The sequence below is a fragment of the Mesoplodon mirus genome, assembly GCF_964341445.2.
Source record: "Mesoplodon mirus genome assembly, chromosome: 2".
Classification (NCBI taxonomy): Eukaryota; Metazoa; Chordata; class Mammalia; order Artiodactyla; family Ziphiidae; genus Mesoplodon; species Mesoplodon mirus.
The window spans coordinates 87,478,951-87,743,770 of NC_138977.1; the positions used below are offsets into that span (position 1 = coordinate 87,478,951).

Consider the following 264,820-nt stretch of genomic DNA (forward strand, 5'->3'; position numbering starts at 1 on the left):
TATGGTTCTATGTATCAAAGTTCTTTTTTTGTTTGTTTTTGCATACTGATATGTCAATATCCAACTTTTCCCGCACCAGTTGCTGAAAAGACTGTCCTACGTTGAATTACCTACAAAACTATTGCTCAATTTGCTTTAGATCTTTGGGATTGCTATGGCTCATGATATGGTAAAAGTATCATATTTTGTGTGCTAGACATAAAAAAACTTTGACATAATATTTCACAGACATAAATTGTAGATCCTTATCTGCATCACCATTATTCTTGAAGAATTAAAGATATGCTAAGATAGCAAATTATCATGGTGACCTCCTCTTTGCTCATGTATATTTTACAGTCCTGCCCTAATTGGTAAATTACACCGTTGGGGAAAATTGAAAAAAAAAAAGTATGATAGATAGATAAAATAGACTAGAGATTAGAGTGGAGTAGTTGGTATGTATTTTGTCCAATATAATCTCAACCTTACTAAGTAACTCATTAGCAGTTTGGAGATCTAAGGTACATTGGGGAAAATGGCACAATTTAACTGAACAGGGGAAGGGAAATTTTCTTTGACATTTTCTAAGGGTTATCTCCCATTATACTAAGAAAGTGTGGCAGCATTTTATTGGGACCAGCAAAAGAGATAAATTTTTGCGTGAAACCCCAAACTCTGGTCCAGGAAAGGTCTTTACTATTTAGCCTTCAAGAAAATGGAAGTGACAGATTGCAATACTGACTGCCTTTATGTTCCCCTACTCTTTCTATTCCCTATAGGATAGAGAACTGATTAAACTCTGACTCCAGAATGTGAAACCAAGAAGTTTCATAACCAAGTAAGTGCCTTTAGCATGCCCAAGTGTTGCTATGGAGATCAGAATTTCTTGAACTTGACATTATAATCTGCATTAGCTTCTCTAAAAATGGTAAAATAGATGTAGTGTCTGAAAGCTGATAATTCCACTTGTATGTCTCAAATCCCATCACGCACCCTGATTTTTCAATTTTCTTAAATTTGGTTTGCTGTTCCTGTTTATTGCTACAGTATACATTAGAGAAGGTATATTTATGTCAGTCTCATTAAATTGTTTACGCTAATAGGTCAGCAAAAAATCTTTTTATGGGTATCACCATTCAATTCAGAGGATTCTAAACCAGAAATCCCTGGCATCAAAATATCTGTAGTTTAACTACAAAATTAGCAATAGGTCAGGCAAAAGTTATGGGACTGTCTTAAACTGAGACTTATTCATGCTTGAGGGCATTTCTTTATTTTTTCTTCTCAAAGCTCAATTCAACAACCAACTCATACTCTACTTTCTATTTCTGGAGGTTTCAGTTGGAGAGCTTTAGCATCCCAATGCCTTTGAGATTAATTTTGACAAGTACTTCCAGGCACACCTTCCCAAGGTCACTGGGTCAGTCTGGCAAACAGCTAAGGGATATACAGAAGCAGTATACTTGACCCTGGGATAAATCGTCACAGTACACTCAGCTGTGAAGTTACTCATTAAAAATCTTGACCTTCCATCCTAATCAACATCATGATTCCTCTTCTTTATAGCTTTTTTGTGTGTGCTAAACTCTTTCTGTATTCAGGTAAGAAAGTTTTAACATAACACGGTTCTTTTGAAGGTGTTTGGGTTGAGCAGGACTATAGTCTTATTACACAAATATAGAATGCTTTGATTTTCAAAAGAAAAGGAATATTTAAAAGCCATTTCTAATCGGCTATGACTGTCCACTGATCTATTTCTGTATCCAGCTCTCTGTTCTCCTGGTACAAGTGTGTCAGGTTATTTTTCTTCACATGATTACTCTTCGTTTTTATTTCCTGCCTAGATTTGTAAATTCTGAGTCTTTATTGTTTACTTTCTCCTTTAGCAAAAAAAATATATCAGGAAGGACAAGAAACTTCTCTATTTCTTGCTGTTTTCTACACCTGCCAATTTCTGAATGGAAAGACAGGAAGCCACATTTCAAATACATGCCCAACTATAGAGCAGAAGCATTCCAGGCCATAGTATTTTAAGGTTTTAAAACATTTTCAATGACATCTTACTCAGATTCAATCCATTTGATTCATAACTTGTATTATACATCTTAAAAATTTTTACTGAAATTTGGATGCAAGTGGTGCTTCAAGCTTCAGTGATTACTTTGGTTGATCCGTGATGTAACAGTATGTTTGAATCTTCAGTGTTGATAACTTAATGACAAAGATGGGGGTTATGGGAAGAAGAAGAGTGACTAAAATGGATTTTACTAAAATCTTTACTGCTTGTCTTTCATTCTAGTAGCAACTTCTGGAAGACGTAGAGGTTTCAGGGCATAGCCAGTAAAGATTTTGAGAAGCATAGGTACTGATTTTAGCAAAATTAGCAGAAATTTCCCCTGAAATATTGGGAATATTTCTTAATCTGCCCAGTACACAGGGATATTGTTTAACCCGCAATAAAATGTACTTGTTTATTGTGTCTACTCGTTTTTGTCTATTTTGCCTGTGTTTCCCAGAGAGAACATAAGCTCTCTAATGGCAGTGGTTTTTATCTGTTTTATTAATTTATGTATTCCCCAGGCCTAAAAGAGTTCATAGCACATAGTTGGTGCTCACAAAGTAGTTGTTGAATGAATGATCAAACTTGTGTCCTTTTTTTAAAAAATAAATTTATTTAATTAATTTATTTATTTTTGGCTGTGTTGGGTCTTCGTTGCTGCACGCAGGCTTTCTCTAGTTGTGGCGAGCGGGGGCTACTCTTCTTTGCAGTGCACAGGTTTCTTATTGCGGTGGCTTCTCTTGTTGCAGCACACAGGCTCTAGGTGCATGAGATTCAGTAGTTGCAGTAGTCGTGGTGTACAGGCTTAGTTGCTCTGCAGCATGTGGGATCTTACCGGACCAAGGCTCGAACCCGTGTCTCCTACATTAGCAGGCAGATTCTTAACCACTGTGCCACCAGGGAAGTCCCACCTGTGTCCATTTATTACATGACCCTCAAATTGCTTTTCAATAGCTTTGGAACTCTGACTCCATAAAAATTACATCCTTTAAAAATGTATTTAGGGGCTTCCCTGGTGGCGCAGTGGTTGAGAGTCTGCCTGCCGATGCAGGGGACAGGGGTTCGAGCCCTGGTCTGGGAGGATCCCGCATGCCGCGGAGCAACTAAGCCCCGTGAGCCACAAATACTGAGCCTGTGCGTCTGGAGCCTGTGCTCCGCAACGGGAGGCCGCGATAGTGAGAGGCCCGTGCACCGCGATGAGGAGTGGCCCCCACTTGCCGCAACTAGAGAAAGCCCTCGCACAGAAACGAAGAGCCAACACAGCCATAAATAAATAAATAAAATAAATAATTTTAAAAAAATGTATTTAACTTATATACCTTGTATGTAAACACAGTGTCTAATACAGGGATATGCGCTGTAAGAGATTTTAAAAAATATTACTAAGAAGGTCGGTATTATGGACTGAATTGTGTACCTCCAAATTCATACATTGCTCTAACCTCCCATACCTAAGATTGTGACAGTATTTGAAGATAGGATCTTTACAGAGGTAATTAAGTGAAAATGTGGTCATTTGAGCAGATCCTAATCCAATCTTACCCATGTCCTTAGAAGAAGAGGAAATTAGGGCACAGACATGTATAGACAATGTCAAGACACAGGAAGCAGATGGCTATTTATAGGTCAAGGGGAGAGGCTTAGAGCAGATCCCTTCCTCATGGCCCTCAGAAAAATTCACCCTCCCAACAAAGTGTCTGGACTCCATATTTCTGAGAAAATAATTTTCTGGTCTTTAAGCCACCCAGTCTGCAGTGCTTTGCTATAGCAGCCCTAGCAAACTAATACAGCAAGTTTACCTATAACATTAGAATTGGGAAAGATTGACAAATCTGCCCAGCATAGAACATATGTTATATTTTTACACAACAATGTTGGGCAAGATATTGATTGGCACATAGCACTTCTTTTTGTCCCTAAGACCTGTGTTCAGGTTTGGCTGCTCTCAGGCCCATGCCTTTCTAATGAAAATCCTAAATCGCCCATAAGAGGAAAATTTTGGTGGGAACTCAGTGTTCACAAGTTGAATTATGAACTGGCTTTGACCTTCCCCACATGCATTCATATTCTGCTTGTACTTACAGAGAGTAGTTGTTATGGGTCAACTAGGACAGTGCTAATTGCAACAGCATTTGTTAACCATAATAAGAACAATCCATTAGGATGATGGTAAAATAATTACAACAAGCAAACATAAAACATATTAGTGGTATTGGGCTAATAATTAGCCTACACTTATGGTTTAGTTATCAAGGAGAGTAAAAGAGAGGGAATGAATAGGTTATACATAGAGAGATTGTCTGCAGATTGGTTTATATGTATCTGCATTTACATGGGATGAAACAGGTCAAAAATTCAGTGAATTGTTTAATAATTGACCAAAGGATTTTGTCTTAACAAAACCAAAAGGCACCCTTTCTGATTTGATAAGATTTTCTCACTCACTCGGTCTTAGACAAATAGGGGAAACATCTCTGCTAGAGCAAAGACCTTTGGCAATGGAAAGGATTTTCACCTCAGCTACACCAAATCAGCTCATTTGTGAACTAAACATCTTCATCTCAAGCTCAAATATGTCTCAACATTCCCTGACAACAATTGATCAAGAAAACATATGGCAAAAAGAGAGATCTAGTCAAGAGTCCTAGACTTCAACAAGAGGATTCTAAGAAGAAAGTTATTTGGAGATACTTCATCCATATTCACACTGATGTTAAAATGTTCCTTTGCTTAGCAAAGCATAGAGAGGGCCCCTCTAAACAGGTATTGTGTAACTCTAAACTGTTGGTTAAGTAAGGTGGGTGCATGTGTGTGCATGCACATGTGCAAGTGTGAGTAATACTGAATATTTATTCTCTTGAATATTAGATTTATCAGTAGTATGTATGAACATAAGCTCTCCTATCTAAGTTCTCTCCGTTATAAAACAATTTCTCTTTTATCTTACATAATCACTTACTTTGTCTCTTTGGTTGCCCATTTGCTTTAACCCTCTATGATTTCCTTCTCTGGCTCTGGCTTTTTGTTCAATTTATACATAATTTGTTCATAGCCTGATGCACTTTCAGTAAATATACCTCCACAACATAGCATCTCCCCACCCTCATTATTACTGGCAGTTATTAGCCCCGTAGGAAATCTCGTTAGATAAAAGAAGTCTCCCTCATTTTTCTACCTACCTCCAAAGGCTTCAAAAATTTTATCTTTCAAAATAGATACCGATATACAATCTTTCCATCATTATTTATATTAGATAGATTGAAAGGTAGTTAGGTCATTAGGTAGGTAGGAAGATAGATGGATAAAATCACATATATATAATACAAATAAAAATATATTTCATATTTGTATAATATGTGTGTTGAACATTTTTGTAATTTTTGTATTGAGAATTTATCAAGAACTAGAAGAACAGATCAAGAAAGGGATTCAGATATAACCTGAACTCAGCATACTATACTCTCCGAATGTTTGCTTCAGCCCAGCGAAGACAGAGGCAAATGATAATGGCTCCAAAGGACTCATTAGTGTTTATGCTGGCAATGCACTTTTAAGAAAAGTAGTCAGAGTTTATCATTGACTGTTTATCATGCTAATCCACAAAGACCAGTTGGAATTGCTATTGCTCTAAGCATTATCATCATGAGTGCTGCTGCTTAACATTCTGCCAAAAGGAAGAAATTTCAAAAGGGGAAGGAAAGAGTAATGAGCTAGGTTAAGAATGTGAAATAAATGAATAATTAAATAAACTTTTACTTGATAGTGTGAAAGCTACAAATACAGAATAGAGGGAGAAAAAACATCAGTGTCCTATTTTTCTATTCTCCCCTTCAGTAAATCCGTACTTTAACAAGGAAAGAAATAAGTCAACAGCTACCAATAAATCAATAGTCTAAGAAGACTCAAGTAAAGATTTTTTTGAACTTTTAACATTGCTAATTACCTATAAAGTACCTAAAATACTGTAGGATTTTTCTTTCCTATATTCCTTATTATGTTTTTAACATTTTCTACATTAAATTTTCTAAGTCTAAACTGATGATATTACTTACTCTCAATTCTTGTTCTGTGCCTATAACCAGAATATACTGCTATGAGTTGATCTCATCCATCTCAGTGGCTTTCAATGTTATCTATATACTGATGAATCCAAAATTTATATCACCAGCCCCTACTATTCCTTGGGACACCAGTGATATACATAGACAAATGTTTATTACTTATTCAGCATCTGTATTTAGATGTTGAACAGGCACCACAAACAATGCCCTGAACTGAATTGTTGATTTTACTTCTCACACTTGCTCTATTTTCAGTGTTCCTTATATCAGCAAGTGTCATCACTATATCCCTAAGACCAAAATTTTTTTTCTCTCACACAGCAAGTCCAGTTCACAGTAAATCCAATTGAGCCTATCCATTCTACATTTAAAATGGATCCTCCTCAATAGCTACTCCCCTAGTTCAATTCCTGACCTCCTAACTGGTCTCCTTGCTTTTACTCTTTACCCCTCTACAGTTTGTTTTCTAAACAGCATCCATAGGGATCTTTTTAAAATTCCAGTCCTATTATACACTTCCCAGCTAGTAGAACTACGTTGGCTTCCCATCACATTCAAACTCAGTTAGAAACCTTACAGTGGGCCCCAGAGTCCTATATGATCTGGCCCCTGGATACCTCTCCAGTTTACTTTCTATCCCTCATACTCACTGTGCCCCAGTCATACTGGCCTCTGCTTTTCCTTGGACACATACGTGCTTCTACCTCAGGACTTTTGCCTCTGTGGTTTCTACTGCCTGGACATTCTTTTTCCAGTATCAGCATGGTTCATTCAATCTATTCTGGTTTTGCAAATGTCACTCCTTCACAGAGGCCTTTCCTGACCACCCCATCTATAATAGAGCTCTGTTACTCTTTAGCTTTATTTTAAAATATAGTGTATTAATTTTAAAAAGTGAGGTAATAGTAAGATCAACAGATGAGAAGACAATTCCCCGTGGAAAGATAGTTTATTACTCATAGTTCCCAAGAGGGCATGCCCTCTTTTCACAACGGGGTTGGTAGGGGCACATAGAGAAGCACCAGGTTTGGTCAGGAGACAAAGGGAATGCGGGAACTGTGGACAAAAGACTTTATTCTCGTTTTCTCAGGAAAGAACAGCTGAGACAGGAAAAGCAGGCTTAGGATTGGTTACTTTGAATAATTTTATTCAATTTCTGGGGCTAGGGGCTGTCCCTAGTTGTCTGGTACCTGGCCCTGAGGTGAGCAGGGCAGGGGGATAGTGGTCCAGGGTGAGAACCCCATAGAGAAAGTACTTGAGGGTGGGGCTCTGACTGTTTAATTTGCATTTAAAATGCATGCTTACTGGAAAGTTGTTTACTAGCTCTAAGAATTGGCTAGCCCTGAGAAGGACAGGCACTCCAGGGTCAGCAATTCTCAGATGTCAAAACATTAGAATACAGAAAATAAAAGACCTTATTTATATAAGCCTCATACCAGCTGTATTTTCTTCATATCACCTCTCACTACCTTACCTTTTATTATGGATCACTTTATTCTTGTATTCTATATTTATTCTTCCATAATATAAGCTTTGTTAGGGTAGAGACTTTTCTATTTCATTCATTGCTGTATTCCCAGTGCTAGAATAGTGCCAGGAATGAAGTAAATGTTCAAGTATCATTTTTTAATTACTTGATAAATGAATGGACAAAAGCTGTATGTCAGTAGTTCTCAATCAGGGATGATTTTGCTTCCCTAGACCCTGTTCTAGGTTCTGGGGTGGGAGCAGTGAATAAAATGAGACTGCCCCAGTGGATCTCACATAACAAGTAAAATAAATAGTGTAACATATGGAAGATAATAGGTTTAAGGATGATAATCTTCAGGCCAACTCTCTAATAAAAATACTATTATTATCCCCACTTTACATTTAAGGGAGTGAAGGTTTAGAGAAGACAATTGACTTGCCTAAACTCACACAGATTATAAGTGGGGGAATTCAGACTCGAGTATGAGTCCAAAGTCCATGCTCTGAAACACAACCTCTATTACCCTCTACTTCCAAAAGGATGGGGTGGGAGACCTTCTTCCACACAGCAATTTAGAACCAAAATTTCTTCAATATGGTGGTTCTGCCATCCCCTAGATCCTCAAAGATCTCTGAATCCAGCAGGTGAGAGGGGAAAGATTCTGAAGGTAAAAGCATGTGAGATTTTTAGGGTCATGTCTGTTAAGTTGTGCAAATCACTCCTGTTCACATTCCATTGGCTATATCTTAGACACGTATGTATTGCTATATATAACTGTAAGGGAACCTTTTGCCCAGGAAAAAGAAGACATGAATTTGATGAAAGCTAGCAGTTTTTGCTACAGATTCTCATTCTTAACTCAATTATCTATTGCATTTTTCTGTCTAGTTTCAGAAGACACTTACCTTAGATCACCGGGCTGGTATAACAAAGATATCATTAATTGGGTGTCATAGATTATAAACAGAAATTTATTTCTCACAGTGCTGGAGGCTAGCGAGTCCAAGATCAAGACTCTGGCATATTTGTTGTTGGTGAGAGCCTGCTTCCAAGTTTATAGACAGCCATCCTCTTGCTACGTCCTCAAGTGACAGAAGGGGCAAGGGAGCTTTCGGTGATTTCTTCTATAAGGGCACTAATTTCGTTCATGAGGGCTCTGCCTTCATGTCCTAATAACTTCCCAAAGGTCCCACCTCCAAATGTCATCTCATTGGGAATTAGGTATCAAAATATGAATTTTGAGAAGACACTTCAGTCTACTGCAAGATTCATTTCTGTCTTAAAGGGAAATAATTTAAAGCCTTATCTAGTTATTGAACCGAGCTTCAAGTCTAGGATCTTTAGGTACTATGCTATCTTTTTCTTTAGGTTCTAATGTGCTTCCTGTGTGTGGAGCAACATATAAACTGAAATGGCAAACTTGTTACATCTCTGCCTAATACAAACAAGTCAATATACAATGATGGAGAAGGGACAGGGTATGCCCAATAAAAACTCCAAATCAAAAAAGTGAAAATGGGAAACACACAGCAATTACTGATCCATGGCAGTGATGAAATCCTGCTGGGCAAGCAATTTAAAGAATCCTCCTTTGTTCTTTGCTTAGACCTGGATTTGGTTATCTTGAAGGAACCAACTGTCCATTGTACTCTGTAGCTTTTAGCTCTGCCCACTGAGAGAGTGTAGGAGAGTCTGCCCTAGTTAGGGGATTGTGGACTGTATAGCTTTTTCATTCTGCTTCCTAACAGGCAAGCTGGAAGTGTGGGCTAAGAGTTGGTTCAAAGTCACAAGTTATTTTTGGCTGGGATCATGGTTTCCTTAGCAATACAGTTCTGTCAAAAACCTTATCTCTTCCTTGGTCAGAAATCACACACAAAAGATTTTTCTAGATATAGTTCTCAAGTGTTCCTTGCCCCAACATTGTTCCCTCAAATGACCCCTCCCTGAAAAGAAGAAGGAAATAAAGAAAGAGAAAGAGAGAGGGGCAGGAAGGAAGGAAGGGAGGAGGAAGGGAGGGAGGGAGGGAAGGAAGGAAGGAAGGAAACTCAATTCCTACCACCTTGAGGTACAGCTGGAATAATAGGCTTAGAGTGAAGGGTAGTTCCCTTTTTTTATATGGTCCCATGACTGAATTACTGATACATTTTTTTACCTGAGAAGTCTAGATGGTCTTTATGCTCTCAGTGCCTTTTCAGTCTTATTTTTCTATTATTTAGACTCCAGAAATTATTGATCAGCTTTTATCATCATGTGAAATCACTGCATTACCTTTTCCACTTGAAAGCTAGTCAGTTATTACTTTTAGAAAGAGGCAACCAAAATAGCTTAAAATTCTAGATGTTTCCAACAACTTTCCTAAGAGCTACAGGCTTAGTAGGTACTTCATCTACCTTGTAAGTTATCACAGGTGACAGTTTTATCAAATGTTTGCCATGGTAAACAGGGATCTCCAGCTTTCTAGCCTTCTATATTTGCCACCCACAACCAGACTGTTAAGCCAATGCCACAAATTTTAGTGTTTTGTTATAGTACTCTCCTTCTGATAATAAATTTCTGTATGAATTAGGGTGACCTAGTTACAGTAATAAACAAGCACCAGATTCCAGTGGCTTAACAGAGTGTAAAAGTATTTCTCAATCATATAGCACTTCTACACATACACTCCTTGTTGCTTTCCTCCATGTGATGAATCAGGGACTCAGGTTACTTCCATGTTGTGGTTCTGCCACTTCCTAGACCTTAGAGTTCTCTGCATCAAGCTAGTGGATAGGGGAGGAGTGTGAGAACTGTGCATAGAAGAACAAAGAGGTCAGCTTTATAACTTTTAATTTTTGATAACAGTATAAATCATGGTTGTCACGATTATAATTTTTATGGTATGTTCTCTTCCTACTAATTTCCTGAATTATATTTAATCCTATTTATATTGATGTTACTTGTTTTCCTTTTGAGGAATAACAAGTTAAACATTAAGCTGTAAGTGTTGCCTCCTAATGACTCAAAGTGGCACATCAAAAACAAGTCTTCTTGGTCTTAAAGAAAAGATCTGCCCAACTCTTTCCAATGTTTTTCTCATTGTGCCTTACTTCAACGTCAGCCCCTACTGGCCCTTACTTCATGAAGTGTTTTTACATTTACATTTGTGATGCACCTCAGTCTTCCCTGGCTTTTTGTCCTCCATATGTATTTTTTAAACTTTGCTATATTTATGTCAGGGATATCTGCTCAAAGTCCATCTCATTAGAAAACATAATAGATGATAGCCCTTCTTCAAACCACTCACCTTTTAAAAATTAATTAATTAATTATTATTATTATTATTTTTTTTTGGCTGCGTTTGGTCTTTGTTGCTGCGCATGGGTTTTCTCTAGTTTCAGCGAGTGGGGGCTACTCTTCGTTGCGGTGCGAGGGCTTCTCACTGCTGTGGCTTCTCCTGTTGCAGACCAAGGGCTCCAGGTACATGGGCCTCAGCAGTTGCGGCATGCAGGCTCAGCAGTTGTGGCTCATGGGCTCTAGAGTGCAGGCTCAGTAGTTGTGGCGCACAGGCTTAGTTGCTCCACGGTATGTGGGATCCTCCTGGACCAGGGCTCGACCCCCTGTCTCCTGAATTGGCAGGTGGATTCTTAACCACTGTGCCACCAGGGAAGTCCCCATATGACTCATTTTTGATCAAGAGCCTTTTTATAATAATTCCTACTCTACTCTATTTGGCAACTTACTTTCTGGGTCTATTTGATTTAGTAAGAAAGCATCAATTTGCATCATCCTAGTTATACTAGAACAAAAGTATTTATAACATATGCATATGGAACTTAAAGAAGTTGGTAATCAGAAAGTTAAAGAATGCCACTCAAGAAGAAAGAAGTCTAAATACCTAAATATTCCACTGTGCATTTGAACTGTAAGTCACATTTCCGATCTCTTGGTACTCCAATGGTGATGTTGCGAAATGAATATCTTCGTGAGGGATTACATAATCTTGAGTAAATTGCCTCCCCTTCCAATGATCTGGATGAGCATTTACAGTGTCCTTCAGTAACTAGCATCTTCACTGGGGGTGTTTCAGAGCAGTAAGTCTTTTCAGAAATGCAAACTGGATCAGATCCAGTCGCCAAAGTGTCAGCTCTGAAAGATATAGAATGTAAGCACACTTAGAGGATTCAGAGGCCCTGTAGACCACCTCTTTCATTTTACAGACAAGATCTAGAGCCTTGTTACTCTAAGTGTGGCCCACAGACAACAACAGCATCTGGAAACTGTTAAAAATGCCTCACACCATACCTACTGAACAGGAATCTGCACTTTCATAACATCCTGGGTGATTTAAAGGCATAACAAAGTTTAAGTAACACTGGCCTAATAGAGTATACAGACCAGCTCTAGGTCCAACAGCTGGTGTCAGAGGCTAGCCAGGACCCAGTCTTTATGTCTCTGTTCGAAACATTTCCCATCATAGAAATGTTCCTGGTGATGGATCCTGGGTCTTCATTTTCTATCACAGTGGCTGTGTGCAAGCTCCATGATCCTGGTAGGCTCTGTGATGGGAGGCCACATCTTTTCAGAGAAACTAAAACAAAGTGCCAGAGCACAGCTTGGCAAGGTGTATTATAAACAAGCTTGAAAGGAAGAACAAGATTTCTCTGTTGCTTAACCACACAGCTCCTGAACATAAGATTTTAAATAGTCAAGAAGTTGAGGATACATAACTCTTTGAATAAGTTGCACTCTATTTGTTTATAAGGCCTTAGTTAATGGGACTGAAAGAATTAATGGCTGGATATGAACAAAGAAGAGGCAATGCCTTGAGGGAGAAGTCCAGTTGAGAGACAATGTAGATTAAAGAAGTCTAGGGTTTCTACCAGGAAAAGAGATAGGTCAAAAATAGGCTCTGGGGGGCTTCCTTGGTGGTGCAGTGGTTGAGAGTCCACCTGCGGATGCAGGGGACATGGGTTCATGCCCCGTCTGGGAAGATCCCACATGCCACGGAATGGCTAGGCCCATGAGCCATGGCTGCTGAGCCTGTGTGTCCGGAGCCTGTGCTCCGCAACGGGAAAGGCCACAACAGTAAGAGGCCTGCGTACCACACACAAAAAAAAATAATAATAATATATATATACATATATATTATTATATGTATATATGTATATATATTATATGTATATATATGTATATATATTATATATATGTATATATATTATATATATGTATATATGTATATATGTATAATATATGTATATATATTCTATGTATATATACACACACACACACACACACACACACACACACACATACTCTGGGGACTTCCCTGGCAGTGCAGTGGTTAAGAATCGGCCTGCCAATGCAAGGGACATGGGTTCGAGCCTTGGTCTGCGAAGATCCCACATGCAGCAGAGGAACTAAGCCCATGCGCCACAACTACTGAGCCTGCGCTCTAGAGCCGGCGAGCCACAACTACTGAAGCCCATGTGCCTAAAGCCCGTGCTCCGCAACAAGAGAAGCCACCACAGTGAGAAGCCCGCACACCACAACGAAGAGTAGCCCCTGCTCACTGCAACTAGAGAAAGCCCACGTTCAGCAACGAAGACCCAATGCAGCCAAAAATAAATAAATAAAATAAATAAATTTATATAAAAAAATAGACTCTGGTACACACAGAAATGGAGTGAATATAGATAACAATTAGTTGAAAGGAATAGGCATTCATAGACAAGTTCAATGGATTAATTAACATTAAAATATAATTTTAGAGTTGGTTTGAATGGGACTGAGAACTGTTTCTGTTCTCTGAGATGTTCAAGATAAATCACATACACACAGAAACAAACAAAAATCATGAACTTTGTGGCAGTACCAGAATTCAGGAAGGTAGCACCTCTTTTTGAGACAGTAACAATCGATTCAACTCTACTTTGATTTGGGGTCACATGTTTGTGGTCCTGGGCTGCAGGCATGAAATGACAACAAGGATGGTTTTCAAAGTCTTCCAACAGTGTTCAAGATTGGCTGACTTTTTCTTCTGTGCCTCTTCCATCGTTATTAATTTGTTTTTGTATCACAATAGAGGCAAATCTTTCTATGTGCCTGGTTTCTATAAAGTTCTATCAAGAAAAGGGCATGGGGCTTCCCTGGTGGCACAGTGGTTGAGAGTCCACCTGCCAATGCAGGGGACACGGGTTCGTGCCCCGGTCCGGGAAGATCCCACATGCCGCGGAGCGGCTGGGCCCGTGAGCCATGGCCACTGAGCCTGCGCGTCCGGAGCCTGTGCTAACGAAAAAAAAACGGGGGGGGGGGCATGGTTTAAAACCTCTCTTCAGTTTTAACATCCTCATATCTACCACACACTGTGTATAGACATAAAGGAAGTTATACAAAAATGTTTTTACCTTTCTCAGATAAAATATTCTATACACTGAAAGTATTATGGTTTCAAAAATTTTGAAGCATCTACACAAGTGATCAACTCTGACATGACCTTTTTCCTCATGAGTTTAGTGTTCTACTATTTTTATATATACTTGTTTCTCATTCTATATAGCTGAGCATTATTAGACCATTTTTTCGCATGCATGGAATGTTTTATAGTTCCACCCATACAGATCAGTCTGAAATATAGCAAAGAAGTAAACGTGCACATCCTCTTCATATAGTATGCATACTGTTTGTGACCATTTGTCTTGTGGCCATAAATTAAATTGAAGTTATTTTTTAAGTTGCCTTTTACAGAAGTGTCATTTTTCTTATTCTCCTTAAAGTAAGCCAGATTCTAGTTTTTTGAAATTAAAAATGAAATTTCTCATTTTTCCTTTTTAATAGCCCTTAAACAGTAACTGTTGAACCTTCTTCTTACTCAATTACACCAGAAGTTTAACAACTTATTTAATATTTCTTATAGAACCCTTATCTCTCCTTTATGTTTTAAACAATACAAAATTCAAAAACCTTGTAATGTATCAAGTTTTTACTAAGTTGTTTATTTCAAATGTAGCTTTTCTTTCATAATAGCTAAATAGTTGAAAATTGTTCATAATTACTTCCTTTATAATTTCAAACCCCAAATGATTGCTTTTTGTCTCCCAAATGTATTTCAAAATTGGCTATGTGTTGACGCATTGAGTGAGTCAGAGGACTGTAGCACAATTGACTAGACCTTTTCGTAAACACATGATTTTTGTAATTAGAAACTTAACTCCACTTCCCCCTTGTCAACATCCACCAATTGCAATACTTTTTGTTTTTTTGTAGTACGCTGGCCTCTCACTGTTGTGGCCTCTCCTGTTGCGGAGCACAGGCTCCGGACACGCAGGCTCAGAGGCCATGGCTCACGGGCCCAGCCATTCCGCGGTATGGGGGATCCTCCCGGACCGGGGCACGAACCCGTGTCCCCTGCACTGGCAGGCGGACTCCCAACCACTGCACCACCAGGGAAGCCCTGCAATACATTTTTATCATTTCATAACTTTTGTCCCAGGTTATGCGTCCGCCATCACAAATTCTATCTCAATTGTTTTATTGCTAAAATGTCATTGTTTTTCTTTTTCTTTCATGTTAAGTTTTAATCATTACTATATATTACTTAAAAAAAAATACCCCAGGACATTTGTCTTAAGCCTGGCAATTCTGTGATCCAGCTACAGAATTTAGTTTTTTGGAAATCTATCAGTGATGGCCCTGGTACTCTCTTTTTCAGGCTCTAGCTCTCCTAAGATCATTGCTCTTGAAAAATTTAGCTCCTCCAATTCTGCCTCTCCCTTTGTGGAAGGAAATCATATTACACATCTCAGACAATCTGTGGTTCCTCTATCAAAGCATAGAGTATCTGACTTAATGCCTTCTTCCATACTTGTTGATCATTTTTTCACATAACAAAAGGGACAACATCTTTTTATGTGCCTGGTTTCAATAGAATTCTATCAGGAAAAGGATATAGTTTTAACCTTCTCTTAAGTTTTGGTTTCATGATCTTCGTAGTTTATCTTTGTCAACACTGCTCAGGGATCTGCCCAACTTCCAAAACATCTTCTTGGGACACTCAAAGGGATGCCATTTTGAGCCTCACTCAAAATACACTGTGAGAGTGTATCATTGCAGCAATTAATTTCCTTTGGTTTGACGTAAAACAAATAGACTGCCAGACACTTCTCCATCAAAGATGATTTTTTTCAGGATGAGTAGAGAATTGCAATTTGGTATCTGCAACCACGGAGAGCCATGTGTGAGTCCCTGTCAAAGGAAGGAGAACACTTTTATAGAGGGGAAAGGAAGTTGGGTGGCTCTAGGAAACAAAGAGTCCACAGTTTTCCATTTGGTAGAGTTCTTGCTGTGAAAAAAGGGAAGTCTTCTTCCTTTTGGGCTCTGCTATCAATGCAGAGTGGGAGAGCTACCACTTCTGGTCTCCCAACACTATTTAATTTGGGTTTCTATTAATTTTTTTACACTTTTCATAGCCTTACAATACAATGTTTTCTATCAAAGCGACATAATAGTTTAAGAGAAACTAATTACATGATAGACAGAAGCACTGGCTTTGGGTAACCCTCAATCACAATAAATAAGTGAATTAGATCATTAGATAAATTTATCTTATGTTTTGCACCAGATGATTGGAAGTTTCCTAATTATCGTGTATCTCTAGGTAAATGAGAACCAACTGCCCACAGCAAATGGACAGATGGAATTGTCCAGCACTAGTTTGAAAATTTGAAGGGTAAGTATCCATGTCTTATTCACGTCTATATTAGTTCCTAACAGAGCGCCTGGCACCCAAAAAAAAACATTTGTTGAATTCAAGCCAACATTACTTATGTCTTTAAATTAATGATCCCTTAACTTAGATGGTATAATTTTTTGCAGATATTAGTTGTGTTTAGAATTCTGTGCTTTAGTGGCTGCACATAATTCCCAGTTTTTAACGTAAATTCATTGTGTTAAGTAAGATAGCAATGGAGAGAGAGAGAAATATGGAGCAGAAGGTTTGCTTAATAGTCCTTGACTTGACAAATAAAGAAGTGCACCACAAGTGAGACCTTAAAAATATGAAACTACTTGTATATGACTTTTAAAACATTACATTCAAGTGAAAGTTCAGCATTCAGCCAAAATTTTAAAGTATTTTTATTAACTAGAAGATAGTGTTTTTTACATTAAATACTATTTAAGAAGTCATTATAATAATATGATCTTTCAGTCTCTCTTCCATATTTTTACTTCAATATATTTTAGATTTCACATGAGACACCTACCTTGGTATCTAAGCATGCCTGCAAAGTATTAAACCTCAGTGAATTTTCTCAGTTATTTTTAAAATACTCCAAAAGAATGGAAATCTTTCATTTCAGCAGTTTGAATGATGCAGTGATAACAGTCTCCTTGGGAGAGTTAAAGAAGCAATGAACTGCAAAGCATGAACTCAGATGTTTGGATGTGGAAATCAAAAGGGCTCAGATTTGAAATGTAATATATCTACTCATATTCCAGTTCAAATAGGAAAGTAGTAAGTCTGACATTACTAGACATTTAGTAATTAAATGATATGCAGCACAATTATTCATAGAAGGACTCTCAATGCTGGGTCACTTTAGAAGGTACCTCATTTTAATAATTTCCAAACTGGGAAGAAACCATAGTTCAAGTAGGTTAGATAATTTGATCAAAGGCACCTAGCCAATCATAACAGAGGTGAGACATAATTGTAGACCTAATTCAAAATGAAGCTCTTTATTCTGCAACATGCTATCTCTCGATTAGCACATATGCAATTGTAATAACTTTTGCCTTTTCAACTCCACATAAAAACCATGGACTGAACTCAGGATCCCTGAATTGCAGTAAATGCTCTGCTAGAATTTGTTTGACATTGACCAAGTTAGTGTACGTCTTACAGTTTCCTCATCTGAAAAGTGAAAGCCTGAATTTTGTAAGGACTCTGAAGATTTTTCCATCTCCAACAAGGTGTATTGTAACATTGAAGAGGTGAGACAAAAATCAATAATGATAGAAGAAAAAAGGATATTTTATAATGCAATTTAAGATCAACCATTTTCAGGGAAAACCATAAATATTTAATTTTATTTATTATCCATATGAAAACTCAAAATTTTTATTTTAAGCATTTTAAAAATGTTCTTTAATATGTATGTTCATAATTAAAGGAATTCATAATTATTGTAAAAAATAGAAAATTCAATAGGAGATCTTCATGACCTCAACTTACTCATTTCCTCATTTGTTTATAAAGAATATTAAGGGGTTCCTGAAAAGTATAATAATAATAAAAGTATACAATGACAAACTGAATTCTCCCTCTATTAGGTTTTGCCTAGGATGCACATGTATTTTTATCCTTGAGAATTGAATTTTAGGATTACAGAGGTACCATGTTGTTGGTTACCAGAATTATTTGTGTAAGAGGTACACATTACTATAATTATAATCTGTGTAGTAATTATTTGGTCTTGACCCAAAAGAGTTCTTGCCTTTGTCCTGGACTCCTGAAAGGCAATCTCTTAAACTCTTAGAATTTCTCAAGTGGTAAGAATGTTTTAATTATGTGTGGTGGTCCCCTTGAACCACATCTGATAGTTTATGCTATATATAAGGTGACTCATGACCTGAAGTAAAGCAGCATTTATATATCATTTTTATGACTCTGCCTTAAATTAATTTTTCAATTGATTGACCATCTCTGATCATGAGTGTATCAAATAAGAAAGTTTCTACTCCATAGAAATGCATCCGTTCCCCACCCCACCCCCGAAAAAAAACCACACACACACTATAATTCCAACACCTAGAGAAAAGCACCATTAACATTTGGATAGAGAAAGACAGAGAGAGGCAGAGGGATTGACTTGCATATTTGAATTTAAATATAGAATATAGCCCAGTGTTTTAATGGATATACTAAATTTATAATAACACATCAATGAGCTCATCCTTTTTTTTTTTTTTTTTTTTGCCATATGCAGGCCTCTCACTGTGTGGCCTCTCCCGTTGCAGAGCAAAGGCTCCGGACGCGCAGGCTCAGCGGCCATGGCTCACAGGCCCAGCCGATCTGCGGCATGTGGGATCTTCCTGGACTGGGGCACGAACCTATGTCCCCTGCATCAGCAGGTGGACTCTCAACCACTGCACCACCAGGGAAACCCTGAGCTCATCCTTTAATGCTACATGAAAGGCAATTCCTTTGGCACCTGGGGATTTTGAAGATGAGTAATATACAGTATCTTACTTTGAGAAACCAACAGAATTTGATGCCAAAGATATTTTCTTAAAACACACTTTATTCATTTAATAAGATGTATGGACAACTACTATGTTCTCTGTTCATCTTATCACTGCAGGTAGGACAATAAACAAGACAGACAGACAGGCTCCTCACACTCACACTTTATTTTGCTGGAGGAAACCAAGAAGAAACATAAATAAACAAAAATAATTGTCATGGTGGTTAATATTATGAAGAAAAATATAATAAACAGAAAACTATGAAAGAAAGTGACTCACTTGCTACTCTAAGATTGTATGATGAGAGACGGTGTAGGGGAGCAGAATTTGCCACACCAAAATATGGCTTTTGGGTGTAAAGATTATTTTTAGCTGGTGATTTTTAATAAACTGCAGGCACGGGAGAAGCTCTGAAAACCAAGAAGAAGTTACACTTTTTAGGAGACATTTATGTTTGTAAGGGAAATCTTCATTTATAACAGTGTCTCCCTCACTGTTCTACGAAGAGGGGGATGACTCAATCTGTAGAAACTCCTATCAGGGGAGAAGGAAAAGACTTCAATCAGCATACATCTATGAGGGTCACTCTTTTTTTTAAATTAATGTATTTATTTAGTTTTAACATCTTTATTGGAGTATAATTGCTTTACAATGGTGTGTTAAGTTTCTGCTTTATAACAGAGTGAATCAATTATACATATACATATGTTCCCATATCTCTTCCCTCTTGCGTCTCCCTCCCTCCCACCCTCCCTATGTCCACTCCTCTATGTGGTCACAAAGCACCGAGCTGATCTCCCTGTGCTACGCAGCTGCTTCCCACTAGCTAGCTATTTTACATTTGATAGTGTATATATGTCCATGCTACTCTCTCACTTTGTCACAGCTTACGCTTCCCCCTCCCCATATCCTCAAGTCCATTCTCTAGTAGTTCTGAGTCTTTATTCCCGACTTACCCCTAGGTTCTTCATGATCTTTTTTTTCTTTCCTTAGATTCCATATATATGTGTTAGCATATGGTATTTGTTTTTCTCTTTCTGACTTACTTCACTCTGTATGACAGACTCTAGGTCCATCCAGCTCATTACAAATAACTCAATTTTGTTTCCTTTTATGGCTGAGTAATATTCCATTGTATATATGTGCCACATCTTCTTTATCCATTCATCCGATGATGGACACTTAGGTTGCTTCCATATCCTGGCTATTGTAAATAGAGCTGCAATGAACATTTTGGTACATGACACTTTTTGAATTATGGTTTTCTCAGGGTATATGCCCAGTAGTGGGGTTGCTTGGTCATATGGTAGTTCCATTTGTACATTTTAAGGAAGCTCCATACTGTTCTCTATAGTGGCTGTATCAATTTACATTCCCACCATCAGTGCAAGGGTGTTCCCTTTTCTCCACACCCTCTCCAGCATTTATTGTTTCTAAATTTTTTGATGATGACCATTCTCACCAGTGTGAGATGATGTCTCATTGTAGTTTTGACTTGCATTTCTGTAATGATTAATGATGTTGAGCATTCTTTCGTGTGTTTGTTGGCAATCTGTATATCTTCTTTGGAGAAATGCCTATTTTGGTGTTCTGCCCATTTTTGGATTAGGTTGCTTGTTTTTTTGTTATTGAGCTGCATGAGTTGCTTGTAAATTTTGGAGATTAATCCTTTGTCAGTTGCTTCATTTGCAAATATTTTCTCCCATTCTGAGGGTTGTCTTTTCATCTTGTTTATGGTTTCCTTTGCTGTGCAAAAGTTTTTAAGTTTCATTAGGTCCCATTTGTTTATTTTTCTTTTTATTTCCGTTTCTCTAGGAGGTGGGTCAAAAAGGATCTTGCTGTGATTTATGTCATAGAGTGTTCTGCCTATGTTTTCCTCTAAGAATTTTATGGTGTCTGGCCTTACATTTAGGTCTTTAATCCATTTTGAGTTTACTTTTTTGTATGGTGTTAGGGAGTGTTATAATTTCATACTTTTACATGTACCTGTCCAGTTTTCCCAGCACCACATATTGAAGAAGCTCTCTTGTCTCCACTGTATATTCTTGCCTCCTTTATCAAAGATAAGGTGACCATATGTGATGGGTTTATTTCTGGGCTTTCTATCCTGTTCCATTGATCTATATTTCTGTTTCTGTGCCAGTACCATACTATCTTGATTACTGTAGCTTTGTAGTATAGTCTGAAGCCAGGGAGCCTGATTCCTCCAGCTCCATTTTTCGTCCTCAAGATCGCTTTGGCTATTCGAGGTCTTTTTTGTTTCCACACAAATTGTGAAATTTTTTTTTTCTAGTTATGTGAAAAATGCCAGTGGTGGTTTGATAGGGATTGCATTGAATCTGTAGATTGCTTTGGGTAGTAGAGTCATTTTCACAATGTTGATTCTTCCAATCAAAGAACATGGTATATCTCTCCATCTATTTGTATCATCTTTAATTTCTTTCATCAGTGTCTTATAATTTTCTGCATAGAAGTCTTTTGTCTCCTTAGGTAGGTTTATTCCTAGATATTTCATTCTTTTTGTTGCATGGTAAATGGGAGTGTTTTCTTAATTTCACTTTCAGATTTTTTATCATTAGTGTATAAGAATGCCAGAGATTTCTGTGCATTCATTTTGCATCCTGCTACTTTACCAAATTCATTGATTACTTCTAGTAGTTTTCTGGTAGCATCTTTAGGATTCTCTATGTATAGTATCATGTCATCTGCAAACAGTGACGGCTTTACTTCTTCTTTTCCAATTTGGATTCCTTTTATTTCCTTTTCTTCTCTGATTGCTGTGGCTAAAAATTCCAAAACTATGTTGAATAATATTGGTTAGAGTGGGCAACCTTGTCTTCTTCCTGATCTTAGTGGAAATGGTTTCAGTTTTTCACCATTGAGGACGATGTTGGCTGTGGGTTTGTCATATATGGCCTTTATTATGCTGATGAAAGTTCCCTCTATCCCTACTTTCTGCAGGGCTTTTATCATAAATGGGTGTTGAATTTTGTCGAAAGCTTTCTCTGCATCTATTGAGATGATCATATGGTTTTTCTCCTTCAATTTTTTAATATGGTGTATCACATTGATTGATTTGCATATATTGAAGAATCCTTGCACTCCTGGAATAAACCCCACTTGATCATGGGGTTTTTTGATCCTTTTAATGTGCTGTTGTATTCTGTTTGCTAGTATTTTGTTGAGGATTTTTGCATCTATGTTCATCAGTGATATTGGCCTGTAGTTTTCTTTCTTTGTAATACCTTTGTCTGGTTTTGGTATCAGGGTGATGGTGGCCTCATAGAATGAGTTTGGGAGTGTTCCTCCCTCTGCTATATTTTGGAAGAGTTTGAGAAAGATAGTAGTTAGCTCTTCTCTAAATGTTTGATAGAATTCACCTGTGAAGGAATATGGTCCTGGGCTTTTGTTTATTGGAAGATTTTTTATCACGGTTTCAATTTCTGTGCTTGTGATTGTTCTGTTCATATTTTCTACTTCTTCCTGGTTCAGTCTTGGCAGGTAGTGCATTTCTAAGAATTTGTCCATTTCTTCTAGGTTGTCCATTTTATTGGCATAGAGTTGTTTGTAGCAATCTCTCATGATCCTTTGTATTTCTGCAGTGTCATTGTTACTTCTCCTTTTTCATTTCAATTTCTATTGATTTCAGTCTTCTCCCTTTTTTTCTTGATGAGTCTGGCTAATGGTTTATCAATTTTGTTTATCTTCTCAAAGAACCAGCTTTTAGTTTTATTGTTCTTTGCTATCATTTCATTCATTTCTTTTTCATTTATTTCTGATCTGATCTTTATGATTTCTTTCCTTCTGCTAACTTTGGGGATTCTTTTTTTTTTTTGTTCTTCTTTCTCTAATTGTTTTAGGTGCCAGGATAGGTTGTTTATTTGAGATGTTTCCTGTTTCTTAAGGTAGGATTGTATTGCTATAAACTTCCCTCTTAGAACTGCTTTTGCTGGATCCCATAGGTTTTGGGTCATTGTGTTTCCATTGTCATTTGTTTCTAGGTATTTTTTGATTTCCTTTTTGATTTCTTCAGTGATCACTTCGTTATTAAGTAGTGTATTGATTAGCCTCCATGTATTTGTATTTTTTTACGGATCTTTTCCCGTAATTGATACCTAGTCTCATAGCACTGTGGTCGGATAAGATACTTGATACAATTTCAATTTTCTTAAATTTACCAAGGCTTGATTTGTGACCCAAGATATGGTCTATCCTGTAGAATGTTTCATGAGCACTTGATAAGAATGTGTATTCTGTTGTTTTTGGATGGAATGTCCTATAAATATCAATTAAGTCCATCTTGTTTAATGTATCATTTAAAGCTTGTGTTTCCTTATTTATTTTTATTTTGGATGATCTGTCCATTGGTGAAAGTTGGGTGTTAAAATCCCCTACTATGACTGTGTTACTGTCGATTTCCCCTTTTATGGCTCTTAGTATTTGCCTTATGTATTGAGGTGCTCCTATGTTGGGTGCATAAATATTTACAATTGTTATATCTTCTTCTTGGATTGATCCCTTGATCATTATGTAGTGTCCTTCTTTGTCTCTTGTAATAGGCTTTATTATAAAGTCTATTTTGTCTGATATGAGAATTGCTACTCCAGCTTTCTTTTGATTTCCATTTGCATGGGATATCTTTTTCCATCTCCTCACTTTCAGTCTGTATGTGTCCCTAGGTCTGAAGTGGGTCTTTTGTAGACAGCATATATACAGGTCTTTTTTTGTATCCATTCAGCCAGTCTGTGTCTTTTGGTGGGTGCATTTAATCCATTCACATTTAAGGTAATTATCGATATGTATGTTCCTATTCCCATTTTCTTAACTGTTTTGGGTTTGTTATTGTAGGTATATTCCTTCTGTTGTGTTTCTTGCCTAGAGAAGTTCCTTTAGCATTTGTTGTAAAGCTGGTTTGGTGGTGCTGAACTTTCTCAGCTTTTGCTTGTCTGTAAAGGTTTTAATTTCTCCATCAGATCTGAATGAGATTCTTGCTGGGTAGAGTAATCTTGGTTGTAGGTTTTTCTCCTTCATCACTTTAAATATATCTCGCCACTCCCTTCTGGCTTGCAGAGTTTCTGCTGAGCGATCAGCTGTTAATCTTATGGGGATTCCCTTGTGCATTATTTGTTGTTTTTCCCTTGCTGCTTTTAATATGTGTTCTTTGTGTTTAATTTTTGACAGTTTGATTAATATGTGTCTTGGCATGTTTTTCCTTGGATTTATCTTGTATGGGACTCTCTGTGCTTCCTGGACTTGATTAACTATTTCCTTTCCCATATTAGGGAAGTTTTCATCTATAATCTCTCCAAATATTTTCTCAGTCCCTTACTTTTTCTCTTCTGCTTCTGAGACCCCTATAATTAGAATGTTGGTGCATTTAATGTTGTCCCAGAGGTCTCTGAGACTGTCTTCAGTTCTTTTCATTCTTTTTTCTTTATTCTGCTCTGTAGTAGTTATTTCCACTATTTTATCTTCCAGGTCACTTATCCATTCTTCTGCCTCAGTTATTCTGCTATTGATCCCTTCTAGAGTATTTTAAATTTCATTTATTGTGTTGTTCATCATTGCTTGTTTCCTTTTTAGTTCTCCTAGGTCCTTTTAAAATGTTTCTTGCATTTTCTCTATTCTATTTCCAAGATTTTTGATCATGTTTATTATCAATATTCTGAATTATTTTTCAGGTAGACTGCCTGTTTCCTCTTCATTTGTTAGGTCTGTTGGGTTTTTACTTTGCTCTTTCATTTTCTGTGTGTTTTTCTGTCTTCTCATTTTGCTTATCTTACTGTGTTTGGGGTCTCCTTTTCACAGGCTGCACATTCGTAGTTCCCGTTGTTTTTGGTGTCTGTCCCCAGTGGCTAAGGTTGGTTCAGTGGGTTGTGTAGGTTACCTGGTGGAGGGGACTAGTTCCTGTGTTCTGGTGGATGAGGCTGGATCTTTTCTTTCTGGTGGGCAGGTCCATGTCTGGTGGTGCGTTTTGGGATGTCTGTGGCCTTATTAGGATTTTAGGTAGCCTCTCTGCTAATGGATGGGGCTGTGTTCCTGTCTTGCTAGTTGTTTGGCATAGGGTGTCCAGCACTGTAGCTTGCTGGTCGTTGAGTGAAGCTGGGTCTTGGTGTTGAGATGGAGATCTCTGGGTGATTTTTGCCACTTATATTATGTGGAGCTGGGAGGTCTCTTGTGGACCAGTGTCCTGAAGTTGGCTCTCCACCTCAGAGGCACAGCACTGACTCCTGGCTTTTTCCTTGCTTAATTGATACAGGAAGTCTAGAGGAGGCTTGAGTGTGAGGAGTGCCCTTCCTCCAGAGGAGAAAAAGCTCTGGTAAAGTCTTTTCCTCCTGAAGGAAATCTTTGTTATGGAGAAAGCTCTGGTGAATTTCACAGTGATTGCTCTTGTAGGCCCCTTAGCAGAGCCAAGAGGGGTCTTCTTCAACTCTTCAACATGAGAGCATGGTGGGATTCCTAGAGGTTAAAACCCATGAAAGTCACGGGGATCCTTAAGACTGAAGCTCCCATGAGTTTCTCACTCTCTTGCTAGCCCATACTCAGCCTCCAGCAATTCATCAAAATTGCCCTTTAAGTGCTCCTACTGATGCTGAAAGTTCAGTCTCTGCACACTAGTGTTGAATCAAACCTCAGAGACAGAGTTTTGGGTGAAGGAGAAAAGAATAGCTTTATTTCTTTGCCAGGCAAAGGGGCACACAGTGGGCTTGTGCTTCTCAAAAATTATGTGTCCCAACCTGGGAGGATTTGATAAGGAATTTTATAGCAACAGTTCAAGGGTGAAGTTGCTGGTAAGATTAGGGCATATGCAGGGCCTCCACCCCTCTAATTTGGTCTCAGGTAACTTTGTAGTGAAACCAAGCAGGACCCTGTGAGGCTCCTGGGTATGGAAGCTTTTCTGTTCCCGTCTTTCTTGACTCCAGCCTCCATGACCTTCCCTGAGTTCCAAAGGGCAGATTAGAACAGTTGCTAATCAGGGAAGGGAAGGGATGGAAAGACAAGGGAGGAGCAGCCAGAAAACAATAGTTCAGCCTTGGGGCAGGGTCCTGGTTCTACCTCAAGGGATAAACATAACGATGTCTTTAAGCTCTTTAAGATGTCAGCATTCTTCATACCAGAGAAAGACAACCTGAGGCTACATTAAAGCAACCGAATCCTTTCTTTTTTTATTTAATGTTTTGCCTTATAACAAATTTAATCAGTTATACATATACATATGTTTCCATATCCCCTCCCTTTTGCGTCTCCCTCCCACCCTCCCTATCCCACCCCTCCAGGCGGTCACAAGGCACCGAGCTGATCTCCCTGTGCTATGCGGCTGCTTCCCACTAGCTATCTACCTTACGTTTGGCAGTGTATATATGTCCATGCCGCTCTCTCACTTTGTCACAGCTTACCCTTCCCCCTCCCCATATCCTCAAGTCCATTCTCTAGTAGGTCTGTGTCTTTATTCCTGTCTTACCCCTATGTCCTTCATGACATTTTTTTTTCTTAAATTCCATATATATGTGTTAGCATACAGTATTTGTCTTTCTCTTTCTGACTTACTTCACTCTGTATGACAGACTCTAGGTCTATCCACCTCATTACAAATAGCTCAATTTCATTTCTTTTTATGGCTGAGTAATATTCCATTGTATATATGTGCCACATCTTCTTTATCCATTCATCCGATGATGGACACTTAGGTTGTTTCCATCTCCGGGCTATTGTAAATAGGGCTGCTATGAACATTTTGGTACATGTCTCTTTTTGAATTATGGTTTTCTCAGGGTATATGCCCAGTAGTGGGATTGCTGGGTCATATGGTAGGTCTATTTGTAGTTTTTTAAGGAACCTCCATACCGTTCTCCATAGCGGTTGTACCAATTCACATTCCCACCAGCAGTGCAAGAGTGTTCCCTTTTTTCCACACCCTCTCCAGCATTTATTGTGTCTAGATTTTTTGATGATGGCCATTCTGACTGGTGTGAGATGATATCTCATTGTAGTTTTGATTTGCATTTCTCTAATGAGTAAAGATGTTGAGCATCCTTTCATGTGTTTGTTGGCAGTCTGTATATCTTCTGTGGAGAAATGTCTATTTAGGTCTTCTGCCCATTTTTGGATTGGGTTGTTTGTTTTTTTGTTATTGAGCTGCATGAGCTGCTTATAAATTTTGGAGATTAATCCTTTGTCAGTTGCTTCATTGGCAAATATTTTCTCCCATTCTGAGGGTTGTCTTTTGGTCTTGTTTATGGTTTCCTTTGCTGTGCAAAAGCTTTTAAGTTTCATTAGGTCCCATGTGTTTATTTTTGTCTTTATTTCCATTTCTCTAGGAGGTGGGTCAAAAAGGATCTTGCTGTGATTTATGTCATAGAGTGTTCTGCCTATGTTTTCCTCTAAGAGTTTGATAGTTTCTGGCCTTACATTTAGGTCTTTAATCCATTTTGAGCTTATTTTTGTGTATGGTGTTAGGGAGTGATCTAATCTCATACTTTTACATGTCCCTATCCAGTTTTCCCAGCACCACTTATTGAAGAGACTGTCCTTTCTCCACTGTACATTCCTGCCTCCTTTATCAAAGATAAGGTGACCATATGTCCGTGCGTTTAACTCTGGGCTTTCTATTCTGTTCCATTGATCTATCTTTCTGTTTTTGTGCCAGTACCATACTGTCTTGATTACTGTAGCTTTGTAGTATAGTCTGAAGTCTGGGAGCCTGATTCCTCCAGCTCCATTTTTCGTTCTCAAGATTGCTTTGGCTATTCGGGGTCTTTTGTGTTTCCATACAAATTGTGAAATTTTTTGTTCTAGTTCTGTGAAAAATGCCAGTGGTAGTTTGATAGGGATTGCATTGAATCTGTAGATTGCTTTGGGTAGTAGAGTCATTTTCACAATGTTGATTCTTCCAATCCAAGAACATGGTACATCTCTCCATCTATTTGTATCATCTTTAATTTCTTTCATCAGTGTCTTATAATTTTCTGCATACAGGTCTTTTGTCTCCTTAGGTAGGTTTATTCCTAGATATTTTATTCTTTTTGTTGCAATGGTAAATGGGAGTGTTTCCTTGATTTCACTTTCAGATTTTTCATCATTAGTATATAGGAATGCCAGAGATTTCTGTGCATTAATTTTGTATCCTGCAACTTGACCAAATTCATTGATTAGCTCTAGTAGTTTTCTGGTAGCATCTTTAGGATTCTCTATGTAGAGTATCATGTCATCTGCAAACAGTGACAGCTTTACTTCTTCTTTTCCGATTTGGATTCCTTTTATTTCCTTTTCTTCTCTGATTGCTGTGGCTAAAACTTCCAAAACTAGGTTGAATAAGAGTGGTGAGAGTGGGCAACCTTGTCTTGTTCCTGATCTTAGTGGAAATGGTTTCAGTTTTTCACCATTGAGGACGATGCTGGCTGTGGGTTTGTCATATATGGCCTTTAGTATGTTGAGGAAAGTTCCCTCTATGCCTACTTTCTGCAGGGCTTTTATCATAAATGGGTGTTGAATTTTGTCGAAAGCTTTCTCTGCATCTATTGAGATGATCATATGGTTTTTCTCCTTCAATTTGTTAATATGGTGTATCACATTGATTGATTTGCGTATATTGAAGAATCCTTGCATTCCTGGAATAAACCCCACTTGATCATGGTGTATGATCCTTTTAATGTGCTGTTGGATTCTGTTTGCTAGTATTTTGTTGAGGATTTTTGCATCTATGTTCATCAGTGATATTGGCCTGTAGTTTTCTTTCTTTGTGACATCCTTGTCTGGTTCTGGTATCAAGGTGATGGTGGCCTCGTAGAATGAGTTTGGGAGTGTTCCTCCCTCTGCTATATTTTGGAAGAGTTTGAGAAGGATAGGTGTTAGCTCTTCTCTAAATGCTTGATAGAATTCGCCTGTGAAGCCATCTGGTCCTGGGCTTTTGTTTGTTGGAAGATTTTTTATCACAGTTTCAATTTCAGTGCTTGTGATTGGTCTGTTCATATTTTCTATTTCTTCCTGCTTCAGTCTCGGCAGGTTGTGCATTTCTAAGAATTTGTCCATTTCTTCCAGGTTGTCCATTTTATTGGCATAGAGTTGCTTATAGTAATCTCTCATGATCTTTTGTATTTCTGCAGTGTCAGTTGTTACTTCTCCTTTTTCATTTCTAATTCTATTGATTTGAGTCTTCTCCCTTTTTTTCTTGATGAGTCTGGCTAATGGTTTATCAATTTTGTTTATCTTCTCAACAACCGAATCCTTTGTATCTGCTTCTCATATTCTGAAAACCCTAGCTAGGTGAGAACCATTTGCATACAGAGAAACTGAGATTCAGGAGAATATTTCTTCAAGACCCAAATGACAAAATTCACACAATCAGCACTTACTACTTTATCTTGGCTTTCTGCCCTTCCTTCTTCCATTTTTCCTCTTGCTTCTTTCCTATGGTCAGAAGGGCTGGCATTTCCAGATGTGACCTAATTCTCATTGGGTGTTTCTGTCTTGGTTAAATGCCATCAATATCTTCAATCATTATGCTCCAAATGAGAGAAATTTCTTCATTATTTCCTAAAACCCCACCCCAAATTTGTCACTGAGCTCTTTTGTTACAGTCTGACTGCATTTTTGGTGTTTGACCACTGACAGTTTTCAAGCCCCATCTTTTCCTACCTCTTGCCCCACAGCTAAGAAAGCCAGTAAGAAAGTCTTCACTCACGTTCCCTTGGCACCAGCAGGAATTAAACTATGTAAACACAGTCCACACAGGAACTCTTACTCTAGCCTCCTTATCCTCTAACCAAAGTAAAAACAAAAGTCCCTCCCTTTGCTCAAGTTTTTGTGCCTGGCCTACTATCAACAGATATTCCCATTATATGAGCAATAAAGCTTTTCATAACTTCTTGGCACATGTGTGATATCATCAATCTAGACATATTAACAAATTTTGTTAGAGGTAGAGATAGGTAACTACAAAGTACCTCTGCTTTTGAACTTTTCAAATTCTTCCTTGTATCATCTGATATATCCTCTTGACTCTTTTAAAGCAAAACACTTCAATGCACCAATTCCTCTACTCCCATTATCTCTTGAATACAGTTCAGAAATACTTTCACTCCCACCTCCCCACAGAACCTCTTCTTGAGAAGTTCAGCAAAGATCTCATTGTTATTTAATCCAAAGGTCAATTTTTAGACTTCTTGCTTGAATTACCAGCAGTGTTTGAGTCGGTTGATTACTCTTTCCACTTTGAAAAAATTTCTTCTCCTGGCTTTTAAGAAAACTGTAATCTCTAAGTTTCCTCCTTACTCACTGGTGTTTTTTTTCAGTCTCTTTAATTTGTTCCTCCTCTTCTACCTATTATCTTATTGTTGGAATGCTCCAAATTTCTGTCCTTAGATCTCTTCTCTTCTCTGTCAAGACTACTCCCTTAGTGATCTCATCTATGAACTGAGAACTGCCAAATTTCTATCTCAAGTCTAGACCTCTCAAACTCCAAAATTATAGGATTCAACTTCCTACTCAACATCTCTACTTAGATGCCTTAATATCCATTTCAAGTTTACCCATGTCAAAATTAGACTCCTGATATTCTTCCCCCCAAGTTTCTCCACCTGAAGTTTGTCTCATCTCATTTAATAACCACTCCATCTTTCCCTGAACCCACACTTATGTCCTCCTAATCACTCATACCTCACATCCATTTGTCAGAAACTTCAGTTGTCTCTATCTTCAGAATATTTGAAGAAACTGATACATTCTCATTATCTCTACTGCCATCACACGTCCAAAGTGTCACTATATGAAAATGGGTTATTGCAATATTCTTCTAACTAGTCTTTCTCTTTCTACCATTGATCCCCACCACCACCATCAAGTCTATCAAAACAGCAGTCAAGAGTTATCCTATTAAGACAGAAAGCACAATGTGTCTCTCCATTTCTCAAAACCCTTCAATGGTATTCCATCACAGCCAAGGGCAAAAGCCAAAGTTCTTACAAGAAACTACAAAGTTCTAAATAGTCTGGCATCCCACTGTCCACATGATGTAACACGGTACCCCTCTCCCCATTGCTTCCTTCATCCCAGCCACACTGACACACCTTGCTGTTTCTAGCACACTTCCATGCTTTGATCTTTTTGTTGGTATTACCCTCTGTCTGGAATGACGTTCCCCAGATAACTGAGTGGCTTGAAACTTCACCTCCTTCATATTTATCTAAAATATTACTTTATCAGTAAAACCATCCCAAATCACCTTATTTAATCTCTCTTTCCACCTGGCACTTCATGTCCTCCTTCATTGCTTTTTTCTCCATGGCACTTAATATATCTATCTATCTATCTATCTATCTATCTATCTATATTGATCTATATAATACATTTATTTTATGTCATATCAATAGAATATAACCTCCACAAGAGTAAAAATGTTTTTTCTGTTTTGTTTTTTGCTGCATTCACAGTAGCTAAAACAATGCCTGCTTATAATAAGCGCTCTGTAAATATTTATTGAATCACTGAGTCTTCCTTGTCCTTCCAGTTTTCATGCCATTGTCCTGACTTTGACCCTCATTAACTCTTTCTTGGCCTTTTGCAATCATCTTCTAACTTGTCTCTCTGTGTTAAGTTCCAAACTCCACAAACCCATTATTTCCTAAAGTAATCTTTCTGAAGCTTATCTCTGTTTATACTTTTGTGCTCAAAAGCCTTCATTGACTCTCCACTGTCAAAGATAGTTTTTTTCCAAATACTGAAGTGCAACAGTATCACTTGATTCTTCAAACTATAGATTCCAAGGTCTCATCAAAATCTTTTAAATAAGAATCTTTAGGAGAAGGCCAAGGTACCTAAAAATTTTTAAATAAAATAAAATGAGAGGCACACACATTTCAAGGATCATGAACCCAGAAATCCTAGGAATGCCTCCAAGATAATTCAGAAATTTGACCTCAGCTTACCTTTCTAATCTTCTCTTTCTTTCTCTCTTCCACTTTATCTACCCAATGCAAGTATAGGTAGCTAAGTAATGTGTGGCTTTGGATTATAGGTAGAGATTGTTACATATGGTAAAAGAAGTAAAGAAAGTATAGAAGCTAATTTAAAAATTAAAAAACAGGAAGAGGAAGTTTGTTTTTCTGAGAATAGAAAATCATACATGATCTTTAATACTTATTTTGTCTAATTCACTAACTCTAAAGGGATAATTAGGTGAAAAAAATTTTTTGGTGAAAAAAGCATGTTCTCATTAAAAACTAAGATTATGTTCAATATTGAGAATTGGTTAAAGTCAAATTATTTTAAAAATACAAAAAAATTTTTTCTTTAATGAGAGAGTTCTATTATTTGGTATTTAACCATTAAATAGTTAAATTTCAGGTGGTAAAAACCACAAATGACAAGGTATGTCATCAGTTTTTATTCTTTCCATTGTTAAAAATTGGTTAGTAAGGTAAATTTAAAACTTAATTTTAAGATAGGAAAATCTATATATTTCTAAATTTGAAGCTTCCTATAGTAAATATGAGAGCACTTAATAAGAGATTAATAACCAGACAAAATTAGATGATATCAGTAGGCTTACACGTGGGAGATTTAATTTTTTTATTCTACAAGAGAATTATTAAAGTTATAACACAATATTACTATGAAGTATAAAGATAAGATATTCACCATAAAACTCGTGGAGGAGCTTATAATTGAAAGCACAGTAATTAGACAAATATTGAAAGTTACTCAATAAGGAAATGCCTTATAATCGAATCCTGAATTCAAACATCCCCTGATGTCTAAAAGCCTTGAGCAGCTTCTCTTAAAAGAAGAATATTCTGGGCCTCCCTGGTGGCGCAGTGGTTGAGAGTCCGCCTGCCGATGCAGGGGATACGGGTTCGTGCCCCGGTCTGGGAGGATCCCATATGCCGCGGAGCGGCTGGGCCCGTGAGCCATGGCCGCTGAGCCTGTGCGTCCGGAGCCTGTGCTCCGCAACGGGAGAGGCCACAACAGTGAGAGGCCCGCGTACAGCAAAAAAAAAAAAAAAAAAAAAAAAAAGAAGAATATTCTGAAGCAGATCTTTAGGTAGCATAGGAATTGTCAGTTTGACTTGTTTTTAAATTATTATTTCAACATCTTGATTAGAAATACAATCTCACACACAGCAAGTTCATCTAAATAAACCGGCTCCAAAGGTAAAATGTAAGGTAATCAAAGTAATTGTCTATATGACATCAAATATTTGGATATTTAAGGTTAGGTATGGAAAACACCCAATTAAATAACCAACAATGTCACTTTATATTTAGAGTGTTACATAAAAGTATCTCCATGTACACTGAGATTGTAAAAAAAAAAAATCACTATAAATGTAATTCTGCTGCCCAGCTCATTTACTCATATGTATATTGTTTCAATCATCAAGTGGTTCTCAATGTGTGGTTCCTGGACCAGATGAATCAGTATCACCTAGAAACTAGTTCAAAATAAAAGTTCTCTGTCTCTACCCCAAACCTAACTGAATTAGGAACTAAGGGGTTAGAGTCCAGAAATCTTTTTTTAACAAGCCTTCCAGAGATTATAATGCAGCCAACATTTGTGAAGCATCGCTCTTGGAGAAAGATTGCTAAGTAATGCACATTGTACCAAAATGTAGAAAATCAAATAATTTACAACATAATAAATGGTCAAACTAAAAGATAATATGAAGTCATCTTCTCACAAAATACAAGTCATTTATTTGAAGTTCATTTGATGTTTTTAGATTGAATGCTGCTCCAATTACAACTCAAAGGGAGGTCCTTCACATCATAATCTATGTGATTGGTCCCTCCTACAGATGTACAGATGGCACAGTCCAAATGACAAAACACTGGTCCTGGTGTTAGCAGCACTTCATGAAGTCCATTCTTCGCCTCTCTGTGTGAGGCACAGTATTAAAAAAATATATCCAAACTGTGGTAAATTTTTGTGACATGATGTCAGGTCATCAATTTATTCTTATTTCAAAATTTTAATGTTAAGCCTCTTTCATTTTGAACCCATACATGTTAGTGTTCAACTATTAGGTATGTAGACTGTGTGTGTGTGTGTGTGTGTGTGTGTGTGTGTGTGTGATGTATGCATGTTCCTATATAAGGATTTACTGAAAGTCCTTTCTGTCAAACGTTTGGTAAGATTGAGAAAAAAAAATCCTTCATGTGACTCTTCCCTCTTTCTGTTTTGGGGATATTTTTAAATAATAATCAACTTAAGAGAGTGGCTATCTGAGTACAACAATCTAGCATTTAACACGAGCTTGGAATTTCTACTTTCTCTCAATAACAGTTTGATGGGGACAGGCTTTGGCTGCAGACTCCAACACTCCATATGTTTGATTTAGAATATTTTCCATGTTGTCACTATTTTTTCACAGATGCACAGATGAAAGGCAAAGTAGATTAAGCTGCCATAAAATACTAAGCTGTATTTTACAACAACCATACAATGACTACCAATGAATCTCTGCTGAAAATTGTCATGGACAGGCCCTTCCTTTTCAGCTTTCTATTTAAGTAGCACAGAAAGAAAGGGTTGGAAGCAACCCAAAGAAGTCACTCAGCATCTTATCCTGTCTCTAATAAAGTCTATACTTTGACTTACCCAAAAGGAAAGTTAATTTATTCTTTTGCTTTGAAGTACACAAAAAGCAAAACTTGATAACATTCTAGTTTAAAAGTATTTAATTTGCTTTCACACCTATTGTTTACCTATGCCTTGTATGTACAAAGAAACTTAAGTCATGGTCCTTGTCCTTAAAAAACCTCATAACAGTCCCAAATCATACTTAGCTATGAATAACAAATGTCAAATGCATTACACATTAAAGAAGGCTTCACAACATTCCTGTAAAATAGGTGTTATTATTATCCTCATTTTAGAGAAGAGGAAATTGATTTTCCCAAATGTACATAACTGAGTTTGCAGAGTTAAAATTCACATACACGCTTCATTCTAAAGCCCATTCTTATTCCTCTACTCCACATTCCAACTTAACTGATGCCATTACTCTTCCTGGTTTTCACAGCAGTAAAAGTGAGCAGTGAGTTGTGTCTGGACACCAACATGAGGCAGAAATAGTTCTTGAATATGTCTGACTCTCCAAATGTGACTTCTGGATCCTAAAACATTCACTGAAAATGCATACAATTATAGAATTAAAACATGATCTAATTCACTCTACCTCCTGAACTCATGGTCTTCATTGCTAATCAACCCCAGTTTAATTAGCTAGATGGGAGGACACCCTTCACAAAGAATGCATATATCAAATCATCATGATGTACACTTTAGATATCTTACCACTTTGTCAATTGTACCTCAATAAAGTTCAAAAAAAGTGAAATTTAGCCTCAGATTCTTTATTCACAAGAAGCTGATGGTGGCCATTACCAGAGCTTCAGAATTAACATATAAAATGAAAACTCTTTGCTATGCTTAGACTAGTCTAAATCTTATTTCCCCAGGTTTATAGTTAAACTGAGTACACTACAAATTCTTAGTAAGTTATATAGTACTATTTAAATATTAAGTTACAAGTCCTGTAGAGTTTATTCTCAACCAACCACCTTTTTTGCTTTGTTGTAGAAGAAAATAATAATGGTATCACAAAATAAATTCTTCATGAGAATTTCCAATAATGACTCCTCCTCTGAGTCAAGTAACCCTCTTCCTTCCTTGTCTTAGGGGGGATAATTTCAACAGATTAGAGGCAGAATTTAGGCCTCATCAGATTGAGCCACAAGTAGTGGTTTTGAGGATAGAAGTATTGAGTTGAGTATGTATTACTCTATTTAGAACCTTTAATCAAAAACTCTGTTTATTTGGAGGTGCAAACCTATGCAACAGGTGTGAATTTATACAATAATCGAATGTAAGAAATGTCATATTTTGAAGCAAATTACCCTGGCTCACAGCCTTCCGCAGGTATTTTGCAGCCATTCCCCACTGAAATCCTGCCAAATTGCAGAGTGGATTTGCATATAGGAAACTGATCTCCAGCATCCTTTAATCCTCACAATCCAAGAATCTCATTTTTTGCTCAGATCAGGCTTATCCCCTCTCTCTTCTCTCTGCCTCTAACCTTCTAGTGTCCTGCTGTGCATTACAGTGGCCATTAGCTCCATATAGATATTAGGCACACAAAATGTGTCCAGTCTGAATTAAGTGTTCTGTAAGCACAGAAAAACAAAAACAAAACAAAACAAAACAAAAAAATCTGCATTTCCAAAACCTCCTATGACAATAAGAGTCTTAAGTAGGTCATTAACAATTTTTATTTTGACTACATGTTGAAACAATAATATTTTGGATATATCAAGTTAACTGAAATCTATCATTAAAATTATGTTTACTCTTTCTTTTTACTTTTTTAAAAAGTTGGTCACTAAAATATTTTAAATTACATGTGTGGTTCACATTATATTTCTGTTTGACAGGGCTGCTGTAAGATAATTTCAGCTACATTTGTTGATGGACTTGTACTTGTGAATAATGCCCTGGATTGTAACTTATTCTAGAGTGTTACCCCAAACAAAGAGAATCAATTATCATACATTCTCTCATCCCTAGAAGAACTTAGAAAGGCACAATTTTGGCTGTCCCAGGAGAGGAAAAGAGAGAAAAACACTTATCTATCTTTTTCTCTTGAGGAACTGAGAGAAACACACAGTTAGCATGAGAGAAACACACAGTTAGCATTTCTCAGTTACAAGTATCTCAGAACTATCAGCACTACTGTGAGACTGAAACATGGATCCAAGGTAAGAAAAATAGTTTCTCCCTGTGTTACAATAAATTATGTGTCATAGCATTACTGTTCCTAGATACTCTGGGTTTCAGTTTCCATATCTCAAATATAGAACAGGTCATTAAGTTGTTCCCCCTCAAGATCTCCTGTACTCAATGGCAACCATGACTTTCCATGTCTTTAAACAGAAAAATAATATGACTGAAGTAAAGAGAATCAGGTTTTAATCTTATAACCACATAGAAAGTTTAACTCTGTATGCTGACACAATTGACCAAACCACATCTAGATATATTGGGTAAGCAGTTTATGGCAAAAACAAATTACTAGACCATTGGTCATGACCCAATTATTTTCATCATTCAGAAAAAGTTTCCTTCAGCTTCACTGATATTTTAATCTCCTTCTCATAGAAGAAGGCTCTGCTTTGTACCTGACTCCCTTAGTATCATTTCAGTCAAGTGATTTTTACATCTCTGGCTCTACCTATGAATTCTGCACCCTCTTGGGTTTCATAAAATGGTATGAAGTCTGTGAGTTGGGTGGTGAGAAACACAATGTTCTGATCTGGTGCTCAAGTTAAATAGTATGGAAAATGACTCTTTCCTGAAGATGGATACTTTTGTTTACAACTAAATTTGATGATAATTTTAATTGCCATTAATATAAAGTCAATACTCATTTTTGAAAAACAAATAGAAATGCTTTTCATTGAAATTAGAAATGCTTGAAAAAGTCTGCTCTTAATTGATATATATGGTCTTCTAACTTATGCCTGAAAAATATGCCAGAATCTGGTATCTTGACTGCATTTCATAAGATCTGGGTAAAGGCTTTGATTTTAATTTCTTTTTAGTGTTTAATTTTCCAGAAAACATTACATTTCTAAACTGATATCTCATATTTAAAACTGTACCAAAACTGACATGACTCAGCCACAATTCAACAAAGTAAAATGCTATCCAAAAATTTCCTTCTCAGGAGCTCTACAAAAGACATATGGCTCTCTAATTCAAAAAGACTCATGTACCACAATGTTCATTGCAGTTCTGTTTACAATAGCCAGGACAAGGAAGCAACCTAAGTGTCCATCAACAGGTGAATGGATAAAGAAGATGTGGCACATATATACAATGGAATATTATTCAGCCATAAAAAGAAACGAAATGGAGTTGTTTGTAGCAAGGTGGATGGACCTAGAGACTGTCATACAGAGTGAAGTAAGTCAGAAAGAGAAAAACAAATACAGTATGCTAACACATATATATATGGAATAATAAAAAAAAAAAGGTTCTGAAGAACCTAGGGGAAGGACAGGAATAAAGACACAGATGTAGAGAATGGACTTGAGGACACGGGGAGGGGGAAGGGTAAGCTGGGATGAAGTGAGAGAGTGGCATGCACATATATACACTAAATGTAAAATAGATAGCTAGTGGGAAGCAGCCTCATAGTACAGGGAGATCAGCTCAGTGCTTTGTGACCACCTAGAGGGGTGGGATAGGGAGGGTGGGAGGAAGATGCAAGAGGGAGGAGATATGGGGATATATGTATACATATAGCTGATTCACTTTGTTATAGAGCAGAAACTAACACACCATTGTAAAGTAATTATACTCCAATAAAGATGTTAAAAAAATTTTTAAAAAAGATATATGGCTCTCCATTAAATTAAATTGTTGTTGTTGTTGCTTTTCTGGCAAGTGTTTACACTGGCTAGTTCCATTAGCTAGTTTATTTATGTTTTACATATCAACTTTAATATAGATTTAATTCTAATTATGTTCATTTTTTAGATATTGACATATTTCCATTAAAATACTAAAGTCAGTGGTCATTAATATTTCATAATAAAGAGAGGTAACACAGGAATAGTCTTCAATTCCAGTAGGGAATAATAGAATATTGAAAAAACTCTTTTATCTTGGAGTTATATTAGAGAATATGAGTGATTATACAATGGCCTTCTCTAGATATATTTAAGAATGAGGTGGGTGACTGGATGGTTTAAGAATAATCTTGAAGTAAAATATTTTAAATCTCTCCTCTATTGCCTTCACATTCCAGAGCTGTGTTTTTAATTTCAGAAATATGAAAAAAATACTGTGCTGTATCCAAACAAAAACTAGCTACACAGTATTTTAATCAATTGGGTTGATGAATTGTCCAGTGTTATCTGAAATAAATACAGCAACAGTTTTTATTAAGCTTCTAAATAGACTAATCTATGCTATCTCTACTCCAATATTTACCAACTCTATCTATTGCTTCTGCCCCTAATCCTCTGGTGATATTATTCACAATAAGACCACCAAGTCACCAATGTTCTCCTAATGTCAAATACTAATTTCAGTTCTGTATTTACTGATGCCATTGACATATGACTGGAGTTTGGCTGCACAAGGGCTGATTAGCAGTACTTGATAAGGGCCTTTCCAGCAAGGCTGAAGAGAGTTTTCCTGGAAGTGTCTTTTCCAATAGACAAATCTCCAGTTTCCAAGGTGTGATGATTAAGGTCTTCGTCTTCTGAGGTGCACTGTGAAAAGACTGCTTTACCCAACCATGGTTATTTTATTAGAAGCTTAGGCCTTTGCAACATTAGAGTATCTCTCCTTTTATCAGTTGTAGGTCAAAAGAAGCAGAGGCCAAGCGCATTGGGAGTCCTGTGACTGTCTCAAAGGGTGAGAGTTGATGAGTCCCAGAGGGATGGATCTGAGATTCAGAAGGACCAACAGCAATGCTTGTGGCCAAGGTATTGGAGGGTTTCTACAAACTTTTCCAATTGAGTCTTTCTTTAAAAAAAATAATTAATTAATTAATTTAGTTATTTTTGGCTGTGTTGAGTCTTCGTTGCTGCGCACAGGCTTTCTCTAGTTCTGGTGAGCGGGGGCTACTCTTCGTTGCAGTACACGGGCTTCTCATTGCGGTGGCTTCTCTTGTTGTGGACCACGGGCTCTAGAGCACAGGCTCAGTAGATGTGGCACACAGGCTTAGTTGCTCCTCGGCATGTGGGATCCTCCCGGGCCAGGGTTAGAACCCGTGTCCCCTGCATTAGCAGGTGGATTCTTAACCACTGTGTCACCAGGGAAGTCCCCTGAGTCTTAATAATGCCATTAGTGTGTTTGACTAAAGCAGAGGATTGAGGGTGGTGAGCACAGTGAAAGTGTAAAACCAGCCAAACAGCAGAGACTTGCAGAAGCACCTGACCAGTAAAATGAGTTCCTTAATCACTGTGAAGTTCAAGAGGAGTTTCCCGGGTAGGGATAATATTTTCCAAAGGGACTTTAGCCACAGAAGAGACAATAGCCTCTCTGAAAGGGAAGGCTTCACTCCAGTGTGAAAATATAAAGACCATGACTAAAACGTATTTATACCCATTAGACAGAGGGAGTTGTATAAAATCTATTTGCCAGACTTCCAATGGTCCACTAGACAGTTTAAAGTGTTCCAGGAGCAGTAGGAACAGGCTTCCCTGACTTGTATTTTGGATAAGTAGGACAAGTGGGTAGGTCATTGTTGTGGCCTTGTTAATGTTTCCCCACCAATATCAATTCAAGAAAGCTATCATTTTTTCCATAAACGAATGGCTTAATGTGTGTATAATGGTGAGGAGTGGGAATTTTAGAGACTCCAGTAGCCCTGGGTTGTTATTTAGCCTAAACCAGAGCTTTCTCTTTTTGTCAAAACAATTGTCAAGTTTTCAATCTTGTTTTTCCTTTTCTGAGGTCAATTTTTGGGCCTCTCTGGACAGTTCTTCCAAATTATTATTTAGGGAAATATCCCTTTGGACCATGACAGAGGTTTGGCTGCTCTTGGTCCCCTTAAGGGTAGTATTCCCTGAAGAAATATCAGCAAGGTGATTTCCTCCAGCTTCCTGACAAGTTTAGAATGCCTTGGAATCTTAATAATCACTAAAGTGGCTGGAAAAGGTATTGCATCTAATCATTCCTGAGCATTGGGGCCATTTTTAATTCTATTTCTACAGAAAGTAAGAAAGCCATGTTGCTTCCACAACATTCTAAAATCATGAACTATTCTGAGGGCATATCTTCTATCAGTATAAATATTGGCAGTTTTGTCCTTGGCCAAAGTACAAGCCTGTGTAAGAGTGTATAATCCAGCCTGTTGAACCAAACTAGCAACAGTGTCAAAAGTATTTATAATAGCATACCCAGTACAATATTTGCCATTGTCACCTTTTAAATAAGAACTATCAGTGAATAATGAGAAGTCAACTTTACCCAATGGAATTTCCTGTAGATCATTATGAGGAGTCAGGAGGTGGTCCACCAGATTTAAGCAGTTGTGATGGACTTTGCTGGTGACAGAGGGGAGAAAAGTAGCCAGGCTAAGGTTATTAAAATGTAAAATAGGGGACTCCCCTGTAACACAGTGGATAAAACTACATGCTCCCAATGCAGCGGGCCCGGGTTCAATCCCTGGCCAGGGAACTAGATCCCACATGCTGCAACTAAGTGTTCGCATGCCACTACTAAGGAGCCTGTGTGCCACAACTAAGGAGCCCACGTGCTGCAACTAAGGAGACTGCCTGCTGCAACTAAGACCTGGTGCAACCAAATAAATAAATATTAAAATGTAAAATAGTTATCTGAGGGGCATTTAATACGAAGGATTTCATAGGAGGTGAAGTGGCTGAGAAATGTTGAGTGTCATGAGAATTCACAAGAGTTTCTACTGCATGAAGCACAAAAACAATTAAAGGGAACAACAATTTTCCCATTTGCCTTAACCAAAAGGGCAGTGGCTGTAATGTCTCTAAGGCATGTGGGGTATCCCTCCACTACAGGGCCCAGTGGCTGGCTATAATACCCTATAGATTGATGGTGGTTCCCATGTTTTTGGGTGTTTACCCAAGGGCATTCCCTTTCTTTTCACATCTAAAAAGGGAAAAGGGAATCTAATAATTGGGATACCCAAGGACAAGTGGGTTCATCAAACTCTCCTTTAAGGCCCTGAAGTCTATGTCATTCAATTCTTCCCATAAAATTGGGTCAGGTTTGCTATTGTTGAGTAAAACATATAGAGGTTTGACCATAAGAGAGATATCTGGAATCCAATTTTGGCAATAATCTACTAGCCTGAGAAAACCTCCCAGTTGGCATTAGTTTTGGGTTTGGGGAAACAGGACACTGTGAAGTCTATCTGGATCTAGGTGTAGCCCTTGTTCTAATATCAGATGGCCTAAACATCAAACCTGGATTCGGGCAAACAGCAATTTTTTGTGTGTGACGTTACATTTTTCTAAGGCTAAAAGCTTTAGCAAGTGGATGCTGTCTTCCTGTGAGGAAGTTTGAGAAGGAAAGCAAAGAAGCAAAATCATCCACATATTGCAACAAAGTAGAACCTCTAGGGAACTTTACATCATCCAGGTTAGCCTTCAGGATTTGCAAAAAATAAGAAATCTAAGTATAACCCTGAGGCATTACTGTTTCCTTACCCAGTGAAAGGAAAAAGGCATTGTCTAGCTTCATCAACCGGAATACTAAAGATGGCACTACATAAATTAAATAAAGAATTTATTTACAGTGGGAATGCATATTAGTAAGATATAAGGGTTAGGAACAACAGGATGTCGAGGAATAACAGTGTTGTTCATTGCTTAGAGCAGGGCCCAACCTCTGGACCTATATGGTCCTTGGCCTTTTAGGAACTGGGCCGCACAGCAGGAGGTGAGCGGAGGACAAGTGAGCGAAGCTTCATCTGCCGCTCCCCATCGCTCGCAATACCACCTGCACAATCCCCCCCATACACACCCCGGCCCGTAGAAAAATTGTCTTCCACGAAACCAGTACCTGATGCCAAGAATGTCGGGGACCGCTGGCTTACAGGTCCTGGACAAACCTCCACTCTCAGCCCTTAGGTTTTCTCACTGGTAAAATAGGAGTGTTACGGGGCTAGTACAAGAGATAATGAAGCTTTGAGTCTTGTAATCTTTTATTATAGGCTTTAAGCCTTGAAGGGCTTCATGTCTTGAAGCGCTTCTTTACTTATAGAGTATTGATAAATTCTGGGGTTTTGAGGGGTCTCTGAATTTTTATGTGAATTTTGCCAACATCAGTTGGCGATTTTGCCCATAAGGAAAGTGGCAGCTGATTCAATAGTGACAAGTGATCAGTGTTTTCAGAATCTGCTCTAGTACCATCAGAGACTGAACCAAAAAAAGATGTCAAAGGGTCATTTAATTCACCTGGTGGGTTATTTTGATAACTGCTATCAATTTCTAGAATTATTTCCATTTGGGAAAAAGAAAACCTGGCATACTTCTCTAAGAGGTCTTGGCCTAATAAGTGGATAGGGGTGGAGGGACTAAGGAGAAAATGGTGTGCATCACTCAAAGGGCCTAAATAAAAGGGAATAGGTTCAGAGACTGGAATCACTTGAGGTTTAGTAGAGACCTCCATTTTTCAAACTTTTTTATTACTCTGAGACAAGGGCATTTTAGAGTAGTGGGGTTGAGCACCGAGAGATTCATCCCCAATCTGAAGAAATGTTTCTCCAAGACAATTAAGAGAGAGGATTGGGAAGGGCCCTTGTAGTTCCTTGGGCCACATGGTTGAGAATTGGGAGGACACTGGAAAGGCTGATTAGAGGTCTGGAGGCACCTAAAGCATGTACATTTGTAAAAATCTCTCTTCCAATGTCCTGACTCATTGCAATGGTAGCTGAAACTAGGAGGGTTTTGGTTTCCTTTAGGAGCCTTCATTTGTTGGAGTTGAATATTTTGGTGGTCTTCCTTGGATGTAACTCATCTAAAGTACCAGAGAGTTGATTTGCCAGATGAACTAAATCTGGAGTGGACACAGTTTCCCATTTTACACTGCTTCCTTTTCACTAGGAAGGGTCTCAGTTCATCCCATTAACAAACATAGAGTTAAAAACTACTTGGGTGGATTAAACATCTGAAGGAAGATGAGAATTTTCTTTAAAAAGTAATCTGAAGTCAATTGCAATAATCATGAATAGGTTCATCAGATTTTTGTGTGCAGGCCTGCATTTTGTCCCAATGACCAGGCTTTGGAAAAGCTCTAGGGATTTCTTGATGAAGTCACCCAGTGATCACCCAAACCTGATTGTATAATAAGTTAGTTACTCTCAGTTGTAATTCTAGAGATCTCTCAGAACTTTCCCAATTAGTGATTTTTATCCAATGCTGGGTCTGGCCTACACAGACAAGCATATGAACTAGCTGATATAAATCAGAGAAACCAAGTGAATAAGTTTGAGTGACTGTGTTAAATTTCTCAGCAAATTTGTGAGAATCCTCAGTTACTTTGGGAAAATCTTTGACTATGGCTTGCAGTTCAGCTTTAGTCCAGGGAATACAGTAAGTCCCTGTCTTTGGGAAGTATTCCATGGAAAACAATATTTCCATTTCAAGCCAATTTAGTTACGTGGTCCACTGGCAAAATAGATTTGTATTATATGTGTAGCAAGATATAGTTAAAGTTTATTAAACCTTAAAATACAGTAAGTCCCCTACATACGAATGAGGTCCATTCCGAGAGCATGTTTGTAAGTCTGATTTATTCGTTAAGTCCAACGAAGTTAGCCTAGGTACCCAATTAACAGAATCAGCTATACAGTACTGTACTGTAATAGGTTTATAATACTTTTCACACAAATAATACATAAAAAACACACACACAAAATAAACATTTTAAACATTTTACAGTACCTTGGAAAGTACAGTAGTGCAGTACAACAGCTGGCATACAGGGGCTGGCATGGAGTAAACAGGTAAGAAGAGTTACTGACTAGAGGAGGGAGAGGAGGTGGGAGATGGTAGAGCTGAAGGATCATCAGCAATAAGAGATGGAGGGCAAGCTGCAATTTCACTCACGCCTGACGTTGATGGCACAGGTTCTGGTCCCTTGCTGGATTCATTCTATCTGCCCTCTTGAAAAAATGATCCAGTGATGTCTGGGTAGTAGCTCTTTTTTTCTCATCATAGATGATACGATAGCACTGGATTACATTCTTTTTTTGAAAAAACTTTTTATTTTATATTGGGGTATAGTCGATTATCAATGTTGTGATAGTTTCAGGTGCACAGCAAAGCAACTCAGCCATATATATACATGTAGCCATTCTCCCCCAAACTCCCCTCCCATCCAGGCTGCCACACAGCATTGAGCAGAGTTCCCTGTGCTATACAGTAGGTCCTTGTTTGTTATCCATCTTAAATATAGCAGTGTGTACATGTCAATCCCAAACTCCCTAACTATCCCTTCCGCCCACCCTGGTTTGCATTCCGAACGTCTGCTGCAACCTTCATGTACCATTCTACGTTCGGGTCCTGTGCCTCAAAAACTAACAGTGCCTCCTCAAATAAAGACAATTTCCTGTATCATGAATCTCTTCACTTCTTCAGCTACATCACCACTTCTTTTACGCTTGCTTCCAGACGTCCTGGGCTAGAAATAAAGATACTGTACTACTGTACTCTACACAGTCCTGTACAGTACACAAAAGCACAACCACTTGTAGAGGATGCACATATGTGACAATGTACACCGGACACATGAACTTATGTGATTGGACGTGTGAACATACATTCGCATCTTTGAAAGTTCATATGTAGGGGACTTACTGTATTAAGAAATTAAGAGTTTAGTCTCTGGAGCCTCAGAAGGATTAAGTTTAAATGGACGGGTTATGACAAGTTCAGAGGAAAAAGGAATGGGGCAAGTTTTGAGAAAAGGGGAAGTTAGGTGTGATAATTATTGCAGGGGAATTGTGGGAATAGTGGAGGCACAGGTGGTGTAGAAGGAAAGGAAGAAGATGGGGCCAGTGACAGTTTCAGACCAGGAAAGAGCAAAGGGAGAGAAACAAGATGGCTCTGGAGGTGGAGCCTGAGGCAAAGAAGCCAAGGAGGAAGAATGTGAGGCTTCGGGAGTTATTTTATCTTTCTTAACCATTTGTTTGCCTCAGTTAATATTAAAATCTTATTTTGCAGAGAGGCAATTTAGACTACTGATAATGTTAGGAAGTCTCAAAATACCAACCAAAACAAGCATTGCACTCAGCTCTGGAAATTTTTGAGTTATTGTGGTCCAATTTAGTAGTAAGGAAATTAAGTTTGGGGATTACAAAAGTTCCCCATAATGACCAGTGATATTCTAAATTGCCTTTGGTCAGGTTGGTCCATTTAGTTAGAAATGCATGTAAGAAAGGACCACAGTTTTTAAACATAACATTGGTCACAGTCCATGTGGGTGGGCACCTTCAAAATATTTAGATACTTGGGGTCCCATTTTCTGAGGTTTTTCTCTCTACATTAAAAACAATTTTCAAGCAGCTCCAACAGCTTACAGCACAAATGGCTCAATTCAAACAGCTTGCAAGCCAATTCCAGCCAGTCCTAAGAAGACAGCTTGGTCCCGGAAGGGCCAAGGCAAAGGCCTTTTTTTTTTTTTGCCAGTCTGCAGAGGATAGTCTTTCCAAAGGAATAGTCTGAAGGCTGAAAAACTTGGCACAGTTTCTTTTGAAGCAGTCCCTTCCTGAAGGAATTGGGCCAACAGCTGTTCCAGCCACTCTCAGTTGAAACAGTCTGATCTCAAGATCAGCTTGACATGCCAAACGAGTACTAGGATACGGAAAAAGGTCTTAACCAGAGAGTCAAAACCCTTAAATAGATCCCAAATAACCTGGAGAGCTTCAAACACAAAGACCGTGTGAGCTCAGATCCAGGAGAAAGACACACCTCCAAACCCCAGAGTTGGTAAGAAAAGCAGTGAGTGACAAAGGGCTCATATCTGCTCACCAGCCCCAGAGCCCTCAGGGGTCTTCTCTGGTTCCCATATGGGTGACCAAAATGTTGCCCTGAAACAAAGAAACTGCCAGATATTTCTCCAGCAAAGGTGGGTTTATGCAGAATCAGCAGACAATTGCAATTCAGGGTTTGCAACATGGCAAGCCATGTATACTTTCCATCATGGGAAGGGAAGAAAAAAGCTTTTATAGAAAGGAAGTTGAGAGGGTTCTAGTAAATAAAGAGTCCATGGTTTTCATTGGCCGAGTCCTTGCCAGGAAAGAAGAGGAGTCTTTCTTCTTCTTGTTGAGTTCTGCTATCATCACAGGACATGAGAGCTCCCCCTTCTGGTCTTTTGACTCTATTTAGTTGAGGTTTCTCTTTATTCTTTTTTTTTTTTTAACAGCAGACAGAAAGTCAATGATTTCTGGTTAAAAGTAGCAGAATCAAACACACACACACACACACACACACACACACGACTTTACTATTCAATTATCCCTAGAAATAAAGTAGTCTCAAATTGCAAACTATGAGAAAAAAAAACTACTAACATTTTGCATTGCCAAACTTTTCTAATTTTATAGGTAAAGAATGGAATTTCAGGTTAATGTACATTTTGTAGTAAGGTTGAACACTGTACTTAATTTTTTCATGTGAAACATTTACTGGTTTACTTTTCCACTTTTGAAAAAGTTGTTGGTATTCTCTCTTACTTATAAAAACAGCTTATATTAAATAAACTTTGTCAATTATGTTGGAAACATTTCATCCTGCCTCTTACCAGAAGCACCAACTATTAGTATTTTCTTATATATTCCTTCAGAAATTTTCTAACCATATAGAGCCAAATATATGTGTGCTGTTTTCATATAAGGGATGTATATTCTTTAACATACAGGGAAGTTTACAAACTCTTCACTATTTGCTTACTTCATTTAAAATATACTTTTTCATTTACAATATATTTTTAGAGGATTTTTCCTTGTCAATACATATTTAAATCACTCTTTTTAAAGGCTGATAACATTGCCTTTGTATGTACATAATATTTTGTTTAAAAAGATCCCTTACCCCTGATTGTTTCTGGTCTTTTAATATTGTATATATCACACTGTACATATATTTTTAATGTATACCAGCCATCTATAGGAAATTATTGTGTTGAAAGATATGTGCAGTTAGACTCCTGAGAGTTCTTATCAAGTGGTTAATCAAAGAAAATGTGCTAATTTACATCCCATTAACAGTAAGGGAGTACCTGTGTTAACCAAACATTTTAACTTTTGCCAACATAATAGACCAAAAATGGAACATCATCATGTTAATTTGCACATCTTTGATTATGACTGAAGTTGGGATGTCTCAAATTTTCATAAGGCATTTGCATTTCTTTTCTTCTATAGACTATCTGTACATAAGTATTGCTGGTTTTATGTATATTTGTGTGTAGGTATGTGTATTTATATAAAATATACCTTATGGGCTTTATTTACATCCTTTATATATCAAAAGTTTTGTTCACTTGATCTTTTGTGGTGTGAGAAAGGTAGACAGAACAAAGGAACAGAATAGGGAGAACAGAAATAGAAGCAAATGCATATGGGGATTTAGCAAATAGCTAAATGTGGCATTTCACTTCAATAGGGAAAAGATGGATTATTTTTTTTTTAGTGTTTAGAATGACTGCTAGTCACTAGGAACAAATAGAGCTATATCTCAATATTATTATCTTTTACCAAAATATATTTTATAGATATCAAAGTAGAAAATGTGAAAATTAGTCTCATAGGAAATAGAAAAAAATGAGTATATTTATTCATTATTTTAGCATTGGTAATGACTTTCTTCATGAGACATACAGCCCAGAAACTATAGAAGAAAATATTGTTAAAGTTGCATATAACAAAATTATTAAATATCAGTCCAGAAAAAATATTACAAAAAAGTAAAAGTAGCAAATGATAAACTAAAAATAGGTCTATGTCTCCTAAAGATATAGGGCATTTCTACACATTAGAAAAATAACTCAACAACCCAATAAAAACATGGGTAGATTATATAAAGAAGAAATATCACCAATTTATAAACCTCTCTCATCATCAAAAAAATGCAATTTAAAACAAAAATCTGATACCATCATTACCTTCCAGGCTGACAAAAGTGAAAATATTTATTAATATTCATCCAAAAATTTCAAATGCTGGTGAAGATTGGCTCCACTTCTTTGGAGAACAATTTGGCGATCACATAATTTAAAAGGCACTACCAAATGTAAAATAGATAGCTAGTGGGAAGCAGCCGCATAGCACAGGGAGATCAGCATGGTGCTTTGTGACCACCTAGAGGGGTAGGATAGGGAGGGTGGGAGGGAGACGCAAGAGGGAGGGGATATGGGGATATATGTATACGAATAGCTGATTCACTTTGTTATACAGCAGAAACTAACAAACCATTGTAAAGTAATTATACTCCAATAAAGATGTTTAAAAAAAATAAATAAAAGGCACATATTTTCTGGTTTAGAAATTTTACTTCTTGGAATTTATTCTTTACATACATGTGCACAAAAATGGATGCACTGACATTTATTAACAATGTTCTTTTCTGTCAGTATATTGTTAGCGAGGAAAGTAAAGCACTGAGCAGTAGGCTGGGAAGGCTCCTGTTTATGTTGACATGTGGGACCCAGACCTAAACTGGAATGGAAACCTCTTTTTTTTTTTTTTTTTTTTTGGCGGTACGCAGGCCTCTCACCGCTGTGGCCTCACCCGTTGCGGAGCACAGGCTCCAGACGCACAGGCTCAGCGGCCATGGCTAACGGGCCCAGCCGCTCCGCGGCATGTGGGATCCTCCCAGACCGTGGCACGAACCTGTGTCCCCTGCATCGGCAGGTGGACTCTCAACCACTGCGCTACCAGGGAAGCCCCGGAAACCTCTTTTTTTATTGCACACGTGTTCAAATGTTACTATTTGAATTTGTCATTTAATTAATAATAATGCAGGTGATCATAGGACTTTTACTATCTAATATCCTGAAATTTAATATTATGGTGGGATTTCACCAATCTCAGATGGACTGGTTATCCAGGAGTACTGAAATTTTAACTTGCACTACATCACCCTTCTCATGAGACTATACACAATGAACAATATCAAATGGAAGAAGGAAGCTTTTGGCAGAAGCTATATTTGGCCTTAAACCTCAAAGCTTGTAATCATTTCATGTTGGAACTTCTGAAGCTTAACCTGTCACCTTCTCTATTTCACTCAAACTCTCCTCCCACACACACCTACTCAACCTAAGGCAGGTTTTCAGTATTATCACATTTCATGGCAGGAAGAGGCAAAAAGTATGCAAAGAAAGAAAAAAAAAGTAAGCTTCAGGGTTGTTGAAATGGCCAAGTTCCTGAACTATAAGACTCGAGGAGGCATGAGAGAAAAATTCAAATGGAGCTAGCCATTTGATCCACAGATTAATTTCACTCATTGGTTGTTACAGCCTTTTCAGTATTTGACATCCAATAAACAGATGTCTCCTTTAGAAGAAAAAAGGAGAAGAGTATGAGGGTGGAATCTTGAAATCTTTCTTTCCCCCAGACACTACAAAGCTAACAATTCTTAAGTCTATATTGAAAACTCATTCCTTTATTCAGAGGCCTGTCCAGACTGTATTTCTAAGTCAACTAAATTTCTTAATTTGAATATCCCACCATCATCTTAAAATTAACTTTTCCCAAACAGAATCTATAATTTTCTCCTATATCTGTTCCTCTTGCTATGATAATCCCTGTCCTGGTTAAGGACCTCCCCCCACCCCAGGAACCTAGACACTTAAGGTAAAGATGTCATGGTGGTCCCCCAAGCATCACTGAAGCAGGGCAAGAGGAACCCTTATGCCAATCCATACCCTTTAAAAAAACACTGGATCTCTGTCTCTGTCTCTGTCTCTCTCTCTCTCACACACACATACACAGGCACACAAGGAGACACTATTAAGGAAGTTATGGGCACCTCTGTCCCTCTGAGTCTGGCACACAGACTGGCACAAGGTGAACTGTGCCACCAATATCTTTCCTTTTGACAAGTACCCTTCAGTTTCCATGACAATGTTTCTCATATCTCTTGCCCTGGGAACTACTTCTGAATGACGGGAAGGTGTGAGGACTGTGTCACTACTGACTTCAGAAAGGGGCCTTGCTGTGGAGGAGGATGAAGATTTCAGCGGTGGATGTGCTTAGGTAAATGAAAAGACAAATTAATGAACTAATCAAATGTTCCTTCAGATGGCATAGGTACAGTGGATTCTGGCAATAACTTCTCATTAGTGCTAAGCATACATTTTCATGTTCTCTTCATGTTCCAATTTGTAGTTCCAGAGGTACTCAAGCATTAGTATCATATTACTAACTGTTCAATGGAGGCTGTAGAATATTTAGCAATATTAACAATTCATACTGATTTTAAATTTGTATCAGTAAAGGTCTAGAATAGGAATGAAGTATGACACCAATTCTTCATACTGGCAACCAGCTAGACATTAAATGCTAGAATTGTCCTTTAAATATAATATTCATTATAATTTGCATTTCACATCTCAATTTTAATAGATAATTGGGTTGCTTTAGATGAAAAATCTTTCCCAAAAATATGAAAAGTAATTTTTTAAAGTTTACTTCAATTTGCCATTTTATTGAAAAATATATTAAATTACATATACTTTTAGTACAATTACATTTTAGCTTTTAATCCCTTAAGCCATTGTTTTCATAAAAAAATTCTTGACCAGAACACTCATGTATGCACTATAATAATTAAATTTAGCTATTGTTGATATTTTGCCACATTGTTACATAAAAATCATAGATTAACACTATAGTTAATCTGTCATTACAGAATTATATTTTTCAAGATGGAAGGACAGAACATGTTTTAATTACTGGATTGTTAACTTAAACTTTTAAAAATTTGTGATATGTTGGTCTGCACTGACTTATGCACTGGGACCTGAAATGTGAGGGGCCAGCCTTCTCCTTCTAGCCCCCTCCTGTTCTCTCACCTCTAACACCAACCCCTCACCAAGTCCTGCTAGACCAACCCCTAACCGCTTCTTGAATCTTCCCCCTCCCTTTGTCCACATCCTCATGGATTTAACTTGGATGATAACAACAGTCCTCTAACTGGTCTCATTTCCTCTGTTCTCACTCTTATCAAATCTATTTTTCACAATGCCAAAAGTAGCTTTTCTACATATCAAATAAGCGATATCACTACTTTGCTTTAAATACTTAAACATCTTGAGGGCATTATGCTAAGTGAGATATGTCAGGTAAAGAAAGACAAATATTGTATGATATCACTTATACATGGAATCTAAAAAAGCTAAACTTGTAAAAACAGAGAGCAGAATGGTGGTTACCAGAGGTTGGGGGAGTGTCAGAATTAGGGAGATGTTGTTTAAGAGTGCATACTTGCAACTAGTAGATAAAGAAGCCCTAGAGATCTAATGTACAGCATAGTGATTATAGACAACAATAATGTATTATAAACTTCAAAGTTGCTAACAGACTAGATCTAAATTGTTCCCACCACAAAAAAATAACTGATAATTACGTTACCTGATAGAGCTATGGTGGTAATCATATTGCAATAAGCAAATATATCAAATCAACACATTATAAACTTACACAGTATGTCAATAATATCCCAATGAAAATAAATTAAAAAAATAAATATATAAAATGAAGTTGGTAGACATTTAGGAAAAAACACCGTGATTATTAGGAATCAGAACAAATAGACATAAGAAAACAATTTGTAAAACTAAGCCCATTCCCACTGCAGTAGTTGTGGTGGTTGTAATGGTGGTGGGTGATGGAAGTATCAGACTGAAAGTATCCCAGTCACTGTGTTAGGTGAGACTTTCAGTAATATCATAGAGTCTCAAAGATGAAACATACATACATACATATAAAATCAGCCCCCAAATAACTTTATTAGTAAAATCTGAACCTGTTATCACAATATTTAAGGGCACTGCATAACTTCCATGTTTAATTTTCTGTCATTTTCTCACATACCTTATTCCTCTAATACTAGATGTTTTTGTTTTTTTCCATAGGCTCTATTTTTTAGATCAGTTTAGTTTCACAGCAAAATTGAGCAGGAAGTACAGTTCCCATATACCCCCTGACCGCACACATGCACAGCATAGCCTCCCTAGCTATCAACAACCCTCACCAGAGAGGTATGTTTGTTACAATCAATGAACCTACACTGATATATTATTATCAACCAAAGTCCACAGTTTACCTGAGAGTTCATTCTTGGTGTCATACATTCTATGGGTTTTACAAATGTACAGTGAGATGTATCTACCATTATAGTATCATACAGAGTAATTTCACTACCTAAAAATCCTCTGTGCTCTGTCTATTCTTTCATCTCTCTTCCCTAATCTGTGGCTATCACTGATCTTTTTACTGTCTCCATTGGTTTGTCTTTACAGAATGTCATACAGTTGAAATCACATAGTATGTAGCCTTTTCTGATTGGATTCTTTCACTTAGTAATATGTATTTAAGGTTCCTTCGTCTTTTCATGGCTTGATTGCTTATTTCTTTTTAGTGCTGAATAATATTCCATTTTACAGATTTACCATAGTTTATTTAACCATTCACTTACTGAAGTTCATTTTGGCTGTTCCCAGGTTGTGACAATTATGAATAAAGCTGCTATAAATATCTGTTTGCAAGTTTTTGTGGGCATGTTTTCAACTCAGATGGGTATACACCAAGGGAGTGTGACTGCTGGATCATGTGGTAGTAAGTTTAGTGTGAGGTTCCCCCTAAGCCTGGGTCCCCTTGACATTTTAAACCTCAGGCTTGCCCACACTGAAACTCTAGCAATTTGTCAATTACAGTTTAGATTTCTGCTCCAGTAAATTGTGATTTTCTGTGTCCTCCTGTCTCTCTCTCTAATTTGGGGGGCAGAAATTTGCCCTGTGACCTCAATTCTCCGATGGATGTAGAAGAGTTGTGGATATTCAGTCTGTTAAGCGTTTTACTTGTTTTTAGGACAGAGTGACAACTTCCAAGCTCCTTAGAGGCCAGACCTAAACCCCCCAAATGTTGTTGATTTTCTTAAAATGTCCTGGTATCTCTTTTACCTCCGTGCCTTTATACAAGTTTCTCTATCAATCTGGGGTCCTGTGCACTTGCTGCCACCATCTACACTCATCTACACTGGGTGACAACAGTCTGTTTTTGTTCATTTCACTTAAAGATGGAAGCTGCATACCCAGTGTCTACATAAGGCACCAGGACACAGTTCTTTAACAAGAAACAGAAACCCAACCCAAATTAGCTTAAGCTAAAATGGAAACCTATTGGCTCATTTATATGAAAATATATGTGGTGGTTCTTGCTTTAGGCTTGGCTAGATCCAAAGGTTCAGACGTTATCATGATGGTACTGTCATTTCATTCTCAAACGGACTATCCACATCTTAACAAAGACAGGTAAGGGCTATTCTTACAGGTCAGCCTGGATTATGTTCTTTCTTGTATAGCCAGGAATCTCACATATAGAGGACAGGAACTCACTCAAAGGAAAGAATACAGACAAAATGTAAAGGTCACAGATAAATTCCAAGATGTAAAGGTCACAGATAAATTCCATGGTAACCTAGAGAGTCTCAAAAAATGTTCATATAATGACTTTTGGCAATCAAAATAGACAACTGAAATGACCCCTAACTTCATTTTTTTTGTATTTATTTTTTGCACATAGAGTGAAAATTCACTGAAAATTTATTTTCTCAAAACGAGTTTGAAGTGTCTACAATAGCTTCTAACAAATATATATCCATTAACAGTTGCATAAATGGAATGTAAATTAACAACAGCTGCACTTGAAACAATTCTTTTTTTCCAAAATTATCTTTAATATGATTCTGATATTGTTTTTACAATTAAGAGGTTTTGAAGAAAAGATTTCTTGCCAAAAAGAGAATAACTTTTAAACATTTTGAAGGTTGTTTTATTGCTATAGAAACAATCACACCACCTGCTATTTAAAGAAATACTAACTTTTGCAACTGTATCTGCCTTGAATATGAATTAATACCCTTTCCATTATGTATGATATCTTGATAAGAACTGCTTGTATTTACCCAACTCTGTTCTGAAGAGTCCAGACCATTTTTGAATATTAGCTAATAAATACAATATCACCTTGAAGTGTTGTGGATATGATTATTTTCAGTAATACAGAAAAACTAAAAGAATTCCTGATCTGCCTTATTTACTTATCAAATCATAGAAAAGACTGAAAGAATATGTCTGCAGTCCTCTGCTTCCTCATAATTCCCTGACTCATTCATTCACAAAATATGTATGGGGGGACAGCCTCTCAGCCAGCACTATAGTAGATACTGCACTTTGCATACTTTGCAATTGTGTTCCAGTTATTTCTCCCATGCTAAGAATATTACTGTTATCATTCTTGCTACATGTTTCTTTTCTTTATGCTCCTATTGTGTTTATTATTTATTTTTTAAAGTTTGGCAACATGCAAAACCGTATATAGATGATAACAGAAAACCCAAAAGTTGACTGGATATTTCAGGCAGGCTCTACACTACAAAATTTCCAAAACAAAACTAGTGGTGTATAGCGGTAGCTTTGATATGGAACACATCTTGATTTGTTACAAATTCTAAAATGCAACCGTTACATATCATGATTTCAAACATCAGCAAAGGATCCAAGCAGATAATTCGTGAAAGAAGAAATGAAAATAGTCAAATAAAAATTTAAAAATTCAACCTCGTTAATGATTCAATAAAAGCCAAGTAAAATAAGATGCAAGCTCTATATGTGATATTGGATTTTAAAAAGTTAATACCATATTATGTAGAGACATTGGGGAGAGGGGTCCCTTATATACTGCTGATGGATACATTTTTTTGTAAAGCAATTTGGCACATGAATTATGAAATATGATATTTTTATAGACTTTGATTCAGAATTTTTACTTTTAAGATAAAATCCCAAGGAAATAATCAGGAATGGGTACAGATTATGTAAAGAGTTCTCACTGCAGCATTATTTACAACAGTGATTAAAGAGAAGGCATTTTACACTGTAACCATGAGGGAATAGTAAATTATATTATGATACACTCATGTGTACAATGGAGAATTGTATTTCCTATAAACTTTATTTAAGAGTAATTATTATTCACATGGAAAATTTTTACCATACCATGTTGTGATCAAAGTTGGACAAAATCTAGAGTTATAGATACAGAAGTAAAAGGAGATACAGATTTGCAAAAAAAAGTAGCAAAATGTCATTATCATTAATAATGAGGCAATCATTGATGGTTACTTCCTTCTTTATATGTTGCTGAGTATTACAAGTTTTCTTCAATGATTATGTATTTGTTTTTAAAATAAAATGCAATAACATTTATTTTAAAAAGTAAGTTGGTTTCTGGTTCAGGACAGCTGACTGAATAGAAAAATTTTTCTTAAGTCAAGATCCTCAAAAAGGGTCAGTAAAAAGTAAAAAGTATACATGATTATAATAAAGTGAGATAAGGGCTTTCAGCAGACAGAAGATTTATCAAACATGGACAAACAGAGGAGGACACACACATCCTAGAATTTAAGAAGGGCCCAGAAATTGAGGAAGCTGGCTTTCTAGACACAACACCTCACTGTTAAGTTTTAGAAAAGGTGAAATATTCCCCATTTACCTTGACCCCTAAATAATGCAAACCTACCCAGTGTTGGGGTGATGGGGAAGAAGACTTCCCCTAGGAATAACTGGGATAAGTGGATATTTGCCTCAAAAGAAAAATTGTTCAAATTCTACTATTCAGAAAAACTCCAGTCCCTTGCTCAATTATTCAAAATGAAGTCTGCCAGTTCACAGGTCCCATCCATACACCTGACATTGCCAGTCATTCTCGTTATGAAAGAAAAATGCTAGAAATTGAAGAAAAACCTGTAGCAAGAGAAGGATGAGGGTAAACAAATTTGAAAAAGTTACTCCAGTAGAAATATCAATTATCAGGGAACTGAAGAGAACTTTAAAAAAATAAAGAACTTTAACCTTAAACATGAAATTTTGAAAAGATTTTCTAATCCCCAAAATGAGAAAAGTGTGGTACAAAGAAAAAATTGCTAGATATTCATGTATCATACAAAGACATCCATAGACAATGTCTGAAATGGATTAATCAAGACATATCAATTTAAATTTAATGATGTAGAGTTATAAGAAGAAATGACAAACAGAAAAACAATTAGAAAACTGTAAAATGGTTCTAATGAAAGAGAAACTGAAGATAGAAGGAAATCATGTGGGAGACTATTTATTTTTTTAAGCCCTTTACACTGCTAGAGTTTTAAAACCATGTAGTTGTATTACTTCGTTACAAATAAAAAATAATTTTAAAAATAAAAGGGAAAAAATCTGTTTCAAAATATTCCTTCTCAAAATAACAAGATTTCCAAACAAAAGTCAGGTTTCTAAATTCACACTTGTTTTAACTCTCTTTCTGAGTAGTGAAAAGAGAAATGGAGAATCATCTCTGAAGTTTTAACAGGAATGATTTATTTTGTTGTTGTCACTGAAATTCTGTAGTCAAATATGTACTTGATGTGAGTTAAATAGTGGGATGAAACTTTGGGATTTCAGTGGTTTAGATAAGCTATGTCTATGAATGAAATTCTCCAAGCATCTTGCTAAATGTCTCCTATGCCATCATTAAAGAGGCAATGACAACAAAAATTAAACCTTGCTTTTAAAAAGTTGACGTTTTTCAATTAATTCTCTTCTGTATTTTCTTCTCATGACCTATTTGTGTCAAAGTCATGTGTTCACACTGTAAGGCATTGGTGATCCTCTTGTCACAAGTTGGCTTCCACAGCCTTTAGACTAATAATGCTCTTCAGCTCAATACCGGGAATTTCCTGCTGAGATCAGGTTCTTTGGCAGCCAGGATTCTTCAACCAATTCAGACTACAAAACAGCCTTGAAACAAGTTGGTCCAGCTCTGAACTGCCTAGAGAACAGGCACTACAATATCCCTTCCCCAGACTAAATTGGCAAAGAGCTTGGTAGATTCAAGGATATTAAAGGAAATCAGTTGACTAGAGCATTTTGGACAAAGGGGAGAATAATGTCTCAAAAACAAACCAACCAGTGCACAAGTCTGTGAATGTTTCTCTGATGTTGTGATCCCAAAAGACTATCCAAGTGAAAAAGCTCACTGGAAAAGGTCAAAGGAAATGACTGATTAAATGATTCCATCAAAACTGAAAAAATTCACCTGTCAAAAATACCCTGAACAAATTTAAAGGGCAAAAACTAAAGTAAGAAAGCATTTGCAGCACAAATGACTGAAAATAACTGGTACTTTACGTATCAAGAAGTCCTACAATTTAATAGGATGAGAATGTCAGTCAAAAAAGCAGATGAAGGAATATAATGGACAATACATACACACACATACATACAGTTGCATAATACATTATCTTATTTTAAAATGTCCCATACTATCAACAATCAAAGAAATGAAATTAACATACAAATGACATGGCATTTCTTTAGCTCTCAGGTTTCAATCCTGCTTTTTAAAAATGAGATTACTAAGTGGGACTCAAGTGTACTGAACTCCACATAATGCTGAAATTGCTATGTACAACTGGTGGAAGTTGGCCAAATTTTTCTAAAAAGCACTTTTGTCAATATCCATATCAATATATAACAAAAGTTTAAAACTGGTTATACCTAGCAATTTCTCTTATAAGACTCTACTTAAAAATACCAAAAGTGAAGATTCAAGATTTGTGTATAGGCTGCTTCATACAGTATTATTTCTAATAGTAACAAATAAGGAATTTACAGGTCTAACAGAAGATAAATATTTAAATAGATTCTGGATAGGTGACTCTCAAATCACACAAGTTTCCAAGCATGATAAAATGAATTTAGCTAATAAAACTTTTACTTCATAAGGTAGTTAAGGGTATCAAATAAATACACCCAAAGTCCTTAGAACAGTGCCTAGCACATAATAATAATAGGCAAGCATTATTATTTCATAATTATTAAATATTAATATTAAAAGGACTTATTCACTGACAAACTTGCAACTGAAATTTTTATCACCTTTACCACTAATTAGATAGAATGGCATAGAGGCAAATAGTTGTAAGGGTAAAGGCTTTGAAATCAAACAAACGGAAATAATCATAAAAAGATCACATATTTATTGGGGAAATTTAAAGAAATAATGCATTTAAAGTGCATTTAAACATCATAGTGATCGAAATGAAAGGTGCATTGTCATTATTATTAATCACTATGATTATCAGCAAAATATACTCTAAATAAGTATACTAAATGTATTTATTTTTAATTTTGGAAAATGTCAAAAACAATACATAAATATACAAATAGAAGTAATAAGAAAATGAACTCCTATGCATACAATTCTAAGTTTAATAGTTTTCAACAAATGGCCATTATCATTTCATTTATGCACCCACTCCCAACAGACTCACTGGATTATTTTGAAGCAAATTCTAGATAGCATTTTACTTAAAAATGTCTCAGGGTATATTTCTAAAATACGAGCATTCTTTTACTTTTAACATAACCAAAATATCATTAATCTAAAAAAAGTTCTTTAAAATCATCACACATCCAGTCTAGTCAGTATTTAAATTCCCTATTGTCTCATATATTTTTTGTTTCTTTGAGTCAAGATCCAAGGAAGGTCCATATATTGCAATTATTTTGTCTGTTAAGTCTCAATATATATGTTCCTTCCCACTCTCTTTTTTTTCCTTGCCAGTTATTTGCAGAGAAAACCAGATATATTTGTCCAAAAGAGTTTCCCAGTCTTGATCTTGCATACCGCAGCCCCATGGTGTTGTCCAAAATGTTTCTCTGTCTCCTTATTTCTTGTAAATCGGTAGTTAGAATGATATTCAACTTCGGTTTTTTTTGGCAACAGTAGTTCAGAGAGTGTTTGTACTCTCACCAGTAGGCATATATTGTCTTATTTTCTCTTTTTTTGTGATGTAAGTAGTCACTAATTACTATTGCTTAGATTCATTCTTTTAGTGGTAATATTCTGTCTTTTTTCTTTACTTATTAGCTAGAAAAATATAAATGCTAAAATTTTTATTCCAATTTCTGAAATAACGAGATGGTTTCCTAATATTCTCTGAAGGGAACATTTAATTCCATTTTAGAGTTTTCCTGATTCTCACAGACAGATGCTTATTATGCTATCACAGATACCAACCAGCACAAGCCTGCTGGTTGCCCCTCATTGGAGGTCTGGATGCCAGCTCTGCTGGACTCCAAGATCAAAGATGCCAGTGCCAGCCAAGCAGTGTCCCTTCTTTGGAGGTCTAAGTACCAGTTCTGTCCACCACCCTTTTTATGATTTGAAGTTCTCATAAGTGCAGTTTTTTTTTTCCCTTTGTTTCCCTGGTCATAGGTATTGTTTTTCCCTCTGGTTACTACCTGTGTGACACATAAGTGTTCTTATGTTCATCTAGTTCTAAGATTTCATTTTTTAAATATTTAAATCTCAAAACAATTTGGAATCAAACCTATGAAGAGTGCCATAAATGGAATCAGTGCCATCTATTTTCCTATGGTTAACCAGCTAGTCCAACACTACTTATGAAAAAGTCCAAGTTTTCTTGGATATTGTTTGTTCTTCCAAATAAATTGTATGATCCACAAGTCAAGCTCCAGACAAAAGCATTTAGTGTGCGCTAAAGGCAGTATTTAAATCAGTGGGGACCAAACTCTTGCTGGAGTGAAGAAGTGCTGCTGTTGTGACACTCAAAAGAAGTGAAGGCAAAGAATCATCTAGACCCTTCGGAAAGGCTGGTGTCCTTTCTTTCCAAGTTCCAGTCTTGCTATAGTGCCCCCTGCAGGCATAGACTTGGGGAAGCCAGGGAGCAAACAGGTGGTTAGCAGAGGCCCAGACTGCAAATCTGAGGGTGGATTTTGAAGCTGAGAAAAAAAAAAAGAGTTCAGTAACTGGCTATTTACAGTATTTTGCTATTTCAAAAGTGTTTCCATGAATAGCATTCTGCATATACCTTTTCATGTATTTGCCAGTGCATTCTGATATAGATTCCTAGAAATGAGATTGCTGGGTTAAAAGATAAATGCAAAATATAGCCAAATTCTCCTTCAGAGAAATCTACCATTTTCCATTCCCAGTAGCAATCTATGAAAGTGCCTGTTTTCCCTCAACCTCATCAACATTTAGTCAAACTTTGGGATTTTTGTCAATCTGATTGGTGAGAAACAGTATCTCAGTTTAGCTGTAATTAGCACATTTCTCTTACGGAAAGTTGTGAATATTTTCATGTATATAAGAGCTATTTGCTTTCTTTTTCTGTGAACTGTCTGTTCCTATCTCTTTTGCCCATTGTTCATTTACCTCTCTACTTTCAGAAGGCTTTTATATATTAGGGATAGTAACTCCTTAAATTGACATAATTTTCAAACACTTTTTCTGATTCATCATGTGTTTTTTACTTTGCTTATTGGAATTTTTGCAATGTAAAAGTTATTTCTTTATATGGTTAAATTTATCAATATTTTTTTCTCCTTGCATATGGACTTTGATTCATAATTAGGAAAAATTTCACACTCTTGCATTATAAATTCCCCCATGTTTTCTTCTTGTTTTATATTTTCCTTTTTTTGTATTTAGAGATCCAAACCAGTCAGAATTTATTCCGTCTTCAGTGTCAGAAATGGATACAATTTTATCTATTTTCCTTGTGGTTGACTAGTTATCCCAACACTATTCATTAAAAGTTCATCTTCTCCCCACTGTGTAAATGCTACTGAGGCAAGAGATAGATGGGCCCCCAGGGTGGGCAGCAGGAGTTCATTCCCTGTGGACAGAAACTCCATGACAGCAGGAGCCACAGAGGAGGCTGGGCTCTGCCCAGATAAAAGATAAGAAACCACATACTTCTCATTCTCAAAGTCAAAAGGGAGGTCAAAAGGGGAGTGATGTTAAGCTACCCATAGGCCTCTTCGCTGGAATCCATCTTGGCTAAAATATGCGTGTGCACACATGGGAGGTTCCTGAGATATATCAAATATGGACTCAGACCCAGGCGAATCAAAATGATTCGCCAAAGGAGACCCGGAAGAAATGCCCTATAAAAGTGATTCAAACTACAAGGCTGCGACTCTCTCTCTCTGAGCCAGCCCATGTGTCTATCCACACATACCCTTTTTCCTCCTAATAAACACTTCACTTGTTTCACTACCTTCTGTCTCTACGTGAAAATTCATTTCCACACAGTGATGGGCCAAGGCCTGTCACTGGCTACTGGTCCCTTGTGGTCTATTGGCTAGGATTTAGCGCTCTCACTGCCCCAGCCTAGCTCCAATATCTGGCCAGGAACCGAAACCCTCCTTCAAGCCATTGCAGGCTGAAGCCAGCTGAGATCACTACCTTTGTCATATGTTAAATACAATAAGGTCTATTTATGGATTCCCTATTCTCTTATATTGAGCTTCCATTTGTACACGATAGCACAGGGCTTTAGAAATACAGACTCTGAAAAATGTTTTAATAACTAAGAGTCAGTCACACACAGGATTTTCATGTGTTCTGATAAACAAATTTTATAATTAACTTGCCACGTCCCAAAGAAATATAGTTTATTAGTATTTCCTGGAAAAGCTTTAATGTTATAATTATCTCAGGGAAAATTAAACTCTATATGACATTAAGCCTCCCTGCCCTAGAACATAGTATGTATTTTCATTCGTTCATATAGACACACACATATATGTTGGACATCTGTCTATATCTAGGTGTTCTATGTGCTCATTTATTTTTCCTTTTGTAAACGGAATTGCCTCATCCACATTATCCTTTCGAACGTTGATCTTATGATTTTATAATCTGATCCCACCCTGGAATTCTCTTATTGTTTGTAGTTACCCCATCAGTGTTTTTTGGTTTTCCACATACATAATTCTATCATCTGCAAATAGAAGTTAACTCTTTCCAATTCCTATGCCTCTAATTGCATTTTAATTTTATAAACTAATTCCTGCAATAAAAATGTTGTGACAATAGAAATACAGAACATATTTGCTTTGTGCTTGATATTAATCAAAAGTCTCAAATGTTTTTCCATTAGGTGCTGAGTTTAGGGTCAAGCGTTGTAGGGGGTGTGTGTGTGTACGTGCTCACATGCATGAATCATATTTTTGTTTTTAAAGCATAATACATTTTAAATATTGTTATGCATCTATGAACATGAGCAGATGATTTATCTCCCTAGCTCTATTAATATAATGGGTTATATAAATGTTTGTTGATATTTAACTATCATTGCACATTGCATTCCTGGAATAAATCCACATGATCATCATGTATTATTCCCATACTAATATTGAGATTGGATTGTAATTTTATTTTAGGTAAAATCTTTGTAATGTTTGGAGTCTATAATACACTCATGTCATTCCTAAAATGAATTTGGAACTTGCCTCTTTTTTTTCTGTTCTACAATAGTTTAGATTGAAGATTTTATTTTCAGTTTGGCAAAATTTTCAACTGGGCCTATTCAGGGTTTTTTTTTTTTTTTTTTTTTTTTTTAATTGGAGTCATCTCTCTACTTCCTCTGTTTATTCTATGGTAATTGGTCTGTTTAGACTTTACATCCTTTAGGAATAATGCATTTTGATAAATTATTCATTTTATCTAGATTTTCAAATATATTTGCATAGGAATATGCAGAATAATCTGTTATATTTTTTCCTCAGTTTGAAGGAAACATTGCCATTTATATATATATATATAATTCATTCCAGGTGGACAAGGCTTTCTGTTTTACAAATTTGGGATTTTTTTTTTTTTTTTTGGTTTTAATTGTAATAAGGTCATAGTATTTATATTACTTCAATCACACACACACACAACACAAACACAATCTTACTGTTTCTATAACCATACTGTTTTGGGGGCAAAGAGTTAACTTATTTTGACTTGAGAGATATGTAAATCTCCTTCCTATTATTAATGCTTCTTATTTGTCCTTGCATCTCCAGTGGCCTCTGTTGTCGCTATGGTGTTACTTACGGCCCTGAACCGTGTGCCTACACTGAACTGCTAAATCAGAGAGAAATAAATTTCAATTTTCTTGAAACTGCATTTTAGATCTCTTTAGCTCAGCCTTACTGTATCTAACCACAGACAAACTTACCAAGTTTATAAAGTTTAGCTCTGAAGAGAGATTTGGCTCAGTGACAGGAAGCTTTACAAAATGGTCAGTTCCAACTAATACAAATAAGGTGTGGCATGTATTTGGGACTAATTCATAAAAGAAGATGCTTTTTGTTATTTTGCCACTCTCTTTCCCACAGTCACTTCAAATTCTAATAATCCTATTCCACAGACTAGTTAATTATATTATATTCTGAGGAGATTCATAATGCAACCCAATAAATTATAAATTTTGAATGAGTAAAGTATTCAAAACATTTGTCTTAGTATATTCAGGCTGCTATAACAGAATCCCATAGACTGAGTGGCTTATAAACAAGAGCAATGTATTCTCTCACAGTTCTGGAGGCTGGGAAGTCCAAGATCAAGCTGCTTCCAGATTCAGTGTCTGATGAGAGTCTGCTTCCTCATTTAAAGATGCTTCTGGCTATGTTCTCACATGTCCGAAGGGCAAGTGGACTCTTTGGGATCTCTTTTATAAGGGCACTAATCCCGTTCATGAGGGCTCTACCATCATGATCTAATCATCTCCCAAAGGCCCCACCTCAAATACCATCACACTGGGGATTAAGTTTCAACATGAATTTTGGAGGGATACAAACATTCACTCTATTGTAGCATTCTATTAATTAAACAACTATATAAATATGTGACATATAAGTAAAGACCAAGAAAATAATCTTGCTTAAAAATTTTATGTAGTATTTCAGAAAAAGTAGTTGTAGTTGTGTGCAATATAAAATTACTCTCCATCCAACTGTCCTGGAATCTTCCTTTTAAGTGCTATTAATAGCATTTTTATTTCATTTTACAGAAGCAACCATCCTAAATTTCTTCACTTCTTAGGTAATAACTCAAGAATTGACTACCGAAGTTGGATAACATTTAGCAAATAAAGAAAACGCTATTTTTTCCTGTTGGTTTGATTCTTAAATTAGCCAAATTTGAATGCTGTTTGTTCCAACAAGGTGAAGTTAAATTATTATTTTTTTTAGTTTACAGAATGGTTCTCATGTTCAACAAATCATTCTATGTTGTCACATTAGGAAAATAACAAGCATATTTCAAACTTATTTGTATTTCAGATATAATACTGTGAAAGTACACTGAAAATTAATTTTCACTCATATATGAAGTAAGTAGTTTCTTACAAGCTTAATTTATGAATAACTTTTTAAAAATAATTGTAAGGTCCGAAGTCTTACCCTATTTCACTGGGGATAACAGCTTTTATTGCTTTTCAGTATTCTTAGGGAGTAATTTTTACAGTTACTAGAACTGAAACAATTTCTTAGTATCACAATTTAGAGAATGTATGAAGTAAACAGACTTTGGCAGGGTGGCATATGATCCTAACCAGCATTCTCATTAACATCGAGTGATGTAAAAATCACATAATATCTTTATTACTACAGTCCTAAGAGTTAAAAACTCAGGTTCACAAATTATTTAGTAGGTAGGGGAAGTAGGTATATAGAGAAAAAGAAAGAAATTGGAGTGAATTTAAGGTTTTGCTAGCATATGCCCCTCATATATATTAACATTTGAATGTGTTTCATCGAGAAAAAAAGGTGTGTGGTCAAATGTAATGCACTTGAAATTGTAACATAACTGAAACCCTATAGCTTAGCCTGAGGTAAGCAAAATTTTAAAAATATAGTTCTTTAACATACTTGAGGTAAATAAATTATAACATACTTGAGGTACATAAATTATCATACAGCTTATGAATGTTTAGTTATTTCCTTAAAAAGTTTGAGAAATTCTATAATCAATGAAATCATGTGTGTTTAAAATACTTTTATGAATATCCATGACTTCTTAGCCCACAAAATATGAATGTTTCTATTGCTTTCTTTCCTTTTTTTTTTTTTTTTTTTTTTTTTGCGGTACGTGGGCCTCTCACTGTTGTGGCCTCTCCCGTTGCGGAGCACAGGCTCCGGACGTGCAGGCTCAGTGGCCACGGCTCACGGGCCTAGCCGCTCCGCGGCATGTGGGATCTTCCCGGACCGGGGCACGAACCTGTGTCCCCTGCATCGGCAGGCGGACTCTCAACCACTGCGCCACCAGGGAAGCCCTTTCTTTCCTTATTTTCGGAAAAATAAAATTCTGAATACAGGCATTGAAGTGTGTTGTATATCATTCAGCATGGGTTGCAACAGAAAAAGTTTAAAAGCTGCTTAATTTTAATATCGTTTCCAGGGTGATACAGTGGAGTCACATCATTTATGTATTTAATTTAATCAGATTCAACTATGTAGACTTGGAGACAAAGAGACAGGAACAGAGGAAAGGAAAATGGAAAGAGGTGTGGGGAGAAATTAAGAGACTGACGCAGATACAGAATGACAGAGACAAAAAAAAAAAAAGGAAAAATAGTGCATACAGAGCAGAACATTCCATTTATTGTTCTGCTCCATAAGACTGTGTATTCTTGAGTGGCTCACTTTGCTCTCACAAAAGGACATGTCCTCACACTCTGTGGGGGGTGTATTGTACAATTATACTTGTCATGTGTATGTCTGGTAAACATACACTACTGTATCTATTCTTTATATAACAGAACACCACATTAAATGAATACAGAATTTTATGTGTAATTTAAGGTAATTTTGAAAATATGATTTTTACCTTACGGGCTTATTTTAGAGCCTACTCCTATAATATGATGAAGTCCCTTCTCCACCCCATTCATATGACCCAAGTTCCAAACAACAGTCTTAAAAATAAATTTTTGGAGATTATTCAAATTTTGAACTAGGGATAGTCTTTGTATTATCAAAGCTAAATCATAGTCAAAGCCCTTGACAGTGACATTCCTATTTAGTCTCTTTCACCTAGAACAATACTATCTCCTAACCATTCATTAAAGGGCTGAAATCATAATCCTCAATCTCATCCTCATCTTCAGCAATACTTTCATCACTCATTTATTCATTTAACCAGATAAAAATTTATAACTGAGCTTCCCTGGTGGCGCAGTGGTTGAGAGTCCGTCTGCCGATGCAGGGGACACGGGTTCGTGCCCCGGTCCGGGAGGATCCCACATGCCGCGGGGCGGCTGGGCCCGTGAGCCATGGCCACTGAGCCTGTGCGTCCAGAGCCTGTGCTCCGGAATGGGAGAGGCCACAGCAGTGAGAGGCCCGCGTACCGCAAAAAAAAAAAAAAAATTTATAACTGCTTATTAAGCATTTAGCTAACTCGTTAGCAAACAGAATCTGTAAATCAGGTATTATATCCCTTAACTTTATAATAAAAAAATTGGGAGAGATGAGCCAGATAGCTAAGGGGCAGAGTTAGGCTCTGAATATAGATCTTTCTGAATTCAAAGTCTGTATGAGTTTAGAAAATTGCCTTTAATGGAAAAATCTAGAAAGAACAATATTTAAATAGAGTGACAGAACATTGTTTTCAAAACTGTATTTTTATTTCTGTTGTTGGCATAATACTTACCATTTAAATGTTCTCATTTATGAAGCAGTTTTAAAACTCTTCTGAATGTATTATATAATAAAATATCCGTATACTTTTTTTGTTGTTGTTGGTATATTTGTCAGACACCCATCAGTTATGGTTGTGTGTCTGATTGGAAGATCTTTCATTTCAAGAAAATGTGATATGTTTCCATGGAGATCAGCTTGAGATAGCCCAGTGACGAACTTCTTAGCTATAATTTCACATTGGTTTCTATGGTTTCCAGATAGGGGAAGAAAATGAAGTTGCCGATTTTTTTGTAACATAAAAGGTTATTGGAAAATAAGAGATACTGCTCAAATTAATGTCATTCCCCCAGGAAAGCAACTGCTGTTACTGCAAAACATGAAAGATTTTATGATGTATGTCGTACATCTATGCCATTTACTATACTCATAACAAATGAGGAACTAACATAATACTTAAACAATTTCCAAATTTCACAGAAATTTCTCTTAAAAGGGGGAATCCTCTATTGAAATCTGTTTTAACAATGGCTGCTAATAACTAGCTTGCTATCTCCACTTCATTTTTCTTACATCTTTGAAGATGGCACACACTGCCTCTGTTAGATCAGTTAAGGACGTGAGTGAAAACTCTAACACAGAGATATCTCTTACTTTATTTTACACCTGAGACCAGAATTTATACAGTTTTTTTTTTTTTGGATAGTTCTTGTCCTTGTTATTAACTTATCTATAAGGTTGTGTCATGAAGCAAGAACTAGTAAATACTGGACCTCATATTCAAATCCCATTAAAGTGGCTGCACATAAATTAGGCTGATCAAACACACACCACCCTTTCAGTCCTATTCTCCAGCCTGACTCTTTAACTTACCAACCCTCCCAATAGTTGGCATGCAGCCAAACCAGTTATTTATCAATTTACCATCATCAAATAGGATAAGATCAGGGTTGTCTTTTCTTAGAAAGCATGAGAAATTCGAATGGAACAGTAGACCAAAAGCCAAGAGATGCGGATTCTATTCTATCTTCATTTTTAGATGGCTTCCATGTCACTCAACCAACCCATGGCTAATCATGTGTACACATATATTCAATAGGATACATGACCAGCTTATGTACTCTACAGGATTACTATAAATTTCAAATGAGAAAAGCATTCAATCCTTCGACAACTATAACAGCACATATAGAAAGCTTTAATTATTCATTCTTCACTTATTATTCATACTTAAGCCCAGTACCAAAGTGTAGCCCTAGTAGCCCAGTTTTTCCAAGTAAAGGGGGAGTATGTGTCAAAATGAAGTTCTCCTCCTTTGCTGACAGCAAGCAAATGTATTCAGTAACTGCCAAGTAATATTTTCTTCATAGTAATATATAATAATATAATTTTCAAAGAAGTGTATGAGGCACTATAAGAATTACATTATGGCTGGAAATTTGATAAATTCATTCAAAAGTTAGTTTTAAGACACATGGAGCACAACAAAACAGCTTGCATTTGATGTTTTATGTATGATCAAATTATAATAATCCAGTGAGAAAAGTTAGAAATAGCAAAAGATTCAATATCTCAATTTTCTTATAAGAAACCAGTGGTCACAAATTTTAATATAAAAATAATTTACATATTTATGTGTATATACATTCCTAAAATAATTGTTTTTAAAAATATATGTGTACATGTATGTGTGTATATCTGTATAGCTATATGTGTGTGTACATATCTATACAGATATACCCACGTATGCACACTCCACACACATATACACACTCGCACACATGCAGGCACATGCTTACACATACATATATAAACCTAAAGAGGTAGGTTTTAATCCTCACTTCAAATCAGAAAATAGTCAGGGTGAAGGTAAGAAAGAAAGAAATTGCCATTTTAAAATATAGTACTCATTGCATGCCTCATGCATTCCCTATATCTACTTCCTTGTTGATATACTCTCTTGATAATGTTTTTACCCCCATGGTTTTCACAACAATCTAGATAGCTCCCTATCTTCTCTAGCTACAGCTTGAATCCTTCTCCAGAACTTTCAACCTGTAAACTTGAAGAAAGACTAATAGGCAGTGTCACTTGGAAGCAAAAGAACATATTCTAAAGCTTGACTCCAGGCTCCACTGTTTACAAGTTTTGTGGTTGGGAAGGTTTCATGTCACTTCAAACCTAGGATTTATAGGTTTGTAAACCATTTGACCAAGGAAGAAAGAATTCGGATCTGGTTCTACAAAATATGCTGGCCATAGCTGAAAGCAGATAGCTTCAGTAATACAGCTTGATTCCAAATTGGCCCTGAGGAAGGGAAATCTTCCTGGTGGGCAGTACATGAAATAGTACACAGAGTTGTTGCTTGGCCAGAGGTACAACTGAATACCAAGCCATAGATGCCAGCTAATAGCTTGGCAGGCTGGGCAGGGAATTAGAAGGAACACTATTGGAAAACTGGTGACAAGCATGGGAATGGATTATGTGAACAGACTTCTCTAAATGAGCACAGAGTAGGAAGATATTCAGGTCCCATATAAATACTCACCAAAAGGATACTCAGCAGAGGAGTATCTTAATACTCCAGTGGACAAGATGACCCCTTCTTATGGCTATCACTCTCTTTCTCAGCCACCCCGTGCTTTCACAATGGCTCAGAGACAAAGTGGTCATCACAGCAGGGATGAAGATTACGTGTGTGTTCAACAATGGACTTGCACTCATCAAGGTTAGTCTGGCTATAGTCACTGTTGAGTGCCCAATCTACCAAACGTACAGACCAACACTGCACCTCCATTGGCACTATTCCTTGGAGGAAGGAAGGGAATCATCAGTGCCAGGTTGATTTCATTAGACCATTTCTATCATGGAAAAGGCAATACTTTGTTCTCACTTTAATACACACTTAGTAACAATGTAGATTTACTTTCTCTCCCTGTGACTTTCCTGTGAATACCATCATCCATGAACTTACAAAATGTCTTAATTACTACCATGGTATGCAACACAGCACTGATTCTGACCAAGAAGCTTATTTTTTATAATAAACAGCAGATAATGTATACTAATGGGCTTATGCTTATGGGAGTCACTGATCTTACCATGTATCCCATCACTGATAAAATGGTACAATGGACTTGTGAAGTGTTAGTGACTGCGACATCTGGGTAACACCACCTTGCCAGGCTGCGGTAATGTCTTCTAAGATGTTGGACATCCTGTAAATAACCAACAGATATATAGTGCTATTTTCCCAGAAGTGAGATTTACAGGTCTGGGAATCAAGAGGTGGAGATTAGAGTGGCTTCTTCACAATTACCCCTAGCAACACACTAGACAAGTATTTGTTTCCTGTCCCTATAACTTTGAGCTTTGCTGGTCTAGAAGTCTTAGGCTTTCATTAGAGATCACAGCAATGGTTCCCTAAAACTGGAAGTTGAGAGTGCCACACTGCCATAGATAAAGGGTCTTTGTGATGTCCTCTTTTGGGGATAGGATTAGTTTTAAGAGAGAAAGTTGCATCATGTTAGGTGAAAGACTATTTTTGCTACTGTCTTTATTTGAAATATAGGTACAGTTAGGAAAGATGTGCACGGATGTCAAGTTGACAAGGGGTGGATTACTGTGGCTTTCTAAATGTCAACTTAGCTAGGCTTGAACTACTTTTTCCAGAATTCCCTCCCCTCTATGGTTTCAGGTTAGGATTGGCCACAAGAGAGAATGCATGAGATAGGGATGGTGGACATGAACCAGCATCCATTTTACACTTGGAAGGTTGGTGTAGAACAGCAGCCCTGTACTGTAGCAGCTTGTGTATGCTGCTACTGATCTTCTGGCTTGATTGATAAGAAACAGCACCTGGGCCTGTAGCTATTTTAACTCCTACCAGTTCTTTTCCAGCTCTTTTGAGTCCTGAGCAAGGTGAATGTGTAGTTCCACAGTGAAGGGCACCAGCTTCTCCCATAAGTCATCCATGTCATCTTAGTTAGAGACAGTGAGAAACAGGCACAGGTTCCAGTTTACATTCATGATCCGAGTGCACCCTTCTCAATTCCCATTGGCCCTGGCTCTCCCTTACTTCATGTTCAGTTTTCCTCCTTTACTGTGAACATATTTAGTACCAGATACAAAGGCAACAGCCTTGTAAAAACTTCTCTACTAGCTCTCACAGCTGCATTAGTTTTAATTCCCAAAATCAATCCTATATTCTATACTATTCACACTGCTTCTGCCTCTCTGATTATATCCTGACTGATATAATTAGTATAAAGAATATACAAAAAAATTCTACAAATGATTAAGACAAACAATTGAATAGAAAAATGGCAAAAGCAACAAATAAAAAGGTCAGGGCTTCCCTGGTGGTGCAGTGGTTGAGAGTCCGCCTGCTGATGCAGGGGACACGGGTTCGTGCCCTGGTCCGGGAAGATCCCACATGCCGCAGAGCGGCTGGGTCCGTGAGCCATGGCCACTGAGCCTGCGCGTCCGGAGCCTGTGCTCCGCAACGGGAGAGGCCACAACAGTGAGAGGCCCGCATACAGCAAAAAAAAAAAGATAAAAGAATCCACCTGCCAACACAGGGTCATGGGTTCGAGCCCTGCTCCGGGAGGCTCCCACATGCCACAGAGCAACTAAGCCTGTGTGCCACAACTACTGAGCCTGCACTCTAGAGCCTGTGAGCCACAACTACTGAGCCCACGTGCCTCAACTACTGAAGCCTGCGTGCCTAGAGCCCATGCTCCACAACAAGAGAAGCCACCGCAATGAGAAGCCCATGCACCGCAATGAAGAGTAGCGCCCACTCGCCACAACTAGAGAAAGCCCACAAGCAGCAACGAAGACCCAACGCAGCCAAAAATAAAATAAATAAATTAAACAAAAAAATGATTAAAAAAAAAAGGTCATATACACAAAAACCCCCAAAACATAAAAAGCTAACACAAGATGTTTGACCTGACCAGTAATCAGGGAAGCATAAATTAAAATATGAGCTATTATTTCATGCTCATCAAAGTAGCAAATATTACAATGCATGAAAACTCTTAAGAGTGAGTTTGTATGTGGAACAAGAGGAGGTTGTATACATTGCTGGTGAGAATGTAACCACTTTGGGGAATAACTTAGCAATACTGATAAAGCTGAAAATGAGCATTCCCTAAGACCTATAAATTATACACCTAAGACCATGTCTTTTATCCAAAGAATAATGATATCTATATATATTTGAGCTTGAGGAACAGTACACTTACCCTGAAGCTGATCATCCAGGAGTAAGAGGTGGTCTCCATTGCCAACTGTGATAAGTCACCCATAAGATAGTCCCAATTGTCCTTGCCTTGAGGCACTCATGCCCTTGTAAAATGGGGAGACATGGTGTTTTGAAAAGAGGAGGGATATTATTAAACTAATTTTAAAAAATGATAATTCTCACTGTTGTGCTTAAAAAAGATTGTGTGTGACTGCGTTGGGGGGGTTCAGGGCAGGCTTGATGGTCATCAAGTGTAAAGGGAAGGAGACTGGCTAGAGAGTTTTTATAATAATCATAGCGAAAGTATGGTGGTTCAGATCAGGGAAGGAAAGATAAAGGATGTGAAAAATGGTCAATTATGAATATGTTTTTAAGAAAGATTCAATAGGATTTGCAAAACAATTAATTTGTTAAGTACCTATGTGTGTATGTCCACTGAAAGATACCTAGCATAAATCATTAAGCCAGAAAAATACATGCTTCACTAATTCTACTTTCAAATATTTATTATTCATAATCCCCTGTAATCTATTCTCACTGCTACTGCCTTGCTTTCAGGCACTATAATGACTATTTTCAACGACTTTTTAATGTTTTCAAATGCATTTTATTTCTTCAATTATGCTATATTTCAATGCACAGCAGAGTATTTAAATGACAAGCTGACCTTGAGACAATTCTGTGTTACAGTAACTGTGATGTTTACTCATCATTCCACTCTTTTGGGGTGGCTCTGCCAACAGGGGAGAGGTTCCATTCTATTCCAACCTGTGTGGCTGTAAACACCCATACAACAACACAGAAAGTGGTTCCGCCGGCTAGTAGAATATCACCATATTTGTCATGAAAATCTGGTGAGTGCTTTGAGGGGCTCTGTCTTGCCCTAATTTGCTGAATGCTTCGAATCCTGAGACTACTTAGTGCATTTCTGACCAAGGGAAACATCATGGAGGTATGACAGAACTGCAGTTGATTGAAGCTGCTGGTCTATTTCCTTGCAAAGAAACCTGCAAAAACAAAAGATAGGCGATGACATCTGATCTACATTTAGTTCTTCCCACCTTGAAGGTTTCACCCACACCATGTCTTGCAGTGTGGCCAGGCAGGTAAGTTTTGATATCATGATGTCTGGAGTTGAGTCTTAGCTCTGTCACTGATTAGCTATGTGAACTTGCGCAGTTGGTTAACCCACTGATTAGAGAAATTTTCCATCTTGCTGAACTCCACATGACTTACTTCTACAATAAATTTTGTGTTATCTAGGAGCCTTAAGCCTATTACTCAAAGAACTGAAGCTATAGATTCTAATAACCATATGAAAGCACAAAAAAGGAAAATTCAATGGCAGACTGAGACAACAATGTCCAGCTGATAAAACGGCTAGAATTACAACACGCCCCACTAGTCCAATGACCTGCCTATGTCTACTATAAACTCTGCTTTCAGTCAGAATTACAAGGCATTCACAGGGTATGCCATACCTCCTCCTCTTCTTTTTGCTCCTTTTCTCCATTCCTTTTAACCTCCTCCCCATTTCTCATTTCTACCGGTACTTCTTGCCTTGCACTTTCCTACAGATAAAATTCTACTTGCCTTTTAAATCCCAGTCTAAAATCCACCGTTTCTGTGAAGTCTTTTCGAAACCTCCCTAGGCTGAATAAGCCAACTCTTCTCTAAGCTTCTACACTTTTATAACCCTTCTTTCACACCATGTGACATGATGCATTCGCTTTATCATTTTTAAAAACAAATTTTTTAGAGCAGTTTTAGGTTCACAACAAAACTGAATGGAAAGCACAGTCTCCATATAATTCCTGACACCATACATGCATGCCTTCTCCATTCTGTACCAGAGTAGCACATTTGTTATATTTGTTACAATCAATGAACCTAATTACAGTCCTTTATCATATATGTCTTTTGCAAATATTTTCTTCCAGCCTGTGGCTTGTCTTGTCATTCTCTTGAGGAATTATCTTTACATTCTCCTCCAATAGTCTGCAAAATCTTCAAGATCAAAAGATGTAATTCTGCATACACAATAGCTGACACAAAAGCAAAGAAAGAACATTTTTGAGCTACTCTGAAATATAAATGAATGTTGGTATCCTCATAAGAAGTTAAAACCAACTGAGAACAAGCCAAAAAAATCATGAAATCAGATGTACATGTCCATAATAGCCCTAATAATTCTTTTTTTAAAACAGATAATTATACTGAACAAGAGATATAGAAGCAGAAACACATGGAGGAGTTCTTTCTGTCAATGTCTCTTCTCAGTGCAAGCTGTCAAACAGTGCTCAGTCTCTAGCAATGACATATGTTAACTGTGGCCCAAATGCAGGCAACATGGATACAAAAGGGCCTGAGGTCAGTACTTGTAAACTTATAACTACTCACTGAGATTTGCTAACTCAAATGATTTTATTCCCAACTTAGAAAACAAGATCCTAAGGTTCTCTTTTATTTCCTACCAGATGGTAAAGTGGTACTTTTCGTGATTGTGACAAACAGGGCTAAAACAGAACCAAATGCATTTCCTCTAAGGTTCCAAACATTCAGAGTTTTTTCCTGTTAGTCATGAATCTCTTCACCAAAAAACACTACAGGTTTAATTTGAATTGAATTCAGAGAGCTGGTTGAAAGTGAAATGGATCAGAGTATGACAGGTGCAGCCTTAATCCAATACAAAAGCACTTGTGCCACACATAGCTTTCAGTCTTTAGGAAGGCACAGAACCAGAGAATAATTTGTGATAATAGGGATCTCTTGTGGATCATCAACTCATGCCTGCTGCTTTATGACAAATTGGTTTCATTATTCCTATCCTTTCAATGTTAAGTTGAAGCTCAAATACTTTGTCTCTAGTGACAATGATCGCATCCCTTTGTAGATTAGTTCATCCTCTGGCTATTCCCATATCTGTGAACATTTTCTTTGCCATCTAGTCTGAATTTGCTTGTACCAATGTAGCCATTATTAAGAATTTTTTTATTAGGAATGCCTTCTATAGTACCTTTGATCTATTTTTGTTTATAAAACACATGTAAGAGCTAGGAACCCACTGATTAGAGAAATTTTCCATCTTGCTGAACTCCACATGACTTACTTCTACAATAAATTTTGTGTTATCTAGGAGCCTTAAGCCTATTACCCAAAGAACTGAAGCTATAGATTCTAATAACCATATGAAAGCATAAAAAGGTAAATTCAATAATATAATGCAGGTAAAGAAAATGCTTCTCAAAGAGATGCTTGCTGATGAAAACAGCCTATAAAGAGAAGGAAGAAGACAGATTTCTCTAAGTAATAAGAACAAAGCAGAGGTTCTCTCATGCCTGTGGCAATAAAAGAAAAGAAATATGTTCTGAATAAATATAAATAGTTAAAGAGAGTGAAGTATCCTATGAGGATGAAAAGGAAAGAATGATCGTCTCATCTACTTTATACAGCAATGCTGAAGCTCAGTTCAGGAAAAATAATTAATACCGGACCTCAATCTAATGGCGATAGGGAGGTATACAGATTTGAAGCTTCACTGGTAACAATAATAATTTTAAATCACTAAAGGCCATAAAAAGAAGTAAAGCATAATGCAGGAAGGAAACTAATATTTATTATATATGCTTGTTTGCCAAACATCATGCCAGAATTTTGCACATCTGCAGAAAGAATGTGAGATGGTGATTATCTCCATTTTACACACAAGAACAAATGACAGGACAAGATGTGAACTCAAATCCTATGATTCTAAATCCGGTGCATTTTTCAACTATGTCATGTTTTCTTAAAGTATATTAAATTCCAAGCATTGGAAACAAACACACAAAGAAACAAAAAGCAATGTGGTTACCAGAGATGGGTCTTTAGTTGAAAATGTTTCACTTCAGTTTACTATATATTATATTTATGGAGTGACTACTGGCGTGGCAGGGCCTGGTCTGGGTGCTATTGGTACCACCCCTACTCTTATGGTAGCTCATGGTAGAGGGAGGGGATGGACAGAGCACTGTTATAAGGGAGGAGACAAGGCTACAGAAGAGCACAGGGTGCCCTTAATCCACAGAGGAGAGGTACATTTCAACCTGGGGTTCTAGGAATGGTTTTAGAGGAAATGACACCTAGGTTAGATCTTGAAGGATGATTAAGAAACATAAAACACAAAACTGGTGGGGAAAAAAACGTAGACCAAGTAGCACAAGCAAAAGCACAGACAGCTGAAATAGTATGGGGGCAGGGCAGCCTGATGAGCTCAGTAACACTAAGTAATAAGTGCTGAAGCAGCAAGTGCCCACAGATGAGCCTGGAGGGATGAGAAAAGGACAGCAGCGGACACTGAGGACTTCATATGCCTTGCTGTGGCATCTGGATTCAATTCTGTAAGTCAGTGTTTCCTGTTGTTGAGAAAACCGTGCTCAAGCTCAAAGCCTTTTATGTGAGTTAACAAAGAGAATTCTTAATTCTGTGGTTCTTCCCTTCATGATAATATAAAGAAATACAAGAAAATAATATTCAACTATTCTTTGTTGAATAGTTTGATTCATTTTTAATTTGAAAATTTGTTTTGGTTTCAAACTTGTGTTGAGCTTTAAGCATAAAGAGGATGAATTTGATTTTATGTTTACACATATATAAGTGATTTTATAATCAAATAATTTAAGATGATACAAGTTGAGATGAAATAATTTGTTTCCTCTTTAAAATGATGCCATATGTATACTCAGAGAAAACCATAATTCAAAAAGACACATGCACCCCAATGTTCATTGCAGCACTATTTACAATTGCCAGGACATGGAAGCAACCTAAATGCCCATTAACAGATGAATAGATAAAGAAGATGTGGCACATATATACAATGGAATATTACTCAGCCATAAAAAGGAACGAAATTGAATCATTTGTAGAGACGTGGATGGATCTAGAGACTGTCATACAGAGTGAAGTAAGTCAGAAAGAGAAAAACAAATATCATATATTAATGCATATATGTGGAACCTAGAAAAATGGTACAGATGAACCGGTTTGCAGGGCAGAAATAGAGACACAGATGTAGAGAACAAATGTATGGACACCAAGAGGGGAAAGCCGGGGGGTGGTGGTGGGATGAACTGGGCGATTGGGATTGACATGTATACACTGATGTATATAAAATGAATAAATAGTAAGAACCTGCTGTATAAAAAAATAAATAAAATAAAATTCAAAAAAACAAAGATGCCATATGTAATCCACATTTGAGAAACATTCTTATAGGTGAGGAGAAACTACTGATTGGTTTAATCAGGAAAAGGCTGAGGTGGGAAAAAATCTGGAGGAAAAGGCACTTTACAAGATAGGTTAGGTGGAGAAATGGTAAGAAAATAGCAAAAGTGACAGAAAAGTTAAGAGGTTAGTTAAGTGTTTATTTCAATGGTTTATTAAAAAGATGATGAGGATCTGAATCAAGTACTGATAACAGACAGAGAGGAGACAGAATTGAGAAATATTAGGAAAAGAAAATCATACTGATTTGGAAAATAAGTTACTCTAAGTAACTTATGTATTCTATTCACTTAGCCTCTGCATTAAGATTATGACCGGGCTGGCGCAGTGGTTGAGAGTAGGCCTGACAATGCAAGGGACACGGGTTCGTGCCCCGGTCCGGGAGGATCCCACATACTGCAGAGCGGCTGGGCCCGTGAGCCATGGCCACTGAGCCTGCGTGTCCGGAGCCTGTGCTCCGCAGCGGGGGAGGCCACAACAGTGAGAGGCCTGCGTACTGCAAAAAAATAAAAAATAAAAAAAAAATAATGACCAAAACTCTGTCTCAATTTCTGTTAAAAATCAGCAGACATTGACACTGTAGCTTTTAGCTGATCCCAGGGAATTAGAGTTTGGGTGATTTAGATACAGAATGCAGAAAGGTCAAAGGAGACATAATTGAGGTGTGCTAGGAATGACAGGTCTAGATATGTGAGTAGAAAAAAGAGGAGGAATCCTAGAAAGATTTACTGTATGGTCCTAAGGGGGGAAATAAAAAAATTTCATCCAGTCTAAGTATAGCCTAACATGGATCAATAAATGACCTGCTTAGCTATGATATAAGGCTTTCTATCTAATTTCAGGAAGAAAATTGGAAACCGTGTCCTACTTCTCAAATGTGTCCAGATAGTACCGTTAAGTATCTCACAGGGAGATAATGCTCAAGAAGCAATCAATACCGAGGTTTCCCAACCTGGACACTACTGATATTGTGGTCCAAGTAATTCTTTGTTGTGGGTGGATGTCCTGTGCATTGCAGGGGGTTTAGTAGCATCCCTTCCTCTATACACTACATACCAGTAGTACTTCTTTCTCTTTAGTTGTGACACCAAAAATCTATCTCCAGACATTGCCAAATGTCACTTGTGGAGTAAAATCATTCCCTGTTGTGTACAGAAAATTCCACTGTCATATACAGAGTAAAGTGTCTCATCACTTCTCCCACAATCTTCTAAATGGCATTGTTCTATTCAATACAGAAGGCTTACATTCTAAGCCATGAAGGTTGCCCAACAATATATTTTTTCCTGAACTAATCTCAATTTTTCAAATTTTTTGTGCAGTATAACTTAGATGAATCACTTTATCTAGGCATCTGCTTCCTCATCCATAAAATTAAAAAGTGGAACTAATTTTGCTTTTCCCAAACCTGCCTGATCCTAAGAGTTATTTGGACTCTTTGTTACAAAATGTAGATTCCTGGGCTCCATGTCAAACGTATTGTAACAGAGTATCCAGGGGAGTAGCCTGAGAATCTATATTTTTTTAAACAAGTTCTCAGGAGAGTCTTGTCATCAGACAAGTTTATGGAACATTGAATCAGATAACCTCTAAGGTCCTATCCAGCTCTAATACTCTAGACCTTTCAAAGAGAAAAATATTTTAGGAAGACCATTTATTCTTTTAGGCCACTGAAAGAGTAGAGTAGTAATTGAATTCACCATCATGGTAATTTAGAAAGCAGTACCCGAGTAACCTGAAAGAGTTATAGGGACCCTCTGGGAATAAGTTAGTCAACAGAAACATTTGGCGGCATTTAAAAACATTAAAAGCACTAGTAACACTGGTGTTCTGCTGTATAACGAATGATACACTTTCAAAGCTAAGGCTCCTAGACTCCATTACTCAACTGTAACACCTTTATTTCCACCTTTTATTTCTACTCTTCTTTGACAGCTTCAGAACATCCACAGAAAACAAGAAACAGTAAAAAGGCAATCTTCTTGAAATGAAATGCACCTAACCTGCAGTGTCTTCCGTTCATTTATGTATTTCTCAGAAAAGTAGGTTGCTCAAGGAGGGATTAAGTGTCTCCCATCAGGACTACTTAAGCCTTCAGCCTTTTTGTAACAGGAAATCTGGGAACGCTGCACAAGAAATGCTGATGGTGGAAATGCTGAAAAATGGTTCTGTTTCAGATGTGATGGTATCATCTCCTGAGTCACTGAATCAATGGATGGTACAGCCATTTGATTAAGGTTGTAGATTATGTCACTTTATTAAGCCTAAAAAGTGACATAACAGATGTTACCTCAACAAATAAACAGGCAGATTACAGTGGTGGATTACTATGCCAGGAAGGAGAAATGACAGAGTGGACAACTCGCGAGTCGACGTCCACAAATGGCAAATGTTGCTTGAAGAGTGAAGGGATATAAGGTATGTACTCTCCCTCAGGTGCTTCTTCCCATGGACACCATGAACAGACTGTTTCTATCCTATATAGAATGCTGAAGGTATTCAATAATGTCCATCCTGGGAATAACCACAGTGTTCATTCAGGCAATTCCTTTTATGAAACTAATTACATTAATGTGGTTCATTCATGAACCCCATTATATTTTTTTAGTCACAAAGTGCTCTCAACTATACTCATTTTTTCCCTTTCTGATAGCTATGTGTAAGAGAACAAAACAATAACAGAGACATTGGGAGCTTTTTCTCCATGCCACACTGCACATCAGAGGCATCACTGTTCTCTATTAAACTTTATTTTGTTCTCTATTAAACTTTAGTAGGCCCAGCAAATTTCCTTAGAGCCCATGTTATTTTTACATTTCAGGCCATTTCAAATATTGGAAACTACAAGCACTGAATAACAAAGCCTTGTTATTTCAAGCAATGTATTAAGTGTTAGAAAGTAGGCTGCTGTGCTTACTCCCAAATGATTTTATATTAACTACATTCCATGGCTTGTAGGTTGTGATATAGTCATGTCCAGCTAGAAGAGTCTATTTCAGTGGATCTGGCAAATCAAAACATCTGGATAAATGCATAGCATTTCTCCAACTTAATCTTGGAAAAGAAAGAGATTGTGGTTATAATAAATTCTAGAAACTTTGAAAATTTTATCCAGAAATGATATGGAGCCATTGAAAGACATTAGGAACGTGAGTTATGGGGTCAAATTTGCAGCTTAGACATTACTCTGGGGTGGGGAAGTTTGCAGGGGAATAATGTAGATGTTAGTGAGTAATAGTAAGCACTTGTACAGTTCACCCAGTCAAGATCTTAAAATGTGCCAGTCCCTTATTTCTGCAGTCATTATATTTCTGCATCTGATCCTTTGTTTTGCAGAGCCAGACCACAATTCTTTTGCACACGCACACAAAGGTGAGAGCCTCTGAGGATCCACCTCGGGCCACTGAACTCTCAGAACTTGACATACAAACTGGAATGTGAGAATTTATTTTATTAACTTTAAAAAAAGAATATTCCATTCCAGTGACTGGAATACATAATTTATCTTTTAGCTTAACTGGCTTGACACTGATTCCAAATCGTGAAGTAACCTTCTATCAGTATTTCCCCAAACACGTGCCTATTTCAGTAGTTCTGTTGGATGCTAGTGGGTATTATTTATAAAAAGGGCTTCTGTGTCATGTAAGTTTGAGAAATATGCAGGTAACAAAGTCAAATTCTTTTTTTTTTTTTTTTTTTTTTGCGGTTCGCGGGCCTCTCACTGTTGTGGCCTCTCCCGTTGCGGAGCACAGGCTCCGGACGCGCAGGCTCAGCGGCCATGGCTCACGGGCCCAGCTGCTGCGCGGCATGTGGGATCCTCCCGGACTGGGGCACGAACCCGTGTCCCCTGAATCGGCAGGCGGACTCTCAACCACTGCACCACCAGGGAAGCCCCGCGTCAAATTCTTTTATACTGAAGTATTTCACAAACCTCTATGGTGCTAATGCATACAGCAATTCTCTGAGAGAATACCATGTGATGCTTTCCAAACTTAGCTGAGCATGCCATGCTTTTTTCTCTCTGGAGCATATCTCCATATTAGGGTTTTCCAGAACACACTTTGGGGAATACCAAAAGATGTCTCTGTGTTTTCAAGGCTGTTACACCACTGTACTCTTTTTAAATTGTTTAATAGTTCCAGGAGGCATTTCACAAACTAAATCACTTCCTTGTGGGGAATTGTAACATATGACTCAGGGAGTACAGAGTGTGTGGTAAGCCTAGGGTATCATAACAATACCCACAGCAATTAACTCCTGCCTTCGTTATGTGAGTCTAACTTTTGCAGTTTTAGTATTTGTGCAGATGTTTTTCTCCTCTCCACATCTACCTTTATTCATTAAACACTCTATGAACAGAAAGATTGTATGATTATTCAGTGGCCAGTAGAGTTGCATCAGTGACCCCTCATTGCATAATTTGAAACTTTCATTTAAACCTTCAAATGAAAATTTACAAGCCATTCTTGTCTTTAAGTATGTCACTGATATAGTCATATAAAGTAAAGAAAAAAATAAAATATTTAACTTTTAGGTATCAAAGACATTTTAATTTTGAAAGACACATTTTCCAAGTGTTTCTATTTTTCATGAAAATTGTTTTCAGTTGCTAAGCAGAAATTAGGCTAGTAGGGGTCTACTCCAGAAGTTAATTCTGATCAAATCCACATTGGATTGGAATATTTAGTGCTGCAAAATAATACTTTCCCTGTTGTTTCCGAAAACTCCAGATTTTTAAATTTCCTACTTGGACTGTCTCTGCCCTCCTAAACTCTGTTCAAAATATATCTGTAAATAAAATCTTTATGAGTAAGGCTTTTGTTATTGCCATCACGTGGGCAACTTATGGAGCATTTGCAGAGAAATTCCACTTGATGAGAAGAGCACTTCACAGCCCTGAAGTACTAACTGTGATCACTTTGCAAGTTGTTTTTACCAGGCCAGTTCTGTCTTTCAGTATAATTTGTTTTTTTCTTTTCGCTTTCATAAAATGTTGGAAACTTCTTGAAAACTCTTAACAAGATGTTGGCATTCTACTTTTTGTTTTCTTTTCCATTTAGAATTCATTATTTGGAAGTGAGAAAGACTGGCCAGAGGGGCTGACTTTAGTAAACTGATTTTTTTCTTTGTAGATCCTCAGAAGAAACAGTGAGACAGCATGCACTTTGCCAAACCTTGGGGCAGGGTGCCTGCTTTACTGAACTGATATTTCATTTTAGTTTTTCTTTTAAATTCCTGAGGGAAAAAGGATAAAGAAGAAAGCAAGCCTGAAGGAGGTTACCCATCTAAACACATACAACAGAAATTCAGAACAGATTCTTGTTTTGAAGTCTTAAGATTTCCAATTAGAATTCTGGTTTCAAAGAGGTTACTTTCAGTTTCTTTAATCTAATGGAGTCTAAAACTTCATAGACTAAAAGGGTATGCTTAAACTAAATTGGCATAATTTAACCATTTGAACATTTGTTAAGGGAGAAGTGAGATTTACATGCAAATAGGCCATAATTTTGATTACACATACAATTTATGCAGCTTAGAACGATAGCTGATGGTGGATCTGTGGGCCTCTTATATAGATAATGTATTTTATCACATTAATAGAATTGTAGATTGAACATCATATTATAATCATCATAAAAATGTGTTGTTAACTTTACTAAGAAATAATAGCAGATAAGCCTGAGAGACTTCTTTGAGAACAAATGTAGACAAGTTATAAGACTGGGTAGACACAAAATAATGAGTTAAGATTGTTAGAATCTAATTGTGTTTTGAATTAATAATATCCAAAGTGAAGCAATTTCCTGCTTTTACTTCATAGTTCATGATTTTGCAGTTTCACCTATAACTTTATAATTTATATTAAAGAGCCAGAGAGAATAACTAAGAAAATCTTGGAATTAATACTGGGAAAATAAATCATAGCCATGCTTCAGAAGCACATGCTCCCTCCAGGACTGGATTTAAGCTAAATTGTGAAAATGTTTCCTTTAAGTATGCCTTATAACCAATGTCACATATTATGTAAGAACCTACAAATGGTATTTGCCAAAATATTGAGAAAGTCCAAAAATATTGATACAACATACACCCAGCAGCTAGATGATTCTGGGGATTCCCTACATAAAACATTCATTTATTTAACTGGAGAAAATAGTTCCAGAACAACAACAACAAAAATACCTTAAGCCAAAAGAGCAAGTTATATTATGTGAACTGTACACAACGTGAGAATGTGTAGAAGGACACTATTCCATGGAAAATGGGATCTAGTTTCAAACAATAATTAATGAACACTGGAAAATTCCTGAGTTTCCATTTTTTCTTCTTGCACCCCATCCAGTTTCCACCTCATCATTCAACATAAATAGATATTACAAAGAGAAATAATGGCCCCTCTGTCCCTAAAATGGACACATTAGGTCACTTTTCTTGAATTTTCTACTATAATAATACCAATGACGCACTCTTCCTCTGGATACCTTCTCTTCAATTAGCTTCTACAATATTCCCTTAGTTTTCTTTCTATTTCTATTTCTGTGGCTATTTCTTCGTTACAAACTCATCTTTCTGTAACAGGTCCTTAGTAAAGGAGTTCTTCAAGGCTAGGACATAGGTTTTATTTTCACTTTATATGCTCTCTCTCTCTCTCTTGGTATTCCTAGGCACCCTAATAAACGTTATCATCAAAGGGCAATTAGATGACTCCCAAATTACGTCTCCACATATGAACCCTCTTCTTAGATCCAGGGCAATACATTAAACTGCCTTCTTAACATCTCTCCCAAGATAATTCAAATTCCAAAATAATTCAAACATAATTCAAAGATAATTTGATGTCTAAAAAATCAATAGGCATAAGTGTACAAACATGCCCTTCCACTCTCAAACTTGGTCTTTACCAATGTTCCCCAAACCACTACACATCACTTCCACACATGTAGTTGAGAAAGTTAAACTCAGAAATCCTTCGTGATACTTTCAACTCCCTTGAAACATTTAATATATCCATTGGCTTCTTTTATTTATTTACTTTACTTTTTTTTTTTTTTTTGCGGTACGCAGGCCTCTCACTGTTGTAGCCTCTCCCGTTGCAGAGCACAGGCTCCGGACGCACAGGCTCAGCGGCCATGGCTCACGGGCCTAGTCTAGTCTCTCCGCGGCATGTGGGATCTTCCCGGACCGGGGCACGAACCCGTGTCCCCTGCATCGGCAAGCGGACTCTCAACCACTGCGCCACCAGGGAAGCCCTATTTACTTTACTTTTTATTTTATTTTTAACATCTTAATTGGAGTATAATTGCTTTACAATGGTGTGTTACTGTCTGCTGTATAACAAAGCGAATCAGCTATACATATACATATATCCCCATATCTCCTCCCTCTTGCGTCTCCCTCCCACCCTCCCTACCCCACCCCTCTAGGTGGACACAAAGCACCGAGCTGATCTCCCTGGGCTATGCAGCTGCTTCCGATCTCCCTGGGTTATGCAGCTGCTTCCCACTAGCTATCTATTTTATATTTGGTACTGTATGTAAGTCCATGCCACTCCTGCACTTCGTCCCAGCTTACCCTTCCCTCTCCCCGTGTCCTCAAGTCCATTCTCTATGTCTGCGTCTTTATTCCTGTCTTGCCCCTAGGTTATTCAGAACCTTTTTTTTTTAATTCCATATATGTTAGCATATGGTATTTGTTTTTCTCTTTCTGACTTCACTCTGTATGACAGTCTCTAGGTCCATCCACCTCATTACAAATAACTCAATTTCTTTTCTTTTTATGGCTGAGAACTATTCCACTGTATATATGTGCCACATCTTCTTTACCTATTCATCTGTCGATGGACACTTAGGTTGCTTCAATGTCCTGGCTATTGTAAATAGAGCTGCAACGAACAATGTGGTACATGACTCCTTTTGAATTATGGTTTTCTCTGGGTATATGACCAGTAGCGGGATGGCTGGGTCGTATGGTAGTTCTATTTTTAATTTTTTAAGGAACCTCCATACTGTTCTCCATAGTGGCTGTATCAATTGACATTCCCACCAACAGTGCAAGAGGGCTCCCTTTTATCTACACCCTCCGCAGCATTTATTGTTTGTAGACTTTTTGATGATGGCAATTCTGACACGTGTGAGGTGATACCTCATTGTAGTTTTGATTTGCATTTCTCTAATGATTAGTGATGTTGAGCATCCTTTCATGTGTTTGTTGGCAATCTGTATTATCTACTTTGGAGAAATGCCTATTTAGGTCTGCTGCCCATTCTTGGATTGGTTTGTTTGTTTTTTTGATATTGAGCTGCATGAGCTGCTTATAAATTTTGGAGACTAATCCTTTGTCAGTTGCTTCATTTGAAAATATTTTCTCCCATTCTGAGGGTTGTCTTTTCGTCTTGTTTATGGTTTCCTTTGCTGTGCAAAAGTTTTTGAGTTTCATTAGGTCCCCTTTGTTTATTTTTGTTTTTATTTCCATTTCTCTTGGAGGTGGGTCAAAAAGAATCTTCCTGTGATTTATATCATACAGTGTTCTGCCTATGCTTTCCTCTAAGAGTTTTGTAGTGTCTGGCCTTACATTTAGGTCTTTAATCCATTTTGAGTTTATTTTTGTGTATGGTGTTAGGGAGTGTTCTAATTTCATTCTTTTATATGTAGCTGCCCAGTTTTCCCAGCACCACTTATTGAAGAGGCTGTCTTTTCTCTATTGTATACTCTTACCTTCTTAATCAAAAATAAAGGGACCATATGTGCATGGGTTTAGCTCTGGGCTTTCTATCCTGTTCCAAAGATCTATATTTGGTTTTGTGCCAGTACCATACTGTCTTGATTACTGTAGCTTTGTAGTATAGTCTGGAGTCCAGGAGCCTGATTCCTCCAGCTCCGTTTTTCTTTCTCAAGATTGCTTTGGCTATTCGGGGTCTTTTGTGTTTCCATAAAAATTGTGAAATTTTTTGTTCTAGTTCTGTGAAAAATGCCAGTGGTAGTTTGATAGGGATTGCACTGAATCTGTAGATTGCTTTGGGTAGTATGGTCATTTTCACAATGTTGATTCTTCCAGTCCAAGAACATAGTATATCTCTTCATCTGTTTGTATCATCTTTAATTTTTTTCATCCATGTCTTATAGTTTTCTGCATACAGGTCTTTTGTCTACTTAGGTAGGTTTATTCCTAGGTATTTTATTCTTTTTGTTGCAATGGTAAATGGGAGTGTTTCCTTAATTTCTCTTTCAGATTTTTCATCATTAGAGTATAGGAATGCAAGAGATTTCTGTGTATTAATTTTGTGTCCTGCTACTTTACCAAATTCATCGATGAGCTCTATTAGCTTTCTGGTAGCATCTTTAGGATTCTCTATGTATAGTATCATGTCATCTGCAAACAGTGACAGGTTTACTTCTTCTTTTCTGACTTGGATTCCTTTTATTTCTTTTACTTGTCTGATTGCTCTGGCTGAAACTTCCCAAACTATGTTGAATAACAGTGGTGAGAGTGGGCAACCTTGTCTTGTTCCTGACCTTAGTGGAAACGGTTTCAGTTTTTCACCATTGAGAATGATGTTGGCTGTGGGTTTATCATATACGGCCTTTATTATGTTGAGGTAAGTTCCCTCTATGCCTACTTTCTGGAGGGTTTTTGTCATAAATGGGTGTTGAATTTTGTCAAATGATTTTCTGCATCTATTGAGATGATCATATGGTTTTTCTCCTTCAATTTGTTAATATGGTGTATCACATTGATTGATTTGCATATATTGAGGAATCCCTGCATTCCTGGGATAAACCCCACTTGATCATGGGGTCTTTTGATCCTTTTAATGTGCTGTTGGATTCTGTTTGCTAGTATTTTGTTGAGGATTTTTGCATCTATGTTTATCAGTGATATTGGCCTGTAGTTTTCTTTTTTGTGTGACATCTTTGTCTGGTTTTGGTATCAGGGTGATGGTGGCCTCATAGAATAAGTTTGGGAGTGTTCCTCCCATTTTGGAAGTGTTTGAGAAGGAGAGGTGTTAGCTCTTCTCTAAATGTTTAATAGAATTCACCTGTGAAGCCATCTGGTCCTGGGCTTTTGTTTGTTGGAAGATTTTTAATCACAGTTTCAATTTCAGTGCTTGTAATTGGTTTGTTTATATTTTCTATTTCTTCCTGGTTCAGTCTCGGAAGGTTGTGCTTTTCTAAGAATTTGTCCATTTCTTCCAGGCTGTCCATTTTACTGGCATATAGTTGCTCGCAGTAATCTCTCATGATCCTCTGCATTTCTGCAGTGTCAGTTTTTACTTCTCCTTTTTCATTTCCAATTCTATTGATTTGAGTCTTCTTTCTTTTTTTCTTGATGCATCTGGCTAGTGGTTTATCAATTTTGTTTATATTCTCAAAGAAATTTTCATCCTAAAGACATCTCAAATCCATTAATTTTTTCTATCCAAAGTGTATCTATCATAGCTCAACTTTTCTTCACATGATTTCCTTAAATGGCATTCCCACAACACCTCTGCCATCCCCCGTCTATTCTCCCAACTGCTCATAAGTGATCTCTTTCTGTTTGCTTGGGATTTTGCATTTTTGTTTCCACCCTAGATTTATTGAGGTATAACTGACATATGACATCATGTAAATTTAAGGTGTATAATGTGGTGATCTGATGTATGTATACTTTGTGAAATGAGTACAACAATAAAGTTTGCTAATCCATCACCTCACATAGTTATCGTGTGTGTGTGTGTGTGTGTGTGAGAGAGAGAGAGAGAGAGAGAGATGAGGGCATTTAAGATCTACTTTCTTAGTAAATTTCAAGTTTACAGTACAGTATTGTTAATATGTATAACAAGCTATCAATTAGAGTTTCAGAACTTGTAACTGGAAATTTGCACCCTTTAACACCCATCTCCTCATCTCCCCCACCCCCTGTCCCTGACAACCACCAATCTACTCTGTTTCTATGAGATCAGTTTTTTTTTGTGGGTTTTTTTTTTTTATTCCACTTATAAGTGAGATCACAGAGAATTTGTCTTTCTTTGTCTGATTTATTTCACTCAGCATAATGCCCCCTAGGTTTATCCATGTTGTCCCAAATGGCAAGATTTCATTCTTTGTTATGGCTGAATAATATTCCATTACTCATAGATAGATACATACATACATACACACATAGATATAGTATAGATATACATGCCACATTTTATTTAGTTATTAATTTGTCAACAGACACAGGTTGTTTCCATATCTTGGCTATTGTGAATAATGCTGCAATAAATGTGGGGGAGTAGATATCTCTTTGAGATACTAATTTTGTTTCCTTTGGATATGTACCCAGAAATGGGATTACTGGATCATGTGTTAGTTTTATTTTTATTTTTTTGAGGAACATCCATATGTTTTCCATAATGGCTACCCCAATTTATATTCCCACCAACAGTGCACAAGTATTCCCTTTTCTTCATATCTTCTACAACACTTGGTATCTGTTGTCTTTTTGATAGTAGCCATCCTAACTGGTGTGAGGTGCTATTTCATTGTGGTTTTGATTTCCATTTTCCTGATGATTAGTGATGTTGAACACCTTTTCATGTACCTATTGACCATCTGCACATCTCCTTTGAAGAAATGTCTATTCAGGTCCTTTGCCCATTTTCTAATTGGATTATTCATTTGTTTGTTTGTTATTGAGTTGTAAACATTCTTTATATATTTTGTATATTAACCCCTTATCAGAAATATGGTTTGCAAATATTTTCTCCCATTCCATAGGTAGCCTTTTCATTTTGTTGGTTGTTTCTTTTGCTGTGCAGAATCTTTTCACTTTGATGTAGTTCTACTTGTTTTTTTTTGTTTTTGCTGCCTGTGGTTTGGTGTCAAAATTTAAAAACACATTGCCAAGACCAAGAACTAGGAGCTTCTTCCATATGTTTTCTTATAGGTGTTTTATGATTTCAGGTTTTACATTTAAGTCTATAATCCTTTTGAAGTTAAATTTTATGAGTGGTGCAAGATAGGGGTCTAGTTTAATTCTTTAGTGTGTGGATATCCAGTTTTCCCAATACCATTTATTGAAGAGACTATCATTTCCCCAATGTGTGTTTTTGGTGCCCTTGTCAAAATTAGATGACCACATACATGTGGATTTATTTCTGGCCTCTCTACTCTGTTCCATTGGTCTATGTGTCTGTTTTTAATGCCAGTACATACTGTTTTGATTACTATAGCTTTGTAATATAGTTTGAAATAAGTAATTGTGATGCTTCCAGTTTTGTTCTTCTTTGTCAAGATTGCTTTGGCTAATTATGGTCCTTATGGTTCCATAAGAATGTTAAGATTATTTTTCTATTTCTTTTAAAATGCCACTGGTATTTGGTAAGGATTGCATAGACTATATAGGTCTCTTTGGTAGTATGGACATTTTTACAATATAAGTTCTTCCAATCCATAAACGTGATGTCTTTCCATTTATTTGTGTCTTCCTCAATTTCTTTCATCGATGCCACAGTTTTCAGTGTACTGGTCTTTCATCTCCTTGGTTAAATTCATTCCTAGGTATTTTATTGTTTTTAATGATATTGTAAATGTGATTGTTTTATTTCTTTTTCAGATAGTTCATTATTAATGTATAGAAATGCAACTGATTTTTGCATGTTGATTTTACATCCTGCAACTTTACTGAATTTTTTTTTGGTGGATTCTATAGGATTTTCTACGTGAAGTATCATGTCATCTGGAAACAGAGATACTTTTACTTCTTCCTTTCCAACTTGCATACCTTTTATTTACTTATTTATTTTTCTTGCCTGATTGCTCTGGCTAGGACTTCCAATACTATGTTGAATAAAAACGGCAAGAGTGTGCACCCTTGCACTGTTCCTGATCACAGAGAAAAAATTTTCAGCTTTTCACCATGATGCTAAGCAGTGGGTTTGTCATATATGGCCTTTATTACGTTGAGGTACATTCTTTCTATACCCATTTTTTTTTGTGTGTGTGTGTGTGGTATGCGGGCCTCTCACTGTTGTGGCCTCTCCCGTTGCGGAGCACAGGCTCCAGACGCACAAGCTCAGCAGCCATGGCTCACGGGCCCAGCCGCTCCACGGCATGTGGGATCTTCCCCAACCGGGGCACGAACCCATGTCCCCTGCATCAGCAGGTGGACTCTCAACCACTGTGCCACCAGGGAAGCCCCTATACTCAATTTTTTGAGAGTTTTTATCATGAAATGATTTTGAATTTTGTCAAGTGCTTTTTCTGCATCTACTGAGATGATCGTATGATTTTTATCTTTCATTCTGTTAATGTCCACATCACATTTAGTGGTTTATATATGTTGAACCCTCCTTCACCAGGGATCTAAAAGCAGAAACATGACTGTATCACATCCACACTGGCAAATCTTTGTTATGCTCTCAGATGATTTGCTTTTAAAATATTTAAATACAAATAGTATGATATACATGTGAATAAATTAACCTCATTTACAGTTTAGGGGTTGTTAGTTAGCATTTGAAGTACACTAATCAGAAACGCACACTTCAGGAATGGTTACATATGCATCTGACATATAACCATAAAAATATATATCAGAGGGTTTAATTTGCATGAAGAATATTAGAAACAATTTTTCACTAATAATATGAGTTGTATTCAAGATACATGGTTCACTAGAAATGTTATATTAGGGCTAATACTCTTACTTTAATGAAGAACAAAAATCTCGCAAGCATAGTAGCCTGATAAACTGGGAACAGCCCTTTAGTTCTAGAGTTCTATTGGCCCTGAGTTTATCTACTTTATGCAGAATTCTACTATGTAATTAAACAATCTGGTTGGCTGCTCCTGCATTTAAAAAGAATATCATCAGCCTTGTTTTAATGTAAGAAGTATGCCAAAGTGTCTAAGGATACTGCCTGAATTTCTGTTCTCATGGATTCTTTCTATTCAATTCCATATATCTGATAGTATCAAATTGAAGAATTTCTTTCATAATAATACCACCCATGTGAACAACCTACTCAAACTATTAGTGAATACAAGTATTTACCAAAAGAACCTGACAATGGTGAAAGGCTAAATTGCTGTAGGTCAGGACACAGTACCACTCAATAGTTTCTTATTACTTTTAAGATAAAGACTTACGTCTTTGTTATGACTAACCCAGTCTGCTTAGGCTGCCATGAAAAAATACCATGGATTGCACGACTTAAACAACAGAATTTTATTTTCTTACAGTTCTGGAGGCTGGAGGTTCTAAGACCAAGGCCCAGCAGGGTTTGTTTTTTGGTGAGGGCTCTCTTCCTGACTTATAGACATCTACTTCCTTATGTGTCCTCACATGGCAGAGACATAACAAGCTCTGCTATCTTCTTTCTCTTCTTATAAGGACACCAGCCTTATTACATTAGGGCCCCACCCTTATGACCTGACTTAACCTTGACAACCCCACGGGCTCTATCTCCAAAAACAGTCACATGGGGGGTTAGGGCTTCCACATATGGATTTTAGGGAGACACAAACATTCTGTCCATAACAATGACCTATAAGGCTTATATGATCCTTGACCATTTAGTCAGCAACATCTGACACAAATCTTCTATTCACTGCCTGCATTCCAGTTACATGTGGACTTCTTTCAGTTTTTGGAACTCCTATTCCTTCTCTCCACTGTGTTTGATGAGTTTTCTCCTCTTACTTCATGTAGCCAATTCTAACTCATCCTTCTGTTATGAGCTCAAATTGTTCTCAGAGAGACCTTTATATTTTCTCATTGATTGTTTCAATTACTTAAAAACAAAACAAAACAAAACAAAAACTAGGTCTATGACATGACTCATTTGGAATTTTATTGAAGCACACATATGAATTTGTTGCTGTTGGTGGTGGAGTTTGTGGCATGGCATATAGTGAGTATTTGTATGTCTACTTTAGGATCTACTTCTTATGCCAACAATTTCTTTTAACTTTCATTAGAAAATGTGGAAGTTAATTATTATCTTCATTTTAGAGCAGATGAAGTTGAGAAGATTTTATGCTATGCTGTTATTTGTAAATTTGAGTATTTATTGAAATACCAGTAAAAAACCAGACACATTCTCTGGCCTCTAGGAGCTTACACAGGTCACTGGGAAAGAAAGTCATTAAACAACCACAATCAGATACAACTGCAGTATGGGATAAATTCTATAAAATGCCAAGTATTAATAACTTTAAAGTTATTTTATAATCAGTGGGCAGGAAAGACCTCTCTGAGCAAAAGACATTTATGGTGAGACCAGACAATGACTAGAAATGTTCCAGTAGAAGAGAAGGAAGGAAAGTCTAAGAAGGCTAAACACACATAAAGGCCCTGAGGTAGAAACTGAAAGAAGCTCAGTGTGACTGGAGAATTGTGAACTGGAGGGAAACCAGCACATGAAAGTTAGGAAATGTTGGTAGAAACCAGTAATGCAGAACTTTGCAAGCCTCAAGGGGATTTTGGATTTTATTTATAAGTACAATACTTTAATTTTTATATATAACCATTAGTTACAGTATTGCTCCATAAAAACTGGGGTACTATTCAATCAGAATTCAGTGAAAATTTTCCTATAGCAATTAAGATAATCTAGTCTAGATATACTGCTGTCTAATGTTCTAAGCTGAGAGTAATAGAGCACAGATAATCTAGAGAAGTGGGTGGTTGTTAGGGCCATTGAAGACAATCAATCTTCTTCTCTTTCTCAAGAAAGCCATTATCTCAGCCATATATTTGCCAGGAATTAGATGACAAGTCAATTCATGTCTCTGCATTCAGGTAAGTGCCTAAACATGCAGTCTATGCATTTTCTGATGAAACTTTAATATATTTTCATCTCCAGAAGTGGAGGTAACAAAGCTGGTATTATATGAAGAAAAGAATAACAAGGCATTCCACCTCAGCCAAAGAAAAGGAAATTATAAAAATAGCTGTGTGTTGAGTCAAAATCTCTTTCGTAGAGTGTTTTTAATTAAGATTTATATTTGCAGTAATGTGGCAGGATACACAGAATTATATCCATCTCAAAGCAGAGGTTTAGTGATGGAGGAAGCCAGTCAAATAAGCACAGGAGGTTGGACAGCATTTATTCTGACATCTTTTCCCCAAAAAGTGAATTGGAACTTCAGTTTTCATGGTTTCATTGTGTATGGAAACTAGTATCCAAAGCCCAAACCTGTCCAAGGCAGAAATCTGTCTTCTTACAACTGAGATCCTAAAGGGTTATATCTTCAGGGAAAGGGTAGGCCAGAAATAACCCACTCTGCAGAAAACTACAAGAAAACTAACTCTGTCAAACCTTGAAACTGCCTAGAGAGCACTGGTTAAAAATGGTGGGTAAGATTTTAGAACCACAAACTGGCTTCTCACAGGGTTACAGCCCAATTTCACATAGTAGTCTGAAAGCCCACAAACTGAGAATATAATTAAGAGAGCCTAGACTCACAGAAGTAAATGTAAATCCCTTCTGGAAGAACACACCTCTACCCCAGATCTCAGAGGATTTTCACAATTAAAAGTCTAAGGAAAATGAGCAGCTCATAAACAGTACAAAACACAAAAGAAACAAGGCATCACAGGCAAGCACCAGAAGAAATAATAGAAGAAACTGATTCAAGAGTACTTCGGATGATGGAATTATCAGAGATAGTCTCCCTGATAAACATATTTATGACATTTGAATATTTTTTTAATCTTAAAATATATACTGTAACAAGAAACTATATAGAATGACTAAGAAGATTTGAAAAGGAACCAAAAAGAATTTCTAAAAATATAAATAAAATTTAAAACCCAATGAATGGGTTTAATGGCAGTTAGTCACAACTAAAGAGAGAATTAGTGAACAAGAAGATAACTACGAGGAAATTATTCAAAATTCAGCAGAGAGAAACAAAGGAAAAAGTATGAAGAAAGGTTTTTGATGTGTTCAGATGCCTAGAAGACAACTCAGACCACACTGATGAATGTACATGGCAGCAAATTACAGTAAAATATGCCTTCCAACTGGGCCTCTCAGAGATTTCCTCCTTCTTTTGACCCTTAAAACCAATCCGGCCTTTAATTTCTCAGTCACTTGAGCTGCCTGCAAATCAAACACAGGAAAACTTCTTGGAAGGCAGGTGAGTTACTTACATAGGAAGCTAAATATTCTCTTAGCAGGGCCTCAGCCCTTGCTCAATCAGAGGCTTTTTTTTTCTTTCGGTGAGTAGAAAAAGCTTTAAAAAGAATGCTATGCCAGCAGAAGTCGGAGCTCCCTGAAAAATTGCCCTTCCTTCTATGTGTACAACTTGCTTGTCAGCAGAACCAGTAGCAGGGGGCCACCTAAATGGTAGCATCTGAAGTGCAATATAGTTTCCTGCTGTTTTCATGCAGCCAAGGTATCCATTAAAGATCTGGCACAGCTTCCAGAGCCACATTAGAAATGGCCTTTACTAAATACACAGTCTCCTCTTCCTTCCACATAAAGATTATACTGCTTTAATTGGTCATTCATTCCTACTGTGTTTTCCTAGTCCCAAGAGAGGAGAGAGAGATGAACTGTTCCTGTATGTGTTATGGTACCACTGTTTCTTGCTGAGAAAGTACGGATAGAATTAAGGCTGAGAATGCATTTTCCAAAACTACTAGTTTCTTTTAGTTTTATGTTTGAAATCTGAATGCTTGGAGTCAATATCCCAAGCAGTTTGAAACTCAAAGGTTCATTGCTTTGCCCCAGGGAAATACGGATCTCTGCTGGCCAAACATGATGAATTGCTTTTGATTATGCCCTTCTCAGACCTTTGGAAGCATTAGGGAATAAAAATCAAGAGAGCCCAGGAGAGATCAGAAATTCTAACTACAGGTCATAAGTTGTTGAGAAGAGTGAATTACAAAAGACCTAAAAATCCCATCATTTATTAAGTAAACTTACTGATTTCTTTAATCATGACTGTCATATATTCATCTATTGTCTGTTTTTAAACTACTTCTGAGACTGCAAATAACCACATGAACAGTATGATCCTGGGTGCAGGATCCAAGAAATTCTAGTCTCAGCTCTGCAACTTCATTAACTATGTGATCTTGGGCAGGTTGCAAAATTTCCTTGCTTCATTTTCCCTATGTATAAATAAGGATAATGATAACTATTGTAGTCTAAGGGGAAATGGCTTATAAGAGGTTTAATGAGAGTAGGAATAGGTGACAATGGAATACAGTGTCCAACAGAGGAGAACAAAAGGGCTTTTAGCTCTGTAATTGCATATTCTAAACTTTATTAAGAAGGCCTGTCCTCTGATTTTTTCCCACTTAATCAAAAACATTAATAATAGGGAGTCTTTTCTTCATATTTGAATTACTAGCACCTATGGAGTATCTTCCATATAAAAGTTCTCAATAAATGTTTGCTGAGTGAATAAATTCTGATAGAGTTAAATCAAGATAGGTGTCCAACTATAGCACCATACCAGAGATGACAAGGAAATGGGGGTGTATACATCACAGTTTTCATATATCACATCTGTTAAATGGAAACATATACATATAGACATATAGATATATATAGTTGCTTGCTTCAGTTTTCTTTTCCATAAAGGGTATAACTTCATGAACTTAAAAAAGAAATGCCCCATTTCCCCATTTTTGTGTGTATGTGATCTTTTATGTTAACTGGTCTTAGAGCAGACCCAAGGACAGAATCCTATTCCTACCAATGGTGACTAAGGTGGTTTAGTTATAGATTTCAAATTGTCTTTGATATATTTTCCATAGGATTACATTTAAATCTTCAAGCACAAAATAAGGCCTTTCATCCTGCTCCTGACCATTTCTATCAGAGTTCATGAACATGATCTTAATTCAACCTAATTTCACCCTAATTTAACAGACTCTATATGTACTTCAATAATTATCTCTCCACCCTGCCAAATCATAGAAACTTAAGAGGCAAGAGATCCAGCACAAGGCAGGTATGAAGTGTATATTCTATATAATTTCTTAAGTGGAAAACCAAAGTTTCAACTATATGAACTAAGTATGAAGCCATCAGAGAATTCAAATATCATTTATATTTGAAGTTGCATCCACATATATGTTTATATATAAAGATATATGCATATACATATACAGACAAAATAGATAAATGACTAAAGACTTTGGCAACAAATTGATTCTCTGCCCAGGTTTTACTTATGTGAGTATCTGAATCTCTTCATGTAGTTCAAATGTAATTTGGCTACACAAAGAAGGTAATTCAAACTCTTGTAGTATATTAGGGAAGACAAAATAGTTTGGAGTTAAAAATATGGCAAATGACAACACACTCAGGACAGCCTCACTCAGAAGTAGGTAACCACCTACATGACTGATTTGAAGCGATCTGAAAGGTTACCTTTCCAAAACTGTTTCCTTTCTCTAGCTGCTGCTATGCCTGAATTCTTTAGCATTTTTTTCATACTATTTAGGATCTTTAAGTGTATATATTAAGACAATGAGTATTATTTAATTTCTTGTTTGCTTAGTTGGTTATCAATTTAATAACAATTATTTAGAAATTTAAAAAGAAAATATTGCCACATCAAATATATACATTGATTGTCAGATAAACTGATTTCAGAAATGTTGACATGCAAAAAATTCAAAACAATAAAATGCATTTTTTCACTTAAAGAAATGCCAAAGAACAGAATAGTCAGCTACATTATGTGCTTAAGTGGAGAGATCACAATCCAGTACCTGATCTTCATTCATACAGAAAGTCCTTTTTTCTCAACAACTTATGCAGGTTGTTTAGGTTTCAGATGTTTAAACAATACTGTCCGAACTCACGGTCTTAGACACCTGGATGATTTACTGCTAGTGCCTCTTTAGTGCAATACTCAGAGTACCTGACTCAAGGACGCCGAATTACTTAAGGAGTCTGTGTGGTGAGCTTTAAGTAAGATTGTTTTTTTTAAATTTTGGATTGTTGAGAGTACAGCACAAGGCATAGACTTAAATGTCCACAGAAGCTAGAAAAATAATGGAAAAGTAGCAAAGGGGTTAAAGGTTTTCATAAGAATTAGGTAGAAAATTTTTACATTTCAACAAAAATATAGGTATTCTCTGTTTTCTTGTAGCACATGAAATACAATGTCTATTTTTACACTGATGGGACTTTCCATTCTAGATAGAGATGTGGGCACAGAAAAATATTTCTATATTGTTACAAAGAAAACCCATGGTGTAAGCATGATAAAAATTGAGAACTGACACCATGCTTAATGTTGAGGAGAGATAGACTGTGTTGGAAACCATGGTAAAGTAATGAAATTATATTCTTTCCACAAAAGGAAACTGTATTTCACTGTTGCCTTGTTAGAACTTGAGCTAGGTTTCCAGATCTAATTTTTTAAGAGAAGCTGACCATCTGGATGATGAATGTGAGATATTCTGATTTTCAATAGTAGGTTTAATTTCTAAAAATAAGGGGTAAGGCAATCAAAACACATCTGGGGGCCATATTCAGTCTATGAACTGCTTCTGTAAGATCCTATCTAGAGGAATGTTGCTGTGGTCTAAATGCTGTGTCCCCCCAAAATTCATATGTTGAAATCCTAACCCCCAAAAGTAATGGTATTATAAGATGGAGGCTTTGGGAGGTGCTTAGACCATGAAGGTGAGCCCTCATGAATGGAATTAGTACCTTATAAAAGAGGCTCCAGGGTCATGGTTACTTTTCAGTCAAAACATTCACCTTTTAATGTTTTCAATAGCTCAAGTGGCCATTAATCCCTTCTTGAAAGGTGCTTCCAATTTTTGCAGACGGTTCTCTTTGAAAACACCACCTTCCTTACTTGCATTGGCTCGCCATACAATTATAACTCATTATCTGAAGACTTGATTCTTCTATTAATGGCTACTTTCAAAGATTCTGTACTGGAATTTAAATTTGCCTGACCTTGTCCTCATATCCAGACAAATTGTACTAACTCCCCATCTCCCTATACTCAGTACTGCTCCAGTACTCTAGTTTTAATTTTTCATGCCTATCACCAATTTTCCACTCTAAATCTTTTGTGGATAGTCTTACTATGTTGGCACAAAGTGGAATACTCGACTTTAAAAGGAAGGTGATATCTGTCTTACCCTTTTTCCATTGGTAGACTATTGTCTGTTTCCCCTAATTCTGTGTAAACTATCATTTGTTGGATTGATGGCTATAGAAAGTTTACCCATTACTTCTCTTTCCTCCTTCTCTGTTACACACCCTACTCTTCTTTCATATCTCCAGCTATTTTGAAAGTTCAATTTTTACCTGGACTTCTCCTCCCCTCAAATCGTATTGCTGGTGGGTAAAAATGGTAGCTGACAATAAACCATCTTGGGAGTAGTGAAGGCACTATTTTTCCTAGGGTTGATCCTGACTCCAAAAGGAAAACAATTTAAATGTATCAGAGATTTGACAAAATGTAAAATTTACACTTTCACTATTCAATTCACACAGCAAGTCATTCATTGAGAAACATATGGCATTATATAAGAAGACAGGTTATGTTTACTTTGAAATATAAATAAAAGGTACCATTTAATCATCAAATAGACAACTGATATTTCTATATCTTTGAAATAAAAGTAGGCTTCTGTAAGTTTTAATATTCTTATTAGTTACCTCAACTACATAATTACCCTTATTCTAGATATTATATGCAGTACTGCTTGATACTTAAAAATACACTATAAATATACATGGGTTGCTACTCATTATTTAGTACTATTAAAGATAATGACTAGGAAAAGACAAGCTATATTCTTTATAGGAAAGTACAAATAGGACTTCCAGTATGTTATGAAAAGCCTATCTTATAAGACTGTATTTTGCAAACCAGAGTATCAGGTTTCTGGAGCCAAATTTTAGCACTACAGTCATATATTGTTAATGGAATCATGTCTATTCGGTTTGGTGTTCTAATACAATTGCAAAAAGTCATTGTACTTTAGGATGACTTTAAATCTTTCATCATGGAAAGCATAATATCCAGTCTTTAGAATTTTACATTTCCCCAAAGTATACTGAACATAACTATACACTACTTTTATTAGCATAATCTCTCACTGTTCAGTGATAAATATGTCATTTAAATGCTTTTGTCTAATTGGGTCATATTGCAATGAACAGCCCCCTCCATTAAGTATTGATGTATAATAGGAAGCTCCTGAATAATATCTTTTTCTCCACATACAAAGTAAAATCTGTTACAGCAGCAAGATACATAGCCGAAACCTTCCATTATTTATGATGTCTGCAAGAACAATAGATGGGGTTTAATGGGGCAAAAGTAAGACAAATTAGAACAGAACTTTAGAGGTAGATTTTGGCTCAATATGAAGAAGAGGATTATAAATATTAAAAATATCTTATAAGGAAACAGGGATCTTTGGAGGTAGTGAGATCCCTGTTATTTGAGGTGTTCAAAGAAGGCTGAAAGTGATGGAAAATTCAAATACTAACCAGGGCAATGGCCACCATTGTTTCCAAGTCATTGTCAAAAGATGAGATGCCAATAACTAGCAATTTTAGAAAAGATAGTAGAATATTTATTGTAATTGGAGAAAATTTATCTAACATATATTTATTTTGTGTTAGGAATTTTCCTATGCCCTGGAGATAAAACAGCAAAAAAGGCATATTTCCTGATTTCATAAAGTTTATAGTCCATTGGAGAAAACTGTCAACAGACAATTACAGACAGGTTGGAAAGCATATGCCCCCCAGGTTCTATGGCTATGGGGCAGTGAAGGACTATCTAATAGACAAAGCTCCAGCTTGCAGCATCAGGAAAGCAGGGGACCAAAATTAAAAAAAAAAAAAAAAAGATGCTTTTAAAGGAATCTGCATGTGATATAAAACAGCAAAGCTGTCAGAATGGCAAAACATAGCTTTTTTTGGACTGACTTTACCATTTCCAGGTAAGGTGTTTGGACTAGATCTTGATGGCCATAAGGGGCTACTAAAGAATTTTAAGCTGGAGAGTAGTCTCATGATATTAAAAATTACAGAAAGACAACTATATTCACAAAGTGGAAAGGGGCAGACCCAGAAGCAAGATGAGCACTGGTGTAATAAACTCAGCGGGAAATGATTCAGAGCATAAGGTGGTGGCAGTGGGAATGCAGAGAAGAGGAGCTGATCAGGAAATATTAGCCTCTCCTGAATTTGGTGACTGACTGATTATAAAGAAGGAAAATAAAAGAGGAGTAATAACGTCTCTTGGATTTCTGTCTCCTTCCTTCAGCAGCTGGAGATGAAGCAATAAAATAAGGCCTTGGACTTCTCCATGTACCCAGGAGGAGCTCAGTAAAGATTGTGAACCACATCCCTTACCTGCACCCTACAAAAGCAAGAGAGGCTCTCCAAGAATCCTATCCCACATATTCAGGGTTTCCCTTGATTACCATACAATAGCTAGTTTAAAATTTAAGTACCATAGACTTTTCCTTCTTTTAACCTACATGTTAAGAAGTAATCTGCAACAGGTGGCAGTAAGGTGGTCCTAGTCAACCTTATTTTTAAGGCAACATCCCAATTTCTTCTTACCATTTATGCCCTTCCTCTGAATGCACATTAAATACAAACATTTTACAGATACAGAAAGACTGTTGCATTACTCAGAGTAAATACAATGTCTATGTGAATTAGTAAGCTTAAGTGATGGAGAAAAGCTAGTCCAAATGGAACTAAGAATACTAAGCTGTCTTAAAGATGTATTTTCTGTCTCCGAGAACTATATTTTTTGAAAATTTTACTCCTTTGGAGGAAAACATGCATCTTGAATACAATTACCCTACTGTTAAGAGACTCTTGTTCCCATGCATAAGGAAATCCAACTGCTAGGTTGAAAGACAAAGTCATGTGGTAGCTCACTTAACATCTACATAATTGAAAATTAAGAGTTTTTAGAAAATCTTGGTTCAATGTGTCAAAATCCACTGATTTAGAGTGATCCTTTCCTGAAATTTATCCTCTTGCATGGTAAGAATAAAGCCTGAGGAATTATTTTGGCAACTTAGAAGACCATAGTTTCATTAGAATTCAAGAGGATATATATCTTATGTCAGCTTGGACTGCTATAACAAAATACCATAAGAAGGTGGATTAAATAACAGACATTTATTTCTTATAATTCTAGAGGCTGGGAAGTCAAAGATCAAGGTGCTGACCAATTCAGGTCCTGGTGGGAGCCCTCTTCCTGGCTTGCAGATTGCTGCCTTCTCACTGTGCCCTCTCATTTCATAGAGAGAGCTCTGGTCTTCCTTCTCCTTGTAAGGATATTAATCCCATCATGGAAGCCACACCTTCATGATCTCATCTAAATATAATTACCAATCCTCAACAAAATACTAGAAAACAGAATCCAACAGCACATTAAAAGGATCATACACCATGATCAAGTGGGGTTTATCCCGGGAATGCAAGGATTCCTCAATATATGCAAATCAATCAATGGAATACACCATATTAACAAACTGAAGAATAAAAACCATATGATCATCTCAATAGATGCAGAAAAAGCTTTCGACAATATTCAACACCGATTTATGATAAAAAGTCTCCAGAAAGTAGGCACAGAGGGAACTTACCTCAACATAATAAAGGCCATATATGACAAACCCAAGCCAACATCATCTTCAGTGGTGAAAAACTGAAACCATTTTCACTAAGATCAGGAAGAAGACAAGGTTGCCCACTCTCACCACTGTTATTCAACATTGTTTTGGAAGTTTTAGCCACAGCAATCAGAGAAGAAAAAGAAATAAAGGGAATCCAAACTGGAAAAGAAGAAGTAAACCTGTCACTGTTTGCAGATGACATGATACTATACATAGAGAATCCTAAAGATGCTACCAGAAAACTACTAGAGCTAATCAATGAGTTTGGTAAAGTATCAGGATACAAAATTAATGCACAGAAATCTCTGGCATTCCTATACATTAATGATGAAAAATCTGAAAGAGAAATTAATGAAACACTCCCATTTCCCACTGCAACAAAAAGGATAAAATACCTAGGAATAAACCTACCTAAGGAGACAAAAGACCTGTATGCAGAAAACTATAAGACACTGATGAAAGAAATTAAAGATGATACAAACAGATGGAGAGATATACCATGCTCTTGCATTGGAAGAATCAACATTGTGAAAATGACTCTACTACCCAAAGCAATCTACAGATTCAATGCAATCCCTATCAAACTACCACTGGCATTTTTCACAGAACTAGAACCAAAAATTTCACAATTTGTATGGAAACACAAAAGACCCCAAATAGCCAAAGCAATCTTGAGAAAGAAAAACGGAGCTGGAGGAATCAGGCTCCTGGACTCCAGACTCTACTACAAAGCTACAGTAATCAAGACAGTATGGTACTGGCACAAAAACAGAAATATATATCAATGGAACAGGATAGAAAGCCCAGAGATAAACCCACGCACATATGCCCACCTTATTTTTGATAAAGGAGGCAAGAATATACAATGGAGATAAGAGACTCTTCAATAAGTGGTGCTGGAAAAACTGGACAGCTACATGTAAAAGAATGAAATTAGAACACTCCCTAACACCATACATAAAAATAAACTCAAAATGGATTAAAGACCTAAATGTTAAGGCCAGACACTATAAAACTCTTACAGGAAAACATAGGCAGAACACTGTATGACATAAATCACAGCAAGATCCTTTTTGACCCACCTCCTAGAGAAATGGAAATAAAGACAAAAATAAACACATGGGACCTAATGAAACTCAAAAGCTTTTACACAGCAAAGGAAACCATAAACAAGACCAAAAGACAACCCTCAGAATGGGAGAAAATATTTGCAAATGAAGCAACTGACAAAGGATTAATCTCCAAAATTTACAAGCAGTTCATGCAGCTCAATATCAAAAAAAACCAACAAGCTAATCCCCAAATGGGCAGAAGACCTAAATAGACAATCCTCCAAAGAAGATATACAAATTGCCAACAAACACATGAAAGAATGCTCAACATCATTAATCATTAGAGAAATGTAAATCAAAACTACAATGAGGTATCACCTCACACCGGTCAGGATGGCCATCATCAAAAAATCTACAAATAATAAATGCTGGAGAGGGTGTGGAGAAAAGGGAACCCTCTTGCACTGTTCGTGGGAATGTAAACTGATACAGCCACTATGGAGAACAGTATGGAGGTTCCTTAAAAAATTAAAAATAGAACTACCATATGACCCAGCAATCCCACCACTGTGCATATACCCTGAGAAAACCATAATTCAAAAGGAGTTATGTACCACAATGTTCATTGCAGCTCTATTTACAATAGCCAGGACATGGAAGCAACCTAAGTGTCCATTGACCGATGAATGAATAAAGAAGATGTGGCACAAATATACAATGGAATATTACTAAGCCATAAAAAGAAATGAAACTGAGTTATTTGTAGTGAGGTGGATGGATCTAGAGTCTGTCATACAGAGTGACGTAAATCAGAAAGAGAAAAACAAATACCGTATGCTAACACATATATATGGAATCTAAAAAATAAAAAGAGGTCATGAAGAACCTAGGAGCAGGACGGGAATAAAGACACAGACCTACTAGAGAATGGACTTGAGGACACAGGGAGGGGGAAAGGTAAGCTGGGAGAAAGAGAGAGTGGCATTGACATATATACACTATGAAATGTAAACCTGATAGCTAGTGGGAAGCAGCCACAGAGCACAGGGAGATCAGCTCGGTGCTTTGTGACCACCTAGAGGGGTGGGATAGGGAGGGTGGGAGGGAGGGAGATGCAAGAGGGCAGAAATATGGGGACATATATATATGTATAACTGATTCACTTTGTTATAAAGCAGAAACTAACAGGCCATTATAAAGCAATTATATTCCAATAAAGATGTTAGAAATAAATAAATAAATAAATAAATAAATAAATAAATAAATAAATATAATTACCTCCCAAAAGCCCTACCTCCAAACATCATCACATCAGGGGTTAAGGCTTTAGCATAAGAATTTCGTAGACATGAACGTAGACATTCAGTCTGTTCTGCCCCTGGCCTCCCAAAGTTCATGTTATTTTTACACACAATACGCTTTCCTTCAATCCCAACTGTCACCAAAGTCTTAACTCGTTCCAGCATCAACTCGAAAATCTGAAGTCCAAAGTTTCATTTTAATATCATCTAAATCAAACATGGATGAAATTTGAGGTATTATTTACCCTGAGGCAAAATTTCTCTCCAGCTATGAACCTGTGAAACCAGACAAGTTATGTACTTCCAAAATACAACTGTGGGACAGACAAAGGATAGACATTCTCATCCCAAAAGAAAGAAAAAGGAAAGAAGGAAAAGGTGATGGGTCCCAAGAAAGTGCAAAATCTAGCAAGGTGAATTCCAGCAGATCTTAAGGCTTGAGAATAATCCTCTTTGGTTTGATGCTCTGCCCTCCAGGCTCACTGGGGTGGTAGTCCTGTCTCCATGGCACTGCCCCAAAGTTCTGCAGGGTGGTCCTGGCCCCAAGGCTTCAAATGAAGGCCATTTGGTCTATTGACACTAAGGCAGTGTCCCATCTCTAAATCACTTTCAGGGTAATTTTTTCCTCTTTTTGAAGAATACACGTTCACAGCTGAATAACTATATTCTCAACCTTGTCAAATCCAGAGTCCAACAGTCTTCCTTCATTTCATCCCATCTCTGCCCCCTGCCCCCTTCTGTTCAAATTGGCAGAGCTTCTGCATGTGTAATTCCATAAGCTTTCTCTGTCACTTTATCAAGTGATAGTCCAGCCACACCCTCGGTTCTCTTCAGAACATGATTTCTCAGTCTTGCAATAAAATTAGGCTGAGAATTTTCCAGTCTTCAAGTTCTGGTTCCTATTGCTTAACAATCCCTTGTTTAATTCATTTCTCTTTCTTTGCAGTTTACCAAGTTGCTCCTTTAACACTTTGCTCAGAAATCTCCTAAGCTAAATATCAAATTTCATCACTCACAAGTTTCATCTTCCATAACACACTAGAACACAGTTCAGGGAAGTTCCTTGCCACTTGATAACAAGGATCACCTTTCCTCCTGTGTCCAATAACATATTCCTCATTTCCATCTCAATACTCACCAGAATTGCCCTTAACATCCAAATTTCTAGTATGCACCTCAAAACTTCCAGCCTCTACCCAATTCCAAAGCTGCTTCCATACAGTCAACTATTTGTTACAGCAGCACCCCACTCCTAATACCAAAATCTGTCTTAGTCAGCTTGGGCTGCTATAACAAAATACCATATACTGAGTGGAAAAAAATTATTTCTTAACAATAGACATTTATTTCTTACAATTCTGGAGGCTGGGAAGTCTAAGATCAAGGTGCTGGACAATTTGGTTCATGGTGAGAGCCCCCTTCCTGGCTGGCAGACTGCTGCCTTCTCACTGTGTCCTCACACATGGAGAGAGAGTGAGACCTGGTCTCTTCTTTTTATCAGGACGCTTCTTTTTATCAGGACACTCATTCTTCATGGGGGCTCTATGCTCATGACCTTCTATAAATGTAATTATGCCCCAAAGGCTCCACCCCCTAATACCAATAACCTCAATAATATTGAGGGTTAAAGCTTCAACAGATGAATTTTCAGGAGACACATTCAATCTATAACAGCATATGTGGGAGTATCAAGAAAGACCTCAAAATATTAATTTAGCAAATAATTATTGTGCCTATTATACGCCCAGGTATTGTGTATATAGAAGTGAACAAACAAAATTTTCTGCAGTGTTACAGCATACATTCAAATGGGGGAGGAGAAAACAACGAACAAAATATGTCCTCTAATATAACAGAGATGGAAAATACTATGGAGAAAAACAAAAGGGATGGGCACAGGGACTACAAGTAGTGTAATGTGGAACTGGGTGTTGAAGAAAAGCCTCACTAAAAAGAAAGGATTTGAGCAAAGACCTAACAGGAGGTGAGATAGTAAACAGTGTGGCTAACTGGATGAAAAAGGTTCATGATAGAGGCAAAAGCAGGTAAAAATCCTCACAGCACAGTGATCTTCACATATTCCAAAACAACAAAGAGGCCAGTGTGGCTGAATGGAAGTAAACAAGTGAGAGAGAGAGTAGGTAGAGTTTAAAAAGGAAATAAGAGACAAGATTAGGTATGGGCTTACAAGCCATTTTAAGGATTTTGGTCTACCTCTAAATGAGATGGGAGCTAATGAAAAGTAATGAGCAAAAGAATGACATTTCAATTGTCATTTCAAAATATGACTGCCGTGTGAAAATAGGCTATGGAGGAGTAAAGGTGGAGTCAGGGAGGTTCTTTTAAGCCCGTGCATTAAATAACTGTGGTTTAGACTAGGATAGTAGCGATGTAAGAAATAACAAGTGTCAGGATTATGGATATACTTTTGAAGTACAGCTAATAGGATTTCCTGATTGGAATGTGGGGATAATGATAAAGAGAAGAATCAAGGATGATTCCATGTTTTTAGCCAGAGAAAATGAAAGGGTGGCACTCATAGGGAAGCATCAGGAGTATCTGGGGAAAGAATAGGGATTTAGCTTTGGAAATGTTAGGTTTGAGATGTCTGCTAGTCATCCAATTAAAAATATTGAGCAAACACTCAGATATGTATGTTGGGAGTATAAGGAAAGATTGGGCTAGATATAGAAATTAGGGAGTCCTTAGCACACAGGTGGTATTTTAGTCAGCTTTGCAGCAGTAGCAACCCCTTCTCCAAATCTCTTTGGGTTAAAACAACACATATTTATTTCTCACTCACATTACTTCTTGGTAGCTATATGGGCTTCATGCTGTACTTGTGTTTCTGTCTTCTTATTCCAGCACCCTGGCTGAAGAAGAACCTATTTCTGTGATATATTAGTTTTATTTCTTATGATAAAAACAAGAGAGCAAGGCTTCCTTGGTGGCGCAGTGGTTAAGAATCTGCCTGCCAATGCAAGGGACATGGGTTCGAGCCCTGGCCTGGGAAGATCCCACATGCCGCGGAGCAACTAAGCCCGTGCACCACAACTACTGAGACTGCGCTCTAGAGCCCATGAGCCACAACTACTGAGGCCACGTGCCACAACTACTGAAACCTGCGTGCCTAGAGCCCGTGATCCACAATGAGAAGCCACGACAATGAGAAGCCCACGCACCGCAACAAAGAGTAGCCCCCACTCACCACAACTAAAGAAAGCTTGTACACAGCAACGAAGACCCAACATAACCAAAAATAAATAAATAAATTTATAAAAAAAAAAAAAACAAGAGAGCAAGAGTGTGGACAGGTAAAGCTTCCGGTTGGAACTGGCATACTGTCACTTCCACTCACATTTCATTGGCCTAACACAATCACAACATCAAGCCAGAGAGAGGAGTAGTGATACATACTGTACTTACAGGAGGCACTATTCAATGCTACCAGGCTACAAGAGAAAAGAACGTGACACCTTGTTGCAGGGACACAGGGAATGAGTGACTGAGTGCAATGGTATAGTGTATCACAGATTATATATTTGTATTTAAAACCTTAAGACTAGATGAGAACACAAATAAGTGAGTATAGCAAAAGAAGCAAAATTATCAAGGACTGAGCCCTGGCTCATTCTATCATTAGAAGGATGACTAGATGAAAAACTGATAAAAGAGACTGAGAAAAAGCTACTGCTAAAATAACAAAGCAGAAGAGTGTGGTCAACTGGAAACCAAGTATAGAAGGAATTTCAAGGAAAAGAGAATTATTATTTGTGTCAAAAGTCAATGACAAGTTAATGGGAACTGACAAATGACCACTGGATTTAGGAATTTGGAAGACTTTGGACTTACACAAGGAAATTTCAGTGTAGTGAAAGGGAGTGATAGCCTGAATGCAATGGTTTTAAGAAAAAATGGAAGAAGTACAATTGAGTATAGCCAGCATGGATTATTCGTGAGAAATTCTGCTTTTAACAAAGAACAAATAAATGAGTCAGTAACTGAAAGGTAAAGTGAGGTAAAGAGAAAGTACATGTGTACATGTGTGTGTGGGTGTTTTAAATAATAGAGAATAATAGTGTTTATGTCTTCTGATTGGGAATGATCCAGCAGAGAGAGGGAAAAAAACTAATGCAGAAAAGAAAGGAGAAAATTGCTAGAACAAGCTTCTTAACTAGATAAGAGCAAAGGGATCCTGGGTACAAATGGAGGGGCTGGCTTCAGAGTGGCACTTAGAAAATTCATCTGTATCATAAGAAGGCAGGCAGAATATGTGGGTACAGATGCTGGCAGGTAAACTTCAATTTTCTCAAGAAATGCACAGGGCTGTAAAGGAAGAATCAGTAGACTAGGAAAAGCAGAATATCATGGTAGAGCAAAACACTGCATGGCTTTAGTTCCTAGTTCAGTCCTAAATTAGCCATTTGCCTAAAAGCAAATTACCAAACTTCTTTACACCTCGATTTCTTCAGTGGAAGATGGAGATAATACTGGCACCAAATGAATAAAGTTGAAAGGATTAAATGGCACAATGTATCTATTTTCCAATATATTTCCCAATAAAATATAACCTCCATGAGGACAGGAATTTCCATTTCTTTTCCTTTTTTATGTTATAACCCTAGTGTTTGTGTCCAAGGCTTAGTAGGCATACATAACACTTGAAAAGTACTTACATGGTACCTGACATACAGTAAGTGTTCAAAAAGTGTGACCTATTATTATTACCACCAGTTACTAATTTTAACAGCATCTTCATTGATTCAGAGTGAAATGATTCATTCCATGATAAAGACAAGGAACCTTTCCCTGTGGTTAATGTGTGTGTGAGATGGGGGGAGAGTGGGTGTGAAAGATGTGATCTAAAAATGAAGCTCTGTAATAGATTGAAAACTTCCAGATTCCTTCTCAGGAGTATCCATGAACAAGGCTAAAACCTTTCCTATCACTATTCTTACTGTTTATATTTCTCCTAAAGGGAGTTACAGTATCTGCTATTCTCATTCATTTTTCTTTTTCAACACATAGTAACCATTACAATAACATGCATTCGGCAAACCGAGTTATCTTCTGAATTTTCTAGGCTATCAGTATTTTCTCCTGGTAGTACTGTAGTTACAGGTAAATACATGCAGATCTTGAGTTTCATTATTTTTCATGACTACCCAACCAAAATGTTTGTTGACTAGTAAAACAAGAAAAATAAACACCGTATATCAAATTCAATTATGAATGACCTACTTAAACAGTCTCACTGTTACACTTGAACTTAAAAATGTGCATTTGGTGTTAATGTGGGAGATTAAGCATATAGAATCAGTAGACATTTTTTTTTTTTTTTTTTTTTTTTTTGCGGTACGCGGGCCTCTCACTGTTGTGGCCTCTCCCGTTGCAGAGCACAGGCTCCAGACGCGCAGGCTCAGCGGCCATGGCTCACGGGCCCAGCTGCTCCACGGCATGTGGGATCTTCCCGGACCGGGGCACGAACCCGTGTTCCCTGCATCGGCAGGCGGACTCTCAACTGCTGCGCCACCAGGGAAGCCCGACATTTTTAAACATAGCTTATATCTTGCATATTTAATCACATCAACTGATGATCTATTGAATAATTTGACATATCAATTAACTCCATCAGCATTAAAATATTTGCTAGTATTTTTAGCATGTTAATTCAGCTAGTAGAATAATCAATGAAATTAAACTTTCACTGCAGAAATTCAAGAGTCCATCTGCCTATTTTATTCAACTGCAAGACCCAATCTTCTCAAATAACAATATTTTATATAGCAGGCACATGTTCTTATTCAATAACACCGAGTTTTCATAATTGCATACATTCAAAAATACTATTTTAAACACAGATATTACTCTTGCATTGTAGATACTGGAAATGTTTACATTCATTGATATAATTCTTTTGACAAAAAACATGGCTTTTACCAAGAAGAATTAGGTAGTCATTCACCTAAGAAGCCACACATGTTTATTGAATAACCAATGCTACTAGCTATACTTCATCCAAAATTTATCTGCCAAAACTGTGATTAGAAATTTACTTACATTATCACATCTAATTCTCACACTACCCAAAGAGGCAATGTTATTCCCAAATCACATATAAAAATATAATAAGTTGATTAGATTCAATGACTTACCCATGGTTACATGGCTAGAATATGGTAAATCCAATAATCAAACTCAGCTGTCACTGAAGCCTTGTTCTAAGTCTGTGACTATCATGTCCCCAACTAAAGAGGAGATTATGAGATATAGAAATGAATGACACAGTCCCTGCCTCACAGTGTGATAGGGGGACAAAGAACATAAAACCAAAAATTTCAGAGCTAATATAATAAATTACTCTAAGGAAAAAGTATGGAATGATGCAGGCATACAATCTCTGAGAGAATTTGGTTGGTTCCCTAAGAACTTAAAACATCAAATCTGTGATTACATACACTTGAAACATAAATACAACCTTAATTGCTTTGGCTTTTTTCTTTGTCCTCAGGTTGGCATGCCTATATATCTATGTGTTATACGAAAACCCTCTTTTGCTCCCATTTATTACCTATTTGAACAACAGCAAAATCTTCGTTTTTACATTATACCATAAGTAACATTTGGACTTAGTCCATACGCATTTTCTCTATAAAATTAATGAAATTATTCCAGAACATGACATCATTTTTATGATGTGAAGCCAATGTCTTCATTTATTGCACTTAAGAAAACATTAAACTTATTAAACATATGAAAGTATTTTCCATTATAATTATCCCTGCAAAGGAGATTTTATAGCTGATGATGAATTTCAATATGACAGACATAGGATGACAATGATCATTTTGAAATTAGAAACAGTCACCCCAGTAACAGCCAGATATGCTTATCAACAGTTCAGATCATACGTTCAACCATATATCTAGGAGAATAGATTTTCTATTAAATGGTGGGCATTAGGGATAAGAGGGAGGCACACAGGAAACATACTGAGAAAGCAAAAGTAGTAGCTACTACAGTCCAGTCCTTGGATGCCTAATATTTAATATACTTCTTTCTTCTGATAATGGACTCGTCCCCACCCTGATCATAGGAGTGATAACAGACCCAAACTAAGCCAACCAGATTCCCTCCTCCAGAAATGTTAGTCTCGGGAAATACACACACACACACACACACACACACACACACACACAAACACACACACACACACACACGAAACCAAAATTATTTAGAGCTTAGTTTCTGATGACAATGCCTTAGAGATTCAGTCAGCATCATCTACTGTAGACAAAAACAGAGCTGCCTTAGTTTCTGACCATCTCAAGACTTGGTTTTCAAATCTTCTCATCAATCCTTTCCTACATATTCTGTTTGACAGTCCTTTTTTCACTACTAAAATAGTTATAAATTCTAACCTGGTACCTCAAGTGGGGTACATGAAAAGACTAGGGAACCCACCGGCATTGGTCCATCGCATTCCTTGTTCCATTGTGAAGTGAGACAGAATACGAGAGATGATGTGTGTGGAATATTTTGACAATATTTAGAACATTCAGTTAACCTATGAGTAATGGATCTGACAGAAACATTGCCTATAACCAGGTAGCTGGCTGATGTCTTAGAAATACCATTTCACATTAGGGCCCTGATGCTTATCAATGATTTAGGAAAATTAGGCACTCTCAGTAGCCGTAGCCAGGTCAGTCTTGGTAACAGGAAGTCCATATTACTGAACACACCATCATTTCCATACTCACCCTATTTTTCCATTTTGTAAATGACCCCACTGAATAAACCTTGGGTTGACAAAGGAAAGGAGAATGACTGCACCTACAAAATATGTCATCCTATTTATGTTTCTTTGAAGCAGGGTCTTACTAATGAAAACTCACATATATTGGGCCTATTTAATGAGGTCAACTCACATTTTGTGTGCAAATGATATGAAGCAAGAACATAACCAATTTATAAAAGAACATGACCAATTTACTTAACTGGGAAGGTTAGAGATGGTACCTATATCAGACAGAGTAATCAGACAACATTGCCAGGTCTCTGAATTTGACAGCTTGGCTCCTCTCCTAGTTTCCTCATCTTTTCTACTAATGGTGGGAGTCCTCTCTTTGGTAGAGGACATGACAGATAATATCATAAACTTATCTTCTATTTCCCGGTGTCTGTATATAATATTTCATTAAATGTTAAATATGTGCTTATCCCAATCACAGCCAGATCTCAGTTACATTACAAGCCTCCTACACAACCCAATGACTTCTGTGAATAGCAGTCCCATCAGAACCTCATGGGGTAGAAGAGTGGCAAAGTATGAAGAAGATGGTACCAGTATTAGCAAAACTGATACTGGGTAGACAAAAATCAAACTGTGCATTAAAAAATACTACATTGCAAAATATAAAGTATCATACAAATTTAGCATTAGATAGTAAAGATTGAACAGGCTTAGAGAAATAAAACAAGTTATGTGAATCAAGTGAATTATCTATTTCTATATTATTAAAAACCAACTGGAGTAGAATTCTCAGCCCCAAGATCTATGTCAGACATAGAAGGATCAGTTCTGCCATGACAGTTTGTAATTCTCATAATTCAATGGTGTCTTATCAATAAGTGTTGACTACTTAGCTTTACCTTTACTACCATCTAGAAGAGCTGCTCATACACAGTATCATGTTTGTAAAATATTAAAGATCATCAATTATTAACTCCCTGATCCTGATAGGATTGTTATCGTCTTTCAATTCACACAAATTAATTATTTATTTATTTATTTATCAGGTAAAAGTGTTTATTAAGGAGAACAATTACACAGTAATATAATATGCTTAAGATACATGAAAAGAATTTGGCATCAAATTGTAAAAATAAAAGAAATTAAAGTATCCCAATAAACTTTCAGAATCTCTTTTATTACTCTGAGTTCTAAAAATATATTTCAGTAGCATTAAAAATCATCAGATAAGGCACATATTTTATCACTTTATGTCTCATTGCTTGTGCAGTTGTCTGATTGTCAAATCAGTAGAGATTCACTCACATGCCCGTTAAATAAGCAGATGATACCCTGTTAAGGAAAGTTATACCATCACTGAGGTGGAACATACTGCCAAAGGTTTAGACCTAACACAATGCTGCTTTCCTGAGAAATCGCTCCTCTTGCTGGGAAATGAACACAAAAGAATTCCAGAAAATCTAATCCAGCAATTTGTGTGGAAATTTCTCAACAGTTATCTTCTTAAAAATCAGGTTTCTTCTCATTCTCATGCTTAAAGTCCATTTGCTCTCACTTCATCACTGCATTCTACCCAAATTAACAGCAATGGCAAGCATGCTAAGACATTAATCAAAGAGAAAGGAAAAAAGAAAGCCTTGGTTTGAGGGATCTTCTTCACCTAACCATATGGATGCCCCATGAGAGAAGAGCCTGTTACCACACGGCAATCCTGCCCAGAAGGAAACACGGCTCTTCCATCTACCAATCTGATTAATACTTCCTTCTCTAGGAACATAAAAGGGAAATAAACAGAAAAAAAATTCCGTTTTATACCAATGTTTCTGGACTGGTGAGAAAAATAGAAATAATGTATGTAAAGTGCCTACCAAAGTAACTACACACAGCAAACACTTAGTAGTAGATGGAAGCAGTTAGATCTTTTTGAAATTCAAAATCGTTCTTTTTAGTTTTATTTTCATGGTGAAAAGAAAATACACATTCCTTGGAGAAAAACTTTAAAATACAAGTGAACAAAAAGAATAAAGCTGAAAACCCTTGAATTCCCACTAAAAGGACTACTTAGTCATAACCACTGGTAACAAACTTGGGTATGTATCTTGTCAATCATATTCTTTATAAACTATATTTTGCACCTAAATATATATTGTGAACCTTTTCTAATGTCAATATCAACATCATTTTAATGCTCATGTACCCATGTAGTACATCCTTGTACTGATGCAACTTTATTTGACCACTTTATTTGACTACTCTCCCACTGCTGAGCACTAAGGCTGATTCTTTTTTTTTTTTTTTTCTAATAAGTGATTCTGTGATAGGCATAAACGTAGCTAAATACTAGTGTGCTTGATTGTTTGGGATAAATAAATCCTCTAGGTGTATTTGGTAGCTATAGCTACAATTATTTTTCTCACCTATAATAGTTACTTGTTCAATATCTGCCTGGCAAGTAAATTTTGGGGACTTTTAGATACGTTTTTTTCTTTTCCCTTCCCCCATTTTACTGAGATAATCTGGCTTTGTACTTCTTCCCCTCAGGGTTTACAGCCTGGTAGAAAGTGGAAGCAGCCTAAGAGGCCTGTCCTTTATAAAAAGTCTAAAATCACTGAGAAGACTACGTCAGGTATCCTAGGGTGGGAAACAGTAAGGTAAGGATGTCTGCTTGTAGAAAAAGATGTCTATAGGTCCTTTTGGTATTATAGACTATAGTTGGTCTCCAAGGTGGCCAGACCTAAGAGGGTATAGTGGCAGAGGAGCACATCTTAGAAACTTGAATCCTAGCAAAAATGTAGGAAAATAGATAAAGTTCCTGAACTTCAAGTGTCTGCTGTGGGCTTGGAAACGATGATCACACTAACTATCATGACAAAGAGACCAGTCAGGGGTCTTCTTCCATTTTCTAATCATTGCAAATTCTCCTTTTGTGGTGCTAGGAGAGAATGGGAGACCAAGAAAGACTGGCAAGCAATTTCCTAGCAGAATACCTGAAACATTGCAGCCACTCAATATTTATTAAATTGAATTAGAAAGTAAAAATACAATGGGAATATTGGTGGATATTGAGGGAACATATTAACTGTAGCTTGAGGGATACCGAAGAGACTTTATTGAAGAGAAAACATCTCAGATGAGAATCCTAGAAGACCGTGTCTGGCAGAGCCTTGATATATGTAGACCTCAGTGCCTGCTCAGCAGGACTTCATTAAGCTGTAAGGAAACTGGAAATGAATTCTGAAATTACTTTCATACCCTGCCTTGGCTCTACGTACTCAAGTATTCTCCTTATTTTCTTTCCTGGGATTTTAGTCTACTCTAGTTTTAGTGACTTCTGCCTATCCAGTTCTTGACCACCCATGTAATCCCACCACCTGAAGTGTATCTTCCTCACTCCAAGTCTCTTGAATGGCTTTTAGTCCTGATGTGTATGGCCTATGATCCCCAATTCCTCTTTTTTTTAAATCTCTACCTCCTGCTTTTTTTAAAAAAATTATTGTGCTGGGCTTCCCTGGTGGCGCAGTGGTTCAGAGTCCACCTGCCGATGCCGGGGACACGGGTTCGTGCCCTGGTCCAGGAAGATCCCACATGCCGCGGAGCGGCTGGGCCCGTGAGCCATGGCCACTGAGCCTGCGCGTCCGGAGCCTGTGCTCTGCAACGGGAAATGCCACAGCAGTGAGAGGCCCGCGTACTGCAAAAAAAATAAAAATAAATATTGTGCTAAGAATATTTAACATGAGATCTACCCTCTTAATACATTTTTATGTGTACCATACAATATTGTTAAATGATACCAACTCTTCAGCCTATAGCTATCTCTCTTGTAGCTTGGGACTTCAGAGACAAGGCTTTCAACAAATTGAGCTGGGTACCTGGACTTAGAATATTTCCAAATTGAGAAAATAGCACAAGGAAAAACCCAGGAAAGAAAAGTAAAGGGAAAAGTTGTAGAACAGCATTGTAGAACAAAGTATCAGATAGGAGAGAAGCCCCAAATTCCATAGTTTAACATGTTCAATATTCTTGGTCATATATATTCAGTCCAGTTATATTTAAATCAATATAAATGAAACCAGGCAAGGCTGGATATTACATAATACTTAAAAACTGCATTGAAAAACCAATTTTATTCCTATGGCAGACAATAAAAACATTATACATAGCAGGATAACAAAAGGCAAAAGTTGCCTTTTGAGAGTTCTGATGACATTAATGTGTCCTTGAAAAGATTTATTTTGTTAAACCCATGCTATTTTTTAAATACCTAGGGGTCACTTCTCAGTTAAAAAATCCATATCAAGTGAAATGGCTATTTTTAAGGAGTCAGAAAGCTAAAATAAGGAGTTAGAAATTCAAAAAGAATTTCTAACCAGCAAACTTTGACCTAAATGATAATTTTTAGAATCCTTAGAAGCACCAGGATTGATTCTTGCCATGTTAAAAAAAAAATATGTGTGTGTGTGTGTGTATATATATATATATATATATAATTAATAAATAAAACTTAAGAAGTCACAAAAGGAGTAGTCTAATTAAAGCAATACTAGTAGTAAATTCATATTGTTCCAGGTTAAAGAAATTCTACAGAAAAAAAAAATGAGAAGTTCATGGAAAACATGATTTTGCCTATCTTAGTGAAAAGCAGAGAAAAGTGTTGACCTAAGTCAGCCCCTGAATGATCCAAGGAACAAACTACTTTATCCTCAGGATTGTAGAGAGACTTAGGTGTGGAGGCTACCATTTCTAACAAGCACTGTGCTGACTCAGCTAGTTTCCCAAAATATCTGCTTTTCTATTTTCTGCTTTGGTCCCTAAGTCACCTTAGTATTTGGTTTCTGAACTTCACAAAGTTTTTTACTGGGAAGCAAAAATAAGTTGAAGTTTAGTCAGAAAAACTTTTCAGGACTCCATTTCATGGCCTGTGAATCCAATCAACGCTCAAAAATTAGGTGGATGATTAGCTAGTGTATGGATTATGGAGGCCATTTACTTCTCTTCTCAAAGCCCAAAATAAGTAAACAAGACAACTGAATCATAGAACAGATCAATATTGTGCCTCTCCTACTCATTATGTTACTACTGGTTAAAAACAACCATTACAAAAAATAAAATCTCAAAATAGGAAATAGATTTAAAAAGTTGTATTCTTCAGGAATGTTGAAATTGTTTATTGAATAAAAAGACCCTTTTGAGTTATCTGTCAATTTCATTGATCTACCACTGTTTACCATTATCTGAAAATTCTAGAATGAGCTATTTCTGGTGGGCATATTACTGTTCATGGCATTAATAATGTCATAATCCTGGAGCACTGGAGAAAACTACATAAAATGAAATAAGATGATACTTCATCCAATCCAAGGGGAAAAAAATATGAATTGTCATCCAAATGAATCACTGAAACTTCAACCCTCAGTTTTTCCTCTAAACATTAATCTGGGCAAAGGAAGACTTGTAGTTTTTCAGTGTTTTTTTTTGCCTCTCTCTGTAAACCCTGAATTGGTTTCTGTAAACTGGTTGGAGCTATACTCTTTGGGGAATTGCTTTTATAGATCCAATTAAAGTGTATCCTACTAGTATTCTGAAAGTTCAGGTTCAGCAAACATTTCTAATATAGGTGACACTTCTTGGAATTTTAAAACAACATGAGAAAAGTGAGACCCTCTGTGGAATTGCCACTTAGTAACTAAAGGAAACAAAGGTTATCATACATTTTTCATCAAAAAACTATTTTTGTATGTTTGTTTTAAAAAGGTAGCAAAAAATATATTGGTTTGGACATGCTGTATCTTAAAATCAAGTATACTTTCTGTGAAAAGGTATAATGTCTTTAATTTTTATGTCCGTCATCTAAGCACATCTTTATACAATGTCTACTTACAATCAGGAAACATTGGGACATTTGAGGCAGAAACAGAGTAAGCAATTTATCTGTCTCAGGTGTGTTCTTTATGATTCTATTAACTTACTCAGCAAATATTTATTAAGCCCTGACCTAAGGCTAAGCTCTATAGATGACTCATAGTTTATACCCTAAATGTATGGGTTTTACTTCATTTGGAGGTGGGCAGCTAAATAGCCCCTGAAAAGCCAAACTCCTGAGTCTCTTAGGCATACATATAACATTTGTAGTGTTTTGAATAATATTTTTTGATCAACAGTTTGGTCACTTCATTTTCAAAACTCAAATTATGTATATAGGTAATTTATTATTTTATTATTGCTATGCTTGTCTTATTGTTGTGCCTCTTTCATTGTCACCGCTCCATCCCAGATCAAGACTGTGCCATTCAGACAAAGACAATCAGGGTCACCCCAAACTATATTCCCTGCCTTTGGTACCCTACCTTCCAACACATTTTAATTATTTTCAGCCCATACCTGTTCTAGTTTCCTATATCCTCCTGGAATTTTTAAAAAGCTCAGGCTCTTACTATTCCTGACAAATCTGTCCAAAGAAAGCAATACATAGCAGTCTCACTGGGGTCTGCTAAGGTAAACACTACTAGGTGAGCTCTGGGCACATGCTTGACCATCATTTGGAACCATCTATTATGCCCCTACTCTGTTGATAAGACACTCCATTCTTGTTGCTTATGAATGAAGCCCTAGCCTATTCTCACTTTTATGATTTTTTCTCCAAAATGTCCTCCCTCAGTGAGAGTAGAATTCCATTGTAAACTTCAGTTTGTTTCATAAGGGTACTTCATTTTACCCTCAGTCAATGCCTGAAGTCCTAATACTATGTACTAATTACCCAGTTTTTTTAGTAGAAATAGTATCAGGGAATACATACAGCATTTTATAATTCTATTTTTAACAAAATAATATTATTTTGAACCAAAGTGGTGGGTTTTAAATAGATTTGTAGGTGAATCGACTAACTTTCAGATATCCATTTGTCTCTTTTACTTCACGTTGGATAGGATTATCTAGTGAATGACATTGGGAGGTTCCTCTAGACTGCTTTGCAGTTAGTTAGCTAGGACCAAGTAGCTCTCCTTCTTCCAAACTAAACTCCCAAAGGGACCAGGAGCTTCCAAGATCTCAAAGTGCTAGGTACCTGGCTTTCTAACACTCAATTAAATGCCTAGCACCTAAGCCCAAACTGACCATTTCTTCCCACGCAAAGCTGTTCTCACATTTGCCCTATTTAAAGAAAACAATAGCTGTTAGAATCCAAACCCATGGAACATACAGCTGCACTCTTATCCAAGCATTCCTTTCTACAGGACTCTGAAAGATCAAGGGACCTCTCTATCTGCTGACTCTCCCACCTATAAATTCCAGCTTGCACCCAGTGATGTATATTGGTACACACCCAAGTCTTTAGACACTACAAGAAAACATGGCATTATAATTAATAGCTATTTTCAATTCTGACTTTAGTATATACCAGTGAAATGAGATAACATTGTTCAAATGGGTACAGAGCCAAAGAGCACCTCAAATTCCCCCAATATTTCAGTTATCACAAATGTCCAATGAAACATGCCTGATTAACTTCCAGAAGTAGGTTTCAACGTCTGCAGTGAGAATCCCTATTGTCTATCTAACCCTTGATAGATCAGGACTCCTTTAGGATAGCAAATACTTTAATTAGAATCTTTCAGATTCTCAATCAGATTGCCTAAGACCATGACCTTTAGATGCTTAAACAAGACTCTAACAAGGGTCTTGAGTCTATACTGACCCAGAGGAGATGTCATTGAAATTACTTCTATATTGCTTGAGCCAGGTATTTTTGCAAGATATTCTCAAGATCAATTACTCCCATTCCAGATTTCAAGAAGCCAAAGAAAATACGATTTATTAGGCACTGGCAACCTTTAATATATTGCATAACCCAAATGAAACATTTGGCATTGCAATCACCCAAATAAGACTTTTATTTATTTTTTATTTTTTGGCCGCTCCAGGGGCATGTGGAATCTTAGTTCCCTGACCAGGGATTGAACCCATGCCCCTTGCAGTGGAAGTGAAGAGTCTTAATCACTGGACCACCAGGCAAGTTCCCCAAATCAGACTTTAAATGCTCTATCATTCATTGCTCTACCAGATATCAATGACTTAGATTCACCTTGGCAGTCTAGTTTAGTGAATTTTCTAACCCTCATCATCCCCTCTGAAACAGTCGATTGAGAAGGCTAAGGAACAACCCAGGCCCCAAATTAAGTACTTAGTACTTTTGTTGCCTATGAGTTCCCCATTTGTTTTCTTAACATAGAAGGAGCCTTTGCCAGGAAGACCAAGGCACTCATACAAAATATGCCTCAGAAAGCTCTGAATGTATTCCTTGTATGCAGAGGTCTTTAGAGCTTAGAGCAGATATTATTCTCAGCACTGTGAGCTCCATACACAATGTCAATAGAGACAGCCCTTTCTTGGATATAGTTCTTTCCTACTTTAAGAGGACCTCCTGATAGACAACAACCAGCATAGAAGTTACCTCTGTGAGAGTTCAGTCTGAGATGATTTCCATTTGTTTGGTTAGAACAAACCAGGCAGATGTGCCAGTCTAAAGGGCCAGTGCTCAGCTGAGGAGCAGAGGAGCCCAAACGATTGTTAGGGATATATTAAGTGGTTTTGGCTACATGTCATGTGGGTAAGTCTATTAGTTTAAAGGAGATATGCAGGACTAGACAAGGGAATTAGGTTGAATGTGTATGAACCATCTTGGAAGGTATCCTTCAATGTGACAAAAACTTGCTTATTTAGCTAATTTCTATGGCTTCTTTCATGGAATGAATAAAATGGACACTGGTTTTATGGAAGTGCTGATGTTGAGAAAATCATACACACTAGAAAAATTTGCAGGCTATTTTATTTCTTTAACATCTTTATTGGAGTATAATTGCTTTACAATGGTGTGCTAGTTTCTGCTTTATAACAAAATGAATCAGTTATACATATACATATGTTCCCATATCTCTTCCCTCTTGCATCTCCCTCCCTCCCACCCTCCCTATCCCACCCCTCTAGGTGGTCACAAAGCACCGAGCTGATCTCCCTGTGCTATGCGGCTGCTTCCCACTAGCTATCTATTTTACGTTTGATAGTGTATATATGTCCATGCTACTCTCTCACTTCGTCCCAGCTTACCCTTCCCCCTCCCCGTGTCCTCAAGTTCATTCTCTATGTCTGCATCTTTATTCCTGTCCTGCCTCTAGGTTCTTCAGAACCAAATACTTATTTGCCTAATTATTGGTCTGTCATCGGATACCAAACTTGTAGCACTGCAGATTTCAGAAGCAGACTTCCATTTTGTTTTCTGTAGTTCACCACAGAAGTTGCCTTGTGCAAAGTAATATATCATCTGATTTCCTTTAGGTGGATCAACCTGGGAAATGTGATCTGTAATACACCTATTTAAGTGTATCCTTCCTGGATGTAATCATCTTCCTACTGAAAACTTACTACTAAAAATACATAGTTGATTTGAGTGTAAACTATAGAATATTTATAAAATAAAATGTTTCATTTAGGAAATGAACTAAGCCTACAGTTATTTTTTAATAAAAGCACCTTAGAAAAGCTTCCTTCTTTAAAGGCATGTATATGTAAAGTAATAGTTACAACTCATACTAATGAATGATGATATGTTATAAGGTTGTTGATTTCAAATGAATGATTTCAAAGATGATATTGCATCGTCCTTTTTTATGGCTGTGTACTACTGATGAGTTGACTGTCATTTGACACTTTTGTTGAAGAGACATCGGCATTACTTATGATTTCCTAATGTAGTTATATTTGAGATGTTAGGGAATTTGCATGTGTTGGTAAAAAAAATGCTAGCAATCCTATCATTGTTTTATTTGTTATTATATAGATGTGGTTTAAAAAAATGTCATTCAGAGGCATACAAATTATTCAGATAGTAAATAAAAGTTATTTCCAGTTGGGGTTGAAGTTAGACTCTTCTTTTAAATAATCAATAAATTATCAATTAATGTTGTAGAATAAGTATGAACAAATTTATGTTTATTAAATTCACACTGCATTGACTCTATTTAGATAGAAATCATGATAGTTATATTATGGCCTGTAATGTGATCATTAACTATCCTATTTGTTAATAATTCTAATATATCCTTTCCCTATTTATATTGCACCTTTTGTGCATCTTAGATCTGTCTTCCCCATACCTTTCCTTAGTGCTAATCAAGAAAATTCCAGAGCTTAACCTTGGAAATTAAAGACAGCCCTGACTCTAGTAAACGAAGTCTCAGCAAATTAAGAAGGAGGACATGTTCTGCCTTCACCTACAACTGCAGAAATGCAGATTCAATTCTGCTCAAATAGTGAATTAAAAACTTAAAATTTTTACTTTCTTGTTCAGGTGGGAGGAAATATACAATCCTTTTATTTTCTATTGTTAAAGCTGTCCTTGGAAGTGTTATTTCAACAAAGAGTATTTGTGATATCAGGACTTCTAAGAATGTTGCAGTGCCCTGTGAAAGTAAGTTTTAACCTCTAAAATGTAATACAGATTAGTTGTCTTAGTAGGTAACACTTTGTTTCCCTGGTAATAGTTAAATTGCCATTTCTACTTTGGAAAGGTACCAAATAAATACTTGTAAGATTTGTCAAACTACAAGATCAGTGACACTGTCCTATTCTGTCTCATGCATGGGAGTAATGTGAGACTTGTGACTGTTAGATTTTTAATATAAATAAAAAGTCTGAGAGTCTATCAAAATAAAAACTTGATGACATTAGGAGAAACAGATATGTAGATCCCCTTATAACCTCCATGAATGTTGACTACCCTCAGTCCACTGGACAATAAAATATATATAAAATATATATAGTGAATACAAGACTGGGATTACATCCTGTAATTGCAATAACAAGTAAAATTGCTGTATCCATGAATATATGTGAAGGAAACAAATTGTAGCTTGTTATTCAATGCCCTTAATGATATAGTCAAACCTTAACTCATATTCTCTCTTTAGGCCTCATGCATATTAGATTTCTTTGCCATTGTTAATACACATTTCATCTTCTCTGGCCCCCAGTTATTTGCTTAGGTTGTTCCCTTGCCTAGATGTTCTTTCTTTTTTCTAAATCTTCTATACTTTAATGGACATCTAAAATGCCGCCATTTTTCAACATATTCCACCCGTCTTTAAACTTAAACTGAAGTAATCATGTTCTTCTCTGAATTCTCACAGTATGTTATTAAAAACTTTTAAAATCATTTATTCTGTATTATAATTATTTAAATAGTTATCCTATCTGTTACTATACTGTAATCACCTTAAAATCATGATTGGTGTCTTAATCTTTTTTAATCCTCTACACAATATCTTGTACATAGCAGAAACACAAATCAAATGTTGAAAATATTATTTAATTTCAAAAAATATTTAATTTAAAAATAATATCTTGTTTGCATTAGGATGATTTTCCACAACCAGAAAAAAACAGTCTACTGCATAATAATAAAAAATTCAGGGGCTTCCCTGGTGGCGCAGTGGTTGAGAGTCCGCCTGCCGATGCAGGGGACACGGGTTCGTGCCCCGGTCTGGGAAGATCCCACATGCCGTGGAGCAGCTGGGCCCGTGAGCCATGGCCACTGGGCCTGCACGTCCAGAGCCTGTGCTCCGCAACGGGAGAGGCCACAGCAGTGAGAGGCCAACGTACCACAAAAGAAAAAAAAAATCATAAAATAGCATAGTATTCACTTGCAGCAGAATATTACATATCTCACTGATTCGTTTTCACCATAACGCTGGCTATGTGTGGACTAGAAGTGGACCTACATAAGAGGCATCTAGCTAGTGAGTATTTGCTGTACTCTCAATTTATTTATTTATTATTTATTTATAAATTTTTTTTTAAGGGAGGTTAGATTCAGGATTTTGCTTCACTTTGCCTTTTAGATTTAGTGTGTGGAGAGAGAGAGTGATTCAACCTTACCTCAGTATTTTCAGGCAACAGCTCGTAAGTGGGAAGTTAAAATAAGAGACAGACAAGAAGAAAGGGGATAGAGGGGAAGCAAGTGAATTTTAAGCCTCAAATATAAAGATTAAGTGCTTAACTGATAACACACCATCGTTCTTTGCTAGAGTTTATTTGTGTATGGAAGGAAGAGAGGAAAAGGAAGAATCAGAAAGAAGCTAACACATTAGATGTTAACAAGAGCCAGGCATTCTTCTAAGTGATTTACATGAATTATTTTATTCTATTCTAACAACAGGTAGAATCATATCCCCCCCTCTTATTGATGAAGAGGCTAAGGCTCTGGGGATTTAAGTACAGCTACAAGGTCAACAGACAAGCCAGGTGAACAGTTCATCCCATCAGTTCTTCAAGTTTATGACCTCTCCACTATAACATGCTGAATAAACTCAGGTACGATCTGAATACTGACATTTTCACTGTCACTGTGCTTTTTAAAAACTTTTTTCTTATTTCTCCCTAACATTCTTTAATTGGGCAACTTTAATTCACTGTCTAAGTACGGGTCTAAACATTCTGAATAATTACATAATCAAGGCATAATCCTAGGTCACAGAGTAAAGAGGAGTTTCTGAAATACTTTCCCCTCTTGAGGAAACATGATGAAGTTAAAGCAAAAATAGCACAAAGAGGCTTAGAGTCTGGTTGCAGAGTCAGGCTCAATGAAATTGAAAGAAAACCAGAAGATGGGGAAAACTGGGGCAGCTTTAAGAAGGCCAGACACTCTAATCATGTCAGTAGCTTAGAGTTTTGGTACTGAGAAGAGTTGGAAGTTCACCCTATTGAGACCTTCTTCAAACACGTTTTCTCCCTTGACTTCAAAACTTGCTTTGTACATGAGATGTCTGAATAACTCTTTGAACCTATGCATTTCTCAGCAGAACACAGAAAAAGAACTGATTAGAAATTTAAATTTCAGAAACATTCAAAATTGCAAAAGATAGATTTATTCCCAAAATATTGTGCAGTAGCTTCTTATTATGCCCCTTACAAATGGTAGCTGCACTGGCATCCATGCCAGAATGGACTGTTTGAAAAATCCAGAATGGTTGTACAAGTGAGAATGAGTAAAGAGAAAAATTATGTCAATTCTCAATTATTCAATTCTCCTGTATGTACTCAGTAACCTTTATTGAATTTACTGTCTTATTAATCCTGATTTTAAGGTAGAAAGGATCAGCTTGTTGGGTTTTTTTTTGTTCTTTTTTTTTTTTTTATTGCAGGTCCACTCTGTTCTGTGTATTGCAGTGAACTTTGAAAAGAATACATGAGCATAAAAGACAGACTCTTAGACTTTAAGCATCTTTCAATATAATGGAAAAACAAATAAGTGCACAAAAATGCACTCAATACTATGAACAGTGCTCTTAGACATGGCATACACATGTGTATGCACACTTCTGTATGAAGTGCACCACAGATGGCATATCTGTCTTATCTGTGCCATAAACATGGAGCCTCTATTCTGTGATATTTCAGATATTCCAATGTTGCAGAAAGCTCCCACTTTGCTTTAACTATTCATTTGGCTGTCTTTCTTCTCCCAAACACTGTAAGTTTCAAAAATGAAGTGACCATTATTTCTACCTATTAATGTATATGTGGTGCTTTATATAAGTGCTAAATAACTATTTTTTAATGAATGACTGAATAAATGAATACAATGTTTTCAGAGTCACTTTGACATGTTTACAATCACCTCAAATTTTGCCTTTTTTAAAACAAAGTCTTTTCTTTCATAGCATGTTAGCTTCTCTGGGCTGACAAGTAACAGAGTTCCTCGTATAACAGGGATTATTAAATGAGTACTTCTCACAGAAAAAATTGCAAAATGAGGGCAAATTTGATTTGGAGAATTTCTTGATTCACCTTTCCATCAAAAACCCATTTTCTGGTACCATTTCAGGATCACACCTCATTCATTCTTTCTACATATGGAATTAAAGCTCCCATACTAAGGGCTGAAAGCAGAAGAGCAACTAATACCTCACTCTCAGGAATCTTACAGTCCACAGGTAAAGAAGTCAATAAAAGCAACAAATAAAAATTACAAAACATGATTAAATGCTAAAGCAAAGCAGAGTAGTGACAGGAAATACTGATCTAGTCCCAGATAGAAACTAGGAGATCAGGACGAAATCCCAGACCCTTGAACTAACTGTCTTCATTTCAAAAGGTAACTGTACCATTTCTGCAAGGTTGATTGCTAGGTATTCAGATTAAAATAACTCTGTAATCTGATGACTTGCTTTTTACTTACACAGAACAGTAAGTTAGGCAGTGCATCTCAAAAAATAGTCCAATCTAAGGTAAAAGTTAAAAATTTATACACAATAGCCCATCACAGAAAGCCAACCAGAATTACTACAGTTGAAGACTAGGAACCTGAATTTTAACAGGTTCATCAATTAAGTTTTCTGCATACTGAAATTAGATCCACTACCTTATGCTGACTTTGCTTACTTAAAAACCACATCTGAGTTTCATACCTGGTTGTTTTTGTTGAAGCTCTTCTGCTCTGAATGCAACTCAAATATGAACTTTTAATTATTTTTTTAACAAGGTGTCATAAATTCAACAGGAAAATATGAGGTAAAAGCCATGAGAGGCACTTTGAAAACTGCACCAGAGAGAATTCAGTCACTCTTATCAAAGAAAATAATATTAGATAGCATAGATAATTCCTTCTGACAGAAACTACTTTTCCAGAAGAAAATATGAACTCTATTTGGCAGCAGCATTCTTTGAAGTTTTCAGTGAATCCTTAAGTATTTTTGACTCTATGTATTACAGCCTGTGTGTAAATGGACACATATTAACACACAACATAATAAGCAAAGAAGGGTGATCACACAGTTTTTTAGCAATACAAGGACTGGATTTGGAATATGCAGACCTGGTGGTTGCTCTACCATTTACTTTTTTTATATTAAACAGATCATTTAATCCCTCTGAACATCAAATTCTCTAATCTTGGATATGTGAACAACAGTACCTTATACCATACTTGCAGAAAAGAGAATCAAATTGAATGAACATAAGCAGTATAAACTCTGAAGTGTTATTCAATTGTAGAAGTTGAATAATAATCACTGTCACAAATATTTATTATCCATGTCAAATACTTGGGATTATAATGGAATATGGAGGAATCTCTGTTGATTAACCATATTATATTAAAAATTAAGCCTAGGAAACAGAAATCATGAAGTACATCTCTATTACATTACCAAAATAGCTGTCAAGTGTTTAATATACTTTAAGAACTCAGTTTATTCAATGTTTTTAACAGAAAATATGGGAGCTTCTGTTTCTCAAGAATGACCACTAACATGAACTAGATCCCTTCCACAAAACCAACATGGGATATGCTTCAAAAGTGAGAAGGAATGACTAAAAGAGCCCAGAATACAGCATAAAAAACTATAAGAAACCCCTGGGGAGACAAAAGATACATAAAGGAGGTACAGGTGGGGAAAGGGCTATGGGGCATAGGATAGGGAGAAATATCTACTTATGTATTATTTTTCTTCCGCACGATGAATTTTTTGCCCAACCATTGTCACAGGCAGGAAAAGAGCAGCACTGTGCCAAATTGGCACAAAAATAGAAAAAATTAAACAAAATGAAATTTTATTAAAAGAAACGCCTTCCCTTACCAAAACATTAAAAAATCCTAGATGTTTTTAACAATCACAGTGTTTTAAAAAAACAGATGATATCTATGTCATATAAATTCCTACAGAAAAACTGAAATGATGCTACCAACTTATTTTATGGGCCTAGTAAAATCCAGACTCTAAAACTGGATAAGGAGAGTGTTCATGAAGGCAAATATAAATTATTAGATAACAATACACTAATATATTAAAAAATAATAGCTTAGTGATAAAAAAAAACTAGAAAGTGCCTCACTCCTACCTTTACATAACAAAAACAAAAACTAGACAAAAAGCAAAATAACAATTTTCTTTAACCCACCAGAGAACTGACATCTCAATACAAACAGTAACAGGCATACCTCAAAGATATTGCTGGCTCAGTTCCAGACCACCACAACAAAATAAATAATGCAGTAAAGCAAGTCACATGAATTTTTTGGTTTCCTACTGCACATAAAAGTTATGTTTAGGGCTTCCCTGGTGGCGCAGTGGCTGAGAGTCTGCCTGCTGATGCAGGGGACACGGGTTCGTGCCCCGGTCCGGGAAGATCCCACATGCCGTGGAGCGCCTGGGCCCGTGAGCCATGGCTGCTGAGCCTGTGCTCCGCAACGGGAGAGGCCACAAGAGTGAGAGGCCTGCGTACCGCAAAAAAACAAAAACAAACAAACAAAAAGTTATGTTTATACTACACTGTAGTCTATTAGCATTATGTCTAAAAAACCAATGTAGGGACTTCCCTGGTGGTCCACTGGTAAAGAATCTGCCTTCCAATGCAGGGGACACGGGTTCAATCCCTGGTTGGGGAACTAAGATCCCACATACTGCAGAGCAACTAAGCCCGTGCACCACAACTACTGAGATCACATGCCTCAATGAGACAGCCCACATGCTGCAAACTACAGAGCCCACATGCCCTGGAGCCCGTGCACAACAACTAGAGAGAGAAAACCCACACGCCACAACTAGAGAGAAGCCCATGCGCCACAACGAAAGATCCCGCGTGCTGCAACTAAGAACCGAAACAGCCAAAAAAATAAAGAAAACAAATAAATAAAAACCAGTGTATATACCTTAATTTAAAAATATTTTACTAAAATATGCTAACCAAAATTTGACAATGCAAGTTTGCCACAAATCTTCAATTTGTTAAAAACAAACAAACAAAAAAATGAAATATCTCCAAAGTATAGTAAAGTGCAATAAAATGAAGTATGCCTGTAACCCAAAATCTGGAGTAAAATAGGTGCCTACAGGGAGAAAAAAGGCTATCACTTGCTTACCTGGTACAGATACTACCATATGCCATTTAAGTTAGTTAGAAGATTCAGCTAGAAATACTTAACAAATTTTTAAAGGTTATGTGTGGGTCACTGTTCTAGTGTGAAGTCCCTGACGCCTATAGGCATGGGGTGGTCCAAGCTTTTATAGGCTTTTCCTCCAGGAAACTCACCTGTTAACTGAGAAAATCCTAAAAGAATTTTTACCATGGTGCTGACTGGAGGAGAACAGCATTCTGCTTTCAAAATTCTATCCAGACATATCACCATTGTTTCTCCTATAGAAAAAAAGCCTTAATTTGCTGGGGGAAGATTAAAACAACAACAGAAAAAACGAAATAAAAAAAACAAAAGCAACCTTCAAAAAACAAAAAACCAGGGCTTCCCTGGTGGCGCTAGTGGTTGAGAGTCTGCCTGCCGATGCAGGGGACACGGGTTCGTGCCCCGGTCTGGGAAGATCCCACATGCCGCGGAGCGGCTGGGCCCGTGAGCCATGGCTGCTGAGCCTGCGCGTCCAGAGCCTGTGCTCCGCAACGGGGGAGGTCACAACAGTGAGAGGCCCACGTACTGCAAAAAAAAAAAAAAAAAACCAGTAGCCCGAGTGAACTGGCGGAAAGCCACTACAGCTGAAGGAGAGAACAGCAGCCAACACCAAAACTCCATCACATGCCTTATGTCTCTTCAGGAACAAAAGCCTTAATATATAAGGGGAAGGGCAATAAAACTAAAGCCTCAGGTACTGGAGGAAAGACACTGAAGCTGGGGAAGGGCAATAGGAAAAAAAAAATGCTCTATCTCTGGGGTCTGGGGTGAGACAAAAATACGTGCTATCTCCAGGATTACAACTGTAGAAGGGGCAAGAGGAACTGTGAAGACTACAATCCAGACAATTAGGTTCACAGTGCCAGCCTATAGCAGGCTTAATTAAAACATGACAGAATCATCAGTTCCCCTAATCCTCACCACCATGCTAATAAGTATAGAGTAAAATAACACTGGAATACAGCACAGCTCTTGACTAGATTAACACAAAGGAAGGAAGGAAGGGTGTGTTAATTTCTATGCATACAAAAAAAATCCAAAAAACAAACCAAACAAAAAACAACATCAAAAAAACTTATTTCAGTATCTACTGTCCTTTATAGCATATTAGGTCTTCAACAACAATGACAAAAATCACAAGACATGTGAAAAGGCAAAGGAAGAAAAAAAAAGTTTAAGAAATAAAACAATCATCAGAATAAGATCCAAATCAGATATGATATAGATGGGACTATCAAACAAGAAATTTAAAATGATTGTAATTAATGTGTTAAAGACTATAATGGAAAATATAGAAAAATGCAAGGATAATAGGTAATTTGAGTAGAAAGATGGAAATTATAAGAAAGAAAAATGGAAATGCAAAGAATCAGACATACAGCAAAAGAAAGAAAGAAAGAAAGAAAGAAAAGAAAAGAAAAGAAAGAAGGAAGGAAAGAGAGAGAGAGAAAGGAAAGGGAAAGAAAAAAAAGAAAAAAGTTAGTTTAGTTAGGAAGGAAGGAAGGAAGGAAGCCAGACTTTGCCTGATGTATAAGTAGACTTTAAACAGCCAAAGAATCTGTGAGGTGAAAGAAAGGTCAGTAGAAATTACCCTAACTTAAGGCAAAACAAAAAAAGAGTAACAGTACAAAACAAATCAAAAACCTACCACAACAGAACTGAGCTGTGACATAAGAGCTGTTAACAATATCAAACATATTAACATATGTGTAATTGGAATCTCTAAAGTGAGAATAAGGTAAAAAAAAAAGGGAGAAAATGGCTGAGAAATTTCAAAAATTAGTGAAACACACCAAATTACAGATCCAAAAACCTTGAAGGACACCTAATAAGAAAAATACAAAAACATGCATTTATTTCAAACTGCTAAAACAAAAGATAAAGAGAAAATCTTAAAGAAAGCCAGAGAAATAAAATATATTACAGAGGAACATGGACATGAATTACAGCAGACTTCCCATCAGAAACCAGACTGAAGACAAGAGAGTGATATCTTTAAAGTGTTAAGAGAAAACAAAACAAACAGAGAAAAGCTTGCCAACATAGAATCCTATAACAAAAATATCCTTCAAAAAGGAAAGTGGGGAGGAGAGAAAGACTTTTTCAACCTAACAAAAACTGACATTCATTACCAGCAGATATCTATAAGAAATGTTAAAGAAAGTTCTTAAAGTAGAAGAAATATGATAGGGCTCATAAACTTGGATTTACACAAAGACATGAAGAGCATTGGAAATGGAATAATGGTAAAATTTTATCATATTTTTGTTTGCTTTAAAAACACTGTTTAAATCAACAAGTGTAACAATACAGTTTGTATTTAATAACATGTACAAGTGAAATGTTTGATAAAAATAGATCAAGGGATGGAAGAGAGGAGCTGGAAATATACTATTATAAAGTACTCACATTACATGTGAAGTGGCATGCTGTATTTGAAGGTAGGCATAAATTATTTTGAAATGTATATTGTAAAAACTAGGACTAAAGAAATAAAGAAGGAAAGAAAGAAGAAAAGAAAGAATGAGGGAAGGAGAGGGGGAGAAAGGAGAAGGAGAAGAAATAGTAATAATTAAGAGGCAAGAAGAAACAAAGAACAAATATAATGAGTAGAAAACAGCTAGCATGATGGTAAATTTTAATCCAATCATATGGAAAATCACTTGAAATATGAGTGGTCAAAACAAACCAGTTAAATGACAGAATTTATCAGACTGGATAAAAGAGCAAGACCCAACTGTATGCTGTCTATAAGAAAGCCACTTTAAATATAAAGTCTTAGGTAGGATAAAACTAAAGGATGCAGAGATGCATACCATGAAAACAGAAATTAAAAGAAAGCTGTTGTAGTCTTATTAGTTTTATACAAAGTATTAAGAACAAGAAAGGTTATCTGGTATAAAGAGGGACAATGCATAATTATAAAGCAGTCAATTCTATGAGAAGGTAAAAGAATTTTAAATGTGCATGAACCTAACAAAAGAACTTCAAAATAGATTAATTGACTATAAGTGAGTGGGTTTATTTCTAGGCTTTTTATCCTGTTCCATTGATCTATATGGCTGTTTTTGTGCCAGTACTATACTGTTTTGATTACTGTAGCTTTCTAGTATAGTCTGAAGTCAGGGAGTGTGATTCCTCCAGATCCATTCTTTTTTCTCAAGATTGTTTTGACTATTCGGGGTCTTTTGTGTTTCCATACAAATTTTGAAAATTTTTGTTCTAGTTCTGTGAAAAATGCCTTTAGTAATTTGATAGGGATTGCACTGAATCTATAGACTGCCTTGGGCAGTATAGTCATTTTAACAATATTGATTCTTCCAATCTAAGAACATGGTATATCATTCCATCTGTTTGTGTCATCTTCAATTTCTTTCATCAACATCTTATAGTTTTCATAGTACAGGTATTTTGCCTCCTTAGGTAGGTTAACCTACGACAAAGGAGGCAAGAATATACAACGGAGGAAAGACAGTCTCTTTAATAAGTAGTGCTGAGAAAACTGGACAGCTACTTGTAAAAGAATGAAATTAGAACATTCTCTAATAACATATACAAAAATAAACTTAAAATGGATTAAAGACCTGAATGTAAGACCGGATACTAAAAAACTCCTAGAGGAAAACAGAGGCAGAACACTCTTTGACATAAATTGCAGCAATATCGTTTTCGATCCACCTTCTAAGTAATGAAAATAAAAACAAAAATAAACTAATGGGACCTAATTAAACCTAAAAGATTTTGCACAGAAAAAGGAAACCACAAACAAAACTATATTCAATATCTTATAATAACCTACAATGGAAAAGAATTTGAAAAACAATATATAATATATTATATATACATATAACTGAATCAATTTGCTCTACACTTGAAACTAACATAACATTGTAAATTAACTATACTTCAATTTTAAAAATGGTTTTCAAGTGGGAGAGGAAAAAAAAGAACTTCAAAATATATGAGTCAAAGACTGATAGATCTGAAAGGAAAAAATTACAAATCCACAATAATAGTTGAAAACTTCATCATCCTTCTCTCAGTAACTGATAGAAAAATTAAGCAAGGGATCATTAAGTATGTAAATAACTTAAATAGCACTATGAACCACCTTGCCCTAATTGACATTCATGAATCAATCCACCCAGCAACAGCAGAATATACATTTTTCTCAAGTGTACATGAAACTTTCAAAGAAATATGCCACATCCTGGGCCATATATTAAACTTTAACAAATTTAAAACAATAGAATACAGCAAAGGACATTTTTAGACCATAAGGGAATTAAACTTAAACTAAATAACAGAAAGATATCTGGAAAATCCCCAAATATTTGGAAATTAAACAACACATTCCTAAATAACACATGAACCAAGAAGGAATTCTCAAGGGAAGTTTTTTAAATGACAAGCTAAAACATAATTAAAATACAACATATGAAAATATGTGTATGGAGCAAGTGCTGTGATTAGAGGAAAATACGTACAATTAAATGCTTATATTAAAAAATATGTAAAATCAGCAACCTAAGCTTTCAGTTTAAAACACTACAGAAAGAGGAGCAAATTAAATGCAAAAACCAGCAGAAGATAAGGAATGTATAAAGATCATAGTAGAAATCAATGAAATTAAAGCAGAAAACAATAGATAAAAAATCAAAGAACCAAACACAGGTTCTTTGGAAAATTAGTAAAATCAACAAATCTATATATAGCAAGACTGACAAATAAGAAAAGAGAGAAGACACAAACTACCAATACCAGGAATGAAAGAAGGGGCATCACGACTGATAACACAGGCATCCAAAAAACAAGAAGAAAATCCTATAAAACAGATAACCTGATTAATCCTATATCTATTTTTTAAAAAAGAAATTTATAGGGAAAAAAAATCTTCCTAAAAAAATACTTTACACGCAGGAAGTTCCACCTATACATTCTACCAAACATTTAAGGATGAAATACTAGCAATTATACACAATCTTTTCCAGAAAATAAAAGGAAACACTTTCTAATTCAATCTATAAGGCCAGCATTATCCAAAATAAGATAAAGATATTTCAAGAAAATGAAATCATACTCCAATATCCCTCATAAACATAGATGCAAATATGATCGACAAAATTAGTAAATCAAATCAAGCAATATATATATTGTGTTCATTCTACGAATTCAAGGCTGATTCGATTCTCAAATATGAATCACTGCAGTTTACCATCTTAATAGGCTAAATAAGTAAAAATATATGATCATCTCAATAGATACCAAAAAGCAATCAACCAAATTCAAGATCCATCCTTGATAAAAGTGAACAAACAAAACTTTTAGCAAACCAGAAATAGAAGGAGACTTCCTTAATTTAATGAAAAATATATGAAAAACTGGCAGTTCACATAATACAAAATAATGAGAGACTGAATTTTTTCTCCCTAAAGTCAGAAAAAAGACAAATATCTTCCCTTACCAATCTTATTCCCTGTTGTATTGGAAGCCCTATCAAGTGCAATAAGACAGGAAAAAGAGATAAAAGGCATACAGATTGAAAAGGAGAAGTAAAATTGCCTCACTTTATAGATGACACAGATACCTATGAAGAAAACCTCAAAGAATCTAAAAAAAAAAAAATCCTAGTACTATTAGGTGAGTTTAACAAGGTTGCAGGGTAAATGCCAATAAACAAAAGTGAATCTAATATCTTTATGGCATCAATCAACAACTGAAATTTTAAAAAGAAAATCCCATTCGAAATAGCATCAAAAATATTTACATATAAATTAACCAAGTATATATAAGTTCTATGCATTAGTCCAGTTCTCCAGAGTAACAGACCAGTTGTGTGTGTGTGTGTGTGTGGAAGGCAATCTGCTTTAGTCAAAGTCTAATGATTTTTTTTTTTTTTTTTTTTTTTTTTTTTGCGGTATGCGGGCCTCTCACTGTTGTGGCCTCTCCCGTTGCGGAGCACAGGCTCCGGATGCGCAGGCTCAGCGGCCATGGCTCACGGGCCCAGCCGCTCCGCGGCATATGGGATCCTCCCGGACCGGGGCACGAACCCGTATCCCCTGCATCGGCAGGCGGACTCTCAACCACTGCGCCACCAGGGAGGCCCCAAAGTCTAATGATTTAAATGTTAATATCTAAAAAATACTTTCACAGTGAAATACAGACTGGTGTTGATTATGTACCTGTATACCATGGCACAGCCAAGTTCACATAAAATTAGCCATCACATTTCTATATTAAGGACTACACAACACTAATAAAATATATTAAAGAAGATCTAAATAAATGGAGAAATATACCATGCAAATGGCTTGAAAGACTCAACAGATATAAGACAATAGATATAACTTCTAACAAAATTAATCTACAAATTCAATGCAATCGTAATCAGAAACACAGCAAACATTTTGGTAGACTTTGCCAAGCTGATTCTAAAATTCACATGGAAAGACAATGGAACTACACTAACCAAACAATCCTGAAAAAGAACAAGGTTAGAAGATTCACACTCCCCATTTCAAGACTTACTATAAAGCCAAAGCAATTATGACAGTGTGGTGTTGGTGAAAGAACAGACATATGTTAGTGGAGTAGAATAGAAAGTCTAGAAATAAACCAAGATGAATACAGTCAATAGATTTTTGCAAAGGCAACTTAATAAAAAGGGATAGTCTTTTCAACAATTATTGCTGGAACTGCTGGACATCCTTATTTTAAAAAAAATGAATCTCCACCTACAACTCATATTTTATTCAAAAATTAACTCGTAATAGATCATAGATGTAAATGCAAAATGTCAGACTAAAATTTCTCAAAAAAAACATGAAAAATAAGATGATATCTGTAAGATTTTGGGTTTGATAATAAGTATTTTTATGACACCAAAAGTAACATACATAAAAGGAAAAATAAAACTTGCTAATTAGGACCTCATCAAAACTTAAAACTTAACTTTTGCAAAGGATACTGTTAATGAAAAGACAAGCTACAGACTGAAAGAAAATATTTGCAAATCACAGAGGATTAAACATTTGTATGTACAATATATTAAGACCTTTTAAAACTCAATAATAGAGATATGGGGATATATGTATATGTATGGCTGATTCACCCTGTTACAAAGCAAAAACTAACACACCATTGTAAAGCAATTATACTCTAATAAAGATGTTAAAAAAAAAACCCTCAGTAATAAGGGGAAAACTCCACAATAACAAATAACTATTTTAAAAAGATGTAAAAGATATAAACAGACATTTCACCAAAGTATATATACAGGTGGTAAATAAGCATAGAAAAAAAGTCTCAACATCCTTAGGCATTAGGAAAATAAATTTAAACTACAATGAGGTATTACTATATACCTATTAAAACGGCTAAAATTAAAACAAATGAACAAATCCTGACCGATCAAAATCTGCTGAAGATGTGAAGCAATAAGAACTCTCATTCATTGAGGGTGGGAATTCAAAATGATATAGACACTTTGGAAAATGGTTTGGCAGGTTCTCATAAAGTTAAACATATATTTACCATATGACCCCATAAGCATTAGACTAAATAAATAGAATATTACTAAGGAAATAAAAGATTTGAATGACTCTATTAATCAGCCTGATCTAACTGACATTTATGGAACTCTCCACCCAATCATTTAAAAATAAATCATACATTGGACCATAAAACTAGTCACAGTAAATTTAAAGTGTTCATATCACAAAGATTACATTTCATGACTACAATACAGTTAACTTAAAAATTATAGAAAAACTAAGTAGCCCTATATGTACTAGGGAAATTGCACTTGTAACTTAACAACTCCCCACAAAGACTACTGTAGGACAAATTGCTTTACTGATAATTTTACCGAACTTATAAAAAAGAAACAATACCAACCCTGCCAGAACAATTTTACAATGAGAGGAAGAAATACATCACAGCTCATTCTTTGAGTCCAGAATTACCCTGAAATCAAAACTAGACTAAGACATTATTAGAGAAAAAAAGCTACATAAAAATCAACATTAAAACTTTATCAATATATTACAGCCAAATCTAGAAATATATAAAAAGGAAAATAAATCATATGTAAGTAGGTCAGAATCAGGGCTTTTGCGTTTGAAAACCAACCAATGTGGTGCACAATTATAAGATAATAAAGTAGAAAAAATTATGTGTCGATAACTGAAGAAAAAGCTAAGAGACTGGATGAGCCTCAGAATCTGAATATAAACTCTGCACATAAAATTCTTGATTAATTACTAAATTGCAGGCTCAGGTAAGAGCTGGGAGGCTAGACAAAAGAGGAAAAAGAAAAACGAAGAAAGATAAAGAGAGAAGAAGGAAGAAGAACAGGAGAGAAGAGGAGGAGGACAACGAGGCAGTAACAGCAACTGGAAGCTGAAGAAAAGTATCAGCTGCTGAACACTGCAGGAGAAACAGATTTCAAAATTTGATTCCAAACAAGTTAACTTATAAGGACCTTTTCCTCTTTTTTTTTGAAGAACAAAATCATCATCATCATCACTGAAAGAAAAAAGGAGTTTCTAAATTACTAAAGTATATTACTTACGATGTCTACTTTTCCATCAAAAATTATTAGGCAAGCAACAAAACAAGAATAAACGCAAGAGACTGTGACCCCTATTCATGAAATAATCATTTAATCGAATCTGACTCTGAATGGCCACAGATGCTAGACATACCAGGCAAATAATTCAAGGAAGTTATTATAAATATGTTCAAAGAATTAAAGGGAGACATTCAAAACTTAAAGGAAAATATACTTCAATCTATGAACAGATATAGAATCTTAGCAGAGAAATAGAAACTATAAAAAAGAATGAAATGGAAATTCTGTGTCTGAAAAGTACAACTGAAATTTACTACATGGGGTCAACACCAGTTGAAGAAGAATCAGTGAATTTGAAAATAGATCAATGGAATGAATAAAATTTGAACAACACAGACAAAAAAATGTAGAATTTAAACAAAGGCTCAGAGACTCTGGGGTAACATAAAATGATTCAATGTACATTTCACTGGAGTACCAGGAGCATAGAGACAAAAAGTGAAAGAAAAATATTTCAAGAAATAAAGGCTGTAATAATCTTCACAAACTTAGTATAAAGGAAAAAAAGAAAAAGTAATATTAACTTACATATCCAAGAAGTTTAACAAACTCCCAGTGGGATAAACACAAAGAAAATCACACTCAGGTACTTCACAGTCAACTTCTGAAAGCTACAGATAAAGAGAAAACCCTGGAAGCAGGGGGAAAATTGATACATTACATAGATGTTGACAGTGATGCAATCAATGATGGGCTTTATATCACAAACAGTGGATGACAGAAGACAACAGAATGGCATGCCCAAAGTACAAAAGGAAAAACAATTCAGCTAAGAACTAATCTATATCCAGTGAAACTACTCTTCCAAAATGAAGTTGAAATACACTTTTTAAAAAATGAGTTAGCAGTAGATCTTTACTAAAAGAAATGCTAAAGGAAGTCTGGAGGATTGAAGAGAAATGATACCAAATATCAGCTTGGATATATAGGAAGAAAAGTAAACTGTACATATACATATAGTATGTATACGTCTATCTCTGTGTATGCATATACACATATACATGTATACATGCATATATATGTATGTATGTATATATATAAATTTTCTATTAATTCTTTAAAAACATTATGTTGAGTATAAACAGAAGTGAAAAAGAATGTTCACACTGCATGATCTCATTTATATGACATTCTAGAAGAAACAAAACTAATCTTTATTGACAGAAAACAGATCATTAGTTGTCTGGGGCTGGGGATGAAAGGCAGAAATTGACTGCAAAGGGTCATAAGGGAAGTTTTTGGTGTGATGGGAATTTTCTATAACTTCATTGTGATGCTGAGCACACAGATGTATATACTTATCAAAATTCTTCATACTGTACTGTCAGCATGGGTACATTTTACTGTATATAAATTATACCTTATTAAATTTGATTAAGAAATACATAAAGCAAAAACTACTGATTTGACAAAACATAAAGGATTTCTGTTCAATGAAGAATACTATAAGCAAAGTTATATATACTACCAAATGTAAAATAGACAGCTAGTGGGAAGCAGCTGCATAGCACAGGGAGATCAGCTCGGTGCTTTGTGACCACCTAGAGGGGTGGGATAGGAAGGGTGGGAGGGAGACGCAAGAGGGAGGAGATATGGGGATATATGTATATGTATAGCTGATTCACTTTTTTATAAAGCAGAAACTAACACACCATTGTAAAGCAATTATACTCCAATAAAGATGTAAAAAAATTTTTTAATTAAAGAAAAAAGATATTAGAGACTAGGAGAGATGCTTGCAAACTATTAATTGAGAATATACAAGGAACTGATAAAAATTAACCAGGGAAAGACAAGAAATCCAAAAGAAGGAATGAACTAAGGCTGCATATATGAAAAAGAGGCTCATCTTCACTACTACAAATTTCAAAACACCAGTTTTCAAAGTGATAAAAATCAAGAAGTTGGATAGTACAAATGTTAGAAAGTATAAGGGTGAAATTAAGCTGCCAGGTTTTGCTGTTAGGCCTGTAAATTGTTTCAGGAAAGCAATCAGGAAGTACTTAGTAAAATTACATGTACATGTGACCTACAAAATCCTCTTCTGGTAATAGTAAGTGTCAATCATAGGAGATAAGATGAATAAAATGTGGTATATGCATGAGATGAAAGTCAAGGTAACAATCAAAAGGATAAATTTAGATGCACAGTAGAATAAATCACAAGAAAAAATAGTGTTGAGTAGAAAACCTATTAAACAGAATAAGATGATTAATAATAATTTATGTAAACTAAAAACACACGAACACATACATAGAGTAAGCCTATATAATTTTAAAGGTTACATTCAACTCAAAGACTAATATGTGTATGAGTGGAGAGGAATGCCAGTGGAGATGAGGAATCAAGTAAAGGTAGTGATTATGAAAAAATAAAAGGAGAGAGGCCTTGCACAGATTGATACCAGAGAAGTATAATTAATTTTCTGAATAAAGGAAAAAATGTATTTGTTACATTGATGCTTCTCAACACTTATGTAATGTTGTGTCCATATCCTTATATCTGAGCTATTACTCCTTTCTCAAGTGATAGCCTGAACTACGAAGACAACACTAGTATCCTAAGCATGTGCTTTGGATTACTGTCTTTCTACATATCAAAATGGATACAGCATTCTTTGGGGAACATCATAGGATCATTTCATCACTTATTCCTCTCTAAAGAGAATATATTTATTTATCATGGTATGTGACATACTGCCAAGACTCATCTCATTTTACATTGAAAAATATGCCAAGAATCATGATTCAGTTTAGATGAACATTATGAAGTAACAGTATCCCTCATTTCACAACAATTATTTGGTGACTGGGAGTAAGTGTATCTTATGTTGTCTAAGAATAATCTACAAGTCCACTGGAAACCTATTTTCTACCTCAGCTTGTACCCACTTTTATTCTATTACAAAAATATTTGATATCTTTATTTCCATGTGCAATTTTTTTCAGGTAAAATTCTATTAATAATAGTTTTATTAAAGTATGTCATCATGAAGTTCTTTCTCTAGTGGAAGAGATAAGACATATATGAATAGCTATAAGGAAAGCAATGTGTCATAAATGATACCCCTTCCTTTAAGGAATGAAGAAATTATTAAAGAAGAGGATCAGAGAAGTTTGTGGAAGAAATATCATTTAAGTTGTACCTTGATGTAATGGAGAATTCACATATTCTGAGATGCAGGAGCAAGATATTCCAAGTAAAGAGAACAAAGGGAGGTAAGAAAATAAAGAGTATGTAAAGGAACTGCAAGTATTTCAGTTCACACAATATGCTGTACCATATGGGGAGCCATATGAAATAAGATAGCAAAATTAAGTCAAAAGGCAGATCACAGATAAAGAATTTGAACTTTATTACATACAATTTGGATAAAAGGTCCTGGTATGTCAGAAACAAAGTTAGGGATATTAATCAGTTCCATGGGAAGAGCTTGTAGAAGAAATGAAATGAAATATTAGTTAGAAAGTTATGACAATTGTCCTACCAAGAGATAAAGAGAGCTTGAATTAGGGGAGATGCTATGCAAATAGAGACAAGAGGAACAATGTACAAAGAAATTTTTTTCTAGGAAATGGAAAGCCATTGGGTAAGGGAGATAAGAAGTAAGTTAAAATGACTTTTTTTTCCTAGTCTAAGTGACTGGTAGTACCACTTAGCTCATTACTAGAAAGAAAAAAAGGTGGAAGACCAGGTGCGAAATAATAGTAAGTATAAATATTTGTGTATATATATATATATATATATATATTTGCCCCTGGTTCCTGCTACTATTTAGTCTTTTACCCCAGTTTCTAACACAGAGCTCCCAAAACACTTATAATTTCCTGAGTGATGGAAACACCTTTTGTTCTAATGAGGTGACTCCTGATGGGCACCTGGATGGGAGCTGGTCATGAGAAAGCAAGTCATGATTAGAAGCTAGGAACATTCAACCCCACCCCACCCCCATTCGCTAGAGAAGGCAGAGGGGTTGGAAATTGAGTTAATAATTGATCATGCCCACATGATAAAGCCTCCATATAAATCCCAGAAGTACAGGGTTCAGAGAGCTTATAGGTTGGTGAATACATACACATGCCAGGAGGATGGCACACCCAACTCCACAGAGACAGAAGCTCTTGCATGTGGGACTCTTCTAGGCTCAACTTATGTATCTCTTCATCTGGCTGTTCATTTGTATTCTTTAAAATATCCTTTATAATAAATTGGGAAGAGTAACTAAACTGTTTTCTTGGGTTCTATCAGCCACTCCAGTAAATTATCGAACATGAGGAGGGTATCATGGGAACCTCTTAATTTGTAGTCAAGTTGCAGGTAGCCTGGGGACCTACGACTTGCACTTGACTTCTGAAGTGAGGGGAAGTCTTGTGGAACTGAGCCCTTAATCTGTGGAATTTTTACGAACTTTGGTTAGTGTCAGAATTTAATTGAATTGCATCAACATCTGACATGTTGGAGAACTGGTTACTGTGGGGAAAAAAACACACACACGCATTTGATGGTCAGAGCAGTAGTAGAGTTGTGCGGAAATACGGGACTTTTTCCTTTCTGGGCATTGGGTTTAGCAGAAGATAAGAAAATGTACTCTGGACTTAATGAGTTTTAAGTGCCTAAGGCAACCTTAACAGGAAATGTTCAAAGGGTGATTGTATTAGTTAAGGTAATGGAAGCTGCTGTAACAGAAAAACCTTGACATTTAATGGCTTAACACAATAAATATTTATTTCTTGTCCGTGCAGTCTAGTAAGGGTGTAGGAGAGGGTAGGGAGTCTTTCACAGGTATTCAGCAACTTTGGCTTAAAAGTTTCTACCGTCTTTAACAAAGGGCTTCCACTGTTTCTCTGGGTAATGGAAGGCATATTGTTAAATTAAAGTAGAATTCATCAGAAATGATGCACCATGCTGTTTATTGCTACATTGTTTATAATGTCAAAGTTAGCAACCAAATGTTCTTCTAGTTTCCTGTAATGAAAATGGATTGTTTTCAGAATCAGAACAAATGAAATAACTGTTTTGAGATACACCAATACATCTCTCTCTCTCTCTCTCTCTCTCTCTCTCTCTCTCTCTCTCTCTCTCTCTCACACACACACACACACACACACACACTCATACATACACACACACGTAAATTCTCACTTATACTCAGAGGGCAGACCACTGGAGAAAGGCAATGGAAGAATGGTCCGTTAGCTGCATTTGAGACAGTAAGCATGCCTGGTCCTCTTATTGATTTAGAAGAAGTGAAAGAAATGGCTTTTACTAGGAAAAAGAAAACAACTCACTGAATAGGATATAGCTTCTTAAAGAAAACTCAACTACTAACCCAGCCTTTAAGTGCATTAGGTAGTGTAAGTCCGTTTATGTCTTAGGCCATAAGACATATACATGCAATACCTACAATAGGCAAATTCGTAACAATGCAAAGTAGATTAGAGATTACCAGGGTCTGGGCAGAATAAGGAGTTATTGCTTAATGGGTACTGAGTTTCTCTTTGGAGCAACGAAAAAATTTTGGAAATAGACAGTGGTGATGGTTGTACAATATTGTGAATGTAATTAAAGCCACAAAATTGTACACTTAAAAATGGAAAATTTTATGTTATATATATGTCACCACAATTTTTAAAAATGTTTTAAAATGAGTGTATAGAAGTTGGCTTATAACTACTGGCTGCTATTTTAAAGTTAATTAATTTATACTTACCTAATTGATGAACTCGCTTCTTTTCTACCTGATTCTAAAGCATCCTAGAAGGGTTCTGACAGTTTGTATTTTAAGCATTTCATTTCTTTTTTTTAACTCATAAAATGATTTTATTATTTTATTATTTTTTTACATTTTAAACCGCATATTCTTTAAAAAATCAAGTGGTTTTTAATAGGTTTATGAGATAAAACACAAGCCTCCTGCTGTTCCTGCCCTGTTCCTGATTCTTACTCCCGTGAGGACACTATTTTAATAATTTTAGGGCTGCTTCTTTTATATCTTCCAAATTTTTATTTTAGTCCTTATTTCTGAGAGTTCAATTAAATTTTAATTTTATTTCCTCAAGTTTTAGAACAAGTTTAACTAACAACAATAATAAATATGTTCTAGTTGATAATAAAATAGAACAATTTGTTTGCTATTGCTCTGAACACTCACACCCACATACCCACAAACACACAAACTCATGTTAATTTCACAAATATATTAATTTTCCTATGTTGTTACAGAAATTAGACTATATATATTATATAGCAATGAGATTTTATATGTGTATGCATGTGTATGTACACATTTAACTCAATGCCCAGCACAGAATAAGTACTTCGTACTGCGTAGTGGTATGACATAAACTATAGATAGAGCTCTGTTTAGACCTACATTAATTTCAAAAAGTAGTGTGCAGAATCAGTTGTGCTTTAAATGGTGTGCTTTAAATAGTTTATTTTAGATTATATCAATCTCCTATGTCCTCTCTTACAAAATTCTTTATATTAATGACTATTATGATGAAAGTATCAATCTCTTCATTATAAACTCAACTACTGAAAAATACTTTTAAGAGTTAAGATTTGAAACAGTTTTCAATAAAACCATTAACTTGAAACTTTATCTAGAATTCTCTATATTCCATTAGTAACATAAGGTGGCAAATCACACAAAACTAATATAAGAGAGTCCCATTACAAACGAAGCCTATGCATTCTTCATCTTTATCCCTCCATCGTACTATAGAATGAGAAGTATGCTTCAGGGTAACGTTTCCAAATGCAAAAAAAAAAAGATTCAGTTCTGATTACATTAAGGGAGAGAAGACAGGATAGCATTTTACTGATGATAAAGAAAGTTGTCAATAACTGAGTCACAAAGGACATTCAGCTCAAATTTTATCAAAGATCCAATGAAATTAGAACACTGTTCTCTAGGCATTCTGTTTAACCAAGTTTTTCCATATTTCAATTTAGTTATAGAAAATATCTGCACTACCTTTTCCAAACATTCTATTTCCTGATAGATCATCTTTTCAGTAATGCCCACTATTGGTCATTTGGCTGCCATTCTTTATTGACACTTGAAGGCAGCTGTGAGTTTAGTAGCCAACTTTAGTTAATTAGAAAAAGATTTGAGGGACTTTCCTGGTGGCTCAGTGGGTAAGACTCTGCACTCCCAATGCAGGGGGCCCAGGTTCGATCCCTGGTCAGGGAACTAGATCCCATATGCATGCCATAACTAAGAGTTCACATGCCACAACTAAGGAGCCCATATGCTGCAACTAAGGAGCTGGCGAGCCACAACTAAGGAACCCGCCGGCCACAACTAAGACCCAGTGCAACCAAACAAATATATAAATAAATAAATATATTTTTTAAAAAAGAAAGAAAAAGATTTGAAATTTTTCAAACTGTTCCTGGCTTCCAATGCATACCGTATTAATCTGTTCAGGCCACTGTAACAAAAAACCATAAACTAAGTTGCTTAAACAACAGAATTTCTCACAGTTCTGGAGGCTGTAAAGCCCAAGATCAAAGTGCTGGCAAATTTGGTTCCTGGTGAGAGCTTTCTTCCTGGCTTGCAGTGTGTCCTAGCTCGCTGTGTCCTCACATAGAGCTCTAGTCTCTTCTTCTTCTTATAATAATTATACTGATAATCCTTATACCTCTAATACTAATTCCACTATGGGGGTTCCACTCTCATGACTTCATCTAAACTTAATAAGCTCCCAGAGGTCCCACCTTTAATACCATCACACTAGAAGTTAAGGTTTCAACAAATGAATTTTGGGGGAACACAAATATTCAGTCCGCAACATATACTTTGCAATTATATTTAATTTGAAGTCAACACAGAACCTTAAACATATTTCTAAGTATCTTCTCATTATAATAACTGTCTCTCTTCATAATTTTATTGAATATTTTAGAATGTTCTCATATATTGGTGTGCATCAGACTCACCTGTGGGAGCCTGCACAACATAAAAATGAGATCCAACCCAAACATACAAATATAGGCACAAATTAATGAAAACATTAACTTGGGTTTTCTATAGATGAAAACTCCTGGCATAAAAAAATCTCTTCCTATATAAATAATCTAAAGAGGATATTGGGAAGCTAAAAAAACACCTCTTAAAATCAAACTCCTTTGCAAATTCATAAGTAATTCCTGATTATTTGTCCTTGATCCCTTTTGGAAATCTAATGCAATCGTCAAGTTATATTCATCAAATATTAATGGCTCACTATAATCACATACTTGTTTATAAAAATCAGGAATATATAATTTTGGGAATACGTTTCATCAACAGGATGAGATAGTGCTCTCAGAAAAGTAATGATGATTAAATATCCACAAAGAGTTTTTTATAACATTCTGTTTTATGTGTTCCTATGCATCCTCATGCTGTTTGCACATTTCAGAAATACCAAAGAGCAAGGTAAGGTTTGGAGAAGGACAATAATAATAATAAACCACAGAACAGATTTATAAGTGAAAAAGATACCAAAGGTCAGAACTCCTCATTCCGAAGGACTGAGGTTGAAATAACTGAAATTACTGTAAACAAAGAAGATATGGATCAAGTGAACATGGGTATTTACTGAATTCTGGATGCATAGAATGTAAATCTAGAAAACAGTATACTCTTTGAAAGCACATTACTGCTTCACAGATGAGGCAAAGCAAGCAAAATAGTTTCTAGGAAAATTTAGGTGAATTCGCATATTCTACATCAGCATCAAATTATGAAGGAAAGTTAAAAGTTATTTAGGTCAAATCCCTATTCTATGACATTTGACATCATGCAAAATAATCATGCTTCCTCAGAGGCAGCACTTTAAAAGTAAAAAAGAAAATATCATCATGAATGAACTACCTATATGTCTTACATTAGAAATAATTTAGATAGTTTGTAATATTATAAGTGATTTAATATAGTTCAGATATAAAAATACATAAAATGCAAACATATCTCATATATATGACATATATATATCTCAGAAAACCACTCTTGATCAAATTTCATTAGAACAGGTAATTAGCATACCTCATTAGATGAAAAGTGCAGATGGAATATGGTCACAGAAGCCAAAATACCTGTTACCTATGTTAGTTGTTCCCTGTTTTTTTCAGGAAGATTGGACTTATGCCCTAGAAGAGTATCTATAATTTTCTATCAGACCCTGGTGGTCATGCATTAATGGACCAAGCATAACTTGGTCCATTAATCCTGAGTAGAGTAAAAGTATGGAGTATTCTGTGATCACACAACATGTCTTGATGCCTTATTGGTATTCATAGCTTCTCTCAAGTGTGTATAGACTGGAGATGGTCAGTCCTTATTATTCAAACCTGGATCACTGGCAGCTTTCCTCTCATTCATCTTCTGGGAAAACTCTGTGTCACAGTTAGAATAAATGGTAATGTGCTCAGTTCTGTAGCTCATCCCAAGACCTGAGAATTCTGAATGGCATTTGGCCCAAACCCAGAAATTTTATTCCACATTGATTTTGCCTTTCCTGAGCTTTTTTTCATTTCAAAATCTGTACCAAAAAAAAATCACCTTAAGATCAAGCACTGAAATCAATGCCAATGTCCCTGGACTCTTCTTGAATCAGGTTCTTTGAGTGTTTAGTGTCTTTTCAAAATATTGACTGATTAAAATTTTTATGCTTTATTTTGAGACCATTTTCTCATTTTAACTCCTTTGAGTTGCTGTGATTTTATAAATAGTGTCCTTATTATGTTCTGCTTCTGGCCTTCCTCACAGACTTCAGCGAGAGTCCTGGAGTCCTGGAGCCTATTTCTGTGCTCTCCTGAGGAGGCTTGTTCCCTAGCTCTCCCTCATTGTGAGTTTGTTCCGGGCTGTTGGCTGCCTGATGCTTTGATGTCTCTCTCCATTAACTAACTCTTGCCTTTCAACAACTGAGCTTGGTTTCTTGTTTACTGACATCCTTGTCACAGCTCTTGGCTTACTACTCTTTGTGTCAGTAAAATCCTTGGCAACTTCCTGTGTCATTTCTTGCCCCTCCTTCTCCACAAATTGCTTTTCACCAGTTTGGCTTTCCATAGACAGCCTGTCAGCAATTCAAAGTGTGGATTTTATCTCTGGTGTCCTAGACCGTGCTCATTTTAATTATTAGTAAGAGGCAGAAGGCTGACACATAAAGGTAAGTAACCACCTACACTGTCACTAAAAAGGCACAAGGATTAAGTCCTGTTCAGGGTGCCTGAAATCTCAGATGAGAGATTCATTTCTCTGATTTTAAAAATTTTGATTTTATTTTTAGGAGAGCTTGATCAAATTGTAAATACTCTCTTCTGTTTACCTTCAGGCTTTTCTATATATACTGCTGTGGCATTTTCCATATTATATATTCTATCTCATATTGTCATAATTAATCATAGTTAATATACAATATCATAATTAATTTTGTTTCTATGCACCCATGAGACTGTAAGCCATTTGCATAGGCATGGTGTTCCAGTCATTATATCTTAGTGTCTAGGGTAGTACATACATGGTGACAGTAGGTCTAAATACATGGTTGTTGAGTTAACAGATATAAAACATAGGTGGAGAGGTGAAAAACTTATACCGCTAACTTCTAATGCATTCATTTTAAATGTAAGAAGTATCAGTTTGGGAAGTGAGTCAGTTGATGCAACAGAAAACTCAAATAACAATGGCTTAAACACAAAACAGTAAATTTTTCTCGTATAATGAGAATTCCAAGGGAAGGAAATTACTGTTATTGATTTGAAAGTTCAAGTATGTCATGGCTAAAATCTCAGTAATATTCCTAACCTTTCAAGGTAGCAAGATGGCTGCTCCAGTTCCAGTCATCATGTGTACTTTCCAGGAACAAGGAAGAAAGAAAGGCCCAGAAGGAAGACAAGACACCATCAACAGCAAGAACACAGAAATTTCCCAGAAATTCCATCAGATTTCTGTTTATATTTCATTGGACAGAATTATGGCACATTGTCTCCCATAACAAAAAGGAGAAAGAGATAATGGGGGGGCTTGTGGGGTTTTTTTTTTCTCTTGACACCACAAGTAAAAAGAAGAAGAGAATGAATATTAAGCCACAAAAAATCACTGTCACAGAGGGGTACTGAGGCATATATGAGTGCTGGGAAAAAGTCAATTTAAGTGAAAATGTAAAAGATTCAATGTAAATGAAAGAGAGCATATAAAGTCAACTGATGGCTGCTTCACCATCTTGCCCAGTAATGGCTGACAGAAGTCAGACATTTTGATCTATAATCTTGAAAGCCTGACTGAGGCATGGGATCTTCATGGGAATCCTAACACAGTATCTTTCTATTCTTCATTAAGCTTCTTCATGCGCTTCATAAATAAAGTTGTCCCGAGCATTTTCTAAATATCTGGCTCTGTGGTACGCTGAATAATATACCATAATACTTGCCTTCAAGCTTTCCACCTTAATCTAAACTTTGTAACAACAGAAGTGAGCATAGGATCTTGCAATTCCCCTGAAGAAGCACTTAGACTGAGTATGTGCTTGTGGAGTGAGAATTTTGTCAGGGAAGGATTGTCTTAGAAGGAGAAAGTGGAGCCCGCCAAATGAAGTGCAGAAGGGTGTTACTGGCATAAAGGCGCATGCATTAGTACATAAAGGCACAGGAAGGCAAAGGAAGTGAAAAGCATTCTGGGATTTGTAATTTTTCAGTGGTGCAAAGCACAGAATTCAGAGGGTAAAGACAATGGTAGGAAGACAAATTAGAAGAGAGTAAGCAAGAACCAAAGGCTCTTTCTGAACAATGAGACAATGAATAATTTTAAGCTGTTATGAGTTCTATGTTTTAGGAAAATTATTCTAGTGTTACTAGGGACAATTTACTGGAGACATGTAACACTGGAGAGAGAGAATTCAGTTAAAGAATTCCAATTGTTCAAATGAAAAATATGAGGGCTTAACCCAAAACAATATCAGAGGATTTGGAAAAAAAGACTGGATTCCACAAACATTAAACAAGTCCAAGAACAAACTCACCAAATGCTGTGTGTGCGCATGTGTGTGGTAGGCAGGCAGGGGAATAAGTGTAGAGGTGGGGCAGAAATGAGGGTAGAAAACTAAAACAACTCCCATTTCTTCACTCATTCATGGATTCAATAATGATGATTGAGTTGATTTTCCTAGTGGCAGTGGTGCTTGGCGTAATGTGCAACCTCAGTAAGACATAATAATATACACAGCTGCTCATATTAATGCCTATACATCTGACCCAAGCACAACATGAGGCAACTTCAACAAGAAAACAGTCACTCAGCCATTGAGAAACCCAACAATGTGCTCTTGAATCATGGTTGAACAGCCTACTTCCTAGAGCAAATCTCAAGGACCAAAGGAATATTATGAAACACTAGATTTTATTAAGCAAAGAACAAGCCTGTTCACACCATGTTTCCATGGTGAGTTACTTAGTAGCCTTCAAAACAACTTATTAGCACAACCAGAAACTTATTATATTAGCCTCTGTAGCAATTAATGAATAAAATCTGGTATCTAAAATATGAGAAAAAATTCTTAAAACATAAGGAAAATGATGCAGTCTTCACAAAGCCAATCCAAGTAATTAGATACTTAAATAAGAACAACAAGGCAAAAAGGAATAGATTGTGGTCCCAGCTCCAGAGAAAACCAGCAGAAATGGTGAGGTGGAAGCATGCAACAGTTCCTAAAATAAGCATTCTATTATCCTGCCTTTATATTCTGCATGAAGGTGCCTTAAGGTTCACCAACCCAATAGTCCTTGTCACTGCTATTAGCTCAATGAAAATAATAACAAAGGATCTCTTAGTGCACTGCCTGGTTTGAAAAAAATTGTATAGAAGAATAAATTCTCAAAATAATTCTGGTTTTCGGACAAGAAGAGCATCCATGTTAAAAGATCCAGCTCTTCTTTTTCAAAAGATTGGTTTCCTGTATGTTTGTGCATTGGGAGATAATCTGACCTTAAGGACAACAAAATCAATAAATTAGCAGAAATGAGTAAGTAGGATTAAAACATATACAAAGCATAGTGTTTATAAGCTCATTTTAAGTCAAAAAGACCTCGATTGGAATCTTGGCCTTTGCACTTACCAGGCTTCTTAGCCTCTCTAAGCCTCATCAATAATATAGAAATAAAAGTACCTAGTTCACAGAATTGTTGTGAGAACTAAATGCTCATGAGGCATCCAGCCTTAAATCTGGCAGATAATAAATCTCAAATACATATTAACATAAAGGATGAATTAACAACATTCTGCAAAGTACTGATTTGCATTCCCCTTTTACGGGAGAAGAGATTAAGGCTCTGAGAGGCTCACTGACTTATCCAAGGTCATGATGCTAATAAATTTGCAAACCAGATTCAAACACAGGGCTACTATGGTAGGTTCGCTGTTCTGATTTTTTTTTATTCTATATTTTAGAAAATTTCCTTTTAACAGGCCAGGACATAATATAAATACTGTGCTAAGCTTATGGCTTCAGAATTCAATTGAAAGAGGGACCATACAGAAGAAAATGAAAGTAAAAGCAGTCTATTCCAAACAGCTTAGTGTGATAGCCCTGTAAATGATCAAGTTTAGAACATAGAACCTATGAGAAATGGTTAAAACGATCACGACAATCTAAGTTTGGAGAAGACACAGTAGGGGGAAACATAATTGCAGTTATCAAATTTACAGAAATGTAGTTTAGAATATTATGCACACTTTCACTTTGCAAGGATGGTTTAATTATTCCCAAAGGACTAAATATTAAATGCAAGAAAAAATGACAGTTATAAAATAGACACCCTGCTGCCAAGTTCGAATGAGAATTTACAGGAGTGGGGGTGATTTTAGGGGATGGATGAGAGGTCTGTTGTGATTCAGGGATGAATTATTATGTTTACATTTGCAAGTTCCGTGGTTATAGGGGGGCTGCTGGGTTGTAAGAAAATCTTAAAACTTGGATTAATTTTTTCACACAATGAATATTTCAAAATCAAAATGCAATGTCTGAATTCTCATGTTTAATTATTAAAATGCCCATGAGTTTACCAAAAAGAAACTGTTCACAGAAATTTGCCATTTAACAAGGTTATTACCACCAAGGAATTTGATTATCCTATAAAATTTTATCTCAGTATATAATTTCACATTTACCAAAGGATATATTATTGGTCATTAACTTTAACTGAAGAAGTTTAGGGATTACTATTACCAAATTCTACTTTCAAGCTAACCACTGATTCCAGATATAAACATGGATAATGGCAAGGAAAAAATTAAATTCATATTTCTAGATAGTTACATACCACACTGGTCAGGTCAGCAGAGTATAAAAAGAAGGTCTATCACCATCTAATAGCAAAATGAGGTTTTAAAAAGTGTCTAATATAGATAAGCAACAAGGATATACTGTACAGCACAGGGAATTACAGCCATTATCTTGTAATAACTTAAAATGGAGTAAAATTTGCAAAGATATTGAATCACTATACTGTATACCTGAAACTAATATAATATTGTAAATCAATTATGCTTCAATAAAAAAGAATTCAATAAAAATTTTTAAAAATTAAAAAAATAGTGCCTAAATTTCTCATAAACATAATTATACAATCACACCAGGGGGCGCTCTTAACACTGAAATGATGGATGACATTTTAAAACATGTGGTGGTCTTAGCTGGCCAAAGTAAAGATTTTTCTAAGCACGTATAGTACTTGCAACAAGTGCTTATCTCTCCAAAATGTTTGCTGGCAATACACATATTTTATTTTTCATCCAACTGATTGCACTGTTAAGACTATCAAGTTAGTCAATCAAGTAAAACTTTTTCGACGGATAGGAAATATCTTATTTTGGAAACATTTGTTTATTTAGACTGGCATATATCTCTTATACTTTCTGTGGTTGGACTAATTCTGAATAATAAATAGAGTGCTTAAGAGTACATACAACTTTTTAAAACGGTTTTGTTGTCAATTTTATTTTTTACAAAATTTCTTATCAGAACTTTTTCTTTCTTTCTTTCATAAAAAAGGAGGGATCCTCAAAATTATCTAAAATTGACATAGTGAAATTCTAATCTCAGCACCATGGGCCTTTTCCATATTTTGTCATTACCTGATAGGAACTCTGAAGCTCAGATGCTCTCCTCAGAAAGTTCAAGATTCAGATTCCTAAAAATATAATTAGAAAATTAGTGTGAGATTTCAAGGGAACAGAAAAAGGCAAAAGGTAAGGGTGGGCTATATTACCCAGAGAAAATCACCATAGACTACTCCACCAACAGTAAATATTTTTATACGAGTGACACCTGATTAAATAAACTTTAAGAAATAACTTAAAGTACAAAGGAAAGAATTGCAAAGTATTTGAAAGGAAGAGGACATAGTCACCTGTCTTCCTAGAGTGATACAGAAGGAGTCTGTAAATTTTTCTCGACCCATGTAGTTGAGATCACCCCCTTTCATCTGTCAGCTGCCTCCATGAGTTACTATCCACCTGTGCCCAAGCTCAAATAGGGAGAGTTCTGATCAAGGTTCACCATATGTGTATGGAGAATAGGGAGCTACCTCTTCCATGTGAGTTCAGGGGAACAAGCATGAACCTCTCTACTGTTTGTGCCATAAATCAAATTCACCATCATACTAATGTCTCAAATTCTAGTGATAGGAACAATTTTTTTCATTCTGTAAGGTAAAAATACACCTGGAGAAAATGATACATTTATTTATTACTTTAGAAAGTATACGTGGATGATAGGAAGCCCTACCTACCCAGAAACAGATATTAACACAGTTTTCCAAAACGTGGGTGAGGGACTTCCCTGGTGGCGCAGTGGTTAAGAACCCGCCTGCCAATGCAGGGGACACGGATGCAAGCCCTGGTCCAGGAAGATCCCACATGCAGCAGAGCAACTAAGCCCGTGTGCCACAACTACTGAGCCTGTGCTCTAGAGCCCGTGAGCCATGACTACTGAGCCTGTGTGCCACAACTACTGAAGCCTGTGCACCTAGATCCCGTGCTCCGCAATAGAAGCCACTGCAATGAGAAGCCAGCACACCACAACAAAGAGTAGCCCCGGCTCGCCACAACTAGAGAAAGCCTGTGCACAGCAATGAAGACCCAACGCAGCCAAAAAATTAATTAATTAATTAAAAACAAACAAAAAAATGTGAGCGAGAAGGAAAGAAAAAAAGAACATTGGATGAAAAAAGGACAGGTCCCAGAGGAGAAAACCCTGCAGAGAGAGTATGTTAGGAGGAGTTAGGTGACTACCATTATCAGCATTACTCCTTAATCTTTGTACGGAGAGGTTCACTAAGGCAAATGCAGCCTTGTTTGGTGAGAGGCAACATCTGACATGAACCAATCTGGCATGTTGCAAAGCCACAAGAGTTTCCATCAATAGCAAAGTCAGAGAGCGGTGGTGTTGGAGTTTCATGTGGTCCATCCTGTTAGAAGCAGGCCCGGAGCCAGCTGGTAGAAAATGGAGATAAGAGGTTACTTCTCCCCATTAGGACTCCAGTTGCCAGAGAGCCACCAAGTGCCCTATATTTTAGATCAGGTCCTAGTGTTACCTGAAGATAAGTACACTAACCAAGAAATGGCAAATTAAAAATAAAGAATTAATAAATTGGATGTTGGATATGAGAGAACAGGAAGAGTCAGGATGACACAAAAGTTTTTGATCTGAGCAACTGAAAGAACAGAGCTGCCATTTAGTGCGACTGGGAAACCATGGGAAAAGCAGGTTATTTTTACTTTTAGGGGAAATAATTATTTTGACTTTGGATATATGAATTTTGAGATGTCTATCAGAAGAGGAACAATATAAAGAAAGCAGTGGCTATATCAGTGTGGAGTTTAGAGAAGGATATCAAGCTTTAAATATAAAACAGGGTTGTCCAATCACTGACAGTATTTAAAGACATGAGATACAAGAGGAAGTGAGTACAGAGAGAGAAGATGGATGACAGAGACTAGCCCTGGGGTGGGCAGACTCTTAGGTGCCTTGATCATCCCTGCCTCCTGGTAGTCATGCTCTTGTATGATTCCCATTCCCTAGAGTGTGGGCAGGACCTGTAACTTGCTTCTAACCAGTAGAATATATGGCAGCATGCAGGTGATTGACACTGTGTGATCACATTATTACAGTGCCAATTGTGCTGGAGCTTTTTCCCTCACTAGCTGACTTTTGTGAAACAAGCAGCCATATTGGTGATAGTCTTAAGAAAATAAATTCTGCCAACGACCTGTTTAAGCTTGGAAATAAATCCTTCTCTAGTCAAGCATTCAGATGATACCTCAACGCCAGCTGACACCTTGACTGCAGTCTTACAGAAGACCTAGTTAAGCTACACTAAGCTTCTGACCCAAAGAAACTGTGAGATAATATATATCTGTTGTTTAAAACCACTGAGTTTTAGGTAATTTGTTATGCACCAATAGAAAAGTAATGCAAGACCCGAGATACTACAAAATTTAGAGGTGAGGGAGCTATGAAAGAGCCAGGAAAAGACAAAAGAAGAGAGGCTGGTGAGGTAGGAGGAAAACCAAGAGAAAAGCATTTCTCCAAGAGACTTATTGCCAGCTTCCTCAGAGAAATCTGACACATAGATAAAGAGCAAAGAAAAAGTTGAGTCCCCTGACCTGCTAGAGGCTCATGTGTAATCACTACTAAAGGTACACAAGAAGCCAGGCAGAGCCACCTCCATTCCAGCCATGGAGTCCTTTACTTTACCCCTTCCTTGAAGAAAGTGGTAAGAGCCAGTGATTCTACGTGGGTACTGGTAGAAGCCAGAAAGCATTCAGTTCTTTCTGCTCTAGGTGGTCATTCACTAAGAATATTAATCCTTTCATTGAAACATTTACAGCTGCTTTTTAGCAATGAGTTTCCTTACAGATGTTTTTGAGGGGGTGGGCTCTAGTAGTCTAGCCAGCTCATTGGTGATCACCATTGAAAGGGACATGAGCAGCCAAGTCCGAGCCACCTCCACTTCAGCCTCCTTCCAAGGAGAAAGTGGTAATTGGAACTGCTAAGTAAAAGACATGCATCCTTATTCGGCTCCCTGGAAGACCCAATTAGTGCCAGAGTTGTGCTACTTCACTGTTTATAAGGCTTTGAAAGTTGGTATTTCAAAACTGGCTAACACTTAATACTAATCAAAGTCAGTTCATTTTAATTACTAAGTAGCTAACATAACCTATTTTTAAACTTTTGTTTTTAGATATGCTTAGATTGGCTTTTAATGTGCATGTTTTTTTTTAAATCAATACAACCAAATCTAATGAGCATGTATTATGTGAAAGGCCCTGAATTAACTAGGTATAGCTCAGTGAAAGAAGCTGCCTTGCTGCTTTTTGTATATCTATAATTCATATGCAAACTTATACTATTTATAAAGCAGTGTCACACAATCAAAGACTATGTTGTGCCCTAATGTGACTAGTATTCAGCTTTTATCTAGGTTTATCTACAGTGAGCATCCTATTTCCCTATAGTGCTTTGAAAGCAATTTCTTTCCTATTCATTCATTCAATGAAGATATACTGAGCAGTCACTTAGTTACATAGAGGGGCAAATTGGATAAAAAATGCACAAGTATTCAACGTTCCTGTTCTATAAGAACAATGCTATCCCAAATGTGCCAAACATCTCCCTTTTCATTTATGTCCTCAATATACTTTATCAATGTATGTGTGTATACATACACACATATATATGTGTGTATGTGTATATATGTATATATAAATATACACACACACACACACACACACACACATTTGACTCTTAAACAACACAGGGGTCAGGGGTGTCAACCCTCAGTGCAACTGAAAATTCTTCTGTGCCTTTACAGTCAGCCTTCTATATCCATAGTTCCTCCATATTCTCAGTTCCACATCTGTGGATTCAACCAACCTCGGATCACATAGTACTGTAGCATTTACTATTGAAAGAAATCTGCCTATAAGTGGACCTCTGCAATTTAAATCTGTGTTGCTCAAGGGTCAATTATATATATAAACATATACATATATATATACATTTACTCTGCCTGCTATATAGTGTATATACATATATATGTATGTATGTGCATATATATATATATTTATTGTATATTTATCTGTAGATACTCTGCTAACCTAGCAATACAACCCTTGCATCATCAGCTTTTCCCCAAGTTTTGCTCCATCATCAAGGCTAAAAGTTAATCAACTGCTGATATACTTCACTTGGTTCAGGTTAGCAGGCTTCATTATTCTCAGTCATGTCCTCAGCACCATGAAACAAAGGAAAGTATGAGACTAGATCATGGCATGGAGGAGTTTTCAACTTATTTTATTACTAATGGCTTTCCTAATCTTCTTTGTCACTTGAATGTATGCCCTTCCATAGAATTTACTCCTATTAGCTTTCCATTGAAACACTTTTTAGCACACAGTATGTTCTCAATAAGCATTACCTGACTGAAAAGCTACTTTCCAAAATGGTTGAGGTGGCTTGCATGAAAATGGAAATATGCATTTAGACAGGCAAATGGAAATACACCATTAGATAAACATATACAAACTAAAGCTAAATAAAAAGGGCCTACAAAATGTTTAACCCACTCAACAATTTGTTTAATGAATTGAAGACAATAACTGTTTTTAAAACTATGTCCATATAACTGTATTTGAAAATTAAATCTGGCCCTGTGCTTTCTCACAGCTATTACAAAGAGCAAAATACAGATTGTGTAATCTTATTTCCAACAAAAAGAAGTATTTCATTTTATGAAAGAAAACATGTTTTTCCTGGGTGATGAATTCTAAGAATTTATTGCAAAGATAATTAGATTAAAGCAAAAATCAGAGCACATATCTTCCTTAATGATCTAAAGAAAGATGGATAAATTGACATAGAATTGCTAAAATGAATGTGTTGGATTGAGTGAGATATACAGCTCTTTCCAGAATTTCTGTTGTGATTCTATCAACTATCATTCTTTGTGTTATTTATGGCTATACCCAGGGATAATTATTATTTATTAGAACAAGTTGGTGAGCATTTTCAAGAACAGAAGAAAAAGAACACCAGATTGCTAAATGAGCATACATGTCTTATATGCTTTCCCAAATGCACAATATATTTGTACAGTATAGGTTATCTTGCATGAAAAACCATACCTCAATATTAATATCTATTTTCTACTCCCCGAAAGAGCAAACTTGGGAGATTCAAGATGGCGGAGGAGTAGGTAGATGTGAAGTTCATTTCTCTCCATGGATGCATCAGGAATACATTTATAGATGCAACATTCTCACAGAACACTGGCTGAAAACTAGCAGAAAACCTTGGACACTGGAAAAACTATAAAGATCCTTGCATAACTAGGTAGGATGGAAAAAAAGAAGGGAGAAGGAGGAGGAGAGGAAACGGCATGGGACCACCCCAGGGTTGGGGAGATGAAGCAGAGGAGAGATTCCCAAATTTGGGGAAACCCCCTCTCCGACAGGGAAATCGATTGGGACAAAAGGGAAGCATTTGAGGCTGTCAGAAGATGAAGCAGCTGATCTGTGGCAGACGGGACAGAGTGAGAAATACATATGTGGTCCGTACCACGGCTCGACGTGCCCCAGACTGGGATGTGTGTTCACAGGTGTGCAAGGGGGCTGGGAGCTGATGCATGGGGATTGGAGAACAGGCCCAGAGAGAAAACTGTCGTTGGCTGTGGGGAGACAGAGGGGATGGGAGGGAGGAAATCTGCAGCAGGGAATGACTATGGAGGAAGACTGGACTGCCATTGGGTGCTATTGCTGAGTCACACACAGGGGGAGGAGCCACTATTGTAACCTCTCTCTCCCCACATGCCGGCACCTGCTGACTACAATAAAAGAAGCTGGCTCAGGGCTGGCTCTTGTGTGCCAGCTGCCAAGCAATAAAAAGAAAAGCTCCCTCAGAGCTAGCCCTCACGTGCCTTATGCCAGGCACTGGAAAAGGCCCTCACTAGGGCCATATCTCTTGCGCCCATGGCCACTGGCTTCCCTGTGCATTTGGTGCCACTGGGGCTCCCAATATCCAAGCAGTCATACCACCTCTGCACTCGGTCCTCACAGGTGCAGACCCAAGAGCCCCAAGGCAGCCTCAAGACCAGACTCCTGAGGGTGGACCACACGCAGAGGTAGGGATAAAACCAAACCTTAACCCCAGAGACAGGGAGACTAAAGAAGAAGAATGAAAATCTTTCCATCAGCTGTACAAGCTACAGATTAAATGCCCACGATCCGCTGGGTAGAGCCTGCATCTATGGAATATCTAAGTAGACAATGAGTGTTCCCACAGATGAAAATGGTGAAGCTCAGGCAGCTGTGGACTTTGGGGGTAGCACACGCAGGAAGTGGGCCAGAACACAGTCTGAGTGGTGCCCACAGGGCCCACAGCAGGTCCAGACACCAGCCCAGAGGGAGAGGAGAGCCTCTTGGGGAGGGAGAGGTGGGCTGTGGCTCACGGCATGGGCAAGGACACGTATAGCAGAGACCCCAGGGAAACATAATTATTACTATTAATTTTATTATATTTTGATGCATTCTTTTGTTGGTTCTAGTTTTTTTTTTTTGTTCGTTGTTTTTTCTTTTTTTTTTTTTAGTCTTTTGGGATCTCCATGTTTTATAACATGTTTTTAATTTTCATTATTTTTTTATTTCTATTTTTACCTTGCTTTCTTGTCCCTTGTTTTTGCCCTTTTATTTTATCATTATTTTTTTTAATCACCTTTATCAGTTTGTTCTGTTTCCTTGATTTACTCTTCAGTTAACACATTGCTTTGGTTTTGTTTTTTAGGTTATATGATTTTGTCAGTTTTAATCTTAATCCTTTGATTTTATTTTTGAGTTCTATTTGTCTGGTTGTGCTCTTGCTTTTTGATTTGTTCGGCTCAGTTTTTGTTTCTTTTACCTGTGTGTGTGCTTCCTTGCTTCTGTTTTACTTTGTTTGATTTTGCTTTTACCATTTCTCTGGAGTTTTCTTTATATATTTTTTTTCTTAAATATATTTTTTATTTTTTTGTATATTCCTGTTTCTATGTTGAATTTCTATTGTTCTCCCTTCTTTCCCCTTTCTCATTTTTTTTAAATATCATTTTTGTCAGTTTGCTTGGCTTCTTTGCTTCACTTTTCAGTTGGCACTCTGCTTTGGTTTTGTTTTTTGGTTTAGGGTTTTTGTCAACTTTCTTCTTAATTGTTTGATTTCATTCTTGGGTTCTTCTGTTTGTTTGGCTGTTCTCTTTCTTTCTTTTTTTTTTTTTTTTTTTGTGGTACGCAGGCCTCTCACTGTTGTGGCCTCTCCCGTTGCAGAGCACAGGCTCCGGACGCGCAGGCTCAGTGGCCATGGCTCACGGGCCCAGCCACTCCGCGGCATGTGGGATCCTCCCGGACCAGGGCACGAACCCGCGTCCCCTGCATCGGCAGGCAGACTCTCAACCACTGCGCCACCAGGGAAGCCCTGTTCTCTTTCTATTTGACTTATTTGGCTCTGTTTTTGTTTCTTTTGTCTGTGTGTGTTTCCCTGTTTCTGTTTCTGTTTGTTGATTTTACTTTTTACCATTTGTCTGGGGTTTTGTTAGTCTTTTCTCTTTCTTTTTCAAATCCTCTTTATTGCCAGGACAAGTGACTTGTGGTGTCTTGGTCCCTCAACCAGAAGTTGGGCCTGAGGCTCTGGAGTTGGAGCACCGAGTCCAGGATACTGGACACTAGAGAATTCTGGCCCCAGGGAAGATTAATCGCCAAGAGCTCTCATGGAGGCCGCTGTCTGAATCCAAGCTCCACCCAACTGACAGCACCTCCTGGCACTGGATGCCTCACACCAAACAACAAACAAGACAGGAACACAAACCCACCAAAAAATACACAGACTACCTAAAGTAACACTAAGCTCACAGACAACCCAAAACACACCACCTGACACGGCCCTGCTCATCACAGGGAAAAAATGCAGCTCCACACACCAGAACACAGGCACCATTCCTTCCCATCAAGAAGCCTACACAAGACACTGGACCAACCCCAGCACTGGGGGCAGAGAACAGAAGCAAGAGAAACTATGACCTTGCAGCCTAGGGAAAGGAGACTTCAAATACTGTAAACCAGACAAAATGAGAAGACAGGGAAATATCATACAGGCAAAGGAGCAAGATACAACCCCACAAGACCAAATAAATGAAGAGGAAATAGGCAAGCTACCTGAAAAAGATTACAGAGTAATGATAGTAAAGATGATGCAAAATCATGGAAATAGAATAGAGAAAATACAAGAAATGTTTAACAAGGACCTAGAAAACTAAAGAGAAGACAAACAGTAATTAACAACACAATAACTGAAATTAAAAATTCTCTAGAACAAATCAACAGCAGCATAACTGAGGCAGAAGAATGGATAAGTGACCTGGAAAATAAAATGGTGGAAATAGCTGCCGCAGAGCAGAATAAAGAAAACAGAATGAAAAGAATGGAGGACAGGGCTTCCCTGGTGGCGCAGTGGTTGAGAGACCACCTGCCGATGCAGGGGACATGGGTTCGTGCCCCAGTCCGGGAAGATTCCACATGCCGCGGAGCGGCTGGGCCCGTGAGCCATGGCCACTGGGCCTGCGCATCCGGAGCCTGTGCTCCACAATGGGAAAAGCCACAGCAGTGAGAGGCCCACGTAATGCAAAAAAAAAGAATAGAGGACAGTCTCAGAGACCTTTGGGACAACATTAAGTGAACAAAGATTCGAATTATGGGCGTCCCAGAAGAAGAAGAAAAAAAGAAAGGGTCTCAGAAAATATTTGAAGAGATTATAGTTGAAAACCTCCCCAACATGGGAAAGGAAATAGTCACCCAAGTCCAGGAAGCGCAGAGAGTCCCATACAGGATAAACCTAAGGAGAAACAAATTGAGACACATATTAATCAAACTAACAAAAATTAAACCCAAAGAAAAAATACTAAAAACAGTAAGAGAAAAGCAACAAATAACTTACAAGTTAATCCCTATAAGGTTAACAGCCGATCTCCCAGGAGAAACTCTATAGGCTAGAAAGGAGTGGCAAGATATATTTAAAGTGATGAATGGGAAAAACCTACAACCAAGATTATTCTACCCAGTAAGGATCTCATTCAGATTTGATGAGAAATCAAAAGACTTACAGACAAGCAAAATTTAAGAGAATAAAGCACCACCAAACCAGCTTTACAGCAAATGCTAAAGGAGCTTCTTTAGGCAGGAAACACAAGAGAAGGAAAAGACTTCCAAAAACAAACCCCAAAAAATTAAGAAAATGGCAATAGAAATATACATATCAATAATTACCTTAAATGTAAATAGATTAAATGCCCCAACCAAAAGACATAGACTGGCTGAAAGGATACAAAAACAAGACCCGTATATAGGCTGTCCACAAGAGACCCACTTCAGACCTAGGGACACACACAGACTGAAAGTGAGGGGATGGAAAAAGATATTCCATGCAAAAGGAAATCAAAAGAAAGGTGGAGTAGCAATACTCATATCAGACAAAATAGACTTTCAAAAAAAAAGACTACTAAAAGACACAAGGAAGAACACTGTACAATGATAAAGGGATCAATCCTGGAAGAAAATATAACAACTGTAAATATTTATGCACCCAACACAGGATCACCTCAATACATAAGGCAAATGCTAACAGCCATAAAAGGGGTCGGCAGGCGGACTCTCAACCACTGCGCCACCAGGGAAGCCCTAAGAGGAAAGTTTATAAGAATTCAATCTCACCTCAAGAAACAAGAAAAATCTCAAATAAAAAACCTAACCTTACAAGTAAAGTAATTAAAGAAAGAACAACAACAACAACAACAAAAAACCAAAGTTAGCAGAAAGAAAGAAATCATACAGATCATATCAGAAATAAATGAAAAAGAAATGAAGAAAAAATAGCAAAGATCAAGAGCAAAGAACTAAAAGCTGGTTCTCTAAGAAAATAAACAAAATAGATAAACCATTAGCCAGACTCATCATGAAAAAAGGGAGAAGACTCAAATCAACAGAATTAGAAATGAAAAAGGAGAAGTAACAACTAACATTGCAGAAATACAAAGGATCATGAGAGACTATTACAAGCAGCTGTATGCCAATAAAGTGGATAACCTGGAAAAAATGGACTAATTCTTAGAAAAGAACAAACTTCCAAGACGGAACGAGGAAAAAATAGAAAACATGAATAGACCAATCACAAGCACTGAAATTGAAACTGTGATTAAAATTCCTCCAACAAACAAAAGCCCAGGGCCAGATGTATTCACAGGAGATTTATATCAAACATTTAGAGAAGAGCTAACACCTATCCTTCTCAAACTCTTCCAAAATATAGCAGAGGGAAGAACACACCCAAACTCATTCTATGAGGCCAGCATCACCCTAATACCAAAACCACACAAAGATACTACAAAAAAAGAAAATACAGGCCAATATCACTGATGAACATAGATGCAAAAATCCTCAACAAAATTCTAGCAAACAGAATCCAACAGCACATTAAAAGGATCATACAGGGCTTCCCTGGTGGCGCAGTGGTTGAGAATCTGCCTGCTAATGCAGGGGACACGGGTTCAAGCCCTGGTCTGGGAGGATCCCACATGCTGCGGAGAAACTATGCCCATGAGCCACAACTACTGAGCCTGTGCATCTGGAGCCTGTGCTCCACAACAAGAGAGGCCGCGATAGTGAGAGGCCCGTGTACTGCGATCAATAGTGGCCCCTGTCTGCCACAACTAGAGAAAGCCCTCGCACAGAAACGAAGACGCAACACAGCAAAATAAATTAATTAATTAACTCCTACCCCCTACATCTTCTTCTAAAAAAAAGGATCACACACCATGATCAAGTGGGGTTTATCCCAGGAATACAAGGACTCTTCAATATATGCAAATCAATCAACGTGATACACCATATTAATGAACTGATGGATAAAAACAGTATGATCATCTCAATAGATGCAGAAAAAGCTTTGGAGAAAATTCAACACCCATTGATGATAAAAACTCTCCAGAAAGTGGGCATAGAGGGAAACTACCTCAACATAATAAAGGCCATATCCAACAAACTCACAGCAAACAACATTCTCAATAGTGAAAAACTGAAAGCATTTTCTCTAAGATCAGGAACAACACAAAGATGTCCACTCTCACCACTATTATTCAACATACTTTTGGAAGTCCTAGCCATGGCAGTCACAGTAGAAAAAGAAATAAAAAGAATACAAACTGGAAAAGAAGAAGTAAAACTGCCACCGTTTGCAGATAACGTGATACTATACAAAGAAAATCTTAAAGACGCCACTGGAAAACTACTAGAGCTAATCAATGAATTTGGTAAAGTTGCAGGATACAAAATTAATGCATAGAAATCTCTTGCATTCCTGTACACTAACAACGAAATATCAGAAAGAGAAATTAAGGAAACACTTCCATTCACCACTGTGACAAAAAGAAAAAACACTTAGGAATAAACCTACCTAAGAAGGCAAAAGACCTGTATGCAGAAAACTATAAGACACTGACGAAAGAAACCAAAGACAATACAAACAGATGGAAAGATACACCATGTTCTTGGATTGGAAGAATCAACACTGTGAAAATGACTATACATACTATCCAAAGCAACCTACAGATTCAGTGCAATCCCTATCAAATTACCAATGGCATTTTTTACAGAACTGGCACAAAAAAAATCTTAAAATTTGTATGGAGACACAAAAGACTCCGAATAGCCAAAGCAATCTTGAGGGAAAAAAACGGAGCTGGAGGAATCAGACTCAGTGTCTTCAGACTATATTACAAAGTTACAGTCAACAAGACAATATGGTACTGGCAAAAAAACAGAAATTTAGATCAATGGTACAGGATAGAATGCCCAGAGATAAACCCACAGACATATGGGCACCTAATTTACAACAAAGGAGGCAAGGACATACAATGGAGAAAAGACAGCCTCTTCAATAAGTGGTGCTGGGAAAACTGGACAGCTACATGTAAAAGAATGAAATTATAACACTCCCTTACACCAAACACAAAAATAAACTCCAAATGGATTAAAGACTTAAATGTAAGACCAGACACTATAAAACTCTTAGAGGAAAACATAGGAAAAACACTCTTTGACATAAATCACAGCAAGATCTTTTTTGACCTACCTCCTAGAGTAATGGAAATAAAAACAAAAATAAACAAATGGGACCTAATGAAAATTAAAAGCTTTTACACAGTAAACTATAAACAAGATGAAAAGACAACCCTCAGAATGGGAGAAAATATTTGCAAACGAAGCAACTGACAAAGGATTAATCTCCAGGATATACAAGCAGCTCATGCAGCTCAGTATCAAAAAAACAAACAACCCAATGCAAAAATGGATGGAAGACCTAAATAGACATTTCTCCAAAGAAAACATACAGATAGCCAACAAACAAATGAAAAGATGCTCAGCATCACTAATCATTAGAGAAATGCAAATCAAAACTACAATGAGGTATCACCTCACACCAGTCAGAATGGGCATCATCAGAAAATCTACAAACAACAAATGTTGACGTGGGTGTGGAGCAAAGGGAACACTCCTGCACTGTTGGTAGGAATGTAGATTGATACAGCCACTATGGAGAACAGTATGGAGGTTCCTTAAAAAACTAAAAATAGAACTATCATATGACCCAGCAATCCCACTACTGGGCATATATCCTGGGAAAACCATAATTCAAAAAGATACATGTACCACAGTGTTCACTGCAGCACTATTTACAACTGCCAGGACATGGAAGCAACCTAAATGTCCATCAACAGATGAATGGATAAAGAAGATGTGGCACATATATACAATGGAATATTACTCAGCCATAAAAAGGAACAAAACTGAGTTATTGGTAATGAAGTGGATGGACCTAGAGTCTGTCATACACAGTGAAGTCAGAAAAAGAAAAACAAATACCGTATGCTAATGCACATATATGGAATCTAAAAAAACAGTACTGATGAACCTAGCAGCAGGGCAGAAATAAAGATGCAGACATACAGAACGGACTTGAGGACACAGAGGGGGAAGGGTAGGCTGGGATGAAGCAAGAGAGTAGCATTGACAGATATACACTACCAAATGTAAAATGCATGGCTAGTGGGAAGCTACTGCATAGTACAGGGAGATCATCTTGGTGCTCTGTGACCACCTAGAGGGGTGGGATAGGGAGGATAGGAGGGAGAAGCAAGAGGGAAGGGATATGGGGATATATGTATATGTATAGCTGATTCACTTTGTTGTACAATAGAAACTAACACAACATTGTAAAGCAATTATACTCCAATAAAGATATTAAAAAAATTAAAAAGAGTAAGACTTTATTTTAATATGAAGTATCACATGAAGTTACATAAGTGAACACAATTTTAGCTTATAAGGCACTGCAAAAATGTAAGTTAGTGACTAACATTGAAAAAAGTATAGTTATTTATCAGTGTTTTATTAGTGAGAACAAATTGCTACTCTGCATAGGCCAAATGCATTGCCTGCCAGTACCAAAGCAAGCCACTGAAGCCATTATCCCTGATGAATGCAATCATTAGGCAGCCAGGCTTTGTACCGTGTGTCCATGCCCCCACAGGACCAGAAGTCAGTGTTCCTGGGCTAGGCATCTAATCCAAGGGCAGTGAATCTATTGGGTTGGTTTGTGACATTAAATGAGAACTGGTTCAATTAAAAAAAAATGCTGGGGCCAATGTACTTCTTTCTCTTTGGATTCAAACTAAGAAATGACAGGAAGATTGAGCAGTGACAGAACTGAAAGTGACAGAGGAATAATGAGGTAATAAAAATTACTTAGGAATATAGAGGATATTGCATAGAGGATAATAGAGTTGCCATCGGAGATGTTTTGGTTTATGACAGGATCCAAGAAGGTAGGTGGCCTTCAAAAGCACTTGCTTTGCAGTTCAATACAAATCCATCTGTGTTCTAATAAGAAAACATCTTAACTCTTTTTGTTTTCCAGGTTTAGTGAGATATAATTGACAACACTGAGTACGTTTAAGAGACACAATGTGATGATTTGATTGACATATATATTGCAAAATAATTACCACAGTAAGGCCAGTTAACACAACCATCACCTCACATAGTTACCAGTGTGTGTGTGTGTGTGTGTGTGTGTGTGTGTGTGTGTGTGTGGTGAGAACCTTTAAGATCTGCTCTCTTAGCAATTTTCAAGCATGTGATATATTAGATCCCCAAAACTTACTTATCTTATAACTGGAAGTACGTACCTTTTAACCATCATCACCCAATTCCTCTCTCCCCACTGCAACTCTACTCTCTGTTTCTGAGTCCAGTTTTTTCAGATTTCACATATAAGTGGTATCATACCGTATTTGTCTTTCTCTGACTTATGTCACTTAGCCTTCAAGTTCCATCCTTGTTGTTGGAAATCATAGGATATTTTTCCTTTTTTATGGCTGAATATTTTATTTATATTATTTAGAAAATACTATGTATGAATAATTATATTACACATCAATGGTTATATATTATCAATATCAATAATTAACACACTATATTAATAATTAATATTATATATATACCTCCTGCTTTTCAAAGGCTTGCTTTACACCATTTGGCTTTTAGAACCTGTTTTTGTTAATCAAAAGAAATCTGGGGCTTCCCTGGTGGTGCAGTGGTTGAGAGTCTGCCTGCCGATGCAGGGGACACGGGTTCGTGCCCCAGTCCAGGAAGATCCCACATGCCGCGGAGCGGCTGAGCCCGTGAGCCATGGCCGCTGAGCCTGCGTGTCCAGAGCCTGTGCTCCTCAACGGGAGAGGCCACAACAGTGAGAGGCCCGTGTACCGCAAAAAAAAAAAAAAAGGAAATCTGAAGAGGATTTTTCACATATATGAAAAAAGGCAAAAAGTAAAAAGAGCATTCAGCACTTGTTTTGCAGTGAGGCCATTATATAAGCAGTGTACCTGGAGTAGCAAGAGTGGCACTGCCAAGCTCCTTCCCCATGAACTACACTCAGCATCTCAGCACCAAGCCACTATAGTTTGAACTGTGTCTGTGAGCATCTGTGCTTTATCCAGATTTATTTCGTGCATCCATTAGCAAAATATATGTATCCTAAGGTAACTGCTTCTTCACTTTACACCATTTCAGCTTAAGAAAGGTTTCATAGGAACACTCTGCTTTCAACTTGTGAGTCTGTATAGGACATCCTTATCCATTCATCCATCAACAGATACTTAAATTATTTCCATATATTGGCTATTGTAAATAATGCTACAATGAACATGAGAGTGCAGCTATCTCTCCCTATGGAAATGATTTCATTACTTTAGGCTATACACCTAGAAATGGGATAGATGGATCACAAGAGTAGTTCAATTTTTAATTTTTTGACGAATCTCCATATCATTTTCCATATAGCTGCCTCAATTTACTTTATCACCAATAGTGCACAAGTGTTACTTTTCACCACATTCTTCCAAGCATTTTATCTCTTGGCCTTTTGATAACAGCGATCCTAACAGGTGAAGTAATACCTCATTGTGGTTTTGATTTGCATTTCCCCGATGACTAGTGACGTTAAGGACCATTTCATGGTACTGTTAGCCATTTGTATATCTTCTTTGGAAAAACACCTATCCCAGTCCTCTACCCATTGTTTAATCCTATTATTTAGAATCTTTTGCTATTCAGTTGTATGGATCTCTATATTAAGGATAGTAATCCTTTATTAAATATATGGTTTGCAAATATTTTCTGCCATCCCATAGATTGCCTTTTCACTTGTTGACTGTTTCTTTTGCTGTGTAGAAGCTTTTTAGTTTGATGTAGTCCCACTCATTTATTTTTGCTTTTGTTGCTTGTGCTTTTAGTGTCATATCCAAAAATGCCAACACCAACATCAAGATTTTTCCCATTTTCTTCTAAAAGTTTTACGGTTTCAGGTCTTACATTTAAGTCTTTCATCCATTTTAAGTTAATTTTTGTGAGCTGTGTAAGACGGAGTCCAATTTCATTCTTTTCCATGGAAATGTCCAGCTTTCACAACACCATTTATTGAATAGTCTACCTTTTTCCCATTCAGTATTCTTGGCTCCCTTGTCAAATATTAGTTGATCATATACGCATGGGTTTATTTCTGGGCTTTCAATTATATTCCATTTATCTAGGTGTCTGCTTTTATGCCAGGACTATACTTCCTAATTATTACAGCTTTTTAATATAATTTGAAATCAAGAAATGTGATGCCTCGAGCTTTGTTCTTTCTCAAGGTGACTTTGGCAATTTGGGTTGCCAAATTTGACTTTGTGGTTCCAGACAAATTTTAATATTTTTTTTCTACTTCTGTGAAAAATACCATGGGGAATTTGATAGGAATTTCATTGAATTTGTTGATGCCCTCAAGTAGTATGGATAGTTTAACAATATTAATTCTTCGCATCCATGAACACAAGATATTTTCCATGTATATATGTCTTCTTCAATTTCTTTTGTCAGCGTCTTATAGTTTTCAGTGTACAGGTCTTTCACTTTGCTTAAATTTATTAATTTTGATGATATTGTAAATGAGACTGTTTTCTTGAGTTCTTTTTCAGATAATTTGTTATAAGTGTATAGAAACACAATTGATTTTTATACATTGATTTTGTATCTTGAAATTATTGAATTTGTTTATTAGTTCTAACAAGATTTCAGTGGAGTCTTTAGGGTTTCCTATATGTAAAATAATGTCATCTTCAAACAGACACTTATACTACTTCCTTTGGATTTGGCTGTTTCTTATTTCTTTTCTTGCCTAATTGCTCTGGCTAGGACTACCAGTACCATGTTGCATACAAGTGCTTTAACTGGGCAATCTTGTATTGATCATGATCTTACAGAAAGAGCTTTCAGCCTTTCACTGTTGAGTATGATGTTAGCTATGGACTTGTCAAATACAGTCATTATTATTTTGAGGTACATACCTTTTATACCCAATGTTGACAGTTTTTATCATGAAAGAATGTGTATTCCACTATTCTTGGATGAAACATTCTATATATATCTGTTAGGTCCATTTGAACTATTGTGTTGTTTAAATTCATTGTATCTTTATTGATTGTCTATCTAGATAATCTATCTTTTGTTGACAGTGGGGTTTTAAAGTTCACTACTATTAATTGATATTTATAGGACATTCCATCCGAAAACAAACACTTTCTTCTCAAATGCACATGGAACATTCTCCAAGATAGATCACAAACTGGGTCACAAATCAAGGCTCGGAAAATCTAAGAAAACTGAAATGACATCAAGCATCTTTTCCAACCACAACACTATAAGATTAGAAATAAATTACGGGTAAAAAAAAGACGTAAAACACACAAACACATGAATGCTAAATAATACATTACTAAATAACCAAGAGATCACTGAAGAAATCAAAAAGGAAATCAAAAAATACCTAGAGACAAATGACAATGAAAACACGATGATCCAAAAGCTATGGGATGCAGCAAAAGCAGTTCTAAGAGGGAAGTTTACAGCAATACAAGCCGACCTCAAGAAACAAGAAAAATCTCAAATAAACAATCTAACCTTACACCTAAAGGAACTAGAGAAAGAAGAAAAAGCAAAACCCAAAGTTAGCAGAAGGAAAGAAACCATAAAGATCAGAGCAGAAATAAATGAAATAGAAACAAAGAAAACAATAGCAAAGATCAAAAAACCTAAAAACTGGTTCTTTGAGGAGATAAAATTGACAAACCTTTAGCCAGACTCATCAAGAAAAAGAGGGAGAGGACTCAAATCAATAATATTAGAAATGAAAAAGGAGAAATTACAACGGACACCACAGAAATACAAAGCATCATAAGAGACTACCATAAGCAACTCTATGCCAATAAAATGGGCAACCTGGAAGAAATGGACAAATTCTTAGAGAAGTATAACCTTCCAAGACTGAACCAGGAAGAAATAAAAAATATACACAGACCAATCACAAGTAATGAAAGCGAAACTGTGATTAAAAATCTTCCAACAAACAGAAGTCCAGGACCAGATGGCTTCACAGGTGAATCTATCAAACATTTAGAGAAAAGCTAACACCCATCATTCTCAAACTCTTCCAAAAACATTGCAGAGGAAGGAAAACTCCCAAAATCATTCTATGAGGCCACCATCACCCTGATACCAAAACCAGACAAAGATACTACAAAAAAAGAAAATTGAAAACCAATATCACTGATGAATATAGATGCAAAAAAACCCAACAAAATACTAGCAAACAGAATCCAACAACACATTAAAAGGATCATATACCACGATAAAGTGTGATTTATCCCAGGGATGCAAGGATTCTTCAATATACACAAATGTGATACACCATATTAACGAACTGATGAATAAAAACCATATAATCATCTCAGTAGATGCAGAAAAAGCTTTGGACAAAATTCAACACCGATTTATGATAAAAACTCTCCAGAAAGTGGGTATAGAGGGAACCAACCTCAACATACTAAAGGCCATAAATGACAAACCCACAGCAAACATCATTCTCAATAGTGAATAACTGAAAGCATTTCCTCTAACATCAGGAACAAGACAAGGATGTCCACTCTCGCCACTATTATTCAACATACTTTTGGCAGTCCTAGCCACAGCAATCAGAGAAGAAAATAAATAAAAGTAATACAAATTGGAAAACAAGAAGTAAAACTGTCACTGTTTGCAGATGACATGATACTATACATAGAAAATCCTAAAGATGTGACCAGAAAACTACTAGAGCTAATCAATGAATTTGGTAAAATTGCAGGATACAAACCTAATGTACAGAAATCTCTTGCATTCCTATACACTAACAAGAAAAGATCAGAAAGAAAAATTAAGGAAACAATCTCATTCAACACTGCAACAAAAAGAATGAAATACCTAGGAATAAACCTACCTAAGGATGTAAAACACCTGTACTCAGAAAACTATAAGACACTGAGAAAGAAATCAAAGATGACACAAACAGATAGAAAGATATAACATGTTCTTAGACTGGAAGAATCAACATTGTGAAAATGACTATACTACCTAAAGCAATCTACAGATTCAGTGCAATCCCTATCAAATTACCAATGGCATTTTTCACAGAACTAGAACAATAAAATCTTAAAATCTGTATGGAGACACAGAAGACCCCAAATAGCCAAAGCAATCTTGAGGGGAAAAAAACGGAGCGGGAGGAATAAGACTCCCTGTCTTCAGACTATACTACAAGGATACAGTCATCAAAACAATATGGTACTGACACAAAAACAGAAATACAGATCAATGGAACAGGACAGAAAGCCCAGAGATAAACCCACGCACCTATGGTCAACTAATCTATGACAAAGGAGGCAAAGATATACAATGGAGAAAAGACAGTCTCTTCACTAAGTGGTGCTGGGAAAACTGGACAATAAAATGTAAATGAATGAAATTAGAACACTCCCTAACACCATACACAAAAATAAACTCAAAATGGATTAAAGAACTAAATGTAAGACAGAAAACTATAAAACTCTTAGAGGAAAACATAGGAAGAACACTCTTTGACATAAATCACAGCAAGATCTTTTTTGACCCACCTGCTAGAGTAATGGAAACAAAAACAAACAAATGGGGCCTAATGAAACAAAAGCTTTTGCACAGCACAGGAAACTATAAACAAGACAAAAAGAAAACCCTCAGAATGGGAGAAAATATTTGCAAATGAATCAACAGACAAAGGATTAATCTCCAAAATATATAAACAGCTCATGCAGCTCAACAGTAAAAAAACAAACAACCCAATCCAAAAATGGGCAGAAAACCTAAATAGACATTTCTCCAAAGAAGACATACAGATGGCCAAGAGGCACATGAAAAGCTGCTCAACGTCACTAATTATTAGAGAAATGCAAACCAAAACTACAATGAGGTATCACCTCACACCAGTTAGAATGGGCATCATCAGAAAATCTACAAACAACAAATGCTGCAGAGGGTGTGGAGAAAAGGGAACCCTCTTGCACTGTTGGTGGGAATGTCAATTGATACAGCCACTATGGAGAACAGTACGGACGTTCCTTAGAAAACAAAAAACCAGAATTACCATATGACCCAGCAATCCCACTACTGGGCATATACCCAGAGAAAACCATAATTCAAAAAGACACATGCTCCCCAATGTTCACTGTAGCACTGTTTACAATAGCCAGGTCATGGAAGCAACCTAAATGCCCATTGACAGACGAATGGATAAAGAAGATGTGGTACAATGGAAGATTACTCAGCCATAAAAAGGAACGAAATTGGTTCATTTGGTGAACCAATTGGTTCAAATTGGTGGATGGACCTAGAGACTGTCATACAGAGTGAAGTAAGTCAGAAGGAGAAAAACAAGTATCGTCTCTTAACACATATATGTGGAATCTAGAAAAATGGTACAGATGAACCAGTTTGCAAGGCAGAAATAGAGACACACGTGTAGAGAACAAACGTATGGACACTAAGAGGGGAAAGCAGGGGGTGGGGAGGTGAAGGTGGGATGAATTGGGAGATTGGGATTGATATATTAACACTAATATGAATAAAATAGATAACATAAGAACCTGCTGTATAAAAAAATAAAATTTTTTTTAAAGTTCCCTACTATTATTGTATTGCTGTTTATTTCTTCTCTTAGTTCTGTTGGTGTTTGCTTCATATATTTAGGTGCTCTGATGCTGAATGCATAAATATTTACAATTGTTATATCTGTTGGATGAATTGACCCCTTTATAAGATATAATGGCCTTCTTTCTCTCTTGAAAACAGCTTTATCTTCAGATAACATGAGGAAGTATTAGTTGCTGGGAACCAGAAATGATAAACTAAAGCAATTGTATATCTAAGGTAATCCAAACTTCTCTAAAAGTATTCTTAGACATTTGTAGAATCTCAGTTTCCAGATAACAAAACTAACTCCAAATCAGACATGAGCGCAGAAGCATGGAGTCAATAAATTTTAATAGTATTTGTAAAACTTTTTTATTTAAATAATTTTGGCATGCAGTAAAATTGCAAACTTAGTGAGAAAGATGTTTCAGCCTTCACTCATTTCCCCTAATGTTAACATCTTACATAACAAAAGTACAATTACGATGAAGAGGAAATTAACAGTGATGCAATATTATTACTAAACACTAAACCTTATTTGATATTCACCAATTTTTCCACCACCAGTCATTTACTAGTCCAGGATCCTATCCGGGATCCCTTATTGCATTTAGTTGTTATTTCTCCTTAGTTTCCTCTAGCAATTAATAGTTCCTTAATCTTTCCTTTTCTTTCATGATCTAGACATTTTTGAAGAGTACTGATCAGTTACTTTGTAAAATATCCCTCAATTTGTGTTTGTCCAATAATTTCTCAAGATTAGAATGAGTTATGCATTTTTTTGGAAAAATACCACAAAACAATGTTGTGACTTTCCCAGTGCATAATACCAAGAGGTTCATGATATCTACCAATATGTCATATTACTAATGATGGTTATCGTGATCATTTGATTAAGTTGGTGTTAGCCAGGTTTTTTTCACAGGTTTCTTTTTGTTGAAAAGTATCTTAGGGACATACTTTGAGACTATGCAAATCATGTTTCTCCTCAGTGTCTCCCCACTACCTTTAGAGGGTTTTATCTGCAACATGTATTACTGTGGTGTTTGCCTAATAGTAACTTATTTCTCTATTTTCTTCTACATTTTTTAATTGAAATTCCACTGTGAGGAAGAGCTATCTCTTCTCCCTCATATATTTGCTTATTTATGGAGTTATTTATTAATATCAGCAAGAATGCATGAATATTTCTTTTATTCTTTGTGTTAAAGTTCAATACTATTATTATTTATTTTGTTATTCTATTTGTTATGGCTTTGGCCATTAAAGGCTCTTTCAGGTTCCTGCCTATGTTCTTTGGAAAAGCAACCAATTTTTTTTTTTTTTTTTTGGTATTTTCTTACTTCCTGGAACCACACGATGTTGCAGACTCAATTTGTGTTTTTCTTGTCCTATGCCTATAATCAACCACTTCTCTAAGGAGTCCTGGTTCCTTTTTACTGGAGAATGGTGTTTAGGACCAAGATCTAGATGTTGGGTATACTCACTGTTACTTGAGCATCATGGCTTCTGACTCTCTCAACATACATAGCTAGGTTATATAAACTCACACACACACAGTTGATCTGATTGTATTTATAAAATCACCTAATGGCTAAAATTTATTTGCAGCACTTGTAGCACTTTCATAGTCATCAACACTTGCAGCACCTTCAGTCATCCTCAAACATGTGGAGAGCAGTGAAAAATTTGAGTCACCTGCCATACATGTTTGCAGCTAAGGTAAAACAAGACAAGCTTTTGCCTTCTTGTTTCAGCTTTCACAGTATAAACATGTGTTTTTGGGCAGTCTATTTAGTGCCACTTTTTTGCATTTTTGTGCTTTTTGTTGGTGATTTTACTGTTTAATATGGCTCCCAAGGGTAATGTTGAAGTGCCATCTAGTGTTTCTAAGCACAAGAAGGCTGTGACGTGCCTTATGGAGAAAATGTGTGTTAGATAAGCTTCATTAAAAATGAGTTATAGGACCACTGGTTGTAAGTGTAATGTTAAAGAATCAACAATAAATAAGGTGTCTTTAAACAGAAACACACATAAAACAAGGCTAAATATCGATCAGTTGATGAGAATACTGTGAACAAAGGCTTGCAGGAAACTAATCCTATATTTTCCATAGGAGCAATGATTTGGTATTCACTAGCTCACTGTCTGTGGTGACTTCATAGATTATAACCATTGTGAATAATGAGAACAGGCTATATTTCTTTATCTATCTATCTGTTTATATATTAAAAACAATGAATTCATATTGATACCTCTGATTCCAATCCAACACCACAGGATTCACTTTAGCCTTTCCTCCTTTCTTTATTTATACTTCTTTCTGAAACAGTGAGGAGCCCAGCTCTCATTACCTACAGTCTATTTAGTCTATTTATTTGTTCAATTCTAGTATATACATAAAAATTCTAGTATATATAATATGTGTATAAAATATGTGCTTTGCTAACCCATTCCTGTTAGGAACGCTTTTACTAATTAGATTACAGCATTTATGTACATGTTTTTGTCATATGTATCCAGTTAAGATTCTGTTCTCCACATTAAATTTGGTTATTTTCTTTACTACTCTCTTCAGTGTGGTTAAAATATTCACTTGCAATGTAATTAGGTTAATTTTTTAGTTTGTGGTCTATTTTGGCTTCTCCCCCACCTTTTCATTAATTTTAATTATATATTGGTTTATTTGAGGGATATATAAAATATTACTATATAATTCCAAGAATCAGAGTTATACAAAAAGATATACCCACAGAAGTGTCACTAGTGTCACTAATGATATATTTCAATTGAATTGATTCTGTTATTTACAAATTACAAATTTAAATGTTTTCCATTTCAATTCTAGAACCTAGGTTTGCTACATGCAGTTCTACATAACTATAGGTGTTCATATAGGTTAAATTAGAAAATCTAAAGACAGAAGAATCAAATGTCTTACTTTCAGATAATTCAAGTAAACTCTACTTCTTTTAATCTACTTTTAACCATGTAAATAAAAGCAGTAAGGTACACTGAGCAGCATGTAGAATGATTATTTTAAAATTAGACAACTAATTAATTTTTTAGTTCATCTTAATCATTTGTAAAAGATATAGGACAATACACAATAACATATGCATCAGTATGTATCAACATACAGTTTTTAAGGGTTTTCACATTTACTTCATATAACTAGCTACCTAATTAGCACACTGAGTTTGAAAAAGTATTATTGAATTTGGTAAAACCTCTGCAATAGAATAACAAAGATATTTCTCAACACAGAATATATGAAAGGACATCTTAATACAGATCTATGAAAGTTCTAACAGTAAGCAGCAGTAAAGATAGTCATCAGATTCAAAAATACAAATAGTTGAATTCTATACTTGCTCTATTCAAGACAGTAACCACTAGACATATGTGGCTATTGAAACTGAAATTGAAAGTAGTTACATACAGTTATAGGTCAACATATAAACCCCACAGTTCATCAAATCAAAGAAATATGAGACATACACAAAAACTAGAGAGAAAAGAACACAAGCACACCACTAAAAAAAAAATAATTAAACCACAGGGAAGAAAGTAAAAGAAGAAGAAAAGAACATAGAAGAACTACAAAAAGCACCACATAACAAGTAATAAAATGGCAATAAGTATATACCTATCAGTAATCACTGTAAATGTCAATGGACTAAATGGTCAATCAAAAGACATAGGGTGGGTGACTGGATAAAACAACAAGACCCATCTATATGCTGTTTACAAGAGATTCACTTCAGAGCTAAAGACACACACAGACTGAGAGTGTGGGGATGGAAAAAGATATTTCATGCAAATGGAAATGACAAGAAAGCTATGATAGCAATACATATATGAGACAAAGTAGACTTTTTTAAAAAGTATATAACAAAAAACAAAGAAGCACATTATATAATGATAAAGGGATCAATACAAGAAGAGCATATAATGCTCATAAACATGTATGCATCTAACACAGAAGCACCCAAATATATAAAGCAAATATTAACAGACATAAAGGAAGAAATTAACAATAATATAATAGTAGGGGACTTTAATACCCCACATATATAAATGGAAATATCCAGACAGAAAATCAATAAGGAAACATTAGTCTTAAATGACAATTTAGACCAGTTGGGCTTAATAGATATCTACAGGACATTGCATCCAAAAAAAGCAGATTATACATTCTTTTCAACTACACATGGAATGTTCTCCAGGATAGAAAACATGCTACGCCATAAAACAAGTCTCAAAAAATTTAAGAAGACAGAAACTATATCAACCATTTTTCTTCAAATACAATGGTATGAAACTAGAAATCAATTACAGGAAGAAAAATGCGTAAACACAAACACACGGAGACTAAACAACATGCTATGAAAAAAACCAATAGGTCAATGAAGAAATCAAAGAGGAAATGAGAAACTATCTCCAGACGAATGAAAATGGAAACAGAACAATCCAAATTCCGTGGGATGCAATAAAAATAGTTCTAAGAGGAGAATTTATGATGATACAGGCCTACTCCAAGAAAAATGAAAACGCTCAAAGAAAACGTTACCTATCATCTAAAAGAATTAGAAAAAGAAGACCAAAAAAAGCCCAAAATCAGCAGAAAGAATGAAATAATAAAGATCAGAGAGGAAATACATAAAATAGAGATGAAAAAATAGAAAAGATCAATGAAACCAAGAGCTGGTTTTTTAAAAGGTAAACAAGTTTGATGTGCCTTTAGGGAGGCTCATCAAGAAAAAAAGAGAGAGGATCCCAATAAACAAAAGAAATGAAAGAGGAAAAATATCAATATCACAGAGAAACAAAAAAAATCATAAGAGAACGCTATGAACATTTATATACCAATAAATTGGACAACCTGGAAGAAATGGAAAAATTTCTAGAATCATACAATCTTTCAAGACTGAATCATTAAGAAATAGACAATCTGAACAGACAGATCACTAGTAGTGAAGTTGAGTTTGTAATTAAAATACTCCCAGCAAACAAATCTCCAGGACCAGATGGCTTCACAGGGGAAGTCTACCAAACATATAAAGAAAAGCTCATACCTATCCTTCTCAAACTATTAAAAAAAATTGAAGAGGAGGGAACAGTCCCCAACTCATTCTACAAGGCTACCATTACCCTGAGACCAAAACCAGAAAAAAAAAACCTACAAAAAAAAAAAGAAAATTACAAGCCAATATCTCTGATGAAAATAGGTGCAAAAATTCTCAATAAAATATTAGCAAACTGAATCCAACAGTATGTAAAAAGAATTGTACACCATGATCAAGTTGGATTTATTCCAGAGTCACAAGGATGGTTCAACATTCACAATCAATCAATGTGATACACCACATTAACGAAAAAAAGCATAAAAATCACATGACCGTATCAATAAATGCAGAAAAAGCATTTGACAAAATTCAGCATCCATTCATAATAAAAATTCTCATCTACAGTTGGTATAAAGGAAATATATCTCAACATAATAAAGGCCATTTATGACAAACCCCCAGGTATCATCATACTCAGTGGTAAAAAACTAAAAGCTTTTCCTCTAAAATCAGGAACAAGACAAGGATGCCCACTATCACCATTTCTATTTGACATAGTATTGGAAGTCTTAGACACAGCAATCAGACAAGAAAAAGAAATAAAAGGCATCCAAATTGGAAGGGAAGAAGTAAAACAGATGACATGATACTATATATAGAAAGCCCTAAAGTCACCATTACAAGTAATAAATGAATACAGTAGAGTTGCAGGATACAAGATTGATATAAAGAAATTTGTTGCTTTTCTATACACTAAATGCACTACCAGAAAGAGAAAGCAAGAAAACAATACCATTTAAAATCACATCAAAAAGAAAAAATACCTAGGAATAAACTTAACCAGGAGATGAAAGACCTATACTCTGAAAACTATAAAACCTTGATGAAGAAAATTGAAGATAATACAAAGAAATGCAAAAATATCCCATGTTCATGGACTGGAAGAATTAATATTAAAATGCCCATACTACCCAAAGCAATTACAGATTAAATGCAATCCCTATCAAAATGCCCATGACATTTTTCACAGAACTAAAACAAATAATCCTAAAATTTATGTGGAACCACAAAAGTTCCTGAATCCCCAAAGCAATCTTGAGAAAAAAGAATAAAGCTGGGGATATTATATTTCCTGACTTCAGACTATACTACAAAGCTACGGTAATAAAAACAGTACAGTACTGGCACAAGAACACACACAGATCAAGAGGACAGAATACAAAGCCCAGAAATAAACCCACACACCTATACTTAATTATTCTATGACAAAGGAGAAAAAATAGTGTCTTCAATAAGTGATGCTGGGAAAAGAGGACAGCTACTTGTCAAAGAATAAAATTAGAATATTTTCTCACACCATATACAAAAATAAACTCAAAATGGATTAAAGACCTAAATGTAAGACCAGAAACTATAAAACTCCTAGAAGATAACATAGGCAGAACATTCTTTGACACAAATTGCAGCAATATTTTTTTGGATCTGCCTCCCAAGGCAAAGGAAACAAAAGCAACTATAAACAAATGGGACCTAATTAAACTTAAAAACTTTTACACAGCAAAGGAAAACATCAACACAACAAAAAGACAACATACTGAATGGGAGAAAATATTTGCAAATTATATGACCAATAAGGGGTTAATATCCAAAACATATAAACAGCTCATACAACTATCAAAAAAAAAAAACCTGATTAAAAACTGGGCAGAAGAACTGAATAGACATGTTTTCCAAAGAGGACATGCAGATGGCCAACAGGCACATGAAAAGATGCTCAACATCACTAATCATGAGAGAAATCAAATGAAAACCACAATGAGGTATCACCTCACACCTGTCAGAATGGCTATCATTAAAAAGAACACAAATAACAAATGTTGACAAGGACGTGGAGGTAAGGGAACCCTAGTATACTGATGGTGGGAATGTAAATTGGTGCAGCCACTACAGAAAACAGTATGGAGGTTCCTCAAAAATTAAAAATGTAATACCATATGATCCAGCAATTCCATTGCTGGGTATATATCTGAAGAAAATGAAAACACTAATTCAAAAAGATACATACACCCCAATGGTCAGAGCCGCAGTATTTACAATTTCAATAATATGGAAGCAACCTCAGTTTCCATCAACAGATGAATGGATAAAGAAGATGTGATTGATATATCTATAGATCTATCTATCTACCTATCTATAGATAGATATAAAATGAAATATTTATAAAATGAAATTTTCAACCATAAAAAAGAATGAAATTTTGTCATTTATAACAACATGGATGAACCTGGAGGGCATTATGTTTAGTGAAATAAGTCAGAGAAAAAAAGACAAATACTGTATGATATTGTTTATATGTGGAATCTAAAAAAATAAAACAAACAAATGAACACAGCAGAACAGAAACAGACTCACAGATATTTAGAACAAACCAGTGGTTACCAGTGGAGAGAGGGAAGAGGGGAGGGGCAAGATAAAGATAGGGGATTAAGAAGTATAAACTATTATGTATAAAATAAATAAGATACAGGGATATATTGTACAGCACAGTACATACAGCAAATATTATAACTTTAAATGGAGTATAATCTATAAAAATATTGAATCACTATGTTGTACACCTAAAACTAATATTGTAGATCAACTATACTTCAACTAAAAAATGAAGAGAGAAAAAAATGGAGAAGAGCATAATAGGAGAATAACAAAATATACTAATCATCACAGAAGAAAACATGACAAAGGCATTAAAACATGCTTTTGAGAAATATTAAATGTATGCAAATCAGTTGTATACTTTGTGCTACTCTGACTTTTGGGTTAAGTGAGAAAAAATAAGCTAAAAATTACATAGATAATATGCTCCTAAATTTGTTGAACATATATAATATAGAGGTAACAAAGAGGTGTTTAGGCCGTTAAATACATGGACCTGGAGAAAAAGATAATTAACTGTTTACAGTAGATTTCTCTGGGTGTTGGATGACAATATTGTTTTCATACTGTTTTTACAGTTCTACAATATTCACAGTTAAGTTAGGTGTTGTTGTCTAATCAGAAAAATAATGTGTTCTAAAAAAAATAGTCCAGGATCTGAATTATGTGCTTCCTCTGAGTTCTTACAGATCAGTGAGGAACGAGAGCCAGGCAGAGGATATGACTACAGAATCGGAATTGGACAGTATTTCTTTCCAAAGCCCTTGACTAACATCACTCAACTCAACTGTGCTTCACTCCACACACTCAACTCAGCTCAGCACTAGAGGACTGGGACACTGACTTTCACTGCTCAGGGTTGCGTTATATGGACTTAAGTTATTGCCAGGTTGTTCATATGTTTTACTTCTCAACTGCGAAGTCCAGGTTCCAATCCTTTGGTCTCCTTACATAGTGTCTCATCCAGCATCCTTATTTATTGCAAAAATAAGGACATCAAAAAGTCGAACAGGGCTTCCCTCGTGGTGCAGTGGTTGAGAATTTGCCTGCTAATGCAGGGGACACGGGTTCGAGCCCTGGTCTGGGAAGATCCCACATGCCGCAGGAGCAACTAGGCCCGTGAGCCACAACTACTGAGCCTGCGCGTCTGGAGCCTGTGCTCTGCAACAAGGGAGGCCATGACAGTGAGAGGCCCACGCACTGCAATGAAGAGTGGCTCCCGCTTGCCACAACTAGAGAAAGCCCTTGCACAGAAACGAAGACCCAACACAGCCAAAAATAAAAATAAATAAATTAAAAGAAGGCTCAACATTAAAAAAAAAAAAAAAAAGTTGAACAGAAAATTCTCTCTTGACTAGAAAGTGCCCAGTTTTTTATCCCATCAGGCACTCTTTTCATACAAAGGGTGAAATTAATAGCTGAAGACCAAAACTACTCCTCGGGGAAACGAGATTTTCTGAGTAACTGAGAAAAAGCTTGAGGCAAACTTATTAAAAAATTATTTGGCTCATCCAAAGTCATCATAGCTAAAGTGTTTTTGTTTGTTTGTGGCAAACATCCATAGAGATATTTGCAGTGGAAGAAAATTCCCAATTTCAGAATTTCACAGACAGGTGAAATGGTGAATAGGAACAGAAATAGTTGGAACAATGAGATACAGTTTGATAGAACTGTGTAATGAAGGTAGAAACTTTTAACTTTAAAAGTTAAACTTCAAGCAATCACAGATAGACTGAAAGCTTTGTCAACACTATACCAGATCTTATACATGGACATGACAAATTCAGGACAGAATAGAGAAAATAAGCACATGATGACAAGGCAGGTGGTCTAGTGGTTACAGGCACGGAAGCTGAAGTTTGATGGCCAGAGTGGAAATCTCACCTCCACCATCACTAGATGTCTAACTCTCAACAAGTCACTCAGATTTCTCTACTGTAAAATGAGGATAATAACAATACTTAACCTACATGGCTCTTGCGAGAATAAAATAAAGCCACATAGTAAGTTTAATAAATACTAGTTGATTTAGATTATGAGGTGGAGAACATAACTATTTCAGTGGAATCCATTTTATTTGCTTTACAACATGATAAGAAGTTGAATTACTTTTTAAAATTTAAACATCAGTTTGAACTGGAGTCATGAATGCTAGGCCCTAGTAGAGGTTCTTCGATCTCAAGGTGAGCTATGGGCACACCATTTTCTTTTCTAAGCCCCAGTGGTGTCATGAGGTGTACTGGATAAACTCTACATTCTCTTGCTGCTTTCAAATTCCTATGATCTATATAGCTGGGAGAAAAAAAGTGTTTTAATACTGCTGCTTACAAAATATTTTCACAGCAGGAACTGCAATAGTGAAGCATTTCAACATATTTATGTAACAGCTAAATTAAACAAAGAGCGAGTACAATTTCCCAGTGGGGGAGCTACAGAAGTAAAAACTGATCAAAACAAAGAGTTTTTAGAATGTATGCATACTAAAGTTTCAGTGAATGGAAGAAAATCCCTGAAAAACCAATCCTAGTATTGAAAAGAGAAAAAAATAAGCTTTTTCTTTTCTCTGCATGTACCCTCCTTCATAGTCTCATAGAAGGATGGAAGGTATACTGATGACAGATAAAATTAATTTCACTGGGCTTTCCTGGTGGCGCAGTGGTTGAGAGTCCACCTGCTGATGCAGGGGACACGGGTTCATGCCCCAGTCTGGGAGATCTCACATGCTGCGGAGCGGCTGGGCCCGTGAGCCATGGCCACTGAGCCTGTGCGTCCGGAGCCTGTGCTCCGCAACGGGAGAGGCCACAACAGTGAGAGGCCCGCGTACCGCAAAAAAAAAAAAAAAAAATTAATTTCACTGACACATTACATGTTTTCACCTTTTAACATTATAATCTAATTTAACTAGTATTTATTAACTTACGATGTGATATTAGAAGCTGGTAGGGTTTTCAAGATTTTTTAAAAATCTCATGTCTGTCCTAGGAAGTTATATATTATATATAATAGAATAAGACATATAAGATGTTATATATAATAAGGTATATTAAAATATATGGTATTAATGTGTTTTTTTAATATACTACAGAATATAGTATATAAAAATATATGGTATTTTTATACACTATAGAATAAGATACATAGAGTTAAAGATGAAAGGTAGAATGTATTCAAATACAAAAATAAATGGCTTAACTCCAGGATAGTAAATTCAAATGATAATCAGACCCAAGAAGGGCAAGTAAGTACAATGGGCAAAGTAGATACTGAGCCACACTGAAGCATGTTTTCTCAGAAGAGCTGCCCATGGATTGCTGCCATTTGGTAATGGAGGTCCAGAGTTCCCAGATCTTCTAATTTTCTAAACAGAAACAAGAATTTAGATGTTTATGTAAAATATCTATTTTTTTTCCTAGTGTTGGAAATTATTTAAACGTTTTTAAACATGGTGTAAATCAAACAGACACAACTCCGAGGCCTATGCATCCTGTGAGCTGCTACTTTACAATCTTTGGATTATTAAAGGCTATAGAAAAATATTTGTTAACACTTTATGATTCTTCAGATGTTTAACATGCTGTAATATTTTTCTCATAAAGCTGAAGGCAATTATTACACCAATATTTGCAGTTTTATGGGGAAATTGAGGATGAGGGAAGCTAAATAATGTCTACAAAGTCACATAACAATAAGCAGAAGATTTGGTTTCAAAACCAGGTTTGTCGCCCTCCAATGTCTGTCCATATCCTTTTCTAATAGGCAACATTTTTTATCAAAAAAGGGATATATGAAAAAAGAACTTTATTTTAGACCTGGGAGGGTAGGTAAGATTTGGGTACCCAAAGGGGAGATATAAAATGGTTTCAGTTAGAGGCAATATGTGAATGCTGGAGGAAGGCATGAGCATGCTATTTTTAGAGACTAACTTGGAAACTGGACTGGTGTCAGTAGACACTTCACAGTGGGAACCAGGGAAAGTGGATTATATATAATACATAAATAATATTTAATTTAACATTCACCACAAAACAGAACATCGAAAGGTAGTAAACTTAAAGAAACTGCTTTTTTTATTCACGTTAGTCTTCAGTGTCAAGAAATGATCAACAACCACCTTTATTGTCATTACTATTTTAAAGTTACATTTCTTAATTTCATCTGGAGATTACTCAGTTGCCCTACAAAGTGTCTTACACTGATACCTCAGACAATATGATCCGCCCCCACGAAAGTTTACAAACTGCCTTATCACTGCGATGAAACTAGTCTACCTTCTTAAACAAATAATTAGTTAATTTCAAAAACACAAAAAGAAGACTCTGATTCCTTTAAAAATCAAATTGTACTATCCCCCTTTAAATTACCTAAACTTTGTGGGAAAATTCGAAATGACGTTTTCATGAGTAAGGTTATGTATCTCAGATCTAGCCTTGGAGAGATAGTCCAGTGTTGCTAGAACTTCTGATATTTTTGTTCAAAAAAAAAAAAAAACTGGAAAGCTGGGGTTTTTTAAATGTAAAGTCTCTTAATTTTTCAAATCTTGGCTCAGTTAAGAAAATAACTTATAAGCTTAAATTATATATATATATATATATATGTGTGTGTGTGTGTGTATATATATATATATATATATATATATATATACACACACACACACACACACACACACATATATATATATATATCTGCAGACCCCCTAAAGGAAATGGAGGAATTAGCTAGAGTTGGGTCAGAGTAGGGAAGAATTGCAACAATGTTCAAACATTGCTATAAGAACCTTTGTATAAGAAATGGCTTATACAAAGGTGAGGAGGAAAAAGACTACTAATTACATTTGGGAAACAGAAATGTAACTTGTTAGCTTTCTTTACCACAACCCTCCTTGCCTCCCTCCCCCAATTTCCCAACAAAGCTAAGAAAATATTGTAGCATCACTTATATTTTAAGATATTTTAATAAACCAGCTGAAGCAGCATGTGGGTTTCAGGCCATTTTCGTTCATGAAAAGATTAGCTCTGTATTAAATACATTTTAAACTGAGAAAGAGAAAAGATATAGATATTATTCTAGAGCTTTAAAACACTGCATCTCAAATTTACCTAATTATTTGGTTTGGTATAGTTAGACACACCCTAGAGGAATATCTAAGAAGTTACTAGGAGCATGAGACTTTTTCAAACATTACAGCTGTTCCCCCCAATTCTAGAAGATTCAGATGGGTGCCGTGTGTGTGTGTGTGTGTGTGTGTGTGTGTGTGTGTGTGTGTGTACATTTGTCTGGTTTCTGGGGATTGTAAGGATTGACAATCACAGTCCTAGCCCTAAGCAACTGACACGCAAGTATCTTATTCCTCAGATATATAAATAAATTTAAAACTGTGGAAATCAACGTAACTAGTCATGACAGTAACTAACATGTAGGACAGGCTGACCACTTTTCTAAAGCCATTTTACAAACATCATTGATTGCCCCTTATCCCAACCTTGAAAGATGAATGCTGCTTACTGCTTAAAAAGTGTGTATGTATGATATTCCTCTGATTATTATCCAGTAGCTGGCAGAGCCAGAAGCTCAGCTTAGATCTGCTGACTTAGCATGGAAAAAATGCTCTTTCAGAGATAGCGTGTTGTCCTTAATATATGTGGATGAATGTGATGGGGAACCCACGGTTAGATGAATGAGCCCTCACACTGGGCTCCATAAAAGGGTGAGATTGCTGAAAGCCTCTGTCTCTCACCAGAAATGTGGTCTCTTCCTGCCAAGGAGCTTGTCTCCACCCTAACACTCCATACCCCGATCTACCAGGCTTCCTCCTTTTTCTTAGCCACAGACACAGCCTCTTCCATTTCTCCTAAATCCTTACTCAACTGCCTCTTCTACCCCCTCTTTTTGGACTCACAGGTTCCTACCAAAAGGAACTCAGATTTCTGGAGTCAGAGACCTGTGTTCAAATTCTGAATCTGACATCTACAAGCTCTGTGATCCTGAAGAAGGTATATACTGTATCTGAGCTCTAGTTTCCTCCTCTGGAAAATGGTGCTGGGGAAAGAGAATAAGTAAAAAATTATTAATTAAATATGATAACCTAAGAGTCATGTCTGGTAGCTACTACTATTATATACTATGTCTTTAATGACATATTGTACCCTCAATTTATCTGATTTTTGGGAATACATATCTTTGTTTCTCATTTCTACCTCAGAAAGGCAATTCTTCACAAATTATGTCAAATAGAGAAGTTCTATAGCATGAGTAAAGGAAATGAACTCAGAGGTCAGAATGTCAGAGGCTGAGTTCATGTCTTCACCTCTTCCTAGCTATGGAAACTTGGACAATTTACTGACTCACTCTATGCCTAAAATAGGGATAGCAATGCTACCCAACTTATAGATCTTTGGTGTTTAATTTAATTTAATAGAAAATAAAGTAGAATGCACTTAAATTATGGCAGGAGCTCAATAAATTTTGCTATTATCTGTTAGTAGTGATATTATTTCCTTCTTTATTTAAGCCACAGTCACATTCTTTTGGTCTGATTATCAGGGGACTGAAATTGATGTCCAGTTGGTAAATGGATTAAAATATTATAAACTATAAAGAGAAAAATATATTTTTCTTTCAGATTACAATTTACTTTGTGCCTCAAATCAAATTGAAGCAATTCTTTTCTGAGTCTTGGAACTTTAGTTTATCCATCTATTTTTTCCCTTTTAAAAAATACATTTGGCTCATGTTTCTGTGAAAACTAAAGTCAATGCATAATTTACAACGTACAACCAAAATCAAACATTTAATTTTATGTTTTATTCAAGTAAGAGCAACAGAGCTGGGAGGGGAAAAAAGTTGGAATTTGCTTAAATTTGTGATACTATTAAGATTCACAAAATATACTTAAAGCAAAGATGAGGTTATTTTAGTTTCAGTGAAGATACAAGAAGATCCCAAAGGAATGAAGCAGTGAGTAGAATTTCACCCCTAAAATCTTCACTGGGAATATACTTTTTTCAGTTGCAACAGAAGATACAAAACTAAAAAAACAAACAAGCTGAAAATTAACTAGCCTTCATTCTATATTCCATTTCTATAACTACCAAACAACATATGGCCCATCATATTGATTTTTTGTCTATTTTTTTTGTTCTAAGAACAGAATGTATTCTCAGCTATATTAATCATATTTCTAAATAAAGGTTATGCTTTGATATGTAGGTTTTATATAGTCCCTGATAACCTCTGAAAGCACACAGTAATTTTTATCTATGTAGGCTTAGACATGATGCTTTAAAAAAAAATTGTAAACTTGGCCAAATATCTGCAAGCATAGATGTTTTCTAGAAATTTCTCTCAGCACTGATATTTTTGTGTATTTTGTAAGACTGACACATGCAGTTCTATGCTGGTTGCATCTCTTCTGTTATGTGTTTGTTTGTACATAGACATAATCATATTACCGTTTAACCAAAGTGCTCCCTACCTGATATATCGGCTAGTCTCCTAAGTATTCTCTGAAAATTACAGGTTCAATCCTACATCTAAATGCTTATTAAAAATACTTCAAACCTTCCATCTGCTTCCAAGACTATGGCTGGGAACTAAGGCTGAATAATTTATCTCGAACATGTACCTGCTTGTGTGTAACTGCTACACTGCATATAGAGATAATTTCTGCTCATGTATGTGTTTCAAACCATTCATTACCAATTCTTCTTTTTAATTTTCCTATTTTGCTTTTTTAAATGGCCATTCTGCAGATTTTCTGGAAAGTCATGAGATAAAATAATTACTAAACCAGGAAATTAAAGAAAGGCATTTTAAATCCAATGGAAAGTGCAAAATGTTAGATGTTAATGTTACTTTCAGAGAATGCACTGCCCACTCATTTTGCCTTATAGCTTCTGAAGCCACTTTTAACCTTTCATTTTTTGTTTGTTGGTTTGTTTCACTGTGTTCTCAGTTGTCCTTGGAAAGAGTTCAAAGTTGTTCCATCTTTTCCATCCTCAGTATCATAGCTGAATTCTAGGCCCTAAACACTTCCAGCTTGTTTTTAACTGACTAAATTACAGTCTTCCCCAACTCTAACCTACACAAGAAATATCCTCTAGATTAAATTTCCTAAAACACAACTTTCATCATGTCATAATGTTGCTCTAGATCCTACTGTGGTTCTAGTGACTATGGGAAAAGCCCACACTCTTTGTACTGAGAGGTTCCAAGCCCTGGGAAATAGTATCCCATTTTAGTTGTCAATCTAACCTCCTAGGACTTCCCAATTTACTGTTGCTCCCATCAGAATAAATTCCTTTGCATCCCCCCACACGCCATGCTTATTCTACCTGTGATTTTCCTGATGCATGCTTCTTCTTTTTTCCCCATCTTTTCATCTGTCCAAATCCGATCTACTCTCCAGGGCCAACTGAAGTGATAATGCTTCAGACACTTCCGATGAGAAAATTCAACTGCTCCAGTCCACAAGCCATATTTTCCTTGGAATGTACACCGTACTTACCAACAGACTATGTTATTCAGTGAAGTTTATATGCTGCACTGCATTGCTTCTCCTTTGGAACTATTGCTAGTCCAAAAAGATCATAAGCTGCTTGAGGTGATGAGATATGCCCTATATTATCTCTCTATTACCCATTGTGCTTTTTTCATTGCTGGAAACACACTAGGTATATAAGAACACAAAGTGGACTTGACATAATCTTTAAAAAAGGGTTTACAAAATTCAATTCTACTAATTGTAGTGTTACTTAAGGATAGATTAATGATTGTCTAAGATATGTGAATGGGGCAAACCTATGCTCTTGTAAAAATGGTCAAGTAGAGATCAAACTTTTATAAACAAAATAATAGGTTAATATACTGAATGGTGATATTCAAAGGATCTTTTTGTGACTCTCTTCATAAAGAGAAGAGGACCACCTGATTTTCAGAGTTTCAAACATAGGTTTCAGTTCTATGCTCTTAAAAAGAAAGCTTTTTGATTTTCTAAAATAGGAGTTAAAAAAATACACATAAAAATCATATATAGGAGGAGAGCAAAATAGACATGTTTTCCAGCTGTTAGAAGAGTACAAATAGAAACCCAGAACAGTCTATCAGAGCACAAATGAGATTCAGGGGTGTCCACAGAGGAAGTCTCTGTCTGACGGAGTATCAGTCTGACCTGGATGAGGAGGGCATCCACATGGAAGGGCAACCTGGAGTAAGGTGTGAGTTGGGGAAGCATCCGAGCAAGAGAGAGGAGGAGAAGCTCAGCACAGGCACTCAGAGCCAGAGTAAGCAGTGATTCCTGTGGGAAGGTGCCTGACCTGAGATGCCAGCACCTAAGCAAGATGAGGAAGGCATCTGTTTATGAGCGTGGCCTTGTGTGTGGTGTCAGAGCTCAAGCACAGTGAGAAGGATCTTTCTGCATGTAGGCTGGTCCAGCAGGGAGAACCAGAAGCCCAAATGCAGTGAGGAGCATATTTATAAGTGAGGGCAGCATAGCACTGGATGTCAGAGTCCATATGGGGCAAGGAGCTCGTCTATGGAGAGTGACTTAAGATGGGGTATAGAATCCCTAGTGGAATGAAGAGGACATCCCACATGGGAGTCAGAGTTGGAACAGGGTGAGAAGAGCATTTGTGTCGGGTAGGAGTTGAAAACGAAGACAAATAATTGGTATATTAAAGACAATATATTTCCTGGGAGAAACCAGGAGACAGGTTTCTCAGAATCAGAGATAAGAGTTAAACATATGCAAAAGGAGAAAACTAAAATAAATCTGGTAGTTTGGGACTGGTATTGGTTGTACTAAGAACTGATGGTTTTCACTACATAAAGAGGAATAATTATTGACATAAATGAGAGTGTGTTTGTATGTGTGTTATATATATCTATATTCCCTACATTAATCCACTATAAGGCCTGGAAGCACTGCCACTCCAAAAGCAATCAGTACACCTAACTCCTTGGTCTTAGCTTCTACCATTCTCCACTAAAAGGAATCAGGCTACTTGAAGAAATGGCTGACTCTGGGCCTGAGACACAGAATGTGCAAGATAAGCTACAAATATCCAATATGGCTATTCAAAATATATAAGGAACTCATACAACTTAATAGCAATAAATAAATAAATAATCCAATTTAAAAACTGAGCAAAGGACCTGAACAGACATTTTTCCAAAGAAGATATACAAATGGCCAACAGGTATATGAAAAGGTGCTCAGCATCACTAATCATCAGGGAAATGCAAATCAAAACCACAATGAGATATCACTTCAAAGCAGTTAGGATGGCTATTATCAAAAAGTCAAAAGATAAGCATTGGTAAGGATGTGGAGAAAAGGGAACTCTTGTACACTATTGGTGGGAATGTAACTTGGTCATATGGAAAACAGTATGGAGGTTCCTCAAAAAATTAAAAATAGAACTACCCTATGAGCCACCAATTCTACTTCTGGGTATATATCCAAAGGAAATAAAATCCATATCTCAAAGAGATATATGCACTCTCATGTTCATTGCAGCATCACTTACAGTAGCCAAGACATAAAAACAACCTAAGTGTCCATCAACAGATGAATGGATAAAGAAAATTACATATATAAACCAAATCTTCTTTATCCATACATATATCTACCTCTTATATAAAACATATATAAATTTATCATAAATATATATTTTATATACAAATACATATTATTTATATATGTAATGTATAAATACATATAAAGATATACATACACATGCAATGGAATAGTGTTCAGCCATAAAAAGGAAGGAAATCCTGCCATTTGTGACAACATAAATGAATCTTGAGGACATTATGCTAAGTGAAAGAAGCCAAACACAGAAAGAGAAATACTGCATGATCTCACACAGGAAATCTAAAAAAGTCAAGTCCATAGAAACAGAGAGTAGAAGAGTGGTTACTACTGGGGCCTGGGTCTTGGGGGAAATGGGGAGAAATTGGCCAAAAGGTATAGACTTTCAGTTTTAAGATAAGTTCAGAATGGTGACTATAGTTAATAATGATGTATTATATACTTGAAATTTGCTAAGGGAGTAGATCTTAAGTCTTCTCACCACACACACAAAAAAAAGTTAACTGTGAGGTGATGGATATGTTAATTAGCTTGACTGTAGTAATCACTTCACAATGTATACATATATCAAATCATTGTATTGTACACCTTAAACAAATACAATTTTTATTTGTCAATCATACTTCAATAAAGCTGGAAAAAAAATTTTAAAGATAAGCCACAGAAACGAAGTGCTCAAATAATGGCACATGTCTAAGAACAGACAAGTTGGCTTAAGTGGGCTACTGCTTGCCAAACTGGGAACAACTCGAACACAAAAATAAAATAGAAAGCCTCTAGTCTATATTGATAAAAATTAACAAATTAAACTATAGATTTATGAGGAACGGGATATTTACACAGTTTCGCAGTACCTTCCCACAAAATATAAATTACAACAGGGAAAAGAGTTACTTTACAGTGAAGGAATATAGCAGACACCACATTAATCTAGTAATCAAGGTGAATATCATGAGTATGGGACAAACTGAAACCATGCACCACCTGATAGGATATAATGAAAAGATGAAAGTATTCCTTCTGTGGTTTCCTGACAAATCTGAATGTAATCATGAGGAAACAGCAGACCAATTCATATTGAGGGAACATTCTACAAAATAACTAGCCTGCAATCTTCAAAAGAGTTAGGGTCATTAAAGTCAAAGAAAAAATCACGGAAATATTCCAGACTGAAAAAGTGAAAAGAGACAAAATAACTAAATACAATATGAGAATTTTAGCTGGATTTTTTGCTGGATGCATTTAGACAATGGGTGAAACTTGAATGGAATCTGAGATGTCTCTGGATGTATCAAAGTTGATTTTTTGGTTTTGAAGGTGGTGTCATGATTATGCAGTAGAATGTCCTTGTTCACAGGGCTTAAACACTAAAGCACTTAGGAATGATAAAGAATCAAATTAGTAACTTACAAATGGTTCAGGGGAAAAAAGCATTCTTTGTACTGTGCTTCCAATTTTTCCTTTAAGTTTGAGATTCTATAAGAAAATTATTAACAATAGATACTCTGAAAATTATTAAAATGTATTAAAATACAGTAATGTAAACCCACATGTATATGAAACAAACTAGAGCAGGGCAGGTTGATGCAAGTACCAAAAAGGAGTGTGTAGTTTTATCTATGCTGAAAATATATCTGACATTTTTTACTCTGAAAAGTCACTACACCTAATTACTGTAAATACAACTGATTTTTGATTAGTAAAACTTTGGTTGTTCCAAATCTATTTCTTTTTCTTTTTCTCTTTTTTTTTTTGACCACGCCTCAGGGCATGTGGGATCTTAGTTCCCCAACCAGGGATCGAACCCGTGCCCCCTGCAGTGGAAGCGTGGAGTCCTAACCACTGGACTGCCAGAGAAGTCCCCCAAATCTATTTCTTAAAAATCATCTCAGAAAGGCAGTTGGTCTAGCCTGGTAATGACTGGCTGAAGTTCAAATATGGTGGACTGATTTTGTCTTTGCTAACTAGAAGAGTCATAAAAATTTTTTAGATAAATGAAACACCATAAAAATACACATTCTTGATCTAACAAGAAATATTAGAAAACATGGAGCAGTTCAAAAATTTGGGCCAGCAACCAGACATATGTATCTCTTAACAGAGATTTCACTTCTACTGTATAGGAAGTTTCTCTCCTCTCCTTCCAGTATCATGGGCATTATTGATCAAGAGATGTTCTGAAGAAGCAGCTGGTGCAACTGATTGGAAACTATGAAGAAAATTTTTACTAAAGTCCTAGAATTTTAGATGTATGTATCCCAGGATAACAAAAATATCTCTCTGACAACCAAAGCTCTCTTCTTTCTAAACTCTATATGTTATAAATAACACCTATGTGAGAACTGAGATCTTATCCCAAGTCACTCTAAAAGAAAGAATGGATTCCCAGGTTACTTGGCTTTTATTCAGCACTACTCCTGCTACATCTCAAAGACAAAGAAGACTAAGAGATGACAAAGATTGATTTTTTTCCTCAACTCCACCTGTATGTGGTCTATACAACACTATAAATTCTGCCAATAGATACATAAACCTGATAAATTACCCTGAACCATAAGCCATTTTAACGGATCCAATCGAACCTGAGATGTAATTCAACTTTTAGTTTTGTAAACTTTTACATTAATATCTCAAGAGGAGTCCTGACAAAGATAGAAAGCCTGGGGCTGCTACTTCCTCTGCTTTTACAGCACAGCTTGAACAGGACATCTTGTAAGCTGAGGTTTTTCCAATGTAGCATGCAGATCTGCAAACGCCCAAAGGATATTTAGAGCCTAAAAGAAAGCAATCCTTTGAATGCCTTTTGATATAGTGCCCTGCAGAGAAGAGTAAGAATCAAATAGTAGACTCTGTCCGTTTCCTTGAATAGACACATAGCCCTGGTTCTTAACCCTTTTTCTGTCTGCAATCATCATTATTATTTTTGCATACCTGTACTATTCCTAGTTTTGCAATGGGGAAGGGACTTTTAATAAATATCCTTCACTCGGTCTCTTGGGCAACTTAATCTGAAGGTTATAATTTTATAAAAAATAAGGTCAGTTTCCTCTTATTTTTGACAGGCCGCGGGAAATAAAATCTCTACCTTAAATTTTTGGTAAAAAAAAGTCACGGTGTATTATATTTTCATACAGTTGAATCCTAGGTAAGGCTAGTACCAGTCCTGAGTATAATTAAATTGATATCATATCTGGATTAAATTTTTAATTCTAGAAGAAAATATTTAACCATGAGAAGGACATTATCAATTACTTTGACAATTCCAACTCTTCATTTTCTTGAAATTACTTCATAGATTTAATATCTTGGCATATATCTTGGTTATTTGACTTAATTTAGAAAATAATCTCTCTGATTTGGTACTTTTGGAATTCCTTATCTTTCCACATTTTTTTGCACTAAAATTTTCTCTAAAACTAATTCTTATCTACCAACTTATAAAATGTTAAACATTTAATTACATTGCCTGAATATCAGTTTAAAGTTCTTGTCAGGGTCTGTCTTAGCCCATATGGGCTGCTACAACAGAACACCATAAACTGGCTGGTTTATAAACAATAAACATTTACTTTTCACATTTCTGGAGGCCAGAAGTCCAAGATCAGGGTGCCAGCATAGTTGGGTGAGGGTTCTCTTCCTGTCACAGACTTCTTATTATATCGTCACATGGTGGAAGGGGCTAGGGAGCTCTGTGGGGTCACTTCTATAAAAGCACTAATCTCATTCATGAAGGTTCCACTCTCATGACCTAAGCATCTCCCCCCCTCCCCACCAAGGGCGCCACCTCCAAATACCTTCACACTGGGCATTAGGACATACGAATTTGGAGGTGACACTAAAGTTCAGGCCATAGAAAGGTCTCAAAATTTAAGTCTGCTTTCAGAATGGAGTTTCCACTATTATCTTTTTTCTTCTTCCTATATCATCCTAGAACAGGATTATCATAACTAGTATGGAGAGTTTTCTAATCCCTGTCCTTTATAAGTACTCAAAGCATAGAAATACACTTTCAATGTTATACAGAAAGCAGAAGAGCTGGGTTTGAGTCTTCATTTTTCATAACATATTATTGGATAAATTATATAATATCTTATCCTCGATTATTTCTAAGTACTGTTATTCCCATTTTAGAAATTGAGAAACCTGAAGCTCCAAGAGGTTCAATAACTTGAGCAGGATCAGACAGCTAATAAAAGGCGGCATGATTTAAAACTATATCTGCCTATCTTAAATATCTGTGTGCGGGTTTTTTTTAAAAAAACTTTGTTCTGTAATGACATCCTTAATTATTCTGTTTAATAGAAGGTTCTAATCCAAGTTATTTCAATTTTTGAAGTAATAGAACACATTCTGTTCAGTTATGCTTCCATGTTTGATATCAGATACTAGGATAAATATGAAGATGAATAAGATACAACTCTTTCTTTTAACAACTTTACAATCTAGAATAAAAACAGCAAAATTGGCCTTGATTATACAGGGAAGAGGTTGCCTTTTTTTTCTACTTATCTTTGACATTTTAATCTTTCACTGGAGGTAGAACCTGTAATATAAGAAAACGCAATGAATTGTGAGAGAAATTTGGTTTCGGGTCACATGCTATCATCATTGGCTCAGTCACAGAGAAATAGCACACAAAGGCTACCTAAATGAAGCTTTTCCTAAATTGGGTTTCCAGGTCAAGAGATTTCTTTTTCATGTTGGAATAAAAGTATTGAATCAACTACTGGAATTTTCATCATGCATACAACATCTCAGTGTCTATAGTACATGGTATGATAAGATTTTCAGAGAACAGGGGTGAAAGGTAAGGATTTAGGGACAAAGACAGACTCATAACCCAGAATGAGAATCTGCACTTGTCCCACTGGCCACAGAGAAACTGCCGAAGACATCTGACCCTAGGGGTAGTAACTAGTATAAATTTCAGGGACTGGCTTAAAAATGACTCATGTGCCAGATTCCCTGTTGAAAAAAGCATTATAAAAAAACATTTACTCCAGAACAATGTGAAGAAAACAACTATGGAGACTATAAACAGATTTATTCTCACAACAAATATAATTATTAGTCCTTGGTATCAATATATACTAATCATAATTATTCACACATTTGTATATTGTGATGAATATAAGCACAGAAATGTAGTTTATTTTAAAAGAATCCAATGCAGATGGTAAATTTAGTCACTGCAAAGGGACTCTGATTTATAAATTTAAAATGTCAAGATATAAACTAAAACAAAAATGAAATAAAACAAAAGAAAAAGTAACTAAAGATGAAGTTATTTCTCAAACAGGAATAGGCAGTATACCAGAATCTATTTTCAGTCTTTCAGAAAATAAATTGGTGAAAACAAAAGTTCAATATGAGGAAATGCCTTTTCACAAATTTAAGAACACTTGATTAAAGGAAAAGAAAAACCCTATCTGTACATGAAGGAGTCCACCTACTGGACAGAACTGTTAACTGGTATGGAAAAAAATATCACAAGCAGGTGTTTTATACTCTAGGCAGAAATTTTCTCGGCAACATGAAAATATAATTGGCTTTTTAAAAAACAATTAGCAGAGGCCTGCGGCCACCGGGACCTAACGGGCAGCATGGCGGAATGCGTGGGCTGCGGAGAATGGCCTCACACCCGGCAGCATGTGTTCCTAGTCCCAGAGTATTTAAAAGATGCTTCAAAGAAGATGAAAAGTGGTTTTATGTTTGTAAAACTGGTTAACCCATGTTCAGGGGAAGGAGCCATTTACTTGTTCAATATGTGTCTACCGCAGCTGCTTGAAATAAAAGTTTTCAAGGAAAAAAACCATTCTTGGTTTATAAATGAATCAGTTCAATCAGGAGTTCTTCTTCACCTTGCCACACCCATGGACCCTCTGTTTCTGCTATTTCCACTACCTTATAAAGGCTGATAGAGAGGGAAAGTTTCAGCCCCTGGATCAAGTTGTGATGGATGACATGTTTCCGAATTGCATCTTGTTGCTGAAACTTCCTGAACTTGAGAAGTTACTTAGAGATGTGACAGAGGAGAAAGAAATAGACAAGAAGAAATATTACAAGTACAGCAAAGAGAAGACATTAAAATGGCTGGAAAAAAAGGTTAATCAGACTATGGCAGCATTAAAAACCAATAATGTAAATGTCGATGCCCGGGTACAGTCTACTGCATTTTTCTCTGGTGACCCGGTTTCCAGTGACAAGGAAGAGGATTATATTCGTTATGCCCATGGTCTGATATCTGATTACATCCCTAAAGAATTAAGTGATGACTTATCTAAATATTTAAAGCTTCCAGAACCTCCAGCTTCAGTGCCAAACCCTCCATCAAAGAAAGTAAAGTTATCAGATGAGCCCGTAGAAGCAAAAGAAGATTACACTAAATTTAACACTAAAGATTTGATGACTGTAAAGAAAAACAGCAAAATGACTGCAGCTCAGAAGGCTTTGGCTAAAGTTGACAAGAGTGGAATGAAAAGTATTGATTCCTTTTTTGGTGCAAAACATGTTAAAAAAATTGGAAAGATTTGAAACATTGAAAATTAAATCGAGCAAAAATATTTGCCTTCTACATGTCCCATTTTCATCCTTCCTCCATTCCACTGTACTTCCTAACCCTTAATTACCACCTTTTGAAAAAAAGTAGGAAGGGGGCAATTTTCAGATTCACTTGAACATTTCTTTGTGTTTGATCTTTGTGTTTCCTGAACAAAATATGGGAAAGTAATTGTGTAACTTCATGGCTTGTGGCCTTTGGAGTTTTGTTTGACATCATGAAAAGTAATCAAGTGAATAGAATTAACCTCTAACATCACAATTTCCTCAATAAACTGATGTGTGACAAAAAAAAAATAGCATTACAATTCAGCAAGAGGCAGGAATCATTAAGTGTACCTCAGTCTAGGAGGGTTTAATATATATCAAACTGAAAGGAAGGAAGGAAAGGAGAGAGGAAGGGAGGGAGGGAAGGAGTGAATCTCATTTCTTCTTTCTAGACTCTTCATGTTTCATTGTGTTCATTTTTTGCTGAGAAGCATTTTAGGGCATAGATTTTCATGTGCATTTTCCATAGGAAGATACTATGTCCTCCAAGCCCAAGAGTATTAGGGGGGAAAAAAAAAAGTAATAGGTGCTAAAAAAAGAAAAGATTGTCTTATGTCCTTCATCTATACACTGCCTGCCACCCAGGACTCAAGAGGTTTCATCTAATTATGTATGTAAAACTACTTTACAAAGTAAATATCTCATACAGATATAAGACAACTGAGTCACAAATGAGTCTTGTTTGACAATTCATACCAAGCAGGCAAGCAGTCTTACTACCTGATTCCTCCCTAATTACCTCACAGGAGCAGAGTTAGCCTCTGCACTCTAGAGGCAGATTGAAGAATAAAAACTTAGCCTGGTCCAGGGATTCTTTGCCACCTCCTGGACATGCCTCACTCCTGTTTGGAACTATTATTCAGGCCAGAACCAGTAGTCTGCCAACCCTTGTGGAAGGCATCAATGTTCCAAAACGGAAGGCCTGCTTGCTGTGCTGACAACACTCTTAATGACTTAAACATCTGGAGAACAACATTTCACAGTGACAATCAGAGCTTTCCTGATAAGCAATAACTCACATGCTGGGTACTGTGCATTAGGAGCACAATGGGAGAAGCAAAGTGGTATCCCTTAGAAGGGGCCCTAAGAGCTCATTGCTTTCCTTTGAGGCAAACACTTCGGTGTCTCAGAGGGGTGCCCTCAGGTATTAGACACTGCATTCCACCAAGACTTCGATGAATTCTTTTAGGATAATAGGAAATAAGCCACATTTAAATCCTGGTCTATTTCCAGCTTGTTAATGCCAATTTATGAATTTAAGTGTTTTCTAAAAATAATAGATTTAATTCAAATCACCAAAGTAATACATAACAAGTCAAGTAGCAGTGATGGACAGGTTACTATATTTATAAAGATGACAGATCACTATATTTCTTCTTGAATGATTATATTGCAATGATGTACTTCCCTATTCGTCTCTTGTATATACTTCCTCCAATTCCCAATTCTCTCTATTCCCCTAATCTCCACCCTAGATACAACTAATACCACAAAGCAAGCACCAAAAGATATTTTAAAGTAAGTGGACAGCCACTTATCTGCATTTTCTAGTGTTCCTATAATGATCATATATTAATTAATTAATATATGGTAGAACTAGTTCCATTTGGTAGAAATAGTTCAGCCACCCTTATAATAAGTCCCCAAGTTTCCATCATCAACTATGTTTATTACCTGCATTCTCTCTGGCTACGACTTAACATCTTCTTTGTTAGGTCTGGCCTTAGACCTGCCATCTGCTCCCTGGATTTAGCTTCCATCACAAAACAGTCTTAGCATGCAACTCTTCCCCATAACCACCAAGCCTGACATCATAACACTACTTGACTCTTCTTCAAGTCAGGGACACTCTCACATACTTTACTCTCTTGTTTTCACTGACTGAATTCTGTTTTCCAATATTGTTCCAACATGTCTGAGCAGGCTTCCACTGTATTATCTCTCAGAGAGGGAGAGAGCCTAGATAGATATAACAAAAAAGGACAAACATACATTCAGCACAGGGTAATGGTAACATGGAAAGAGGGAAGTCTAATTTCATGTGAAAGGAATGCCTCCTGAGGAGTAGTTCACAATGAGGACAGAAAATCAAAGCCCCTCATTTTTTTAATAAGATTACTAGGACAGGAACAAAGGGCTCTGAATAAAAATAGTGCTCAATAAATATTGTTGGCTTACTCCAACTGTGTAAACATGCACATGTGCGCACACACAAACATACACACACACACACACACACACACTAAAATGAAACTAATAAGAAATGCATCAAAATTAACAATGGTTGCTGCAACTAGGGTGCCTGTCAGACGCTTGTGGGGGACCCTGACGCCCAAGGAGATGGGAAGAAGCCCCAAGCAAACCAGTAGGATGTGGGGGGACTGAGGGGGGAGAAGAAGTGGAGGCCAGACAGGACCAGTGCCCCTGAGCAGTGGCTGAGAGGGGAGAGGGGTTCCCACACCTGGAGGGGCCCTCGGGGGCTCAGATCAGGGGCGAAGTGGGCCCAGCATTTCCCCTGTCCAATCGGCCAGGGAAGTCTGCCCCGCTCTCGGGTTGGGTCCTATGCCCTCATGGTTCCCCTCTGGGCTGGGGTGATCCTGGGGGTGTAGAAGGGAGGCCAGAATAGAAGAGGAGAGGCAGGCAGGGGAAGTGGGAAAGGAGCGGAGGGCATTTGCCCCACCCACTCGGGCATGGGGAGCCTGCTGAGCTCCCAGGCTGGTCCCCTGCCCTCCAAAGCCCCCTGCCAGGCCATGTGGGTCCTGGGGGCATAGGAGGGAGGCCCAGGAGATCAGGAGAGGCAAGCGGGAGGAGTCCTCCAGGACTGGAGGAGCAGGAGAGAAGTAGAGGGCGTTTGCCCCACCCACTCAAGCCCAGGAAGCCTACTGGTCTCCCAGGTGGGGTCTACTGCCGTCTGAGACCAGAGGCAGGGGCAAGCCTGGGCCCCTTCTGTTCTGTTGAGCCTAAGCCCCAACCCCTCACCCCTCCACCTTTTCCAGCCCTTTTCCTAAGCATAGGCCCCGCCCACTGCCCAAACCTCAACCCTGATTAGGCCCTGCCCTCCACAGCCAATGCCTTTTCCACTTTTTCTTTTCCCTCTTCCTCCTTTTTACTATTGTGGTTCTGTTTTATCTTCCAGTTGTTGTTTCATCTATATTTTTATTTTTATATTTTTTTTAACATAGCTGTTAGTTAACTAGTCTAATTTTATTTACTTCATTATTGTTCTCTCTCTCTCTCTTTTTTTTTTTTCTCCACCCTGCTCAGCTTGTGGGATCTTGGTTCACAAGGCAGGGGTTGGGCCGAAGCTCCTTTGGTGGGAGCTCCAAGTCCAAACCACTGGACTAACAGAGAACCTCAGACCCCTGGGAATATTCATTAGAGTGAGGTCTCCCAGAGGGCCTCATCTAGGCACCATGACCCAGCTCTACCCAACAGCCTACAAATTGCAGTGTTGGAAGCCCCAGGCCAAACAACCAGTAAGACAGGAACACAATCCCACTCATAAAAAAAAGGAAAAAATGAGATGGCAAAAAAATATGTCACAGATGAAGGAGCAAGGTAAAAACCTACAAGACCAAATAAACGAATAGGAAATTGGCAATCTACCCAAAAAAGAATTCAGAGTAATGATAATAAAGAGGATCCAGAATCTCAGAAATAGAATGGAGGCATGGATAAAGAAAATAGAAGAAATGTTTAATAAAGTACTAGAAGAACTAAAGAACAACCAAACAGAGATGAACAACACAATAACTGAAACGAAAAATACAAGAGAAGGAATCAATAACAGAATAACTGAGGCAGAAGAATGACTAAGTGAGCTGGAAGACAAAATGGTGGAAAAAAGTGCCAAGGAGCAGATTAAAGAAAAAATGAAAAGAATGAAAAGAATTGAAGACAATCTCACAGACCTGGGACAACACTAAATGCGCCAACATCCGAATTACAGGGATCCCAGAAGAAGAAGAGAAAAAGAAAGGGTCTCAGAAAATATTTGAAGAGATTATAGTGGAAAACTTCCCTAACATGGGAAAGGAAATAGTCACCCAAGTCCAGGAAGCACAGAGAATCCCATACAGGATAAACCCTAGGAGAAACACACCAAGACACATATTAATCAAACTAACAAAAATTAAATTCAAAGAAAAAATATTAAAAGCAGCAAGGGAAAAACAAGAAATAACATACAAAGGAAACCCCATAAGGTTATCTGCTGATTTTTCAGCAGAAACTCTGCAGGCCAGAAGGGACTGGCAGGATATACTTAAACTGATAAAAGAGAAAAACCTACAACCGAGATTACTCTACCCAGCATGGATCTCATTCAGATTCGACAGAGAAATTAAAACCTTTACAGACAAGCAAAAGCTAAGAGAATTCAGCACCACCAAACCAGCTTTACAACAAATGCTAAAGGAACTCCTCTAGGTGGGAAAGAGAAGAGAAGAAAAAGACCCACAAAAACAAACTCAAAACAATTAAGAAAATGGAAATAGGAACAAACATATCAATAATAACCTTGAATGTAAATGGATTAAATGCCCCAACCAAAAGACACAGACTGGCTGAATGGATACAAAAACAAGACCCATATATATGCTGTCTACAAGAGACCCACTTCAGACCTAAGGACACATACAAACTGAAAGTGAACGGATGGAAAAAGATATTCCATTCAAATTGAAATCAAAAGAAATTTGGAGTAGCAATACTCATACCAGACAAAATAGACTTGAAAATAAAGACTGTTACAAGAGGTAAGGAAGGACACTACATAAATGATCAAGGAATCAATCCAAGAAGAAGTTATAACAATTTTAAATGTTTATTCACCCAACATAGGAGCACCTCAATATATAAGGCACATGCTAACAGCCATAAAAGGGGAAATCAACAGTAACACAGTAATACTAGGGAAATTTTTAAAAAATAAAGAAAGAAAAATAATACTAGGGGACTTTAACACCCCACTTACACCAACAGACAGATCATCTAAACAGAAAATAAATAAGGAACCACAAGCTTTAAATGACACAAGAGACCAGTACATTTAATTGATATTTATAGAACATTTCACCCGAAACTGGCAGAATACACTTTCTTCTCAAGTGCACATGCAACATTCCCCAGGATAGATCACATCTTGAGTCACAAATCAAGCCTCAGAAAATTTAAGAAAAATGAAATCGTATCAAGCATCTTTTCTGACCCCAACGCTATGAGATTGGAAACCAATTACAGGAAAAAAAAAAAAACTGTAAAAACCACAAATACATGGAGGCTAAACGGTGCACTACTAAATAACCAAGAAATCACTGAAGAAATCAAAGAAGAAATTTTAAAAATACATAGAAACAAATGACAATGAAAACACCATGACCCAAAACAGCAAAAGAAGTTTTAAGAGGGAAGTTTATAGCAATTCAATCTCACCTCAAGAAACAAGAAAAATCTCAAACAATCTAACCCTACACATAAATCAACTAGAGAAAGAAGAACAAATAAACCAAAGTCAGTAGAAGGAAAGAAATCATAAAGATCAGAGCAGAAATAAATGAAATAGAAATGAAGAAAACAATAGCAAACATCAATAAAACTAAAACCTGGTTCTTTGAGAAGATAAAATTGATAAACCCTTAGCCAGACTCATCAAGAAAAAAAGGGAGAGGATGCAAATCAATAAAATTAGAAACTATAAAGGAGAAATCACAACTGACACCACAGAAATAGAAAGGATTATAAGAGAACACTACAAACAACTATATGCCAATAAAATGGATAACCATGAAGAAATGGACAAATTCTTGAAAAGTTACAATTTTCCAAGACTGAACCAGGAAGAATTAGAAAATATAAACAGACCTATCACAAGTAATGAAACTGAAACTGTAATTTAAGATCTTCCAACAAACCAAAGTCCAGGACCAGATGGATTCACAAGCAAATTCTATCAAACATATAAAGAAGAGCTAACACTGATCCTTCTCGAACTCTTCCAAAAAATTGCAGAGGGAGGAACACGCCCAAATTCATTCTATGAAGCCACCATCACCCTAATACCAAAACCAGAAAAAGATATAACAAAAAAGAAAATTATAGACAAATATCACTGATGAACACAGATGCAAAAATTCTGAACAAAATGCTGGCAAACAGAATCCAACTACATATTAAAAGGATCATACACCACGATCAAGTGGGATTTATCCCGGGGATGCAAGGATTCTTCAATATATGCAAATCAATCAATGTGATACACCACATTAACAAATTAAGTAATAAAAACTATATGATCGGACTTCCGGGTAAGATGGCGGAAGAGTAAGACGCGGAGATCACCTTCCTCCCCACGAATACACCAGAAATACAACTACACGTGGAACAACTCCTACAGAACGCCTACTGAACGCTGGCAGAAGACCCCAGACCTCCCAAAAGGCAAGAAACTCCCCACATACCTGGGTAGGGCAAAGCGGAGAGATCCCCACACAGAGGATCGGTGCCGAGCGGCACTCACCAGCCCGAGAGGCTTGTCTGCTCGCCCGCCGGGGCGCGCAGCGCTGGAAGCTGAGGCTCGGGCTTCGGTCAGAGCGCAGGGAGAGGACTGGGGCTGGCGGCGAGAACTCAGCCTGAAGGGGGCTAATGTGCCACAGCTAGCCGGCAGGGAGTCCGGGAAAACTCTGGAGCTGCCGAAGAGGCAACAGACTCTTTCTTCCCTCTTGGTTTCCTGGTGCGCGAGGAGAGGGGATTAAGAGCACTGCTTAAAGGGGCTCCACAGACGGGCGCGAGTCGCGACTGAAAGCGCGGAGCCCAGTGACGGGCGTGGGACGCTGGGGCTGCTGCTGCCGGCGCCAAGAAGCCTGTGTGCGAGTGCAGGTCACTGCCCACACCGCCCTTCCGGGAGCCTGTGCAGCCCGCCACTGCCGGGGGTGGCTTCCCTGGGAGAACGCACGGCGCGCCTTGGGCTGGTGCAACGTCACGCCGACCTCTGCCGCTGCAGGCTCGCCCCGCACTCCGTGCCCCTCCCTCCCTCCCGGCCTGAGTGAGCCAGAGTCCCCGAAGAGGCTGCTCCTTTAACCCTGTCCTATCTGAGCGAAGAACAGACGCCCTCCGGTGACCTACACGCAGAGGCGGGGCCAAATCCAAAGCTGAGACCCAGGAGCTGTGAGAACAAAGAAGAGAAAGGGAAACCTCTCCCAGCAGCCTCAGAAGCAGCGGATTAAAGCTCCACAATCAACTTGATGTACCCTGCATCTGTGGAATACATGAATAGACAACACATCATCCCAAATTGAGGAGCCCGGAGTCAGTGCTGTGCCTCTGAGGTGGGAGAGCCAACTTCAGGACACTGGTCCACAAGAGACCTCCCAGCTCCACATAATATCAAACGGCGAAAATCTTCCAGAGATCTCCATCTCAACACCAGCACCCAGCTTCACTCAACGACCAGCAGGCTACAGTGCTGGACACCCTAAGCCAAACAACTAGCAAGACAGGAACACAACGCCACCCATTAGCAGAGAGGTGGCCTAAAATCATAAAAAGTCCACAGACACCCCAAAACACACCACCAGACGTGGACCTGCCCACCAGAAAGACAAGATCCAGCCTCATCCACCAGAACACAGGCACTAGTCCCCTCCACCAGGAAGCCTACACAACCCACTAAACCAACCTTAGCCACTGGGGGCAGACACCAAAAACAACGGGAACTACGAACCTGCAGCCTGCAAAAAGGAGACCCCAAACACAGTAACATAAGCAAAATGAGAAGACAGAAAAACACACAGCAGGAGAAGGAGCAAGATAAAAACCCACCAGATCTAACAAATGAAGAGGTAATAGGCACTCTACCTGAAAAAGAATTCAGAATAATGATGGTAAAGATGATCCAAGATTCTATTTCCCAGATCCAAAATCTTGGAAATAGAATAGACAAAATGCAAGAAACAGTTAACAAGGACCTAGAAGAACTAAAGATGAATCAAGCATCGATTAAAAACACAATACATAAAATAAAAAATACTCTAGATGGGATCAATAGCAGAATAACTGAGGCAGAAGAACGGATAAGTGAGGTGGAAGATAAAATAGTGGAAATAACTGATGCAGAGCAAAATAAAGAAAAAAGAATGAAAAGAACAGAGGACAGTCTCAGAGACCTCTGGGACAACATTAAACGCACCAACATTTGAATTATAGGGGTTCCAGAAGAAGAAGAGAAAAAGAAAGGGACTGAGAAAATATTTGAAGAGATTATAGTTGAAAACTTCCCTAATATGGGAAACGAAATAGTTAATCAAGTCCAGGAGGCACAGAGAGTCCCATACAGAATAAATCCAAGGAGAAATACGCCAAGATACATATTAATCAAACTGTCAAAAATTAAACACAAAGAAATCATATTAAAAGCAGCAAGGCAAAAACAACAAATAACACACAAGGGAATCCCCATCAGGATAACAGCTGATCTCTCAGCAGAAACTCTACAAGCCAGAAGGGAGTGGCAGGACATAATTAAAGTGATGAAGGAGAAAAACCTGCAACCAAGATTACTCTACCCAGCAAGGATCTCATTCAGATTTGATGGAGAAATTAAAACGTTTACAGACAAGCAAAAGCTGAGAGAGTTCAGCACCACCAAACCAGCTTTACAACAAATGCTAAAGGAACTTCTCTAGGCAAGAAACACAACAAAAGTAAAAGACCTACAATAATGAACCCAAAACAATTAAGAAAATGGGAATAGGAACATACATATCGATAATTACCTTAAATGTAAATGGACTAAATGCTCCCACCAAAAGATACAGACTGGCTGAATGGATACAAAAACAAGACCCATATATATGCTGTCTACAAGAGACCCACTTCAGACCTAGAGACACATACAGACTGAAAGTAAGGGGATGGAAAAAGATATTCCATGCAAATGGAAACCAAAAGAAAGCTGGAGTAGCAATTCTCATATCAGACAAAATAGACTTTAAAATAAAGACTACTAGAAGAGACAAAGAAGGACACTACATAATGATCAAGGGATCGATCCAAGAAGAAGATATAACAATTGTAAATATTTATGCACCCAACATAGGAGCACCTCAATACATAAGGCAAATACTAATAGCCATAAAAGGAGAAATCGACAGTAACACTCATAGTAGGGGACTTTAACACCCCACTTTCACCAATGGACAGATCATCCAAAATGAAAATAAATAAGGAAACACAAGCTTTAAATGATACATTAAACAAGATGGACTTAATTGATATTTATAGGACATTCCATCCAAAAACAACAGAATACACATTTTTCTCAAGTGCTCATGGAACATTCTCCAGGATAGATCATATCTTGGGTCACAAATCAAGCCTTGGTAAATTTAAGAAAATTGAAATTGTATCAAGTATCTTTTCCGACCACAATGCTATGAGACTAGATATCAATTACAGGAAAAGATCTGTAAAAAATACAAACACATGGAGGCTAAACAATACACTACTTAATAACGAAGTGATCACTGAAGAAATCAAAGAGGAAATTAAAAAATACCTAGAAACAAATGACAATGGAGACACGACGACCCAAAACCTATGGGATGCAGCAAAAGCAGTTCTAAGGGGGAAGTTTATAGCAATACAATCCCACCTTAAGAAACAGGAAACATCTCGAATAAACAACCTAACCTTGCACCTAAAGCAATTAGAGAAAGAAGAACAAAAACATCCCAAAGTTAGCAGAAGGAAAGAAATCATAAAAATCAGATCAGAAATAAATGAAAAAGAAATGAAGGAAACGATAGCAAAGATCAATAAAACTAAAAGCTGGTTCTTTGAGAAGATAAACAAAATTGATAAACCATTAGCCAGACTCATCAAGAAAAAAAGGGAGAAGACTCAAATCAATAGAATTAGAAATGAAAAAGGAGAAGTAACAACTGACACTGCAGAAATACAAAAGATCATGAGAGATTAAGCAACTCTATGCCAATAAAATGGACAACCTGGAAGAAATGGACAAATTCTTAGAAATGCACAACCTGCCAAGACTGAATCAGGAAGAAATAGAAAATATGAACAGACCAATCACAAGCACTGAAATTGAAACTGTGATAAAAAATCTTCCAACAAACAAAAGCCCAGGACCAGATGGCTTCACAGGCGAATTCTATCAAGCATTTAGAGAAGAGCTAACACCTATCCTTCTCAAACTCTTCCAAAATATAGCAGAGGGAGGAACACTCCCAAACTCATTCTACGAGGCCACCATCACCTTGATACCAAAACCAGACAAGGATGGCACAAAGAAAGAAAACTACAGGCCAATATCACTGATGAACATAGATGCAAAAATCCTCAACAAAATACTAGCAAACAGAATCCTACAGCACATTAAAAGGATCATACACCATGATCAAGTGGGGTTTATTCCAGGAATGCAAGGATTCTTCAATATACGCAAATCAATCAATGTGATACACCATATTAACAAATTGAAGGAGAAAAACCATATGATCATCTCAATAGATGCAGAGAAAGCTTTCGACAAAATTCAACACCCATTTATGATAAAAACCCTGCAGAAAGTAGGCATAGAGGGAACTTTCCTCAACATAATAAAGGCCATATATGACAAACCCACAGCCAGCATCGTCCTCAATGGTGAAACACTGAAACCATTTCCACTAAGATCAGGAACATGACAAGGTTGCCCACTCTCACCACTCTTATTCAACCTAGTTTTGGAAGTTTTAGCCACAGCAATCAGAGAAGAAAAGGAAATAAAAGGAATCCAAATTGGAAAAGAAGAAGTAAAGCTGTCACTGTTTGCAGATGACATGATACTATACATAGAGAATCCTAAAGATGCTACCAGAAAACTACTAGAGCTAATCAATGAATTTGGTAAAGTTGCAGGATACAAAATTAATGCACAGAAATCTCTGGCATTCCTATATACTAATGATGAAAAATCTGAAAGTGAAATCAAGGAAACACTCCCATTTACCATTGCAACAAAAAGAATAAAATATCTAGGAATAAACCTACCTAAGGAGACAAAAGACCTGTATGCAGAAAATTATAAGACACTGATGAAAGAAATTAAAGATGATACAAATAGATGGAGAGATGTACCATGTTCTTGGATTGGAAGAATCAACATTGTGAAAATGACTCTACTACCCAAAGCAATCTACAGATTCAATGCAATCCCTATCAAACTACCACTGGCATTTTTCACAGAACTAGAACAAAAAACTTCACAATTTGTATGGAAACACAAAAGACCCCGAATAGCCAAAGCAATCTTGAGAACGAAAAATGGAGCTGGATGAATCAGGCTCCCTGACTTCAGACTATACTACAAAGCTACAGTAATCAAGACAGTATGGTACTGGCACAAAAACAGAAAGATAGATCAATGGAACAGGATAGAAAGCCCAGAGTTAAACCCACGGACATATGGTCACCTTATCTTTGATAAAGGAGGCAGGAATGTACAGTGGAGAAAGGACAGTCTCTTCAATAATTGGTGCTGGGAAAACTGGATAGGGACATGTAAAAGTATGAGATTAGATCACTCCCTAACACCAAACACAAAAATAAGCTCAAAATGGATTAAAGACCTAAATGTAAGGCCAGACACTATCAAACTCTTAGAGGAAAACATAGGCAGAACACTCTATGACATAAATCACAGCAAGATCCTTTTTGACCCACCTCCTAGAGAAATGGAAATAAAGACAAAAATAAACACATGGGACCTAATGAAACTTAAAAGCTTTTACACAGCAAAGGAAACCATAAACAAGACCAAAAGACAACCCTCAGAATGGGAGAAAATATTTGCCAATGAAGCAACTGACAAAGGATTAATCTCCAAAATTTATAAGCAGCTCATGCAGCTCAATAACAAAAAAACAAACAACCCAATCCAAAAATGGGCAGAAGACCTAAATAGACATTTCTCCACAGAAGATATACAGACTGCCAACAAACACATGAAAGGATGCTCAACATCTTTACTCATTAGAGAAATGCAAATCAAAACTACAATGAGATATCATCTCACACCAGTCAGAATGGCCATCATCAAAAAATCTAGAAACAATAAATGCTGGAGAGGGTGTGGAAAAAAGGGAACACTCTTGCACTGCTGGTGGGAATGTGAATTGGTACAGCCGCTATGGAGAACGGTATGGAGGTTCCTTAAAAAACTACAAATAGAACTACCATATGACCCAGCAATTCCACTACTGGGCATATACCCTGAGAAAACCATAATTCAAAAAGAGACATGTACCAAAATGTTCATAGCAGCCCTATTTACAATAGCCCGGAGATGGAAACAACCTAAGTGTCCATCATCGGATGAATGGATAAAGAAGATGTGGCACATATATACAATGGAATATTACTCAGCCATAAAAAGAAATGAAATTGAGCTATTTGTAATGAGGTGGATAGACCTAGAGTCTGTCATACAGAGTGAAGTAAGTCAGAAAGAGAAAGACAAATACTGTATGCTAACACATATATATGGAATTTAAGAAAAAAATGTCATGAAGAACATAGGGGTAAGACAGGAATAAAGACACAGACCTACTAGAGAATGGACTTGAGGATATGGGGAGGGGGAAGGGTAAGCTGTGACAAAGTAAAAAAAAAAAAAAAAAAAAAAAAAAAAAAAAAGACTTCTCCTCTGAAGGAATGCCCTAGGTTTGGTGATAGGGGTGTTGGGGGTTTGGGGAACAGCTATACCAAGTATATAGAGTAACCAATAAATGGTAGTGATTACTGTTATTATTAAAAAAAAAAAAAACTATATGATCATCTCAATAGATGCAGAAAAAGCTTTTGACAAAATTCAACACTGATTTATGATAAAAACTCTCAAGAAAATGGGCATAGAGGGAACCTGCCTCAATATAATAAAGGCCATATATGACAAACCCACAGCAAACATCATACTCAATGGTGAAAAAATGAAAGCATTTCCACTAAGATCAGGAACAGGACAAGGATGTCCACTCTCACCACTATTATTCCACCTAGTTTTCAAAGTCCTAACCATGGCAATCAGAGAAGAAAAAGAAATAAAAGGAATAAAAATTGGAAAAGAAGAAGTAAAACTGTCACTGTTTACAGATGACATGATACTATCCATAGAAAAACCTAAAGATGCCACCAGAAAACTACTAGAACTAATCAATGAATTTGGTAAGGTTGCAGGATACAAAATTAATGCACAGAAATGTCTGGAATTCCTACACACTAACAAAGAAAAATCAGAAAGAGAAATTAAGGAAACAATCCCATTTACCATCAAAAAGAATAAAATACCTAGGAATAAACCTACCTAAGGAGGTGAAAGACTTCTACTCAGAAAACTATAAAACACTGATGAAAGAAATCAAAGATGACATAAAACAGAGGCAGAAATATACCTTGTGTTTGGATTGGAAGAATCAATATTGTGAAAATGACTATACTACCCAAAACAATTTACAGATTCAAAGCAATCCATATCAAACTACCAATGGCATTTTTCACAGATTTAGAACAAAAAATTTTACAATTCGTATGGAAACACAAAAGACCCCGAATAGCCAAAGCAATCTTGAGAAAGAAAAACGGAGCAGGAGGAATCAGGTTCCCCGACTTCAAACTATGCTACAAAGCTCCAGTAATCAAGGCAGTATGGTACTGGCACAAAAACAGAAATATAGATCAATGGAACAGGAGAGAAAGCCCAGAGATAAACCCACACACATATGGTCACCTACTTTATGACAAAGGAGGCAAGAACATACAATGGAGAAAAGAAGAACTCTTCAATAAGTGGTGCTGGTAAAACTGGACAGCTACATGTAAGAGAATGAAATTAGAACACTACCTAACACCATACATAAAAATAAACTCTAAATGGATTAAATGTAAGACCAGATACTATAAAACTCTTAGAGGAAAACATAGGAAAAACACTCTGACATAAACCACAGCAAGATCTTTTTTGACCCACCTCCTAGAGTAGTGGAAACAAAAACAAAATTAAACAAATGGGACCTAATGAAACTTCAAAGCTTTTGCACAGCAAAGGAAACCATAAATAAGACGAAAAGACAACCCTCAGAATGGGAGGAAATATTTGCAAATGAAACAACAGACAAAGGATTAATCTCCAAAATGTACAAACAGCTCATGGAGCTCAATATCAAAAAAACAAATAATTCAATTAAAAAATGGGTGGAAGACCTAAATAGATATTTCACCAAAGAAAACATACAGATGGCCAAGAGGCACATGAAAAGATGCTCAGTATAAGTAATTAGATAAATGCAAATCAAAACCACAATGAGGTTTCACCTCACACCGGTCAGAATGTCCATCATCAAAAAATCTAGGGCTTCCCTGGTGGCGCAGTGGTTGGGAGTCGGCCTGCCAATGCAGGGGACACAGGTGCATGCCCCGGTCCGGGAGGGTCCCGTGTGCTGCGGAGCTGCTGGGCCTGTGGGCCGTGGCCACTGAGCCTGCATGTCCAGAGCCTGTGCTCCACAACGGGAGGGGGCACAGCAGTGAGAGGCCCGTGTATCGCAAAAAAAAAAAAAAAAAAATCTAGAAACAATAAATGCTGAAAAGGGTGTGGTGAAAAAGGAACCCTCCTGCTCTGTTGGTGGGAATGTAAATTGATGCAACCACTATGGAGAACAGTATGGAAGGTCCTTAAAAAACTAAAAATAGAACTACCATACGACCCAGCAATCCCACTATTGGGCATATACCCTGAGAAATCCATAATTCAAAAACAAACATGTACCACAATGTTCATTACAGCACTATTTACAATAGCCAGGACATGGAAGCAACCTAAGTGTCCATCAACAGATGAATGGATAAAGAAGATGTGGTACGTACATACAATGGACTATTTCTCAGCCATAGAAAGAAACGAAATTGAGTTATTTGTATTGAGGTGGATGGACCTAGAGTCTGTCATACACAGTGAAGTCAGAAAAAGAAAAACAAATACCATATGCTAACATATATATGTGGAATCTAAAAAAATTTTTTTTAAATGGTACTGATGAACCTAGTGGCAGGGCAGGAATACAGACATAGACGTAGAGAATGGACTTGAGGACATGGGGAGGGAATTGTAAGCTGGGACGAAGTGAGAGCAGCATCAACATATATACACTACCAAATGTAAAACAGCTAGCTATTGGGAAGCAGCTAGTGGGAGATCAGCTCAGTGCTTTGCAGTGACATAGGGAGGGTGGGATGGAGGCTCTAGAGGGAGGGGATATGGGGATATATGTATGCATATGACTGATTCACTTTGTTGTACAACAGAAACTAACACAGTATTGTGAAGCAATTATACTCCAATAAAGATCTATTTAAAAAAAATTAAGAATGGTTGTTTCTGAGGAGTGGAATTTTTTCTACAGTTGTTGTTTTTCCAGTGTTTCCTCATTAATCTAGTCTGTGTTACTTTTACTACAAGGGAAAAAAATGATTTACACAAAGGAATAAATACCAGCAGCATTTTTTAAAGAAATTCACCTAAGCCTTGAAATCTCTAACCAGCACAGCCAACTGAGCCAAACTCCAGAAACAATGGCTCTAGCTGAAGGTTGTAAGATAGCAGACTTAAGCCCCAATTAAATAGAATCTGTAATGAGGCCTGAAGCTTTATGTTACTCTGGTGTGTCTGAGTAGAAATGTAGCCTAAGTCTAGGCCTTCCTCAGTACATGTCATGTTTTCATAATCACAAGGATTTGGCTTCTGTTCTAATACAGATTAGCTGCTAAAAGCCAGGTGTGGCAACTGGCTGGGAACTATTAATATAATGGATTTGACTATGGAACAGAAAGGATACTGCTCTAAAGCAAATGGAGCCCCTAGAACATTAATGACACCTTATTCATTCATTCCCTAAATATTTACTCAATGCCTATACTATGCCAGGACATTTGAGACTTTGGGCATATAAAAGACAAATCAGGCCACATTTCTTTCCACATAGATCTTACATTCTACTGGGAGATGTAGACAATAAATAAAGATGTAAAGAAAAATAAAGCAGGGTAAGGGTGCTACTTTGAGCAGGACAGGCAGTGACATTTTTTCTGACAAGCTGACAAAGGCTGAAAGAAATAAAAGAGCAAACCATGTGGACATTTGGATGAAGATCATTCTGGACAGGGGGAACAGCAAGTGCAAAGACTCTGAGGTAAAATCCTTCCAGCATGGAGGAGTAGCAGAGCAGCTGGAGAAGAGCAACTACAGATAGAAACTAGTGAGTCTGGAGGCAGATAACCTAAGGCCTTTGGGTCAGAATAAGGATTTTTTATTTCACTGAGTGTGACAGGAATGCATTTGAGGGTTTTACTCAGAAGGTAATAGCATATTTACATTTTAAATGGATCTTTCTGGCTATGTATGAAGTATAGCTAAATGGAGGCAAGAGTAGACACAAGGGGTAGAAGGATAAAGTAAACTTCTATGTTCCACATGACAGTGGCTTGAATGAAAGTGGTAACAACAGAAATGGAGAGAGGTAGTCAGACTCAATAAATTTCAAAAGTGTAAAACCAACAGTTTTGCTGATATGGGATATGAAATGAAGAGTGATGTCAAGGGTGATGCCAAATTTTTTGACCTGAGCAACCAAATCTTATCATTTACTTGAAGGGGAACACGCTGAGAGAAACAGACTTAGTGGAGAAAAATCAAGAATTCAAGTTCAGATATGTTAGGTTTAAGTAGACAGGTGGATATGGGTCTGAATGATTCAGGTCAGAGATGGAACCTGGGGAGCCTTCAGTGTCAGGATGGTAATTAAAAGATTACCTAGGGAGTGAAAGTGTCTAAAGAAGAGAAGAGGTCCAGGCACAGAGTCCCGGGATGCTTCAATATTTAAGGCCAGGATGAGGAAGAGGATCTCAATACCAATTGAGAAGGAGATATTGCTAGGCACACAAAGACGAGTCTAAAGGCACCTGAAGTTAAACTATTCCTACTTCAAAATTTTGCCTATATTTGAGCCACTGGCCTCCTGTTACAGGGCTGGCTAAAAAGAATTATTTTGAGTGTATATGAGTATGAACTTTTATTTTGTCCTTACCCATGCATTTCTATAAATTTGACTATGGTTTCACAATTGGCATGCCCATGAGATTGTCTGATGGCGGAAAAAGAAAAATCTGCAGTACGCCCTTTATTTATGGAAATCTTTCTGTCAGAGGTAACAACCTACTTTTATTTTTGGATGCCTTTTATTATTGTGGTGGTTGTGTTATTTGTAAACGTACCCAGTGGCAATTTCATGACTTGCATACCCAATAAATGCAATAAATAATTAAAGCTAGCATTAAGCATGCTAATAAATCTACAGAGTTGTTTCCTAAAATAATTACACCAGTAATGTAAAAAGGTTACAGCAAGCAGATAGGCAAGGCAATCTCAAATACTTGAGATATGATCATATTTCTAGAAAATTCACAGTAGCTCTGCTATTAAAGCTAGTGGGAAACACCTTCCTCTAGGGAGTACTTTCGTAGTTCATTTTGCACCATGCTAGCACTGACAAAAAAAAAAAAAAAAAAAAAAAAAGGACTAAAAGCACAAGGTTCCATAATAGGAGTAAACCGCAACACACCTAATACAGAGTTTTGGGCAATTGAATATTGTATATTTTGCCAATAGCAAGCAACAGTCCCCTTTTGCTTTTATTAATGCAGTTCAGCTGATATGAGCAGACAGAATGGAAAGAGAAGGAGAATGTGCTTTATCATCTGTTGCCGAATTTCAATTTTCTCCTTCAAGTACAGTTGAATGCGTTTTCTTTGCAACCCAGAGACAGAAGATCTTGATTACTGTTGCAAGAATAATCTCAGCATTTGTGTGAAGAAGATAGGAAAAATAAATAGTCTCTCTGGATGATGTGTCAGCCTGTGAACTTACAAAACAAGATATATTCTTGGAGGTAGGTAAATTAAATTAAGGTGAAATGGTAGACATATTAAAATGACAATTGAAGGCTTATTTTGTGGGCCATGGCTGCCTTCCCAATTGTCCTTTGTCCTTAGCCTCACCCCAGGGACACAGACAACATAACCAGAGACAAACAGAGTCAAGACAGGGGCAACTGTCTGGAAATACAGGCCTCTCAAGCTGTGAGTTCTGTCATGAACTGCTAGCTTTTTTGTAAAAATTAAGTTTCCAACTCCTTTCTCCCCTGCCTTCCCCTACCACCACTCTTGTTTTGGGTCTTTAAACAGAAGAGGAGGTGATATATCTTCATATTTCTTCTCATTTTTATCCATATAAAAAAGATAACAATTCAACATCAGCTCAGTTGGGATTCTTTCTCTCTATAACAGGAAAATGCTAAGGCAGAGAAATATCACTTAGACTTCTGTTAAGAAACAAAGTAGTTATTTACCCCCAGTAGTACTAGAAGACACTAATTTAGGAACCAGCCCATTACCAACCACTCTCAAGTGATAGAGCGCAGGGGAGGCCACCCCAAAATATGCCCCTCTGGCATACTGATTATATGGAATTAAAGTTACTTAAAAAATAGCTGGTTCAAGGACACTCTGACCCTCTGTCCCCCGAAAAGCAGGAAATAAATTTTCCATAAGAAAGGTAACCTCCCTGAACCAGGAGATAGACATTCTTATCACTAGAGATAGGGAATTCAGAGCCAAGAAGGCCACATAAGCAAAACTTGTTTCTTCCTCACTAATTTACTACCCTAAGCTCAGACTTCTTCACCTTGCCAATTCTTCACAAATCTGTTTTGTAAAGAAAAAAATGTTGCCTGCCTTTCCAGTTCTAGGAAGATCAAGCCATTAGCCATCGCAGGTGCTCACCGACAGTACACCCTGAGGGAAATTCAGGAGGGAGAAAAGCAGGAAGCAACCTGTGCTTTGGATATGTTGGCCCCTAGATACTCAAGATGCATACCTAAGGAAAAATTTCAATGACTCCATATTCTTGCATCTTCCCATATATATAAAAGCACTAAAATCATTAACTTGAGATGATTAGCAGTAATCTTTTTATGCTTGACTACATGTTTTTCCCAGCAAAAAAGTTCATGTGGATCCTGGCTCCTCCCTTACCTCTTGGGGGCAGCTCCTCAGAGCTATCTATGAAGCTGTCTTCTGGGCTACAGTCTTCAGTAAGGTCCCTGAATAAAACTTAATTCACAACTTTTATGTTGTGTGTTTTTCAGTCAACAGTTTTGGTGACTGTGAAGGGACCCAGAACAGAATTCTCTCCTTTGCCTGAATTCCACCAGGATCTGGAGCCTTGGTACCAGCAAAGGTCACTTGTGCCAGTCCACCTCCTCAGTGAGTCTAGATGACTGGGCAAATATCTCCTAGGTCTTAGATCTCCTGCTATGGGCTGATGATCCCAAGTTTTTTTTTGGTGATGAATAAAAAGATACCTGACTCCTCAGTTGAGAGACATTAAGGAAGATTTATCCAATTGAAAGATACTGGAGGTGGGGGGCCCAGCTGAAAGATACTGGGATTTGCTCAGTTAAAAAACACTAAGCCGGGGCTTCCCTGGTGGCGCAGTGGTTGAGAGGCCGCCTGCCGATGCAGGGGACACGGGTTCGTGCCCCGGTCCGGGAAGATCCCACATGCTGCGGAGCGGCTGGGCCCGTGAGCCATGGCCACTGAGCCTGAGCATCCGGAGCCTGTGCTCCGCAATGGAAGAGGCCACAGCGGTGAGAGGCCCACGTACCGCAAAAAAAAAAAAAAAAAAAAAAAAAAGATTGACAAAAGGGTCTGGGTCCCTTGGCTCGACCCTTCACTGAGGACCCCAATGCCTTTTATACAAAATTAGGTTAAATGGCCAGGGGATAAAAGGGAGAGTTTCTGGGACTCCTTGTAGGAATAATACTTGTTGGTGGGGTCCTAATGGAGGCTAAAATTAAGGTATAAGAGTTGAGAGAATTAGATGAAATTTTATAAAAATCAGTGCATTTGAACGGGCTTTATATAAGATGGTTAAATCTCTTTTACCTAATTATAATATTGTGGGACAGATTATTAAGTCTCACTGGGGAATGCTCCCCTGCCTGGTATTATAAGACAGGGCATATAAACCTGCCCCTCTGGAAATATTAATTAAATATACTAAAAGAAACCAATAGGGTTACCTGAACCCATACAATATGAAGTAAAAACTGGGGACTAATATTCAGGGGCTAATAAAGGCAATAATAGAGGGGTTTTTGTTGTTGATGTTTTTTGCCTCTGAGGTGAATTGCTCTGGGTTTAATTTGTGCACTCAGAAAGAGGGCCTTTGTTGAATGCCTTGTGCAAACTTTTGAAGGCCTGATAAAATGAACCCTAAAGTTCTAGAACATAGAACTCTTGATTTCCAGTTTAGTTGGAAATATTCTCACTGATATAAAAAAGCAAATTAAAGAAAATGTAGCTGGGCAAATCAATTTTCTGCTATCATTTAGGCAGCAGACCAGTTCTTTGGGGAATTAAAAGCAACTGTGTTTGTCTTGCAAATCTCTACAAATCAGAAATGTAAATACAGCCCACAATGACCTGAGACTGAGACTAGTTAACTCAATCAGGTAAACCAAAGGGGGAAAAAAAAAAAAAAGAGGAAAAGAGGCCTTTTTAAAAGTACAAACTACTGGAAAGGCTTCCTTGCTCAAAATCTAATTCACAGCTTACTTAAGGATTTATCAAGGACAAATAAAAATCTTAAAAGTCTTTTCCACAAATAGTAAAAAGCCTTAGTCATCTAAGCAAATAAATTTAACTTATTCCAACTGTTATTTATAAACTAGTAAGTTTATATTGTAATCCCTGATTCATGTTTAAGTTGTAAAATGAAGCTATGAGATCGCTGGTTATGCCTGTTTATATGTCTGTGTGTATGTTATAAATTTGATATTTCTCTATCTCTGGATAGCATTATCAAAATCAAAATTAATTTATAAAAGAGCTCTATTTAATTAACTTAAGAGTAAGTGCTTATAAATTAAATACTTCTAAATGTAATAGAAACTAACCCAAATGAATTTCAAGTTCATGTGATCTGAGAAATATTCAATATTAAATTAATACATGGTATTAAAGTTTAAGTTTGTTGGTTTAGTTAATACAGACATGTCTTACTTTTATTGTAACTATGTTCACTAAAAGTCAAATAAGGTCATATTATCTCTGTTATAAAATTTATCAGCAAAAAAAAAATAGCTTGGCATGATGGCTGACTTGGTATACAGTCTCATGAAATTTTCATGGCTAATCTAAACATAATTGCTGAGAACAACTGAATTAAATAGATATAAATGGGGTAAGAAGTTTTAGGTGAACTTGTTAAGAATAATTATGTTTTAGGCTATGCCTACTAAAAAATAGTTTCTTCAGATTTTTGGTAAATAGAGTTTTGCTAAGTTAAGTTAAATGATGGAAATTTATTAAATATCTAGATCATTCCAAAATAAAATATAGGGTTGGCCAAAAAGTTCTTTCAGGTTTTTCCATAACATCTTACAGAAAAACCCAAGCAAACTTTTTGGCCAACCCAATAATATACCGAAACATTAATTACTGAACACAGGTTTCTGTTTGGAGAAAAACTAAAGATATTTAGGATTATTGACAAAAATGTTTGGTGCCACACTGAAAATTTTTCCTTAAAAGTACATTTTAGAAATCATAAACAATATTTGTTTGCCATCTACAGAATGCTACTGTAAAAAACAGTTCATAATTGTTTACTTCTTAGTTTTCACTAGAAATTAAGGTTTTTAAAAACTAAGAATTCTAATATGTGTAATTAAAATACTAAAAGTAGTAATAAAAACATCTGTGTATGAAAGGAAAAAAGATATAAGGAATGGAAATGTCGTTAAGGGAAAAGAAAGTGATTTTGTCCTGGAGAGAGAAAAAGAAAGGGAAAATGTAGGACAAAATCTGAATGTAAGTAAGAAAGTTATAGATGGTTTGTGGGAAAAGAACCCTGAAAAAAGAGTTTTGTGCATGGTCTTGATTGGCTAAGATTAGAATAGAATTTGAGTAAATAAGTTTTAATAGTAAAAATAAGCTGGTACAAAGCTAGAATTTGTTTCCCTCTCTGTGTTAAGAGAACGAAGTTTTCTTGGAATACTGATCTGCTTTTGATAACAGAGTGTAAAGTTTCTGTACCTTTTAATTCACTGTAACTTTCTGTATTTGCCTTTCAAATCTTTTATTGTCCCTTTGGGTGAGTGAATAAGTACTGTTTCAAATGACCTATGATCCTAGTTTACCAAGTGTTTTTAAGCCTTTTGCTATCTTTGACAAACTTCCTCAAATCAAATTCTAAATGTTCTTTTGACATCTAGCTAACTTTGGGATGCTTCAGAGGGCCCCTGATACATTCCAAAGAGAGATATTAAATTAATTAGGTCTATTTAGTATGTTTGTTCAGTTACCTGGGAAATGTCAAATAAGTAGTAATAAACCTTCTTAGGTTATATTGCATGGGTAAATGGCATTAATATAGATATTCTAGAAATTACATGGAATTCCTAAAAATCTGGTATGTGCTGGTATAATGTTATCAGTCATAATTGTAGTTATCTTAAAATGCTGTATGTCACAGAATTAACCAAATTTCTTTTTCAACTGCACTGTAATCAGATCTTTAACCATGCCATTTTAAGTCTTTCATCATTTATAGACAGTTATTATTTTACTCAGATGCTTTGATGAAAATGAAGATCTTCAAGAAAATTCATATAAAGGATTTTTGACAAATACAGATTTCTGGTGATTTTTAGATCATACCGCTGAACTAGGTAAGAAATTACAAAACTCTAATGGAAAACCTTATGGCTTCATCCAGTGAAACAAAAATTAATTAAATTGAACTGATAAATATGATTTATAATTTTATGACTTTTTGTCTGAAATATTATGGGCTTTTAATCTTTGTTTTCCAGAAAACCCTTCTTTTTATGCTATGACCTACAGCAAGTTAATGAAGTATACCTTTATAAATTAAGATGAAACATTTATCTTTTTCTCTCTATGTGAGCCCTTCAGAATTTGGCTTCTCCAGCTGGCTCCCCTCAGGACCTGATGGCTTACTGTGATCTAGACTGCAACTAGTTATACTAATCATTGTTTTAACTTGTTCACTCCTTGTTGTTTTTAAACTGTTTGTGCTTTGTGTCTCACTCTGCTGTACTACAACCTTATTAATGTGTTACTAGCTATATTACTTATATCTTGTCTGTTTTATTAGATTGTTGTCTCTTGCATTACCCATTGTGTAACCAGACCTTCAACAAAATTAATGATGGCTAAATGTCTTGAGGCAACTGATCACTTATTTAGCTCTACATAAAATTAATTATAATTATGCAACACTAGATATGGGAAGAAGCAACAAGGGAAAAGCAATTCATGGATCATAATAGACCAGTAAGACAGATGGTCCAGAGAATTTTAGTTTATTAACAGGACCTAATCCAGATATAGCACATAAATGGCCTATCACCAAGATCCTCCCCTAACCTAGGAGTAAGTTATTAGGGCCATGGGACAAATTAGTCATGAAATGCCTCCCAAACCTTGGTCAGATTTATGACCAACAGGGGGCACTGAACAGAAAAAATATTGCCTGCCATTCCAGTTCTACAAGGATCAAGCCATTGCCACTGCAGTGCCCACTGACAGTGCACTCAGAGGAATTCAGGATGGAGAAAAACAGGAAGCATTCTGTGCTTTGGATATGCTGGTCCCTAGAGAGTTAAGACACACACCTAAGGAAAAATTTCAATGATCCCATATTTTCACATTATCCCATACATAGAAAAGCACTAAAATCATTAACTTGAGATGTCTATTCCTTGTAATTAGCAGTAACCTATTTTATGCTTGACTACATGTTTTTCCCAGCAAAAAAGTTCATATATATCCTGGCCCCTCCCTTACCTCTTCAGAGCTGTTCTTCACAGTTACCTGAGAGGCTGTCTTCCAGGCTATAGTCCTCAATAAGGTCCCTGAATAAAACTTAACTCACAACTTTTACATTGTGTGTTTTTATTTCAGTCCATTTTCTTTGCCCGAAAGGTATAAAAGCTGCCAGCTTTGGTCACTTCTTTGGGTCTCATATCTTTAGAGCCCATGTATGTACAAAATTAAACTAAATTTGTTTTTCTCCTGTTAATCTCTCTTTTATTATAGAGGGTGTCTCAGCCAAGAACCTAGAAGGGTAAAGGAAATTATTTTTCCTCCCCTACACAAGTATTCTGTTTTCTCAAGCACCCCTCAGGATAACCCCTATGGCTGCCAACTCAGCACTGCCCTCCTATCACCACCCATACTGCTACCCCCAATCCCTCTACACTGCTCAAACTAAATAGCTCATTCACAATTTATCTGACAAATCATTCTACAATAATGGGTGATGGTGCTTTAATGTGCAAATTTATATGGATATAAGAGTTCAGGCCTCTTCGTTTCACATCCACCCCACCTTGGGTAATACTTTAAACTTGAAGATTAATTAGAATTTCTCAGATCTCATTTTCTTTTACTTCACAAGAAAATTTGATATAGCTCACCACTTGTAGTGTAAGCCCTGACAGTTGAGTTTTCTACTTTGTGTAATGCAAGTGCCTGACTTAAGCTTTGATTGCCCTGGCATCCACTTAAAGGGCATCCCCTTCAAAGATGGCTATCTCAAACACATTGTCAGTCACATAGCTAGATAAAGACGAAGGCCTCACCCAGTCTCCTTTGTTTTGAAGATCTTGGTTGATTTGGATAATTGCCCATTTGGGCCCACTGGTTTTTCTCTTCCTGCTAAATTCCTCCTTTTATATTTAAATTCACTAGTAAGGAGTGAGCCTGCAAAACCCTAGGCCCCCACTCTCAACCCCAGTAAAAGCAGAACCCCAAATCCATGCCCTTGAGCAAGCTCTCCCGCCCACCCCCTGGCTCCCTCTCTCATACTGCACCCTCACTGCATGGCCTCAGGTGTGCCATGTAATTTCCAAGACCAGTAAGTAATAAAGCTTTTTTTTTTCAAAGTTTTCTGAGTTATTGCTGAGGACATCCTGCAATCTGAATGAGAACCACAAAGGCCGGTCCAGCCAAGTTAGTTATCAATAGGCTAAGAGCAGCATATGACACATTAGCTTGACATCACAATTTTTTTCAGCTTCCCTAACTATACTGGCTATGTTCTCTGACCTTCACCTCACTGTTTCTTCTCCTAACCTTCTGTGAGCTATTCCTCTAAAATATACTCTTTAGCCTTATAATTTAGAAGGCTTACTCACTCTCATGACTGCTACCACCTTTAGGCTGGTGAATTCCAAACCTTCATCTCTTGCCTAGAATTCCAGTAACATATGTTCATTATTTACATAGATATTTTTCTCCTGTATATAGCCACTGACCAACATCCACATGTGCATAAACAAGAATTTGCCTCTTTCTCTTCCAAACTTATATACTTTTTTCCAAGTCTTGAACCTCTGAATTACCTCTTCCCTTGCATTCATAAATTAAGTCTAAAAGAACTGTTGACTCTTCTTTGGAATTCTCTGTTCAAAAAGTCAAAATTAAGTTAGATGTTCTCATCATTTATTGTTTAGATTATTCAACTATTTCCCTAATTGGTCTTCCTGACTCAAGACTCTCTCCATTCAATTTATCAATGACCAAATTTCCTAAAGTACTGCTGCTCATTCTTTCACTTTTTGGTTTAAAATTTTTGTTGATCCTACATTATGTATACCAGCTATCTTAAATTTTTTGGTCTAACCTGACAGGTTCATTGCTGACAGCACATCTCCTCCTGTTCCCTAAACATAGAAGTAATCAATGAATCACAGTGTACTGTAAAATTACTATACTGCAAAATCATGAAAAAAAAGGGGGCTGTTCATCACTTCTTGTTTATCGCTGTATTTCACTATTCTTAGAGAAAAAATTTACTGTGTGTTCAAGAAATGGCTTTAGTTCATATTATTTTCCATACCTGATATGCTGTCCTCTTTCTTTACTTCTTATAAAAAGCAAGGTCCAAATCCTGTACCATCTCCTCCAATAAATATTATCAATCCTCCAACCTATATTGGTCCTTCTCCTTTTTACATTTTTTTAAGAATAATTTGTGTTAGGCTTTAAAAAAAATATTTACTTACTTATTTTTGCCTGGATTGGGTCTTAGGTGCAGCACACAGGATCTTTTGTTGCAGCATGTGGGCTTCTCTCTAGTTGTGGCGCGTGGGCTTAGTTGCCTCACAGCATGTGGGATCTTAGTTCCCTCACCAGGGATCAAACCCAAGTCCCCTGCATTGGAACATGGATCCTTAACCACTGGAGGACCAGGGAAGTCCCAATCCTTCTCCTTTTTCAACTACTATAGCTTTACAATACCCTATTTTCTACTTCACCAGAAGTAGCTTTGTCTTTCTAGCTAGATATTATTGTACCCTGTCTATTTCAAAAAATTGTCACCATATTACACAGGAAATAAAATGAATTTGAATCCTTATAACAAGAATCTAAAAGATGAGTTAAGAAAGGCAAGTGAATAAGAGATCATCTCGCAACTACTGGGTTTAGCAAATAGTAGGGAATAAGTCTCAATACCTTAGAAGGCATAAAATCCAGTGTGACAAAGCTGTAGAGAGAGAGAAACCTAAGTGCACTTGAAGACATGCACATGTGTGTATGTGTGTATATATGACATCTGTACAGATATGTATGTTTGTGGGGGTGGGAGGTACTCTTTCACCAAGGAGGGAGAAAAAGTAGTTGTGAACCAAACAGTGGTCTTCCATGAGAAAAACGCAGATACCTCTCCAAAAATTTCAATACTCAAGATAGACATCCCACCTAAATTTCAACCACAAATTCATTTTAAAAGTGAAATAAATGAATTTAAAAGTAATTTATGATCAGGAAACTTGCACAAGCCTCTTAGAGAGCTTCATCCACCAGAGGGCAGACAGCAGAAGCAAGAAGAACTACAATCCTTCAGCCTGTGGAATAAAACCCACATTCACAGAAAGATAGACAAGTTGAAAAGGCAGAGGGCTATGTACCAGATGAAGGAACAAGGTAAAACCCTAGAAAAACAACTAAATGAAGTGGAGATAGACAATCTTCCTGAAAAAGAATTCAGAATAATGAGAGTGAAGATGATCCAGGACCTCAGAAAAAAAATGGAGGCAAAGGTAGAGAAGATGCAAGAAATGTTTTAAAAAGACCTAGAAGAGTTAAAGAACACAGAGATGAACAATACAATAGCTGAATTGAAAAATACACTAGAAGGAATCAATAGCAGAATAACTGAGGCAGAAGAACAGATAAGTGACCTGGAAGACAGAATGGTGGAATTCACTGCTGCAGAACAGAATAAAGAAAAGAATGAAAAGAAATGAAGACAGCCTAAGAGACCTCTAGGACAACATTAAACACACTAACATTCGCATTATAGGGGTCCCAGAAGGAGAAGAGAGGGAGAAAGGACCAGAGAAAGTATTTGAAGAGATTATAGTTGAAAACTTCCCTAACATGGGAAAGGAAATAGCCACCCAAGTCCAGGAAGCAAGAGAGTCCCACACAGGATAAACCCAAGAAGAAACACGCTGAGACACATAGTAATCAAATTAACAAAAATTAAAGACAAAGAAAAATTATTGAAAGCAGCAAGGGAAAAACGACAAACAACATACAAGGCAACTCCCATATGGTTAACAGGTGATTTCTCAGCAGAAACTCTGCAAGCCAGAAGGGAGTGGCATGACATACTTAAAGTGATGAAAGGGAAGAACTTACAACCAAGATTATTCTACCTGGCAGGGATCTCATTCAGATTCGATGGAGAAATGAAAAGGTTTACAGACAAGCAAAAGCTAAGAGAATTCAGCACCACCAAACCAGCTCTACAACAAATGCTAAAGGAACTTCTCTAAGTGGGAAACACAGAGAAGAAAAGGACCTACAAATACAAACCCAAAACAATTAAGAAAATCATAATAGGAACATACATATTGATAATTACCTTAAACGTGAATGGATTAAATGCTCCAAGCAAAAGACACAGGCTTGTTGAATTGATACAAAAACAAGACACATATATATGCTATCTACAAGAGACCCACTTCAGATCTAGGGACACATTCAGACTGAAAGTGAGGGGATGGAAAAAGATATCCCATGCAAATGGAAATCAAAAGAAAGCTGGAGTAGCAATACTCATATCAGATAAAATAAACTTTAAAATAAAGAATGTTACAAGAGACAAGGAAGGACACTATGCAGTGATCAAGGGATCAATCCAAGAAGAAGATATAACAATTATAAATATATATGCACCCAACATAGGAGCACCACAAAACATAAGGCAACTGCTAACAGCTATAAAAGAGGAAATTGAGGGCTTCCCTGATGCCGCAGTGGCTGGGAGTCCGCCTACCGATGCAGGGGACACGGGATCATGCCCCAGTTTGGGAGGATCCCGCATGCCACGAGGCAGCTGGGCCCGTGAGCCATGGCCTCTGAGCCTGCATGTCCGGAGCCTCTGCTCCGCAACAGGAGAGGCCACAGCAGTGAGAGACCCGCGTTCCACAAAAAAAAAAAAAAAAAAAAAAAAAAAATGAGGAAATTGACAGTAACACAATAGTGGGGGACTTTAACACCTCACTTACACCAATGGAAAGATCATCCAAACGGAAAATTAATAAGGAAACACAAGCTTTAAATGACATAATAGACCAGGTAGATTTAATTGATATTTATAGGACATTCCATCCAAAAACAGCAGATTACATTTTCTTCTGAAGTGGGCACAGAACATTCTCCAGGATAGATCACATCTTGGGTCACAAATCAAGCCTCAGTAAATTTAAGAAAACTGAAATCATACCAAACATCTTTTCCGACCACAACACTATAAGATTAGAAATAAATTCCAGGGAAAAAAATATAAGAAACACAAACACATGGAGGAGAAACAATATGTTACTAAATAACTAAGAGATCACTGAAGAAATCAAAGAGGAAATCAAAAAATACCTAGAGACAAATTACAATGAAAACACGACGGTCCAAAACCTACAGGATGCAGCAAAAGCAGTTCTAAGAGGGAAGTTTATAGCAATACAAGCCTACCTCAAGAAGCAAGAAAAATCTCAAACAATCTAACCCTACACCTAAAGGAACTAGAGAAGAAGAACAAACAAAACCCAAAGTTAGCAGAAGGAAAGAAATCATAAAGATCAGAGCAGAAATAAATGAAATAGAAACAAAGAAAACAATAGTAAAGATCAATAAAACTAAAAGCTGGTTCTTTGGGAAGATAAACAAAATTGATAAGCCATTTGCCAGACTCATCAAGAAAAAGAGGGAGAGGACTCAAATCAATAAAATTAGAAATGAAAAAGGAGAAGTTACAACAGACACTGCAGAAATACAAAGCATCCTAAGAGACTACTACAAGCAACTCTATCCCAATAAAATGGACAACCTGGAAGAAATGGACAAATTCTTAGAAAGGTACAACCTTCCAAGACTGAACCAGGAAGAAATAAAAAATACGAACAGACAAATTACAAGCAATGAAATTGAAACTGTGATTAAAAATCTTCCAACAAACAAAAGTCCAGGACCAGATGGTTTCACAGGTGAATTCTATCAAACATTTAGGAAGAGCTTACACCCATCCTTCTCAAACTCTTCCAAAAAATTGCAGAGGAAAGAACACTCTCAAACTCATTCTATGAGGCCACCATTACACTGATATCAAAACCAGACAAAGATACTACAAAAAAAGAAAATTACAGACCAATATCACTGATGAATATAGATGCAAAAATCCTCAACAAACTACTGGTAAACAGAATGCAACAACACATTAAAAGAATCATACACTATGATCAAGTGGGATTTATCCCAGGGCTGCAAGGTTTCTTCAGTATATGCAAATCAATCAATGTGATACACCATATTAACAAATTGAAGAATAAAAACCATATGATCATCTCAATAGATGCAGAAAAAGCTTCTGACAAAATTCAACACCCATTTATGATAAAAAGTCTCCAGAAAGTGGGCATAGAGGGAATCTACCTCAACATAATAAAGCCCATATATGACAAACCCACAGCAAACATCATTCTCAATGGTGAAAAACTGAAAGCATTTCCTCTAAGATCAGGAACAAGACAAGGATGTCCACTCTCACCACTATTATTCAACATACTTTTGGAAGTCCTAGCCATGGCAAACAGAGAAGAAAAAGAAATAAAAGGAATACAAATTGGAAAAGAAGAAGTAAAACTGTCACTGTTCGCAGATGACATGATACTATACATAGAGAACCCTAAAGATGCCACGAGAAGGCTTCTAGAGCTAATCAATGAATTTGGTAAAGTTGCAGGATACAAAATTAATGCACAGAAATCTCTTGCATTCCTATACACTAATGATGAAAAATCTGTAAGATAAATTAAGGAAACACTCCCATTTTACCAATGAAACAAAAAGAATAAAATACCTAGGGAGACAAAAGACCTGTATGCAGAAAACTATAAGACACTGATGAAAGAAATCAAGATGACACAAACAGATGGAAAGATAAACCACGTTCTGGGATTGGAAGAATCAATATTGTGAAAATGACTATACTACACAAAGCAATCTACAGATTCAATGCAATCCCTACCAAATTAGCAATGGCATTTTTTACAGAACTAGCACAAAAAATCTTAAAATCTGTATGGAGATAAAAAAGACCCCAAATAGCCAAAGCAGTCTTGAGGGAAAAAAAACGGAGCTGGAGGCATCAGACTCCCTGACTTCAGACTATACTACGAAGCTACAGTAATCAGACAATATGGTACTGGCACAAAAACAGAAATATAGATAAATGGAACAGGATAGAAAGCCCAGAGGTAAACCCATGCACCTAGGGTCAACTAATCTATGACAAAGGAGGCAAGGATATACAATGGAGGAAAGACAGTCTCTTCAATAAGTGGTGCTGGGAAAACTGGACAGCTACATGTAAGAGAATGAAATTAGTGCACTCCCTAACACCGTACACAAAAATAAACTCAAAATCGATTAGAGACCTAAATGTAAGACTGGACACTATAAAACTCATAGAGGAAAATATAGGAAGAACACTCTTTGACATAAATCACAGCAACATCTTTTTTGATCCACCTCCTAGAGTAATGGAAATAAAAACAAAACTAAACAAATGGGACCTAGTGAAACTTAAAAGCTTTTGCAAAGCAAAGGAAACTACAAACAAGGCAAAAAGACAGCCCTCCGAATGGGAGAAAATATTTGCCAACGAATCAATGGACAAAGGATTAATCTCCAAAATATATAAACAACTCATGCAGCTCAATATTAAAAAAATAAATAACCCAATCCAAAAATGGGCAGAAGACCTGAATAGACATTTCTCCAAAGAAGACATACAGGTGGCCAAGAAGCACATGAAAAGCTGCTCAACGTCACTAATTATTAGAGAAATGCAAATCAAAACTACAGTGAGGTTATCACCTCACACCAGTTAGAATGGGCATCATCAGAAAATCTACAAACAACAAATGCTGCAGAGATTGTGGAGAAAAGGGAACCCTCTTGCACTGTTGGTGGGAATGTAAATTGATACAGCTACTATGGAGAACAGTATGGAGGTTCCTTAAAAAACTAAAAATAGAATTACCATATGACCCAGCAATCGCACTACTGGGCACATACCTAGAGAAAACCGTAATTCAAAAAGACATATGCACCCCAATGTTCATTGCAGCACTGTTTACAATAGCCAGGTCATGGAAGCAACCTAAATGCCCATCCACAGACGAATGGATAAGCAACCTAAATGCCCATCCACAGACGAATGGATTCCATATACACAATGGAATATTCCTCAGCCATAAAAAGGAAGGAAATTGGGTCATTTGTAGAGATGTGGATGAATCTAGAGACTGTCATACGGAGTGAAGTAAGTCAGAAAGAGAAAAACAAATATCACATATTAACACATATATGTGGAACCTAGAAAAATGGTACAGATGAACCAGTTTGCAGGGCAGAAATTGAGACACAGATGTAGAGAACAAATGTATGGACGCCAAGGGGGGAAAGTGGCGGGGAGGGTGGTGGTGGTGGTGTGATGAACTGGGAGATTGGGACTGACATATATATACTAATATGTATGAAATGGATAACTAATAAGAACCTGCTGTATAAAAAAATAAATAAAATAAAATTTTTTAAAAAGTAATTTAAATTTTAATGATTCTTTCTGTAACATGGATATAGGTATTTTTGAGATCTTAAAATAATAAGCATAATAATTATTATAATAGCTATCATTTGTGAATTATTTGCTATGCCCCAAGTGTAGTATTAACATCTTTATCCAGCAGAAGTGACAGAAAAATTATGTAAGGGATGTGTGGGAAATAAAAGATTTCCTATAAAAAGTCCAATCCTTCTGCCAAATGAAAATGAATTCATTATAAAATTAGGGAATCCTTTCTTTCATTTCTCCTAGAATCATTTTCATATATCATAGGATTAAATCTGTAGCCATTTGTTTCCCTAATGATGGTACTAAATTGCTCTGATCCAGAAGTATAATAAAATTTATCTCCTCCAAAGCCAAAGGGTTACATTCTAGCATAGGTCTGTAAGTACTGGGTGAAAGCACTGAGGGGAGTATTCCTAGGTATTTACATTTCAAGGAGGAATGAGACCCAGGACTTAGAGATATCTCTCAGTCTGAGATACACAAGGTTATCTGGCTTCTGGGGAGACTTTATTTACATACAAAAGTATTATAATTATGAATCAGGCCCATCATGTTTCCAAGGAGACTCTTTCAGGAGGGGAGGAAGACAGCTACCTCTTTACCACTTAATAAGCAGAGAAAAAAATGTTCTTTGCCTACAGACAGTTTGGCTACTTGAGCGGAACAACTGACTTGGCTCTCATTTTGTCACCAGAAGTATAAGGCAAAGGGCAGAGGTGGGGATGGTGCTTTTATTATTAATAAAAATCTGTCACTGATACAAAGTATCCAAGGGCTCATTCAGAATAAAATTAATAAAGATGAATATTAAAAACCCAAAGCTCAACATGATGTGACTTTACAGTCTTGGCAGTTCTAAACACTCAGGTGTATGACATATAACTTACTTTATTTCTAAGTCTCATTATTTCTGCTTCTAAAAACTTAGCCTAACACAAAACTTCAATTTTGGTTTTTAAATTTAGACTTTCCTGTAATTTCACACTTTGGTGTCAGAAAAGGTATATGTAAAATTAAGGCATCAAGGGTGGTATGCATATGATCCTTGCTCATTTTTCTGGAGATATCTTGTGGAGATATAACTTGCATATATTCCCTCCACACAGCTATTAAACATAGATTGTTACTGAGCATGTACTGAGTGTACTGAATGGTGATGTCCTTGCTGACTTGATTCCCACCTCAGTTATGAGACACAATATAGCATCTGAAATTTCAGTTCAGTCACCCCATTGTCCTTATCATGTCCTTATCCCACCTTGATGGAGTTGGAGGTGAGGAAGGTCAATAATTGGCACTCCTACTCAATTTTTGAAGAATTAAGAAATACAAATTAGTTGGCTTATTGGGAGATCCAAATATTACCTTTGTGTCTGATTAAAGCAGATGGTGGAGAGTGCGGTTTATCCATTAACATGTTTTCTAGCACTGAATCCAAAATTATGCTGTTTCCCTTTTAGTCTCAGTAATACGGTATGGAGACAGTCCTTCACCCACCCTTGTAAAATGGAAGAGCAGAGCAGCTTCCTGAGGACAGTTCAATCCCAAGAACAAGCAGAGATAAAGGGGCTCCCAGTTTCTTCTTCTCAATTCAACAATCAAATAACTCCCTGAACTACTTAGGAAGAAGTTAGGTTGAAAGGCCAGACATGTTACGACAATGGATCTTACACATAAAGGAAATATCAGAGGTAGGGAGGAAGCATTCTACACTCCCTCCCATACACCAATATTCTCTAGCATTCTGTTCTCTTAAACCACTGAGCTTTATCATTAAGCTTCAGCTCAGCCAGGGGAGTGGCTTCCCCCAGAGAAAGGAATCAGCAGCCTACCAAGACATTCTTGTTCCCATCACTGAGTCACCCACCCCAACTATGATTCTGGGTATCCTTCTAGAACCACTGTTGGCAGTTTAGATTTTCAAGCCCAGAATACTCCAAAACAGGTCAAAAATCACATTATCTAAATTAAATCTGTAGTCATTCTAAATCTAGAGCTGAAAATTTATTCCCAATTCTATTTCTTATTCCAAATTTTCACCCTTTCTATCAGAGGTCCTGCAATTATATCAATTATATCAAATGGCTTAAATTCTAAGAATAAAATTCTGACATTATAGACATATCCCAAATTTGACAGTAACCTCTTTAAATTATTAAATTCCCAAGGAGAAATTAAAGTCCAAACATTAGATCACCTTGAAAGTTCAAATACAAAAAACTTTAAGGTTCAAAGGAATTAACGTCTATGGTCAAATTCTGATGCCTTTGTGAGCTGCAGCTTGAAAGTGTTAAAATCAGACTGCTAGGAGAAAGTCCAAAACTCATGTTGATGAATTTCTTTTTCTGCTTCCTCTCAGTCAGAGGTATTCCCAGTATCTGAAATGGGTATAGTTCCTTCAGGGATTCATAAATTGTATCATGTCAAAGACAGGTTTTTACTAGCCACATTTTAAAGAGACCAAAGGATAGTCATCTGGAAGAAAATAAAGTTGAATCTATATCATACTCCATGACCACTGATAAACTCAGAAAGAATCAAAGATTTAAATGTATAAAGGAAAAAAAATGCAACCACGAAAGTACTAAAGCAGACAAATTCCTTTATAAACTTGGAGAAATACATTTCTAAATGTGACTCTAAACCCATAAAAGAAAATACTGGCATATTTTACTATATTAAAAAAATAAGCAGGGTCAAAAGACAAATGACTGACATGGGAAAAAAACATTTGAAACTCACATCAGAGGCAAAAGGTCCATCTCTCTCATATAAAAAGAAAAGCTAGATTTCAAACAGAAATAAAACACTAGAAGTTCCCTAGAAAAAGGGCAAACGACAGCCAGTTCACAGAAAAAGAAATTCAAGTGACTCTTAAACAAATGGAAAGATATTTAACTCATTCGTATCTTATTATTAAATAATAAATACAAATTAAAACAACACTGAAGTAACACATTTCACCTATAGGATTGGCAAAAATCTCAACATTTCATAACACTCTGTTAATGAGGCTATGATGAAGCATATTGTAAGCAGAATGCAAAATGGTAAAAGACTTATGGAATTTGGCAATATATAAACAATGCTACATATGCATTTGTCTTTTGATCCAACAATTCAAGTTCTCAGAATTTATACTATAGATATACCTGCCAAAAATGACAAGTATATAAGCTTATTTATTACCACACTACTATTTTTAATTGTAAAAGAGTGGAAACCACCCAAGTGTCCATCCACACGGGAATATTTAAATAAACTATGATACATTCACATAACAAAATATTAATATTACAGCTATATTAGTATTTTATACAATGAAAAGGAATGAGAAGCTCTGTACATATCGATATGGAAATATTTCCAGAATTCACAATTAAGAGAAAAAGACAAGGTACAGAACAGTGTATAAAATTTGATTTCCTTTGTAGAGAAAAGGAAAAATTAAGAATATATATTCATATTTTCATGCATTTGCATTTAAAAAATGACACAGGAGGCATATATAATATAGGACCTACTAAAGAGTTTACCTAACTAGCCTGACTCAAACCAGACTGCCTGGGTCTGTCCCCCTTACAAATTAATTAAACTCTTTGAACCTATCTATAAAATAGGATTATAGGAATTCTTACTGCACAGGATTGATACATAAAATAAATGAGTTAACATTTGCAAAGGACATAGGATTGTATTGGGCATTTACTAAGTATTATAGAAATGTTTAAATAAGTAAAACTTACAGGGGATAGAACAGAAGTAAGAGCAAAAAGGGAGAAGTGGGAGGGAGCAAAATGCACTTAGCATACCATTGCCTCTCTGAAAGAATGACATTTGAAACATTCCTGCCTTCCAGAAAAGTTTAAAAATTTGCACTCAAGATCACCAGATTTTATTTGAAGTACAATTTTTCCCTCTGCGACATATTTTAAAAACCTCTTCATTTCTGTTCCCTCCTTTAACTCCCAGTTACTGGCTCTCTGGTACTGCTGGAAGTGGAGATTCTAAACAAGCCCTACTATCTCCAGGAAGCAGATATTTTCAATCCTACACCACAGTGACTCTTTCCACTGCCTCTTGTTATAGAATTGCTAAGCTGGTGAAACCTGCCTCTCAGGGAGGGCTTCTTTCTTATCCCATTTGTTTTGGCTGGAAAATCACTCTCAACAGATTCTTGAATTGAAGCTCCAATTGATGCTTCTGAAGCCGAGACCCTACGGGCCCACGGAGAACTAATACCCCTTCCATATGCTCCTGTAGGCAGTGTCTTTCATCACTGAATTGTTCAGACCTTGAATAGCATTTCTTTCTGCTACATATTTTTCTGCAGCAATGAAATATGCCTCTAGTTTTTATTTTCTTCTCTCCTCCTACACCTTTCAGAAAGTTTTAATTTTTTAACCATTTAATCTGTTTAGGAAGTTGAGTTTCTAACGGCTTACCCTGCTTATTAATTTGATCTCCCCTCCAAAATATAAAGGATTATTGCTGTTGGCTGGAAATGAATACTTGCCTTCCTTTTTATCTTTTCTAGACATCAGTTTTTTCCTAAATTTTTCCAGAATCATTTCTACCATCAATGATGAAATCACTAAATTCTGAGTTTACTGAAAGTATCTACTGTTTAAACAAATCTCTTTTCCTCCACTTCCCTGAGATGGATAATTCCACAAAAAAAAACTTTTCTCCCAACAGACTGATATCAAGCCCATTCAAGCTTAAACTTAACTCATGTTTTTGCCTTGCTCCTTTCAGTATGCCTTATCTTGCTGAGCCTTGTCTTGAGTCCTAATTCTTGGGCATGTTCCTTTGAGGCACAAACTATACCTCCCTGCAAACCTACAAAAACTATATTACCTGAAAATCACCTAATGATACTTGGTGTATTCTACATATCTTCCTAGTTTTCTCACTGTTTAAGATTCTGTTCTAATGCATTTTACATCATTTCTTATCTGTGACCTCTCAATGGTTTCCTGTTCCTTGACTCTCTTTGAAGGAGTCATACCATTTGAGATCTTGCCTCTTTCTCTTTTTGATTAATTTGGGACCTGGGCACCCTATTTCAATCTAGTAACAACTAAACACCTCTCCCTTTTCCAATACTCTGTTGTACAGCATTTATATCCTCTTGAATCTCCACTTCCCTCTTATAGATGTCTACTGGAACTTCAAAGTGTCACTTCCTATGTCACCTTTGTCAATTCACTCCCTAATTTCTCAGGTTTTATTCTAAAAAAAGTTTTTCTTTCCTCCACTCTATTTTCCTTTTTGTTTCCACTCTTCCATTGTCCTATATTAACTTGAAGCACAAATTTTAAATTACTCTAACATTGCAAACTCCTAAGCAAAATCCATTATTAGAACTAGAGCACCCCAAGAGCAAGCCTTTTTGACTTGCTTTCTTAGCCACTGTTTTTGCAATAATTTTATTTAGTTGTTTCTCATTCTGAATTTAAGAAGAAATTATATGCTCTTTAGAGTAAGGGTCCCCATTTTTTTTTTAATTTTGATGTCCATCAACCTCCTATAGGTAGAGTCACAGTTTGAATCTCAGCAGTGAAAAGTCATGGTCAGATTGTATGAAATTACCAAATTTAGAGCCACCTGAGATCAAGAGGTAGGAGCAACCTTAAAACTTACCAACAAGTCACATGATTCCTCCAACGTTCCCTCTCTTGACTCTGAAGGAGACTCAAAATAATATAAAAGGGGGGGGGCCTCCCTGGTGGTGCAGTGGTTAAGAATCCACCTGCCAATGCAGGGGACATGGGTTCGAGCCCTGGTCCAGGAAGATACCACATGCCATGGAGCAACTAAGCCCGTGCGCCACAACTACTGAGCCTGCGCTCTAGAGCCTGTAGACCACAACTACTGAGCCCGCGTGCCACAACTACTGAAGCCCACACGCCTACAGCCCAAGCTCTGCAACAAGAGAAGTCACTGCAATGAGAAGTCTGTGCACCGCAATGAAGAGTAGCCCCCGCTCACCGCAACTAGAGAAAGCCGCACGCAGCAACAAAGACCCAATGCAGCCAAAAATAAATAAATTAATTAATTAAATATATATATATATATATATATATATATATATATATATATATATATATATATATATATATAAAAGGGGGACTTCCCCGGTGGTCCAGTGGTAAAGAATCCACCTTCCAATGCAGGGGACTTGGGTTTGATCCCTGGTCAGGGAATTAAGATTCCACATGCCACAGGGCAGCTAAGCCCCAGAGCCACAACTACAGAGCCCACGCACCCTGGAGCCAGCACGCCACGACTGGAGAAAGAGAAAATCCACACTCCATAACCAGAGAGAAGCCCGTGCACGAAGAGGCCGCGCACCGCAGCGAAAGATCCCGCATGCCTCCCTCAACCAAGACCCGACGTAGCCTAAATAAATAAATAATAAATAATCTTAAATATATATATATATAAAAGATAATCAGAATTTCAGCAGACTTTCTCTGTCACCAACCTAAGCCTGGCACTAAACACGTCCTGCAGATACCGCTGGATACAGTAGAAACACTTTGAGACCTAAAAAAGGCCACTACATAAAAAGACTCTCTATAATTAAACCCTTGTCTCAGACAAGGCTTCTTAGAAAAAATCAGGTATGCAGAATTTATGGTCAAGCAGCAGCAACTATTTGGCTCGGATGCATTTAATAAAGATATCTCAGCTGTACCGGTCAGATTTTGCTTGCTGAGCCTATCAAAGCTTGCCTGCCTTTGCTTACAGCCCAGAGCCTGCAGACTTGCCTCTACAGAAATCGGTTTGCTTATATAAAACCGGCCACTCTCTTGTAAACAAAATCGCCACAAACTGCAACAACCCACTACAGCTGAAAATATGTGGTCAGCGCCTAGTCCAAAACTGTCCAAGTTTAACACCTCCCACTCCAGCCATGCCATAAGCATGCCCAAAGTTTTACTCCGTAAACACTCTACAGCACAGAAGTCCTCTTTTTTCGTTTTCTCTCTATCCCCACTTTATATCCTAGATGTTGGGGTGTGAGGAGGGTCGTGCGGGTAAGGTCTCTCTTTTACCCAGAGAGAAATGAAAAAAAAAAAAAAAGAAAAGAAATAACGTAGCAGGAAAACCAAACTACTTCCTTATAAATGCTAGCAAAGATGTTTAAGACTCTGGCTTATAATGGCAGGTTTGCTGATACTAAACTCCAGAATTAGACAGACTTACCAACTACGGCACAGACGGAAGCCAACGGCAAGATGGCGCACAGGCAAATTCCGCACCTGTCAACTTCACTGCCGGCCGGGGGGTGGAGTAAAGTGGGCGCTTTCTAGAGACCGCTTCTCCCTAGGAGGAAAGGAAGGGGTGGGTCACACACGCAGACTTCCTCTTTCAAAACTGACCAATCAGATTGCCGGCTCCACGGGAAGAAGTAAAAAGACGGAGAAGCTTTAGGCGTGTTGTTCTCATATATGTCCCTCCATAGTGAAGGAAACAGCATTGGCACAGGTGTTCCCGTTCCTCTACATAATGCATAGTCTCGCCGGTGGGAATCTTTTCCTTCCATATCACAGCAATCTTTTGGCAAACTCACTATTTCTTTCCTTCTGTTACATCTTAATGCCCCTGGGCCGCAAGGGAACTTTGCCTGCAACCAGAGAGTGACTACAAGTCTTGTAGTGTATCTGACCTCTCCTAAACATGCCAGGTTGTTAATTATGGTAACTATATAATGTTTTCCAAACGATGACCCTTGAAAGTGAAAGGGGGCAATAAAATTAATTAAAATTATAAATTTTTGAGATTTTATATTGATGGATTTATACAGAGGGCAATTCAAAATTCATTTTGTAAAATAAAATTATTTCTAAAAATTAAATCAGCTATATTTAAGCAAAACTTTTTTTTTTTTTTTTTTTTTTTTTGCGGTACACGAGCCTCTCACTGCTGTGGCTTTTCCCGTTGCGGAGCACAGGCTCCGGACGCGCAGGCTCAGCGACCATGGCTCACGGGCCCAGTCGCTCCCCGGCATGTGGCATCTTCACGGACCAGGTCACGAACCCGTGTCCCCTGCATCGGCAGGCGGACTCTCCACCACTGCGCCACCAGGGAAGCCCATAAGCAAAACTTGAAAATGTCTTCATTATAATATGAACATCAAAAATAACAGAATTATAATTCTTCACACATATTAATGTATTTTAATTCGTGTTTCAGCCTTCATCGCCTGTAATAGTGAGTCACTAATATTTTTCTGAAGAATACATTTTTAATACGGTGTTATTGTTTTTAAATTTTTTAAATTGCCTACAGTCTTCTCAAATATGTATTTTATGGTTGATATATAGGAAATTTTGACATCTTTCCTCTTCACTGTGGATGATAATACTTTAAGAAAAACGCAGAGAAATTATGCTAAACAAAATCTCATTCCTATTTTTTCTTAAAATATGTAAATTTTGGGCTTCCCTGGTGGCATAGTGGTTGAGGGTCTGCCTGCCGATGCAGGGAATGCGGGTTCGTGCCCCGGTCCGGGAGGATGCCACGTGCCGCGAAACGGCTGGGCCCGTGAGCCATGGCCGCTGGGCCTGCGCGTCTGGAGCCTGTGCTCCACAATGGGAGAGGCCGCAGCGGTGAAAGGCCTGCGTACCGCAAAAAAAAACATATGTAAATTTTTCAGTCCAAATATTTTCCCAAGTGCCGTCTTTCTGCCTCTACTCAAAGTAACAATCTTCAGCAAACATTCGTAGGACACAAGCTTCATAAAATAAGTTTTCCATTATTTATGATCCTTTTGAAGGTTTTGCCAAATTTAGATGCTGCAAATTGGAAAGTCTTTTAAAGTTCATTTTATTTCTCTAAGAACGTGAATTTATCCTGTTATAATAGGAGCTCCATCAAAAGATTCTTCACATGGGTTAAAATATCGCAAGGGGGGAAAAAATATATATATATATATATATATATCCCAAGGAACAATTAGAGAATTTCAAATTTAAATCTTAAATTGTCAGGGGAACCACTCACTGAAATCGCCAAGCCCTGGCCAGGCACCATAGTAATCACGACATGAGGTCCCGGTAAGGAATGCAGAACTAACAAGCTACCACCAACCAGAAGAATTCAGGAAAGGTCAAAAGGAGAGAGGAGATGCCGGTCCATATGTCCTACCAACCTCCCAGAATCCTTCTCGCTGGAATCTATCTTGACGGAGCAATGCGCGTGCCACCAGGAAGTACCCTGAGTCAGAAAAATTGGCCAGAGATAACCGGAAACTAATACCATCACCATAAAACCTGAGACTGCGAGCCATGTGACAGAGCCGTCGTCCTCCTCCTCCTTATGGTAAGAGAAGCTGGAAGATGGTTCTCTTACCGTCCTGCTCTCCGACCGGGTACCCCTTCCCAATAAAGTCTCTTGCTTTGTCAGCATGTGTGTCTCCTCGAACAATTCATTTCTGAGTGTTAGACAAGAGCCCACTCTCAGGTCCTGGAAGGGGTTCCCCTTCCTGCAACAATATTATACAAAATTTACAACCCACTTGAACTTGTTTAGGTTATTCCTTGATTTTGTAGAGATAAATTTAAATGTCTTCCTTGTGTCACAAACTTTTTTTCAATAACTGCAGTCTACAAAATCTTCAAAACCTGAATTTTATTAGCACAATTTTTAATTGTTTAATTAAAACTTCTAAATGATTTTAAAACAATGCAACAAAATTTTGTTTATAAAAAATTGAGTAGCTCTGTAGACCACTGAAATTTATTTACAAAATGTATTTGTAAAGAATTAAATATTCATAAAATCCTATTTAGGAGCAACCAAAGAGAAAAAACATATGCTATTATGTTTGAGTCCTTTTTTTTTTTCTTTTTTTGGTACTCAATTCTGGCTTTAAAACAAAGAGTTTTGTAGTTTGGTTCATCAAATTGTTATATACAGTAGTACCTTGGTATCAATGGGGAATTGGTTCCAAGGAACCCTCCACCTCCAAAGAATACCAAAATTCATGGATGCTCTAGTTCCTTATATAAAATGCCATCGTATATGCATATAGCCTAACCTACGCACATTCTCCCATATACTTTGTCATCTCTAGATTACTTATGATATCTAAAACAATGTAAATGCTATTTAAATAGTTGCCCGTGCACTGCAAATTTAAGTTTTGCTTTTTGGAACTTTCTGGAATTTTTTTTTCAAATATTTTCAGTCTATGTTTAGTTGAATCTGTGGATGTGGAACCCGCAGATACTGACGGCCAACTATATACAGGCATACCTTGGAGATATTGTGGGTTCAGTTCCAGACCACCGCAATAAAGCAAATATCGAAATAAATCAAGTTGCACAACATTTTTGGTTTCCCAGTGCATATAAAAGTTATGTTTACACTATACTGTAGACTGTTAAAAGTACGATAGCATTATATTTTTAAAAAACAATGTATATACCTTAATGTAAAAATATTTTATTGCTAAAAAATGCCAACCATCATCTGAGCCTTCAGCAAGTCACAGAAGTAACATCAAAGATCACTAATCCCAGATCACCATAACAAGTAAAATAAAATGAAAACTTTGAAATATTCCAAGAATTACCAAAATGTGACACAGAGACATGAAGTGATCAGATGCTCTTGGAAAAATGGCTCCACTAGACTTGCCCCAAAGAGAGTTGCCACAAACCTCCAATTTGCCACAAACTTCTACAAAACCCAATGACGTGAAACACAATAAAACGAGGTATGTCCGTATGCATTATAACAATATTTGTGAAGTTTGACAATTATAGTTTATAAGTCAATTGCAGTTTGGATGCATTTATGAATTATGTACACACCACAGGCAATTTTGCAAATGTAGTCATTGCATACATTTCTCAACAAGAATTTTTATTTTTTACTATGACCTTATGCCCTACCCAATTTAAATTCATATTACTGCAAGTAACTTTATTTTAAATATAATCCTTTTAACTTAATACAAAATAACATTCACAAAAATAGCAGACATTTTACTTTTGAGGAATGAATTTTCAAGTTGTAATGTGATTCCATGAGCTGAAAGGGAAAAAAAAAGAAGCATGGGAAGTTATTTAACTTATTTTCTTCTTGAAGCATCTGATAGCAACAATATAAAACTGGCCTTATTTACCAGCCAATGTCTCAAACTACATGCACTAGAAAATTGGGGATTAAAAATAAGAAAAACTAACTAGATGAATAGTCATTTACTCTAAAGGAAAATGTCTATTTCACAATGTTATATGTAGATGTACCCTCTGCAGCCATGTATGTGTTAATTTCTTATCTTCCAGTACACTCTTCTTAAAATAACTACTAACCTTTGAAGTAGATGCTGATGATTCTACAGCAAGTCTATGTCTTCCGGTTTTCATAGGGATGTCACTAATGTTCTCATGGTGGATGATAAAGAGTCACATATTTTGTGTACTTATTATTTATCAACTCACTTAAAAACAGAAATTTAGTATATAAAATCTCATTAAACATGAACTTTCCTTTTTTTCAATCTCATTGCTCATGAAAAGGCTTATTGCCAAATTTAAGTTTTACTGAACAATAAAATACTTATGTATTTATAGTATATAGTAAATGACAGAACAACTATAAGAAAATTCAGCCTACTATGTCTGAGCTCAAGAGTAGTAAGTTAGCCTCAGCTGCACAGGCATGTTTTGGGTACCCTTATCTGTAGTGTTCCACTGAGCCCACCTTTTGGTATCTTAGGGAGGCCCCTTGTCTCTCAAAGGCCTGTGCATGAACCAGGCCACAGCTGGATGGTACCCCAACTGGATGGTAAGCAGAACAGCATCAGATAGTTTGCTCACCATGACCAAGCTTTCCTAGCTGTCCTGAGCTGCTAGTGTCCCAGACCAGAATGCTTTATTAGTGAATGTCTTCCATAATGTTCTTAAGAGAAAGATCCTGGTTATGTTGGGTCTGGAAAGATCAGAACCAGAGGCAGTCTGCTGTTGGGTTGTCTTTGAGGTTTGACCATGTGTTAACATCAGAATTTTGTTTATTATACATGTTTCACACATTTCTAAATGAGATCATGGCAGAAGCCAAAAGAATAAGGTCAAGAGCTAACAAATCCACCCTGACATATTTTAATGCAAATGTAAATACTATTTTTCATCAAAAATTAAAAATCTGGGATAAATACTATATTTGACAAGATGCCAAGAAATAGGATATACATTCTTTGGTGTGGCATGCTTCTGTGAGCCTGTCACCTTCAGAACTCTCCAGATAAGGAGTGGAAGTGAGTCCCATTTGAGAAGATCTTCTCTAAACAAACTACATATATTTTGTTTACTTCCCTCCCTTGATAGTTATTTCTAACTATACAGATTTTGTTTTGTTCAGTCATAGAGCTGAATTCAGAAGTGAGAAGTGGCACACTATGCTTGCCTCTCTTCTTTTCCCATAACTCTCTCTCCTCTATCTCTGAATACCAACGCCCCTCCCCACTTCTCAGTTTAGATCCCACTCAGAAATCCATGTTGGGGAGAAGGAGTGATTGGAAATCTCTAAGGAAAATCTTGTCAATTGCCACATTGGTTCTTTTCTTCGTAATGGAATATGAGGAAGAATTCAACTAGAGAGCTAGATGGAAAACAGTAAGGGTAAAACAGATGAGAAGTGCATGATATAGGTCTTGGGGAGGCATTTATGGAAGAGTTTTGGAGGCAGGGATAAGGGAATAACTGTGGAATATGGGGAAATGGATGGGACATAAAAGGGAATTTTAAGAAGTGTTCATTTCTATATATGCATACACTTCAAGGTGTTTAAGAAATCCAAGTGAATAAATTAATTTACTTGGAAATTGATTTTTAATTGCTGTGCTGTGATTCTACAACCATCATACTGCAATTGTATGATTTCAATAGGATAAAAAGGGAAACAAACAATAGAATTCAGGAGAAAATGTCATAAAATAATGTCTTGGTCAAGAAATGATTCAAGTTTAAAATAATTATCTAACTATATTAGCACTTGTAAGATGTGTTTAGTCGATGATACCAAGCTACATAGCCTTACAGCTTGACCATCCACACACAATTTCTTGAGAGACTCTATGCTTCCTGGCAAGTTTTTGTTTTTATTTTCTTTATAACTAATATTTTGCAGGTTATCTGACAGAACTGACATCTCCATTTATCTAGATCATATGAAATGCTTGTCTAAATTTGTGATACTGCACTTCAAAAACTAATTTAAAAATGTCCTTGTTTCAAATTGCCACTTAACTGGCTCAACTGCCTGCTCACTAAGGTCTGGAGTCAATTAGCTAAATAAAGGGATGGTTAAGGGGAATGGTTTAATAGCAGTAGAAGGCTATATCTCCATGTCACAGTCCCAAAGCTTGGAGTCCCTTTCCTTAATTGTACTGCCATTTTTAGCTAAGGTTTAGGAAGAAGCCACTCTGCCCTGGTAATTCTTTTCCCTGGAACCTGAATGACCTCTAATTTTTACACCCTGCTGAGAGAAACATGTATGATTCTCTTCACAATCTTATTCCATGTGCTGTAAGTGTAGAGACATGTATCCTCTATGGATTTTATTGAAGGACAAATGTTTCTTCCTCTATGTCCTGTCCTCTGGACTGATTTTTGGCTATTAGGTAATGGCAGTGCACACAACAGCACACCAAATCACACAGGTCAAAGGGGAATAAGGCTGGGATTATTTTTTCATAGGCCGAAATTCTGTACTGATTATAAATATAATTATCCAAATACTGTGGGGGTTTTTGGGGGGTTTTTTGTTTGTTTGTTTTTTGCTGTACACGGGTCTCTCACTGTTGTGGCCTCTCCCGTTGCAGAGCACAGGCTCCAGACACGCAGGCTCAGTGGCCATGGCTCACGGGCCTAGCCGCTCCACGGCATGTGGGATCTTCCCGGACCGGGGCACGAACCCGCGTCCCCTGCATCGGCAGGCGGACTCTCAACCACTGCGCCACCAGGGAAGCCCAAATACTGTGTTTTTTAAAATATCTCAGTGTGGTGAATCTAGGGCAAATGTATCTAAATTCCACAGAGGTTATCAACTGCCAAGAAGTAATGAAACATCGGTATTCATTAAATAGGCCACTGAATAATGTTAATATGTGTGACAGACTAAAATTGCCTGCAATTGTTTGACACTCCTCCCATTGAGAGGTAAGTTCTGAGTCCCCTCTTGTTGAATCTGAGGGGACTCTCTTTTGACCTATAGAATATGGCACAAGTGCCATATTTGTGCCAGTTTGTAGGAAGGACATTAATAGACTTGCTGCTTCCACTTCCTATCACTGAATGCTTGCTCTGGGGAAAGCTAGCTGCCCTGTATGTGAAATGTGACTTATGAGACTGCCATTCCATGGGAAGGCACAAGGTAGCCACATAAAGAGAGAAATCCTCAAATAGCCACGACTGTAGGCCTCTCAGTCCATGCATCAGGACTGTGAGTAAAAAAAAGTTCCTATGACTCCATCCTCACCTGCCATTTGACTGCAACTCCATGAGAGACTCCAAGTGAGAACCACTCAGTTGAGCCAAGAGAACAACAAAGAAAAATAACAAATTATGGTTTTAAGCCACCAAATGTGTTGGGGAAGTTTGTTAAGTCTCAATTGGTAACTGGGAATAAAACCCATCATTTACTGAGCATTTAACTATGAGCCAGGTACTTTTCAAAACATATTCATATGAATCAACTCATTTAAACATCAAAATCACTCTTGAGGTAATTATCCTTGTTTGACTGACGAGAAAACTAAGCAGCAGTGAGATTAAATAATATGCCTAACGTCACACACGACTAAGTGATATATGAAACTAGAGCCCCTAGACCAGCACTATGTTAACCTACCTCTAGGTAGTATATTGTCACCTTACATATCTCAGTTTGTAGTCTCTCATTTACAATATTGTGCGTTTGTGTATGTGTGTGTGTGTGCCTGCCTAATAATTTATGCCATCATGCACTGAACTCATGGAAAATACTTTCAGCTTCAACATATCAGATGGCAAGATGTATATAAACTATGAAGACACTATAAAGATTAAAGTTAAAAGTAAAAGCATTACTATTAATACAAAAATATATCTATATCATATACATATGATTCCATTACTTATATAGTATCAGACATGCTTCTTCCCTCAAATGAAAAAAACAAGTGAATAAGAATCACTGCTATATAAGCTCTCATCCATATGTACATCATGTAGTCTTAAGAGTAATACTGAAACACTGAAAGTAAAATAAAATACGAGATCACATGTAGTCTGTTCTTGAAGCATTCATAGCCAGGGGCATGTTAGAATTCCCAAAGATGAAGGCATGTTGACACAAGGAATACAACAGATCACTTTTTAAATTAAAAGTGTTAATTTTGCTTTTATGTACCTCATATCCTCAGAGTATTTCTTCCCTTACTCTGTTTTTATTTCCACAGTTTCTTTTCTATCTTTAAATTATTCTTACATAATAATATAAAGATCAATTTGTATTCTAAGAAAGTCATTTCTTGCCATTAGGTAGAAGAAATGACTGATTTATTTTTGCATTTATATCCACAAAACCAACCAACACTAGATCAGCAACAAAAATGGTATCCACAGCACTAAACACCTGATTGTGTCCACACCACTAAACACCTATGTTTCTGCACAAACAATTCAGAAATAAGAACAGCAGCAAGCTTGAATATGTATCACATTACATTAATTGAAAAAGACTCTTCTCATTCTGTCTTCTCCAACTTACTGTTGTGGCACAAGGTTAACTTATAATTATTTAAGATTTGAAAACTGATCCAAAAGTGGTAGAATGGCATCCCTTCTTTGTAAAGTATTTCTTTTCACTCTACTCCTGGCCAACTTTAAAAACTATTGTGGAAAGTCTTTCAAAATACTTCTTACCACTGTTTCTAATTTTTCTCACTCCCTTATTTCCTTGATACCATTTTTCTCTTCCTATTCTCACTATAGGAAGGAGTTTGGTGCACGCTATGAGCAATGAACTAAAGTAAGGTTTTCATAGAATGATAATGTAATGTCAATGTTCTACTTCTAAAACCAGTGGAACCGATTCTAACCTATAGTTACTTATCAGACATTTTATTGCAAAACAATTTGTATTGTCTGAGTAAGGCATGACTTTAACTCAAAGAATGGTTATTGTCAAAGAATCACAAATGAACATTTAAATGGCAAACAAAAGTTCTCAGGAGATATAAAAAGTTTTCAACCGTGATATGAGTGTGAAGCTGATCCTTTTTGTTTTCTATAAATATGCTCTTACCAAGTGGCAAGTGGGGAAAAGACAGTCAAGAACAGTAAAGCTATATTTATTATTTAGTAAAAATATACAACCAGACAACAACTTTGAAATACACAGGTCTGAGTCTCTGTCCAATTGCTACCAACTAAATGTCAGAATTATAGAATCAGGATAATACCTTTAGTTAAGAGCATTTTAAAATGGTTGTTTTGATTCTTTTGCATGTAGCTGTCCAAACTGGACTACTCTCTCACATCATGCACAAAAATAAATTTAAACTGGATTAAAGACTTAACTGTAAGACCTGAAGCCATAAAACTTCTAGAAGAAAACATAGGCAGTAAGCTCTTTGACGTCAATCTTAGTAATAGTTTTTTGGAATTGTCTCCTCAGGCAAGGGAAACAAAAACAAAAAGAAGCAAGTGGGACTACATCAAATTAAAAAGTTTTAGCACAGTGAAAGAAACCACCAACAAAAGAAAAAGGCCACCTACTGAATGGGAGAAAATATCTGCAAATACTATATCCAATAAACGGTTAATCTCCAAAATATACAAAGAACTCATACAACTTAACAACAAAAAAACAACTGAATCAAAAACTGGGCAAAGAATTTGAATAGACATTTTTCCAAACAAGACATACAGATGGCCAACAGGCACATGAAAAGATGCTCAACATCACTAATCATCAGGGACATGAAAATCAAAACCACACTGAGATACCACCTCACACCTGTCAGAATGACTATTATCAGAAAGACAACAGATAATAAGTGTTGGCTAAGATGTGGAATAAAGGGAACATTCCTGCACTGTTAGATGGAATGTAAATTGGTACAGCCACTATGGAAAACAGTATGGAGATTCCTCAAAAAAATAAAAACAGAATGACCATATGATCCAACAATTCCACTCCTGGGTATTTATCCAAAGACATGAAAATAATAATTAGAGAAGATATATACACTCCTACATTCACTGCGGCACTATTTACAATAGCCAAGACATGGAAGCAATCTACATGCCCATCAATAAACAAATGGATTTAGAAACAACCTAAATGCCCATCAATAAACAAATGGATTAAGAAGATATACACACACACACACACACACACACACACAATAGAATATTACTGAGCCATAAATCATAAAAAAGGATAAAATCTTGCCATTAGGGACAACATGGATGGACCTAGAAGGTATTATGCTAGGTGAAATAAGTCAGACAGAGAAAGACAAATACTATATGATTTCATTTATATGTGGATTCTGAATGACAAAACAAACAAACATAACAAAACAGAAAGAGTTATAGATACAGAGAACAAATAGGTGGTTGTCAGAGGGGAGAGACATGGGGGGAGAAAAGAAATAAGTGAGGAACATTAAAAGGTACAAACTTTCCAGCTGCAAAATGAGTCATAGGTATGAAATGTACAGTATGGGAAATATAGTCAATAACTTTGTAATATCTTTGTATGGTAACATAACCGGACTTATCACGGTGACCATTTTGAAATGTATAGAAATATCGAATCACTATGTTGTATAACAGCAACTAACATACATTATAGGTCAATTATACTTCAAAACAAACAAACTCATAGAAAAAGAGAGCAAATTTGTGGTTATCAGGAGTGGGGAGCGAGGTGGAGGGAGAATTGGATGAAAGCAGTCAAAAGGTGCAAACTAGGTATAAGATAAATAAGGAGAATAAGTACTGGGGATGTAATGTAGAACATAATAAATATAATTAATACTGCTGTATGTTATTGATGAAAGTTGTTAACAGAGTAAATCCTAAGAGTTTTCATCATAAGGAAAAATACTTTTTTTATATTTTTTCAGTTTTATATCTATATGAGATGATGGATGGTCACTAAAATTATTGTGATAATGATTTCATGATGTATGTAAGTCATCATTATGCTGTGCATCTTAAACTTAAACAGTGCTGTATGTCAATTATATCTCAATAAAACTGTGGCAGGGACCTTTCCACTTTAAAAAATGGGTGTTTTAATCATAGTACACAATCTTAAATTGGAATTGTATGAAGGAATTTGTTTATCCTACTTCTTTTAAATAATTATGTATTATTTTATCAAAATGTATAAATAAAGTGAAAGCTATTGTTGGCATACTGTCCTCTTCAGCAGTCAACTAAATTCAAATTATAAAATAAACTAAACCTATAAACAGCCAAGCACTATGCTATGATCCTCAGTTTGTTATAAGGCAATGGGCAAATTAATTTAATCTTGTTAAACTTACAAGATAAAACTGAACTTGTGATCAGGGAGCATAGTCCCTTCAATGATTATCCAAATATAGTCACTTCACAGATAAAAAAACAAATGTTATTGGGCTTCCCTGGTGGCAGAGTGGTTGAGAGTCCTCCTGCCGATGCAGGGACATGGGTTCGTGCCCCAGTCCGGGAAGATTCCACATGCTGTGGAACAGCTAGGCCCATGAGCCATGGCCGCTGAGCCTGCGCATCCAGAGCCTGTTCCCCGCAACGGGAGAGGCCACAACAGTGAGAGACCCGCGTACCGCAAAAAAGAAAAAAAAAAAGTTTATAATTTCATTTGAAAGTTACTACAAAAATAGATGTAGGAAACATGGGGAAATGCCATGAGTTAATTCTACTAATGAGAATCAGAAATGCACTCAGTGGGTAGGGATATTAGTGCTGTGATTTATAGGAGTTCGTCAACAAAACGAGTAGAAGAAAGGCAATCATGGCAAAGAATATAGGTTGAAAAGACACCAATGTACAGTCATGCATATGTTCAGAGAATTTCATGTTGTCCTGGGTTGCTAGAAGCTAGAGGTGAAAGGAGGGGATGAAGGTGACATCAGAGCTGGATTGTGTTGGGCCCTGAATGTAATGGTCAGGATTAATATTTTATTCCAAAGGTGATGGAGAGCCAACCAACAGAGACTTAAAGGTAAGTGTAAAATGAACCGAAATATTCTGACATCAGTATGTAGAATGGGTAGGCTGGAGATGCGAGATCAAGGAGCTTAAATAAGGCCACCACTTGAGCAGAAATGCAAGGAGTAATTGTGTAATGAAAAATGGATTACATATCACTCAACCTTTATGATGCATGCCAGCATTTTAGATCTGCTCTTTGAAGGATGTATTCGAATAATTCAGTTAGCACAGTCTCTACAGGGCATTTTCAATTCTATGGTTTATTCTTAGAGTGGCCAGAAGGTATTATTCTATTCACAATGCTTCCTTTTCCTAAATAAAAAGCAATAGCTTTTCCCCTCACATTTGCTTTTATGCTAAAAGAAACATTAGACTGAGCCTTACTTATGAGTCAGAATGTATTGTTCTTATTTATGGGGGAGTATTATATATTATATGATGGATTGGTTAGAAAATTATGCACTTGAAAATACACAAAAATAGAATGATGACTTTACCCTTTCCATTTTGCATTCAGGAGAAGACAGGATTTTTCATTACTTTCTCTCCATGACACTGGTAGGAACACCATAAACTATGAAGGAAGGAGTTTTGGCACCATAAGTTGACACTAGTGAGTGAGGAGGCAAAATGCAGGAGACCGAAGGAAGAAATGGAAATGTATCAGAGTGCTGGAATAAATGCCAACTGAGATATCTCCTTCTGTTAAGAGTACACATGTATCAATCTGTTTAGTTCTCAACTGATAAATGCACATGGCACATCTTGACAATAATATTCTACAAGCAGACATATGGGTCTTACTTAATAAAAGATACTACCGATTAGCATTTATCTTAATGGTAATGATACAGATTCCTGAATTCGTTTGTCTAGAATACCAGGTTGATGAATGTTACTGAAGAGTTTTTAAATGAGAACACAATCCAAACAATGTTAAATGAATGATATTATTTATATCCTCCAGAATAAAATGAGAGGGATAACATTTAAGAATTAAATGAATAAAATGAGAGGGATAACATTTAAGAATTCACATGACGGATGCATATTTGACATCAAGAAAACATACTAGAATATAATAGCAAGAATTTCATATAATTTACCTCAGGAGAGTGATTAATTTTTAAAATGCACAGAGGATGATAATATAGATTAAGTAACATTCTAAGCAAGTTCACAATTACTGAACCAGTCCAGGGTTTATTCTCATAACCAAGTGGCCAGCATTGAGATTCTGCTACAAATTAGAAAGAAAATTAATGTTTAAATATGAGCTATGTAGAAATTATTCATAGAAGTTTAAAACAAATGAAACTAGGATAATTTAAATAATTGATGTCATCCAATTTGAAAAGTCATAATACCTCTATATGTTCCATTAACTTATTTTTCTTACCTCTCTATTCATGCTTGTGTTTGACAATAGCTTTGTTTGATGTTCACTTCAACTTTCTTCTACATTAGCTACACCTCTCTATTATCAATACTGACAATAAAAGGCAGGTACTTTCTAACTAGTATTCAGTTCAGTTGGAAATAGGATCTGGTGATCAGTGAGACTTTCAGAAATTAAAAAAAAAGCACAAATCACTACACAATAAAGGGGCTATATACTTTAAATGTTGAAAATTTAATTAAAATATTCGCATAAGAGTAGGGAATTGCCATACAATTCTGCAGCCTGTGGAAAGAAACCACATTCACAGAAAGAGAGACAAAATGAAAAGGCAGAGGACTTTGTACCAGATGAAGGAACAAGATAAAACCCCAGAAAAACAACTAAATGAAGTGGAGATAGGCAACCTTCTAGAAAAAGAATTCAGAATAATGATACTGAAGATGATCCAGGACCACAGAGAAAGAAAGGAGGCAAAGATTGACAAGATGCAAGAAATGTTTAACAAAGACCTAGAAGAATTAAGGAACAAACACCTAGAAGAATTTAAGAACAAATAAACAGAGATGAACAATACAATAACTGAAATGAAAAATACACTAGAAGGAATCAATAGCAGAATAACTGAGGCAGAAGAACAGATAAGTGACCTGGAACACAGAATGGTGGAATTCACTGCTGTGGAACAGAATAAAGAAAAAAGGATGAAAAGAACAGAGGACAGTCTCAGAGACCTCTGGGACAACATTAAACGCAACAACATTTGCATTATAGGGGTCCCAGAAGGAGAAGAGAGAGAGAAAGGATCCGAGAAAATATTTGAAGAGATTATAGCCAAAATTCCCCTAACATGGGAAAGGATATAGACACCTAAGTCCAGGAACCACAGGGAGTCCCAGGCAGGATAAACCCAAGGAGAAACATGCTGAGACACATAGTAATCAAACTGACAAAAAATAAAGACAAAGAAAAATTACTGAAAGCAACAAGGGAAAACAACAAATAACATACAAGGGAACTCCCATAAGGTTAACAGGTGATTTCTCAGCAGAAACTCTACAAGCCAGAAGGGAGTGGCATGATATATTTAAAGTGATGAAAGGGAAAAACCTACAACCAAGACTACTCTACCTGGCAAGGATCTCATTCAGATTCAACAGAGAAATCAAAAACTTTACAGACAAGAAAAGGTAACAAAACTCAGGACCACCAAACCAGCTCTACAACAAATGCTAAAGGAACTTCTCTAAGTGGGAAACACAAGACAAGAAAAGGACTTACAAAAACAAACCCATAACAATTAAGAAAATGGTAATAGGAATATACATATCGATAATTACCTTAAACATGAATGGATTAAATGCTCCAACCAAAAGACACAGGCTCACTGAATGGATACAAAAACAAGACCCAGGGCCTCCCTGGTGGCGCAGTGGTTGAGAGTCCGCCTGCCGATGCAGGGGATACGGGTTCGTGCCCCGGTCTGGGAGGATCCCATATGCCGCGGAGCGCCTGGGCCCGTGAGCCATGGCCGCTGGGCCTGCGCATCCGGAGCCTGTGCTCCGCAACGGGGGAGGCCACAACAGTGAGAGGCCCGCATACCGCAAAAAAAAAAAAAAAAAAAACAAAAAAAAAACCAAGACCCATACATATGCTGTCTACCAGAGACCCACTTCAAATCTAGGGATACAGACAGACTGAAAGTGAGAGGATGAAACAAGATATTCCACGCAAATGGAAATCAAAAGAAAGCTGGAGAAGCAATACTCATATCAGATAAAATAGACTTTAAAATAAAGAATGCTACAAGAGACAAGGAAGGACACTACATAATGATCAAGGGATCAATCCAAGAAGAAGACATAACAGCTATAAATATATATGCACCCAACATAGGAGCACCGCAACACATAAGGCAACTGCTAACAGCTATAAAAGAGGAAATCGACAGTAACACAATAACAGTGGGGGACTTTAACACCTCACTTACACCAATGGAAAGATCATCCAAGATGAAAATAAATAAGGAAACACAAGCTTTAAATGACGCAATAGACCAGGTAGATTTAATTGATATTTATAAGACATTCCATCTAAAAACAGCAGATTACACTTTCTTCTCAAGTGCGCACAGAACATTCTACAGGATAGATCACATCTTGGGTCACAAATCAAGCCTCAGTAAATTTAAGAAAATTGAAATTGTATCAAGCATCTTTTCTGACCACAACGCTATGAGATGAGATATCAATTACAGGAAAAAAACTGTAAAAAATACAAACACATGGAGGCTAAACAATACATTACTAAATAACCAAGGGATCACTGAAGAAATCAAAGAGGAAATCAAAAAATACTTAGAGACAAATTACAATGAAAACATGATGATCCAAAACCTATGGGATGCAGCAAATGCAGTTCTAAGATGGCAGTTTATAGCAATAGAAGCCTACTTCAAGAAACAAGAAAACTCTCAAACACTCTAACCTTACACCTAAAGGAACTAGAGAAAGAACAAACCCAAAGTTAGTAGAAGGAAAGAAATCATAAAGATCAGAGCAGAAATAAGTGAAATAGAAACAAAGAAAACAATAGCAAAGATCAATACAATGAAAAGGTGGTTCTTTAAGGAGATAAACAAAATTGATAAACCTTTAGCCAGACTCATAAAGAAGAAGGAGAGGATTCAGATCAATACAATTAGAAATGAAAATGGAGAAATTACAATGGACACCACAGAAATACAAAGCATCCTAAGAGACTACTACAAGCAACTCTATGCCAACAAAATGGACAACCTGGAAGAAATGGACAAGTTCTTAGAAAGGTACAACCTTCCAAGACTGAACCAGGAAGAAATAGAAAATATGAACAGACCAATCACAAGCAATGAAATTGAAACTGTGATTAAAAATCTTCCAACAAACAAAAGTCCAGCACCAGATGGCTTCACAGGTGACTTCTATCAAACGTTTAGAGAAGAGCTCACACCCATCTTTCTCAAACTCTTCCAAAAAATTGCAGAGGAAGGAACACTCCCAAACTCATTCTATGAGGCCACCATCACCCTGATAAGAAAACCAGACAAAGATACTACAAAAAAAGAAAATTACAAAAATACTAGCAAACAGAATGCAACAACACATTAAAAGCATCATAGACTATGATCAAGTGGGATTTATCCCAGCACTGCAAGGATTCTTCAATATATGCAAATCAATCAATGTGATACACCATATTAACAAACTGAAGAATAAAAACCATATGATCATCTCAATAGATGCAGAAAAAGCTTTTCACAAAATTCAACACCTATTTATGATAAAAACTCTCCAGAAAGTGAGCATAGAGGGAACGGACATCAACATAGTAAAGCCTATATATGACACACCCACAGGAAACATCATTCTCAATGGTGAAAAACTGAAAGCATTTCCTCTAAGATCAGGAACAAGACAAGGATGTCTACTCTCACCACTATTATTCAACATAGTTTTGGAAGTCCTAGCCACAGCAATCAAAGAAGAAAAAGAAATAAAAGGAATACAAATTGGAAAAGAATAAGTAAAACTGTCGCTGTTTGCAGATGACATGATACTATACATAGAGAATCCTAAAGATGCCACGAGAAAGCTACTAGAGCTAATCAATGAATTTGGTGAAGTTGCAGGATACCAAATTAATGCACAGAAATCTCTTGCATTCCTATACAATAACAAAGAAAAACCAGAAGGAGAAATTAAGGGAACAATCTCATTCACCATTGCAACAAAAAGTATAAAATACCTAGGAATATACCTACCTAAGGAGGTAAAATACCTGTACTCAGAAAACTATAAGACACTGATGAAAGAAACCAAAGATGACACAAACAGATGGAGAGATATACCATGTTCTTGGATTGGAAGAATCAATACTGTGAAAATGACTATACTACACAAAGCAATCTACAGATTCAGTGTAATCCCTATGAAATTACCAGTGGCATTTTTTTACCGAACTAGAAAAAAAAATCTTAACATTTGTATGGAGATACAAAAGACCCCGAATAGCCAAAGCAGTCTTGAGGGGAAAGAATGGAGCTGGAAGAAACAGACTCCCTGACTTCAGACTATACTACAAACCTGCAGTCATCGACAATATGGTACTGGCACAAAAACAGAAATATAGATAAATGGAACAGGATAGAAAGCCCAGAGATAAACCCATGCACCTAGGGTCAACTAATCTATGACAAAGGAGGGAAGGATATACAATGGAGAAAAGACAGTCTCTTCAATAAATGGTGCTGGGAAAACTGGACAGCTACATGTAAAAGTGAAATTAGAACACTCCCTAACACCATACACAAAAATAAACTCAAAATCGATTAGAGACCTAAATGTAAGACCGGACACTATAAAACTCTTAGGGGAAAACATAGGAAGAACACTCTTTGACATAAATCACAGCAAGATCTTTTTTGATTCACTTCCTAGAGCAATGGAAATAAAAACTAAACTAAACAAATGGGACCTCATGAAACTTAAAAGCTTTTGCAAAGCAAAGGAAACTACAAACAAGATGAAAAGACAGACCTCAGAATGGTAGAAAATATTTGCCAACGAATCAATGGACAAAGGATTAATCTCCAAATTATATAAACAGGCCATGCAGCTCAATATTTAAAAAACAAACAACCTAATCCAAAAATGGGCAGAAGACCTAAACAGACATTTCACCAAAGAAGACATAAAGATGGCCAAGTAGCACATAGAAAGCTGCTCAGCATCACTAATCATTAGAGAAATGCAAATCAAAACTACAATGAGGTATCACCTCACACCAGTTAGAATGGGCATCATCAGAAAATCTACAAACAACAAATGCTGCAGAGGATGTGGAGAAAATGGAACCTTCTTGCACTGTTGGGGGGAATGTAAATTGTTACAGCCACTATGGAGAATAGTACAGAGGTTCCTTAAAAAACTAAAAATAGAGTTACCATATGACCCAGCAATCACACTACTGGACATATACCCAGAGAAAACCATAATTCAAAAAGACACATGCACCCCAATGTTCATTGCAGCACTATTTACAACAGCCAGGTCATGGATGCAACCTAAATGTCCATCGACAGATAAATGGATAAAGAAGATGTGCCACATATATACAATAGAATATTACTCAGCCATAAAAAGGAACGAAATTGGGTCATTTGTGAGACATGGATGGACCTAGAGACTGTCATACAGAGTGAAGTAAGTCAGAAAGAGAAAAACAAATATCATATATTAACACATCTATGTGGAACCTAGAAAAATGGTACAGATGAACCGGTTTGCAGGGCAGAAATAGAGACACAGATGTAGAAAACAAACATATGGACACCACGGGGGGGAAAGTGGCAGGGGTGGTGGTGGTGGTGGGATGAATTGGGAGATTGGGATTGACATATATACACTAATATGTATAAAATAGATGACTGATAAGAACCTTCTGTATAAATAATAAAATAAAATAATTTAAAAAAAATAGAGTAGGGAATTACCTTAGTCAGTTCAGGCTGCCATAACAGAATACCATAGACTGGGTGCCTTAAAGGACAGAAATGTATTTCTCACAGTTTGTAGGCTGGAAGTGCATGATTAGGGTACCAGCATGGTTGGGTTCTTTCAGGTTGCAGACTGCCAGCTTTTTATTGTATCTTCATGTAGCAGAGAGCAGAGAGAAGAAGCAAGCTCTCCTGACTCTTATAAGGGTACTAATCACATTCTTGAGGGCTCCACCCTTATGACCTCATCTAATCCTAATTATCTCCTCAAAGCCCCATGTCCTAATACCATCACATGATGGGGTGGGGTTTCAACATATGCATGTTGGAGGGACACTAACATTCAGTCCATAACAAGAATCATGTTTAACTGAACAAATACCATTAAGTATGAAGGGGACTTAATTAATATATCGTAAAAGTGAACAACAAAAAAGGAAACTACTTACACTATGTAATTTATTGGTGTGCAGCATACACAAACATGTGTGTGTATGTTGCGGAAAATCTGTGGTCAACTTTTTTTTCTCTCAGGTATGTTCTCTTTTTTAAAGATATAAATAAAAAAGCTGAATTTTTCTTCAGAAAACCATTGTTTTAGAACAAGAAAGGTTACAGTAAAATGTTTCATGGTACATTATAAAATATTAAAAAAACAAAAACAAAATTTTCATTAAAGACCATCAGAAATGTTCAAAGTGCTTCATCTCATCAAAATAATTACACTAATATTCTGAGCTAGATATTTTAAAACATAAGCTCACATATTTTTATAAGTTAGCATTCTTCAGTTTCTCAGAACTTTGGTTTCACAAGTTAGGATTAAGTCATAGATAGCTATACTTTATTCATTTTGACTCATCAGAAAAGAAATTTTGTATATATACACATACATATATATGTATATATATATGTATGTGTATATATATATATGTGTATATATATGTATGTGTATATATGTATGTATATATATGTATATATATGTATGTGTATATATATATATATATATATATATATATATATATATAAATACACACACAGTTGATACCCTTTTAGTTAATCAAAATCACATAAAGGCTTTTATTGTGTCACATTAGATCTCATGGGCCTTAGAAATTTTCTTCATCCACGTCACCCACAAAGAAATTTCCCAACCATGAGAATTTTGCAAAACTACAACCTAGATGATGGTATTTGTCATGCAGGGAATTTAAGGTAAGTAAAAACAGAGCTTCAAACGTGAAATATTATGTCAGAAACAATACTGCGACCAATTTAAAGGAAGGATATTTATATGCAGAAAAAAAGTTCTTAAGCTCCCCAAATATTCCAGAGATATTTATGTTTATTGTTTTAAATTGAAATAGAAAAATTGCATTAGGTAGATACAATGTATTTTAGTGATTCCAGAGTTTAGCTCCAGTATATGTACCTTAAAATATAAGTATCTGTGATCAAATTTTAATCCTTATTACCTTAAATACTCCTTCTCCAGCAGAAGTTGAAACCTGGATTATTTCCCATGCTATGCACAGGTATAAATTTTGTTTCTAAGAAGCAAAGGAAGTTCGTTACCACCAGTAATAAGTTTAACTTTGAGAAGCAAGGGAAGGTTGCTTAAAGAGATAGAATTTTAAAAATCACTTTCTGATGAATTATTTAAAAATACTAAACCAACATTTGATAATATCCCTATTTTCAAAATAAATCTGCCAAAACAAAATCAAAATGACTATGTGCTCCTCATTATAATTTACTTCATTATCATTTATAATACTCTTACATAGAATAAAATCATCAATTTCAGGGGGGCAAACGTGATTGCTATAAGCTCCAGAAATGTGTAATTTGTAAGAAAACTGTATTCCCATGAAATCAAAACACCTGTATCTCTTACCAAATCTTGAACTGTTTAAATATCATACTTTATTATCTGCTTTCTGACTGAGCAAGAATAATGAAGCTCAAAGGATGACAAAATTAGGTTTTATGATATAATAAAATATGTATTATTATTGTGCTTTACTTTCATGATAAGTAATATTTTCAATTGTACAATGAAGCAAACAACTTAAAATTATTCAGAGGTCAAGCAGATAAGCGTTTATTCCTTGGTTTGTGAAATATTCCACTTGAAAATCCAAACAGAATACTATATTTCTTCTTCAGTTTTCAACATTTTTAGCAGAAAATTGTTAAGTTTTCATCATTAAGGATAAACCAGAGGAAAATTTAACTTCTTATTTACTATGGCCATTCAATGTCTTGTAACATAGAGCATGGCTTTGCATGAAAACTTTGGACTTTGATTCAATTTACAGTGAAACTTGGTAAAATCATAAAGCCTTACCTCATCAACCAACAATAATTTGTATGTATCTTGAAAAATGAAAGCCCTGATTTACTGTATGTTTGAACTAGGAAACAATATACATAATAGTAAAATGACATCAAACATGCTCCATTATATCAGCAAACATCTGCAAAGATGGAATGCAGACTACCATTCACAGATACAAACGGCTGAGAAAGAATATGTCAGCCAATGGTTAACTGCAATAATATTAAATATTTATTTTCTATTATTATAGTTTTTTTTCCTTCCCCAAAGGGAAGTCCTTTCTATCAACTGTATCATCACAGATTTAATTTAGTTTTAATACCTGATTCCAATGACCCCTGATAAGCAGAAGGGAAAAACCATATAGCTCTGGTTGTTAGTAAAAGATATCAGCAAAAGATAATCTGGTCAACCTTGATCTAATGGAAATAAAAATTATAGATGAATTCAATTTAGAAGGGTGAAATAAAAGCATTTATAATTCACTCCTCTGCTATGAAATCCCTCTAAAAATAGCATAATAATGAAAAATTGGGAAGAAAAATGAAAACCATATCTGTAATTACAAGTAATTGACCATAAACTATAATAAATAGCTTTCAAATGAAGAGACATTTGCACTAACAGGAGAAAGAATATTGACTGGCACACATATCCTGATAGGATATAGATCTTACTGAGTGTTAGGGTCCTGAGATGTCCTCCAAAGACTGAAGCCACCATGACATGGAGTATGAAAAGGCAAGAGAAAAACATAGGTTTCCAGTTATTATTTCCCAAATGGTAGAATATGGGGGTAAAGAAAAAATTGCCAGTGGACTCTACTTGATAGCTGTGAAACAGCCTGCTGGATGATATGGATTACTGGCATTACAGTGGGAAAGTTGGAAGAAGTGGCAATAACCATTAAAGCACTAACAACGCAGAGAAAGTAAAACCGAGAGTTCTACACTGTGAGCCAAATAGACCACCCAGATGTCAACAACAGAGAAATAATATGGTCCCTGGGCAGAAGATAAAACAGATTTGGGGAGGTGGGCTTGAAACCTGAAATTTAAATAGCTGCCGTAGGCTGATCTGATTCATTCTCCCATCACTTCCCACACTATAGTTCAGTAAATAGCTGGCTTCATTCAGTGATTAATAGAAAGAAACCAGCCTGGAACATAGGCAAAGAACAAAAACACAATGGAAAAGCAGATGAAGTTCATACCAGGGAAGAAAATTTTTTCAGGAAACAGAGGAAAAATTTTTATAAATAGTTCTCTGTAGTCTCAAATAAATTATAGACATGATCTCATTAAGAGAGTGAGAAGCTCAAAGAAGAGATATTTGAATGAAGAGATTATAAAAACAAGCAGAAAGAAATGAAAAAATGAAGTGTCACAGACCAAGAAAGCAAGGGAAAAGAAGAAAACCATTATGAAGATGAAAATTATTTTAGAGGTTACAAAACAGAGTAAACACAACTGAAAACTCACTTGGGTTATGGCTGACAAAAGTTGACAACAAGTTTAAAAACATAAAAGTGATTGTAGAGAATACTATAAGGAGATATGGAAACAAAAGAACATTCTGAAAAAAATCATTTAGACACATAATAGGAAAAAAATAATTCCTGAAATAAAGACTGAAATCTGGGATAAAAAGACATGGTGTCCATCAAATCTTCTGCTTTGATTAAACACTATAAAAATTTCAAAAATTTCTTAAGTTTTACCCTTATATTTTTATCTTCAGTTTAGACAAAAGTAAATTTAATGCTTTAAAATTATTTAACAGCATTCATATATGGCATATTTGGCTCCTAAATTTACAAAATTCTGTCTTTTAATCAATCAGTCTGCTTTTCAAAACAAACATCTATACAAAAGTATCTGGCATGATACTCATGAAATATTAACAACTTCTCCATGGTGGAATTTTGAGACTGTTTTTAATTTTCTGTAATACCTATCTTTATTTTTAACAATCTCATAGCATTTTTACAAATGACAATGAAGTCACTGGGATTAAAAGAAGAATTAGAAGGCAAAGATTAATTGAGAGAGAAAAGAAAAATGAGATATCTCAATTTTTGTACTACCTCTAGATTCATGGCCCTCCATTCCATAGCTCATATAGCAATCAAATGATTTCTCTAAAACAGAAGCATAGCATGTTCATTTTCATCTTATTATCCTGCAAGATTTTCAATAAATTGCCACTAATCCAGGATCACGTCTAATCTCTTAGGTAATTTACACAAAACTCTCTCTAATCCACCCCAGCAGGTCTTTCCAACATCAGCAACTCTCACTTCCCACGTTCACCTTCCCTCCTAATACCTTGAACTATTTGTAGTAAGAGTTCCCATTGAAGTTCCAAATCTATATCTCTTTTCAAGCTTCAGATGGCGGTACAAATGTGCTTTTGTTGCTTGTGGGAGTAGGCAGAGGGGCAAGAACTCCCAGTCATTCTACAAAATTCAGTTAATATCTCTGTGGCGCCTTCCCTGCCATCACTCTTTTTTCTCCACATCAACAGTCATAAAATTACAAGCATCCTTTTTTTCCACCATCTATACCAATGCCATGCCAAGTAATATTAGAGCCTGATGCAAAAGGAAAAATTATTAATACTGGTCCCATATTTATTTAAAATTTGGGTATTTTGCTCCTCATCAATTTTTGCATAAATTTTGATTTTTTTAAATGATTGAAAAATGACCTTTCAAAGTTCATTCCAGCTCAGTACTTTTATCCTTGTCACTAACTTCTCTATGATTCATGTCCATCTGTGAAAAAGGGTGACTCTACTCTCTGCCGACTTGAATTCAAGATTTGTGAGGTCCAATTTAAAGTACACATTATTCAAATGCTCTGTATATACACAAATGCAAGCCATTTTCAACTGTGGATTAATCATGTAAATATATTATCATCCCTAGTCATGCCTGGAGGAAACTAGAAGTTATTATGCAGCAGTTAGTGGCCAACTTGGAATTGAAAGCTAGAATATAGATCCTGGTTCTAAAGAAAACAATTCTGAATTTCATCTTTAAAAGATAGAAACATACATGGGCTTCCCTGGTGGTGCAGTGGTTGAGAGTCCGCCTGCCGATGCAGGGGGCACGGGTTCGTGCCCCAGTCCGGGAAGATCCCACATGCCGCGGAGCGGCTGGGCCCGTGAGCCATGGCCGCTGAGCCTGCGCGTCTGGAGCCTGTGCTCCGCAACGGGAGAGGCCACAACAGTGAGAGGCCCGCATTCCGCAAAAAAAAAAAAAAAAAAAAGAGACATACAAAGGTATCATTCTCAGCCATTCTTCTTCACAAATTGCCAGGATTTAGGCTCTAATAATGACTCTTGTGACGTTTTCTCATAGTGAAAAGTGACTGGTTCTTCACAAAAGTGTTCCATTTAATGCAGCTCTGAGTTATTGAAAAGATAGAAATGGTGCCCAAAATAAAAAATTTAGTTTTGAATTCATTTGATGGAATTGAGTTAAGGAAAGCAAATTATGCATTTTTATTACTAACGCTGTGTGAAATTGAAATAATTTCTTTTCATACGAAAGATTAAACATACTGTTCAATTTATTCTTCCAATTAACAATTAAGAATCCCTGGTTAAGTTTTGTCCTTTCTCCTTGTTTGGTCACCTGATTTATTTTAAAACCTTTTTCTAATACAACGGTAAGGAAAAAACTGTGAATCCACCTGTATCACTGATCTACAAATCTAAAATCATTTATTTTTATCCCTTTAAAAATCTGTAAAAATTTATAGGAGAAGAATTTCTTTTAAAAAAAGGAAGCCAATGAACTATTTCTTAAGAATAGGCTAACAGACCAGCAAGGAATATATTCCTTACCAAATAAATAAGGTCATTTTTTTTTTGAATAAAGACCAATCATAGTTTCCAACCACAATTTCAAACATTGTCCTCAAGGCTTGAAATCTACTCACATTCATGAAATAATTTATTATGAGCTTTTTTGTATAAGTACTCTTTATTAAATATATACATATATACAAATTTTACTGGGCTTCATATTACTGGCATCAATTTGTAAATGAGGGGTTTGGATTGGATGATTTCTAAAGTATTCTTCAGCCTTAAAATTATTGATGATTCTAAGAAATACCTAGAGACATAGCCAAGAAGGAATTCTCAGATATGACCCACAATTAATATTTGGCATTTGCACATTTTACAGGTCTCATATACAACCATTTCAAGGCAATGCAACAACTAAGAAACTAATGCCGATTAATTAGTATCATTTCTTTTCTAAAAAATAAGAGATCCTGTTTGCAAGGTGGCCATTTCTATCAAAATGTTCCCCAAACATCCAGAACACATTCATTCACATACCCCAGATCAGGAAGAGAGAAGTACAGAAGAAAAATCTTGGAAGTAACACAATAAAAAACTAGACCCAGATTTAGTGGCCTAGGACTGCTGCAAGAAATTCAATTAAGTTGTTAAGCCTACCTAATGAAAAAGAAAAATCAGCTCATGAAAATCCTGATAAATTGCATAACAGAGTCAGCAGTATTCTACGCCGTGGCTATAATTTTTTTTCTTTACTCCAGTCCTTTGCTGTTCTTTTCATTTTAAAATACTCACCTTCATTATGAAATTATACAAAAACTCCCCCCCCCTCCAAAATAAACACAGAACTACCCAGAAATACAGAACTATGGACACAAAAACTCCCTAGAAGCTTAGCATTTCACCAGTTGATATAGATCTATGTTGGGAAAAGCATCTGAAAAGCCTTGTACTGGATTCCTAATTCTGATGATTCTGTGATTCTGATCAAATTATATTCTGTGATTCTGATCAAATTTGAGACAGGTAATCTATAAGGTCTTACAGTGCCCAGATTTCTACTTTGAGGTATACAGTGCTTTTCACTTAGAGAACAATCTGTACCACATTTTCATTATACTCTGAAGTCAATTGCTGAAGTTGTGCTAATGTGTACTAATCTCAAAAGTGGCTATATGAACAATACACTTGTTATCCGCCATCAATATAGGAGAAACAAATATTTTGAATATGTCATCAGACTCTAAATAAATTTCCTCCATTAAAGAATGCAGTGTCTGCTGCTAGTTGATGGTTCATTAGCATGCATTGACTGTTCTACTATTTGAGTAACATTGCAGGTAAAGGTGAATAAGCTTATCTAGAGAGACAGTGCCTAGCATAGTGCCTGGAACGTGGTAGGCTCTGAATAACTATATGTTGAAAGAATACATAACTGAATGAACTATTATCAAAAGGAATTCATACAATAAGTTAAACTTTGGCTCAAAGCACAAATTTTCAAGTCAACTGTTAAGTCCTGTTTAGCCAACATATGGCAGGGAACACATTTTCCCTGGTCTCTGTCTTTGTTGCAGCAGAGGTTTCACTCTATTGGTCAGTATTTGTTGTGTTCCATTTTCCTTTTAAAAATGTTTCATTTAACAGGGAAAGTCCTTTTCTTGAAGATACTAAGAGGATCTCCAAAGGTCACCGCATATCATATCCGATAATTCTGATTAAGGGCAGTGCCACTGGGAAATTTAGGGTGGCTGGTTGATATTCATAGTGTGTATTAGAAAATGTCATAGTCTGTTTTCAAATTTCAACGCATAAATATGCACCATGGATCTCTAATAGCCCTATTTTTCTTGTCCCAACTTTCCAGGATGGTCTGTATCCTGT

General features: G+C 36.6%; 1 protein-coding gene and 1 pseudogene across 2 annotated transcripts; one reads left to right on the forward strand and one right to left on the reverse strand.

The window, feature by feature from the left end:
* Nucleotides 1–72,933: 72,933 nt before the first annotated feature.
* COX7B2 (cytochrome c oxidase subunit 7B2) lies at nucleotides 72,934–237,914 on the reverse strand. Its single transcript, XM_082602473.1, has 3 exons — nucleotides 237,828–237,914; nucleotides 152,999–153,054; nucleotides 72,934–73,312 (listed from the first exon to the last, which is right to left on the reverse strand). Exon 3 carries the CDS (start codon nucleotides 73,251–73,253, stop codon nucleotides 73,008–73,010), a length of 246 nt encoding a protein of 81 aa, XP_082458599.1. The 5' UTR covers nucleotides 73,254–73,312; nucleotides 152,999–153,054; nucleotides 237,828–237,914; the 3' UTR covers nucleotides 72,934–73,007.
* On the forward strand, nucleotides 197,240–198,279 carry LOC309795279 (ribonuclease H2 subunit B-like; annotated as a pseudogene). The gene has a single exon. The product of its transcript is annotated as a ribonuclease H2 subunit B-like (transcript).
* Nucleotides 237,915–264,820: the final 26,906 nt, after the last annotated feature.

What these genes read in the sequence shown, in the direction of transcription:
- COX7B2 (XM_082602473.1), bottom strand. Translation starts at nt 73,253, where the DNA reads ATGATGTTTCCCTTGGTCAGAAATGCACTAAGTAGTCTCAGGATTCGA.